We start from the raw sequence: 288358 nt of genomic DNA, 5'->3' as shown, positions 1-288358 counted from the left end.
AAGGAAATTAATGGTAATGTCTTTACTGTACGTAATTAATTTAAAAGAATCATGGTATATTGTGATTTCTCCTTGTAACAACTAAAGGGAGGAAGTTGGAGCACTCAGTTGAGGAGAAATGCAAATACAAAATTTCAGGCAGCAGAGTGCACACAGGTAACAAATGGACAGCGGTGAACAGAAATACAATGCCTTCCTGCTGGACACGGTATCTATGAGAGGTCACAGGAAAAGTACCTATAATTCAGTAGTACATTCAGAGGCTCAAAATGTAAATGAAGACAACTCTTTTGTACAAAGATTCTTTCCAAAATATTTGGCTTTTGCCTGTTAGTTTTTGACTCGGAATGAAAGACTAAAGAAAACTGGATACCATATTGATGAAAATCATGAGAAAAAAATTGCAAAGATGCAATCATATTTCATAGTATTTTAAAGTTTGAGTGGAATAAATTGTGTCAACAAAGAACAGTATATTTGTTAGTACAAGATGACTCTGGCACTTTTTTGTTTTTGCTGATTTGTGAATACAAAAGTGCTTTAGTGTTATTTTGTAAAGTAATTTAAATTTTTAAATCTCTCTTTTTATGCATACTCTCTTTTAGTAGGACATACTTCAATATATAGAGAAGCATACTCTAAACAATTAAAAGGTTGAAGTTAATTTTCATAATAACATAAATTTCTAGAATAAAAAACTTCAATATGAATTATGAAAATTTCTATGTCTTTATTGTTTAATTGATTTTTTACCATTAATATATCTTGCCTTACATCTTAAGGATTTACTTTTAATTTCTCCTTTTCAAATCCATTGATTATTATTATTTCATGTTCTAACACTTATACATATGGCCTAAGATGTTAGTTTAGAGATTATTCTTCCTCCAAACAGAAATGTTTGTGTGAATTGTCTTCCAATTACTGTTCAGACATTTTTCATAATTGACTCACTATTTCTGAAGCTAGCATTTATTTAAGTGCTGTAAGCCAAAGGAATTTATTTGGCAAAGTCTTTCATAACCTAAGATAGTTTCAGCAACAAGAACAATTACAAGAGTCCCAAGGCTCAAAGACATAATCAGCTAAGTCTGTTGATGTCATTGCTTGGCCTCCCAAGTAACAGTGTACCTCACACACGGGATAATGAGTGACCCCTGCTCACTATTTCCAAATTCCCTGCTACATGACAAGATTTGCTTCTTTGGCAAAAGAAGTTATGTGATAAAATATTAGAGTTATATAAATGCATTTATTATTTCAAGATTACTGACTAGAACACACACATACATGTGGCTAACTCAGTGAGTTCCCTTACTCTACCATGAAATGGGAAAAATACGTTAAAGTGATACCCACCAGATTTCATTCTAATGTTTCCCCAAGGATCTGAAACTCTTTAGAGATGTTCAGTTTGGAGGGTGACCACTGGGAGTTCTGCACCTCACCGAGAACATCTGCCTCAGGGACAGGGACTCACCTCTTCTGCTGGCTCTCTAACCTGATAGGAGCTAAGCTTGAAGAAACTGAGCAGGATATTTACTTATTATTCTTAAATTTTCTGATGCTTGTTTATCTTTGCATGATTTCTCCTGTTCTTAATAACTATTCAGCCAAATCATGAGGACTGTAATTATTCTTATTTATTTTTAGTTAGAGAAAAAAAAAGCAAAACAGAAAAAAGGATAGACATAATAAAGAATTTAAAAACAGTAAGAAATCACTAGCTGAGCAATTATATATTGTTATCTTAGAAGTAGTTGCTCAAGTCACAAAATCAAAGCATAAAACGTGGATAATCAAACAATGACAGTACAGACCATTCTGTTTGGTGAACTAACAAAAACTTAGTAATATAGTTATCTATCTTGTATACTTAAATATACATACAGTTATATCCTTTAGAGCACTTTCTTTCTCTTTATTACAATATCTATTACATATTTTGGATTTATTTGTTTATTTCAAAACAAGTTCTCTGTATGGAACTCAGGCTGGTCTCAAATTCATAGTGATCCTCCTGCTTCAGCCTCCATGGTGCTGGGATTATAGGCCTGCATCACTATTCCCAGCTGGACTGTAATAGTCTACTACCTGGCTTTTAACAGGATACATAGCAGTGTACCAGGGATAATAAGAGACATATAATAAACATAACATTATTTTGGAATTTTAGCTTTTTAAACTCAGATATATAAGGGTAAATATTTAGGTAATGTAATTGGGTAAGAAATTAAGTCATCTTTGCAGTAATAGAAATAAAGACATTGTGAAGGGCAGTTACTATATGCATACTCAGCCTTCAGATTAATTTTATAGCTTTATCCAACCATTATCGGGCTATTATGTAAGACACATCTTATGGTTCTCAGTATATCCTTGTCTTGATGAAAACGTTTGAGGCACATTGTCCTTAACTCTAGGATTAAAAACAACAAGCTCTTTCTCAAGCACAACTGCGTTTATATGAAAAGGAGAACCAGCAACAATAGCTGCCTACTTGTTCAAAGTAGTGAAGGCAAACGGAGTCTTTATGAGAAAAGCTGAAGTAAAGCAACTGTTTCTATTTCTTCATTTATGAGTAGAGAAATACCCTATCTGGGAGCCGTGGGGACTTAAGGAACCCATTCTAGTCATGTCAGGCAGTATCTCCCACAAAACAAATACTCCATCAATGACAATAACTATTACCACCTTGGCTGTGGCATAAAACTTATGAAGCTTATGACAAAATAACCCATGCATTTTTCAGGCCTATGCAGAAAGCCTAGAGATGGTCATCATTCTGTAAAATACCCGCTATGAGCCACTAGGAGAGCTTTATAAACTCTACTGCAATAGGCACCAATTTACTGTTTTGCATGACCCAGTCTGCAGTCACAAATAAACCATCAGATGCTTTCTTCTTCTCTCTTCATTCCTCAAGTGGCTTCTAGTAATAACTGCCACTGAGTACCAGTGACTCAGGACATCTTTCTTACAATTTCCAGATATCTAAAAATCATTTTGCCTGCAAAAAAGGTATCTTTTTACTAAAGATTACTACCCATCAACTACAAGCAGCCTGTAAATTCCTTGCTGAGGAGAACAACTACTAAATTTGTTAAACCTAGTTTTTATATCGTTCTATTTTCAATGTTTAAATATTTTTTAAGTATTTCCTCCCAGTCTTAGAAATGACTTCCAGAGCCTTGATTCATGGACAGATTAGAGTCCTCCTCTGACGTTATACATTAACACGTATAACAATTACATGGAGAAGCCACAAGTCTAGGGTAGGGCCTGGGATTCTGCAGTCTTGGTAAGTTTAGACCACAAGCAGGCATGTCTGAGGCTCATTCACAGCTAATTTAACTCTTGAATTTTATGTACAGCTCCAGCTCACCTTATCCTAAAGTTCAATGAATATTTAAAGACCTTAAAGGCACAGCTGGCTCATACTGCAGGGATTTTGAATGCATACAATGGGTTAAGTAAACCAGTGAAGACAAGGACTTTCTGTAGTAATGGCTGAGGGCTACTGTCATATTTGCTTACTAGGAAACTGGCATGTGATAGCAATAATTAATTAGGGCAATAAAGGGAGGATATAAAGTAAAAAATGGCCTTTTTCTAAGAACCTGGAGAGAACCCCATTACCACTAGGGCCTGGATTTCTCTGCTGGAAACGTGGGGTGGGGGCATACATATAGTTTCCGACTGGGGTGATGCTTAGGGTGGCATTGCTGATGTGTGAGCAGCTGAATGGGACTTTTTTCACATCACAGGTAAGTTGTCACAGGAGACCAGGAAAGTGACCTCAATGTCCCTTGGTCCTGCCTCCTGCCATAATATCTTATCTAGGGCAAAATCCCTTCAGCATGTGTATATTATGAAAGTACACTGAATTATGCATCTATGATTACAAAAGATTAAGGAGAAAGTCAGCTCCCAAAATAGCTGTTATTTGTTAGCTACTAAGAATTTTGCTGACTCATTTCATCTTTTGTCTTTCCAAAAAACTGCCCCCGCTAACCACTAACCGCAAAATGGCTTTAGGCTTCTTAGCTCTCAGCAGGGCAGGAGACAAGTACACACTCATTGTACTCCACACAAAAAGTCTTTTCTCTCAAAGGTATTTGAAATCTCTGTGCTGTTTTCATACCAACCCTGAAGTTATCTTCCAGCAGAGTGTATATACATTTTAATCAGCATTATCTCTAGAGGAAACACTGCACTCTAATTAATGGCTCAAGCATTGTGCTAAGTGTAACAACCGCTTAACTGTTACAGCTTTGTGTTAACTGTATGATTGCTGTTTGCACTTTGTTTATTCATAGTCAGGTTATTATTCTCATCTCTAGATAATCAGCATTTACTTTCAAAGCATAAACAATATTCAGAGTGTGAGAGGTGGTGCCATTCAGGCTGGCAATTTTGTTGGATGTATGATACTGTAGCATTCCACAGGCACCAGTGCAGGGAGGTCTTGGTCATGCATGCTTGGTGGAGCTTGGTGAGGTGACAGACTACATTTTGTGAGGTTTTAGGGAATTGCACCAGATAAAACATATATCCTACAAGACACAAGTTTTCCTACTGTCTCTGTTCTTATTCTCTTTATATTTCATCCTCACATGATAGAAACTAACCACCTCTACCTTGTGCTAAATACCACATGCAGAAAGACTACTAAAGCATAAAACATCAGAAGGCATTTACTAGTGCTGTGTTAAGCCACATTAGAGCCCAAGGCATCAGAATACACCAGTAATACTGATGCTATCTTTATTTAAAGTTGTGATAGTATGTGTGTTATGGGTTTTCTTGGCACTCAATTTTATTTTTAATAATTGTGTTAAAGGCTATTTACCTTGGTCACTGAATTGTTCTTTAATGACTCTTTAAATTTCACTCAAGTTTCGGGCCTCATTGTATTCTTGGCCTTCTCATTTCAGAGAAGAAGTCAATTTAGAAAAGAAGAAAACTTACAAAGAAAAGACTGAGTTAATGTCACCATATACTGAGAAAAAAGAGAAAAGATGACAGGTTTAGTTTTCATGAATTGGAAATCAAAACTAATAGGATGTGGATGTTTTTGCACATTTTATATTGAACAATTTTTCAAAGGGTTTTCAGGATGTTAGCCTGAAATCGTCTTCGAACAGTCTTTGTTGTAGTTTATTTGGGTCTGCTTCCTTTTAATAGGTCTTCTCTATAATAACTTGAAACTTTCAAAGTTCAAATTTTAATGCATATGTTATAAATGTTGAGAGCTCAGGTAGTTAAAAAGGTGTCATCCTCCCAAATACCAGGCAGTGGAATGACTTTATGATTTTATGCAAAACAAGGTCTTTATGTTGAAAGTTGTAATTTAAAAAAAATTCATCCTTGAAATATTCCTTGGCACGTGCTTAGTTGGAAAGATGTGTTCAGTGGAGTAAGTAGAGGCTTCTAACTCAGGGTTCACATGACACAGGACAGATTACACTCCATGCTTCCTGAATCTCAGTTTCACATTGAAGGAAAGAACAACTCCTGGAATAGATATTACCCTGGTTATTTTTCTCATTGCTGCAACAAAACACCCAACACTTCCAAAACAGAGGAAGAGATTATTTCATCTCATTGTTTGTAGAGGTTTTAGTCCGTAGTTGGCTGGCCCCAAGGCAGGACAGCATTGCAGAAGCATAGGACAGAGGAAAAACAGTCCATGGTAAGGCAGGCAGGAAGCAGCAACAGTAACAGCAAGCAGCAGGCAGCAGACAGCAGAAGTAGCACAAGCCTGTCTTTCCCCTTTCCCTTTATATTGCATCGAGTATATAAGCCTATTGAGCAGTCTCACCTGTACCCAGTGTACAGCTGCCATTTTCCATACAGAGGACTATGCCAAACCTATTTAATTCTCACATACCCTTACTTCCAATATCACAAAACCTACATTCATCCATCTCCAAAAAGCCACACTTATGAGTGCATGAAGCTTTGTGGGGACATCTAGATACAAGCCACAACAGATGCATTATCAGGGTATTTTCAAGGCAATGCATAGAAAGCTGCTTGTAAAATATGTGCCACCATATTCATTACAAGGAATTATCATCAGTTTGCTAACGTTCACATATGTAGAACACCCTAATCCAGATTTATCCATTTGTAGTAAATTATATTTAAAGAATATATATCACTGCAGTAAATGTATAGGATTTTACGTATCATCTCTATTTAGTAAAGGTATAAATAGGTCTAATCAATACAGTTTGTCTAAAGTTGGCATCAGTTTATTGATCAATCCCCCAATCTAGATTATTACATTATCCTCATCCCTGTTCTTCCCAGCTCCCTTGATTTAAATGCTTCTAAATTTCATCCCTTTTTAGCTTTTGTTTTCCTCAACTTATAAGTCAAAACAGTTGTATTAAAATATCAATCAAATCACATAATTCCCCTGTTCAGAGCCTCCCAATGGTGTACTGTCTCACTCAGCATAAAAAACAAGTCTCTTAACAATGGGTCTGACAACATCCAGGACCTCATTGCTTTTGACCTCACCCCATTCATGACCATCATTTTCCCCTTGCTTCTTACGTCTCTATCGCACTGGCTCCTTCCCCTAACCCTAGCTCTCATTCTGTTCTGGGAGAAATTATTTACATTTTCTGTGTAAGTAATTTCTCAGTTTTTGTACATAAGATAGGTAAGATATGACATGCAGAGATTTTTTCCAGGATGCAAATTAAAATACTGTAAGTATACATAATGTAAAATGTCAATGTATTTTTATTACTTCAATCTGATTTTCTTCAAAGTCTCTGAGTTAACTTCTAGGTTGACAATTATCTAGGAGTGTGTGCCATTTCTTTATTGCTATTGATATAAAGTATCTTTAAGACTTTTATTGCAGAGAAAGAAAATTTATAGATTTCAAGTTTCTCTAACCCTTGCAGCTATTTTTCACATGCTCCCAGATTCCCCTGAATTCTTTCTTTACTCTTTGGAAAAAGTTGTTTTGGCCGCCCCCTCACTGTACTCTTCATTTCAATCTAATGTGAGTTTTCCATTTTAACTTCCTACTCCTAATTTAATCCTAGCCTCCATTTGACACCCACTTTCCAATATTTTTGATTATTTCCATAATTTCCACTATTGACTCTTTGTTCATGCTCTCATATAAGAGCAAGGGAACACTTGTTTAACCTCTCTGGAAATTCTGTGCTTTGATGGGAAAAGACTAGCTTTCTAGCAATGATAAAAATTGAGTAATTTCTTGAAGGAATGTGTGATAGGTCAACTGTAAGCCAGTAAACAGAGTTTGGATATGAAGTAGAGATGTGGTCTCCAAGAAAAGAGTGTCAGTCGCCTGATCTAAGGAACAGGTATAAATGGATTGAACAGCAAGCATGTCTTTGATTAAGCTTCAAACTAAGAAGTTCACATTTTCTCAGCTTTGTGAGGCAAAAGCTAAGCTTAAAGTGGCAACAAAACATACTCTAGAGAGACATGGCGGGACAGGGAGGGCTATGTGTGCAGTCAGGACAAGGTGGGAGCAGAGTCCATTCTTTACTCACTGCACTGCAGGCTTTCGAACATGAAAGAGAGAGTTGTCTTAAAGAATTTGTACTTTGTAAAAGAGTCTGTGCTTGATAATTTTAATACTCAAATCTGTATCTGATATTTCAAAAGTACAGTTAAATAGGATATAGTTCCCTTACTATCTCATATGTAGGAGAACTCAGAAGATCAAAATACTACTTCTGATTTACCAGCATCAGCCTGTGCTGATAAAATTACATGAGCAAGGAAAGAACATCACCTGCAGGTCTTACAAACTCAAGTAAAACGAGAGTGAAATTCACACTATTTAAGGAATTGGTCTTTGCTGCTCTGTTCACTGCATCCAGTTTGAAGGTTTTTGTTGTTGCTCTGACAATGGTGGATGGCTTGGTGTAGGAATTAGATGAGAAAATACAAGGAAAAGAGTACAACAACAGATGTTTCTTATCTCACAGTTCTGTCAAAGTATAGCAGATTAGGGTCTCACAAAGCAAAGTGTAGCTATTTATACTCTCCTCTAGAATGGTGACAAGGGAACTTTCAAGCCCATTCACATCGTTGGCAAATCCCATTCCTTGCTAGCTTCAGCTGGACATTGCTTTCAGATCCTAGAGGTCAGTCCCAAGTCTGTATGTGGTGACTTTTATACTCAAACCCAGGATGCAAGAATCCTCTCACCTCTAATCTTTCTCATCTTTTTAATTTCTCAAGACATCAGAAAGGCACATTTGATTATGTCAGGCTTACCAGAACTGTTTACATTTTGCCTGGTTCAACATTAGCTGACTTGTAACCTATCACTGGCTTGGTATCCAATCATATGTACAGGTTTGCCTATACTAAAAAGGGGGAGATGTTACACAAAGTATTAATATTGTGGTGCCAGTAATTTTGTCAGCCAATCTAGAAGCCTGTCCACCACAATTTCTAAGAAATGTTTGTTACTGTGGACAGTAAGGCAAAAAGTAGGTCCTATAAGGGACGAAAACTCCAGATAATGTGAATCTAGAATAGTACAGCAGTGTATTCCATCGGAGCAAAATAAGTCTAAAACAGAGTCATAGATCAGGCCATCTGGGGATATGAAGGAACTTAGGACTCTTCAACTTAGGAAGAGATCAAGAGAGGACGTAATGACTTGGCCACTATACATGAAATAGCGCCTTGACTCCAAATGCACTGTAGGCGGAAAAGGAGAAAATGTTTAAACAAGAGCAGACAATGACAGAATTATCTACAGTGAAGAATAAAGCTTGGTACAAAGATTGTTAAAACTAAAATTAGTTGCCAAGGGGGCTGCCCGCTCAGTGTCTGGAAATTTTCTAAACTAGGGTAAACTATCTGGCTCTTGAGGTAGTTTGGTTATATCCCTGCCTGAAGCCAAGAGGGAGAGAGAGGGTTACACTCACTCCCTTCTGCCCTGTGGTTCTGAGCCTCAGGAGGCAACCTACCTTTTAGAATTAAAGCTCACCCCAGGATCCATCACATTGAACTGTGTCTATGGTAAAGAATAAGGTTAACTCAGGATTCCTTGATTAGGTCCAGTTAATACAAACACTGAAAAGCCTGTGTGCTGGCAGCAAGGCTTTTGGCAGCAACACAGAAAGAAGAAAGAACTGTAATACAATAACAACAAATGACTTTTGGCCCCCGCCTTTCCCTCCACCCACCACATCCCCTTTGGTACTGAGGGGATCTGAATTGCTCAGCACTTGGAACCTGCGCTCTCACATGTCACTATTGTGCTGAACCTTCCCAGGCATGTCCAAAGCTCACTGCTCAGGAGATTAACTCTCCAAAGCCAAAACGCTTGGCCAATTTGAAATCTATTTGTGGAATTTGTTATTTTGATCACTGAACCGTGAAAAATAATTTCAACAAAGAATGGTAATTCCTTTGCCCATCCTAAAATGCCTCTAATGTCTTATTATCTTATGTTATTTACATATATTCTTTTCTTTTTTCTCTTTTATATATCTGGAGGTTTTGATGTGAGAAAAGACTTATTCTGATTACTGTTGGTGTCTCTGCTTGATACAGTTTTCTCATCAGTCGACATCAGCATTTGTCTCCTAACTTGATAAGAGAAATTATAGATTCCTTTAGCATTACTTTAGACAAAACCACACCAAACAAAAATTCCATACAGGTGACACATAAGAACCAAAACAGTTATGTTCTTGATTTTAATGAGGTACATGATTTTCTTTTGCCACTGAAAATTCAAATATGTTTAACCTGCTGATCTGCTTCATGACTTAAAAGATTATTTTAACACTTATTGTCTTTGCCTGTGAGTAGCTTACTAAAAATTTAAAAAATGAAACATTAAATATGATAGTAAAAATTAGTGAACATTGGAACAAAGGTTCTGAAAAAAACAACAGAATGTTTATGAATAGATTTCAGGCTCATGATTAGATATTCTAGGAATACAATTTTTGATCAATAGGTACAAGAGGAAAATAAGAAAAGTTAGCTACATTCTTTCAGTCTATAAAGTCTTTTTTTATTTGCAGTGTAAAATAGTTACTTGAAATGAAAAATAGTTGGTAACAGGCACACCTGAAGCATTTTTTAAAGTACTTTTTCATTAATTTCTTACATCGATTTTGCAGGAAGAGATGTTTACTCAGCTTTATCAATAATCTTTGTGATTCTCAAAGTCTTTAAGGGTTTCCATTAAGAATTGGCCCCCTCCTCCAGTCAAGAATTTCAAGCAACTTTTTTTTCAGGTATTTTGGTCAAAAATTTGGAGAGGATAGCAGGGCACTTCTTTTTTTGAGTCTCTTTGGATGAAAACAGTCAGATTTCTGTGGGTTTCATCCCTTCAAGGTAGGTTCGGGCCAGATTTCCAATATGACTCACTCTCATGATTAGCAGATGCTATTGGCTATCAGCTAGAAGCTCTCAGCTGTGCCCCAAACATCTACCTCTAGCCTCTCTAGCATTGTAGTCTCAGGACAGCTGGGATTCTGAAATGATGGTCAGCTTCCCCCAGAGCAGGTATTGTACAGGACCAGGTAGACATTGCATGATCCTCTTGAGTACCCTTGAAAAATCACATAGTTTCACTTCTACCGTAATCTACTGTTTGAAATGATTAAGACCTAGGGAGGGGACATAAATCCTAAATTTTGGTGAGATGAATTTCCGAACATTTGGGAACCATATTTTCAATTACCATACTTGCTAAAAATACAGCAGCAAGTAAAAGTACTCTAAAATTCATCAGAAAATCTTCAATAACAACTAAGAAAGAGTGTGTCATGAAACTTTTTTTTTTCTTGCAAATGAAGAAAAGAACATATTTACTACTAAAAGAGCTGATAGGCTTGTGAATTAAATTATAGAAAAAGTAAGATGAATCTGAATTAATAGTGTGACCAGGTTGATACTCCTAGTTTTAGCCATGCTAGCTAGAAGGCAGTCCTGCTCCTTCATTCCAGTTTGACATATTGCAAGGGATGATTCTTATATCCAGCACTCATCACATATGCACATCTGTTCATTCCTTATGGTGGATCCTACTTGAATCATGTGGCTAGAGCAATCATTCCTAGAAGACTGAGGTGCAGAAAGAAAGAGGAAAAGTCATAAAATACAGTCAGTGTATAAGAATGAAGGTAATTTATAGTAAGTAAAGAAGGTTTTTTTTTTTTTTCCCCTGAGAACTGCTTTGGGGAATTTCTGTAAGCCTTGCATAGTGAAGAATCCATCTTTAATTTCTCAGTAAACCATTTTTTTAGCCAAAGAATCCACAGAAAAATTTATGCATGGCTGTTTGATGTAGGTCAGTAATGAACCAGATATCAGAGTTCATGCAATCATGACCTTTATCTGTGTCTCTTATCAAGTATTTCCATGTGATTATTTCACTTATCTTTTACTGCTACAAAATTCCCTAAGGCATGTTTTAATCTTTATTTTGCAGATAAAAATTTTGAGACCCACAAAGTCAAAGTGAGTCAATCCCAGTCATATAGGAAATACACGGCAGGGTGAGAACTTAAACTCAGATACCTCCTGCCAGGCCAGAATACTTCCCACTAAGCCAAGGTTTTCCTAATGCAAAACTTCAGTCAACTCAACAGCACGGTAGTAGATTGGGAAAGTTTCTTTTACTTCAAGGTCAACATTTTGGTTTTTATACACTAAATTAAACTTTCCATTTCGTGGATGAAATTTATACAAAAATAAAACTCATAAGAAGAATATGTATGTCTCTTGCCAAGATTACCATTCTTGAGCATGGAATCCCATACTGCTGATGCTGCTACTGGACTCCCACCACACACAAGTCCAGTCTCCTTGGTGGTTTCCCAAACTGTTTTTTTGTTTTATGGCAACCAGTTGGTAAGTTTGATTTCTTGTCCTTACATTATCCTCTCTGAAAAGCCAGCCACCTGGTCTGACTTCTCAGAAATCTCAACGATTTCCATAATATCCTTCCCATCTTATCAGCTCTCCTGACTATCAAAATGCATCTCTTCAGCAGTCTAGGATGGAAGGTGATTCCAGGTAAAACTCTGGACATGATATTTGGGAGAGATCTTCTAAAAAGAGGAGCAAGAGATTTATTACTGCAACTAGCAACAATGTTTTATTGACTCTCTTTGGATTGTCTTACCTTTTCAACTTTTTATTCATATTTGTTTGAAATAATAAAATATGTATACAGTACTTTTTGCCTAGAATAGATCATCTGGAAGCTGATTAGAACCAGAACAGAATCTAGGGGGAAAAGCATGTGAACTATATTTTAGGTCAGCTTTCCATAGGTCTCACAGAAGGAGGATGGCCTGATTGTTTCTCTTCTTTCACTTTCTTTTTTCATTGAAAGTGTGGTGAATTAGAGGACTGAGATTAGGGATAAGCCTAAAGTAAAGAGCCCTTGTTAAAATCATACAGCCATAGGCCTTGCTAAATGGGCAGGAGGAGTCCTGGGACCCTTTATGAATAAAAGAACTCACCAGATTTAGGAAGCAGTACAGAGATAGAAAAAAAAAAAACCATCTTATGAATCTCTAATTTGAATATATGTCTCCAGATAACTAGAAGCAGATGGATTTAGAAAGAAGGAAGTCAAGAAAGGTGTTCAGTGTACCATGTTTGTTTTGTGAAACATTTATGGTTTAAGACACCTAATACTTCAGTTGGAAAGCCCAAAATATAGTATAAAACTCACTGAAGTTTTCTTTACACATGTGGCTCAGAATCGACAGGCACAACATGTTTAAAGTGTGTTAGCTTTATATCCTCTTTGGCTCACAAAAATACCAGATTTTGTCACTTAGGTTGTACAACAAGGTGGGTCACTGACCTTGGACTTCACAGATTAGCACCAATTTTCTAAATTCAGTATGATTGGCTCAAACCTATTTAGAAGGGTCTCTAGTGCTTGGTTAAAAGTGAGACCAAAAGTCCTTCTCAGATAGTTAGTAAAAATTGGGAACCAAGAGGTCCCAGAACTTTCTAAATTCAAACTGGAAAGCAAGATTAAAATACTGTTTGCTTATAAAAACCAATATAACAAAACAGTCATTTTTGTTTCCCTGGTGCTATGATAACAATATAGCTTCTTACAGTGCTTTGTTTCTGAAATAATTCTTTAAAACTCAGGCACTCAAAAACAACTGATGTTAATAAAATTTAGGCATAAAAATGATCATTGATCAAACAATGAAGACACAAACTATTATTTTTAATGAATTTACAGAAATTAATAGAATGGTTATCTTGTATAAGATAGCAAATATACAATATATTAACTAATGTTGATTTCCTATTTTTTGAAATTATGTATCATTTCTAGCTTTTGTTTTGTTTTTAAAATAAAAAATACAAAATAAAAAAGATTAATGATAATATTTATGCAAATATAACTACCACTAAGGATTTCTTTTAATGTAAATAAGTTTTTGTTGTTGTGTGGTTTTGTTTTTTTTGTTTTGTTTTGTTTTTGTTGCTCTGTTTTTTGCTTAAGCATTGGAAGCTTGTAAGAGCTTTGTTTGGTTAACATTTAACCAGGTTGCCAAAGTAGTAAGTTTGGTGTTTTAAAATTTAAGTCTCCCTTTGTGTCTATTTTCCTTCATCTGTTACTAAAAGTTCATTCCTTCCCTGGAAAGAAAGTACTCCCATAAAAATCATGGGCAGAAATGGTCATGGTGATGGTGATGATGTACATACTGTGTATCACTGCTGGCTATTTACATGCTATTCATTCAGTGTTTTGTATGGTGCCACGTGAGACTTTACATATATTCAATTTACTCTGTATGATTAACACTGATATTTCCCCATCTTACAAATGAGAAAACTGACATATTCTGTTGAAAATCATTTTAAAAATTCTAACAAATGGTGAACAGTAGATTTGAAATTCAGCCTCCAATTTATTGGACACCTAAGTGTGCTTTCTTTTTGCCTCCAATAAACATAATAATGGACTGATAAATTAATATATTACTTGTCCCTACAATACTACTTCCACTTTAAAAGAAGACTACCCCTAGAAAGCAATGCCAGATAGAAAGTCAAGAATTAGAACCGGAGTGGATCTCAGCATGAGTGCAGAGAATAATTTTAAATTGCTGAGAAAGGACTTCCTAGAATCACTTAAGTCACAGATTATACTAACTAGAGGCATTTTGTATGTTTTCTGTGACTGATATGAGATTTAAGAGGCCCAAGTAACAGCTCCAGCTCCACCTATGCTATCACATAATTCTCTAGGCTTTGTGCTTCTCATTTGTAAAGAGAAGGGGGACAATATAATTCATAGGGACTATGCCAGTAATCATACCACTCCACTTTTGAAGGACTGATTACTAATTCAGTTTCCAACATACTTTCCTAGGACCTAGTGCTACATTGTTGGCTGTTTCCAGCCCTTTTTTGATCTTCAAAGCTTTTACTAACACATCTAATTAATCCTTGAAGTGGCACCGAGGTAGGCAGGAACAATGCAAGCTCTATCAGTCTTGTAGTCCCTTCTCCTTTCCTGTCAGTCATATTCTTAGAACGATGGCATCAAAGGAGACCTAGAAGTTTGTTTAGTTGAAAGTCCTATCTGGTGCTTGGTTCTCACAAACATTTTTGCCAAATGTTCATTAAGTGTCTGGGATAATACTAAGGTGTCTTTCCAATCCAACGGCCTAAGCACTGTTTTTTTTCTGACAGATTTTGTACTACCGATGCAGAACCCAGAGCAACTTGGAGAATCCACCATGAATCTCTACCCAGATGCTATTCATTGAACAATTTAGCAAGATGGACAAAAGCAGGTTCAATAGGGACTGTTTTCTGAAATGTAAGAGATAATCTGGCAACTGGTGGCGCATGTTTTTTGTACAAGTCAATTGGCAAAAATATAAATGTGAAGTACGGGGTAACAAGGAACAGAGATATGGTGTGGAGCAAGGAATACTTGCTGAATTTCTAGTCACTTGCCCCTTGCTTATTCTAATCCCTGGACAAATCTCTGGGTTTTGATTTTAATTCTCACTAATATTTATACCTTATTTTTGAACAAATCTAGTAATCAGCAACTAATGATTTCTTTTTCTTTTCCCCCACCAAGTCTTGTAATCTCTTATTATTTCTTTTACTTCTGAGATTCTTTGGGTACAAACCAAGACTTATGATTCAGAATATTTTTCTTCTTCTAACTGAAATTGGTGGAAGAAGAGATAAGGAGAAACGGGTTATTTTTCTTCCATTTTTGCTGGTTTCTTTTGAATTCATTTCTTACTAATAACATGCTAGTTTTGCCTTCTTATTGGGATGGATGTTACAGAATTATGCCAATTCCCTTAAGAACTGTAACAAAAAAGGTAAAGTTCACAAACCCACAGCCTAATAGATTTGTATGTGTTCATACAAGTAGAAGGGATGAAAATTTCTAGACTAACAGTAAATGCTAATATTTTTTTCATGTTTCCAAATTTATGTTTTGACCTTTCTACTTAATTACATCAATTCTTTAGGTTTTTAGATTGTGTTGAACCTTGCCTTAAAATCATGGCGTGTCAGCTTAAATTAGAAGAAAGCCATTACGTAACGTGCACACTACTGTAAATAACACTTCCCTGAGCACCCTGTCTGATGCAATTTGGAAATAGCTGTCAACAAGGTCTGAAAATGAGTTTTTGATTGGTAGCAAAGACATCTTAATAAAGTCTGGAAAGTTAGTGCTTAGCTCATGATTAGGTTTTGAAATTTTGAAATGTCCTTTTGCCTGACTGTAGGTGAATTGTCTCCTCCATACCTGTTCTGGTTCCTCAACTTCACCCCTTCTGTGTCACCTATGACACCGTTCCATGTCGCTTTACTGTCGAAGAGACTAAGGGGCGTATGGTAAGGGATGTTTTGAAAAGTAGGAAGCAAATAGAGGGAAACCAAACAGTAGTGGCTAATGCTATCTGGTTTTGTCTCAGCCATAGCTGTGTTTTGCCCTAGAGCACGGAGCATCATAGAACCTTCCCTAAGATCCCAAATCTCCTGAAAATGTTTCATCTGTACTAGCCTATTAAAAGTGAATAATGAAGTGCACCTTGAGAAGAAAAAAGAAGAGGTAATACATCCCCAGATGGCTGAATACTGGTGCCCTTTGCATGACTCTACCACAGAGAAAGAATCCAGGGTTACAAAGGAAAACTCATTTCAAAGAGAGTGATCCAGGGAGAATTCTGGAAATCAGCAATACACTGATTCACAAATGCTTCTGTTTGTGAACAATTCAGTTCATGTACAGAAGCTTCAGCAAAGTTTTGGTCCTGATTGTGAAATCTGCTTCATGATGAACATGACTGTGTCTATGTTCCCTGCACAAACATGGTAATCTTACCCAGAGTCATGGAGTATTTGACTCCATGAACAGAGGCACTGCTGTAATTCACACTGCAGGCCTAGAACTCCTATTGTGATTTATCCATGGAAAGACAAAAGTGCCAAGGACAAAGACTGATGCCCGAATTCTCAATCAACCAAAACAGCCTTCAACCTAGTTTCTTTCTTTTCATTCCTCCTTCTTTCTAAGTTGCAGGAACAGAAAGAATATGAAAACTATAATCAGGGCCACGGATATAGGTCAATGGGACAGTGCCTGCCTGGCAAATACAAGATCCCGAGTTGATTCCCAGTACCCCATGTACCCCAAAATACTATAATCATGTAAACCAAAATGATTCTCAATAAGTATTTTATTGCAGCATAGCTTCAAGTTGTCCACTTTTCCTTTTACCCAGGTAAGCTCTTCAGAAGGCACTGAGAACAGTGAATCTACTGGTTTGTTCTGAAACCAACTCAAACCCAGGCCAGCACCTATTAGGATGATCTGACCACTAGTTATGGGAGTACTGATTACTGTGATGCTGATCCAAACTCTGACTTCTAATACTAATGATGTTGAGGGTTCATAGCTGCACCCCACACTGAATATTACCAGAAGAACTCAGATCATCTTTGCTTGAGGTTACACTCCCAACTAGGAGGCAACTCATAGCCAGAAATATGCTGAAGTAGGGGGAAAAAGGCCCAGTCCCCTGGTACTCGGTCAGAACATTTCAGCTTCCAAAGAATTTAAAGCATCAGCTACAGCCTCGGTTGTAAATCAGCTTTTCCTTATACCCAGTCCTGCCTTCCTCACTTCCTCAAGGTTATATTTCCTGAGACTATCAGCTACTTCTAATGTTCAACTATTCATCTAGGAATCTGTTGCCAGAGAATCCAATATATTGGAAATAGTTCTACAAAACAGCCTTCATGTGAACTTTTGGAGGCAGATTTCTGAGTATTGGCAGCGAGGACTCCGCTGAGATAGAGAATAAGTATTCTCTGGTATGCAGTAGCAGATCACCTATCATTGGTGAACTGGGATAAGAATTACATGAAGCAAGGTGTACTGGCTGAGGAACGGTGTTTATGGTGCTAAAGACACAAGGAAATAATAGCTATAAGAACTACTGAGTTGGATATTTGATGTTAAAAACTAATAATTAATTGAACAGATATAATAATAGGCCAAAGGTGATAAATCACCAATTTCAAGCAATGAAAAGTCAGAGCACTCCTTTGGAGTGTTTAAGTCACGTCCTGTGACTGGAGGACCTCATTAAACATCAGGGTTTAGTTGATCTGAGTAGTGAAATTTAAAAGTTGAATTTCTTTACCACAGTGATAAAATTAGGAGTCTCATAGGGACAGAGTGGGGTGCTAAGACTTTGATAGGGCTACCTGAGAACACTGAATTCTACATTCCCCTGAGAACCCTGGCCGCGCCGAAGTGATTCAATAATGTGTGTTAGAAAAAAGTGGCCTCCTCTGTCATTAAGAATAATCCACAAGTTTCAGATGAGGCATCTGCCTTACAAGAAAATATTCATTATACTTTACCAGAAACTAGGCCAACAACAACAACAAAAAAAGGTCAAATTCCAGCATAGCCCAGATAAGAAGGACAGTTGCTAAGAAAATACAAGAACTGTAGATTGAAAGAGTTATGGTGTTTAGCTAATATGCTCTGACAGGAACTGAAAAAATCTAGGCAGCTAGATTTAGTTAAATGAAGTTTAAAGGAAGGCTTATTGATATAGGTAAATTTCCCCATAATTTATAACACTGTAGGAAGGCCGGTAGGAGCTGGTGCTAACATCTTGCTAGAATGGCTCTTAAAAGGTGGCAGCACACACTCGCTAGAATTTTCAGAAGTGATGTGGCTGTATAACTACAGAATAAACGAGCAAATGGCCAAGAAGAGAACATGGTAAGTGAACTCACTATGCAAACCTGGAAAACTGGCCAGATAAATTATTCAAGGAGGCCAAGAGGATATGTAATTTACTTAAGCAATTTACTTATGCAATTTATTAAGTTGGGATATTGACAGACCATTTTCTAATAGAATGGTGTGAGACCCAGGGTGAGAAGTGCCTGTGCAAAGGGCCATAGTAAGGTGGTCACTGGGCAGGGGCAGGGGATGTGGACATTCAAGGAATATTCACATATGATAAGTAGCTATAGTGAAGCATCATTGGGTTATTTCTATATTCATGTTGGAGGTTAATTGATAGAAATAGGACAAGTAAAATATAGCAGCAACCTAGAATCAAGAGGAGAACTCCTTTGTCTGAAAATATCCCTTCAGAACACTGTACTAATAAAGCTTACTATCACATTAACTATGAAGAGGAATGTTTAAAGTGCCCAGCTTTATTATCACAGAGCACATGATGCATAACATGTTTGGAGATGAGAAGCAGTAAATCATTAATAGCACAGTCCATCCTTTTGACTCCTCAGTTCTGATATATACACTTTCACATACATTTGAACATTCATAAAATTAAACAACTCAGTATTTCCACCCTAGTAAAATACAGGTATTCTTCTGTTCTAGTCCCTTTCTCATCCCTGAGACATAATATCCAACATTTGATAGGAGGAGAGGTTTATTTTTGCTCACATTTTGTAGAGGTTTCAGTCCATACCCCATTACCTCCAAGGCAAGACATTATGGCAGAGGGACATGGTAGAGCAGAGCTGCTCATGGTATAGCTGACCAGAAGCAGAGAGAATGAGGGGAGGAACTCGAGAGAGTGATACACCCTTTCAAGTCAGGCCCCAGAACTCGCCTCTTCTAACCAGGTCCCTTCCTAAGAGCAGGGCATCTGTAAGCCCTCATACTTCAGTCACCTCCCACAAGCCCCTCCTGTAAGTGAATGAAGTTTTGAGGGGGCATCTTGATATAAACTATAGCACCTCTTATAAGTGAAGGATTCTTACTGTTTCCCAAATATAAGATGTGCAATCCAGTAGTCATGCTATGCAACACTGGTTATACTGTATTAATGATTCCTAAATTCTATTACCATTTCATTGAGAAGACTAAATTTTAAAGTTAACCCACGATAAGCTAACCCAGTTTTGCAGGGAAGACTTAAAACTAAGTATTGAAAAATTGTAGCCTACAAATAAATATTTGTATTAAGCAAAGTTAAAAATGTAAAAAATCACAATTTTTATTCTTGTAACTATGTGAAGGCCTCTGTTTGATAGTAATTATTCTTTCTTTCACTACCAATTCTGTATTTCCAAATTCACAGCCAGAATCTCAGCTAGTTGGGGTTCTTTCCTTGGTGGAATGGCTCAACCACTTGTTCCCCAAAAATCTAAGTTATCAATTAACTTGTTTTGTTGATGTAGATTTCATTAACTTTTTTATTGGATATAGAAAAAAGGCACTTCAAAGAGTTTTCTATGTTCCAAGCAAAATCCTCCTTAACCTCACAGTGTGGCAGTAACTCAATTTCCTCTGAATATCCCAAAGTAGTAACTCTAACAAGTAGAGTAGATCTTTTTTTTTTTTTTTTGGCCTGCATCTTTCAAGTGGTACAAAGAGACCAAAAAACAGCCAAGCAGAAGTCTCATCTTCCAGTTCAGTGACCTTGTGAGCAAAAGTGTTCCTTTTCTCAGGTACTAAGACATCCAGACTCACAGAGAAGCAAACCTGAGTTGGTTATTAAGTATGACAATGACAGTCATCACCCTTCCACTTGTTTATGGAACCATGTCTGGTGTCTATGCAGGACTAGCATATACTGTATGCAATTTATAAATGAAATACTATCAGTTTAGAGTGTTTTTTCAATTTGTACAGAGCTGTCCACAAGCAACTCTACCCTTCAGTGAGCCCATCTGCTTCCAGGTGATGGGATGTGCAGATGACGTAGGCACAAGCCCATTGCTGTGCTTACTTCACTGTGAAATGAGTTCTTTTATCAGTTTCAGTGCTGCGTAGAATTTCATGATTGTTGGGTAAAACATTCTCTGAATCTATGGGTTGTGATGCTGACAGAAAGTTAAAGTAAGAGAAAACAAGTTAATAGTATCAGCTTATTACGTAAGTTTATTTCGTAAGTTTATTGTTTAGCCTCTGCATGATATGAGATAGAATTTAATCTATCTGCTACCAGAGAGTTTTCTGGGCACCCTGGGAAATGGTGCCATGTTGGAAGCTCAATTTTAGTTTTTGCTGTTGGCAGTGACATTAGCCAGGACAGTCTTAGTAAGGGCAAATCCATTATCAGGCTCCTCCATTCTTGCCACCATCTTGTATCTTTCAAATCCCTAACCATCCAGCCCAATTTACCGACTTCTCAGATGTTAGTATATGAGTAATTCTACTCATTTCTCACTTCAGACATAGTGAGTTATCAAATGTACTATTCGAAGTTCTTCCCACTAGGTGAATTTGGCTTCAGTACTGTCATTCAGGGTCACACTTAAGTGTGGCTACAGTCTTTTTGTTGGTGTCACCTTACACTCAGGTGCCCAAGGCCCAGTCAATGAGATATAAGAAACACATTCAGGGCCACAGGCAACTGAATTGACTGAAGAAGAAAGGCAGTGTACTAAGTTCTGGAGTTGAAGGAGTCTGAGCAAATGTGTTACTCCTACCTTTAGGACCTGCATGAGTCAGTCTTTTATATGCCACTTTATTGTGGTTGTGGTAATCCTCCATTAAACAATAGGCAATCCTCAGTTCATCAGCATAATTTCAGATCCAATAGCCACTTGATATTCCATGTTCAGACACTAAGTTTCTACCAATACTTTGTAAAATAGTGAAGTGGGGGAAGCTCATGATGGGCGAAAAGTGTAAGGTCTCAGCATTTCACTGAGAACCGTGAAATCAAAACATGCTCAGAGTTCTCTGTGCTGTAGTTAACAGGGAAGAACACTCAGTCCAGACACCTGCTGGATTGGCCTTGCTAATCCCAACAGTTTGTTTACGCTGCTTATTTCTGGAGCTCTGTGTTTTCAGGTCTGGCCTTGCTTTAGCCCTAAGGAGTTTGTTGACTTCCAGCCCCCTCCCCCACTCTTTGCCCTTGAAGGTAAAAAGCTAAGTTTAGTTAATCTCATGTTCTTTAAAAATTGGTGTGGAGAAAACAGCATTGTCTAGATCAATAACTCCACACCATGTTTCGGAGTTTATGTTGGTTTTGTTTTGTTTTGTTTTGTTTTTTGTTTTCTAATAAAGATAATTCAATTAGAATAGTAGCAGGAGCCAGCATCTGACTAAGTTTACAACAGTCTATGGTTATTGTTCATGATCTGTTTGGTTTCATAGGTGTGACTGGTGAATTCAGTAGAAATGTGATATGTATCAAAATCACAGCTATTTTTCAAACCTTTGATGGTAGCATTAAGTTCTACAAATTTCTAGAGAAGAGATACTGTTTCCTGTTTATGATCTTGATGGTAAAAGGCTATTTCAGGGTCTTTCACTTAGCCATTCCTGCTGTAGTGATTATGATCAGAGTGTTGCGCCCTCTCTGAGTCATATTTGAAACCTACATGTGAGGCTCCATCTATGATTTGATTACTGCATATCCTACTTTGACTATCAGGCTGAAGTAGCATTTTGGGACTCCAGTATAGTATTTGGGACTCATCAGAATTATTATTCAAGTTGTGATTTCAATCCAAAATGTCCCTCTAAATTTTCATGCATTTCGAAGATGACTGGTCATGGGGCACTATGCTCATTAGTATACTGGTATGCTGGTGAGTTCACGGATGATTTTCTGTTGGGAAGCGGGACATGATTAGAGGTAGATCACTGGCTAGGGGAGTATATTTCCTTCCCCGTCTCCTCCCTCTGCCCTATTTCCTGGCCATCATGGGTTGAGCACCCTTTTCTCTATTGTGTCCTTTTGCCATCCTGTTTCTCCCTTGGAGCCAACTGACCATGGGCTGAAGCTATGAGCAAAATAAATCAAAATAACCTCCCAACTTTAAGTTATGGGTGTTGGATATCGTACCAGTGATGGGAAAGTGACTAAGATATTTACTAACTCCCTATAGGTCTGGAAAGTTACTGCTTCCCAGTTCATTTTGATTCTAGAAAATTGTCAAAGGATTGTGTTTATTGTAAGTATCTGAAACAAATTTGATTCTCAAGGTGATTTGGCCCCTCCTTCCATTAAAATCCCAGGTCTCTGAATGGACTAAACTCTGAACAGTGACAGATGATTGAAACAGTGAGCAGTGTTGCTCACTGTGAGCGGTGGGATTTGTTTTTTTTTCTCCTCAACATCTAGAATTCATTATATTCAACATAAAACACTCTGGTATGCTACCAATCTATTTAATTCCTTGTTGTACCATAATCAATGAACTCACTGATAAATATCCTTGGAGGAATCAAAGAGTTTTGATTTACTGGTACATCTTTGCTGCTTTGGGTGATAAACATTTGCACTTTGATTCCTTCCTTTTTCATCTAAGTGTTGCAACTTGGTCTAATACTCTTAGAATTCCCATCTGTATGTATTTTATGAATTTCTGCACATGTGCAATTCTTTAAGTATATAAGCTATTTTGTCTTAGGTTAAATAGTAGGCCTTTGGCCCTCATGATTTGACATTATGGGAGTAGTGGCAACAAGGTATGGTTGTGGTGTGTCTTGAGGAGAATGAGTATCCATTTCCAAGGTTTTTATTCCAGGTAAGATTACAGTGGAATTTTCAAGGAAGGTATCTTATCAGACATCAGAGAGGAATCTAATTCTTTTGACAGGGAAGATGCAAGATGACATGGGAATTACAGATTGTCAGCTTCATCTATGTTAACATTCTAAATTTCATGATTTTATTTTTTCCTAATCAATAGCCTACATTTCCTAAGAGAAATTTACTGAGACTGTGAATTTAATTGCTGTAACATAGCAACCTATACAGTTAAATGACTATTTTTTTATTTTCAACAAGAAGATTTTTGAAGACTGTTGTAGAAACTCCCTTGCTTTCAGACAATGATTTAAGGCAAAAGTTAAAGGAAAGGATTTTCTCTCTGTAGTATTCAAGTGTATTACACACGTGCACACACAAAAATCAATCCCAAATCATAGTGCTTGTGGACATTATTTCTGTTTTAAATGTCAAGTGTATTAACCACTTGGAATTCTGAGGTGCTTCACTACAATGAATTACAGCTTATAATTGGATTAATTATAATGCCATCATATATCATAGATTACTAGTATCCTACTGTCCACAATCGAGAAGCTCAGCATTCTATTTCAACTTAAGAGCATGATCAAATTGACTCCCCCAATTTTTCTTTGTGGAACTATTCCCAATGAGCCATCTTTATCAGCTGGTTTCCAGGTGGGAAACAGAAATAACTAAGGAAAGTTTAGTGTAAAGTGTTATTTGCTCCAAAAGTGGAATAACTATGAGAATTCATAAGTATGCAAAAAGAATGCTAAAGAACTCCCCAGGGTTGAGGAAGAATGCCTGAAGAAGGATCAAATTTGGGAGGGAGGCAATCTCCCTTAACTTGGATGTAGGCATGCTTTGAGGTTACTCATGGTGGAAGTTTTCACAGCTATGCAGTATCCAACCAGCCGTAGGCAACTTCTGCCGTGTGATTGGTTGAGGCAAAAGGGTACATAACTTGAAACCTGAGTCACATGCTGTTTACATTCAGAGGGCCATGGCAAGGTGACCACCTGGCTAGGATTAGAGGTGTTCTGCAAACTGACCAAGCAACTAAACACTTCAGTAAAGTAGCTGGAGAATAAGTTGCTGAAGTTGTCCCTTCACATACATCACTGGGAGTTACATGGTAAGAGCAAGGAAGACACCAAACAGTACTTCAGGACCAGAAAAAGAAGCTCTTCCTTTGCAGTAGCTCCCTGTCCCAGACACCCTTCACTGGCAATGTTTAATTTGTGTTCTTTGCAAAAAATAGACACTTACGAAAGGAATCTAGTTTTCATTATCACAGAAGCAGCTAATGGTGGATGTGAAACTCCGAGTCAATAAATCAATTACTGATATAGAACCGTGTCTGGATCTCCTTTCTGCTTTGAACTTCCATACCTCCAATCTTCCTCTTCCAGTATCTCCTTGGTCCAGCCACAGACTACTATAATTTTCTTAGTTTGATGATCCAAACATATGAACAGGGAGGTTCTCAAGGAAGTAGATAGAAGGAGGTGCAGCACAATGGCTTTCAATTTCATTAACTGATAATGAGACTAAATCTGGTGGTAACAATTTGGTTATAATCTTAATAGTCTCTTTTTCTTACTTCTGTACTGTAGCATAGGTAATTTTAAAAAATTGAAGATGTCTTTCTTCTGATTTCTTCTGATTTGCAGCAGTAATGATTGCAATTTAACTCAGAAATATTGTTACAATTACCTGGCTCCCTGGTGATCTGTAGAAGTATTGTCAGTATGAAGAGGAGGATTCTGCTAATACTGGCTGCCTGTGTATGTAGGTCCCAGGGGACCAATGGGAGCACTTGCTCATGCAAACCTTATACTGGCGCTTCCTCTAACTCAATTCGCTAATTAAACTTGAAAGGAATTGTTTTGTGGGAGATCATCACTGAGGCTGGAAAGCCTTTTATGTTAATTTTTTTCTAATTTCAATTGCAAATAAACATTTTCTAATTTCTGAGTAAGTAGAATAGTTAGTAAGTAGAATAGTTTTCTAGCAATGGAAATCATGCTCTTAGACTTCAAAGCTGAACTGACATTTCCACATGAGTAAATTGTATGGCTATTTCAGCGCTGTGCTTATTCAGTAGACCATGTTTGGTAGAGCTACAGTAGCAGGAAAAACAAGTAATAATCTTGGTCTCCGGTTTCTATGTTGTGAATTTTCACACAACACATGGCCACTTTTACTGCTTACTTAAAAGACTCACATGATTTATATCAGTCGTTGTTCTTCGTTGCAATCTGTAGGTCTCTAAGTCCAAAAGAGACTGTATTGGAAGGTAACTAGGACTTACAGAACCTAGAAACTGAAAACCTAGAGTGCTAACGTACGCAGATACCAAATATGCTCTGAAAGTTGGCAACAGACAATGTAGCAAAAATATGGAAAAGACACAATGTGATTTGCTGCTGCTGTGAAGCACTCACCCAGCTGTGACTCTAACTCATTCAGTTACAGAAAAGCAGGTCTGATTGGGCTAAACTGAAGAGTATTCCCTTTGGCAAGTAAGTTATTTACTTCAAGACCGGACTTACTGTGGAATTACTAAGAATATAAGGAGCTAATAGGAATGGAGGAAGAGATGCCATACTAAACTATCAAAAGATGACAGACCTGCCCTCACATAGTTACTGTTCATTAACTCTTTTTTGGGTAACTGGAAAATAAAAGTTCCATGAATCACTCATCTAAGATCAGGTACAAGGTATGTGCAAAAGTTCATTTGAGGTAAAACAACTTCTGATTCTTTAGTCAATCATCTACTCATGAAACATGCATCCCATGTATAAAGTGCAGATTCTGTTCCAGACTAACTGAATCAGAAAGCCATTCATTCATACCCATGCCTTCCCTTCCTCTCGGAGCATATAGAAAATCATGCAATAAAACAAGTCAATCTCAGTGTCTGTCTGTCTGTCTCTTCTGTTCTCTCCTTCTCCCCTCTCATCTCCTCCTCTGCACTTCCCTCCACACTCCCTTTCAAGTTAAACCCAAGGCCTTGCATATGCCTGACAATCACTGTACCACCGAACACATCCCAGCTCTAAACTTTCAGTATTAAGGTCTTATAGGTGACATTAAGCCTCTTGTCTTCCTCAGCATCCACCCCTCCATCATCTCTCCTGTTTCCTGCCTTGGTCGCTCAAGAGCTGATTCAAACTCTGTGCCAGGAAGAACAGAGAAGTGAAACGAAGTCCCTGCAGACACATCACAATGACTGCTAAATGGCTTTGGCAGGAGATTTTAACATAAGACATTGCATAAAATATGTTTCAGGGTTTATTTTTGGATTTCAGTGACCTATGGTTTCCCTAGGCCCAATTGCCAGAGCTAACTGAAAACTGGAAGGCAGACACAGTATAACTAACAGAACAATATTTTCATTTGACTTTTGACTATGCTTGTAATATGAACCATTTTATTGCCTTTTGAAACATGAAACATCTAATATGAACCTATAAACATTTGTGAGCACATGGACCTGTGTGTAGGTACAAAAGCAATAGTGATAGCAGTTAAACTTGTGTCCTCTGGATTCAGAGGGAGCTAGTATTAAAATCTGGCCCCAAAACTTAACTAGCTGTATGACTTTTGAGAAAATTACTTAGCTTATTTAAACTTTAATTTCTGCAGATGTAGGGTAAGAATAGCTCTTGTGCTCCTTTCATGTGCTTATTGCAAGAATTATGATATGCATGCAAAATTCTTGATGGTTGGCCCAGAACAAGCACCTGAGAATAAGCAGCGGTTATACACATACCCCTACATATACCTACATATTTGGCTTTGTGACCTTGAACATTCCCCTTCTCTGAACTGCTTTTGCAATTTGACATTAGTAACCACCTCCCAGGTTTGTTGTCAGCACTGAAGAAAAAAGAATAACTAACATTTATTCAGCCTTTATTCTTGCATGTGAAGAGACTTCATACAATACAAAGTACTATCCAATATAAGATATTATTGTGCACAGCAGCTGGTTAGAGCATTTTCAAAGAAATGGTATTCACATTCACTTCACAATCACCTCTGATTAAAATGCTACTTGGTAAGTACAGACCTTTCATTCTGAAATGACCCACATTCCAAATAAAAGGTTAAATAGCAAGTCACCACTCCGAGTTCACAATCAAAGGTAAGCCCAGCCTGTGAGCCTATATTTATGAAGAACAGTGGGAATAATGACAGTACTCTGAAGTTCACCTTATTCAAGAGGCAATTTTATATTGAACACTGAAAACCAATACTCTGAAGCGTCTGGCATAACAGAACTCTCCTTCCAGTTGAGAGAACCCAGACTCAAATCAGAGATTATAGGTATATATGGTAAAGAGAGGGGCTCTTAAGTTTGTGGAGGCTAACAAGTCAGGCAAGACAGCAAGCTGGAAACTCAGGCAGGCTTTCTATATTGCATCCTTGAGGCAGGATTTCTTCTTCAAGAAAAACCTCAGTCATTGCTCCTAATGCCTTCATCTTACTAAATGGGGCCCACTCACTCTGTACCCACTATGTAGGGTAATCTACTTGACTCAGAGTCCACTGACTACAGCTGCGAGTCACACCCACAAATACTTTCAGCTAGAAAAGCAGCAGCTAGATGCCAGCAACACCTGCCACTAAAGCCTTTGTCAAACTGGCAAAATTAACCGTCATAGTGGTGGAGAATAGTGCCTAATTTTGCTCGAGGTATTTAAGAAAACTCATTGTGATATATGGGTTTTAGGCTTTAAGTAGTAGTAGGAATTATAAGTTTATTTTCTAAGAAAATGAAGGAAGGTAAGAAAACTATCCTATTAGAAGAAACCACACAACCAGAGATTCATGTGTACCACAGAGGCCATTTCTTACTACCAATCAGCAGTGTGGCCACAGGCCAGGGGCAAGCCTGGAAAGTCTATTTGATGCACCTGTCTGTGAGAGAAGGTTGCTTTTACCAGTTAGAATTTAGAGACAGCTGAAAACCATTTAGAGTCTTTCAGCATGAGAATGACGTGGTAAAAAAAAAAAAATCAAAGTTCTTATGTAGTGGTTCTCGTACTTGAATGCACACCAGGATCACTTACTAAGTGGTAAAAACAGCAACCTTCAGGATGTGCATTTTTCGGCTGCATAGGCTCTATTTGAGATCCAACATTAAGTAGGTGCTTATCAAGCATCTGATGATTCTTATGGAGATGTTTTGGAGGCCATACTTTGTAAAGTAGTTCTATAAAGATAACTCTAGCAGCAAAGTGTAAATGTACCAAAGAGTCGGGCAGCAGGCAGTGAGCTTTGCCAATGGGCAGGGCTTGGTTCAGATGTGTGAGTCCTCCTGATGCCAAGGAGTGGCAGTGCCCGCTAGAGACAGAAGCATCACAGGCTTGCATATCAATAATCTTTTTCACAGCCTGGATATTATTTTATGAGAATAACACAGAGCAATGTTTCGTTCGTTTCAATATTTTGTGGTAAATCCTTGCTTTGATTTTTTTTTAACTTAGAAACTGTCCCCTCACCCGTGACTCCTTAGACTCACAAAGTGGGTGCAAATCCGAGTGACAGAAGCCAAGCTGAAATCTGAATTTTTAACATTTTCACCACCCAATTCCAAGCCTTTGCGAATGGATATAACTGAATGCCTCAGTTGTCTTCTTTATAGAATGAATATGCTCTTCCATTCCTTGGCTATTGATATAAATAAATTCATGATGCTCTTTTCTGAACTGCAATAGAGAACATGGTGGGTGGTTTGATGAAAACCATCAGGCCACAAAAAAGCCAAGATTCTACACAGTGTGTGATGGATGGATTTGTCCTCCTGTCCTCCACTATGAGTTCTCCAGACCCAACTTGACCTAAGTACAAATATGAAGCCTTGGACCTTTAACCAATTTGGTCTTGCTGCCATTGTCTCTACGTCATGGACAGCTTCACTGACCAAGTCTTGAAGTTCTGCTCATCTCCATCATAGTTGTCGCATTGTTGCATAGGTTTTGGTTTGCTGGTATCCTTTCTTGCTTTTTCCTTGGGCTCCCCCGAATCACTTGGGTTAAGCTGGTTGTCCCGGGTTCTTTCTCTCACAGGCTGTTTTCTTCAGATTCTCCAGGCTAACACATTCTGTGCTGTGTGCTTGGTGCTTGCTTGGAATTGTACCAGATTAGAACTCTGAAATGGTGACTTTAGCCTAGGTTAAACCACTTAATTTGTTCCTTAGGGTATTATAATTTGCCTTTCTAATTTCCTCTCCACAGTCAGCCATCCCTGGTCTAAATGCTGCCTTTTCCTAGCTCCATTTCTTGCAAGGTCATGGAGAAGGAGCTAGTGGATTTTACTTCTCAGTTCAAAGAAGATATAGCATTATGTTAATATTCAAAATGCTGTAGCAGTTCAAAAATATTAAAGTCTAAAATTATATTTAAAGTAAACTCACTATGGCAATTCAAATCAATGCCTTAAAGAAAATTGAAACTTGTAATTTTTCTGGAAGACCCAGTGAGAGCTATGTCCAATTCCTATAGCTCCCTTCTGGACCTGCAAAGCATGTGAATAGAATCTGCAATGCAAATCCATTTTAATTCAAGGAACAGGTAGCTCCAGGCTTCCTGGTTTTGATCATATGCTCTGGCACTGATTTTGTTTATAAAATGGTATTTTGCTTTCCATCTGGTGATTGTCTCTTGTATGTCTGGTTCTTTGGGGTAGAATTTCAGGGAGGATTTGGGTGCTAGGAGTTCCCCTTTGAGTCCTACGATTATGTATGTGAATGGAATTTATGAACTACAGATCACTCTTCAGACTGGGGTTTGCCAATCATTATAAATCAAATCAAGAATAAACAATAAATAAATAAATCAAGAATAAACAATCTGTGCTTGAAACTATTACTAGCCTCATAGGTTAATGTATTCAAGCTCATATGCTTGCCACTGACTAACACTAACGAGGTCATATATTTTGGTAAAAAGAAAGAAGTATTCAAAGCTAGCTATAAGGAAATGCAGGGAACCGTTTGTCTCAAGTTACCATCTCATCTTGTACAGGTGGTTAACAGTCCTTTAGGGTAAATAACAGAGGGAAGAGGAGCACAGAGAGATAATGTGCGTCTGTATACTTGTTTTATCATTTGCAGCCATCTTCAGTTCAGGGGGAGGAGGTGCTCAGAGAGATAATGATGATCTCTGCACCTGCTGTATCACTTCCAGCAGTCTTTTGGTGACAGTATCTCCCCTTGTTGTGAAAAGGAACCTGAACTTGGGCCCCCTGGGTCCTGTATCTATGTATTTTGTCATTTCTTTTGGGCTAAGGAGAGGAAGTGGTATTAGTGGTGTGCTCAGGGGAAAGTTTGGAGAAATTATCTCTAAAAGAAAAAAAAAATCTAACTTTTAAAGTTCCATTTTTGCCATGTTGTTTACAAAAATACAGCCTACTCATTGTCACTCTGTAAGGCTTTGATGTGCCCCTCAGCTCAGTCCTGGAAGGGAGAAGATTGTTACTGTTTCTTTGTTTTAGAGTCTTTATAGTTAAGGTATAAAGCAAAGGCACAGAGCAAAGGAACACTGCTGGAAATGCTATGAACTCTTTGGCAGGAAGCTGCCGTACGAACACCAAGTTTTATTATTGCTTTACAGTGCACACAAACGATCACATTTGCACTGTCACCTTTGGGGCAGGGAAATAGAGCCCATTCTGTCTGCCACCTGTGACACTCTGCTACAGACTCTTTCTCTATGAAAGCTGTTGCCTTTTGATAGACCATCAATCTCCACTCTTGGGCAATTGGCTTCTACTATACTAATATGGAAAATCAATCTTGATTCCTGGAAGACAGAGCAACTGTTACCAAAGGTCATGCACAACAACTGCAATGGCCTTTTTTCTGGGAATGCAAAATGATTTCTTTCAGCCTTGTATCAATTTCTCTGCTCTGACTTCAGTTCTTCTCATCACTTTTGGCAAAAGGAATAATGGAATCCTAATCACTTTTAATGGTAGGAAGCAAAGGGGTTACTATTTAAAAAAATATATAATAGAGGTTAAATACGGATCTGCCATGGATTCAGCCTAATGGCAAATTCAACACATTTCAATCCTCTTGCACACTCTGATTTCTGAAATATACCATAGCATCCCTGCACAGCCTTGTAATCAGCTATACTTCATCTTTGTCTTCCCTTGTGTGAGCCAATCGCCTGCCAATTGCTGTCACTTTTCCTTTCAGAACATCTCTCCCACCTATCTCTATCTTTCTCCCTAATGAAACAGTAATATAAAATTGCACAGAGATTATTGAAGAAACTTGTGAAAAAATTCATAATTCAAGACTCTGCTCTTCCAGTCAGCTTCTGATTGCTCAACCTACCCTTGCTGGCCTTTGTACAGGGCGCCTTTTCCCAGACCCCAGTGGATTCACACTGCATGCTGTTTAACTGAGAAACACTCAGAGTTACACACACTTGTCAGAACATAATTTGAACCGTAGTCTGTACGTGCCAAGTTTCACTGATTTCTATTCCACCATAGCCATGTCCTTGGAACTGACTTTCTAAGTGATCTTTTCCAACAAAGCACTCATTATTTCACACCTCTAAAAATCTCCCATGGCTCACGTATTGTTAAATTCCTGTTAATCATCATTAACCTGGTGACAAAACCTGTCTTGTAGTTTGAATGGCTCACTATAGCAAAATATCACAGATTAGGTAGTTTAAGTGGTAGGAATTTATTTTTGAACAATAATGAAGGCCAAGAAAGCCAAAATCAAGAAGGTATTAGGGTTCGTGTTGGGCAGAGCCCTAATGATTCAGACTGTTATTTTTGTCATGTTCTCACAGGGTTTTTCTTAATGGTAGGATGGGGTAGTGGGTACTGTGGTTGTCTCTTTTCACAAGATTACTGTTACTACTGCATCAAGCACCCATCCTTCTAACATCATTTAACTTTAATTACTTCTTTAGAATCCCCTTCTCCAAATACAGTCACATGGGGCTTTAGAGCTTCAATCTATAAACTCTGGGGAAAGAAAGTATCCAACCCACATTACAAAATAACCCAGTTACTTGAATAGCTCTCCTTCTAAGATGATTTCTAACTGAAAATAGGATTTACAGATTTTCCAGACAGCTACATAGTTCATGGATTTTGCCATTTCTGAACCCCTGAGCATAGAATTCCTCATATAATTTGGAAATGTTTTCCTAATCCCTGTTATTCAAACCATACTCATTCTTGAAGCCAAGCTTAGTTCCATGTCTTTCTAGAAGGTGTTTATGATTTTCCTGACCCCTAATGACTTTTCTTAACTCTGACTTCTGGAAGCCTTTCTATCTGTACTAATGGCTACATACAGATTATACAGACTTAGGCTCACTGTAGATTCCTTCTGTGATGCACTTTGCCAACAAATCCTCCATACCTATAGATCATCTATCTGGATAGCTGCATGATTCTTAAGACAATGTAGACTAGTGATGATCTAAACCCTCCTTTCTGTATTTCTCGGGCTTGCTCCTTACCTTATGACATATATTTCACTGATTTTCATGAGGTGAAATTCCATCAAGTCTCTTGTTACTCTTTTCCTTGTTTCCCATGTCTGATTCATCTTTAAACTATGACTTTTTCTCCTTATGTCATGGTCTACTTGGCCTTTCTCTCCTTTCCTTTTCCATAATTGTCCTCTTAATTTATTGTCCTTTTTACTTTACCTAGATAAAGCAGCCAGTGTTCAATCTCTATTTTAACTTATTCCCCATATACCACCCAGATAAGTTTCTCTCTGTGATGTCTCATTTTTCTATAGCCCTTAATGCATGGTTTCACTATTTAAGATCATCGGTTCACACACTGGGGTGCATGTGGAAGCCTCATTTACTGCCACTGCACTATAAATTCAATATGATCTTTTGTACTTTTGGTACCGGGGATTGAACTGATGACCTTGTGCTTGCAAGCGCTTATGCCGCTAAGCTAAATCCCCGGCCAATCTTCTGTATTTTTGTTATCACATGATTTGTGCTTCACGGAAACTTGATGCTTGGTTGAACATCATTTTCATAATTTCACCCCTCATCTTACATGCAATCTTAAAGTCCTACAAAATACACGTTGCCCATTTTAGTTCACATTTCTACTTGCTCACATTTATTGCTAAAATCTGAAGTCAATTCTGTTTTTATGTTTCAGCTGTGCTTTGCCAAATTCTTTTAACCTCACTTTCTATCAAACCCTCAATACTCCAAATAAGTGGATCTGTTTTCCTTTATTACTCTTACTTATCACCCTATTTCTTACTATTGTCTTCTAACTTTTATGTTTAAATCTGGTGTTTCAAGCAGAATGGTTAATAGAAATTTTATGCTTGTATATAACACAAAGACAAAAATGTTTGCAAATTATAGTAAAAGACAACAATGCAATATGAGCATTTAGAGGCAAAAAATGACAAGATTTATTTTATGTCTATTTCTTGATAATTGAATTAAGAATAATCTGAACTGAAATTTGGCAGGTAAATCCAGTCCTCAAACCAGGCATTGCAGAGTTGCATTTACATAGAAGCTCAGCTGTGAAGGCAGCGTGTAAGATGGAAACTATGCAGAACATTCCATGGAAAATGCTAGACACCTCAGCACGTTTCTCCTTGTTTGTTTTGTATAACTGAAAACCAGATGAAATAGTTCGCTTTCATAAGATACGTGTGAAAGAAAGAGGAAGAAAAAGAAATAAAAACCTTTAATAGCATCATTCAGCTCAGAAAAATGCTCATTTTTGAAAGTCACATGAGAAATGAAATGAACCTTTAGGACAACAAATTTCCATTCATTTTAAAGCATAAATTTATTATCAGAAATGAGAGGCTTGTTCCTCTTTGCTCAGTGCAGTGACATGGTTTTTGCCTTTTCCAATGCACTGTATAGATCATGCCACAGAATTCAATAAACACTCATGATTAAATTTACTAGTATTATACTTGCAGCTGGGAAGTCAAGCCCTTCTGTAGTCTGTCTTTTCCCCATTCCCCCAGCTTTGCACCATTAGGTGCCTCACTGCAGCTGAGACTCCTTGAGGCCACTGTTTTTTACAGTATGGCAGAGTTCCTGGGCCAAGCAAGGCAGTTGTATTTCCTGTGTAGTCTAAGGTGAAGGAAATATTTGCACCATGTTCTTCCTCAAAACCAAGAACAAGAACTAAAGGCTTACTCCATCAGACTTTGTAGGAAAGTGCTTGCTAAAGAAAGTATAGTTCATGGAAATGCTACCTATGATAAAGTTCTTTAATAAAGCCTTAGTAAAGAATATTAACTTCAAGCGAGTGAGAAATGCCCATGGATCCTTTAAACTTCCTAATTCTGAGAAGTCTTCATGTAAGGATCCTTCTCTTCCATTCTCACTAAGGTGGAAAGGAATGCATACTTTTGTCATATGCATAGACACAATTTCAAATTTATGAGTGGAAAGTCACAAAAATTGACTTATAAGCCACTACTTAGGAATTTGTAAAGTACGAATTCAATAAACTACCTCAACAATCAGCAAGTGGACTAGAAAAGCAGCTGGGGATGATCTGGTAGCAAATAAAGTCTCACTTGCATATAACCGGTGCTTAAAATTGCACAACTGGAAGGAATCTCCTGTTGTTTTTCTCACATCACGGCATTTTTTTGTTGTTGTTGCTGTTTTTCTTCTCTTGGAAAAATGAAGGCTTTGAATTCTTCCCTTCCCTTACCCACTTTTTAAGGAATCACATTTTTAATGTAAAATAGTATTCAGAGATAAAACCCAACTTGCAGGTGGTTATAATTTAGTTGGGACATAATAATATTTTAATACATGGTAGCTAATATTATTACAATGCTGTGTCACCTACTAAATTCTATAAGAAATTGAAGACCTAGGCAGTTTTTACAGCAGGCAGCTTCACTATTACAGTATTTGAATTTAATGCATTAGGTACTAAATGAAAGTACAAGCAGTTCTGGCAAGCAAAGAACAAAATCACTTGTAATGCAAAGTCATCTCTGCTGAAATTGTGTTTTGAGAGTTGTCAGCTAAATTGAAGTTCCAGGATCAGAGCAGCCCGGAAACCTTTTCTACTGGGACATAAAGGGAAACTGAATATTGGTGTTTACATTGTGTCCTTCACTGGACACTTCTTTCACATGGATTCTTGCTTAATTGTCTTCCTGCAAGCAGGCATTACTCACTTGGGAAATTTGTTTGTCATGACAGATGTCTTTCTGGTTTTTGTCTCACCCATGTCAGTTTGCATCTGCACCAGTGCTAGGAGCCCAACTTCAAGTTCTCCTTGGCATCCTGGGAAAAATGTGGCCCATGGAAGCCCCTGCTTCTTCAGAGTAAAGTACAAATCCATTAAACTATCCCAGAAGGAAACTAGCTTAATATTCAACTCACAGAGTCTTGAGTCAGGAAAGCAGTCCTTCATTCTAGAGCATGTGAACAGGAAGCATGAACCAGGTGTGTGGCAGGCAGCACAAGGGAATATATGTGGCTCACTGTTCCATTGCAAGCACCTGAATGGTTCATTAGGAGAAGCAGCTGGAAAACTGGGAACCCAGTCTGCTGGGGAGAAGCTACGCCTCTAAATTCCTAACTCTGGCTGTCATTTCGAGCCATCTGAATGTGATATAGAAATGGCAACTGTAAAGAGAGACTGAGAACTCTGCTGTAAAGAGAGACTGAGCTCTTCTTGTGGGATGAAGTTAAATAAAGAGGATGCTGAGGCAATGTAGAATTTTAAACATCTTCTACATGTGGGTAACGATGTGTCCTGGAGGGGGAATAGGCCCACTAGGGCTTGAGCTGGTCCTATTCCTTCATTCTCTTGAAGCAGATTCTCACTAATTTCACTTGTGGGATGAAGGTATGCAACACATAATTTGTCTCATTCATCTTTAATGTTATCTCACCTCACATAAGGACCTGTTGGTGATGCTGCGCAGGCCTGCCTACCTTCTACACGTTAAATCTAGTCTCACACACGTTTCACCTTACCTTCTTCATATGACAGGCTTGCCAAAGCTCTCCTATAAACACAATTATTTTTGATGCCCTATGCCAGGGAGTCTGTAAAGCTATAGTTATTTCTTTTCTTGTGTCAGCTGCTCAAGGTTTTTTTTTTTTTTTTTTTTTTTTTTTTTTTTTAATGAAGTAAGGATCTTTACCTATCTGGCCATTTATACTGGCATCAGATGTGCAGAACAGTAAGAGCCTTTGGAATTGATTAAGCAGTGTCACTTACATAAATGCTGGTAAGCCCCTTTCTGAGCTTTTACTCCTGCAACATTACATGCAGCATTAATGATAGAGCTGACAGCGCTAAATCATGAGGTGGTGCATTAATGTAGACAGCTTACTACCTAGTGGGGAAAGGCTATTGTGTTTCTAATTAAAATGGAACTACGGTTCTGTCATTACTTAGAGTGAAATTTTGAGCAAGTACCTAACCTCATTTTATTTCAATATCATTGAAATGAAAATTACAATACCTGCTCCAACGATCTCTGCATTGTCTTCTGAATCTAAGTAGATAGTAGATAAGAATAGATTCTGAAAACAGAACAAGTATTAGGAATTATAGAACTGAACGTTACTAGCACTAAAGAAAATTCCATAACCCCTTAACTTGCTCTGAAGACAAATGCCATGCTGACCTCCCTTGTATGTCAGCTACTTCCCCAAAGGACACACTGACCTTTTTGATAGTTTTCTATTTCTTGGTCTGTTGCATTCCCTATTTACTGACCTGTGTCCTGCCTTGTAACCTGTCATCAACTTTCAGTCTTGCTTGTAAACTCCAAATTATATGTTTTAACTCCATTTTGCTATCAAATTAGTACATGTTCATCATGCACTTACAATATGTAGTGGACCTTTTATTAGTTCTTGAAATGAAAAATGACTAAGATACAATCTCTAAGGTTAAGAATTTTACAATTGATCTCACGTTTTCAAGACAAAAGAAGAAAGAATAAACAGTTCACAAGAATATTCTCAAGGGCTATCTCTGGAAATAGCTTTCATAGCTTCTGTTTACACTCTATTGACTAGAAGAAAACATATAACCCCAGTATAGCAATAAATTAGGGTGATAGCAATAAGTTAAGCAATAAACCTTAATTTATTGCTATACTGGGTCCAGAGAAAGAAAATTGTCCAGAAAAAGAAAAATGAAATAGAATGTACTGGCCACTTTGCATTGTCTCTGCCATACAATGTTCCAATAAAACATGATATAGACTATGGTATGTACATGGTACTAAGGGATAAAACAGAACACAGTAACTTAACTCCACTGGGGGAAATAACACTAACATGGCCACAAAGGTGGGTAGACCAGATGGACCACAGTGTAGGAAGGTCACTTTGCATAGCAGAATGATGTGGGGCAATTACTGGAGCACAGAAATACATGTGCCTTTTGGGAGAAAGTGGCACATTTATTAAATTGAACTCCACAGTTTTATGAAGTAGGGCAACATCTAAAACTGGAGAGATGGATTAAAGGTAGATTTCTAAGGCCTTTGAATGCCGTGTTAGAATTTAAAATCATTTTACCATGCCATGGGAAGCTATTAAAAGTTTTCAATGAAAACTTTGACGTGATTTGAAGAGAAAACTCCTCTGATGGCAGAGTACAGAGGAAATTGCTAAGTGGGTGACTAATTAATAAATAAGTTGCACCAGTGTGTTCAAACATACCTACAAGCTAGAATTTCCCAAGAGCTTCAATTACATAGGTGAAAGTCTTTGTTTAGACCACTTCAGTCAGAATTCCGGGAGCACATGTTGTATTTCCCAAAACTGACTAGATGATCCTCATGTAGTGCAAGTGCTGAGAGTCACTACCTATGCTAAGATAATTATAAATACACACTTCAGGAATAGTTTCATGTATTAGACTTGTTTGAATTCTAAAGAGAAGACTTGCTTGACTAATGCCGATCTCGGGGCATGAGTAGAGCTTTTCTACTGCAGCTTGGTGTGTAATCTTGGTTTGAGCTTGGGATAGCAATTTATGTAGGATGAAGAAGCAAGTATTTTTCCCAGGTGTTGTTCTGCCATTTTCACGTACTGTGGACATCATTCTCAAGTGCTCTTTGTGTATATTGTTAGATATTAGTGGCAAGGAATTCATTGGCGATATTCAAATACCTTCTAAAGTTGCATTAGGGCTGAAATAGCTACTTCAATAATAAAAAAGAACTCATCAGTCTCCCTTCAAATCATTCTGACACATCAACAACACATCTTTTTCCCCAGAAATTGCAGGGGAAGTTATAGTTCACCTTCTTTAACACTCCTCCAAGTCCTCGAATCCCCTTGCCTCTTCGTCATCATCTTCCTTTTCCTAGGGCACACTGGCTGTCTTTCCCCTAGGTCACCGGAAGTGAATCTTGTGTGTGCTGAGTGAGCACACAGAGTCCTCTCTGGCAACACGAGTCACTCCGGCAGCTGGTCACTAGGTAATAGTTGTCTTTTTTTAAACAAAAACATCAGTGTTCAAGTTTAATTGCAGTTTATTTTTTTCCCCACAGCCTCTCCAGCATTTGTTGTGGTTAGTTTTCTTGATCCTGGCCATTCTTTGTGGAGTGAGATTGAATCTCAGTGTTGTTTTAATTTGCATTTCTCTAATGACTAATGATGATGAACATTGTTTCATGTATTTATTTGCCATTTGTATTTCTTCATCTTAGAACTGTGTATTCATCTCAGATGCCCATTTTTGGATTGGGTCGTTGAATTTCGGGGATCTGATTTTTTTAAATTCTTTATATGTTTTAGACAGAAGACCTTTGTCTGAGGGACAGTTCACTAAGATTTTTTTTCCCAGTTTGTGGGTTTTCTTTTCAGTATTTTGGAGATTTCTTTTGACATGCAGAAATGTTTTAATATGACGTGACCCCAGTTATTGATTCTGGGCAGTAGTTACCGTCTCCTGCACTGTTGGGAGTGTAGACTGTTGGGAGTGACCACTGTGGAGGTCAGTCTGGAGATTCCTCAGAAAGCTGGGATTGGAGGTCCCATTCAACCCAGCTATGCCACTTCTAGGTAGATTCCCAGAAGAACTGAAAACATCATATCATAGTGTTATATGTGCACCCATGTTTATAGCAGCACAATTTGTAATAGCTAGATCTTGGAAACAACCTAAGTGTCCATCAGCTGAGGAATGGATAAAAAAGTTGTAGTATTTTTATACAGTGGAGTACTACTCAGCTATAAAGAATAATCACATTGAGATATTTACTAATAAATGGGTGCAACTTGAGACCATACTCATAAGCGAAATAAATCAAACTCACATGTATAAATACCGTATAGTCTCCCTAGTGTAAGAAATAGTAAGAGTAAGTAAGAGTTTATGGTAATCATGATTCCCCATTACATTGTTTTGAAACCTTACAATGATCACATTGGTTAGTTGTAATGGGTTTGTCCTTGATTGTTTGATTTTATTAACTGTGATGGTATGAACAGCTAATTTGAGGGAAACAAGTCATTATAATAGCCCGTACTGGTATAATATCATCTTACTCTGCAGTCCTACTGTGCTTTAGCTCTTCTGTTTACATTGGCTCTATCATGTTGTACCTTATTGGATTGCATTATGTGTGAAAATATAAACAAATTTTCTATGGAAAATGAGATAATATAGTAGCCACTGTTTGTTTTCTGTTATTTGGTTCTGAATGCCCTATAATACTCTCATTCTCTTGAATATTTTTGTACTATTTTGTTATGTTTGGTACTATTGTATACGAAGTTATACTCAACTATTTCAAAGAAAGAGACATTGTGGTAGTTACTGTTAATTATGGGTTGTCTAGTGAAATTCTGTGTTGATTACATTGTTCTGTTCTGATCTGCTTTATTGTGTCTTGTTTTGTCTTAATCTCTTTAAAATTAAAAAAAAGAAAACCATGATAATGATAAACAATTTTCTAATTTGAAACATAAATTTAGTAGAATATTACCTGACTATTTTACAAAGTGCTGCCCTAGCAGGAACTCCGTAAAATAGACTCTTAGGGAATTTGATTAGTATGAAGTTGTCACTTGCCTAAATATCAAATTTCTATCTGTTGCACAAAATACATATAATATTTTTAATAATAAAAAAATAATTACAGTTTAGCATCTTGTGACAAATAAGTGGGTTTCTGGTTATGGTTCGGGACTTGGTGTCTAAAGGTTCCCCACAACTGCTCTAAGGTGTTCACAGCTGGGAAGAACTGACATGCATTTCCTCCTGACAACAAGGCCTTCTGTAGACATTCCTTGAGTTACTGGAGTCCAGATATCCTCAAAGTGTACCTTTTTTTCTTTCTGTATATTCCCCAGTGTCTTGAACTTGTCCGTCTGTAAGGCTTTTGATATCTTGTTCTACTGGCTGTATTGTATTACAGCTCCTGAGCTCACTATAGTTCCAAATAATTCCCAGGTGTATTTGTCATCTGGTTCTAGAAGTCTTTTCTCAGGTCTAGACCTCTTTGGAGTTAGACTGCAATCTTACTCTCTCAAGGGCAATTTCTCTATGCAGCTTTCAAGGACACTGCCATGCTACACAGTTCTAAAAAGACAAATTCTCCTCAGCCTTTATAATTTCATTAGGAAATCTGGACCGCAGCTTCTCCCATGACCTCATGCTGCAGTGCCCCTCAGTGCCAGGTTGCTGCACTCTGCCGCAGTAGAGACAGTTCCTTACTTCCTCGGTGCCTGCAGTCAAACACTCAAGAACAACATTGCTTTTCATCCATTTCTTGTTGATTGCAAGAAACACATGTGTAAGGCAACTCAAATTTCCCCACAGGCAATTCAAAAAAATTGACAATGCCCTGGTAACAACTGAACATCATTACTAACACACTAAGCTCTCGCAAGACAGCTGTATAATTCTGGTTTTGAGCCATATTTACAAAGTATAACAGTTTTAGTGGAACATACATTAAATAAAACATAGTCATGAAATTTCTCAATTAAAAAAATTTTTTTAGTGATGCCCAGAGAACTTCGTTCACTTTATAAAAAACAATGTTCTCTGTATGAAGGATGATACCAGATGCTGCTTAGTCTGCAGAATTTGCAGCTGGGTATTAGTGTTCAATAGCTTGTGACTGGTTTGTCACTTCTCTATGGCCCTTTCCCCCTCCTGGGAACATGAGATACAGGCGAGAACTGCAGCTGTTACATCTCCAGAGGTAACTCAGTGGCTGCTACTGTATTCAGAGTTGCATATCAGCTGCAGTGCTGAGCAGCTGGAAATGTAGCTGCTGAGATTTTGACTGTGGTGATTCAGCATATTATGGATCTTCAAGTCCTTAGTCTTTTGAGAAAACATGAATAGAGTACAAATAGTTGGCATCACACTAAGATCTCATGCAATATTTCAACATTGCTTTAAAAGAAAAAAAAAAAAACCTAGTCCCCAGGAAACATGAAGTGTGAAGTCTAGTGTTCTCATTTGCATTAAATCCTACAATGCTTTTCCAGTCGCAGCTCTTTTGAGCTTGTCATTTTAAGTAGGATGAAGAAAAGGCTGAGGTATCTGTGGGCTTTTCTAGTTTTGTAAACTGTAACTTTTCTAGTTGTGTAACTGTACCTACAAAATGCAAACAAGAGAAGTAAGAAATGTTCACTTTGCCCTGAGTGTAGTGTGACTTCAAGTGAAAAACTAAGAGTTTGGAACAAGTAAAACAGGCAATATGTTCACTTACCCTTCAAAATGATCACATATTGGAGTTTAGTTGCTTTCACTCTGTTTTTGTGTCTCATTTTAGAAACATGTATGATAGATTTAGAGATCTTAGTAAGGGAAAAACCTTCACAGATCTAGTCTAGGGTGTCCGTAGGAACAGATCACCTTCTCCTGTGCTATCACTAAGCTAGTTATTGATGCCAACTTTACTCTGCATAATGTGTCCTTGTTGACATTTTCCAGTGACAGCTGGGTTAGGTTACAGTCATCTGGGAACACTCCTCACTGGTGTTCTGTTATTGCCACCTGACCCATAAACGTACAGCTTTGAAGGTATTACATGCCTACATTTTTAAGGAAAGTACGAACTACACCTTTTTTATTTTGATCATTTTAAAGAGAAAAATATGAAACCAGATTGGATAAGGATTGTCCAGTTTTGTGGAAAGCTGGAAGCAGGCAAGACATAAACCCAGTTCGCTGGCTAAGTATTCACCCTGTAGTCCACATACAGTAAACACAAGCAGTTATCACATTTCAGTTACTTCCCAGGCCCGAGAATATTAGTGACTAAGAAAAGGAAAGGACAAAGAGTGCTGCCTTCAGAGTTTGTACTACAGCCGCCAATAGGACAATAGTTACACGTAGATCCAACCAGTGAGGAAGCGTGTTGTAATAGTCATCACAGTTGAAATAAATTAGATTTTTTTGACCTCTAATTTTCAAGTAGGAAAGGGAATACCCTTCTGCATTTACTCTTCTACGGATACCTAGAGAAAACATTGAGCTAATAATATACAATCCTAGTGGTTGCAATGCAAGGTATGACAATGGTTTATATAGTTTAATTAACACTGTTGACTTTTTTTTCTGCTACCGGGGATCAAACTCATGACCTACTGCTTGCCAGGTAGGCGCTTGTGCCATTGAGCTAAATACCTGGCCTTAATTAATACTGTTGAGTAGGACACCTTTTATTTTTCACATACAGTGTTAGATATTAGGAACCAAAAGATAAGAAAGATAGGTTCCCCACCATGGAGGGGATATAGCATAGAGAGCCATGTAAATCATGGATGCTTAGGATGAAATGCTGTGAATGTCATAGGATGTAAAGGTTTGTAAGACAGCTGTCAAATGAAAAATTGATCCAGCAGGTAGTGGTAATGGTGACAAAGGAGACTTTATAATGTAGTTGCATTCATCTGGATTTTAAAGATGTGAAGTAAGACAGTGCAGGAACTGGAGTTCAAACCAGAAATGCAGCTGGAGAGAAATTTGGACTGGTGTTTTCATGATCCTCATTTTGGTCTGAATCCTGTTTTACTATTATCCAACCATACAAATTTCCCAAGTAAGGAGTTCAGACCAGAAGATGGCCTCTTCTCAAAAGCTTATGTGATAGTGGCAAGACACATGCCATTAAAGTGAACTTGAATTTAAGATCTATGGTTGAATCTTTTCAGCTTTGTAGTCTAAACTGTTCTGTCTTTTAGTTTTTGTATTAGTTTTTTTCCAGGACAATGCCTACTGCCCACAATTTAAATAATGAGAGGTTCAGTTTGGATCACAGTTTCAGTTTGTAATTGGCAGTCTCGAGAGCAGCAACACCACTGGGGAAGGGCATGGCAGGACAAAGCTGCTTAGTTCAAAGGTGTCAGGGCTCAATAGAGCCTTGGGGAAGAATAGGGAGGAAGAGATGAGGGCCCAGATATGATCTGCACAGAAACATCTCCAGAGGTGCTCAGAACTGTGTTACACCAAGCCCTGGGTGAACCCCAAACCCAATCAAGTTGACACTGCATTTTAACCATTGCATCTCACCTCTTGTCAATTTCACATACAAACACATGTGTTTAAGATGTACTTATACCAAAAAAAAGATAATAGCAAGTTCATAATTCAACATAACATAGTATAACTATCCTGCATACAACCAGAAGCACAATAATCCTTTCCTCAAAGCTTCGACAATTTCAGCATTTTTCAGGAGTCAAAGTCATAGTCTTTTCTTAGCCTTGAATCTCTGGGGAAAAACAAAACAAGTTGCATAATCCCAAAGTACAATGACTCAGGCCAAACAGCCCCATTCCACAAGTGGCTAATAGAGGAAGAGAAAAGAATTGGATCAAAACAGGAGTGAGATGTAGCCAGACAAACATCAAGTCATGTAATTGCATATATGGCATCCAGAGTACATGGCAATAGGATGTGAATTCCAAAGGGCTTGGGTGGCTCCACCCCAAGACCTTTCCTGTTGCATACAAGCTCTGTGTTTTGCTGGTTCTGTTTATGGCTTGCAGCATTTCTCAGTCATGTTGCACATTCCAGTATCTCTGAATTCCTGAGATCTCCTTTTCACCTTTGGTTTCATTCCCAGCTCCATGCACTGCTCTCTCATGAGCTCCTTACCTTGATCCCCTCCAAACCCTGCAACACTTGAACTTTATATGCCAGAAAAACTAGCATCATTTGGACGATGCCACAGTCAGCTGTCAGTACTGATGGAAGCCAGGTCCCTGGAACCATGGTTGCAGCAGCCTCTCAGTTCCTGGGTGATTGAACATAATGAAATGAATTCCAGGGAATAAGTTATCTAGGAGACCTTTGTCAAGGATGGGTCTCAGGGACATTTTCCTCAAATGAAAGCTTGATAGTTTTGCACACTTGAACATGTGATGGGTAGGATCATGCTGATTTCTGAGAAGCCTGAAAGTCATTTTTTTTCTTGTCTTTGTACACAGATAGGACTTGATTGCTTCAGAACGGTGCTAATCTCTTCAGCAGCCTTACCACCTTTGGTTCTGAATTTATACAGTTTCTTATGGGTCAAATTTTAAGACCTTCAAATTTTTTTGCTCTGAATTTTGCCTCCAATTCTTGCAATAAATCTGACTAAAAGTAATCAGCTTTATTCATACCATAGCCCGAATACTGGGCGGTGTCCAAAATTGATGGTCTTTCAGATCAATTGGTCCATTGCTCTTAATCTCAGGATCCTGCAGTCTTAGGCATGGGGAAAATGTAGACAAACTTTCAAGCTCTGAGTGCATTATACAGCACTTTTAGTCTAACACGCCAGTGGAGTCTTCGTTCTCAGTTAAAGCTCCTGAGTCTGGCTTACATGCTTATATTCATATTGGCATTCTGATTTCTGAGATCTGGCCACAATCATGAGTTATGATCTGCTTGTAAGGCTTCTTTAGCCTGAATCTCCAAAACTTTCCAAACTCCTCCAACCAACCAATTCCGAAGGTTTCAAAACTACATAGTCAGGTATAGTCACAGCAATGACCCTACTTTTCTGGCAAAGAAAATCTATTTTTTGCACTAATCAATTTTTCTGTTTCTGGGCATAATATCTGATATCCACAATTTAAAGAAAAGAGGTTTAATTTGGCTTATGATACCAGGAGACTGAATTTGTAAATAGCTGCTCTCAGGACAGAAACATCATGGCAGAAATACAAGGTAGACCAAAGCTGCTTAGTTCATGGTGAACAAGAAAGTAGAGGAGGGGAATAGAGACCCAAACCCACACCTCTGAGACCCACCTAGACACACCCAGAAGTGTATTCAACCAACCTCCCAGCAGGATCCCAAGGCCAATCAAATTGACACTCTTCCCAACCTGCAACAGTTTTGTCATCTTTAAAATGCCCTAGTAAAAGATTAAGACCTTTCAAGAGTTAAATGAATGATATAAAACACATATATCATACATACACAATATATGTTAGCTATTATTACTTGAACCATGGTAAGAGTCACTAATATTGATAAAAGGTATTCTAGGCTGTTCTTCTGGGAGCCCTAGAAGAAGAATCTCCACTGTGGAGAACATGTGTCAATCAACCTACTCTGAAGAGGAAATGGGAGAAATGTTTGTAGTTGTTTGAGATCTGTTTACTTATGTGGAGTGGAGCGGCTCTGAACAGGAATGTCACTTTCTCCTTCTCCATTTCTTCTTCAACTCACTGTTTTCAGTGGCAGCTATTAAAATGTGCAAATTACATGACTAATATTTGTGGCATACCCTAGAGTTTCTTCTCTTTCTTCTCAGCTCCTCAGAAGCAAGTGTTGTTCAGTGTGTTTTGGATTTATCTGTGGTATTATTATTAAGCATCATTGGTCCAAAAAGAGTAAAATGGTTCCTGTCAGTTTGTTAGAGAGACCTGGACTCCTACTTGGACTCATATCAGAACTCTTCTTGGAGTTGCTGCCATGAACCTGACTTGTGGCCTGTCTCAGCTCCAGCTCAATGATAGAATGCCTTTGACAAGGTGTCTTAAACTACTCATGCTTCTGGAGATGAGAAGTCTAAGTCAAGGTGCTATTCGATCTGGCTGGAATCTAGCAAGGGTGTTTTACTCATTTGTAGAGATACATCTTGTTGCTGTATCCTCACTTGGCAGAAATCGAGAACATCTTTCTTCTCTTCTTATAAGGTGTTATGGGCTGTGCATTTGTGAATCCATAATTCACAGGTTGAAGGCACATTTCTAGTGAGCTGGCATTTGAAAATGGCAGCTCTTGGAAGTAGAGCCTCTGTGAATAGGATTAGCATCACAAGAAGAGACAAAAAGATTTGAAGTATTTCTCTGCCTTCTGAAAACACAGAAAAAAGATCATCTGTGAATCAGGAAGGTGGGCCTCCAGCAGGGTCTTAATAGGCACTTTGATATTGGATCTCTCAGACTCTGGAATTGTAAAAAATAAATTTATGTTGTCACCCAATCCATGGTACTATTATAGCAACTCAAACCAACTAAGATGTAAGGGCACTAATCCCATTGATAAGGGCTTCATCCTCATAATTGATTCCAAAAAGCCTCACCTTCAAACACGTATCACATTGGAGACTAGGGATTCTTCATGAAAATTCAAACACTCAGTCCATAGCAGGCAGCGTTTTTGAGTTGGATATTTCTACACAGGAACAAAGCTTTTCACTCAATTCCCCCACTTCTTGCCTCTTCTTCAGGATACCTTCTGTCCTCTACCGTACCCTTCTTAATGTTACTATCCAGTGTACTGGATCAAATTTTCGCCTGATCAAAAGCAAGTATTCTGTAAAATTGTAGTGACAGAGTCTATTTTACATCTTACAATGTACACTAAGTGGAACTACTTTTTCTTTAATTAATTTTTAAGTTTTTTAAATTATTTTTTTCTCAAACATTAAAATTTAACACCTGATATTCCATGTCTTCTTAATGGGTTTATAATTTTTTTTTTGGTACTGGAAATCAAACTGACAACCTCATTCTTGCCAGGCAGGCCCTTATGCCGTTGAACTAAATCCTCGGTTCCTAGTTTATCATTTTCTTACACCCTCAGATCTTAATCATTAGATTTCCTCAGGTAAACTTGTGCAGCCATTAATTTCACTAAAACTTAAGTGTTAAATTTTGGCTAATTTGGAGAAGAGTTTCAGTGGATTTATTATTTGGGGAAGATTGAATATTTATCTTTTCATGAGGAGGATAAGCTCTTGATGGACGATTGGTTGACTAAGAAAATGCTGACAATTTCACTCAGCTGCATTTCACTGGCAATACAGAGACACAGTGTTCCTGAGTGTGCTGCATCTGAAAGATAAAAGTCCTTCGAGCTTCACTGAAAGGTGGCTAGTTTATTTTCCATAAAATGGTGACAGCTATCTCAGACAGAAGCTGTATAAGCTGAATTTTGAAGAAAGAGCAGTGATGAATAACATAATTTAAGAAAAATGATTAAAAGACTCCAAAATATTTTTAAAATTCCTTAAGCCTAGTAATTCTCAAGAGAGTTTTTGAAAATTCATTTTGTGGAACAAATAAACAACTTCAACATGCAGTGTCATTCTATTTTTTGAAAGTGATTTTTGAACATTTATCTGTATAACTTTTGCAAGTACATGGCAAAAGTTACTCTACTTCTGGGAAGTCAAGTCTCTCAGTATGTCTTTTTTTGTCTCTGTCTCTGTCTCTGCATGTCTGTTTTTCTGTCATTCTCTGTATCTCTGTCTTCATCTCTTTCTCACACACAAGCACACACTCACGCATGCATGTAGGAATATGAGCACCTTTAAAAGAAAACTAGACAAAGTCCAGCATATAAGCTACTGGATTTCCTGAGATCTTTTACTTTTCATTTTGTGTATCAAGAGTCCTGTTTCCTGACATTCAAATCCATCACTTCATGAGGTCCGTGATATAGAATTGTCCACAAATTTTCTGGGTTTTGTGTCTCCCAGTGCTGCCATAAAGTTATGGTCAAGGCCCATGTTCAGGTATTGAATTCACTGTACATGTTTTCAGGTAAGGCTGGAGACTAAGGATGTGTGAAGGCCACGTGATGAGAGCAGGTGCTGAGGAAGTGAGCTATGCACTGGACAGGAATTCAGGTTCCCTGTGCCTTTGGTCCCACTCTAGCATTTATTTCTTGTCTAACTTTGTACTTGTCAATTAATCCCTCTGTTAAATGTGATTTTAGCTCAGCGAAAAAGAGAAAGAATTCAATGTTCCTAACTGCAAGAGCAGTTTTATTCCAGGATGGCTGTTAAGACATGGATTTCTTTCAGTTGTTAAATACTATAATGAGGTTTCATTTCTTGGGGTATGATGTATGCTATATACTCATTAGGGTAAGGAAGATTTTTGCTTATTTTATATAAAAGTGATTATTTAAAATCTAGATTTTATTTGCTTCAGCTAAAAATATGAACAGAATGCATTTTGCAATATGAAAAGGAAATGGCAAGGAATTATATTAAAGAATTTATAGATTTGGCAAATTGATCTCTGAATGCAACGTATCTATTTTAATTTTGATAGCATAGTATTAAGAATTTTTAAAGTTTAAGGTTATAAGCTGGGTTTATGCATACTTCTTTAATTTTTATTACTTCTGTGGCATTATTAAATTACTGAATTTTCAGTTAGTCAGGGAATATAGTGTTACAGTTCATTGACTTTTCCACTTAATTTCAGGTTATCTAGAAAATGGTTTGTGCTTTAAACCTTACTGAAATTACTATCAAAACTTGCTTTTATGATATAATATATTCAAACAGATAGATTGAGACCTTGCCTTCTTGTGAGCCATGCATAGTACTGGACATGTGAGACACAGTCCCAGGCCATCTGTCCCCCCAGAAGTCAAATAGGGAGATTGACTTTGTGATGTAGCGGACTGTAGGGTCCTATATGTAACCCACAGTTTATGTGAGGGGATATAAGAGGAGGTATTTCTGCTCAGCCTAGGGACTTAGGCGGGTTAGACTCTTAGAAAAGAGGGACCATCTTAAGACAAGAAGATGCCATATTTGAGGTAAATTTGTATTCAGGGAATAATTCACCGTGAATGATTCAGTGTACCTGGAGTCCATTGCATTAATACCACTTATGAACTTGTTAGAAAAACAACTAATCTGGTGATATCCAGATCTCCTGAGTCAGAACACTGGGATAGAGACCAGCAATTTAGATTAGAAAGCTTTCCAGGTGACTTCTGTGCCTCTTAAATATTAAGAACTATGGCAATGTGTTGGCTTGCAGAATTTACTAATTGACTCAATGTGAGGGGAAGAAGGGCATAGGATACCTCACACATATGTTGAATGTTTAGTTAAATAGCAAACTGAACCTCTGATGACTCAGTGCCTCATAATAATTGCAGTAAGTCTTACTTAGGACGCTTATAGGGACTAGAATAATTTGAAGTTATATAATTCCTTGTATTCCTCCACAAATATGCTAATTGCCTTTGTTTTCAACATTATAATGGTGAAATCCAAATGCTGAATCCAGTGGTATTTCTAAATGACAACATGAGCTTTTGTAAAATGCTTATTCACTTATTTCCAGGACTCCTATATCAGCAACACAGATGGTTCACTCTAAGACATTCAAGGAGGGCTGCTTTATTGAGAGACTAATCACCAAAGTAGAGTGTGGTACAGAGGAGGGATAGATAATAGAGCAGAACTTTCAGCCGTCAGGAACAAACTATCAGCACCTATGAAAATATGAAGGCAGGAAGAAGTTATTGAAATTTCAGAGGAAATGGAGGCACACAGTGCAAGCCAACTTTGGATGAGTGGTGCCTTTTTGTTAGGGGCATATCCAGGCTGCAGCAATCCCACATGGAGGAAATCATACCAAACCTTCTGGTTTTCAGTTTGTTCTTTCCAGTCCAGCAACATCAGTATCATCTCAGACCTCACTGCAGAAGGAAACCTTCAGGTCTTACTCAAGAACTGAATAGAAGTCAGACACCCTGGGGCTGGGACTACTACTCTGTTCAATAACACCTGCAGGTGAGTGTGGAGCTTTCTAAGTTTGCATGGATCTGGGTTCATGACCTTTTCCTCCTATCCTGTTGGGCCCTTCTCCCATTAGGCAAACCATCAGAAACTGGAGGGAACAGAAGATAGTTTCATTACACTCAGCTACTTGGGGCAGATGTTGAAGAAAGCCAGCATCTGGTGACACAGGTGAAAATGTGCAGCATGACCCTCCCCTAGTCAGCTTTCTAAAGCCTCACTGTTCCCCTGCTGGTTTCTTGGTGTCCCCTGAACTCCTCATGATGGATGCTACCACCACAATCTTATATGTGTCAGTGTTGCAATAATGACGTTGTCATTTGCTTTCTAACCTCTGCCTCTACCTCCTTCTGTCCATTCTCAACATAGCCACCATTATTTGCATGGTGTAAGTCAAATCATGTCATTCTTCATTTCAAAATCTTGTAAGACATTTTGTAATAGCTAAACTAGATTATTCTTCAGTATCAGAAAAGAATACATCACTTAAAACTTCAGATTTTATTTCTTTTTCAAGTCCTATGTCTTGTGTGGGTCGTATGGACTCTGCTCCATACAGTCACTCAGGAGCCAAGGTGGTAGCGACTCTGCCTTACTGTAGTCTGGGGCTAGAGAAATGCATAGTGACTTTAAAAGATTCCTTTCCCAAAAGGGACTGGCATTTTACTTCCATTCCTGTTTTCTTGGCTAACCTTAGCTGCCTTGCTATGCAGCACAATCGCTATAGAATTTCAGTGGCATGCAAAAAGAAGACTTTACTTGCTGTGAGGACCAGCCACAGTGGACATGCATACTTCAAATCCTTAGTTGTATCAGATCTATTTATATCATGTTGGTCAAAACGAGTCACGTGGCTAACACAACAGCTAAGCCATAGATAATTATCTTTCTGTGTGGCTGAAATGACAGCCAAGCAGGGAGGCCAAGGCAAGGGTGTGGATGCGAAGAAAGGAAGAGGAATTGGAAAAAATAATACAATCCATGATGCATGATCACAGGTAACTTTAAGTGGGATGTGGGGTGAAATACAATCTTTCTATGTGCCCAGAAGAATAACAAAAACATTTGTTGATTGTTAGCAGTCAAAATCAAAGTTCTTATACTGGCCTAAAAGGTTACACAAAAATTATTTCTTACTTTCTAATTTCATCTCCTTTCACTCAAATTGGCTTATACCATTCCATTATCACACAAGCGATGTTCTAACTCAGGATACTTGCACTTGTGTTCCTTTCTTGCAATAGTCTTTTATTAGGCATTTGAATGACTTTCTCTCCTATGTACTTTAGGCTTTTACTTTAGATAACCATTTTATATAAAATTGACTTTCCTTCTAGTACTAATCCCTGTTTTTATTCATTGATAGTCAAATATATTTTATTCTTACACACTTTATAAATTTTACTTGTTAGTGTGTCTCTCTTTACTATGCAGCAAAGGGATGATAATTTGATCTTTTTTTCCCTGTTATTCTCATCATGTTCCTGGTACATAAAGAGGTGGGCATTTAATAAATTTTGTGGAGTAAATTAATGTCTTGGATGTTGCTTCTTCTGCCATCAGAAACAAACAAAGTGAGCTTCATTTCAAGGATGCAAGAATGCTTCCATAAATATAACACATCACAATAGTGTCAAAGATGAGGATCATGTGATTATTTAAATTGGTACAGAAAAATCCTTTGACAAGATTCAATATCCATTCAAGTAAAAGCCTTGATGAAATGAGATAATGAGGGATAATTTCTCACTGCAGTAACGACTGTATGTGATAAACCCACAGCCCATAGCATCTGAATGGAGAAAACTTAAAGCATTTTCCCTATACGCAAGAATGAGGTAAGAATGTCTATTCTGACCAATCTTTTTCCGTATAGTTCTTGAAGGTTTAGCCAGAGAAATTTAGACAAGAGAAAGCAATAAAAAAGATAGGAACAGGAAAAGAAGTCAAAATATCCTTGTTTGTAAATAACATAATCCTATATGTGGAAGACCCTAAAGATTCCATCAAAAGAGTTTTAGAATTGATAAAGCCAGCAATGTAGCAGAACACAAAATTAGTGTTAAAAATTTGATAAACATCCTGTATATCAATGGTAGGTAGACTGAGAAAGAAATCAGGAAAACAATTGTATTAAAATATTTTTTAAAATACCTATACCTAGAAATCATACCTAGAAATTATACCTACAAGGTAAAAGACTTTTATATAAAGAAAATTTCAAAACACCAAAAAAAAAAAAAAAGAAATTAAAGAACGCATTAACTAATGGAAAGACCTCCCATGTTCATGGATTGGCAGATAGTATTGTTATAATGGCCAAACTACCAAAAACTACATAAAAATTCAGTGCAATCTCCATCAAAATACCAACGACATCTTTCGCATAAATAGAAAAATCAATCTTAAAAAATTCATATAGAAGCACAAAGGACCCAGAACAGCAAAAGCAATAATAAACTTCAAGCACAAGGCTGGAGGCATCATAATATCCAATTTCAAATTAAACATCAAAGCAGTGAAAATAAAAGCAGCATGGTGCAGGCTCAACAACAACAAAAACCAACATGTTTGACAATGAAACAGAGTAGAGGACACAGAAAGAAATCCACATGAGTACAAGCAACTAAGGACAAAGGACCCAAAAATATATGTTGGAGAAAGGAGAATCTTTTAAACAAATACTCCTGTGAAAACTAGATATATACTTGTAGAATACTGAAACTAGATCACTACCACTAATCCTGTCTCAATATCAGTTCAAGTCGATCCGAGTTCAAATGAATTAAAGACCTGAAACATTAAAATTATTAAAAGAAAACAAAAGGGAAACACCAGATGCTACAGGCACAGGAAAGGCTTGAATAGGATTCCAACAGCACAAGAAATAATACCAAGAATCAACAAATGAGACCACATCAAATTAAAATGTTTCTGCACAACAAGGAAAACAATCAAGAGTGAAGAGACTACAGTGTGAGAAAACATGTCTGTCAGCTACTCTTCTGAGAGTAGATTAATAATTGGAATTCACAAAGCTTAACACCAAAAAATCAAATAGCCCAATAAGTAAATGTGCAAAATAGTTAAATGTATGGATCTCAAAAGCAGTACACATGGCCAATAAATATATGAAAAAAAGTCCGATATCTTAACTATTAGTCAAAAGCATACAAAAATTACACTGAGATGCCATCTTATCTCAGCCATAAGATCTATCACCAAGAATACAAACAACAAAAAATGTTGGTAAGCATTTAAGGAGAAAGGAAGCCTCCTACACTACTAGAAAGAGTGGAAATCGGTTCAGCTACTACAGGATCAATATGGAGGTTACTCAGAAACTGAAATAGGACTACCATTGGATTCTAATATGTTATTCCATGGTAGGTATTCGAAGAAATCAAAATTAGTATAGCAATGAGATGCCAATGCACTTGTGGCACAATATACAGTGGGCAAGATGTGAAATCAGCCTATGTGACCATCAAAAGATGAGTGGATAAAGAAAATGTGGTTATCTATACATAGTGCAGTATTATTCAGTCATAAAAAGAACAAAATCTTATCTTCAGAAAAGCTGACATGTTTTAACACTCCTATTATGAAAGTTGACTGAGGGATTCTGGTATTTTTAATCCTAATGCAGACTCTTCTGACTGGGTATCCACTCCACATCAACTTCAAACCATCTCCAAGTAACAAGTAACCTCCAAAGGAACCTTTAGAGAACAAATGGATAAACCTAAGAGAAAGACAGAATTTCACAGTAAATAGCATCCACTAAAGTCACGCAAAGATGAGTTTCCTCTTTAGGGCATTTGGCAGTGAGGAAAGAACACTACTGGCACATAGGAAGTAGAGACCAATGATGCTATGAAACATTCTGCAATTTGTAGGGCATCGACCTACAACAAAAAATTATCCAACCCCAAATGTCAATAGCTCTGACCTTGAGAAACCATGCTCTAAGGGGATGTGGAGGCCATGCTCTCAGTGGTCCCCAAAACAGTTTCAGATAATCTGTTTTAATACCTATGAGTGTTTCAAGTACTGTAAAGTACCCCAGTGCAAAATCTAACAATATTATTATCACTGCTACATTCTAAGTACTTTGTACAATGTATAAAAAATAGTAGGTTCTCAAAAATACTTGTCGAATGCATTAATAAAGAAAGATGTTATATTAAACCACTAAATATATTTCTAAACACAATAGTATGCTGATGATGGTTTTGTCTCATTTCCTTTAAGTTCAGGTTTAGACCTATAGTATTCATCATTCTGTAGCTTTGAGTCTGTTCTCAATTTTATGAGAATAAAGAAAGTCCTATTAGTCCCTGTCTTGTGCAAGGGCTCATACAGCTCATTAAAAAGTCTGCTGGAGAGATGTTTGCTCTTGTGGATAAAACAGGAAATGACTTTAGTTCCTGTAGAACCAAATGTGGTGAGCCAGAAGTACTGAAATTGAGTGAATTATTTTTAGTTTGTTTTTAAGTTTATTTTTGGGTAAATAGTTGACCAAAATATTTCCTCCCCACCCCTGATCTCTACGCTTGCTGACTTGGTCTGGGCTTTTCTCCACTGCAGGCTTTGAGTGAGTGCGAGATGTATTTCTCAACAGAGATAATTTGTTACTATTTTTGTCACAGTTTTATACTACACTCGAGTGAATTCATTTAGCCTATTTGTGCATGAGGAGAAGTGAATCATCACATAAACCTTCCGCTTTTATTTATGTGATAGCCAAGATTGTATTTAGTGTTCAAAATAGGTTTAACTGGTGAGGAAAAAACAGTTTATTTTTATTTCATTTTTTATTTTGCAAAATTAGGTTTTCAGTGCATAACCAAAGTAAGCATTCCTATACATTAAGAACAAACTTCATAGGCAACCCAGAAATATATTTTTAAAGCATTTATAAGAATTTTTAATTCCTGAGATTTAGTAAGAGCTGATGAAAGTCTAAGGAAAACCTTGGATCCTCATCTTTCCAAGCCTGCTATGGTCACAGTGTTCACAGTGAGGCGAAGACTCTCTCATTTGCCAAGAGTCCAGGCCTGGATCCTTGGAGATATCCTTGACCATCTCAACTCTGATGGTACATTTAAATATTTGCCTCTCAAAAATATCCTGAAACTGTCAGAAAATATCCTGTAACTTCCTCCAGTGAGAGCTCCCTAGATGAAGCCTCCTCTCCCTCTGAGCCTGTAAACATCTCTCTGCTTCTGCTCTTGCTTGTCAATAGTCAGTTCTGTACACACAGAGAGACCTCATGACCACTTGTCCCATTACTTCAGTCCTCTGCCCAGAAATCCCTCAGGACTTCCCCAAATATTCAGAACCTAAACTCCTCATGACTTACATGACACTGTAGGAATTGCCTTGCCTACCTTTTTAAAAAAAATACCTTTTTAAACCATCACCTCTCTTGCTCCTCTGCGCTGTTCCTTTGGATGTCCCTCATACCTTGTTTTTGGTTCAGGGCCTCTCTGCTTGATTTTCTTTTGCCTAGAGTGGTCTTAACCAAGATATTTCCACCAATTATTTTCTGACATCCTTCAGATATCAACAAAAATGCTTTTTCAGAGAGGCCTTCCTTTCACTTTCTAACTTATCAGACCTCATCATTGTGTCAAATTCTATGTGTTCATCTTCTGTTTCTGTCTTGATGCAAAATTATTTTGTTCATGGAACCCAAAAGCTAGATTCATTCGTACCACATACCATATGCTCAGTTACTTTTGTCGAACGAAACTCGACCAGAATCTTCAATGTTGACCTCAAGATTCATGCTTAGGGTTGTCTGGTGTGTGAGAAGACTTTTTGAAGACATTAGTTTTGTATTCTTCATGATGATTTATACTGATGAATGTGATTAAGCATGTGAGTTAGAGAGGCATTATCTGGGATTACTACTTGCTGACTTTTGGCAAGCACTTGAACACTATGAGCTTCACTAACACTATATAATTGCTTTATAATAAAAGCTTTATGCATACTAATTTAATTTTCAGAAAATATCACTTAGTATTCAATTATTATCAAAGTTAAATACATACAAACTTCAGAAAAAATTCTTGGCATCTCAAAAGCACTCAATGAAGAGCACAGTTCTTGCAGTCAATATTCTTATACATAGATGTTGTGTTTGAAAATTTGTCTGCTCAAAACCAATCAACATGCTGGCTTTTTGCAATCATTTACAAACATGTTCAGACCACTGAGAAAGTTTGAAATACAAATGTTCACTGCCTAAATCAAACATTCTCATACCACTCCCTGACTGTAAATAAGAGTACTTTTTATGATCTACAGAGTGCTATGATATTCACCTTGATACTTTTACTTTTGTTGATGATTTTGCTACTTATATTGATCTCAGGCAAGCACCAAACCCACATTAAAGTGCTACCCAGTGTTCCAAACTGCAAGAAGATTGTGCTGGGGCCTACAGTGAAAATACATGTGCCAGATGCGTTTATTCATATATAAACTGTAGTGAGTTATTGGTTGTGAGTTCAAGGAAAATGAATCAACTGTATCTGTCTCTTGCCACTGTTCACTAAACAACTTCTGCAAAAAGCAGTTTTCATTCCATTTCCATCATACTAAATAACATCACAATTATTTCCTCTGCAAGTCTCAGTGTTGGATTCGCACCTCTACCATAAAATATTCTCAAATAACTAAACAGAGGGATTTGGCGAGACATTAGCATCAATGGCAAGGGAATCCTTCAAGATTTGTAATTATTTTCTGAGTACTTGGGTCATTTTCTTCCTCTTTCTTTGCACTTTGATTTTTCTCTGTAGTTGTTGGTCTACATGGCAAGAGGCATGACTGCCAATAGACACTAGTTTTCAATTCTATCATCCTACACCAAAGAGACATTCTCAAGTTTTCTTAGGTCCATAGATCTCAAGCAAGTTTGGGTCAGGTGCTCCTTCCCCAGAAATTAGCTGAAGTTATTGTGTGTGTGGTACTGAGACAGTTACTCCAGCTCTAACTCATAGAGTTACACTGACATAGAGTTACACTGGCTGACAGCAGCATTAGTCATGTGTCACAATTTATGTCTAGTTACAAACTTCAACTGAATAAAATTTACATTCTTTCCCCAAATCTTTCTGTAGTTTGCCCTTTTCCAAAATGCAGAATCAGAGAATTGTTCTACTCAAAGACTGATAGAACAACTTACATATCATGTATGGTAAAGAGGAAACATGGGTTCAGAAATTGGGATACTTGTCACTGTGCTCAAGGCCTTCTCACTTTCTGTCTAGCCTTTGATAACACTGCGAGCCCCTATGGTTTTCTCTCCTAAATGAGAAAGGCAAAACTCCTTTGTTAGCCATCTAGGTAAGGCAATGAAAGGTGTTTACCAAATCTAAGTTACTACCAATTGTTTGCTACAGATTCCTTTTTCCTTTCTGTGATTTTACTCTGTAGTTGTGAAGTGAACTGAAATTATTTGAATTTATTCTCTCTATTCTTTTTATTCACCTTAGCAATTTTGTTGGGATATCTTTACTTTTCTTGTTTACCTACCTGGACTATCTTTTTTTTTTTTTTTTTTTTTGGTACCATGGATCGAACTCATGACCTTGCACTTACCTGGCAAGCACTTGAGCCACTGAGCTAAATCCCCAGCCCACTTTCTCTGGTTTTATTTTATTTTCAGATCTGACTTGTGTTTTGAGTCCCAAAGCATGTCAAACACATAGTGAAGTTTAATGCATTTGTTGGTAAATAAATAACACTATTTTAGTCAATTTCCTCCGTATTGACTATGGCTAAATTTCCTTTGATAGACATTGGTAAGCAGCCACCATCATCTTCTGAAATTTGCACCAAAATGGACAGTATCTGAATTATTTATATGAACTATTCCATTGCCCAGAAGCAGTGATTTCTTAAAACAGATGGTCACTTCACCCAGCTTGTTGCTCTCCTGGGAACTGTCCATTTGATTTCCTCAAATGAATCCTACTTCCTGTTCCTTCCCATGTAGGGATCAATGCTGGTTTCTCTAAGCTGAAGACAGGTAGATAGAAGCTGGTGATAAAGGAAGGAAATATGAGAGCCACAGGGGAAAAGGAAAACCTAGAAACTCGAGGGGTAGAAAATGGAACATTTGTAATATGACTGCATCTATAGAGACAAATTAGGAAACAATCCAGAGATTTTTGTTCTTAAAGAAGGCTTTGTATTGCAGGTATTACTTAAAATGCAAATTAAGTCCAAGAATGATTTCAACATTCGATTTCTGGACACAAAATCTGGCAAACAGTAGCCAGCATTTGAAAACAATTAGAGAGTCAAATGATTTTGTAAGAAAAGGAAGATTTCTTGGACATAATTTGCTGTGTTGAGTATAGTGACCTTCATGATAGACTTAGTAGAACATACTGTGATCTGTGATCTACAGTTTGTAGACATTACCACAGAAGTGAAATTAAAAAATTATAAAGTAATTTTCAGAATTTGAAACTATAACTTTAACAGCAAGAAAAACATCACATTAAGCAGTTACTTGCTTATCTATTGATGTGTGACTATTTTATTTAAGCTGTCCCAGAACGTTGAGGTAAGTTGGGAGGCCTATGCAGCCTTTACCTGGATCTTTATAAGCCCCCTTTTTTTTTGTGGTGCTGGGGATTGAATTTGTGACGTTGTATTTGCCAAGCAGGCACTTACGCTGCTGAGCTAAACCACCGATTTTTGAAAACAACAGAATTTGAGTAAATGTCAATAAGATCATTGAATTATAAATATTCTGTCTTTTAGCATATTTGATCTGGGTTGTCATTAAACCAAAGTGTATTTATTAGAATTAGAAGCATGAATACTAATCTATGGATTTTAATTTAATGTTTTATCAGACCCCTAGGAGAATATGAAACCATTTGGACATCTGCTGCATTACTTTTAGAGTAAAACTGGACTCATTCAAATTTCAGGAAATGAAATAAAATTCTTAGTATATGTACATTAAAAAGCTGTTTACCTATAACTATGATTTTTCACATAAAATCCAAACTGAATTAATTCTTATCACAGAACTGTTTGACCACTTCCCACTCATCCTTCACACTGATCTCCAGATGAACTAGTACTTTGATGCTTGAATCAGTTCTTACCAGAGAATACATATATTAATATTCAGATTCTCCAAACAACTGAAAGCCACTAAAGTTGCAGTTTACCTCAACAATCTGCAGCAGTTATTCTGTCTCTCACAGGATGCTAATAAAGACTAAAACAAAGGCAAAATTCTTGTAACTAACTTGTAAGCTATCTTTAAACTTTGGCAGATGCTGTGGAAGGAGAGCAGCTAACTTGCATTCCTTACCCACCAGCTGAGGTGCAGCCCTGGAAGGCACAATGGAGAGGGGGAGGAAGGGAAAATGTGTTTACAACGCTGAAGATTTCAGGGCCCCCAGAAAGAGAGAGGATAGGGACTTTCTCAAGTAGGCAGAGTCAGAGAAGTAGTTTGTTAGAATGCCCACGGGGAAAGAGACAACTGGAGGGGTCAACAACAGCAGCAGCAAGACAATTCCAAGTTTCATCTTACCCCAAGGCTTCAAGATGGGGACTCCACAGCAGCTTGTCATCCAGGAGCAGATGTTCACTCTTTCAGCCAGTACAAAATGGAACCCTCAGAAATCACCCAATGTTGTCTCTCCAAACAGTTACATGCATGTGTGAAAGTGTTTGTAACACCACATATCTTTTAAAACTGCAAGTTGCTGTTTAGCTGCCGCGCCTGGCCATAGGTCTGCAGAGGAGGAGCTGGGCAGATCTGGGGTGCCCTCACTGGCCTCTCTGCGTGTCTGGAGGACTCTGGATATCTGCACCCAGACTGCTGGAGTTCCCTCAGGCTTCCAGGTGCAGTGAAGGAGAGAGGTGGGTTTGAGGCTTCCACATCAACCTCCCCATTCCCGGCTTCATTTGGAGACCTGCTGAGCTCCCCATAGGTGGGCTGGCCCACACTACCAGCCTAGCCCAGCCTGTTTAGCTGCCACGCCTGGCCATTGGTCTGCAGAGGAGGAGCTGGGCAGATTTGGGGTGCCTGCATCGGCCTCTCCATGTGTCTGGAGGACTGTGGATATCTCTGCAACCAGGGAGGGTCCACAGGTTCCTGAAGCACTGCGGCGTGTGGTGAGTACCCTAACCCGGCTGCGATTGAAGAACTGTGGAGCTTCCAAGGGGCAGGTGGGCGCACAGTGTTCCTGAGGCCCAGCTTGTCTGGAACTGCGGAGTTCTGAGCAGGCAGAGGAGGGCCACTGGTTCTGTAGGCCTAATGGCTTGGAGTAGCGCGGCGCCAGAGTCTCAGTAGCTCCAAACATAGAAGGGGATTTTCAACAGATCCTGAGGAAGCTTTCAAATAACACTTGAAACACAGAAATATAGGAAAATGACAAAACGAAAGACCAAATTACAACCTCAAACCTCCAGCCCATCTCAAGAAACCCTAGGAGCGATGTATATAGAAGAAAATATATCCCATCCACCTCATATATCGGACACAATAGCCACTGAAATTGACAAGAAACTCCAGGAAGCTTTAAAGAAATTCAAACTCGAAATAATCTCCCAGATAAAGGAAGAAATGATAAAAGAAATGAAAGAGATTCTAAATATATCTAAAGAAAACACAGATAAAAAATTGGAGGAACTAAACAAAAAGATAGAATCCCTAGACGAGCAATATAAGAAACAAACAGAATACATAATGCAGATGCACAGAGATATACAGGAAATAAAAAACTCCACTGAAAGTTGTAAAAACCGCCTTAATGAAAGTGAAGATAGAATTTCAGACCTTGAAGACAGGATTGCAGCTAGTGAACAGGAAAGGAAAGATCTTTTGAAAATAACAAGGAACCAGGAAACAACAATTCAACAACTGCAAGACGATGCAAAGAAGAATAACATAAGAATGATAGGGATTAATGAAAGAGAGGGAGACAACATGAAGGATGTCAGGAGGATATTTAGAGAAGTAATAGCTGAAAATTTCCCAAGCATGAGATCAGAAACTGACATCAGGATCAGTGAAGCATATAGAACTCCAAACAGTCATAACCAAAATAAAACTACACCCAGACATATAATAATCACCATCCCAGAAATCCAACACAAGAATAGATTATTAAAAGCTGTCAGAGAGAAAAGACAAATCACTTATAAAGGAAAACCTATCAGAATCACAGCAGACTTCTCAGCACAAACGATAAAGTCAAGAAGAGCATGGAGTGAAGTATTCCAGATCCTAAAGCAAAATGATTTCCAACCAAGACTGATATATCCTGCAAAACTATCATTCAAAATAGATGGTGCAATACGATACTTCCATGACAAAGAACAGCTGAAGAACTTCATGAACACCAAACCAACCCTGCAAAAAATATTGAAAGACAGTTTAGATACACAAAGGAAAAAACCACTAAGCAAAGCAAATAATTAAACAGAACAGAAAGGTAAAGATGCAACAGCAGAGAGATAACATTCCTACAATTAACCAGCATTTAACAGTAATAACCATTAATGTAAATGGTCTCAATGCACCAATCAAAAGAAACAGACTAGCAGAATGGATCAAGAAACAAAATCCAACCATATGCTGTTTACAGGAAACCCATCTAACCCAGAAGGATACTCACAGACTGAAAGTCAAAGGATGGAAAACAATTCTTCATGCAGCAGGAATCCAAAAAAAGGCAGGAATAGCCATTCTGTTTGCAGACAACATGAACTTTAAACCAACAATGACCATAAAGGACAAAGAAGGTCACTACATACTCGTAAGGGGAAAACTCCAAGAGGAAGAGATAACTATCTTAAATATATATGCACCAAACTCCAGAGCACCCAGTTATATAAAACAATTATTAACAGAAATGAAAACTCAAATTATCAGTAACACAATTGTAACAGGAGACCTTAATACACCACTGACACCAAGGGACAGATCAACCAGACAGAAAATGAGCAAAGAAATAACAGAACTGAATCACACCTGTGAACAAATGGATTTGATAGACATATACAGAATGTTCCACCCAACAACATCAGAATACACATTCTTCTCAGCAGTACATGGATCATTTTCTAAAATAGACCATATATTAGCTCACAGAACATATTTAAGCAAATGCAAAAGAGTTGAAATCATCCCTTGCATATTATCGGATCATAGCGCTCTGAAATTAGAAATTAATGACAAAGGATACTGCAAAAATTCCGCAAACACATGGAAACTAAATAACACACTCTTGAGTAATCAGTGGGTCACAGAAGAAATTAAAGAAGAAATTAAACAATACCTAAAAGAAAATGAAAATGCAGATACAACTTACCGGAATCTGTGGGATGCAATGAAAGCCGTCCTGAGAGGAAAATTTATTGCACTGAGTTCCCACATCAGGAAAACAGAACGAATACAAATAAATAACTTGATGCTACACCTCAAACAGCTAGAAAAAGAAGAGCAAGTCAAGCCCAAAGCCAAAAGAAGAGAGGAAATTATAAAAATCAGAGCAGAAATCAATGCAATAGAGACTAAGAAAACAATCCAAAGAATCAACGAATCAAAGAGTTGGTTCTTTGAAAGAATAAATAAAATTGATAAGCCTCTAGCCAACCTTATTAAAAAAAGGAAAGAAAAAGCTCAAATTCATGCAATAAGAAATGAAAAAGGAGAAATCACTACAGACCCAATAGAAATACAGAGGATCATCAACACCTATTTCGAAAACCTCTACTCTCAAAAGTTTGATAACACAGAAGAAATAGACAGATTCTTAGAAGCATATGAAGTACCAAAGCTAGATCAAGAGGATATAAAACTGTTGAATAACCCAATCTCTGCTAATGAAATTGAGAATGTAATTGGGTCCTTGCCCACCAAGAAGAGCCCAGGCCCAGATGGATTCACTGCAGAATTCTACAAGAAATATAAAGAAGACCTAATGCTGACACTCCTCAAACTATTCAATGAAATTGAAAGGGAAGCAATCCTTCCTAAGTCATTCCTGGAAGCAAATATTACTCTAGTACCAAAACCTGAGAAAGACCCAACTATAAAAGAGAACTATAGACCGATCTCCCTAATGAACACAGATGCAAAAATCCTCAATAAAATATTGGCAAATAGGATCCAGCAAATCATCAAGAAGATTATACACCATGACCAAGTGGGATTCATCCCAGGAATGCAAGGATGGTTCAACATACGCAAATCAATAAATGTAATCCACCATATCAATAAAGCCAAAAATAAGAATCACATGATCATCTCTATAGATGCAGAAAAAGCCTTCGATAAGGTCCAACACTTATTCATGATAAGAACTTTACAGAAAATTGGAATAAATGGTCTTTACCTCAATATAATAAAGGCCATTTATGACAAACCAACAGCCAGCATCATACTAAATGGCCAAAAATTGAAAGCCTTTACTTTAAAATCGGGTACAAGACAAGGATGTCCTTTATCACCACTCCTATTTAATATAGTACTGGAAGTACTAGCCAGAGCAATTAGGCAAGAAAGAGAAATAAAAGGGGTAAAGATAGGAAAAGAAGAAGTTAAATTATCATTGTTTGCAGATGACATGATACTCTACATAGAAGACCCCCTAAACTCCATTGAAATACTCTTAGATACAATAAATAAATTCAGTAATGTGGCTGGATACAAAATCAATACTCAGAAATCAATAGCATTCCTATACACGAACAACAAAATTACAGAGAGGGAAATAAGAGAAACTGGACTATTCACATTAGCAAGCAAAAAAATGAAATATTTAGGAATTACTCTTACGAAAGAAGTGAAAGACTTATACAGTGAAAATTATAATACACTGAAAAAGGAAATTGAAGATGATCTCAGAAAATGGAAAGACATCCCTTGCTCATGGATAGGAAGAACAAACATTGTGAAAATGGCCATTCTCCCAAAACTGTTACACAGATTCAATGCAATCCCAATAGAAATACCATCAACATACCTTATAGATCTAGAGAAATCACTCCTAAATTTCATCTGGAACCAGAAGAGACCTAGAATCGCAAAGGCAATTCTAAGCAGCAAAGACAAAGCAGGAGGCATCACAATCCCTGACTTGAAGTTATACTACAAAGCAACAGTAGTAAAATCAACATGGTATTGGAATCAAAACAGAGCTGAAGATCAGTGGAATAGATTAGAAGATACAACCACAACTACGAACACACTCAACCACCTTATTTTTGATAAAGGAGCCAAGCAGGTTCACTGGAAGAACGACAGTCTCTTTAATAAATGGTGCTGGAAAAACTGGCTCTCCATTTGCCGAAAACTAAAGCTAGACCCATGTCTATCACCATGTACTAAATTAAAATCTAAATGGGTCAAAGATCTGAATATTAAAACAGAAACACTAAATCTATTGGAAAACAAAATAGGTAGAAACCTTGGAGACATAGGAGTAGGTAAAGAATTCATGAACAGGACTCAAACCGCACGGGAAATACTTCCCAGAATCAATAACTGGGACCACTTCTTATTAAAAAGTTTCTGCATGTCAAGGGAAATCTCCAGCATAGTGAAAAGAAAACCCACAAACTGGGAAAAGATTTTAGTGAACTCTCTCTCAGACAAGGGCCTCTTGTCTAAAACATATAAAGAATTAAAGAAACTCAGACCTCCGAAATTCAAAGATCCAATCCAAAAATGGGCATCTGAGATGAATATGCAATTCTCAGATGAAGACATGCAAATGGCAAATAAATACATGAAAAAATGCTCATCATCATTGGTCATTAGAGAAATGCAAATTAAAACCACACTGAGATACCATCTCACTCCTGAAAGAATGGCCAGGATCAAGAAAACCAACAACGACAAATGCTGGAGAGGCTGTGGGGAAAGAGGAACTCTCCTGCACTGCTGGTGGGAGTGTAGACTGGTACAGCCTTTGTGGAGATCTGTCTGGAGATTTCTCAAAAAGTTGGGACTGGAAATCCCATTTATTCCAGCTATTCCACTTCTAGGCATATTCCCAGAAGAACTGAAAGCATCATACCACAGTGATATATGTGCATCTATGTTTATAGCAGCACAATTTGTAATCGCCAGATCTTGGAAACAACCCAAGTGCCCATCAACTGAGGAATGGATAAAAAAGTTGTGGTATTTCTATACAATGGAGTATTATTCAGCTATAAAGAAGGATCACATTGAGATATTTATCAATAAATGGGCGCAGCTTGAGACCATACTCATTAGTGAAATAAATCAATCTCGCATGTGTGAATACCGAATAGTTTCCCTAATGTAAATAATGATTCAAATATATAAAAATATGTGGTAATCATGATTCCCCATTAGGTGGCCTTGAAGCCTTATAAAGTTTTCACTCATTAATTAGAAAGGCTTTATTCTGGGCTTCTTGATATGAAAATATTTGAAGCTAGAGTATATGAAGTTTTACCCAAATATTTCAAGGAAAAAGACACTATGGTAACTACTATTAAGTCAGGTTATAAGGTGGTGAAGTACTAGGTTGTTGAAACAGTCATGCTGTGACCTCTATTGTTATATTGTTATGTCCTGTTTTATCTCAATCTCCCCCTTATTGTTTCAAAAAAAATTATTTAGTCATTTCTTATGTTTGTCTTAATTAAAGAAAAAATTCAAAAAAATTAGGATATATAAATAGTAACTCTTTTCGATTTCCTATTAACTTGTTTTGAAGTCCTGTAGTACTCCCACGATCTTGTTTTGACTGATTAGACTCTGTTCCATTCTATATGATAGTATCAAGTTTGAAGACATAGGCAACTACTTTGAAGACAATAAGATTCACTAAGATACCCATTCTGGTTTGACTATTGTCTTCTTTGGAAGTCCTGTAATGTTTACAATGCCTAAGTTTTATTGGTCTTGTTCTCTACTGTTTTGTCCAACTTTATAATATCTAATAAGATAGACAATTCTTTTTAAGGAAACAAGGGACAACGTTGATAACCATTGTTGATAAACTTGTACTCTGTTCTACACCATGTGCTATGTCTATCCTTGGTATTGACTGACAGCTTTGTTTTGCCATATTTGACTGTATTCTTCCCCCCCCCCCCCAAGAAAGTAATAAGCACTAAGGAGTAATAAAATCCAAGATGTGTAAATTTTGTTGTAAAAAAGAGAGGGAAAAAAAAAAAAGAAAAAGAGCTCTAACGGATATAACAGCAAGTGTGTTTGGGGGTGTTAAATAGCTGACTTTATCAATGTTTTTGGAACATTGAACACAGCTGTTTGCAGTCTCCCTGTTTGAATGTCCACCTTGTGTTCTTTGATACTGTGATTTGAGGAACTATTTTCAAGAAAATAGTGTGTAATCTACTAGCAGGTAATTTCTTACTGTTATGTTGTTTTGTTTTGTTTTGTTTTGTAGTTCTGTATTGCGTGTACCCTTACGCCGCTTTGGTTTGTTTTGTGTTTTTCACTTTTTCCTCTTAAATTAAAAAAAAAAAACTGCAAGTTAATACTAAATAATGGAGTAACTTTGTTCAAAACTATTATTTATTTTCCATGAAGATAAGAGGCATTAATACATTTGCTATAGGAAATTCTATAAGAAAGAGCTACATGTTACCAATATGACAAAAACACATAAAAACTCTACTTACGAAAGTGTCAGCCCTATAAAAACATGTTAAATGAAAGGCATTATTCCATGTGAGTGAACTATACAGAAATGTGGATTTATTCAGACTTGTTTTGAAATGTAATTTGTACAGTGAGCTTTTTATTCCTTTGATGGCAATGAAACTGATTTATTGGTTTGTGTTGGAAGTATGATAGATAACAGATACCAAGAGAGAAGTTTTAATAAAACATTCAAGGAAGAAAACAAAAAGTGGGTATGTCTTTTTACATTTCAGCTAATAAATACAAAGTGTAACTAGGGTTTTAAATGAAAACCATCCTGGTTATTGGAGCTTAGAAGAGCTATTGAAAATTGGGTAGAACACTCTAATTTTTCATACTTACAGCAAAGATAAGAAGTTCAAAAGCTAGAGTGAGTGGTACAATACAGTTTGGTTTGAGTACAGGAAGCCAATGTTTTCTCAAGAAACCTGCAAGTAGTCATGAAGGAGAAAAGTGGTTCCTGATTACTAGAGTCTGCCTGAGCTCTTTATGATTGTGCTCTTGGATCTGGGGGAACTGAGTAACAGAATATTTAATTTTATACCGAGTCACTGAGTGAAAACACTGGATACTTCTAGGGAAGTTTTAGAAGATATATTACCAGTATGCATACTTCATCTAGCTCAAAGTGCTGAGAAGAAATAAGCCACGTAAGGGTAGTCGAGACCATCATGCTCACAAAGCCTGGTGTGTGTAAGCCACTCATCTTCATGAGCCCTGTCACATACCCTTCAGACAGACTGCTTGGAAGAAATCAGTTCTTCTTTACTTTCAACACTGGAAGGAAAATGTAGCTCCTTATGAGCACCCGTGAGCTGTGTTGATTTCGGTGTTCCCTCTTAGTGTCTAGCTTCAGAGCATGATGAATCACTTCCCATTCCTGGAGTCAGGCTCTTTAAGATAGACACGAAGGAGCCAGGGAGGAAAATTTACTTTACATACCAGTAGCCAAAGCAAAACAGTTTTCTAGTGGGATAGCAGCCCAAATTTGGCTGGCTCCTTAGAATATACTTCACACATATTCACAGCTGGCTCCTTAGAATATACTTCACATATTTGGAAAAAAATAAGAGACCCAGATTCCACTTGGCTCAAAAACAGGAATTATGAATTATGAGAAAGAATATGACTAAGGATTTACATCAACCAGAGTTGGTGGTTTTGTTAATATCAAAAGCTTTTTGGCTACAATCTATGGTGGCCTGACAAATTTAAAATGCCACTGTAAGTTGATACACATATATATCTCAATATATGTATCTCGATGTATAGATGGATACATGCATGACAGCACAAAGGGAAAATACATGAAACTATTGATACAGTTTGTAGAGCTCAAATCTGTTACTAAATATGGATTCTATCAAGTAGTTCATCCAATTTCCAGTTACATCCACATGTCAGTTCTTCCTTTTTGACTTTCGACTTCCCAAATCTTTCAAAGAACACCATTTTAAGAGGGTCCCCACAATTCCCATGCTATTCCTGAAATCATTTGCTTTTCTGGAGGAGTTTTCAGAAACAAAAAATACCCCAAGTAATTCTACCACAACTTTTCTTGAAGGACTATTAAAATCCCTCTAAGAAATTTTTGAGATAGTATTAAATGAAGTAGAATGTGACAGCAAAAAGCATCAAAAGACAACCTACATAATTTCTAAAGCTCTTATATTATTTTGGCTTGGTTTGGACACAAGTAATTATGGAACACATTGGTGTGTAGTGCATCTCATGGGAAAAATGGCTAGGTATTCATCTTTTTTCAGAAACAATATTTTTCTATGTTACAATTAAGGCATATACATAAGAAAAGCACATCTTCTGGCTTTTCATGTACAAAATGGTTTAAGACAGTAAGACTCAAAAGGGCTTGTGATTCAAAATTTAAAAATAAATTCCTCTCGATTTTCCCAAAGATATGTTTCATACATTTGATACATTTCTTACTTTGGCAAAATATTAAGGGTCTAAATAATTCAACCATGTGTAAGCACTGGCATATCTGGTTACATACTGAATAAATCCTTTAATCTATTTACACATAGACATAGATATAGATGTACCTGTGTGTATACACATGTATCCTCATATACTGTCATTAAATGCGATCCTACATTCTTGGATATAGAAGTTGATGATGCACCTTTCTATGTGCCATGGCACTAGCAAAGCTAGGCTGGACCTGCTTGCATTCATTGCATTGCACGTTAGTACAGTGGTAAGTTCAGTGTCCAGAGAGAAAGAGTCCCTTACTACACCCTCCTTAAACTGAAGCTTCTTTCATGCTTGATACAAGATGTGTGTACTCTTTTATCGAGGTGGTCTTGAACCACAGATACAATCACAACGTTCATGGTGATCCAGCTGGATGTCAACAAGGGCCATATTCTTAGCTTTGCCCCTCTTTTTGAAACGGCCAGGCTCAAACTTTAATACCTAAAACAAGAAGCATATTTCTGGTTAGTACACTTTTAGATCTTAACTTATTTACATGTCACTTATCCCCTTTGTGAAAACTCATTCTTCATCATTTGAGAGCCCAACAGAAGCTGTGGGCTTGCTATTAGGATGATGTGCATGCAAAAAAAAAAGTATTGTTCTTATAATCATAAACTCCCCAAGGGGCAGAATTTCACTCGGCCCAGAGTGGTGTGGCTATAACACCTACCTGTCATACTACAGTGACCTCAGGTATCCTAGCAGATATTTAGTTTTCTAAGGGCCTGATTTGTGGAAAATGGCATTCCAAATATATCATTGTTCTTCTGACCAAAGCATGTGCTACAGATGAACATAATATTGAGTGTATTATCACCACAGACAGGACAGTGAACAAGGTATGAACATAATATGCTAGTATGAGTAAATGCAAATTTTCCATGAGACCATAGGTGGCCATAAATCAGTGATAATATGTTCATGACCTCACATATTTGTGAAGATGGAATACCTTTTACAATTTAAAATAGGTCAGGCTACCTTAAACTCTTTGTGCATTAATACCTTCTCATCGATGCAGCATGACTCTTTTAATGCAGGATGATTTTAATTAATAAGCATATCCTGAATTTTTTTAAATTAATAAATTTAAACATAATTTCTCAAATTAATAGTTTAAATATAAATTAACCCTTCTTTGCTATGGCCTTAAATGAGTAAAAACATTATCTCAAGGTTAAACACTTGATAAAACTATATACTTGTTTTGATATACAGTTGTTTATATCTTGTATATCTTTAGGTTCTTGTTGACCTTTTTTTAATTTTGTTCTATTTTGCTCTGAGACTTTTCATCATGGCATCTCCAAAATGTTACGTAACAATTTACGTTTCCATACATTTTGCACAGATACTATAATTTTGCTTTCAGCTAACTTTGGTCTGTCACATAACGGAAAAACTATCATTATATCCATCTTACAGATTGGACATCTGAGGTTGTAGAGGAGAAGTTGTTTTTCTAGAGCCTTCCAGTGGATTAGACCTGGGGCCAGGACTATGGTTACTGGGCTCTGCACCTACAACTTCCTCTTGTTTCTTATGGGTGTGTGTGACGGTGGGATGTGTATGGAAACCTGTTATGCTTTCTGTGGTACAATTTAGTACTAGATGATGTTCAGGAACAATGATACCTTATTGTGGTATTTGCATAGTTATTAATGACATGCCTGTAATTCCTTAGTATAGTTTGTAATCTCAGCCAGTTTTTCACTTTTTCAATGAATAAAGACTTAAGCAAAACAAAACTACTAGAATAAATGTGCCCAAGGTCCTTTGCCCTCATGTGTCCTAAGGTGCACATTTTTTAACTTTTAGCCATGCTTCTCCCTGGGAGTTCCAGTCAGGTGAATAAGTTACTGCATTTGTGACTCAAGGGATATGAAGTTTGAGTGAAAAAAAATGTGAATACAAAATTGGGAGAAAGACATGGAATATCTAAGAGAGTTCATGCAGGAGGCACAAAAATTCCAAAGTATTTATTATTGGTAAAGTTAGTCCGAATGCTAGTTTTAATAGCTAATTATATTTTTATCATTGATCTACAAATGCACAGCATCTTAAATATGTATCACATGTTTCCACATGGTTCATTATGTATTTTCCCTATTGATTGGGCTATAAGAGCTTGAAGGCAAGAACAGTAAAACCTGAGGGCCTACTAGATGACAGGCACAGCTGTGAGAGGAACAATAAACAGTTACTTGCACTTCACTGAGCTGTGGGAAAAAAAGCTTTGTAATTGAGTTCAAAGATTACAAGAGAGTGTAGGTTACTTTTATGAGATCCTGGAGTCAATATATGGTAGAACCAGAATTTGAGTTTGCATAGCTCAGGTCACGCCCTTCCTAATGTAATCTGGTTTGCATTTTTCAACAGTCCAGTGGGAAGACAGTAGGTGTTGAAGAACTGCATCTGAGTAAACAAGATGTGCAATGCTAGAAAGGAAAGGTTTCAGGTTCATTCTTTTTTGTTTCCTCCTTCAACAAACACAAGAGGTAAAACCAATAGAAAAGGAGATAAGGATGGGAAAAATAAAACATCCCATGTTTTATGTAAGCTTTAATCCTTTCACAAATTTGAAACAAAATTGAAAGTTCTGAGACCAGAGTTACAGAACTTTTCTGTTTCCCATATATCATCCTCTGGATACATACAAAAAAAAAAAAAAAGATGTTGATTCTCAATGAAAAAAATAAGTGACCAAAACTAATGGCTAAACAATGTATCATATTTGGGGCATGAAATAATCCTCTTTGTAATTAATATAAAAACCCTATGATTCCATATTTGTTAAAAGTGCTTTGGAATGAGATTGGTCCCCCATAGCTTTGCTAAGAATTTCTCCAATGCATTAGTCACTGTCACCCAAGACTGTCTTTACATGAGGTAGCTTTGGGAGCTGCAGAGTACAGGGAAGGGAAATGATTGCAGAGAAGCTGAGTGTGTGATAAATATTCTTTGTTTGAAGAAGCCATTATCAAGGCCTAATAATTTGTGATGATTGCTATCTGTAAAAGCAGGTTCTCTTGATTTGCTTTCTCATTTGATGGCAAACAAGAGCGAGTGTTTTATGATAAGAGCAAAACCCTGGGCAAGTTTTCTAACTGGTCTTCTGAGTGTTCAGGGATTTTCCCTGTTTTATATTAAGCAACACAAGCACAGTTTATATGTGTTTTGCTGATAAGAAGAGAAAAATGAATTGGCAGACACTTTTCCCAGACAAGACAGAAAGCACTGTTTGAACAAAGTAGAAATTGGACCAGCTGATCACAGTGCTGATGTTCAAAGCTTTTGGACCATGTAATAGTCTTAGGTTCAGGTACACAGCACTGAAAGCAGGAAGAAAGCAAAGCTGATGTAAAATAAAATGAAAAGCTTTTATCAGAGAAGGCAAACTGGCGGGTTATAGTTTATCTGGTCACCTTTAAAGGGAAGGAAGCATTGAATTAGTTACAGCAGCTGGAGGAAGTTTGCTAATAGGAACCATCACAAAATTCTTTCCTATGGCCTAAGCTCTGATTCACAGCTGCAAGCACACACATGGAAATACAAATTCACTGAGGGGTAGCCAGGCATTTCTTAGCACCTATGGGTGAAAATAGAAATCCTGTCTCTTCTCCCCACCCACTGGAAAGTCACGTGAAGCCAGAAAAAGTTGACATTCATTAAATGAGAGGGACTGAGCTGGTTAGTGGCTTTTATACCATTATGCAAAATCAGAGATGTTTAGTTTTATAAATTGCCACATCACGAAAGATTTAACTACAGTTACTTGCCTTGTTGCCAATAAAGCACTGAATGAATCATTGCCATAAAGCTATTATACTAATAAAACAATATGAGGCAGAAATGCTATCTGCTGAGTTGGGATCTTGTTTATTGGGAATATTAAAAAAAAGGTTGTTAAGGCTTTGTAACAATTGCTAAATTAATGGCTGACATAGGAACACAAGCATATTTCAGGACCACATGCATTGCATAAATCTGAATCATTGAGAGTCTATTTAAGATTCTACCCAACTTCTAAAGCAGCCAGTATTCAATGTACACACAATTCATTAGGAAAAACAAAAGCTTCCAATTTTTGCTTCTATTTTGACTTCTTTTTTGTGTTAAGACTGGGAAAACTTTACATAGAAGATTTTTAGAAGATAATAGTAAATTATGCTCAAACTTAAGTGACTACAAGAGAGACATTTGGGTGACATTTGCTACCTGCTAGCAATAGACACACTGGAGACTGAGCACTGTAATGGAAGGGCTGATGTCAGTTCCTGACATAGTTCCCTAAGGATGGACATACATGACAGACAGTTCAGCAATTATATGCTGAGAAGTTTGAAGGTAGTAAAAGGCTGGGTTTCAGTGAGGGTGTTTAAACTCTTGTGGACTCTGAAAATGCAATCTTGATATATGTAGGTTTTCTATGAGCACTTTGGGGTGATCATGGGGTATTTAGCTGCAATATGTATTTAGCTGTAGTCCTGCCTTCAGAGAATGAAGCAGTGGAATGATTTTGCCAGCATTTTAGAGGACTGGTGACTACACATTCAGCATACTGATTGCAGAAAACATAATGGAAGCCTGGCTGGGTACCAAATTCCAGAACATTAGCATCGGGGATCATTCATGGTACAAGTGGACCTTTGTTCGCCTGAAGAATATCTTGTTCCCTGGATAACTTTCTAAACTTTAGCAAGAAGGCCTGATGTGAAACTGTACTGAGCAGGAAAGGATATGCAGTATTCACATGGAAAGTCTTTTTACCTAACAAAGTGAGTCATCAGAGCCGAGAGGTCATCAGAGCTAAGGGACCCAAATCATGAGCTCAAATAATTCCACCAACACTTACCTGCCTGTCTTGGTCTTTACAGTGTCTATATGCTTTTCATTACCACTGTAGTGATGAGTGAATTAACTTTTAATAAGCAGTCTATAAACATTAACTGTGGCAGATCATATCTTTCTTCTGCATTTACCTTGCACTTTAATCACCAATTGGTTCATATTCCTGACACAATTTTCAGTAGGATAAACTTTGGAGTGGGGGATTGAGTGCAACAGTTAATGGGTATCTGTAATTTCAGATCTTCCTGGAAAGTCAAAATTGTAGTTTATTATGGGAAATAACTGAGGAATGCTGTGGGCATGGGCGATGTGGCAGACTTGAAACCAGAGTCGTTGATCCTGTGATTCGCCTGCTCTGTCACGTGGCTCTGAACAGAACAGAGCCAAGGCCAGACTGACTCATGGTTTTACTCAAAGCAAGAAGCAGGAAGGCTCTCTATAAGCTCTAGAAATATGGTTTCCAGAAAAACAGTAGAGAAATTTTCCTGACTTTTGTTATGGTTGGTTCTGATCTTGACCCCAGATCTCACTGTCTTTTGCTAGGGAATAGATATTCCCTGAATAAAATTTCTTTTCTCTCTTTGGTCTCACTTTGTAAGGTTAGGTAAATTTGTATTAACAACAGATGTTTCAGCAGTGTAAAAGCTCACAGATACTATTCTTTTACCTCAAGTCTGCAGCCCAGACATCCTAGCATAATGTTGCTGAGTAACTTGCCATTCATGTCTTCCTTATTGAAAACTGGTTCTTCTGACTTGATATCAGCCCTTCCACTAGTTATTACACACAACTATTTTATGCATCATATATAAATGCTAACTTACATCTCCTAGCTTTTAACTTAATAAAATACAAAGTTTTAATACAAGATTTATACTAAAGTAAAAAGGATCCTCTAAAATATTTTCCATTTTATTCAGAGACAAGAATAAAACTAGATGCAGCAGATGTATCAGACAGCAGGTCTCCAAGGCTTGCGCTGAGCAGTACAGTAGCCAGTGGGCCACATATGGCTATTTATATTTCAATTAGTTAAGAATAAATACAATTTAAAAATTCATTTTCTCACTGTCTTATGTCTGACAGGCACGTACCGCTAGTGCGGCTGAATGGGACGGTACAGACACGGGATTTCTCCAGTGTGGAAAATTCCTTTACACAGTGCAGATGGGTATGCCAGCATCAGGATAAAAATACCAGAGGAAGACGGAAATTTAACTTCTGTCTTCCTCTGCTGTTTCTTAATTTTTAAATTTTTGGCTGAATAGATGTAGCCTCAGGACTGAATGGTGAAAAACAGAAAGTATTAAATGGAAAAATTCAACATATTTCCTGGGAATATCTTTTTCCTGTTCATTATCTATTATTAAGGGGGGAAATGGACTGAAATAATAGCATTTTCTAATTGTGTATAAAGTACATTTTCTAGAACCCTCTATTAAAAAATCACTGCCAAAAGTATCTTTCAAAATAGCAGAAGCATCTTTAAAGGGTACTATCATCTTCCCTTCACTTTTCTCTACCAGGCTACAAAACTTTGGAAGGATTTTCTAACTTTTTCCTGAAGTAGGATAAGAGGCCCATATGCACCCTCCCTTAACCAAGAAGAGTAGAGTATTATTTTTGAAGATAAAGAACAACAGACAAGACCTTACTTATTATCATCAGGTCCTATGCTTTGCTCTACCTTAATTCTCCATGACTGCCCACAACAATGAAACCAAAAAGGCTTGAGGTAAACCACTGCATGGGTGAGGGAAGAGATGGGGGGGGGCTTTCACTTCCTTGTGAGGCATCCATAGATCTTAAAATATTCGTGTGTTTTTCTGTATTCATTTGTTTCTGTCTTACATTGGCCTCAGTCATGAGCCCACAATGAATATGAGGTAAGGTGTACCTATATATGCCAACAGGAAACAGGCTAACAGGCATAGAACAATTGTTAGGAATGAGGAACTATACCCGACAGGGAAGTTACAAACTTTTAAGTACAGGAACTAATACTGCCTTGCAGTGGAAATTCAAATTTCTATAGGAGATAGAGTGGGCACATCATTAGAAGCTTTCTAATTCTTTTCTGATTTTAATTCCTTAATGTTGAGAAATAAAAAATGTATAGTGGATCATGAATACTTGCTGTGTGACAAGTTCTCATTATTCCCTTGAGGGTGTCATCACTCATAGAAGCTCATTTCACATCTCATCAGTTGCAACCATGAGCTAGGGAAACTGCTTTTTCATTTCTCAGAGACCAGAATACAAAAAGAGAACTAATAGAACATAGGACTAGCATTTTCCCTAATGAGCCTAGGCTCAAGCAACCCACATTTCTGGAAATGGAATAAGCCTTTTGATATTTTGCACAGGGCTCTTGACAGTGATAATTGTGACACACTTCAAGGGTATTTTCGGAGCCCGAAGGAAATATGACAGCAGTGTGTGTTCCAGGTATGAAGTTACTGACTGGGTGATTGATGCTGTTTCTCCCTTTGTCCAGTGCTTGGCAGAATGATTTTGTATAGAGCTCTGCAGAGCCCCAGAAAAAAAAGTATTATTATGTGTTTTAATGGGGTGCCTGAGAGTACATTTTCAAAAGGGTGCAGCATTTTGGATCACTCTTGAATGAGTACGAGATCAAAGATAGTCCTCCCTAGTTTTAATTGTGAACAGAAACTTGCAGGTAATGCTTTTTGTATATACAGAGAAGAAAGGATCTAAGAACATGAAGAGGGTAATCAGGCACTTTACATTTCTTTGGAGGGGAAGCTTTGGCAAGAAAGAGCCTTTTGGGTGTGTAATCAACTCTGCTGTTTCCGACATACAGAATTTTAAAATTCAAGTTGAAACTTTTGTCTGAGGATAGGGTCAAGATAAAAATAAAGAACTCTACAAATACATCAAAGGCCTGAACTTGAAATGTTCTTCCTCTCAGTTATTATTAGTGAGAGATTATAAATTATTTTAACTCTAACTTGATTATTACATTCTGGATTCATCCTTGGAGTCTGATAAATATTACCAAATTCAGATTCTTAAACATAAAGGACAGCATCCAATCTAGAGTTCATCACTTCACACAAAAATAAAACACAATGCATACAGATGATAGCATTCTGTAGGTATGAGAAATTGGTTTTCTTTTGAAAACATTGGAGTGGAGTAAGTAATTCCTATGACTAAATAGTATATTTCATGTAGGTCTATAACAATTTGTCTCCCTTGACTTATGTAAGTGTGAATTTCTCAGATTGAAAATATCAGTTATGATGCACATATTTTTGATTAGCCCAGCAGTAATTTCATTTATTACTATTATACTGGCTTCACAACAAAGATGAACAAATTAAACATAACTAAAACAAAAAGCCCTCATTCCAGGCCAGTTTTATAGAGCTGGGCATTATATAGAGAGGAACACCTACATATTCCTTTGTCTTAGAGCAACTCTAAGAATCATTACTAACAATAATTTGCTTCACATTTTAACTTTTATTTATAAATGTATTCCTGTATAATGTTTCATACATTACCATCTGCATTTCATGGACCTTATTTTATTTTATCTGCAGACTCCTAGAAGGATTTATCCAGTATAATTTCTCAGGCCCACTTCACATATATGAAAACTAAGTTTCTAGACTTTAATGACTGTTAAACTTCCTCACAATCAGGAAGTAATTAGAGCTGTTGTCAATGTCTTTTAATTCTCCTGTTTCTTTTATCCTCAGAGATAGCCAGGATCACTAGGGACAAGAATACAGACTGGCAGCAGTTGAGGAGTTCTGATCCCAGCTTTGTGATTTTCTGACTATGTTTTATCGGTCAACCTTCTGGTCCTGGTAGGCCTTGTTTATTCACCTAGTAAAAGAATACCCATGCCCTCGGCTTTACTGTACTACTGTTAAACTGCTGCTGTAGAAGCATCCAGTCATACTCATTTGGGTTTGCTATTATTAAATATTACTGTTCTTAACGTTTTTTTAGTAACTTTTATGTTTGCCTTAGCTTTTGGTGTGACAGTATTTCCCCCAGCACTATTTAGGAAAAACAAGCATGTTAGAAAAATAAATATTTTTATATTTAGAGAATTAAAAGGTCTCTGACAATTTATATTTTCTGTGTTTACATGTTTAATTGCTTAATAATGTAACTGAATGCGTTTAGCACTTCGCACTTTAATTACAAAAACCTAGTCATCTCCTATCAATGGTTACTATCACCCTTCGACGTGGAGGCCAAGTATTCTCTGAAGTGATTGTAGTGTACATGTGATTATCTACTCTAAAAAGTTATTTTCAAACCAAATGATATATTTTGTGAAGTAGAAAAAGGAGTTCCTTTTTGCAGGATGGAATTAGTGCTTTCCAAGGCACCTGACTTGGCAAACTTAGCCTGGGAAAAATTTCAGCACCAATCAGCAACACATTCAGTGGCGCTGTCTTCTAGCTTCCTCTAGGTTATAGAAATGACTCAGTCAGGAAATCACTAAACGCAGCCACAGGAAAAGAAATTTGAGAGTGACGTACATACCTCATGGTACTTTTTCACAGTTTTCCCTGAGCTGCATGTGCAGGACTTCCCATTGGCAATTCCACAGCCACAGTTTCCCCCACAGCGCTGCACCAGGAGGCATCGGGGGAAGAAGACCACACTGGAGAGCTTTAGCTCCTCTCTTAGGTTGACTGAGTAATTCCGTGGGGTGCAGCTGTAACGTTTGGCATCCTCATTGAGCTTGTCCAGGTCAACTGTGGGCAAACATAAACACTGTGTAAGCAAACACGCAATGGAAAGTAAAAGCCTCAGCATGGGTTCTATTCAGGGGGTGAAGTGGGGAGATTCTGTAAGGACGATATCAACTCAGGAGTGAGTCTGTCTTTGGGTACTTATAGTGGAAGATCTAATTTCTCTGTGATCCTTTCTACTTTCCAAAACCAACAACAAAACAAGACAAAAGCTTGACTAAAATCTGTGTGTGACTCAAATTTCTTTTTTTTTTTTAACAGAACAGTTTCTTCTCAGATGAAAAAAATGAAAATTTGACAACTTAAAATAAATGCCTTTTTGTTTAAAACTACAAAATAAATTATTTCTTGTTTCTAAGTAAATCCTGACTCTAAGTCATTACTTAACTATACTGTGAGATATACTGAGGACACATTAGGAATGAGCTCTGTAATGTGTATACATGGCAATAGAATTATTAGAACTTAATGGGAGGAAGCAAAAGATTTTGGTTTTATTTTAAAGCCAAAGGTTGCCAAAATGTTGAAGGAAACGATATTCTTGTGAATACGTGCATATTTGTGCACTGGGTCCTAGATGGCAGTATAGCATAGTGGTTAAGTGCTTGGGCTCTGCAGTAAAACTACAGCTTTATCATCATATTGTGCCTTCTTTGAGTGGAAAGTTACTGAATGACCCTGAACCTCTGCTTTTTCATCTATAACATATACATATTTGAAAGGTTGAATAGAACATGCCAGGTAATTAGTGGTAGGTGTTATTATTTCTTGTTTCATTTGATTTCGTCATTTGTTTTCTTTTAAAGTCAATGGTTAAAATAAAAAGATAATTAGATCTTCCTTCCTATTTTGCTTTCAGTCATTTTTCTATATAAATGATTTTCCAGGGGTATGGTTTTGGGACTACTATGAATTGCCTTAATAATCTTTAAAATGTAAGTAATAAAATTTTGCTTGAATTAAACATGTAGTGTTGCAATATGTAATTGTATTTTAAATAGTGCTCTCCAAATCCACTCCATCATCCATCCATTTGAGATTCAGATCCTGACTGTTGTGCACATCACAAGTATCTTCTCACCAGAATGTCAGCGGAAGAAAGCTCTTTTGTCTGCAAATCTTGCTGCAGCTCTGTGTGTACCAGCTAAGCCACCACAAGAGAAACACCACAAATGCTGGCCAGATACCACATTCGTCCTGGGCTACAGCCCAGTAAGTTTAAACCAAAACTGCTTAAGAAGGAGTGGTCTTTGGGGGCAGAGATCAAAGGCCAAGGATGACATTAGTAAAATGCCTCAGAGGATAACTGAAGGATGGAAGGCACAGGTGTGACCTAAGTATCCATTAACCCCATAAAGTCAGAAAATTTCACTGAGAGTAAGAAAGAGACCAGCTGTGTGGCTAAATGACCCTTTGAATAGGAAATTAAATGGCAGCTGGGTTGATGTCCTATCCTGAGTGTATTTTCAGATGTATAAGTATGCTCTGATTTTCAAGGGCAGGGATTTATACCTAGCTGCTAAAAGCTAAACTCCGGACACTGTGGGGACTGAATAAATGCTAATCACTGTGAATAATTTATTGCTGTTTTTTCTTCCTTTGTAAAGACATGTCATAAGTTTAGCTACAATCAATCCAGATTTAAATTGAATGAACTCTGTCTTGGGAAAGGAACCATTTTATTGCTGCTAAAGCCCTGAAAATAACTGCAAGCAAAGCAGAAAGGATTACATAAATGGATTAAGAAGTGCAGCAATCATCCATTACAAGTGTCACCTTGAGATAAATACTGATGCTGTCCTGTGCATTACTGGGCTTGCAGGCCGGGCTGATGCAGAGAGCCAAATCTGCTGCCTATGATGGCTAGAATGTATTTGTCTAACATGCAGAATACAGAGGTGCAATTAGCAGGAAGGTATCATGACACATGTGAAGACAGAGGGGGCAGGAAGGAGGTGCCGGCCCCAAGTTTTTTCTTTAGTTCATCTTCCTGATAGGCATCACATATTTGTAATGCTTAGTTGCTCCACACCACACATTTGAAGTCGGCATTATTTAAACAAAGTGAATTATAAATGCTAAAAATAGAATTAAGGCTTTTCAAACCACTGGTTGAAAGAAAACTACCAGCATTGCTAGGGTGCTGTCAAGCTTTGCAAAGGATATGAAACTGAAGACGGGGCTATATCCCAATCTCCAAGAGAGATCTAAGCCGAACTGCAGCATGCTTTGCTATGTGAATTTAGGAAAATCTCACGGTATCCTCCAGAACAAGGATATGTGCCTTATTTCCCTTCAAACCACCCTCCTCACTTTGTACATCCATTTCACTGAGGAGCACCAGTGACTTCTTTCTCACCTGCCATGAAAAGATTTAAAATGCTGTCAGTTTTATGCATCAGTCCACTGATGTGACTAAGCCCGAGTGTGACTGCTGTAGAATCCCGCTGCCCTACTTATCAGGGGATTAAAACCACTGAAGCACTCAAGTTAGAACTAGAACTAAAAGGTTCTTCTGACTGGATGCAAATAACTACAAGGCATGACTGCAGACTTTCTCCAAGGATATTGAGCTTCCAGTCAAAGAAGACAGATGAGACAGTGCAGCGGAGCAGGGAGGCAGGCAGAGGCTGAGCAAGCTCCTGGCATGCTGGTTGGCAGGAGGCCCTTGGTATGAGCTTCTTGAAAGGATTGGCATACAAAGTGGTACGAATCATGGGAGAAAATCAGCCTTTTCTATTCTTGCATTACTTTCCATAGCTGAACATTACAGAGCACAAAGGATATTCCAATTTTAATTCAAAGGCTCATTAATTTCATCTAACTTCCCTTATTTCACCCCAGTGTACATAATGTTATAATACAGTAGCACTGAATCAAATTTCTGCATAAGGTCAACACTGAGCCTAATGATTGAATTTGATTCAATTCTCATCCAATTTGGTTTGCGACCAGAACTGTAGAAACAATTAACTTCATAAACCAAGGTATGGCTGGACTCATTTGGCTGTTCCTTTGAATTTGAGGCTTATGTTTTCATGAATTTGCAAGATCAGCTAAGATTTTCAGGTTTTGTGCTGACAGTTCTTTAGAAGAGGAGAGGCTTAATGTCCCCAAAGACTTTCTCTGGCCATGTTGGTCCAAAGCAGGAAGTGGCTCAGCACATGAGAAACTCTTCTGTGCCACCTGGCCTCAGACTGTAGCCTGGTCACAGTTTTTTTGGGCTGCAGTCATAATTCTGGGGTGGAATTAGTATAGAGAAGGGATTGGGTATGGAGGAAGGAGACTCAACCAGGTCTTGTGGATCTCAACCGTTACATTAAGTATGTAGGAACTATGAAGTTTTTCACATAGACAATTATAGGAAATCTTCACAAATGCTAAGAGTTACACAGCCCCATTACCCTCCTTTTACAGTTGAGGAAACTGAACCTTTGAAGATTTAAGTAAACCATCTGTCTACTGAATCTCTTATCCTCTTCTCCCATTTCTTTTCTCTTAATGGTAGGACAAGGAACAAATCACTTAAGCCTGCCTTTTTTAAAACCATTTGATTTTCCTAGGGACATGGCTTAGTAGCACAGTGCCTGCTTGGCAATCACAAGGTCCTGATACAAAAGAAAGAAAAAAAAGAGGAAAGAAAAAAATTGATTTCATCAATTAGAAGCAGACAACTGTGAAAAGAAACAGATATTACCTTGGTACAAGAGTTCTTTGCAAAGAATAGGTATTCAATAACTGCTCTCTGAAAGAATCAAACTACTGAATGCTTTCAATTTTTCTTATGAAAAAGGATTGTTATTTCAAGTTTTCTTTACAGGGAGTTCAGAGTACCATATTATATGCCGAATGGCTTTTATTTCTAATCTACCTTTGAGTATGTTGTAAGTGCAAATGTGTTAGGCTAGTGTGGGCATACTAGAGTTCTAGAGACAGCTGTACCATGGATGAACCATGCTGCCTGACAATAACTAACATTGAGAGCCAGGAAACCTAGAAGTAATGAAATTAGTGTGGAAAGTGGTTTTCAGAAGGCTGGCTCTCAGATACATACTTTAAGGTGATAAAGAACATGCCCTTGGCCCACGAGACTGGTACCACCATCTGTTATACAAAGTGCTAAGTACGTAGTTGCAACACTAGATTTATGGTGCTTGGGGTAGGAGTAGGAAGGGAAAAGAATATGTGAATAATTGTCCCTTGTTGTGTACCATGTGAACAGGGATTCTCAGCTTTTTATAAGCTTCACTAATGCTCCAGGAGGAGTTTGTTCATCTTTACAATCTCACTGTGATTTTAAGATTTCCGCTTCAGTAAATCAGGACATAATTGTGAAAACCATTTTCATAGTTCAACTTCAATTTTGGATGTGTAAGTAAATCTGGAAACAATGACATTTACAGCATTTATTATTTTAGTAATATTAATAATATTTAATAATACAGCATTTTACAGCATTTAGCGAGGGAATTTCAGCACATTTAAACCTAAAATCATGCAATATACTAAATTTCAGCACTGTATTTGTTGGTTTAATCCAAAGAATTGAAATATTTACCATTTGTACTTAGAAAATAACTCATGTCAAAAGGCTCCTGATGACATAATTGCTGATTTTCAAGTTTTAAAAAGTTGTAAAACAATGCGGGAATGGAAGTTTGCTGAGCACCTACTATGTGCCCAGAAAACGGTATAAGATGCTTTTAGAAGTTTAAGTCTCATTTGTTTTATTTTGTATTTATTTGTTAATCTTTTGTATTTACTTGTTATTTTGTATTTGTATGTTATTTGTTAATCTTTCATATTTGTTTTTTATTTTGTATTTATTTGTAATCATCTGTATTTATTTGTTAATCTTCATTTTGGACATTATATTTTTCCATGCTGAAGATCTGGACACTTAGACACAGAGGAGTCAAGCAACTTGTCTAAAATCCCTGGACGTGTACTAGGCATTTAACAGCTATCTGCTGGAAAATCAGTGGGTAACTGAAGTATCTGCAAGGCACTGAATTAGGCATTAAGGTAGGTAACACCAAAATAAGGCAAGTCTCTGAACCCTTGGAGGTCAGGACCTGGAGGAACATCTGTAGCACATCAATGAAGTGAAAAATAAGAAAGAAAAGAAATGATGAAGAATCAAGATTTATAAATATCTTTCTTTCTTGCCTTTAAGACTATGGGTGTCTAAATGCTACACATCATTGGATTGCCCACAGCATGGGCTGTACAACCACCAAAGCCAGGTTTGTATCACAGCACCCTACTTTCAAGTTGTCACAGAACCTTTCTGAATTTGTTTCTTTTATTGTGTAAGATGGAAATAATAGTAACCGCCTGCTGAGAAATGTATTCAGACTGAATGAGTTTAGAGTGTTTGAAGCACGGGTCCATCTTCTCTCTCAGTAGGTATGCCTATGCTGTTGTTGCAGTAGGTAAAGCAGATAAATGAGGTCAGGTCAGCTGCAACCAGAAGTAGCTGAGATCCAATCAGTGACCACTATGGAAAAGAAAGTCATAGCTACCTTGATGTAAAGACCGGAGAGCAAGAATCATGTGTGTTCAGGTTAATTTAAAGGGACTGAACCCTGTCTTTTGCAAGTAGACACAGGGCATGAGTCACATCTCTCAGCACCAGCAGTTCTGCAGAAGTGTGTGTTCTGGCATCAGGGCTGAGTCTCTCCACCTCCAGTTGGCACAAAACAAAAGGGTTTACCAAAGCCTTGCAGAGAAAACTTGGCAGAGAATATATAAGGCATGTGTGCTTACCTTGACAGAGTAACCACTGCTTAATTAGACACTGACAGCTTACCACCATCAGAAGGGTTTTCTTATTAATTTGTATTTGAATAATAAGCCTAGGTAAGAGAAATACCTCTGATGATGAGAATGGGATTAGGACAGCCACAAAGGTAGACAGTCTCTCATCTAGGAGAAAGAAGTTGGCCTTGACAGTAGGAAGGAAAACAACTGAACACTGTTCCCTTTGCTGAGATTTTCTTCAAGCATTTAAATGTGTGCCCTGATAGAAACCATGGACACCATACGGCAAAATAAACAGAAACATGGCTTTTGTTAATGTGTGCTGACAAACCGAGGAAGTGGGGATTTGGAACACTTACAAATCAGAGGGCTCGTAAATGGTGGCTAAAGTCTAAGGAAAAACAGTGGAAAGCTTAGCAGAGGAAACATACAGTAAGCAAAACAGTGCAGAAAAAGATTTGGGGTAAGTAGTATCCTATAAGAGTTTAGTACTTGATGATTTTTTAAAAAAACTTTCATGAGTGTACCAATATACAGATACTTAAATACGACACTATTGCAAGTGAGGCTGTCTGGAGTACTGATGATTATCTCAGAATCCTACAGGGAAGAGACTGGAGTTCAGAGGCATATCATGGTGCTCTTAGAACTCTCTAAGAAGTTCAAGTAGTAATAGTAGCTATAATTTTTTGAAGGTCTACTAGTTGTTAGGTAATCTAGCAATACGTAATATCAACATAAGTTTTCAAAGTGGTTAGAATTAAAGCCATCTTACAAAATGCAGAAAATAGAGCATCAGGAGTCTAAGATTTGAGTCAGAGTGTTTTTTCAAGTTCAGTTCACTCCAAAACCTGTGGTCTTTCTGAGGTAGGATAGAAGAAATAAAAACTACGTAGAAAAGAGACAAGGAAATTGAGATTTTAAAATTTTACTTTTAAGAAAAATTGCAACTTCAAGACACAAAAGTTACTCAAAACTTTTTTTCTCTTCTAAGAATCCCCAGAAAATCAGAAGGCTCTTAAAGGTACACTAAGCCGGAAAATCCAGGCTTCACACCTATTCTTTACACCTGTAGACTATGCTTCTTCCATCCTCAGGAAGCAGCAATATTGGTGAATGACAGATTTCAACCTCAAACATGTGGATACTGTAGGTTGTAACCTGGCAGAGAGTACACCTTCTAGATCACTCATCTTAAAAACACTCCTAAAATGTACTCAACTCCAGCTGACAGTAAGTCTCGTTTCTCTAAGCAAACACATTCCCCTCTTGAGTGCACCTGTATTTTTGTCTAACACACTTTTCTCTTGCCTCTTACTGACATGTACTTAAAATTTTTTCTCTGTGACATTATTATGGACAGTTAAGTTAGATAGAAATGTACTAGGCAGCCAGATAGGGCCATACCCTTGGGTAGTCAGTGCAGACCATGAGAACACATTACATCTGTTGTCAACGGTGCATTTTCTGGAGGTCAGGCCTCAAAATAAAGGCAAAATGACCAGGCTTACATGCTTCCCCAAGAAATAAGAAAATTGGTCTCTATTCTTTCCATATGCACTTATTACATAACCAGCTTCCCCATCAGATCCATATTGCCTAACTGGCTAGGCTTGTAGTCTTACTGACTGATCATAGTTTTGACATACAATGTACCCACCTCATGATTTTTCTCTATACAACTTCCTTTGAAAAGTGGGCTTGGTGGCAACCTACTTTTGGGTCCTCTCCCATCTCTCAGGAGCTCTCTCTTCTCAATAAAGTTTTTCTATTCTTAACATCTGTTGTTCCTTAAAATCCACTTTTTGATTTTGGGAACAACTTTAGGGTATCTGACATCTAGCAGGTTGGGGAATACATTTATTTCCCCTGTATCAATGGGAATCAGTGAACCTAGAAACTTACTCTAGAAGTGGGGATTAGGTCCTTACTTCAGCCTCGGGGAACCCCAGAGCCAGCCTAGTGACATTCCTACCACAGAATTTTTCCTTTTTCTCTACTTCTACTTAATTTACTGTAAAATTTGGTGCATAACACAGGGTTCAAGAAGTCTCATGAAGTTAACTACTCTCAGTGGTAGAAACTTAAAAAATAAAATCATTGCAAGTTCGTCTTCTCTTGTCCATGTTTATTTAACTTACAGGAAGGTAGCTACAGAGTATTGGTAGCTCAAATCTGACCTATTAATTCACCACTGATGCTAGTAAAGGTCTTCTTTAGAATTCTCAACAAGGTATCAAATAAGCAAAGAAAGAAAAGTCTGAGCACTGAGCATTCAGTTTCTAAAATACAGTGCATTTCTTAACATATTTTGAAATTATTTCCTATATTTTAAATACTTTTTTGAAAAAGCAAAACTTGTATCGTCCTGGTAGACATGCCATGGTGTGACAAAGAAACATCAATACATAATGAGTATTTCTTTAAAATAAAGATATTCTGACCCGTCAGAATTCAGACAAAAATTCAAATACCTTAATATTATGTCTGTTGTTATTTCTCCCCAAATTACTTAAATCAGTTATTTAGCTACAAATGGTTTGCAAATCAGAGTCAAGTGTTTTAGATCTCAGAGCAAAATGTTGTATAAAAAATAACAACTGGTATTAGATAATCTAAAATGGGCTAGTAACTGTTACAAAGTTTCAACATTTAATCATTTAGTATCTATAAAAATCACATATTTAAGCTCAATCTCCAGCACACAAAAAATCACATATTTAAATCTCATGGGTGCAGTTATTTATTATTAAGGTAGTTACTATCACCATTTCAATACTGATTTTTTAAAGATGAATGCATGTGAATTTGGGCCTGTGTACCTAAAAATGTAGTTTTATTAATAGTTCAAAGCTACTAACTTGGAGTTACATAGCTTAGTTTATACTTTAATCATAACAATAAAAACTAGCACCCTTCCTTTGTCATTACAACTTGGATTTTTCTATGGCAAGCACACTATCATGTGGAAAATCAAGTCCTCCTTGAAAAAGCAAAGGAATAAACCCCACTCAGAATGTTACTCACTGTAAATCACCTCTAGTGCAAAGTCCAGTCTCATAACGCCCCAGGCTTATTATGACTTAATTTGTAAATGTTGCATCGTATGCTATAAGCTTGAAGAAATACTCACTGACCCTATGTTCACAGGTGGAACTTTTAACTGAATCATAGCTTAGTTTCAGTTAAACTACGGAGGTCATGAAATAATTTAGGCAGTAATTATAAGGCTTCTAACAGGAACATTTACATAATTTTATCTCATTTTATACAAATTTGCTATACTCATTGGAATAGCCATTAGAAAAAATACGTGAAACTTGAACTTAGAAAGTATATAACATTTGGGTGTCTTTGATGTTGAAAGCATGAGGTTGAAATTATTGGCAAAAACTGGGTTTTAGAAAAACTGTAGTTATCTACAGATTTCAATTATACATACTCCCATTTCTCCATTACCCTCTAGGAAGTTGAAAATTGGACATATTAACGTGGTATATTATCTTCAGTCCAGAAGGTTTTTCAGACAAGTTTGAGCTTATCTATTACTTGTGAATTAAAAAAAGTAGAATTTAAGCATTGAATTCTGGCTTTAATCCTGCCATCTGTCTCGCTCCTCTCCTAAACTTCCCCGACTGCTTGTTTCTAATTTTCCAAAATCTTCTTGAAAAGAACTGAAAACCCACTAACACCTGCTCTGTCTTCCACCAAAGAAAAAGTAGAAGCAAAATACAAAATTTAATTAAAAAACTCATAACCACTTCTGGTTTATTAAATTCTCCCCCTCATGTGTTTGTATTTTATTTCAAAGTTTATGAAACCCTGTGTTTTGTATGTTCAGATTCAAGTGGCTTCTTGAAATCTCTCTTTTTTTGGCAGTCATGAAAAACATTATTTTTGGTCTGCATGTATAAATTAGAAAAAAGGATAGTCAATAGACTAATAAGTGACAAGTATGCTTCTATATAATATAATAAAGATAGTATTATATGGATATTAAGGAACATTTTGGAGAATCTGTGAAATTAACATTTTACTTGATACCTAGTAGGCTTCATTTGTCCTCACCTGCCTCTGTCTTCACTCTGTATTCATTGTGCCTTCCCTTAAGCATCAGAATATAAGCCTTAAGTGTGTGCTTTTAAATTCTAAAAGCAGAAAATGTCAGCTGAAATAGTAAGCCTGACTTCCCTTGCTTTTGTGGTACATCAGGTGGTTCAGCATCAGTGGAATGATAAACAGTTAAATCAGCACATTTACACAAGTCTGGGAACATTGGTGACTTGGCAGAGTTAAATAAAACGCTAGGAATCTGCCTCTGGGCTCTTTTAAACAAAACTTTAAGAAATGCAATCTAAGCCAGACGGGAGAGAGATGGTGTTTACTCTGTCACAAACATTAAGTAGAATGTCACTTTGAATATACTTGCAAGGTTAATTCAATAACCAAGACGTATTCTTAGGAAAGCTACACTCCTTAGTGTTTGGGATTCAGGTTTGGGTTGGGGATGTAGCTAATGGTAGAGAGCCCACCTCCTTTGAACAACACCCTGAGGCCAGTTTCCAGTACCACACTCACACACATATACACGAAGAATGAAATAAAATGTCTAAACTAATATACAAACTAGTGTTGGATTAATGTCTTCAATTCTTCAAAAAATTAACTGAATATTCTGAATTTGTAAGAAACTGTGCCAGGGCTGGGCATTTTGCTCAGTGGCATAAATGCCTCCCTAGTGCAAGGTCTTGAGTTCAATCCCCGGTATCCAAAAAATATAAAAGAAACTTGTGCTAAGTCCTGAAGATACAGAATGTACTTTGTCTAAACCCCAGAGGCCTCAAAGATCCACAAACAATATCAGTATCCCTGTCTCAACCCTCAGTGATTCTGAGTCACAGTGTCTTGGGTGGAACTAGGTATCTGTAAATTTTCCAATGTTCTTCACATGATTAAATATTCATCCAAATTTAAGACCTTTAGGAGGCCCTGGGGTCATATATTCCCTTAGAGAAACACAAAGGTAGAGTAACAGTGAAGTAATAGGTCATACAATGTAGTGGCATTGCAAGTATGCCCAGTTTTGCTGGGGGTGTGGTGTCACAGAGACAGACCAAAAACAAGGAAGGTTTCACCACAGCAGTGATAAAAACATAGCTGAGAATTCTAAAGTGGCACAGTTGCATGCAAATGCTCCAACATGTGTCCCAGAGCAGGGATTCTTGAGGAGCCTTGAACTGTCTCCAGATATAGGTGCTTTTAAACGTATCAGCAACAAGAAGACTAAGAAAGGTTCAGAGATGATAAAACAATCACAAAACTTCTAAGGTTCAGGGTCTGAATTTGGGCCTCTTCCCTCTAACGTAGCATAATTACCTGGGAAAAGTATAGATTTAAGTATAGATTTTTAAATTTTAATGTTTGATATTTACTTAATTTATTACTTAACAGTTTAATTTTAATATTTTCATCCAGAAGAGAGGTGGGAAGAAGCATTGCCTGTTGGATAGCTGAAGAGACTGAGATGTTTGAGATTTTATCACTTGTTTGTCCAGTTTTTAATAATGTGACCGTACTTTTTAAAACAGGTGAGTATTTTACTTTTTTTTCCCCAAATAGATGCTTTAGAAACTCCAGATATGGCAATGGCTGACAGAAAAGCAGTTTCTCCTTTGAACTGAATCTAGTCTGAGCCCTAAGAAGGTTCAGTTTGTGAGTCAGTGGTGGTCACGTGGCTTATCTCCAAAAATTAGGGTCCCTTCGGACTCTTAGCCTCCTGTAGCTGTGCATTTTAAGTATGTAGGATTTATGACCTAAGCCATAAGCAAAAAGCTCAGGCAGGAATGTCCTAATGAATCATTTTGACCCAAATGTTCTACTGGTTGTGCTAAAGCAGCCCAGGTTCAGTTCTTAAAAATACCCTTGATAATTACAAAGTGTGGGATCTACACTGTATCTTAGCTGGATACCTTCTCCTCTGTGCGCTGCAAGCCAGTCGTATGAGACCTAATAGAGAAAATTTTAATAACAAATCTTACCAAATAGAAATTATACTTTTACCCAATCACAGGTAATTATATGTTGCAAAGTTGCACATTTAAATAAACATTCTCATCCTAAGATCACATCACTCAGATGTGTGAATAGGATATATTTAGTTTTTAACTGTTTTCACTCACAGTGCTCTCTCTGCCTGAACATTGATCTCTCTTCTCCCCTGATTCCATTTCTTGTAACTTCCAATAGAACCCGTGCCCGCTCACATCTCTCCATTATTCCTTATGTTCTTTTTGCCTCCTTTGGCATATTTACCTCCCAAACATGTGCACTATCCAGGCACTGTAGTCCTTGCTAAACACTTTATAGAATGAATAACAAATGTGTAGAATGGAGACCTCCCAGCAGAATTTTGGCTGTTAACAGCTGTTTCCTGTCAGCACTGCTAACCCCAGCTGAAGTCAACCCTCTCACCAGTCAGAGAGGCACGGAAGACACACAGCACCCTGTTCCTGGAGGCCAGAAGCCATGCTGCTTTTGGCTAGCTGTCTACCTCCTCTGATTTGGTTGCCTCTGTTGTAAAACTAGGACTAATAAGGGCTAATCTATCCAGAAACAGGAAAGTAGTCCACATGTTTTTGTAAGATCTCCAAACTATGGAAGATGTTTGGAGGAAATCTTTCTTATTTTTATAGAAACTACACAACTAGAGCAAAAAATAGAATAACAGAATAGATAATGGATTGATCGTGATTATCTTATTTAAATAAATCAGTTATGTTGCATTACTAAATCTCTCTTTTGTAGTTATTAATGCTATTTACTTAGGAAGAACCTCCAAATTTTCATTTCTTACCTTTTGACTTCCGGTCATGGTATGACCTGCCTCGGTAATGAGCGGTGTCCAAATACAGATTCTCGAGATCTTCCTGCCACGATTCTGGATTGAAGTGCTTGAGCAGATCTTCCACAGTGTCAAATTCTGCAACTGTTTTGTCCAGCGCATCGGCAGCGAGAGCAGAATTCGTCACCGATGGAGAGCGAAAGGAGACGCCCTAAGAGGGACACACAGCTCAGTGTACTCAGAAAAAGTCATTGCTGTAAAACACAGTAGTCATATAGCTATATGGATGGAACGCAGGCCAGCTTCTGCTTTATGCAGCATATATTTAAACAGCATGGAAACACAAGCTGCCATTGACCTGTCATATTCATAGTAAGAATGATTAATTGGTAAGAGATAGTCATTCATGGTTTTGGAATCCAAAAAAAAGTAGATCATAAAACTCTCAGTTTATCTAAATTATAATAATTTACAAAGAGATAGGCTGGGTGGAAATATTAAAACCAACTCACTTGATTTCTTGCCTCAAGGTCCCAAATCATCCACATTTCAACTAATAAAAGTAATAATTAAAATTCTGAATCCTCCCAATAAAGTTTTAATAATTTATACCATCTTCCCACACCTACCCTCCAAACTCTCCCTAACAGGTCATCTAGTATTGCAGATATTGTATGAGCAGTGGTTGAACTCAACTCTGGAGACATTTTGATAAAATTTGACACTTTAACCAACCTATTTACTGTCATCAAGAGTAACTAGCCATGAAACAGGCTCTCTTGACTTCAGAGTACAAAATTCACATGGGAACCATGTTTAAAAAATGTCCCAATTGCCATTAAAATAAGTACTCTTTAAAGAAGGCACATGTCATCACCGGGAGACTGCAAAAGATTATGCATTTTGCCATAGAAATAAAACATCCCCACATAAGGTTTCCAAGCACTTACCTCACTAACCTTTGTACAATCTAGAGGTAAATGAGCCATGATTTAAACATCTCTGTAAAAATTCATGACCCATTAACAAGGAAATAGAGAGCACACAGCCTCCAATGATTTCTAAATGTCTTTAAAGAAACTGCCAAACAAATAAGATCCCCCAAAGGCGAATAACTCGTATCACTAAGGGAAAATGGAAATTAATGCAAACTTGATTTTCTAAAACTTAACTGCAGCATCCTATCAAGAAATAAAATGTAGTCTCAGACATAAAAAGTCAAAAATTATCACTTTCAGGCCGTGTTTTCTCTCTTTAACCAATCAAGGTTCAAAGTCAGTTCAGTAAGTGATTACATGGTCACTTGTTCTCAGAGGAATGCTCTCTCTTTAGGAAAATGAAGGCATGTGATGTATGATTTCAGTAACTCAAGAGCAATTTTCAAATACACAGGGAAAGGAAGTAAGGGAAAGACACAAGTTGGAGGGTAAGACTGGAGGCATGAGATAGACGAGGAATATTCTGAGCCAAAAAGTCTTTTTCATTTAGAGAAACTACACATTTAATGTTTAGTCAGCTCTGACAAAATAAGTAGACATCTTCATCCCGGACCAACCTTCATCTGCCATGTTACTTTCAGACCCTAAGTATGAGACTATTCTATGCCTGTACAGGTGGACCCAGGTAATCATTCACCTAGTTACATGATACTCATCCTACATTACTGAAGAGTATAGGGATTTGTTAATAGTTAAAGCCATAATAATGACACCCCCAACCATCATCTTGTTGATAGGACACGGTTGTCATCTGTATATATCAACACTTTCTTAATAGTGTGTGTATATTTGTGCGTGGGTGATATGAAATGAATCCTAAATGATGTACATCATCTCCTTCACATTTCTCTTGACATCAAATGCTAGATAATACTGATAACTCAGTACTGTAAATTCAAGTTCCTATTCAACTTGTATGTCTTACCTGGCTCATATTCAACAGACAATTTATAATTAACCTTGTATCACAATAATGCACATCTAAGATCTAAAATAATGAAATGAGCTTAAACAAATTTAGGAGTATGACAGCATGGTACAGCTTTGGAATAAAACTCTTCCCATTTTACTGAGATAAAAGCAGGAAGATTAATCAAGCCATTCTCACATGGGTGAAAGCTTCTTGCAATAGGTCTAGAGAAAGTGTTGCAAGGAATTTCCTGGGTGGCCCTAAACAGTGCCTGGAATGGAGAGTGTAGCCAAACATTTCTAAGTAAAAGCTCTGGAGGGGCACTCAGGCCCAGAGATGGAGGGAAAAGTCTATTATTTTCTGATATCAAGCTGAAGAAAAATCCAAACCATAGGTAAAATAAGCGATTGTCTTTATGTATGGGCTTTAATGCTTGCAAGTTTTGATTCTGAGTGTTTGATAGATATAATGATAATAGTGAAGAAAACTCTCTCTGAGTGATTAGGTATAATCATCCTAATAATCCCCTGAGAATACTCATTTCTGAAGTCAATTTTTTTAAATCTATTTTTGAGGGAAAGATGAGCTGCACTACAAATTTGATCTCGCTTATATTTTGCTATATATTTATAGAAATCAACTCTAATGTTAACTGAAGTACTTTGATAATAATTTATAATAGTTTATACTATAAACTGCATTCACCAAAAACAAAGTATGCTTGCAAAGAAGTAAATGGTATGTAAGATGATCCATGATCCTATTCCAGAAGGTTTGTAGAGAGTAGAATGTTGAGCAAAGCAACTGTCCTGTTCTTCAAAGAGGGCTAACCAATGCCTCTTCTCAGAATTCAAACCAGAAATCTTGTCTCTGGTGGGTATGGTCCTGAGGCTGAACTCCCTCAGCTACTCCAAACAGATATGAGAGGCTCTCTGTTTGAAAGGACCCGTGCAACTGTGTGGAACTTAAATGTCCCTTCAAGGCTCAAATGTAAAGACTTGGTCCCCAGGGTGGTGCATATTTGGTGGTGGGAGAGCCCTCAGAGGGTGGCGACTAACGGAAGGTCCTTGGATCATGGGGCCATGACACTGAAGGAGTTTCTAGGTACCTGGTCCCCTCTTCTACCTCCCTTTTGCTTTCTGATATTAGATGGGTAGTTTTCCTTTGCCACAGACTCCTTGCCATAAAGTACTGTTTGGCTCCAGGCCCAAAGCAGAGGAGTTAACTGATTAAGGTCTGAAACTTCCAAAATTTCTAGTCAAAAAAAAACCCATAGGTTTTTTCCATAGCAGACAAAATTCTGCTACATGGTGAAATTTTTGAAACTTCCCCAGAGACAAAAGACAGTATGACACTTTTGAAGAAAAAAGATCAAACTGAACTTTGCTGCATGGATCCAGTTTAAGATCATGGATGTGATTTCTTTTCTAGGCACACCTACATTTATTACCTCGTGTTTTATTGCTACATAAGTGCTACATGTAAGATTGGCAAAAACAGGACCTGCTATTTCTATCCAAAATGACAGAATATTTCTATCCAATGAGACAGAGTATTGAGAAATTGCTAAATTTGGAGAAAAAAGTGTAGACATGAACCATTTTCCAGCTTCAGGCTGAATTGTTTTATATCTAAGTCAAATAGAATACCGCCCATGACTGATTTGCATTTAAGTTACATTACTGTAAATACTGGGATTTTTCAATTTTGAAAATAACCTTGAACATAAAAAGGTTAACAATATCTCCCAGAATATTCAGAAAGCTATTTTGAAGCTGCCCACTTGAACTAAGGTCATTGACCAGTTTGATATGACCAAACAATCCTTTTGTTAGAATTCTCTTCTTTCAAACTGACAAAATTTAAAACATTGTCCATGCAAGTTCCTAAAAAATCATCTGTCAGCAAAACCTTTCCTAAAAACCTTTCTTAAAGAGAGGCCAAAAAGAGCGTCTGATACAGTCCACTGTAACCTGAAAGAAATAGAGGAACATATCCTGTTTGGGATTCGGCTTTAGGTTAAGTCACAGGTCTTTAATGTAGTTTAAATCCTTCCGGGGTTGACCTTAGCTATTCCATCCGTTTCTTTTGCTAGCAACAGAGTAATAAATTACTTACTGAGGTAGAGCTTGTGACTGATTCCCAATTGGTTTGAGAGGCTGCTGCAGGTTGGAAGTCTTCCTAGAAGGCAAAGAAAAATCCTGTGAGCCAGTGAATCCTGTGGTCAATTCATTATGTGCAATTTTAACACCTTAGCCTTTTGAATCTTCTTCTGCCTAAGTGATAACAGAAATAGGGCTACATACTTCTTGAACAGATCGTATCGGTCCTAAGTATCTTACCTCAAGAATTTCTCATTCATGAGATGAACAATTATTTTAAGATTTTCAGTAGAAAATGCATAGAAGTTCAAATTTTAACAAGGCCGTCTAGTGGAATGTGACCTCAGACACCTCATTAACCTCTCTAGTCCTTCTCTTCTTCATCTTTGATAGGCTAGTATGGAGTGCTTAAATTATAGGGCTGTCTTTGAGAAATGGATGTATTCATTATGTTATTTTAACTTACATTTATTAAGGTACCTTATTAAGGATAACAGTTATCATTATTGATGGTTATTTGCTTCAAACTAGCTTCTGTACCATGTCTACTGAGTTAGTATACAATATTGACAATCTTTTGATATATAAACTAACTTCCAATATTTGTTCTTGACTCTAACAGGGAACCTCAGGAAAAGTGTCAGGGGAAAGATAATTGTGAGAGTGACAAAGTAGCCAAACAATTAGCATCCTCTCTAATGACAGCCCCTGGCAGATAACATCACAGTAGCCCATGTTAGAGGGAGAGATCATGTGTTGAAATGGGAATCTAGAGAGGGGAGGACCCTCACTGACTTTGTGACTCCTACTTGGCACTCCTATAGGAGGTTCTCCCATCTCTTAAGAGTACTATACTAGTAGTGACCAAGCTCCCACTACTTGAGTCCTTGAGGGTCACACTCAAACACTATCCAAACCATAACACCAAATAAGATAGAGACTTGACCAATTCTTAGACCATACAGTCTTATTCACTTATACAATCTTATTCATGTATTCATTTTTCACTTATTCATTTACTCTTTGTTAATATTTTTCTATATGATAGTGTACTTTCTATACTGAGGATGACCTACAAGGAAATAAACTATCTGGATTCTCAGGTAGTTCAAAAGCAAAGACATAAATAAACAGGTTCAATAAACTCCAGCAGGTACTCTGATATCAGCCTAATTAGAATAACACGAAGGATTGTAGGAAATTGTATTGGGTGTATAAGTAGACTGGGAAAATGTTCTATAAGAAGATAACATTGAATAAAGTTTTCTTTTACTGTTTAGACCTAAAATATCTCCCCAAAGTCTCACATGTTCAGAGATGAGGCTTTTAACATGATTGGATTATGAGGGTACTATACTATCAGTGATTCCATTGATGAATTCATAACTGTATGTGTTGTTAGAAGATGGAGCTGGTTGCAGGAGGTTGGTCACTGGGAAATGATCTGGAAGAGTGTATTTGTTTTTATTTATTAGTATATGTTTGTGATGCATCATATTTATAAATAGCTGATCAATTTTATCCCTGCAATGCTCCCCCCCTCCAAAGTGTATACTGTGCATTTCTCTCTCTTGTTTTTGAATGCCATAGGGTAGAGCAGATTTCCCCTTCCATGTCCTCTTCTCATGCCATTTCTGCCTCAGAGCCAGCTAACCCTGGGCTGAACTCACCAAAACTATAAAATCCTCCTTTAAGTTTCAAGTGTTTGGTATTTTTCCCCAACAATATATACTACTGTATCTTTAAAGGTAAATATATGACTGCTTGCAAGAATAGTGGAGTAGAGTACTTAAAAGAAGGGAGCTGTTCAGACTATATCAGAAAAAATATACAGATAAGCAAATTTCTAGGTAAAGTTGATAAGTCATGTTGGATGTAGTATGTTTGTAGAGTTTCTACCACATACAGATATAGATGCGTAGGTTTCCTTTATCAGAATGGAAATCATGAGAGAGGAACTTGAGGTATAGATTATGAGAATTACCAACACAAAAATAACTGCGGGGATCATTTGATTGGAGGTCAACCACACAGTCAGGCCCGAGCAAGGTCAGTCCTGAGAAAACGGGGCACCAGAGGTGAGCCTAGTAAACAAGTTGTTGGGACTACAGCAAAGCCCATCCAGCAGGTGTCTGGCCTTGGTGCTCCTCCCTGTTAACTGCAGCACAGAGAGCTCTGAGCATGTTTTGATTTCAGTGTTCTCAGCAAAACACCAAGACCTTGCATTTTTTATTCCATTGTGTGTATCCTCCTTTTTTTACTGTGTATAAATACTCAGACCATGCTGGGTTGTCAGTGTGTCTCCTTGTCAAAGAGGTCAGGTCCCACCCATTCCCAGCTTTCCTTTTAGTAGTGTCTAGTTCTTTCCTAGCCTCCCATCCCTTTCTCAAATGACTCTGCTGGTTGCATGGGTTGCAGCAAGAACAAACAAAGCTGATAAGCATTATGTTGATGACATGGAAAAATATTAAAAAAAAGATATATTGAAAAGTATTGGAATTGCAAGTAGGAGTAGGATTAGGATTAGGATTATCTAGTGCAGTCTCCTCATTTTAACAATTAGAAAACCAGTTCACAGAAAGATAAATGGTATGCTCTGTGTCATATATCAATCTTTTGGGAATACTAGGACAACCAGGAGAAATTATGCGGTGAACTTTCACATGATTACAGCTGTTTCTGAGAATATTTGCTTGGGGAAGAAAAGATGAAACATTGACCAAAGGAGTTATCAGACAAGCAGCAAAAGGCACAAAGCAGAATGCTGGTGAAAGCTCTCTGAGGACGTCCTTCGAAGCTCATTCATAGTTATTTCGACTGGATATCAAGACTTGATTTGGTGACTCTAGTTTATTTTCTTACATAGACACATAGCAAAAAAGTATCATTAATCTCTTCTAAGAGTAAAGGCCCTTTTCTGTGCAGACAGCTAGACACAAAGAACTTTTAGCTTCTGTAATTTCTGGCTTGTAAGATTCCAGTCAGAAACTCTGATAGAAACAAATGATAAAGTATTTCACTAAATTCCTGATACAATATAACTTTATCCTCTTTGAGTAACATAATTGGAAGACATTTTAAAGACATCAAGTTTCTTCTCTGTTACCTCAAAAATTTGCTATCATTTATGAGTGACATTTAAAATGAGCGTATAAAAGGGAATAATATCCATTGTAAAAATAAAATATTGGACTGACAAGGGTTTAGCCTTAAAGAAATCTGAACACAGGGAGAAAAATAGTGATTTTGCCTTTTATTATATCTTCAGTGTGATCATTTTTCATTTCTCCCACTATAATCTCACAAGGACAAGACATCAGCAAGTCTCCTTGTTTCTTTCTCTCAAAGTTCACATTCCACAAAACCAGTAGAATTACCACCAACACCTGCCTTGCAAGTACAAGGTCCTGAGTTTGATTTTCAGTACAAAAAAAAAATCAAATCATTTCAACCTTCTTCTTAAAACCATCCAATAGCTTTCCAGTGTGTTTATTACTTGTCAAGTCTGACTGAGTGCTGTGACCCTATCTGGACTCTGTGATTCCATCTCCCAGTATTCCTCTCTGATTTGTTGCTCTACATTTCCCACTAACTTCATTTTGGCTACACTGGCCTTCTGAGAGTCCTTCAACAAACATCCCAAGCTTTTAGGTTCAGTCAGCTGCTGTTACTTCTGCCTGGATATGCCTTCTTCAAGTATTCCAAAGGCCGGCTCCTCATCATTTTGTTGTTTGCTCAAGTTTTCTCTTGAATCCTTGGAGAACACCACTGAGTATGCAAGTTACAATACCTTTGGTCACACAATTTAACCTGTTTATGAAATTATTAATGATCATGTGAAATTGTTTTATATTTCTTTATCTCTTTTTCCAATTTGAATGGCAGAGACCTCTTTTGCTCTCTATTCCATCTCAAGTTCATAGTTGAGTTTCTGTACAAAAATTTTCCAATTTATTTGGTTTCTGGTACAGTTTCATGTGTTATAATTTCAGCTGTTAAAAGCCAGAATCTGTTCTTATTGGTCGGAACCTGTATTTGTCATATTATTTGCTATATAATGTAAATATCTTGGCTAGACTGCTTGCTTTTTCAAGGTACAGGCTAATGGAAAACAATTTCCTTTTACATCACTTGAGGTAATGCTAAAATAGGACAAATAAATAGTGAGTTATTATTTCAAATGTGTTAAAACAGTCTGTCTTAGAAAGATTACATTTTTGTGTTTTGTTAAAGTGAGTTCACACAAATCTCTTAAAATCCATGTCCTATTCTACTGAGAAAAGATAGCTACTTGTTAGTTCTAAGAATTTAGCATACATTTAGCTGTTAACTTCTTTACCTCCTGCTCCTTCCTAGGATCTTCCCTAAACAAAAGGAGTGGATAGTTTGTGTATTTTGTCTCCTCCATCTATGTAGGAAGTCTTTGGTGATATGTACTTTATTGATTGATTTTATCTAGGGAATGCAATGATCTCCCTGGAAAAATGGAAACTTAGCCAAATATATCATTCAGTTCCCCAAACTAATTATTCATAAAGTCAGGACTAGAACTCAGTTAATGAATATGCATCTTGTAGTCACATGCTCTTTCCAATTCAGCAAATATTGTGATATATCATTCAATAATTATAAGCTTTTTCGGCATTGCCTTAGACTAACACAAATTAATATACATCATTAAACAAAATAATTTATTAAGCTATTTATTAAGCCATTTATCAACATGTTAAAATAGTTTATAAGTATAATTTGGCATGTTGAAATGAAACTCATTTTCTAATTCTCTGCATTCCTTATTTGGAATAGTTTTGAAAAGATATATAATTTTAGATTTTGATTTTCAAAATAGCTTAGTATGCATAGTTTGATTTTTATGAGAAAAGTGTTACAGAGCAGAAATCTGGGGAGGTATTTAAAATAAAAAGTTTTAAATATTATGTGAAAACACAAATACATAAGGACAGTGAAGAAGAGATTTTTAAAAATTAACACTTTAGACTGAAATTAGACTAGAAAGTTAAAGCTTAATCTACTTCATCCAGTTGGTAACAAAAACAGTTCCCCTGGGAGCTGAGAAGATGTCATTAACTTAGTGAGGAACATGAGAAGAATTTTGAAGAGTTAGAGAAGGATCAAGTTGTGTTTTCAGATAGACAGGGGAATAGCTAATCAAATACAAAAAAGGATGGGAAACCGCAACTGTTTGTACACCACAGTTAGAGAAAACATGAAGTTCCTGGAGAGGAGAGACACATGTGAAGAAGATTCACTAACACCTTCTCTTGTCACACCACGGAGTCTAAACAAGGGGCTGCCCTGAAAACTAAACTGCTAAAGCCCACTTCCATCAGATTTGCTACAGATCAAATAAGTAAACATTCTCAAAAGTCTGTCATATGTTGTTAAGAAACAAGGCTCAGATTTAAATTTTATAAGTAGTATTTAGCACAAAAAAACTGCTTGTTGTGTGGCAACTTACTGTTACTCATGGAGCATAGATTTTATGGTGAATACCAAAGGAACCTTTGTTGTACATTATCTCAGAATTTCACAGTGGCTTTCCAAGTCAAAGAAGCAGAGATATAGGATGCTTAAATAACCTGTCCTCACGGGAGTAGGCCTGGCTATTCTGAAGCTCTGCCGCTGTCTGAACCTGAGGCTGACTCTGTCCTTTCATCTTTGTTGAACTATTCCTCTTTCATTCATAAAGGATATTTTTATGAGACAAACAACATCCCCCTTGATTCGTACTAACTCTGGGTTTTCATAAACTCCTCATTGGATTTCAAAGAGAACTTTTGATTCAGTTCACCAGGAGCCTCAAAATTATTAACGATTTGATCTTTTGATATCGTGAGGTTGATTTTACAGACTATCCTACCAAACTAAAATGAATGACTCAGGAAACTACTCTACTACCTCAGGAAAATTAAAAGCTTAAAACAAAAAGAAGAAATATTGGTTTAAATTATTTAGATGTTCATTTCTTTGCATTTAGTATAATGCCTGGTATAAAGGGAACATTTTTTGTTTTGTTTTGTTTTTATAATTGTAGCTTGGAAAAGAAATCTTGTATCATTGTCAAATTTCATGACCCTGTATTGAAATTTATACCTCAAGAACGCTACTTTCTTTGTACTTGACTGGCACTACATAAATATATTTTCCTTGTCGTGGCCAAAGCTTGTTATATTATCAAACTAATATTAGAGAAAACACAAATTACAAACAGCATGATGTTTCCATGTCACTAAAGTCCTTTATCTAAAATTACCTCCATAAATTCAAATTATTCCACTGCTAATTAAAACTTGTACGATCTCACTTTAGAGAGAAAATATCATTTGAAGTCCAAATGATAGAATCAGAATAAACACAACTTTGACAAAGCTAGGAAGCAGATGACTCATTCAATGTTATTCAGCAAGTGATAGACTTAAAAAGTAAAGGCGAAAATCTTTTTAAAGGGATCATCCATAAATAATTCAGAAAATTATTCATTTATCTTAAAAATATTAGCATGGCCTGAAGAGGTGACTTCATGCTGTTGGTACGTTTTCCCTCTACATGCTCATGCTTATCTCGCACTGAATCTAAATGCATTCACCACTGCCGTGACCCACCATAACTGTAATTTGGTGCTGTGAGCTACGCTGAATGTAAAACATTGAATAGCCATGTTATTATTATAGAACTATTTAAATGAAGTAACAGTTAATGCAAAATAACTTTTTTGTCCTCATCCTTTGCTTACAGGATTTTCAGAAGCATTTATGTAGTAAACTGTACAAAAATGTAGTAATCCGACCCTTCCAAATCACTCTCCTGACAAAAGGTAAGACCAGGACAATCTTGACCTTGCAGCTCATCTTTTGGCTTCGCACTCAAGTAGGTACTAATCAAAGAATTCTGTGAGTTTCAGAGCTCAAAAGCAGGCTTGCTGTCAGGGAAAATCATTATTACAGTGCAGTGCTAAATACACAGGTCTCATCCCGATAAGAGCTAATAAAAGTGCATGGAAAAGATCTCAATACTGTCATAAAACTTTGGTTAATACCAGTATGACAGACCTTCAGGGAACAAATGTGTGGCTTGATCCATGTATCTTCATCAATCCTCCAGAGTAAACAAAGTCTTTTTATTCTGGTTGGAAGGATTCTTTCTGAATAGGACAGTTTTTAAATGATCTGAACCTACGGTTTGAATCCTATTAGTTTGTGTTCATGGGCTTTAAACATTCCTCCTCACTTTTAATTATCATCAGTTAACATTTTACTTTCACCTTTCATTACAGCACCAATATTCACTGGCAGTTTTATGAGCAAACCAATAGGCTCTGCACAGCAAAATTTTAATGCTAGATTGGCTTTGCTTGCTCCTTCTATAATTTTGTATTGTCACATGCTGTGATCTTGGAGAATTTAAATTCACTACATATTAATCTAAGCCAAATATAATTACAAAGGTCATTTTTGCTGGCAAAAATGTACAATAAATTCCAAAGCCAAAGAAGAAAGTACTTTCAGGTTGGATAAATTATTGCCTCTTTTCTATTGGATAAGGAAAATTCAGAACAATATTGTTGTCCTGATCCTTGAATTAGTTGGAATACAACTTAGACATGGTTTTTTTTGGCAGGGAGGGAAGGCCCAATGTTTCACACTGAAACCTTATGTCCAATTCTTTATGCTCAACAGCGAAGTCTAATATATGGAAAGAATCTTAGGGACTATAAGTTCAAATCTACTTTCTATTGGACTAAGATTTTTGAATGATCAGAGTGTATATGTTGATCAAACTGCTGGGTGATGCAGATATACAGAGGTCGTAGAATTGTCTTTAAGGGAATATATTATTTAGATTATTTCCAATTACTCTTATCATTCACTTTGATATCAGTAGCTTTATTTTCTTAATGATTTACCATTATCCTAAATCATCTTGCATCTTAGTCATTTTATCCTTTTGGAGCAAATTATTTTAGACTGCATGTCTGATAAAGATCAGAAGTTTATTTCTTATGGGTTTGGAGATGGGGAAGTTCAACTTCAGAATGCCTCCAAGTTGAGCTTGAGTAAAAATTTTCATCCTTTGTTGCAGGTGGACAACTGAATGTGTCTCGCATGGTGACGGGAGGGTTATCATTTCTCACCTGTCTTTTCCTGTAGGGTCACTAACACTGTCATGAATGCATCACCTTCATGTCTTAATCGCCTCTGAAAGGTCTTATCTGTAGACACGCTACATTCAGTCCATTGTATCCTGCTAATTAATTTCTGGACTTGTTTCCAAGATTTTTTAATCCAATAGAAAATAATTCCTTAAGAGTGAGATTTTTTTTTAATCTCCCAGATCCATCCACAGCAGGGCCTATTAACTAACATACATCCAATAGGTGCTGGTTATGTGAAAGAATAAACATTCATTTATTCTTACTTTAATTAGTCAATATCCTCACTGCTAAGGATTGAATAAGATGATTCAAATAGATTCCTTCCTAACTGCTAATACATATGCTAATATATATCTATGTGATGAACACTACAAGATCTATAGAAATAAGTGTTCTTTCTGTTAGGGTCACAGAAAGTCCTCAGCTCTACAATAGAAACAGTGATTAAGTCTGTTCAGTATGGTGGGAAGGTCTCACCACTGGCCTTGGAGCTGATAACCAAGGCTTTTGGTAGTCTAAGGAGCAGGAAGGCAGAGAGGAGAGGATGCACAAAGACAGAGAGGCATGATTGTGATTGGGTATGTCACATGGCAAAAGGACAGGAAAGAAAATGCAGGTGAAAGGAAAGAGTGAAATAACAACAGCCTTGAATACTAAGCTTAGATTTTTGAGGGGTGGAGGAGAAGGTATTTGATCATTCATTCAACTAGCATTTATGGAGTTTCACTATTACTGACTATATAGTTCAAGTTACTGGAGAAAAAGAAACAGAGTATCAAACTTGCTGTTCTCTTGGAGTTATTTTCCTATCCTCTTCCTGCAGGAAGCCAAGGCTTCAAAGATGTACGTGTCAGCATCACTGGCAGAAATGGAACCTGAGGCTTGGTCTTTCTGCAAAATGTATTGCATGGCGCTAAAATGGAGGGAGCTGTACAGGTGTATCCATGTCTCTATCCCACTCATGTTCTGTGCAGTGTGTATGCTGGGGGGGGGGGCGAGAGACAGAAGCAGAGACAGAGAGAGAGCAAAGAGAGAAAGAGAAAGACAGAGAGAAAGAGAAAGAGAGACTAAGGATTCTTTTTTTTTTTTTTTTTTTTGTCTTTTTCATTTTTATCGGTACCAGGGATCGAACTCACGACCGCCTGCTTGCAAGGCAGGTGTTTATACCGCTGAGCTAAATCCCCAGCCCCGAGACTAAGGATTCTTTATCATCTAAAATTCCGAATTTGAGTAACATAACAGATTTCCTAGAAAAACAGACCATAAACAACAGATAGCTATCCTAAGAAATAAAAGTGACAAAAAAATTGAAGACATGGAGTTAAGGCTGTTGATTTGGAAGTCATTTTTACAATATCTAAAATCCTCTCGGGCAATCTTAGAATTAAGAGTCATTCTTTATTTTAGTAATCAAAACCCTGAAATGATAATAGCATTCTTCACTCAAATATAATTTAGTTCTATCTCATCCCTCAGCAGGGTACAAAATTACCTTTCTCCTCCAAAGAAGAGTTAAAATGTTTGCCTGATCAGAAGATGCAATAGATGAGAATTCTTTAAGTACTGACCCCTGAGGGTGGTCAGCAGGAACTGATTTCTTAGGATTACTAAAACCTATCTCTCAACCCAGCAGGGATCATAAAGATGCCTGAATACAAATGGCCCTAGATAGATTTCATGAGAAGATCTGTAAGTACAAACAAAATAAAAGTAAACTCTGTGAAGAGCTCAAAGGTTGAGAGATTCTTTTGCTACTCTTCTCCCCGAATAAAGACTAGAGCATTTTGTTTGGTAGGATCTGACAGCGTGTTAAAGCATTTTTCTTTGAAATGACTTTGGAGTCAGAACATCCAGAATTGAATTCCATGTAGAAGACTGACTGTGTAATCTTAAGAAAGTGAGTTCTCTAGTCCTGAAACTTTTAATGTATAAAATAGAGGAAACACTGCCTCTCACACACAGTGTTATTCGGAGGATTAAATAGATAACACGGGTGAAACTAATCTAGGACATTCATACAGTTTTTTTTTTTTCCAAAATTGACAGTCTTTATAACGTATTAGCTCTTTGAAAGATGGCCATTTCAATACCTCCTCTAAAATGAGAGTCACATTTTACCAACTCCAGAGTCAGATTTTTTTTGATGTAAGTCCCAATTTTACCTCTTATCAGCTTGAGTGCTTGCACAATTATTTAATTTCTGTATGCCTCTACATTCTTATTTGGAAATGGAACTAATTATTTTCTCAAAGAATTATTTTCAGAATGAGAAAGATTTCTATATGTAAAACTATTAGGAAAGTTTCTTCCACACAGAAGTCTTTAGTTCTGATATATTTGTATATTTTTTTCTTGGATAAACAATTGCTGGTTGAGTTTTAATATCACTCACTTCATTTAATTCTCCCTACTCTCCTGTGAACTGGGAAGACACAGCTATATTAAATAAGATAACAGATCAGATCTACTCAAAGAGGACATTTTTCAGATTCACTCTCATTTTTACTACCATTAGATAATAGGATGCATAATCTCTTTTTGAGCTCTTTTCATGGGGAAAAAAGAATTAACAACAATAGTTTTACGTAATATCCTTCTTACCTAGTTTTTGGTAGGCACAGTTGAGATGCTCAGAATACTTGATAAGCAAACATACTGTGGTCAATTTTGTCATATGAGATTGGAACAGATAGTGTACATTTTATTACTGTACATTTCCATATATACATATATATTAGTAGTATGTATATAATCTTCAAAATAGCAAATAAATTTCCATATTTTGAACAAATAAGTCTCTAAAAATTGTTGATGTAATTTAAGGACCAAATCTACCTATATACCACTTACAATATTATCCGATACTGTAGCCTGATTTTGGACTTGGTCATATTTATTCAATCTCTTATTTCAGGGTAAAATATTTCTGTACCCAACTAATTATTCCTACTTATACTCAAGAATTAAATTTTGTAAATTGAAGCCAGAAGAGACCTCAGGGATCATTTGGCAGACCTTTCTATGTACAGATGCTGTGCTGCCTCTGTCTGTCAGAAATGGCCTTCTTTTTTCCCTGGGGGCCTCCCTGTGACGGGCTGTGCTCTCCTCTCCCTGATGGCAGGTTTGGCTTTGTGGCTTGCTTTGATCACTAGGATGTTACAAGTGGCTCTACCCTTGCTCTTTTCTTTGTGCTGCAATAAAAGCCTGTGACAGTTTAAATCAACAGGTGCCCCTGAAGTCTCATGTGTTCAAAGGTGGGGCTCTTAGAAAATGATTATAACAGAGGTGCACCATGCTCATCAGTGAATCAGCTGGCTGATAAGTTTATTAGATAAATGTTCTGTTAGGAGCTGGAGCCTGTTTGGAGGTGAGTTACTGGGGGTGTGACCTAGAAGGACTTGTTCTTGTTCCTGGATCCTCTCTCTCTGGTTCCTAGCTGCCATAGGGTGAGAAGTTTTCTTCTGCCCTGACCTTCTATTATGTCGTTGCTGCCTTTGAGCCATCTGAGCATGGACTAAACCTGCTGAAACTGTGAACTAAATAAAACTCTACTCCTTTCAGTTGTTCATGTCAGCATATTTTGTCCCAGTGATAAAATAGTAACTAATAAAAAGTTTGCTTAGTATGGGAGGTGGATACACCAGGCTTAATCCCAAAAAAGATGATAAGTGGGAACAGCTAGAGGTGACTGTTAGGTAATGCGTAACATGAATAAGAGATAAACTTTTAGTTTTGTAAGTCAGAGACTTCTCAATGTTGTTTGCTAAAGTATGAGGCAAACTTATATTTCAGCCAATAGTATCTCTGGTAATATTTATATCTTTAAAAGGTAGAAATAGTCCTTAGGGTGGTGGAGAGTAATTCCATAAAAGGTATATTTTAAAAATACAAGTTATTCTTCCAATATGATCTCAAATACGCACATATAGAAATAATGTGATTGAAAATGAAAACTTGTCTACAAGCCCAAGGAATCTTGTACCCATGAGGAGTGGCTGGAGAGCAGGGTTGGGTGGATTTATGGTCAGCTTATAAAAGTCAACCTGCTGAAAGGCTGGCCACTGTAATCTCAATCTTAATGTAAGATCCATTGCCTTTGAATAGTCTTTGGTGAATATCTGTTGCTCTGACAGGCAGACTAACAGGATGACTACGCAGTAAAGGAACACCTACATTGAAAAAAGTGAAAAAAACTGACACTTCAACAACCTCTTGAAATCCGGGTCAAGGGAACAAAAGCAAGCATAGGGAACAGTGTGGGTTTGCATGGCTGGTCTTGGGTTCCCTTTCCTAGAGCTGGATTTAGCATCAGTGGTACTTGGTGCTCTTTCCTTTAGTGCTTACCTACACTCAAGGAGAACCAGGAAAAGCTAGAAACTTCTTCAAACCTCATCACAATACAGGGAGAGAACTATGTAATAATGTTTATTATAGGAAAGCCCAAAACAACCATGTTTAGATCCGTTAAAACCATCCTATTAGAATTGTTTTTTCCTCATGTCTGTTTAGGAAGACTGAAGGATAGAACAGGATAGGAAGCAAGAAAAGCAGTTTAAAGCAAAACATATTTTATGTAGTCACAATGTCCTAATACTGGGTTAAGAAAGCTAGATATGAATACTTTATGCGGCTCCAATCACTTTTGTTCATTTTTCTTCAAATGGGTCTAGTCAACTATTTCTAATGTATCCAGCCATTGCATATGTTAGATTTTATCTGGGTAAATAAAAGAAAACACATCCCCAATAATTCTGTGTGGATAGTGGAAGATACTATCATTTTAAGACCAATGCAAGCAACAAAACACCATAAACTTTTATAGAAGATAAGACTATAAGTAACAAGAATCTCTCCTCTCTGGAGAACAGTATATTATCTCCTGCCAACTGCTTAAATTTACTGATAGAATCTGAAGCTGATGATTTATTGTAAATGGTAAAGAATATTGCTTTTGGGAATTTGTTTTTCCTGGACTCCATATTCTCTTTAAAAATAAACAGTAAACTTTAAATTGGATTTCTGACAGTGGTTGAGTGTTTTGAGTCTGAAATCTATTAAGGAGATTAATTTAAAAACAGGGCACTATAAGCACAGTCTTACTTCTGAGAGGCTATGGTTTTGCTTTGTGATGGCTTTTAGACCCTGGAATCATTGCAGACTTAACCCTGAAACCCTTGATGCCTTCCCTGCTGCAACGTGGGCTCCACCTTTTGTAAAAGGTAGGAGTTTACTCCAGGCTACTGACTGAGAGAGCCTTTCTGAACATTCTGCTAGCCTGGGGAAATACAAGTGTGAGGGTGCATATTTTCCAGCTCCATTCTTACAAACCTTTGAGGTTTATAAAAATAAATTAACATGTGCTTGAATCTAAAAATTGTGAAAAGAATGTCACTCAAAGGCAGTCAACATTATCCATTTCGTATATATCCTTTTAGAGGTATGATTAGCATGCAGAGGGAAACTCCCACATAGTCAATTTCTCTAAAGCCCAGGCCACTCTCTATTATTCCTTTGCCCTCTGTGTTGTTGCCTGTGCTGAAGTTCTAGTTCTGTCCCCATCTTCACCAGGGACCATAATATCCAAGTTCCCCTATTGGCGTCCAACTCTTGTTACTTTCTGTGGGGAACCACTCAGGCTTCTTCAAACTCAGGGGCATCTAAGGACAACTGAGCACATGACCCCATTTGTCTAGCACAGATGCACAGTGAGATACAGTTATGTAACCATGACTTAGGAGGTAAACACATGACACTGTGCAAGAATGTAAGTATTAGATAGGAACCAGTATAAGAATTATACCATAAATACATGGAAGCTCTGTTCTTGTGCTTTTGTGCTTTGCTCAATGCTTTCTGCTGTTGATGATGTCTTGTGCACAAGTGCTCTTTAACCTTGGGACTGACCCATAAAACACCTCCTTTAGACATTCCTTATGCAGAAATGTTGATGTTACCTTAGTATAGGCCTTCTAAATTTGAGAAAAAAAGAATTTAATCAAATAGCTTCTCTAGGTATCAATGATAGGCACCAAATGACTAATGCAATATATCAGATTGTAATAGAGGGAAACAAACAGGTTTTTATAAAAGTGGCCTTAACTTCTTTGATGTCATTGCATCTAGAAATGTAGCTGTTCTACCTGAAATTTCAAAAAAAAATGTTCTTTTTTGCAATATATGTGATAAAACGCTATAAGGAAACTGTTATCTCAAAGGCATCCTCCCTCCTCCAGGAAAAGCACAACAACCTGAATCTAGAACTCAATTTTTAATCTGTACCGTGCATTGATAAGATGGGAATCCAGTACCAAGTCATTTTGCAAGTACATTAATGTGAGTTGTTGACACATGAGAAAATTTAGGGAAGAGTTAATAGAACAACTGGCTGGGAAAGTGACTTATGAGATAAGGTTACAAAAAGCAAACACATTATTAACTGACTAAAATGTACTCGATGTACAATATATCTAACACTTTTCTGAGAGTGACTTGGGCTACATGATTCCAAGAATTCAAAATGCAGCACTGTAAGGGAAAAGATTGTTTACCATGTTCCCCGGGGGCATAACTAGAAGTCAGTGCATGAAATTGAAGAAGAGGAAATATAGGCTCCATATCTACAAAGTTTTCCCAATAGTTTAAACTGTGGAATGGCTTCACAATGGAAGTAGTGAAAGAGCCATCCGATAAGTCATTTCACACAAGAGTGGACAAAGTATTCAAAGATATACCTGTGGAAAGAAATCTCCCCTCCTGCTACTATGGAGAGTGTAATGGATGGCCCACTAGAGCATGCCAGTTCTGCCTGGGGGAGTCTTACATATTTTACCTGAGCATCTGTCTTCTGTAGTGAATATATTCATGTCATAGTCTTGATTTTATATTTATCATTTTTTTGCTTTTATTTTCTAAAAGTTCTTTAGTTCATAAATCTTTTAGTTTGCTTAGAATATACTCTATAAAAAATCACATTTGTACCTGAACTCTCTCCAGGTAACTGCTCTGAGCAAAAGGCAATAAAAGCAGGTAATATTTTAATCCATTTTATATTTTTGAAATGTATCCAATCCTAAACCAGTAGCTCTTGAAAGCCAATGAGAATACAGTAAGAAACTTTTTTATTACTATAAATGTACTTCATGAGATTTTCTTTTTCAAACTTGTAAATATGTAATTTCTCCATATTTTGTTTTAGACTGTTCTTTCATTTATAGGCATTTATTTATACTAATTTTCTTCTATAGAACAATTTATGAGAAAAGCATTAAAAGAAGAATTTACAAGAATAATATTTGAGACTATGCATTAAAAAGAGCTGCTAAATTATTTATGCTAGTCTTGTATTTACACACACATGCACGTGTAATACAATACTTTAGCTGGTTGTAAATTTCAAATAACTTCCAAAAAACAAGAAAATTGTTTCATGTAAGTATTAACATTCGATCTTGCATAAGATACATTTAAACTTAATAAAAAGCTTTTTCATTATGAAGATATTTTTTACTTCACAATTACTATATTAACAAAAAACACTTTACTTGTACCATGGACCATTCCCCTAGGTGCTTTGTTAATTGTATCCATTTTTTATTTCCCACTTTGGAAATAAAAAATAGAGCAATGATGGCAAACCTCTTAGCACTTTCAGTGCTACAAACAGGCAATTGCTGCATGTGTGCCATGCGTTCACTACCACAGGCAGAGAGCGTGCTTACAATGGATCCTACAGGAAGGTCATTGGCGTGGGAAAGTGGTTGGGGAGAACGTGCTGATTAGTTATCACTTCCCTCATTCTCCTACATTATACAACCCTGTACCTCCCCTCTTCTTTTAAATTCTGTCAAATAATTTTTTAACAATCTATTTTCCTTTAAACCTATGTCTCTAAAAACACAAAATTACTGCCTCCAGGAAATCACAAGTTAATGTGAGTAATAAAATATGTATAAACAGCTTAGAGCAAGATTTCTCAAACTTAGCACTATGTATTTAACTTTTGGTTGGACAAATCTTTGCTAAGGCAGAGGACAGGGAGTTGCTTAAAGGCTGTGGAATATTGCTTAGTATTAATGGTCCTCACACACTAGACGCCACTAGCACCCCTCTCTCCAAAAAACGTGTCCAGACATTACCATCTATCTTGGGGTGAAGAGTTAGAAGCATGGAGCAAAATGCCAGAGGGCAAGAAACCTCCACCTGTATCACTCTTCCTCTTTATTTCTCTAAGTTTCTGTGGAGAAGACAGTTTCAAGTTTGACCTGAGATTAGTTGATAAAAACCATATCAGTCAATTTCTTTGCCTATGACATTGTGGAATAAGACTGTGAAGCTCATTTTGTGAAAACTCAATCAGTGGTACATCTAGGCTCACCCACTGCCTGTCCAAGATTAGGGACCCTGTATCTGCTTCCTGAGATGCATCCGTGGTAGGTTCACATTTGACTGTTTCAGTGAATGAGGAGAAGGGTAGAGAGATGGTGTAAATGTAAATGATGCTGATAATGAGGAAAAAGAAATTTCCTACAAGTAACCATTTAGCAGCACAAGTGTGGGCATATCACTTTATGAACTACATTGTTCTCAACTGCAACATGGGGATTTCATGTGAATAATTTAAAAGATTCCTTGGTTTCTGTTTGCTTAGCCTCAGTGAACTGGCCTGTATCAAAACACACTTCTATGTAAGTCTGTTAATAATTTATTCATGAGAACAATATATATATACAGAGTGTCAGCTATGTACAAGAGCCTAATTGGGGCTAGACACACATAAATGAGCAGGACAAACTCTTATCCTCTGGAAATTTTAGAATGTGACTAAAATATTATAAATAAGTATCATAAATCATAGATGCATAGTTGAACAATGTAAGAGTAGATGCAGAAGAAGAGGTCATTGCAAATCAGGGGGATAGAAGAGGCCCCAGTGGAAGAGATAAAGCTTGGAAAAGAGATTTGAAAGACCAAATGTAGATGGGGGTGACACTGCTGTATGCTTCCCAGGATACATTGTCTGTGGTCTCAAGGACTCTGTAGCTTACTTTTCTTCTAGAAGTTAAACTACAGCAAAACTCAGGCTTAAATAGCTGCAGGGCCTTGCTGTTGGTTTGAGAATTGGCAAGCAGCAGAGCCTCGTCACAAATTCCAGAATCTTTGTGGAGTCTCCTCTGAGTACAGGAAGGAACCTTAATTTGCAGAGCCTGTGAACATGCCGCATCTGTTCTTGAAAATATATAAGTATTACACAAGGGTGGCTACAGCCTAGGTAAAGGTGGGGGAGGATCAGGCAAGGAGCAGGTAGGGATAAAGCACAAAATCCTCTGCCATCATGCAGATTTTATCATAGATAATAGGAAACCAAAAGTTTTTAAGGAGGAGTATGGTGATTGGTTGGACTGAGCCTTAGAATGGTCTCTTAAGCTGGTGTGGGAAGAGAGTTGAATGATCACCATGAAGGCAAAAATACAAGGCAGGAAAGACATTCTTGTTTATTACCAAGAGAAGAAAATGTGGTAGTTTTGTTCAGTCCAATAGACAGGGAGGAAAAGGGCTCTTTGAGGGACATATTAAGGAGGTACAGAGGTAAAAAGAGAGTTGCTCATCAATGAATAAATATCTCAGCACTTTAACAAATGGGAAAAGACAATCCTTGTACCCTTATTTGCAAATCTTCTTTTACTCCAGGAGTACGAGATCTGATGGAGACTCACAGTGGTTGAAGATCCAAGGGCTGTGAAGCAGCCCTTCCTTCTGTGATGCTCTGTCTCTTCCTCCAATGACTTAAATCCTCTAAGAGTGAATGTAAGCAATTCCCCACGCTTGTCATAGTCTGTGTCTCACCGGTCTTAGTCTCTTTCTTGTTGGGACACCATATCCAACAGCCATAATGTAAGGGAGGAGAGATTTTGGTTTGTGTTTCAGAAGCGTCAGTCTGGGTTCCACAGGTTTAAACACAATGGGCATGGAAGGAGGGCCTGTGTAGAGAAAAGCTGCTCACGTCACAGCGCCAGGGAAGCAGAGTGAGACAGGAGGACCCAAGCAGGGAAGTACACCCTTCCCAGTCACTCCTCCGTGACCCACTTCTTCCTGCCAGGTCTCCGCTTCCAACAGGCACACTCAGCTGCAGAGTAGGAGCGCTGATCCTACAGATGATTCCCGCGCCACCAAGATCTCACCAGCTTCCCCTTCGAGCCTGGGAGCACAGAAGGCTTCGAGGGACATTCTCCATCTAAACCTTACTAATGGTGCTTCAACTATGGTTCAAAATCTGGGCTAGATCTTGGAATCCCCCCATACTAAGCATACAGTTGGTTTTCTGTAATGATTTTCTAAGCATTCAAACTCCTTGATAGGTTTATCATGCACTACATGAATTTCTCCATTCTATTTGGTTAACATACACACTTATAAAGGGAAGGGGGAAACAGGGGACAACTTATGACATATGGTTTTCAGGGCAGTAGGATGTCTTGTGTATGAAAAGCTTTCTTTATCCGTAAAAGTATGTTTGCTAAGGCTGCCAATTTAAATAATGAGATGAAGCAGTTGGCATCAGACTGAAACATACCTAGGAACCATTTAAACAAAGGTTACATAATGATTAGAACCAGGGAAGAGAAGGTAGAACACTGAGCAAGAGCTTGAAAAGACAAGTCCTTATCACCTCGCTGCAGGGAGAGGCTGAGAGGTGGCGCTGCTGCTGCTGCTGCTGCTTCTCCATCAGGCTCCTCTCTGGAGTGTCATCCCCACTGTGCACACCTTCCTGAACAAACAGGCCCGCAGGTGGTGCGTTTTGTGGGGCAAATAAACCTTTTTATGAATAGCGAAAGAACAAAATTCCTCTTATAATTGAAGTGTCTTCAAAATGAAATCTAGATTACTCAGGGAAGAAATAGGTGATGTGTAATGGTGATGCTCTGAAGGGAATTCCTTGCTTTCATTTTCTTTACCATGAACATAGCAAAATGTGAATTTTCCTTGCAAAGTGGCCATCCTCGGTAGTCCTTCTCAGAATGCCCCTACACACACAATTGGCTATGGAGCATCTGAGTCACATACTGCTTGATTAGAAGTGATGTGGGATTAAGAGAACAAATTAATTGAAAAGCCTCTTTCATGGGACTTTACATATGCTTACATTGCTATAAAAGTGAACTCATAAGAACACTCTAGTCTCCTGAGCTTTTAAAGGGGATTAGGAAATACTCTGCAGTTTGTCATAATACCTCAGAATTGTGTGGGAAACTTATATTCTACAAAGTGCTTCCCCATACTTCACCATGTTGAATCCTGTTGTATTTTAAAAATACACAGTAAGGTTTTTTTTTTGTTGTTGTTTTTTTTTAGAAATAATGGTATATTTTTCCAAAAGCTTTCTAAATATAAATATGAATTCATCTATGTTTTGGTTATTTTTCTCTCATTCATGGGGAAAAAATCTGATTCTCAAAATTAAGGGGACAAAAAGGTGTATTTAGCTTTAAGTTTTTGGAGGTTTCAGTCCATACTCAGCTGGCTCCAATGCAGGGTGCGAGGCTAAGGGCAGTCTTTCATGGTGGCCGCAAGTGACAAGAGCAAAAAGGACAAAAGGGAAGAGCATACTTCCTTCCCTCCCTTACACTGTATGCTAGTTATCCACCCCTGGGCGGGTGCAGCCCAGACAGGCCAATCCCAGCACCAGGCAATGAACCAATCACAAATGCCAGATTCAGCTGCCTCTTTGACTACATGAGACTTGGCGGGAGATTTAAACATAAACCATAAAAATATAGAAATTTATATCTGTGCCCTTGTACTAAAGGTTATACTTGTCTTTGAAATGCTCCTAGTCTAGAGATAAAACATCAGCACTTAAGTGCTACAAAGCAGATCCAGTGAGCTCAGTGCTGTGGAGCTGCAAAATGAGTAGCAAACACAAGCATGAGGTGGTACAGTCAGAAAAGGAGTGGAATCCTGGGCTTTGCTTTCTGCATAAAGACTGCCTTAAGATAAGGAAACAATTCACATCAGCACCAGATGAAGAGCTTTTAAGGATCGCTTTGATGACTCTTTTCCCCAAGAGATTCTGAGTCTAGAAAGCTAAGCTCAGTTCTGAGCATCTGTTCTTAAAAAAAAAAAATGTTCTTAGATGATTTTAATATAAACACTTGGTTACAAATCATTTTTTTTTCTAGAATTGTCATAGTTCTGTTTGCCTCTTGCCAACATTCTTGTGTTAGCTTTAGGCCTTATTGCCTTTAAATGCAAACAATTTGGGTTGGATGAAGCTTTAAATTGTTATCAGTTTGTGACTCCTGTTGTTCCCTCTGCTGAGACTGAAAGATTCCCAGCATTTCCCTGGGCTAGATGCTGCTTTCCGTGCTTACCATTTCCTGATTACCTCTTCTTTCCCTGGGATATAATTACTTGCTCTTTTTACCCCCTTCTCACTAACCATTAGCTATAGTTTATCACACATCTACCTCACCTAAGTGTTTGACGGCCAGGTTTCACAACTGATCTGTATCCTCAGGACCTAGGATGGAATCTGGGGTTGACCCTGAGATCCACAAAAGTGTTTGTGGGATAAGTGCCTCAATTAGAGAATTCGTTTACAACCTACTCAGCAGATAGGGTCTGCTAGTCATTTTGATTTATGAGGAAAGATCTTTGGGGCATTTGATGAGGATATGCGGGATGCAGAGATGGCTGTGGGCAGGTGCCTCAGTAATTACCAGAGGAAAGTGAGCCACAAAAATAAGATTTCTGTGTCAGGTACCTTGCAACTGGCCTTAGAAATAGCTGTTTCATTTTCATACTGATATGTAGCACATATTTTTCATTTTTGTGTTACTAGAGACTCTTACCAAAACTTCAGACCAAAATAGACTCATTACAGTTTTGCATTGTAATAGTAAATCAAAAAAAGATCTGACCTGAAATTTTTAAATCAGACCTCTGCTGTTATAATTCTGATGGTCTCTCAGAAATTATTTTTTGGTTAGGACTTTGTAATTATATTTTAATTTTTTTAACAATTAAAAATTACCATCTTGTCTGGGTTATATCTCATGGCTACATGAAATAATTTTATATTGAGCATTCATATTTCTTTTTCAATCTATTACAGAGACATATTGTATAAATTAAAATACAAGGAGGTTTTAGTGTCTTTGTTTTGTGAAAATATCTAGTTTTAGCACATTGCAGAAAAAAGAAAATGCCAGAACTGTTTCACCCTCTTATGTCACACAAGAAGTTGGCAATGTGTAATCCAGAAGAGGGCTCCTGTTAGAACCATGCTGGCACCTGGATCTCAGATTTTTAGCCATTTATTCTATAGTCCTTTGCTATACCAGACTGAACTCAGTAACATAGATAATTTGATTTTAATTTTCCAAAGACATTTAATGATAGAAGTAATTGTAGCTCCATTTTTTTTTATGTACAGACTATGTTTCAAGTCCATGTAGATCCTTCTCAATTTACGAATGAAGAGACACAGGTTGGAATGTTTACATATGTCTAAGGCTTCAGAGATGATGTATAGATTTTAATTTGAGTATTTCCAACTTACATATAAAATCTAAAAAACATGAAGCATTGATATTCCTTAAAATCCTGGAAAGCTGAGGCCTCAGAAAAGATTCTCTAGAATGGCCTCCTGGGACCCTAGGGACCTGTAACAATTATTCTGAAGCCTTCAGTCTCTAGTGTGGCATTGCTGTTCAAGCAGCAGGTTAGTTCAACAGTTACAAAGCAAAGGACGATAGTTACACAGTCTGATGAAAGGCTGTTGATAATACTGCCTGCCTTTGTGAGATTAAAACGTTATGGATATCAGATTTTAAAGTCAGAATGGTTGGCTATGTACTTAGTATCTATTCTACAATTCCTCTGATATTTGACTCCTATTATGTACCCTCATCCTTGCCCCTAAACCAACTCTCACACCTCCCCCCCCCCCGCCAATGCTCAGTTAGCCCTGGGAAATGCAGCTAAGAGCTGCTGTATGGTATGTCTGCATTATCAGAGTCAGCAGAAGCAGGATTTCAGAATCCTATAAATACAGTCAATGGTCTACTAGTATATGGTCCCTCTGACCATCATTGGGGATTGCTTTTTTATGTGTTGGGGATACTCAATGAATACTTGTTGGCTCAGCTCATTTAAATATTAGTGAAACCTACTTAAAGCAATGCCCTGTGACTGACCCTTTAGGAGTAGGTCACTCTGCACCCTCAAGGAGCTTTCAGCAGGGGAAAGACAGTGACATATGTTCATCAGTTTTGATGGGTTAGAAAGACTGGAAAGAAATGTTTCTAAATATTCACAATGGCTATATTTCAGTGATGGGAATTGTTAGTGTCTTTTTGAAGTATGTCAGATATGCGTACATTTCTTTTTCTTTGAAAAACCATAGAGCTGATAAAGAATAGCAAAGTGGATATTTAATAAAGAAGTGTATGTGATTAAGATATTAAGAAGTAAGAGTGTTTCTGACATGAACGTGACTTTGGCAGGCAGAAGAGGGCTTAGATTCTTGAGGGAATACATGTAGGGAAATCTAACTACCAGAGACTAGAGATGGCAGCTCATAAGGAGGCGGATCCACCAAAGAATAAGGTCTGAAGAATAATTTTATGGTTTAGATCAAGAATATCCCCCAAAGCCATATGCAATCCTAGGCCTTTTGGAAGGTGATTGCATCTTGAATTGTGTGCATTTGGGATGTAGCCGACATGCTGTGAGGGTGTGGGCTCTGCTCAGAAGCAGTGGGCTTGTGGCCAGGACCAGGAAGAGAAAATTTTCTCCCCCGGCTCCTCAGTTTTCTCAGTTCTACCCAAAAACCATGATGTGAGCTTTCTCCTCCATTCAGGCCATTTTCCTACATCTTTTATGTGTATAAGCTTGCTGAACATGGGTGGAAACTCCTGAAATTGTGAGTTAAAATAAACCCCTTCTTTAAGTTGCAAATGTCAAATATTTTGTTCCAATAACTTGAAAAGTGTTGTGACAAAAAGTGTAAAAAATGTATATCTATATGTAATATATGTGTACATATACATATTATAATATATGTACAATACTATGTATATGTGTGTATATATATATATATATATATAGAGAGAGAGAGAGAGAGAGAGAGAGAGAAAGAGAGAGAGAGAGTGACAGACAGACAGACAGACAGACAGACAGTCAGACACAGAGAGTAACAGTTGGAATGTTAGGTTGAGCTCAGAACATATAAGGCTTTGAATATCAAAGTGAAGTATCTTTAGTTTGCCATAAGAAACTGGAAGTCAGTTTTTCAGCTGGAAAATGATGTAATCACTGACTACTTGAGCTGGCATCTGCAGGACAGACTGCTGGTAGGGGAGACAAGAGGAAGGGTGATTAGACAGGAAGGGATGAGCTGGGCCAGTCAAAAAAGCAATGATTACCTAATTATTTATTCATGTAGCCTTTTTCAAAGGTAGCTCCAGGACTTTCTAATCCCCTGCCCTGTCTATCATCTGTCTGTCTGTCTCTCTGTCTCTTTGTTTTTCTCCAATTTTCAATTGCAAAACAAGGATAAAGTGACTTTGATTATTTACCCCCTTTTTTCACAGATGAAAGCAACAATTTTGGATGGAGGGCAACCTTAGACTGTCATTGATAAATGTTTCTAAATATTCACAATGGTTGTGTTTCAGTGATGGGCACTGATAAAGAGAATGTTAAGGACAGTCATCTTCAAGGATGGAGGAGTCTTCTCTATATGACTGATTTCCAATTCCTTTACACACCTGTTAGAGGAGACTAAATGCTCTCCGGTGTTTATGAGATCTTTAACTTCCATGCATAATGGGTGATCTCTGGAGAATGGAGCAGGTCAGCTAGGTCTTCTGAGACTTGTGTGGGTAGAATTAAATTCTTAAGAAAATGACAGCTTGAAAAACTAAAGCACCACCCAGCCTTGGTTTGCCCTTCCACAAGTGGATAATCTCCAATATTACTGCCTCAACCCACAAATATAAAGACATCGACAAACATTTTTTATTTCATTCTTTAAACACTTCTTTTCTTTACATTTCTAACAGTGTTTCTGCATTCCTGACCTGCACTCCTCCTCACTTCTCTTGAACGGTTGCTACTGGCACTGACCATCAGGAGGGGTCTCAGTTCTCTTCCCCCTCCTTAGTCCACCTGCTCAGCACAGCTGTGCTCAGCAATTGCCCTCCTGGCCAGATCTCTTGCCCAGATAGGACTATTCATGACCATTGTGACCAAAGCTGTGATCTTCCACGAAGCAAGAGGAGGAACTGCATCCACGTGTTTTATTGACCTCCGAGCTTTTATTAGAATCATTTTGTTTGAATTTTCATTTTTCATCTCCACTTTGGCCTTCCTTCCCAGCTGATCTGTATTCTAGTTTTACTAAAAAGTCCTGAACTTTGGTATTTTTTGGACCCTCATTTATAAAACTGCTATTTTGATGTTCTTTTGGTTTCTTACATATTTTTTCTATCAGCTAGAATGGTGTTAAGTGGTTGGTACCCTTAACTTACAAAAGCCAATTAAGTCATCATGATATTCTGAACCACCCTGCTTTTTCTTGCCTTTTTGGCCTACATTTAGGCGGTAACCTCCTCCTGATATGCTCTTTCTTTCCTGAGTCAACCAATAATTCCTGTCTTAATGAAGTTCAGTGCTGTCTTCCAAAGCATGGTGGAAATGCAATTCACACAGTTTTATAACTGTGCTCATATCCACCCCTCCAGGACTTTTATTTGCTTCATATTATACACAGTATACTTCAGATACACTTGTTAAATTTATAGGAGAACACTACTTGAAAATATTTTTATTTAATTTCATCTCAGTTAAAGAATTGTTTTGAGAGAAAAAAAATTCTGCTCTCACATAGGCCTATTTCAAATACGTAAGTCATTTTCTAATTGAATATTTTCTGTCTCCTTCATGTTCTGCTTCTTCATCTACCAAAATATCAATGCACCAAAAAGTGGAGCTAACAGAAAAGGTTGCATGTGTTTAAGAGGGAGATAGTCATTTAAAAAGTCACTACAGCTTTCTGTTTTTCAGGAGTCCAAGTTTACTTGTAGCATGTCTATGTAATAAAATATTACATAAACAGGATGCTGGACTTTCCAAGTGCTGTTAAACAGGATCCCTCTCGAAGCTGGAAATGTGTTTATTCAGGACATAGGGGACCATTTGCTCATGTGACTAGCATGTGGGGTTCCGAGAAGAATTAATTACAGTAGTAACATATTATTTCAAACACTGCTTGTGTCAGAAAGGACTGCTCAACCTGAAAGACACTGTTCCCATAGTTAGATGACCCTGAAACGCAGGTAGGTGGAGTTCTGAACTGCACATAAGGAGCTATAAGACACCATGGATGAGATTCAAGGTGCTTCTTGAAATTTTGTGTACAGTTTTGGATATGTTAATGTTTATTTGAAGTGGGTCCCAAGCTTTATATCACAGTGATAACATATGTATGAGCTGGATGACCACAGCCAAACTTCAGTTTTCTATGTAGTCACTGTCTCATTTGTATAGCTGTAAAACTTAATTTAGATTCATTGCTACACTTGTGCAGTAAAAGGGCTGGAGTAAGCATTAGCTCTCTAAGATTTTACATCTCTAAATTCTATATTTTTTTTCTTAATCAGTCTTCATAGGAATGCCTAACAAGGTTTAATGGCAGTAGATTATTTATGAGACTTAGGCATTGCATTGAACACTTCACATGCAATCCTCATATATTGAATCCTCACTATAATTCAAAATGCTAGATACTATTATAATTAGTAGCAGTAGTAATAGTAATAAGATTCTACTATTAAGGTCTAAGTTCTAAAAAGGCAAGACCTTTATTTTGTTTGCCATAGTAGACCCACTATTTATCTTAGTGCATAGCACATAATAGGTTTTAATAAAGTGCCGAAACACATGCACAGCTAGGTCAGGCCACTCCACCTGAATCTATTATTTACTATTCTCTTAATACTTTGCCACTTGCCTCCTCCCCTTCTGCTACCCACCTGCATCAGAAGAGCCCAACTTTCTCTTTTTTTCTCCTTGTCCATGACCATTTTCTTATAGATCTAGCTATGTTCTTTGTCAAGTTATCCTTTGCTCTAGGAATTTTAAAATTTTAAAATAAAAAAGAATAAAGTGATGATACAGAACTTCAAAAAATAACAGGAGATTAACAATGGTTAATAGATTGCATATTGTTATCTTTAAAGTAGTTGTTCAGGTTACAAGATACAGGCATGAAAAAACAATCAAGCAATGAAAGCACCAACAGTTCTTTTTGATGAACTAACAGAGATTAGTAATGTATGTGTATATCTCTCTCTCTCTCTCTGTCTCTCTCTCTCTCTGTCTCTCTCTCTCTGTCTCTCTCTCTCTCTCTCTCTCTCTCTCTCTCTCTCTCTCTATATATATATATATATATATATATATATATATATCCTTTACCTTCTTTCTCTTCTCCTTTCCCCATCTCAATTGTTTTTTCCTTTTGAGCAGCAGATTATGTCCAAGTTGGCTCTGCTCTCTCCCATGAACTAACTGTATTACAGTTCTGAATACGTATTTATATTTTAAGAGAACAAGCAGATTAAAATAACTCATCTGATTCATTCAACCGTGGCAAAGAGAATACTAATTCATCAAACAGTCTCTAATGGGTGAAATTTTAGAATATTTGTGAACTATTAAATGAGAATGCTTAGCTGAGCATGGTAGTGCATGCGTCTAATCCAGCACACTGGGAGGCCAAGGCAGGATGATCCCAAGGTTAAGCCCAGCATAGGAAACTCAGCAACTTGGTAAGACACTGCCTAAAAGTAAAATAAAAAAGGGCTGTGGATATGTAAAGGCCCTGAATCCACTCTATTTTGTAAAAACAAAATAAGACACAACACAGAAACCCGTGTCTCCATCCTCACTTATAAAATGCTGCATCAATGAGAATCTGTTCATGAGAAAGCGACTAATATTCCTCACGGCACCCAGACTGGCCAGCCTAGCCCGACAACACTGACTCCAGCATTATGGAGCATATGTTTTCCCTCTATCTATGCTATCCTGCCACCTGATTCTTATCTATGCCCCTGATTTTCTGTCCACACATTGTTTAGTGTCTTATTGATACTTTTTAGTATCTTGCCTTAGCTGACTTTCTGGCTTCACCTCATCCCAATGATACTGAAAACTTATGAGATGTTAAAATTGGATGGACCAAGACAAGGAAATATCTTTCCTCACTCGTAACTTTAGAGGGGAGTTAGCTAAGGCTTGTGCTTCCCTCATCATTTTGTGTTCTACCCACAGTCCAGTTGCCAAGGAACCAAGGGCATCATTACTAACAGAAGAAAGATGGCGTTTTTATTGTTGTGCAGCCTTTTCTATTTCTTAGCATGTGCTCTTTCCTGTGTTTAATGAACACGTCTCTCATAGCTTTTCATGCCTCTGTCTTTCTAATATTTCTGATCACCATTGCATTTTCACATGGGCAGGTCATCCTTGACCCCTTGGCTGGAGTGGGCCGTTAGTCACTCTTCATCACAGTGCTCTTTTATGTACCTTTCCTGAACTTGAGTAATCTATGTTTGTACAAATGCACCTGCTTCCCTGCTTATGTGTTTGATGCCCATTTTCTCCTTGTATCATGCGAATTTCTGAGGGTAGAGACTGCCTGTCTTCTTCCAGTGCATTGGACATGTCTTGTCTTGCTCACATTAGGCATTTATGAAACAATATCATAGCTCCCAAATGTCCAGTAGGATACATTTGAGGAGACCAAATTGAGATAAACAGATTCTGCACACACACTTTAAAATATTTCTCTCTCTCTCTCTCTTTTTCTCTCTCTGTGTCTCTGTCTCTGTCTCTGTCTCTCTCTCTCTCTCTCTCTCTCTCTCTCTCTCTCTCTCTCTCTCTCTCACTCTCGATAGTCCAGCCTAAAGTGGCCAGAGCAAGAGTGGGTTTTCAGAATGTTCAACTATCTGGCTCTGCAAATCATGCAGGATTTTGTATGGATTTTACGGAAAAAGGGAAGGAGTCCTTTTACTCTTTAGCTTTAAGAATTGTTTAGAAGAATTGCCCCCCTTTATTTTGCTGTTGAGAACTTTTTGTTCCACTAATTAGTAAAGTTTAGATACACAAAATCATAATCTGCAAAAGATACTGTAACTGAGTCGGCTCCCAGGCTCTCTTCTTCCTCTTCTTCCACCTCTTCTGCCGTGTCATTTTTTTCCATTTTTCTCCTTTCTATTTAAAATAGTTTTATGCAACAAGATGCTTCATTTGAATTTTTAATTTCAATGGAAATCTTAACTGTATCATTTGAAGTCAATTCACTGCAGGGATGCTTAAGCAACTGGCCTGATGCACTTGCTTTTTTTTTTTTTTTTTTCTTATCTTAGAAAGCATTAATAATGGGTATTAAGAAATTTCAATGTATGAAACAAACTATAATTTATAGTGAAACATACTTGGCATACTTTTTTTTTTTTGTCTTTTTCGTTTTTATTGGTACCAGGGATCGAACTCACGACTGCCTGCTTGCAAGTGGCATACTTTTAATATGAATTTATTTTTCAGTTTTATAAAAGTACTTTAATATAGCACTGGGGATTTAGCTCAGCAGCATAAGTGCCTGCTTGGCAAACTTGAGGTCGTGAGTTCAATCCCTGGTACCAAAAAAAAAAAAAAAAAAGAGTACTTTAATATTAAGCATGTGCACATATGCACATACATACACCTCATGTTTATTAAAACAAGCTTTCATTTGGACAAACTAAGTGAATCACTGTCAGTGTGCAAGGATGTACACACATACACACATTGATAGCTGGGCTGTCAATATGGGAGTAGCAAGCTTACCTATCACTTGATGTATTAATAGTAATATCACCAACAGTGAGAACAATAAGAGCAGATATTTGAGTATTTAGTGAGTTTTCGGGAGCATGGTATACAAAAACTATCCAATTTAATTCTTGCAACTACCTAATATAGGGACATCTTTGTCCTATTTAGAAATGAGGGAATAGCAAACAGCAGAGCTGAAATTCACATCTGTCGACTGTCTGCACACTCTCAACTGGGTACACTGTCACTGGACAGCTTTCCAAAAATATGCTCAGTGGTTTTCACAAAGAATTTCTAACCAAACAGCCATTCTTTCTTTCCACAGCAAACTGAATTTGTGGTGGAATGTCTTAATTTATTTAGGTAATCTATCTAGCAACTATTTGATAACATTATCTCTTCTGCTTACTATCTAGTCTGAAGCTATCTACTATCCTCAATGTAATGAAATTACAAAAGAAGGCTGAACAAGAGAGCAAGAAAATAAAATTAGGTAGTTCTTATAAATCAGATTTTCTGAGGAAAGAGTCTATTCAACAAAGACACTGTAGTATGAATAGGCACAGGAACAGATACTTAGCTTAGCTCCCAGAAGTTTATTATTTTCTGGAAGACAAACACACACACACACACACACACACACACACACACACACACACACACTATATATATATATATATATATATATATATATAGTAAGTTCTGAACTAAGTTTTTATATTTAATTTAATTTTATTTACTTCTTGCTTCCATTCCAGTTTTAAAGATGCAAAAAAAGGGTAAGAAACTTATTCAGTGTCACATCACTAGAATTTAGTGGCAGCTGCCTTCAATCCAGAGCATGCTTTACAGTTCAGCCTTTGCCTCATGAGCCTATGCTCCGGGGAACAATGATGGGTGCTGTTAAAAAAACAACAGAAGATTGAAATTCCAAGCACATCAAAGTTGGAAGGTAAGAAGCATTTCCTGTTTGCTGTCTTACTATTACTCATAGGTGTCCCATGGGTGGCAGAAGTGAAATATGGACTAAGAACACACTTGGGTTTTCTAAAAGTGCCTGCTCATGGATCATGTAGATGTGATTCTGCTGCAATGGGCTCTGATGATCCTGGCACCTCTCACATGGTATGAGGGAAATCTCCATGTACCTGGACAGCTACAGAAGTAGAGAGAGCAGAGATGTTCCACAAGAATCACAAAAGTACAAAGGAGAGAGGAGGAAAGAGGTGGTCTTGATTTCTCCTACCTGCCTCTTGTCATTTTCCAAGGATATTTTTTGACTCCTAAAAAACTATAATTAAAACTCAAATTTCTCTAGTAATTACCATTCCTTAATGTAAGAGTTGTATGACAACTGTGTCCAACTCTTACAGTAGTGGTGGCAAACCTTTTAGAGACTGAGTACCTAAACTGCAATCCCAAACCCACTTATATATCACAAAGAGCCAACACTGCAATTCAACCTCAATACTGAAGTTTAAGTTTAGAAAAAGTAAGTCACACTTTGACATCTTTTATCTTAAAAGAAAAACACAATAGCAGAGCTTTCAATGACTCAAGCAGCTTTTTACTGAAAGGTAAAAGTTTGTAGTTAGCATACTTTTGCACAATTAATGTGAACCTTGCTGTCATAAATTTGTCAACCTTGGCTAGGGTGACTTGGCTGACACACAGAGCCTTTGTGCTCTCTGTCATGCATACTACAGCTTCACCATCATGCTCTAGAGAGTTTTTTTTTTCTAAAAATCACAAAATACACTTGATGAGGGCTTGTCATTTTTTGTTTTTTTTCTTTCTTTTTTATTCAAAGAAAAAAAAAAGAAAAACAAAACAAAACAGAAAGAGGGTAGAAATAACACATAATTAAAAAAAAACAGTAAGAAATCACTAGTTGATAATTACATATTTTCCTCTTAGAAACAGTGTTTCAAGTTACAAAAGTGAAGCATACCAAGTGGACATTCAAACAGCAAGACTAAACAGTTCTGTTAAACTACCCAACAAAAACTTAGTAATATGTTTATCAGTCCTTACTTACATGCAGTTATATCCTTTATGACATTTTCTTTTCTTTTTTTTGTCTTTTTCGTTTCTATCAGTACCAGGGATCGAACTCACGACTGCTTGCTTGCAAGGCAGGCGCTTATGCCACTGAGCTAAATCCCCAGCCCCTACAACACTTTCTTTCCCTCTCTTTTTTACAATAGCAATTACACATTTTGGGTCGTATTACTCCTACATTTCTTATGATTTTCTATACTAGAGACACAATGTAATATTTCTAAATATGATTCTTGTTTATTTCACTAATGAGGATAGTCTCAAGTTGTCTCCATTTGCCTATGAAGACCTCAAGATCATCTTGATCTAGATCATTTGATCTAGATCTTGATCAAGATCATCAAGATCTAGCTGAGTAATATTCAACTGTATAAAAATACCATATCTTTTTCATCCACGCTGCGGTAGATAGGCATCTTGGTTGATTCCAAGATTTAGCTGTTACAAATTGTGCTGCTATGAACATGGGTGTACATATCTATCTGTTTCAGGTTTTCTGAGCAAATACCCAGGACGGAAGTATCTGGGTTGAATGGAACTTCCAATCCTAGTCTTCTGAGAATTCTCCATACTGATTTTCACATGTCTGTACTCCTACCAACAGTGGAGGAGTGTCCCTTTTTCCCACAGCCTCGACAACATTTGTTATCAACACTCCTTCTAGAGTGAGATGAAATCTCAGTGCTGTTTTAATTTGCATTTCTCAAATGACCATTGGTGATGGTGAACATTTCTTTATGTATTTATTTGACATTTGTATATTTTCATCTGAGGACTGTGTGTTCAACTCCAATGCCTGTTTTTGGAGGCAGTCTTTGAATTTGGAGAGCTTGATGTTTTTCAATTGTTTATATGTTCTGGATATAAGTCCTTTGTCTGAGGTTTTTCTGGCTATAATTCTTTCCCATTCTGTGGGCTCTCTTTTCACTTTGTTGGTGATTTCTTTTGAAGTGCAGAAACTTTTCAATCATATGAGATCCTACTTGTTGATTCTTTGAAGTGTTTCCTGTGCAGTTTGTGTTTTGTTCATCAATTTTCTGTCTATCCTTGTCTCCAAGATTTCTACCTATCTTGTTTTCCAGCAGATTTAGTGTTTCTGTTTTAATATTTAGGTCTTTGATCCATTTAGACTTCAGCTGGTGCATCGTAATAGGTATGGATCTAGTTTCAGTCTTCGGCATGTGGAGAGCCAATTTTTCCAACACCATTTATTAAAGATGCTATCCTTCTTCCAGTGAACATGTTTAGCCCCTTTATCAAATATCAAGTGGCTGAGTGTCTTTGTAGTCGTGCTTGCATCTTATAATCTGTTCCATTGATCCTCAGGTCTATTTCTTTGCCTGTACCATGCTGATTTTATCACTGTGGCTTTGTAGTATAGTTTCAAGTCAGGAATTGAGATGCATCCTGTCTTGCCTTTGTTGCCCAAATTGCCTTTGGTATTCTAGGTTTCTTCTGTTTCCAAATGAACTTTAGGAGTGTTTTCTCTAGATCTGTGAAATATGATAATGGTATTTTGATTGGGATTACATTAAATCTGTATAATAGTTTTGCGAGTTTAGCCGTTTTCACAATGTTGGTTCTTCCTAGCCAAGAGCAAGTAATATCCTTCCATTTTCTAATAACCTCTTCAGTCTCCTCTATTAATGTACAATAATTTTCAGCATATAGGTCTTTTACATTCATACTTAGGTTGATTCCTAAGTATTTCATTTTTTAAGGTGCTATTGTGAAGGGTGATATTTCCATAATTTCTTTCTCAGTGAGTTCTTTGTGCACAGGAATGCTATTAATTTTTGAGCATTGACTTTGTATCCAGCTACACTGCTGAAATTGTTTATTACTTCTAGTAATCTTTTAATGGTGTTTTTTGGGTTTTCTATATAAAGTATCATGTCATCTGCAAATAGTGATATTTTAACTTTTTCCTTTCCTATCTTTATTCCTTTCATTTCTCTATCTTGTCTGATTGCTCTGGCTAATGTTTCCAGAACTACATTGAATAAGAGTGGTGATAGTGGACATCTTTGTCTCCTTCCTGATTTTAAAGTGAAAGCTTTCAGTTTTTGTCCATTTAGTATAATGTTGGCTATTGGTTTGTTATAGACGGCCTTTATAAGATTGAGGTAGACACCATGTATTCTGAGTTTCTGAAGGATTTTTTATCATGAACATGTACTGGACTTTATCAAAAGCTTTTTCTGCATCTATTGGGAAGACCATGTGGCTTTTGTTTTTGGCTCTGTTGATGTTGTGTATTACATTTATTGATTTACATAGGTTAAACCATTCCTGCATTCCTGGGATGAATCCCACTTCATCGTGATGTATAATTTTCTTGATGATTTGCTGCATTCTATTTGCCAGTAATTTATTGGGAATCTTTGCATCAGTGTTCATTAGTGAGACTGGCTTATAGTTTCCTTGTTGGTTGGGTCTTTGTCTGTCTGTGGTATCACAGTGATACTTGCCTCCAGGAATGATTTAGGGAGGACTGCTTCCTTTTCAATTTCTTTGAAGATTTGAAGGAGTACTGACATCAAATCTCTAAATTTCTTGTAGAATTCAGCTATGAATACATCAGGACCTGGGCTTTTTTTTTTTGTTGTTGGTCAGTTTTTAATTAGGTTTTCAATTTCAATAGCTGATATTGGGTTTTTCAAAATTGCTATAGCTTCTTGGTTGAGCTTTGGTTGTTTATATGTTTCTAGAAATCTGTCCATTTCCTCTGTGTTTTCCACTCTATGTGAGCAGAGATTTTCAAAGTAGGTGTTTATGATCTTTTGAATTTCCATGGGATCTGTAGTAATTTCCCCTTTTTCAGTCCTTATTGCATGCATTTTTCTTTTTTCTTTCTAAGGTTAGCTAAAGGTTTGTCATTTTTGTTTATTCTCTCAAAAAATCAGCTTTTTGATTCATAATTTTTGTTATTGTGTTTTAGTTTCAATTGCATTGATTTCTGCTCTAATCTTTACAATTTCTTCTCTTCTATGATCTTTGGGTTTAACTTGCTCTTTTTTTTTCTAGAATCTTGAGATGAAGCATTAGGTTATTTATTTGTGCTCATTCTGTTTTCTTGATATGACAACTTGTTGCTATATATTTCCCTTTTAAGACCACTTTCATTGCATCCCACAGATTGCAGTATGTTGTTTCCACATTTTCATTGAATTGTAGGTATTGCTTGATTTCTTTTTTAATTTTATCTGTAGCCCACTGGTTGTTCAAAAGGTTGCTATTCAATTTCCATGTATTTATTCAGGTTTTGCAATTTCTTTTGCCATTCATTTCCAATTTCAGTGCAGTATGTTCAAATAGTATGCATGGGATAAATTCAATACCTTTGCATTTACTTAAGAATGTTTTATGTGATAATATATGGTCTGTTTTGGAGAATGTCCTGTGTGTAGCTGAGAAGAATGTGTATTGTGATGTGATTGGGTGAAACACTGTCAACATCTACCAAGTCCAATTGCTCACAGTTATGATTCACAGTTCTATTATTTCTTTGCTGATTTTTTGTCTAGTTGATATAAATTTTTGTTACAATGGGGTGTTAATGTCTCCTATTACAATTGTGTTCTTGTGTACTTGGTTTTTCATGTCCATTTGGATTTATTTTTATAGGTGGGTGCTCCTGCATTTGGTGCATATATATTTATATTGTTAGTTCTTCCTCTTGAATTTTTTCACTAATGAGTATGTAGTGATCTTCTTTATCTCTTTTAATCATGTTAGATTTGAAGTTCACGTTCTGTGTAGGTAGAACAGTTACCCCTGCTTTTTCCATGCAACAGGAGTTGCATGGAATACTATTTTCCATCCTTTGACTTTTAATCTATGAGTTTCCTTTGGGTTAGATGTGTTTCTTGTATACAGCATATTATGGGATCTTGTATCTTGATCCACTCTGTCAACCTATTTCTTTTGATAGGTGAATTGAGGCCATTTACATTCATGGATATAACTGATATGTACAGGCACATCTTTGTCATGCTATGTTCCAGTTGTTTGTTTTCTGCTTTTCCCCATTGTTTAATTATTTGTTCTACTTGGTAGTTTCATTCTGTTGTTGTTCTGGAGAGTGTTTTTTTTTTTTTTATCTCTATCTAGTATGTCTTTCAATACTCTTCCTAGGGTTGGTTTTTGGATGTGAATTTCTTCAGTTGTTCTTTGTCATGGAAGTCTCTTGTTTCTCCATTAAATTTGAATGAAAGTTTTCTGGGTACATCAGTATGGGTTGAAAGTTCTTTTCTTTTAGGACTTGAAATACCTCACCCCAAGCTCATCTTGACTTTAAAGTTTGTGGTGAAAAGTCTGCTATGATTCTAATGGGTTTTCCTTGATAGTTGAGTTGTTGTTTTTTCTCTAACAGCTTTTAGTATTCTGTTTTTATGCTGTATGTCTGAGATCTTAGTTATTATATGTGTGGGTGTAGATTAATGTTGGTTGTGATTGTTTGGCATTCTATATGCCTCAATTATCTGAATATCAGACTTTTCCTCCATGTTTGGGAAATCTTCTGCTATTACTTCTATGAATATTTTAGGTATGTTATTTGCAGTGATTCTTACATCCTCACTGATGCCTATTAATTTTATATTGTTGCTCTTGGCATCATCTTAAAGCTGCTGGATTGTCATTTCATGCTACTTTATTAATTTTAAAAGTTCTATCCTTTCATGATCCTTCCATAATTGTGATCCTGTCTTCCTGGTCTGAAATCCTATCCTCAGCTTCATTTAAATAGTTTTGCCAGCTCTGAATAGAATTTTTTGTTTCTTGGATGTTTCTCTGAATTTGTTCTATGAATTCTGCATGTTTTCTATATTGTTCATTCAAGGTTTCCATCAGTTTCCCATGCTCCTGTACTTTTTTCTCTATTTCTTCAACTGTGCTCAGCAACTCCTTTACTAAGGTTGTTATTTCTATCTTTACAAGGGAGAGTGCTTCTAATTTGATTTCCTCTATAGCCTCATGGAGTTGTTTTTTTATTTCATTCACTATCTTCTCAGAGATTTCTGGTTTGTTACTTTTGAAGTCCTCTATTGCAATGTTTCCTGTACTTGTCCTGGTGGACTAGATGTTTGAGATTGCATTTTACTTTTTTGTTTTGCCATTTTCCCCTTTTGAGTTAATATTTGGTCCTTCAGTCCTAGTGTCAACTATTGGTAGTGTATATCTTGGGGTCCTAGTGTAAGGTTGATATTTGTTCAATTGCTGGGCCCTTCAGTGAAGAGGTGGGTCAGTCACCTGACTTCCCACAGCAGGTTGTTTTGGGTGAGTCCTATATTCTTCTTGGGCTGTCAAGCCTAGTGGTATTGATGTAGATCAACTTTTAGTTCCTGTTATTACTTTAACTTCAGGTCATTCCAGGTCACCAAAATTCAGCCTCCCTGACTATAGTGTTTGTGTTGGCTGAGGCCCTACTGAGTCCCTATTGTGTGCCTGTGTGCCTCATAAGCCCTTTTGATTTTCTCCAAGCTGGGGGAGTCCTTATTGGCACACTCCTCACCCTGCCTGATGTTTTCTGTGTGCAGGAAGGGGTCACCCACACTCTTGCCAGACTCACTAAGGTCTTACTGTTAGTTGGAGGGAGCTTTACTACTGCCCCTGTTTACCCATTGTACACCTCCATTTTAGGAGCATTCTCACCACACTGACTGGAGCCTGCTGAGACCTTCTGCTTGGGTGAGGCAGTCACTGAATCTCCCTTCAAGCTAGCACAGTTAATCCGCTGTATTCCAAGGTTTTGGGAGAAAGGGTGGGAGCTGAAGATCAATAGCAGTATTAGGTCCAGGAGGTAAAGAGTCCCCGAGGGGTCAGCAGATATCCTGGGTCTGGGCATCCGCTGGGAGCAGGTCAAGGTCCCAGGGAAGTGTGGTATTCCTCCGTGCTGACTGGAGTCATGCAGGAAGTGAGTGGCTGTGCGGGCCAACGTCCCAGGGCAGCCTGTGTTCACCAGGGCCTGAGGGGGTTGGGCAGGAAGCTCATGGTGGCCAGGGCCAAGGTCCCAGAGCGACATGGCATTCCTCATTGAAGGCTGGAGTCGTGCCTATTTTCGGGTTTTGAGCGATGTTTTAAAACTTCCTTGGTGCACTGGGAATCACCTGGCCCACTGTTGGGTTCCAGGACAGACTGCAGACAACTGCCTGCCACTTGGATCTCACTGGGTGTGGGCCAGTAAGACCTGCAAGAACTCATGTATCCTCTGGTGATTTCAGATGAAGGATGTGGTCTTACCACCTGGGAGCAAAGTTCCAAGTTTTCCCCATGAGCTAAAATTCAACCTGCATGTGGTCAGGGCCCGGGACTGGATTCCTGCCCCTGCTTGCTGCTTGGGCTTGTCATTTTTAATTCCATGGTTTCCCTATTAATTTATATCTAGCTCACTTTTAGTTCTGAACCTGGATTACTGAGTTTATAAACACTGCTTTAAATCCTCTCCAGGTAAAATAGATTTATAAGGGCAATGCATTTCCCGACAGAGTGATCAAGACACATGTGATGATTACCCCGTCAGCAACAATCAAGCAACAGAGTTTTGTCAAAGAGCCACATGAACGGTCTCTACATTTATGAAGCTGAAGCTTATTTTACCTCTTGAAATTCAGCCATGAAACCACTTTGGCTCTAATTGACCTTACATAGTGCCAGAAGACTACTAGGTGGGAAAAGATGCATATACCTCAGGGAATATGCATGGAAATATGCATAGGAAATATGCCTGGAAACAGGATTAAGGGGCCAATAGAAAACACACAAACAAGTTACAACTACCACCATTTCTTTAAAGCTTAATTGTACATACTGGCGGGGGTAAATGAGTGAAGGGAGTGATGCTATTTTATATCCAGACTACAGAGGCTGTCCAGAAGATGAGTCATGAGTCTACACCATGACCCCAAACAGCTCAAATGAGAGCATTCCTTTTTCCCAAGCCCATATGTGTATCACCTTCCATAAAAGTTGTGTTGTCTTTAAGAAGTTGTTAGAGTCAGGGTGTTTCTAATTAATTTACGAACCACTCAACTTATAACCAAAACATCACAGATCACATACACATTAGTACTAATGCAGCTTAATATTTTAAGGTAAAAAGAACTTTCACTGACCATATCTACCACCATTCTAAAATTCCAAGTCTGCTCTGTCTATGACCAACTGAAAACAGATGCATCATTAAACAACATTAAAAGAGAAAGCAATGTAGAAATCACATGCTCATACTGTTATTTTAATGCTGAATACCATTGCATAAATGCATAATAATGTAAATCATACTTGATGGATTATCTTCAAATTGTATCTGAAACCAGTGTCACTACATGCTATTTTTTCCATTTACAATGTTACAATATAGAATTCACTTAGTACTTAATGGTTCATCATAATGAATAAACCCCGTTAGATTAAAAATGAAGCAAAGATATTTTTTCTGTTTCTAAATGTAATTCTTAAAGCCCAAATTAATTGTTGCCACTGTGTTCAACTCTGACATCCATACTTAAAGCTAAATGAATGAATGAGTGAAAAAGATACCTAATTGTGTATGACCCAACAACTCAAATTAACTGCATTGTAGATGTTGGTTCACAATGAGTTTGAACATTTTATAACAGAACTATTTAAAGCTGGAAATGATTACTGAGCTGTTTAAGTATAAGTGAAACTACAAATAAGCATGGGTGACACAAACAGGATTCATACTCTTGGGTTCTGAGTGAATCTAATGATCTGAATGGTGCCTGCCAACTTCTAGGCTCTGTGATAATAACAGACTCTGCCCAAATCTGGGTAATTGTTTAAATTGAAATCATCAAGATGTTTGACTCTGTAATGAGATTCATGGGCAATTTTTCAAACAAAAAAATAACATTTCTTAAAATCTTTTCAACATTCACATACCTTCTGTTTTGCTACATATTTGCCTTGTTTTGATTGAATCCAAAGTTATCTCTTATCTGCTTCACTATAAATTTTTTCTTTTGTTCAATTTACTATAATCTCTTTCAAAATGCATGTCCCAAATGTTGACTTAATAGATCCAAGTGGCATTCCTTACGATTGAAGGCTTTAGCATTTTGGCCATAATATTGCAACGATATGAATGATTAATAAACTACATTCATCCCCACTCTACTATATTTAATTTTTTAAAAAATCTCTTTGATTCATGAAACTAGTGTCTGTTTTTAAACACAGAGTAGTTTATTGACTTACCAGCAAAGAATAGTATATCTTGAAACCAGGTTTAGCCACAAAGTAGTCATCAGACTTGAAGGTTATTTTAATTTTGTTGGTTCTTGACATTATCCTGGGAGGAACTTCTTTGTGTCCACACCATCGTCCTCTAATAATGGTGCTTGTTTCAGATATATCTTCAACTTCCACAAAATCATACCTGGAATCAATTTGACATAATTATTTTAATGAAAATATATTGTAAAATTTGTAATTTTACTAAAACTTTAAAACTAACATGATTTTTAAAAGCTTACTAATGGGAATGAAAGCTAATTTGAGTATTAGGCTTTCCCTCAAATTATGATAATCTATTCCAAGGCAAAAATATATATCTAATTATGACTTTTCCTCGATCAATCATTAGTAATCAAAATGGGCTACTTCCTGAGAAACCAAATTAGAAAACCTTGAAAAAACTAACCAGGCATAGTGGTGCATAACTGTAAACCCAACATTTGGAAGGCTACAGTTGGAGCATCACCACAAGTTTGAGACCAGCATGAGCTACATAGTGAGTTCAAGGATAGCCTGGCCTGCATGTTGAGACTCTGTCTCCAAAACAAAATGGAGACAAACAACCTGCTCCCAAATAAAAACAAGTAACTAGTGCAAAGTCTTGGAATACATTAGATATAGCTAAGTTATATGCTCAAATATTTACAAAGTTTTAAAAAACAAACGTTCATTTAATTTTTCACATTTGCACTTTCTTGATGGCAGGATGGATATCTACATAGCCTATAAACTCAGAATTCTCAGTACATGAAGTACGTGGAATGTACATGACTGTTTTACTATTTGTGGAAACATTTTTTGGAGGCTCTCATAGTAATAGATAACATTTGCTGTAAGAGAATACATATAATCTTGGGGAGCGATTGTGTTAATACTGGAAAAATCTCAGCTAGTTAAAGTAGAGTATGCCAGACCACAAGATACTCCACACCACAGACTCACCTGGAGTACTGGTCAGAAAAATAAAATCCCAGGATTGAGGAAAACACAAAGGGCTGGTTAGTTATTCTTCGGGAACCTTTGATCATCAGGTTTCTCCACACTGTCCTATCATCCCACCACATAGCAGGACATCACCAATGCCATAGTTCACATCTTCTAGTGATCATTTATTCTACGTTTAGAACCCTATAACCTTAGAACAGCTTACTTAATTGAACTATCTTTCAGCTCTGGTTATCAGAGTTATACTCCTTATGTCTGCCTTTTCCCAAATGACTTTAGATATTTAAGTCATCAGCAAAGAATGGTCATTCAGGGTGGGCGGTGGCAGAAGTCTCAGGTTCATCTTACTTTTTTTTTTTTCTGTTACAAGTACCAGAAAAAACAGCCTAAGAAACACGAAGGCTGAATATAAAGAAAAAATATGATTTTACTAGTTTTTTCAAGTACCTCAGAGTTCTTATTAGTTTGGAAAAGGTAATCTAAGGAGTGGGTGAAAAATAATGATATTGTGACTAAATTTCTTTGACCATGATTTATGAACTTTTCTAACTTGTGCCTCAGTTTCCTTATGAGGAAAACAAGAAGGCTTATAGAATTTTACCACCTGAATATCTCTTGGGTGCTGTGTAAATCAATTACTTAACATTCATATGGTCCTTGGAAAGTAAAAAATATTAACAAATAATCATTATTCAAGTAGTAAAATATTACAGTGTAAACATCAAGGAACAGATGGTAGGAAAACAATTGAAGTTCATTTTATGCAAAATATGTGTAAATCATATTTACTGCACAAAGCATCACATAATTTAAATTTTGAACACAACTAAAATTTTGTCAGTAACACAATAGGTCAGTTTTCTTTTGAAAAACATGTATCAGTTCAATTATAACTCTGAGTCAGAAGTCAAGGATTCCATTTATTTATTATTTATTGGGGAGGATCTGAAGCAAGCCCCTGATTCTTTCCTTTCTTCCTTTTAGTCCCCTCTTCCACCTCATTTCATACATTTTGAGGAACAACTAGATTTAATGAAAGATCTAGAAAACACACCGTCCTAACAGTTTCCCATTTCCAAGGCCAAGATGTTGAAAGGGCTCACTGTTGGGATTAAAACCTTAGCTGATTAATGGCTTCTCTTTTATGATTGTGATATAGTAACATATATTATATATGTTATATACTATAAATATATTCTTTATACCTAAATATCTGCTTTAAGACTCTTGAAACTCTGGAGTCATTCAAGGTAAAGAGCAGATATTTATTTTCATAATAAACCACTTTCAATCAAACCTGAGTTATTGTAAAGATGCAGAATCTTGGTGGGATCCTAGGTAGCTTCAGAGTGAGGCAGCCACCAGGAAAGATAAGGCAGAATTAGATGTTTGGAATTTTTAGCTACAGCCTTAGACCTTTGCAGAGAAGACAGAGTGTAATTATTGTGCCCAATCACCCGTGGTCAACGATTTAATCATACATGCCTTCCTAATGACCTCCACAAATATTCTACATGTGGGATTCAGATTACTTCTGTGCTGGTGAAATCTCTTAGAGGATGATTGTTGTGGTTGGTACATTGTGTCGACATGAGAAGTTTAGAAGTTTAACTAAGCAACTCAGCAGGAAGACTGGCTCCTTACTTTGTAAACATCCTCATCCTGTGCAAAAGGAGGACAGAGAGATGATGTGAGTGCCACACTTGTGCTTGGTGTTGTAGCCTGCTTACAATATAACAGAGGAAAGAAGCTTGTTCATCCTTTTGCTTTTGCTGGTTTTCCTGCCTTCTGCCACTTTGAAATGTTTCCTCTCTGCCTTCCCCACTGCTTTGGAGCCAGCTGATTATGGGCTGAAACCGTGACAAACTGTGAGTTGAATAAACCTTTCTTTCTTAATTTTGGGTGTTGGGCATTTTGTTGTAGCAACAAGAGAAAAGTAAGCAAGACAGAATGAGAAATGGGGTCATTGCTGTGACTGTATCTGACCATATGATTCAAGAGCATTTGAGAAAGTCTTGTGGGTTGGAAGAGTTTGGAAACTCAGAGTTGTGACCTGAAAGAGAAGCACTGGGCCACCAGTGCTTCTGTATGAGACATTTTGCTCAGAAGATCAAAAGGCTGATAGAAATCCTGCCAGTAAATACCAGGTTCTGGAGGATTCTATTGGGAAGGACTGCTTTGGGGGCTGAACTCCAGATGATGTATGTTATAGCTTGGCAAAAAGTTTATCTATATTTTGTTCATATCCAGAGACTTTGTGTGACACTAAGATTAAGAGTGGTGGACTAATTAATATGGAAGAAGAAATATTAATCTGAATGTTGAAACTGTGACATGGCTATTGTTGAGTGCTTTTAGTCAGATTTATATTGCAAATCAAGAGCAAAGAACCCAGTAGGATGATTTAAAATGCTGTGAGTTTGGCTCCAGCAGAACTGTGGACTATAAAGACAGAGCTGAGATCTCCATTGCTGAGAAAGAATAGGAGAACATAAAACATGGCCTTAGGGCCTCACAAGAAACAGCAAGTCAATGCCCTTTCCAGGCTCAAAACTGCAAAAGTGAAAGACTTTGCTTTGAGGAAAAAGCATCATGTTCCAGAATGGCAACAACATAGAAAATGTGTTCCTCAGAATTGCATTCAGAGTGTTCAGTGATACAGACCCTTTCCATTATAGCCAAGAGAGAGAAAAGTCTGTCGACTGCACCTGCTGGCAGTAGATGTTGGCATCATCCATATGGTGCTGGTTTTAGGCACATGCAGAATGCAAGAGTTATGGTGTTTAAAAGGTTTTTACCTCATTTTCAAAAGACTTGGGAGGTCAGGCAGTGTGCCCCTGCAAGGGAGTGTGTAAAGCTGTGATTGTGAAGCCAAAGGTGTAGTGGAGACCCCAGAAATTTGCAAAAGTCAGGAATGTGGATCATCTGAGGAAAGCTGCAAGGAGATAGAGCAAAGTGGGTCTAAGAAGCTGTGGGAGCCATTATGACAAAAAGTGCAATTGGGGTGGAGTCACTTAAGCCCTTGGAATCATGATTTGCCACAGATTGCCTCAGATGCTGTATGTTGAACTACAAGGCTTAATGTTTGCCCTTTTGTATTTGGACCTGCTTGGTCCCATTCCTTTGTATTCCCATTTGTAACTTTTGGGATAAGAATGTTTATCTGGTGCCACTGCATGCTGTATGTGTTTAACTTTGTTTTAATTTATAGAGGGGCTCACAGGTAGCACTTTGCCATAAATAGAGGAGTCCTGGGACTTGAACTTTTCAGCAATGCAGAAACTGTTAGGACTTTGGCAACTCTTGCAGATATACCAAGTGTCTTTTGCACAGATGGATGTGCATGAGTCTTTGGGGGCCAAGGACAAAATGTCATGGCTCTATTGTAGTATAATGTTGATAGACTTAAAAATGGTTCTTGAAAATTTGTAAACCTGTGTTATGATAGTCAAGTTGTGAAATGATAAGAATGTCTTTATATTTGGAAACTTGTTTAAAAATGTGTATTTGCCAAGTTTACAAGTGGTGGATTGTTATGGTTGATAATTTGTGTCAATGTGAGAGGTTTAGAAGTTTAACTAAGCACCTCAGTAGGGAGCCAGTGTCCTTACTTTCTAAACATGCTCATCCTGTGCGCCAGGAGGGCAGAGAGATGGTGGGAGTGCTATTCCCATGTGGGAGCGCAGATTACGATATAAGGGAGGAAATGAGACTTCTTTCTCTTCTGCTCTTGCTGTTTTTGCTGCCTTCTGCTGCACTGAAGTGCTGTCTCTGTGGCATGCCTCCTTGTTTAGAGCCAGTTGATTATGGACTGCAGCCTCTATAGACTGTGAGCTACATAAACCTTTCCTTCTTTAATTTTCTGTGTCAACTATTTTGTCCCAGCAATGAGAGAAAAGTAACTAAGGCAATGAAACACATAAAGTGTGCTTCTCATATGTTTTGTGTTCCGGCTTGTGTCTAGATGTCCCCCCAAAGCCTCATGTAGTCATAGATGGCACTTTTTCAGAGTTGGTTGAATCAGTCTATCAATTGATTTGACACTGCCCTAACCCTGGTAGCCTGAATACAATAAAGGGACAAAAAGAGGTTTGTCTTTTACCTTATTTGCTTAGTTTTGCTGTCGTCTGCTTGCCATGAACTGTTTCTCCTCTGTAATGCCCCTCTGCCATGCCTCCCTGGCTTGGAGCCAGTCCATTATGGACTGAAACATTTACAAACTATAAGCTAAATAAACTTCCTCTTTAATTTTCAGTATCAGGTATTGTGTCTCAGCAACAAGGAAAAGTAACTAAGATACCTTACTTTATTTACCTCTCTCACTTGACTATTCCTGAGTTATATCTTCTATAATAAACTGGTAAGAATCAGCAAAACACTTCCTTGAGCTTTGTTAAGCCAAGGAGGGCATGTGGACCCCCCTTATTTAAAATGAGTGGGTCAGAAATATGGTGGGCTTGTGACTATGTACTTATATTAAAGATAGACATATTGTGGTATTGAACTTATATCCTGTGGGATCACATACTTACCTGAAGTAGTTCGTAATGTTAGAAATGAACTGACTTATAGGACACTGGTAATAGTGACTTATATGATGTAAGAGAAAGAAAAGGCCCACATATTAGATGCTAAAAGTGTTCTGTGGGTAAATACAGATAATGGCACCTTTCATGTCATCATCTTTAATGATATTTTAATAATTTTTTAATGATTTATTTTTATTTTTTGCCAGCACAGCAAGTTAGTTATTCCTTGCAAGGTTGAAAAGACACAAGATCAGCTTTAGTTTATTCTCTTTACAAATATTAACTGGCTCTCCATGCATGTATTTGTCTCTGCTTTCTGGCATACATTACCCTCTGTAGTCTTAGAAAGTAATAGACACTGTTCTTATTCTTAGAAAAAATAGCAACATAATAAAAGCTGTCAGTATAATAACCATGCAACAAAGGACAAAGGAATTTGAGGCACCTCTTTTTATTATGCAAAGGGAAATAAACCTGCAGAAAGGATTTAGCAGTTCAGTAGTTCATTGGCAATGCAGAACAAGTACATGCAATAAAGTATATAAAGGGAAAAAAAAAATCCTCCCAGGTCTTACACATGATAATTAAGCAAGTAAAATGCTGTGAGGAGACAATTCACCGAACAACTGCCTGGACTTTCTCTGATAAATATGCTAAGAAGAGAGATTATCAAGCACAGCTTTCATCTTCTACTCCTGGTGCAGAGACATTGGAAGCAGACAACTGAGAAGCATACAGATCAGGGGCTTGCCTCTCTTTCTTCCCATGCATATCTGCGCCCTCACAACTATAAATTTAGAGTAAAAGTCTGAAGAGGTCCTCAGCCACCATCTCTGAATGCCAGAAATGTCCTGGTGGCTGCAGCCTGGGTGCGATGCCAGAGCTCAACAGGGTTGTGTGCCTTCTATGCTCATGGCAGGCTTGGACTAGGACCACAAACTGCAGCTCTAAGTGACCTGGATGTTGGATGTGTCTGCCCAGACACAAGGGCTGTTCGAAAAGCCCTTGCCTGTGCCTTGAAAAGTCAGGGCACCCAGATTCCACCCTCTTTGGAGACGTGCAGTCTTGACTGTTGCTGAAATTTGTTTCTGTGATCCATGCTACATTATCGGGCCTTCTGCAGAAGCAGGCCGTGTTATTTTGTCTGCTAGGACTGACACAGGGTTTTTGAAAATGAAAGGACACTTGTGTAGGTCTAGTGGGCTCAAAAGGACTGATTAATGTGAAGTTGCTAAGGCATCTTTTTTTTTTTCTTTCCCTTTTCCCTACTTTAGAACATTAACCTCCAAGGGATTATTTTTCCATGCTTACCTACAGATATCATTCTCTGCTTCTTCTAATCCAAACTGATGGTCAAACAATAGCTGTATCCTTGTTTTTTCCTGGGAATGGAGCCGCCACGTCAGGAGCAGGTTCCTGGGGTAGTTGTTCGGAAATCGAGGACTCTGCAGGTGGCCATTTCCTGTCACCTGGATGGTTTCATCTCTCCGGTATAAGTCTGTGAGGTGATTGCTCTCTGTTAGTAGTCACAACTTGTAGAAATTAGTATGTTGTTCCAATTATAGGACAGCAAAAATAGAACAATTTATAATATATCACATTTTAAAGCAGTTCTTAATTTGATTTACAAACATAAGACCAAACAGTAACCTTCCATTTAAACAAACAATCTATATTATTCTTTGGAGTATCTATATCACAACTGCATCCATGCGAGTAAAGCATAGCTTCAAAATGGGAGCTAATTGTAGCACAAAGACTTAACATGTAGTTAAAATGTTTCTACTTTGGGAATTCAGCCTGACCTGCCAGACTTCAAGAAAGCAAGCAGGAGTAGATGTTCCAATGTTACTGTTGATTATATAATTTATCATGTCTGAAATGAATGAAACTCAAATTTAAAAAAAAAAATGCAAAACAAAACAAAATAAAAAACATCTCTGGACATCCAGGCCTGAACAAGGTTTGAGTTTGTGATATCTTCAGCACTGACACTCCCTGAGGGTGATGTGTCCTGAGGGCATAGATTCTGAGGACATAGACACATGGAACCTTCTTGGATCTCATCCTGTGTATTTCTTTATTTCACTGGTCCTTGTGTGTTTTTGGTAGAACTTTAATGAAAATAAAAATGCTTTCCTTATGCCTGTGAGTTGTTCTAGCAAATTATCAACCCTAAAGGGCTGTTGGGAACCTTAATTTTATACTATTGTTCAGGACTCTAGCTAGCTAGCTGGGGTCCGCTAAAATTGCAGCTGGTGTCTGAAGCATGCACAGCCTTGTGGGACCTGTGCTCTTAACCCATGAACAGTGATCAAACTCTGAAAGTTGGAATTAGAATTGTATTTCACAGTGGATCCCAAAATACAATTCTTTGCATTTTGGATTTCGGCTTTTTAGGGCCCAGAACAAACAGACTGTGAGCTGAAGTCTGTTTGTGTTCTCCTGCAGAGAGTTTACTTTGAGGCCTGTAATTCAGTCAACCTGGTCAGGGAGCCTAAACTGGTTGGTGGAATGCCCTGTAAGTTATCCATTTTGATACTGACTTTTGAAGCTTCTAAAACAAGACATGGATGGTGGAAATTAACTGGCAAGTGAAACACAAAAGCCTCTCTCTTTTAATTTTGTTTTGCTGTTGGACATTTAAGCTTTCTAAAATGTCAATGGTAACTAGATATCATTTGATATGAATAAAATGATTCATAAATATAAATATATAGCCATTAAATTTTAATATATCCATTTCAGCTGTTTAGTTCTCATTGTAGAATAAAGGGATTAGGGGCACATTTTTTCTTTAGTCTCTGTCAGTGACAATATTGTGTGCGTGTGTGTGTGTGTTTCCTATTTCAGATGCAATACTACATGCTTATATAATTTAAGAATATTTAAAGAATTGTTCCAATTTTTTTCACCTGGAAAACAAAGCTGATGCCTACTGCAGAAGTATAAGCCTCACACAGAGAAGGGGAGGAGAAGAGAGCGTGAGATAAGGTGGTGAGATAAGGTGTGTTCATCGGATCCTGGGCAGAGGCTTGTGCAAAGCAGAGCCCATCTGGCCCCAAGGGAGACAGTGGGCATTACAGGGTTTAAAGGCAAACTATGGAAATGGTAGGCAGTCAGGCAGATGTGTCTGCACTTGGCATAAGGGGAACAGGCAAGTTCTGGATTGGACAAGCACCCTGTTGAAAGGGAGATTAACCTGTAGGTGCTGCTCAAGATGAACTACAGGGAGAAGGCTGTCAGAGGGTTCAGTGCTTCCTATCTCCATAGAGGTAGTTGCTAGGGTAATAAGGTTGTGACCAAGCAGGACAATTGGCAGTGAAGTGGCAAGGAATGTAAAGGAACAGGTCAGAGAGAGGAGAATATTAAGCTCAGAGATTGCACCTGTGTGGTATTTCTGATACCCAAGGGTACTTCAAGGGGGAGTTTTGATGTGGTATGGAAGAGTTCAAGGGAAAATGCTAAAAGACTTTGGGAATCTGAGGGAACATATATGAGGCCTGGGGCTTAGAGAGGGGAAAGGAAGCTTAGGAAACAACTGAGTCCTCAGAGCATCGTGAAAAGACAGGGGTAGGTGTGGAGGTGGTGGGTGGCCAGGAAGCACAGTAGACGACAAAAGGAGAGACAGGAGAAATCAGGAACACTGCTAAAGGCTGGGAAAGAAGTCAGATCTAAGATTGCCCAGAAAAAGGACTATTTAAAGAATATTGAGAGAAAGGTCAATCATGTCAAACTCAGAAGCAAGACTAGAGGGACAACAGATGGGGAAAAGACTGAGGAACTTGGCAATAGTAAAATCACATTCTTTCAGATCACATCTTGATAAACTTTGTGGTGGGAAGCTCCTTGTTTTAGCATATCATTAAAGGTTAGGTTATCTGGTTACACTGGAAATGCCAGTTAAATTTTTAAGAAGACTGGAAAGAATGGAGAGAGGCATTTGCCTTCTTATAAAGTTTAAGACAATAATGCTTGTTTCCAGTTATGTAAATTTATTACAGACCTATGCTGTCCAATATTGAATTAGAGCAAGTGGAAATAACAATTTTTCAGGCTAGTTTTCCTTAAAAACAAACTTCTGACAAAATATACCTATCTCCAAAGTAAATACCAAAAGCAGCAAACTATAGAGGTGTTTATTTTTGTGCCAGGCCCGTGTCCTAAATACTTCGTTTGTTTAATCATTCTGTGCTTGTGTGTATGCATGTGCATAGTCATGTATTTGTCTGAAATGAGTGTTATTATTATTGTCACCGTTAGCAATATGAAGATTCTGGGGAACAGAGATCGTGCACCTTGATGAAGGTCACAGAGCTATATAAGGGCACAGTTGGAATAGGCAGCCTATTCCCATAGCTGATGCTCTTCACCACTGTGCCACGGAGGTATTCCTGCTCAGTCTGCACTTGCCACAGGCCATTGGGAGGCCTGCCTATCTACAATGCACTTTAACTTCTAAAGCGCAGTTGTTTACATATAATTTATAACTTCATGCTAACTCAGAGCTATTCTTAGCCAAAGAGTTATAATGAATTATAGATACAGAGGACAACCTATCAGGTTAACCTGAGATAACTACCTAAGTATTATATACAAAGTCACATTCCTGAACAAAGGCATTTACTTTGATGCGCTAATAATGGCTAACAATTATGGTGCAATTATTATGTACCAAGCATTTCAACCAGAGGTTTAAACTCCCTACTTTATTTAATCTCCAAAACAAACCTACAGAATTATAAAAGTCTCACTTTACAAAAGGAGTCATGAGACTAAGAAATTCACAGCCTGAAGGTGAAAGCCAGTGGTGAAATCAGATCTGAATTGAAGCAGTCAACTTTCAGAGCACACATGCTTAACCAGAGCACTATACTAACTGGGCAGCTGCAAAGCAAGAAATAAATCACCTTTCCATCATTGCAGAGTAACTTCTGTGCATATTTATAGGGAGAGAATATAGTCTTATCTTGCTTTTAATATAAAGATTTATATTTTAATAGGCTGTAAACTAGTGTTTGACTTCTTTAAAAGTCAGTTAAAAAGAAAAAAGTCAAAATGTTGTATTTGTCTTCTCTGTCCCCAATCTTTAAAAAACTCAGTATGCCCAAGTGCATATTCCAGAATTTAATAAAATATCACTGCAGGCACTAGTGACTGTCTCTGGAATTCACTGTTTCTCAAAGTCCTGGTCCATAGATGAGCATCATCGGCATCATCCAGGAGCTTGTGACAAACACAGATTCTCAGATACTAATCTAGACCTACTGAACTAGAAGCTCCAGGGGCGGGGTCTGGCATTACACATATTAGTAAACTCCACAGGCAACTGTGATGCACCATACTGAACGTTTGAGCATACTGAACCTTCACCCTGTCTGCTCTCCTGCGCTTCACATCCGGTTTTCCATCTTGGCTCCTTGACCAGTGAGTGACCTGCCTGAGACTCACCTGGACTGTGTTTGACCTTGGTTCTTCCTCTACAGTTTCTGGTACACAATGGCCTACAATAATGACTACCTATCTTTGTCCTTGACACTAAGTGCTGGGGCTCACTGTGTCTCTTAGTTTTTCTCATTCATGGGAAGGTCATATGTCTATGATTTATTTAGTCATCTGTCATCACATGGAATAATGCTTAAGGAGAAATAAAACTATGAATAAAGTTAACACTATATTTTGTTTCTTCTGCTAGAAGGTAGTATTATCTACAACAAAAAACGTAAGGGAAATACTGAGGTTTTTAAATAAGAATTAAAATATTTGCCCAATGATTCCATGGGAACAATGATACAGTTTGCAGTTCCCACAAATTCAGTGCCTCCAAACATACACATTTACCTCATTGTCCCTGTAAGACATCCAGGAGCGAGTAATGCAAAGTTGCAAATCTTACATTCTTCAGTTAGAAGCCAAAACTCAAGAAAAGTCATGGAATCAGGAAATTCCCAGCGTATAAAGGAATTATTACCAAACTTCATTTGTAAAATGACTGCTTCATGATTGCATTGGTGAGGGTGGAGTGTCAACTTGATTGATTTTGGAATTCATTGGAAGGGTTTGTGGAGCACACAGCCAGCTATGTCTGGATAGGTCATAAAGGTGTGTGCTTTGCCATGTGTAGCTGGTCTTTCGCTCTTTCCTCTTGGGCGCTCTCCGCTTGCTCTGCTTTCCAGATGCCATAAACTAAGCAGCTTTGCCTCCCCACACCCTTTGTCTATGATGTTTTTGCCTTGGAGCCTGCTAACCACAGACCAAATCCTCTCAAAATGTGAGCCTAATTAAACCTCTTCCAACAACAGGAAAGCTGACCCCCAGGATGATTCAAGAATATGTCACACCACCATGCTCAGAAAGTAGCTGAAAGACATATAAACCACACAGTCCCACTTTTGCTGCTAAACAACTGTTTTGTGTAGGGCAAACTATAGTTTATACACATCTATTTGTAAATGTATCATAAAAATATTTTGACAAAGTGGCAAGTGTATGCCATTTTTTCATTCCATTTTTAAAAGTAATTTTTTTGTTCCTTTAAAGGGTAACAAAACCCAAAAAAGTTAAAATGATTTGTTGCAAGTCAAAAGAATGGAAGGCTAGTATATACATGCAAGAGCTGACCCTTGAATTCTGTTCTACTGTGTTCTAGTCCTGATAACTTTTCTTGGCTGCAAATAGCAGCATTAGACACATTGCATCATCTTTATGGGTTCTTTATTTCTTAGTCTAACACTTCAGAGGGCCAGGTAATATAGCATTAAGATTTTGAGGTCCAAAATGGTGCAAACTTAAGCAGTCTTCTTCCAAGGGTACAGAATTTCCAGTGGTTTGACTACGGCTAACAGGCAAGATGCAGAGCGTGGAACCTGAACCTCAAAACTTCAGTTAGACAGATAGATACTTTTTAGACCTAAAAATGATTCTCTAGTGTCTTATTATCTATAGTAACAGTATAAATGGATAATTTTAACAAGTTGGCCAAATGTGTTTTATAGGAAAATTTCTAACTAGTCATGAGAGTGTCCCTGGGACAGAGTTATCAATTAGCACATTAATTTATATGGAACATGCTATGGAAGAACCATGTCTTTAATTTAAAAATGATACACTGTGTCATTTGCTAATTTCAAAATTAGGATTTCTCTCCTAATTTTGGCAAAATACATGAGATAAACACTGAAATATTAAAAGGTGTTTTGTAATTTCTTTTAGGTTTAATACAAAAGTTAAAAAAAATTACGGGGGAATATCAAGCTCCTGGGGCAAGAGACTGTGCCTCACGCATCGGTGTAACTCCGGTGCCATGCCAGCCTGGACATAGGGAAACACTGAAAATAAATCTGCTAAATGCTACATGGAGTGATAGTTACTATAAGTAACACATAACTGAGTTTTTAAAACTGGAAGATACATAGCAGGAAATAAAATAACAGAATAATTTAATAAAAAGTAAAGTTTTTACATGCCTCAAATATTTGATTTCTAAGAAACTCAATTGCCGTGTTGCCAGCGGGCCTGTCATTCATGGGAACACATTTAGTATAAACATTAAAGGATTGTTTTTGAGAGCTTTTCTTTGAAATGGTCCAGTTTATTGTCTGGTTTGATTCTTATTTGTGAAATGACTATCACCGTATTCTGGGTTATTTCCTTCAAGAAATTTTGCAGCTGTTTAACAGCCAAACTCTATTATAATCTAAAAAGTTGTGGTTCAGAAAGTAAGCACAATCAACACTCTAGTAAAAGAAGGAGAATTTGCTCTTATATTTCATGTCTTTCTTCAGATCTATTATACTAAGCAATATATAAATTTATTGACCAGTTCCCACATATTTACAAGATGGCAAGTTAAGTAAAGGGAGCCAAATATTAATTCTGTTCTTTACAAGTATATTATTTTATTATTATTATCACCTCTCAACTTCAAATGATTTCTGCAATCTCCTTTAAACATATAACAATGGTCTATGGCAAAGTGTCCTAGGATGAAAACCAGAACCTCTGCTGATGAGACACGGTACAGCATATCGTTGAAGAGACACAAGGGGGGCACAAAAGAGAGTGGCAGAAGGGGAGGTCTCCAACTCAACAGCGATTGGTCCACTTACAGAGCAGACCCTAAAATACACAAGTGAGATAAAATTGAGTTTAACTACACAATTTTCCATGAACCATCTCCTAATTTAAAAAGTACAGGGATGGAGCCTCATCATGTGAACTGACGGAGGTGAACATTAAAATTTAGCAATGTTTGTTTGAAATTCAGCAAGTTTTTCTTCAGTGTTCACTAAGGTGCTGAAGTTTGCAGTCAGTGAACTAAACTCCTCCTCAGACTAAGAATGATTTGATCTTCATTAAGAAATTTTTAGTTAATTCCTGTGCATCTTCCGAGTGAGAACCAGTTTTCTGATAGCCCTTGTCAGCTTCCTAAAAACAATTTAATCGGTGGCTTACTTTCAAACAACTCAGGTGCAAAGTTGATTAAATACGACTCATCTATTTAGAATTCTCCATCAGAGATTTTTCTAATAATTCACAGTAACAATAAAATATCTTTTGTATATTTGGTGATTTTAGGATGGAAAAAGTTGATTGTGTCAGTTGATATATATATATATATATATATATATATATATATGCATATGTATATGTATTTTTCTATCTCAGTTATATGTATATGTGTATATATATTATTTATATATATATTTTGCATTAGTTATGTACATATGTTACATATATCATATATATAAAACATGCACACATACACATATATTTACACACACACACACAGTTTTTTAATTATGTTTCTTTTGGCACAGACCACCGTATTAGTGTTTCATAAACAATTCTGTAACAATTGGATACCATTTTGGAGAGTACTTTTTTATTTCATGTGATCATAATTCTTGAAGCATCTGAGTCCAAGAAAAAAGAAAACAGAAAATTATCATGAAATCCTTCTGAACATTCACCATAGAAAGTTGCTCAGAGTGTATTATGGTACCTGAAGTTCTATGCTATCATTATCATCCTTGATGGTGCTGTCTTTTAACATAAAATGCTTCTTTTTGTTATTGCCCATCAGTGAACCACGATAGTCTTTCTCTCAAAATTGCTTGAATTTTTTAAATGTATTACAGAAGAGAGTGTTTCATTATATTAAAATGAAATTAATTTATCTTCCTAAAAAGATTTTAGTTTATAAGTTTGAAAATTAAAATACAGGCAAAAATTGGCCTAAAATATACATGCTATATTTTACTACATTATGGCAATCCACAGTTAATTTTTTGATGTTTTTTTCCTAGTGTACTCTTTTTATGTTGAGATGTTATTTACATGCAACAGTTGTAAAACAAAATGCAGTGATGTTCAGAACTGTGGCAGATAAGAAAGAACACTGTTAAATGACATGACAGCACACATTAGAGAATCAAAGGCTTCTGAATGGAGACATCTTTTTAATTATAGAAATCTACCCAGAAAGTAAGGCATCTACTGCCAACATAGCTCAGCGATCCAGGAAGATAACAGCCAAAAGAGAGAGAAAAGTCACATCAGTCATACTGAATACTCAGGAGTAACTCACTTGAGGTTTGACACTTTTTTCTCGAGATATTTACGATAGGAATCTTATCTTACAATGTTTTCTGTTGCCATTATGGAATATGTGAGACTACATGAGTTGTGAAAAACCAAACGCTGAAGGCTGGGCAGTCGAAAAGTATGATCCTGGTATCTGGTTGGCTTCTGCTGACGCCTTGTGCTGCTTCAGCTCATGGTGCAAGTGGAAGGGGGACGAGGACCATTTCAAAGAGGAAACACGATGGGGAGCTCAGCTCTGGGCTCCCCAGTGTGGTCACTGAAGGCCAGAAAAGACTTAGCACAGCACTGAGGCTCGATTTGGTTTGGACTTGTGCTGAGATAATGAAATAAAATAAATTACATTTTTCTGGACAAATGAATACAATTATCACTTTATTAAAAACAGTTTTATGTTTTTAATGGAGATCTTTTTGCTCAGACTAAGCTATTACTCAGCAAATGCTAGATTATAGGCTCAATGGTGCTTTAAAATGAAACAAGGTTTTAATTCCTTGGTCAAGTGTCATGCTGATGTATGGAACTAGAGAGCCTTCTCCAGGAACTCTTCTCCTTACTAACTCATGGAATGATAGTCAGGAAAGGGTAGATTGTCCTGGCCTAGATCTCAGTGGTTTTCACCAAAAAAGTTTTGTTGTGTTTTGTTTTTCCTTGCTACATGTCAATTTTGGATTGGTAGAATTGTACTTTATATCTTCTCACTTAGAATGTGCACTAAGGAGATTTTATTACCATAGTATTAAGAAGCACATTGGGGGAAACCAGGAGATAAATATTTGCCCATTAGTTGGTCACATTGTTTTGTGTTTGGGAATTTTTTTTTTTTTTTTTCAGTTCTAGAGATCAAACCTCCACACTGGGATTTCCATTCTAGGAAAGTGCTTTTTCTCTGAGCTACAGCTCTGGGGAGCTATCTTATGATTACTGTTCATTAATTTTCAAATGGTTCTGGTATCATTTCATTGGTCGAAGAAAACTACACTTTCAGACACAACTTCCCACAGAGAGAATGCCTGGGAATAAGAACTGGAAATCGATAAGTAGATAATAGTGATTGCTGTAATACTTTACTTGCTTTCCTCTCATCGAAGTGCAAGGCTTGGCTTGACTTCTTATTTTTCAGTTGAAATTGAAATGATCTGCCCCTTCACTTACTAGCACTTCATTGTTACTCTTTTCTCTCATTGAAACAAAATGCTTCACAGTCAGAATGAAGCAAGGAAGGGTTTATTTAGCTTATGGTTTTTAGAAGTTTTAGTCCATACTCAGGTGATGTGGTTAAGGGGCAACTGTTCATGGTGGCCACAAGTGACTAAAGTGAAAAGGGCACAAGGGAAAAGCCCGCCTCCTTCCCTCCCTTACATTGTGTGCTGGCTCCTTGCACCTGGGTGGGTACAGCCCTCACCCTATCAATCCCAGCACTAGACAAAGAACCAATCACAAATGCTAGACACAGCCGCCTCCATGACTGCATGAGGCTTTGTGCTGGGACCCAGACACAAACCATAACAGATGGTTAGGAAAGAAGTGTAAACAAAGACTTAATGACCACAAGGGAAGTCAACAGTTTCTAAGGTGGTAAAAGAATTCATCTCAGTGCTTTTACAGATTCAGGTGTGGGTAATGCTGGCAATGGCACAAAGGCAAGATTATCTATGCTTTTAGTGCCATACATGGCCCCTACTATAGCAGAAGTTAATTTAAATGTTTGTTGCACAAACATGTAAGAAAATGAGGAAATTATATGAATTCATGATGCTTTGTTTTTGACCTAAAGTAACAATATCTTGCCAAAACTCTGTAACTTTAACTTTTGAGCAAATATGTGAAAGGAGGTAATGTTTTTGACAGGAAAAGCTAGGTTGCACACCTTAGACATGGTCATATAGTGTTTGAAATGTAAATACATGATACAGTCAGAGTCATATAAGGAAACTATAAATATTCCAAAACATAGTGTCCTTTAGAGATTATTCAAAATGCTTGCTTGTCATAAACTCTTGAGCTAGGAAGTGTACATTTCAGTAGGCCAGTAGTGATGATCCTGTAGCAAATGAGCCACAGCAGCTATTGTGTCATTGAGAGCTCTAAAAGCTTTGCTATTACTAGTTTTAAAGCAAACTTACCTTCTTGTATGTACCATGTCCATGGTAATGAAGAAAAAATTTTAGAGAGTTAGAATAATATATTTAATCTTCAATTAAGGACAGTATATTCTAGCACTTAAAGGCTATTGAGAAAGGTGAGGTTATGTGTTCATATGTTGTTAACAGGAACCTATTTATAACTAAACCAGCCTTCGTAGAGGCCTACTATGGTGTGTACTAGAAACCTGGTGTGCTTTATGAAAAACCTGACTAATGATGCACCAGTATATGCCTGGCTCCTTTAGAAACTGATATGCTAATAATAGGGTAATCTCTTACACAATCAACAGGAAAAAAATTGAAGTTATTTTTTGAGACAAAATCCATAGTAGTTCCTATCTCTCTTAGGATTTTCTGAATTCTTAGAACAGCCTGGATAAGAAATTGAAGCTGCATTTAAAGGTATAAAAAATTTAATGCTATTATCTTTTGTCTAATGCAATTAGGCAGAATGGACAAATTCTTCTTTCTTTTTCCTTACTATTTTTTTTTAAATAAAAAGAAAAAATAATACTTTTTATTCCCATTATTTGAAGTCCTTGAAGACACTACCATTCTATCACTGCTCCATACTCAACTAATATGCTATTTTAATTTAATTCATAAACCATGAATCCTTTTTTTAATCCTCATTTTTATTCTAAAGCACGCTAGATAACATTCTAAATTATGTTACTGATCTTCTATGAGGTTATAACAGGTACCATTCTATGAGAAACCAGAGACTGAAATAAGATACTCATTTTTCTCTTAGACTGACAAGTTACCACTTGAAAGAGAAATGCAGATTTTATTCATTCTTGAGAGGTCTCAGGTGTGAACAAAGTTACATTTTATGGTAATCTGAGAAAAAACCTGATTTCAGAATCAGTTTCAGAAGAACTAGGGGTCATTTCTTTCAGCACTTCACATACACAAAGAAAAGACAGCATTGCCTTCCTATTCAGAATTCAAAAAAAGCATTTTAATGCATATGTATACATAAAAATTGCTTAATGTTTTCCTTAAATAAAATAGTATATTCAAAACACTATTTTCTATTAGTATATGTCTCTACATAGACTGACAAACTACGTACTGAATAAAATGGGATTTTGATAAATGTAAAATTGGGATAAATTTAAAAATAGCAGAAAATTAATATACATTAAACTTTCCAGAACATCATTTTCACTACTGTATGATGTGAGTTTTTCATGTTGTTGAATTTAGCTATTCATGCATTTTATATTTTTATTTTCACTTCTGGCTAAAAGCATAGACGCTTTCATGCGTAGAAAGAACTCACATGAAAACACTGTGCTGAATACCAGCTGGTTTTTACTACCAATTTCATGTTTGTGCAACAGAGTCTAAAACCTCAATAAAAACACTTTCTTTCTTGATTTATCAATTTTCAGAGAGTAGTGAGCATCCAAGCACCACTTATTGCATGAATCCCACTGGAATTCTGCATGTAGAGAGAGTCATTTTACTTTATCTGCACAACATTGCACATTTAATTAATCCACTGATTCTATAAACTAATTCTAGCTGCTAATAATATGAGCAAACTGAAATTCTTAAACAGTAAGGAAAACACAGCATCTGAAATAGAAAATCGGAAGGTAAACACTTCCAGGCTTGGTCAGTGTCAGATTTGCAATGCGACTGTGAGCCTTCCCACCTTTGAGTTCTGCCCTCCGGGATAGACTGCTGTCTCAGAACCTGACAACAGCTCTAGAAATCTCTTCTTCAGAGGGACAGACTCAGTGACCAAAGAAATAGTTTTATCCATGTTTCTCTTTTTAAGAAACCAGAACATTTCTGGGACCTCCACTCCAAATTCCAAGTAAACTGTCCCTCTGCTTCACTGTTCAGAATCTGGGCACATCTCTAGGCCTCTGCCAGTCCTGCAAAGGGGATGCAGTCACCAAGATTGACTCACACAGTGAATGGCTCAGGCTGCAGTGGCTGCCCCGTTAGCAAAATTCATGCACACCAATAAGGGTTCTGGGAATAAGAAAAAAACAAGAGAACTGCTGATTGTATGACCAGGAGAGTTATTTAACAACTACTAGATACATTTCTGTTTTTTTTTTTTTTTTTTTTTTGGTCAGGGTTAAAAGGCCACTCAAAATATATATTCAACATATTTCTTGAGTGCATGTTACTTCAGCATGGATGGGGCTCTATAAACACTGCAGAAATGAGAAAAAGTAATATCGTACAGTTTTGCTCTGCAAAAATTGTTTATGATGTGTTTGGTTTAAAGGTGATTTGAAAACATTCTCTTTTCCGAGTTTGACAAGTAGTGCTACTCACTAAAGAAACATTAGTTCCATTCAAGCAAGATCTGTGAGGAAATCTTTCCTGACTTTTTCAACCTGCAGAAATCTCTTTATTGTAATTGAACTTTGTATTCTTACAAATTTATATGTTCAAATCACAGACTCTAAGGTGCTCTTATTAGAAAGTAGAGCCTTTTGGGAGGTCCTCAGATAATAAGGACAGAGTATGAATGGTTTTGAACTGTCTGTGAAAGAAACTCCAGATACGACTCGTTCCTCTTACCAACTGAGGATACAGTCAGAGGTACCCTCTGTGGAGAGGAAATGTGCCTTCACCTGACTCTGAATCTGCTGGTGAATTAATCTTGAATGTCCCAGCTTCTAGAACCATGAGAAATAAAATTTTATTGTTTGTAGGCTATTTGATCTGTTGTATTTTGTTGTAGCAGCATAAGTAGACTAAGACATAGTCTCTAGTTAGACCTACTACCAGTCTTTGTGTGTTTTTACTATTTTACTACTTAGTATATACAAATAAATATCGGGATAGCAGGTATGAACATTATCTATTATAAGCTAAGCTTCAGCCCACCTGAGTCAAACTTTAGTGTTCATCATTTTTGCAGCTCTGACTTCCAATACTTCAGTCAATGTATTCCTCTGCCCATATCCATTAAGTCTTTTCCCTTAGGAATCCTCGTAAACCGCAAGGCTTAAAAATAAAAATATTCAATAAACAGTAACCGAATCATGGAAGTCTTTTCATCTCTCTGTGAGATTCTTTGTAGGTAGGTGCCAGACATGTCTTCTATAAATTTATTCTGGGGACACTGCCTGTGGCTTTATCTTATTATCTATAACAAAATGCCAAATTTTGTGAGTGAGATCTGACACTTTGCATATGGACATCCATTAGAAATTTACAAAAAGTCAATGCACAACTTTGTGATGTTATAAATAAGATCCTTGCATCTGCTAAAAATGCTGTTTGGTAAAGGTGCATCATTGCCATTTATCTCTCTAAATATATGAAGGTTTAAATAGTGACTTCTCATTCATAAGTAATTATGATAGTGTGACCTTTAGATCTAAAAAAGTTAAGAGAAGGGAAGGATAAAACATTTCTTAGGGGCTGAGGATGTAGCTCAGTGGTAGAATGCTTGCATAGCATCACAAGACCTTGAGTTCAATTTCAGTATCACAAAACAAATAAACAAACAACAACAAAACATTATTTAGGTCTTGTAACAGAAGACATATTTCATGTTATTTTATCAACCCTGTCTGAAGCACTTACTCTTTGCCTGCCTTTGTTCTGATTTCTCAGAAAGCTTCTAAACAATAAAGACTTTTCTCATTCATGGCTATATAGCCCTAATGGGAGATAGGAGGAAGTTTCAATAATAATCTGCTAAACAAATTAATGAAAATCAGCATATTCTCAAGGTAAGACCTCTCTGTGTATGGGAGGAAACAGTACTGGGTAAGATAAGTAATCACTATATTTGTTAATGGAATAGGTTTTTGCAGTTTTGAAACCAGGATTCACAAACCCTGCAATCAAACTCATGACATGTGATTGTGCTGGAATGCTTTTGTAAACTAGGTTATCTTCTGAGAGGTTTCCTTAACTCAAGTAATTCTTCCTTCTCTGTGAATAGCAATTTGTGGAGTACCTGGTGACCCCCATTCCCCAGGGACATCCAGCCAGCAAAGTGTGCACCTGTCACTGTTCTTCTGGTTGCTTCCCAGTGTCTGTCCACCTCCCTTTCCTGCGCTCAGTGTGGCCTGCTTAATAAGATTTCATTTTTTAAGCGAACAATGCCTCTACTTCTCAGATTGGTTTGATATTTTTCTAATGTAATAGTAGGTAGTGTTACTCTTTTTCTGATTAATCTCTCTTTTCCTTACTTTGATAAAAAGGGCATTGACTTGAACTCTTGCTCCCTCTCCTCCAGCCACGATGCCTCCCCGTCCTCCACTGTTTTAAGGTTTTTCTCAAATTGGGACCTCCTCTTTTGTCTCTATAAAGAGTGCACACCAATAATTCCTCTTCCTCTTCTGCATGCATTTTTCTGTTTCATTATAACTTTCTCTTTTCCTTAAGCACAGTCTAATTTGCATTATACATTGGATTTCATTGTTTCATACCTGATTCTTCCAGGAACCCATAAGCTCTGCAGTGTGAAGGGTTATGTTTATTCTTTTAATATTGTAAATTCAAAACTGGCACAGAGTAAATGTTTGGTAAGTGTTCACTGAATCAATTCATCCTTGAGTGCCAAGTGCATAACACAGTGCCTAGCACAGATGAGGCTGCTAACATCTGCAAGATGAATTATTCAAGAGAGATTACAGAAACAAACTTTTTTTTATAGAGAACAAAATCCTACTATATTGTGCTTTCGTCCAATTAACCATAAATTATTAACATTAATTTAGCATTTATGATTTTGTGAAAAATCTTGATGGTAGATGTAATGAGAGCTAGGAAAGCTGCAAATCCTAACAAAATACAGAGTAGTAGCAGTAGTACATATGGTTAAATAGAAATACTAGAAAATCGAGCATATTTGTTCCTGAATACCAATAACAACAAAATATGAGATTTTTCTTAAAGTAGTACATTGAAAGAGTATCAGGTATACTTATTAATATCTGTCCTGAATGTGGAAGAGAGATGAATGGCTGAATAATACCTTATATTTGCCATCTGTACTGTAGAACTAACATATATGAGCTTTTCTCTTTTTCTTTAATGTATATTTAAATGTAGAGAGTCCTTTAGGATTCTTTTTTATGTCTTTTAAAAATCACCTAATCTAGGTGTTAGTTTCTTTAATTTGCAAAATAGTGATAAAATTATCTCCTATGAGGGTACTATCGATTTCCCAAAAGTGTGAAAGTGTTTTATCAAATGTAAAGCAGTCTAGAAATGTCACTAAGCTAAATAGATATCTAGAAAATAACACAAGGGAATAAATAAATACCAATGAATTTCTAGGCAGTTAACATTTGCAGAAAGGAGAAGCCATTTCTTAGGGCAATTTATTGCTCCAAAGAGCAGAAATAACGCATGTAATAAAATGTAGAAAGAGAAACATATGCTTAATATTTTAAGTTTGTCATTCCTTGATATTATTTCCAGAATTTCAGGCCCTGGAGCCATTTCGTTTACCTTTTTTCCTAATAAGCTCAGATAACCATGACTACACAACACAAAGAAAATATGAACTTCATAAAGTCTGATGTGATTTTATCCATTTCACCTCTCCCAAAGTTATTACAAATGATTTATTGATAGCCTCTAAGTGAAAATAAAGTTTGAAGGATCTAATATAATTTAGAGATAATAGTTATGACAAAATATGTATTAATAGTAAGTAATATTCTTTATTATATCACAGCTGTTTTTAAAATAGGTATCTCATACATATCAGGAGACACAATAAGTGTTTTTAGACTATTGAAAAAAGGCAATGGACATTCTCTATTGAACTTTAGAACAACATCTATTTTAGGAATACTGGGCTGAGGAAATCGTCATATTTTGTATTATATTTTTCTTTAAATATTTATCTAACTGCCAAACTTTGTAGCTGTCCTAAAATTATGCTCCATGCATGAACCTATCCTAGAAAAGGAGTAACATCAAAGAGAAGAGGAATATTAATATAAAGGTATTGAATTTACTATGCTTTCACTTCAATTTGGGGAACTTACATCATCTATCATCAGTAAAAGAAAAAATTAAAATTCCGAGCTAAAAGCTGTATTTTTCTATAAAAGGTGTAGGGCCAGTCAAAGTGCCTGCTATTCAATATGAAGATTTTAAACCATATGGAAGTTAAGATGAACTGCCTTTTTTTTTTTTTTTTTTTTTTTTTTTTTGTACCTGGGACTGAACTCACAACTTTGCACTTCCCAGGCAAGTGCTTACACTGCTGATGTAAATCCCAGGCTCTAGATGAACTGCTTTTTAATGAACAACTTCTTGCTACAGAACATGTAATCAAATAAGCAAATATTTAAGGTTATCTTTTGTAGACTGAAATCAAAGGGTTCATATGATGGCAATCAGTCCATGAATCACATTTAAGCTGCCCTGGTTTCAGGAAAACTAGAAAACACTGAGTCTCTTTTAGTATAACCTACTGAATTAACAGTCTGATTAGCTGGTGGATTATTCTTACTGTCTTATACGGCATTGTTCTGAGACATAAAGGGGCTTTGGGGCCAGTTCTTAAGACTATACTATAACAGACTGCGATGTTGTAATAATTCTTCACCCTACCATAGTTTCCATATTCTTTGCCATATGATTTTGTAGTACTCCCTCTAGAGTTAACCACTTTATTTTCTTGCCTCAAAGATACTGGTGTTGGAAATGTTACCTGATTAACAAAACAAAGAAGAAGTAAATTCTGAATCTAACCTAGGAGTCATTCAGTATTTCTGTTTAGTCTTATGTACCATGAGGATCACATATATTGGGGCACATTAGGTCAAGGATAAGAGATCAATAACGCAGATTTAGATCCATCCTGAATTTAGGAACCAGCACTATCCAAGCCTAGTCTAGGTCTGTCAAACCTCACTTGACTTCATATGCAAGGAAAAGAATAAATTATTTTTATATTGTTATTGCTTTTTTGAGATGGTTATTACACAGCTTATTATGCCAACAGCGAACTAAGGTATGTAGAAACAATATCTTCTAAGTTCAAGACGGCCAGGGCTGCTGAAATGAATGATGTTGAGAGGGAACATGCACAAACTGTCTTTAGGAACAGTATAGGAAATACTGAGGACCTACATTCAAGAAAGTGTTAAGAACTCCTCATTCACAAGTGCCACGATTCCTCTCAGGCCTCCAACATAAGAAACAACCATCTTAGTTTTCTACTCCAGTTGATGTAGCAAACACAAAAATGGAATATAAGTACAAAGATAAGTGTTTTATTAAAGAGAGAAGAATCCCTCAAACTGGGATGTAACAGAAGACGTCAGCTACTGAGAGCAGGCATTTTCAGCTAATAGGATATTCAAGACTAAAATACACTCTGCGTTGCTTCCTTAAAATAACTATGGTAAAGTTAAAATGGAGTTTATTCTACAGTTTGGACTCAGCTTATCTCCTACTATTGTTGTGCTTTCTTTTCAAATTCTAAAATAGTGGAACCCATCAGGATATTGTTTAAGAATATTAATTGGACTCAATAACCTGAAAACGCTAACTGCATTAATTTATGTAGCCTCTGTGAGTAGGCTGGAAAAGAGAATTGCCTCTAATATAATTGCTTAGAGGTAGGATTATTACAATAACATATTTTTTGCAGCACTACTAAGAAACAGATTTTACATTTCTAATTTCTTAAGGTTGTTTTGCCAAAATACTTGGTTCTGACCACAGTATGAAAAGGAATAATCCTTGGCCTTAATATCTACAAAAATAAGGCAGTATTTAGTGCATATGTCTAACATTAACAAATATTTAAGTTTAGGTAAGTATATAAACATATATGAAATTTATAGCCCATTTCCATTCTTGTTTGTTGGATACTATGTGGGTAACAACTATAAAAGATGTAAAAACAGTGAATTATTTTTCTTAAAAGTTTATTGACTTGTACTCTCAAAGAGCCAAAAATGAAAACTATGAAACAGCTATGGCCCAAAGGAGCAGAACTTATACACAAACCTTTGATTTAGCAACCATAGCCAGGCTCTGCGGTAGCTCACTTAATAAAATGGTTACAGTCGTTTTGGGGGCACTCCCCAGAGTGAAATGCTCCACTTTTGATAGCTTTTTATATAATTAAGAAATCTGCTGCATTTATGACCTTGAGTACTTTCTGGTAAAAGGTACGATTAAATAACCAGCATCTCTGGTAAATAACAGCTGCAAGAAAAGCAACAAAAATGCTTTCTGAGTAGTGTTTTATTTACATCTCTCTGAGCTACAAACTCCTTTGCTCAAAAGCATTCCAAAAGGACTGACAGTTTTCCTGTATTTTCAGGGAATGCTTGATCTCAAAAGCTTCAGTGGTCTTTTTTGGCAATTAAAGTCAAATTTCTTCCCATCTCACTCAGCTTACTGAAGACAGACTTATCTAATCATCCTGAAAATACTTCTTACTGGGCAACATTTAAGAAGTGTTGATTTTGTGTACCAGGCAGAAAAAGAGATTACATTGATCATTCTTATATCAATAGTTCTGCCTTTAATATATAAAAGCACACTATTGATCCATTCTTAGTAAATTGTACAATTTCTCCTTATTGCCTTGTCTTAATACATGTTAAGAAAATCCATTGTTAAAAATGTCTTATCTTTGTCACAAAACACATTATGTAGCCATCAAGCTTAAGTAAACATTATGTGGAGATCTGTGGAGACACAGACACACAGTAGTTTTCTTCTGATAATGACCTGATCTTATAGCTACCAAACCTCAAATGGAATTTTATAGGCTGGCAAAAAGCTTATAGCATTCTATACATACTGTTGAACCTCTTTTAGAAATAATTTTACTGTTCTGTTTAAGAATCAAATTCATAATGATCACAACCTGTAACTATCACCAACCATATTTTTACACAGTAAAACCTTATAATCTAAAAAGACATGTGTACACTTGGGACACAAGGATCTGTGTTGATCCAAAATATTTCTTCAACATCTATTCTCTGACAATGTCTTATAACATTAAACATTTGTATCCTACATTTAACATGAATTAATGCTCTGGAAAAGAACATCTTTGATTTGAGAGATGCTTCCTATTACCTGTGCAAATAAAAAGGCCTCATAAAATTCACCATTTGGCATTTAGTGTCAGAAATTTTAATAGTAGGCTATAGATTACAATGATCAAATAGATAAATTGAAAGAATATTTCTAAGTATATGCTTCAAGAATACTGTTGAATGTGATATGATACAAAGAAAACTGAAACTTTTTTATCAATCATACTTCCACTCACATTGTACATTTATAACAAATATGAACCAAAACAAATTTTCTTCAAAGAATCGCAGTAAACTGACTGCATTGCAAATCAGTGATAACTGTTAAGTGTCTCTGAAACATTTTCTAATATTGCTAAAACAGTGAGATATTTAGGCTTCTGTCAAAAATGTGCATACAAATGATCTATTTGCACATATAAGTGTCAAATCTGTATAATCTCTAATGAAGAACTGATCTAAAGAAGTTGTAGACAGAATATGGAACATGCCCTTAACAAGTTACATTGTTCAATTTTGGACGATAAGTGATGGATGTTTCAAGATAAACTCCCAAAGCCATGCCAAATGAATTCTCCAGCATTAGCAAGATATCAACGCTGAACTTTTTTATTAAAATACAAAGAAATTTAGAAACAGAACTAAAAGTTTCAAGCCCGGGAATTGGACTTAGGTATGTCCAAAGTCTATACCTTCAAGATTTATGATAAACTGTCTGATTGTTACTTTTTGATAATTTATTATAATTACCAAATAAACATGTTGAACTCAGAGGTCCATTGATACTTTTTAATTGGATCCACCGTTTAGAAGAACAGTCGATGACACTGTTATGAATTACACTGAATAAAAGTTGCTTGCTCTCACAGAACACTGACACCAAGATTTTGGCCAGATGGTATTAGATGTAAATACACTGTTGTTTATCGTTCTGTAAATTCTACATAAATTACTGTAGAGTATGTAAAAAATGATTTGAGAAAAATACAACACAGTGGAGAAATGTAACTCCCCCCAAACTGCCAAATTTAGCAATGGCTTGTTTCTCCTGAGCAGCTGAACGGAGACTGGTCTGTGGATGTAGGTAGTCTCTCTTTGCAGGGGTCATCCCAGGAAATACAAACAGGAAGTGGATAGACTAATAAAATGAAGACTTAGAAGTTGTCCTTGCAGGCACAAAAATTCCAGTACTTTCCAGAGTGAGATCTGCATGAGCTCTCCAGAAACTAAAACACAGAGGGCTTGGAAACGGGAAGAGCTGAGCATACAGGGACATAAATGTGTCCTCAGGAAAAGTGGTCCGCTTCAAAGATACAGCATCACAATGCCACAGCATGTTTCACATACTAGCACTGTAGAACAGATCAACTTCCAGCTATTGAGAAGCACGCATAAAGTCTTTCAAAATGTGCTTTCCTCATTTTCTACTTTTTCTTGGACCAACTGACATTGCCAGCACCAGACTCTTTTCAGAGGCTCTCAGAAGCTCTGTGTATTTTTGCTCCAAGTCCCAGGACAGTAGCTATGGAGACTTCACAGGCAAAGTTCCTGCACCTCTTGTTATTAATGATTTTGCTCCCAACTCTCTTGTTGGCTGCCATACTATCTCCTCGTGACAGTCACTTCCTGTATATGCTATTTGAAAAGTCAGGTCTCAATGCATGGATGGGCCATTATATGTGTGGTTCTCTGTAATATCTCTCAAAACTCAGCTCTTTGTGGTCTCCTAGTTGATCTTGGCTCACCCATCATGAAATTAAGTCCTTTGCTATAACTTCAAAGACTCAGAGACTTGTTTTCCTCTAATTGTTTTCTTTAAATGTATTCTTAAAGTCTCAAATGTGAAGTTCTTGCAGATTATGACTAATTGGTGAGGGGAAGAAGAAATGTTAGGACTTCTACTTGTATTTATTTTGATTGACTCATTTATAATTTCTATCATTTTCTCATCGTCTGTTCTATATAATATCACATATTTATACAATAACTATAAATATACACGTATTGAGTAAAATACAATTTTTACACTAATGAGGTATATCATTAAGGAAGATGAAGGCTCTTGTTCTCAGCTGTGTGCAGGAGTAACACAGACTTGCAAATCTCATGACATCAGGGTTATATTATCAAGTGTTAAAGACTTTTAGATGTCTACTATCATAATTGGATCTGTTTGACTCTGTAATGCTCTGAAGATTTTTAAAAATCTTTTTGGAAAAGTAAACTATGAAAAACAGCTCTTTCTTTATTCCAGCAAATAATCATCAACAACAGGGATTTCAAATCATAACTTATGAAAACTACCATCTTATATTCCTGACATCTATATCAACCATTTTGTTGCACACAATATAGACAATCACAAGTCAATATTATATGCAATACTATTTTATTCTTGGTTGTGTTAAACGCATTGTCTTCTCTCTGCTCACTATAATTCTGATGATCAGGGATCTATTGTATACTTTTTTCCTACATGGCAAGAAAATTTTGCAGATGGATAGAGTTAAAGATGTATTTTGATAACATTTTGAAATAACATACTAATTCAAATTTTTGAAAATATTTCCCAATTTGAAACTGATTTGTTGACCAAAACTTGTTACTGTCCATAGCCTCCAAGATATCACAATTAAAAGCACAACAGCACCCAGTCCAATCAATATGGAGTTACATATTCATCTATGCATTCCCTTTAAGGTCTGCAAATCCATCTTATCTTTTTACTTCTCTGGATTATTAAATATTATTTATTTTTGCTTTTTGAGACAGGCTTTCACAGTGTAGTTCAGGCTGGTCTTGAGCCCACTTTGTAGCCCAGGCTGGTCTTGAACTTGCAACAATCCTCTTGCCTCAGTCTCCTAAGTGCTGGGATAACAGACACGGGCTATCACATCTGGCTTATTAATATTATTCTTATTGACAGGAGGGAACAATAACTTAATTTGGTAGAATGCTTTTCTGTTTGTAAGATAACTTCAAATTAGTCACAGAGTCAATATCCAAGTCCTATGTGCAAGATATTATTGTCATCACCGTTGTGTATAAGGGGATAATGAGGCTCAGAGAAGCTAATATTGTGTCAAAGGACACTCGTGTAATTACTGACAAATTAAAGGAACTTAAATGCTGACTTCTGATGTCAAACTCACAGAACGCTCTTGTATATTTAATCTGTATCTTATTAAATTCTGGTATGAGAACTGGTTTTCTAGCATTGTAGATACAGAATAATGTCATTTTATGAAAGGACATACGGAGTTGATTGTATGTTCTTCTTAATGAGAAGTAATTAGTTTAGAGCCCATTGATAGTATTCCATGAGATATTCCCCCCCCCCCCAGTTGAGATACCTTCTCTTTATATGGTGGCCCTAGTTATTTTAGGTAAAATTTTCAATTTTATAAAGCAATGATCTTAAGACTATGACAGGAAGGTACAGACCTAAGTCTAACTGCTATATATCCCTGCCTACAAATACAAATTAACCTCCACCTTGAATTTTTTATCATCTGTTTGTTTAAAGGTTGGCTTGAGATAGATTTGATGATATTTGATTGTTTTAAACTTTTATAAAGAAATATGAGCCCAATCTTTAATATCACACATCTCAACACTAGAAGGGATTAACTTTTTGATGTTAATCTAATGCCAGTATATTTCATGCAGTGTAAGTAGTAATTTATGATTGTCCTTAGAACCCTGGTTTTAGTGTCTCTGAGCCATAGGCATGAAAGGCTCTGCAATCTAGACAGAAAGCACTTTAGTAAGAATATGAAACAGTGCTCACTTCGGCAGCAGATATACTAAAATTGCAATGATACAGAGAAGATTAGTATGGCCCCTGCACAAGGATAACATGCAAATTCATGAAGCATTCCATATTTTTAAAATGATTTCCAACCTAGACTGATGTACTCTGTAAAACTGTCCATCAAAATCAATGGAGAAATAAGATACTTCCATGACAAAGAACAGCTGAAGAACTTCATGATCACCAAGCCAACCCTGCAAAGAATACTGAAAGACAGTTTAGATACATTTAGGAAGAAAACCACTAAGCAAAGCAGACAAAGATAATGGAAAGATAAAGATGCAACAGCAGAAAGATAACATGTCCACATAAACCAATATATAATAGTTATAACCATTAATGTAAATGGTCTCAATGCACCAATTAAAAGAAACAGACTAGCAGAATGGATCAAGAAACAACATCCAACCATATACTGTCTACAAGAAACCCATCTAACCCAAAAGGATACTCACAGACTGAAAGTCAAAGGATGGAAAACAATACTTCATGAGACAGAAACAAAAAAAAAAAAAAAAAGGAGGGGTAGCTATTCTGTTTGCAGACAATATAATCGTCAAAGCAAGAATGATCAGAAGAGATAAAGAAAGTCACTACATACTGGTTAGGGAAAAACTTCAAGAAGAAGAGATAACTATCTTAAATATATATGCACCAAATTCCAGAGCACCCAGTTATAAAAAGAAAGTATTAATAGAAATGAAAAATGAAATTAGCAATAACACAATTATAATAGGAGACCGTAACACACCATTGACAACCAAGGGACAGTTCAACCAGACAGAAAATCAGGAAAGAAATAACAGAACTGAATGACACCTGTGATCAAATGGACTTGATAGATATATACGAAGTATTCCATCCAACAAGATCAAAATGCACATTCTTTTCAGCAGTACATGGGACATTCTCTAAAACAGACCATATACTAGCCCAGAGAACATTTTTAAATAAATGCAAAAGATTTGAAATTATCCTATGCATGTTATTGGATCATAGCACCATGATACTAGAAATTAATTATAAAAGAAATTGTAAAAATCCCACACACACATGGAAATTGAATGACACTCTTGAGCAATCAGTATGTCACAGGGGAAACTAAAGAAGAAATTAAACAATACCTACAAGAAAACAAAAATACAAATACAATTTACCAGAATCTGTGGGATGCGATGAAAGTGGTCCTCAGAGGAAAATTTATTGCTCTGAGTTCCCACATCAGGAAAACAGAATGACTACAAATAAATAACCTAATGCTACACTTCAAACATCTAGAAAAAGAAGAGCAAGTCAAGCCCAAAGCCAAAAGAAGGGAGGAAATTATAAAAATCAGAGCAGAAATTAATGCAATAGAGACTAAGAAAACAATCCAAAGTATCAATGAATCAAAGAGTTGGCTCTTTGAAAGAATAAAATTGATAAGCTCCAAGACAACTTTATTTAAAAAGGGAACAAAAAGCTCAAATTCATGCAATAAGGAGTGAAAAGGTGAAATCACTACAGACTCTAGAAATACAGAAGATCATCAATACCTATTTCGAAAACCTCTACTCTTACAGGTTCAATAACACAGAAGAAATGGACAGGTTCCTAGAAACATATGAAGTACCAAAGCTAGGTCAAGAAGATGTAAAACTGCTGAGTAACCCAATTTTTATTAATGAAATTGAAAATGTAATGAATCCCTTACCTACAGAGAAGAGCCCAGGCCCAGACGGATTCACTGTTGAATTCTACAAGAAATACAACAAAGATTAAATGCCAACACTTCTCAGATTCTTCAGTGAAATCGAAAGGGAAGCAATCCTTCTTAAGTCATTCCTGGAAGCAAATATTACTCTAATACCAAAACCTGAGAAAGACCCAACTAAAAAAGAAAACTACAGGTTAGTCTCCCTAATGAACACAGATGCAAAATCCTCAATAAAATATTGGCAAATAGGATGCAGCAAATTAAGATTATACACCATGACCAAGTAGGATTCATCCCAGGCATGCAGGGATGGTTCAATAAATCAATAAATGTAATCCACCGTATCAATAAAAGCAAAAGTAAGAATCACATGATCATTTACATAGATGCAGAAAAAGCTTTTGATAAGGTCCAACATTCATTCATCATAAGAAGCTTACAGAAAATTGGAATAGATGGTCTTTACTCAATATGATAGAGGCTATCTATGACAAACCAACAGCCAGTATCATACTAATGGCCCAAAACTGAAGGCCTTTACCTTAAAATCAGGCACAAGACAAGGATGTCCCTTATCACTGCTCCTATTCAATATAGTACTGGAAATACTATCCAGAGCAATTAGACAAGAGAGAGAAATAAAAGGGGTAAATATAGGAAAAGAGGAAGTTAAATTATTATTTGCAGATGACATGATACTCTACATAGAAGACCCCCAAAACTCCACTGAAAGTCTCCTAGATATAATAAATAAATTCAGCAATGTATTTGGGTACAAAATCAATATTCAAAAATCAATAGCATTCCTATACATTAACAACAAAATCACTGACAGAGAAATAAGAGAAGCCACACCTTCACAATAGCATCCAAAAGAATGAAATACTTAAGAATTAATTTCACAAAAGAAGTGAAAGACCTATACAGGGAAAATTATAACACACTGAAAAAAGAAATTGAAGATGATCTCAGAAAATGGAAAGACATCCCTTGCTCATGGATAGGAAGAATAAATATTGTGAAAATGGCCATTCTCACAAAACTGTTATAAAGATTCAGTGCAATCCCAATGAAAATACCATCAACATACCTCATAGATCTAGATTCATCTGGAACCAGAAAAGACCTAGAATCGCAAAGACAATTCTAAGCAGCAAAGGCAAGGCAGGAGGCATCACAATCCCTGACTTGACGTTACACTACAAAGCAACTGTAGTAAAATCAACATGGTACTGGAAGGAAAACAGAGCCAAAGATCAATGGAATAGATTAGAAGATATAACCACAACTGCAAACACACTCAGTCACCTTATCTTTGATACAGGGGCCAAACATGTTCACGGGAAGAATGACAGTCTCTTTAATAAGTAGTGCTGAAAAAATGGGGCTCTCCATATGCCGAAAACTAAAACTGGACCCAAGCCTATCACCATGTACTAAATTAAAATCTAAATGGATTAAAGATCTGAATATTGAAACAGAAACACTAAATTTATTGGAGGACAAATTGGGTAAAAACCTTGAAGACGTAGGTTGGTAGAAAATTCATGAGCTGGAATCAAACCACATGGGAAATACTTCCCAGAATCAATAACTGGGATCACCTTTTATTAAAAAGTTTCTGCACATCAAAAGAAACCTCCAGCATAGTGAAAAGAAAACCCACAAACCGGGAAAAAAATCTTAGCGAACTGTACCTCAGATAAAGGACTTCTGTCTAAAACATATAAACAATAAAAAAAAAAATCAGACCCCCAAAATTCAAAAATCCAATCCAAAAATGGGCATCTGAGATGAATACACACTTCTCAAATGAAGAAATACAAATGGCAAATAAATACATGAAAAATGTTCATCATCATTAGTCATTAGAGAAATGCAAATTAAAACCACACTGAGATTGCGTCTCACTCCTGAAAGAATGGCCAGGATCAAGAAAACAACCACCAACAAATGCTGGAAAGGCTGTGGGGAAAAAGGAACTCTCCTGCACTGTTGGTTGGAGTGTAGACTGGTGCAGCCATTGTGAAGGTCAGTCTGGAGATTTCTCAGAAACCTGGGATTGGAAGTCCCATTTGTTCCAGCTATTCCACTTGTAGGCATATTCCCAGAAGAACTGAAAACATCATACCACAGTGATGTATGTGCACCCATGTTTACAGCTGCACAATTTGTAATAACCAGATCTTGGAAACAACCTCAGTGTCCATCAACTGAGGAATGGATAAATAAATTGTTGTATTTTTATACAATGAAGTACTACTCAGCAATAAAGAATGATCACATTGAGATATTTATAAATAAATGGATGCAGCTTAAGATCATACTTATAAGCAAAATAAATCCAACTCACATGTATAAATACCATACAGTCTCCCTAGTGTAAGAAATGGTAAGAATACATAAAAATATGTGGTAATCATGATTCCCCATTATATTGCTTTGAAGACTTATAATTTTTTCATTCATTAGTTGGAATGGTTTTATTCTGGGTTGTTTGATTTTATTGTCAGTGATAGTATGTACAGCTATTTTCAAGAAAACAAAACGTTATAATAGCTACTGATGATTTCATACCATCTTGTTTTGAAGTCCTACCAAGCTTGTATTCTTCTGTCTCCATCAGTTTTATTATGTTGTATCTTTTTGGATTTTATTATATGTGATAAAATAAATAAAATTTTTTATGTACAAGGAGATAATATCGTAACCATTGTTCATTTTCTGTTAGTTGGTTTTGAATACCCTTTCATTCTCTTGAATGGTTTTATACTATGTTGTTATATTTGATAGTATAGTGTATGAAGGTATACTCAAATATTTCAAGAAAAGAGACAGTATGGTAGCTACTGTTATGTCAGGTTGTCTTATGGTGAAACACTGTGTTGCTTACATTATTCTGTTCTGATCTGTTTTGCTTTGTCCTCTTATCTTAACATCTTTAAAATAAAAAAGAATATGAAGTAAAAGCAAGCCTTTGTTAAAAGTTAATAGCGTTGTACGTTCTTCTGAAGTTTAAAAAAGAGGAAATGAAAAAAAAATTAAAAGCTCAAAAACAATTTTGTTACCTGGGACATTTTGTTCTATTTCACTTATACTTTGCAAAGAAAAATAAATCAATGATGCTATCTTCTTTCACCTCAATATTATAAACTGGGTCCCTGGTTTTGAAAACTAGGATACATGGTTACTCTGATTATTTCTTATACTTAGGAGATCTCCAAAAGATACTTCTGTGAATAAGCAGCACAGAAATATTTTACCAAAACAAAGTAAACAAGAGCAGCACAGTGGTTAAGTACATTTCATGAGCTCAGTGAAACAGAATAGTTGTAAGTGGAATGCAAATGATAAATGGAACAGAAGATGGATGAGGCAGCTCTGCACCTCTCAGTATAGAGACCACCACAGAGGAGTTAAAGTTCCCATTCTAATCAAAAAAAGAAAATGCCTGTTGTTATTTAGGTACTATAGGAATGCTAAATTTAATTTTTACGAGAAAAAAGAAAATGAGTTGATTTATCTTTTATTTGTTATCTTAACAAATGAATCATTTATCAGGCTTTGTTTCTCATTTTCATGGTTGGAATGCAGTTAAATTCTATAGACAGATGGGCTTTAGCCATGCTAATTACCACAACAATCAATTAACTCAGATGCTGTTTAGAAAAGAGAAAGCTGTATAAACAACAATCTGGAAATTTTGTTTTTATGAGACAGTTGTAGAAACATCACCTATCATGCATTTAATTCCTAAAACATCCAAATGACCATGTTGTTATGCTTTCCTTTTAAAAGCTTTTATTTGGGATCTTTCAATATACTTCAGTCCTGCAAAAAATCTAATACATAGATATTCAACTAAAGCAGACTAATTGTGTCACCATAAATGAAGTGATTTGACATATCACTGCTCTTTTTAACTAATGCTTAGGGGTGTCATACTTCGGAGTTGAAGTTGTGTGGAGAACAAGAAAAAAGGTGACCTTGAGATAGTTTTGTATTATATTATCAATAAGTGTGTAGCACTATTATGTAATACCATCTTTAAAATTAAGGTATGATATCCAGTAACTACACTTTCACATTAAACACTCACAAGAATTTTTAGAAATCCCCAATGAAGCCACCACCAATTTTCCAATAAAACTCTCTACAGATAGCCCAAAGCCTTGAAGGAATTGCAACTAACCGTAAAGCAGATGGAGGTCGACTGAGAAAAAGGCATATTAAAGTTTCATTCTGGGTGCTAAATTTTTGTCATGAAATGAAGACTCTTCTAACCACCAGAAAGAAACAGAGATACTCAACCTGTTTGTGTCTGTGGGTGAATTTCAGAGGGGAAGAACTACTGTTTCTTGAGAATGCTAAATTATTAATCCTCCTGTACACAAATACTACTATTTCTTTGGACCCATAAGGTTATAGGATTTTCTGGGAAAATATGTACACAGAAAATATGTACATACACATGATAAGAAAAAAAAATTAAATATATGAAATGTTACATTAAGGAAAATATTCTTCCTTGGAGCCTAATTAGATAAAATTTAACTATGTCCATAGCCAAATCATTCTTATGAGCTGACTTCAATGATCTTTTCTCTGATGAGGATTCTGGGTATGTTCCACGTACTCCTTGTACATCGCCCCATGCAATAACTTGTTTCCTCTAAGTAACCACATTTTATCTGTGATCTAATATAGCTCCTCAACTTATATTATATAAAATATTTCCAAGTGCATGTATTTTATTTTCCTTGATAAATAACTTGTCCTTTGAAGGAAGAAACTGACTCATTTTTCTGTCCTGAAATCCTCTAACTCCCTTCTTGCTCAGAAGTTGTCGCTAAGTGTTTCATATGAGAATATTTTTGAGATCATCTTCAAACAGTGTAAAACATTACTGATTTAATAAATATTAAACACATGAATAGTTCCTCAGTACATATACTTCTGAGCACTAAACGGGATCAAGCCAAGATGCCTTCCAATACTAATGTCCTCCACTTATTTCAGACTAGAAATTTATCTCTGGGAAAATAAAGAACACGGTTGTAGAAATTATAAAAATCAAAACTAAACAGAAAACAAATATAATTAGCTTCAAACCTTAGCAGCCTCTTCTGGTAGCAGCAGAAAAGGATTCATATAAGTGGACAGAGGGTTAGAGTGTCACTGTTTTAGGCAAACTCTTATCTAGTGCACAGGTCTGTGGTTATTTTGCCCTTCATTCAAACGTCTCTGGCATATATCACTACCAAGATTTATATCAGGAACTTTGGAAGTTTCAAGGTAGAATGAGACAAGATATAGGACATCAAAACAAATAAACTAATGACTCATCATGGGACGTAAACACAGGCGCACATAGGGGGGTCGAACATGCCCGGTTCTGTGGGTCTTTCTAAAGGAAAACCCCACAAATATTCTTAAAAAGAAAATACATATGTACTGAGAAACAAGGTTTGCATCTCTTATTCAGTAGGAACCCATAATCTTTAAGAAGGACATGGCCTCAAGACAAACATAGAGCCATCAGTAATGCAGGTTAGGCTCAGTGGTCACAGATTAAACTTGAGAGCAAAGTGTAATAACATTCAGCAAAATAAAACAACAAAAACAATACCTCGGAATCAGCAGTCATCCAAGGCTGAAGCACCCGCCAGTCTATCCCAGAGAAATGTTAGCACATCACTCAGGTCCCCAGACAACATATGACACCCTCACTCTACCTCAATGTATGTTCCAGTGAAGTCCCCACAGGCATAGCAGGGGCCACACAGCCACTGTGGCTACTGCTAAGATCCTACCATGCACTGCTGCCAATCCCTGTGGGAACTGCAAGATTGCTCTCTAAGCTTCTGGCTCCCTTATACTCTTTGTACAAAGGAGAGAGGAAAAACCAGACAAGATGTCACCCACGATGTGATGATTATAATGATTCCCCTACAAAGGAATGCTTTTTTGCAATATGAATCCAATCCACAGCACTGTGGGTGGACTTCAAAAGTGTCATGTTAGAAGAAAAATATACTTAAGTAACAACTGAAGCATACAGTATTTTTTGACACACAGGGTAATTTGATCTTTTTTTTTTTTTTTTTTTTTTTGATACTAGGAATTGAACTCAGGATCTTGCCCTTGCCAGGCAAGCACTGTGGCACTTGTGCTCACCCACAGTGAGCAGCTTGGATTGGGTAGTTTTGTTTTTGTTTTGCAGTTATCTGGATTAAATAGGTGGCCATTAGTCTGAGCTACATCTCAGCCTTTTTGTTGACACAGGGTCTTGCTAAGTTTCCTAGCATGACCTCTAACTTGTGACCTTTCTTAGTCCTCAGCTTCACTTCCAAATGATACTGAGAAATCTGAGCTAAGGATACTAGAAGGTCTCAGAACTGGGCGGGAAACATTCTGCAAAAGTTCTTTCTGGGGCTAAAGTCTAGACCCAGGAAAGAAAATACTGAAGCCTTCTCCTAAGCATTCCACTGTTCGCACTGTAGGAAGGTAAGTTCAGCACACCAGAACAGGCTGTCATGTGCAGCTCTATTCCATGTGGCTTCAATATACAATTATTTACAAGCTATTGTCTGCTCTGAGATAAACAGACTTTGTTTTAGGCCACTGTGTGCTCCAAGCCTACTGAGTTACCCTAAACAAAATTACTATTCTCCTGAAATTCCCTATTTCCTCCCTCTGCTGTAGAAAAAAGTTGGGCTAGTGGGTAATATCATTCTTGTGATTTTCCTTTTATGAAAGTTAATATCTTTATATGCCTTTCTCCTAAAGAAAAAAAGTGGATGGGGGAAATATTTAAAATGAATAGTTTTAATGAAATGAAGATAAAATTTCTAAACTAAGTGTGTTATAAATATTTAATGAAGGAACTTATTTGCAAACTCTATTGGCATTTTTCTCTTTTTGATGAATTAGGCTTTTTTTCTTTTGGTACCAGGAACTGAACTCAGAACCTTGGTTTGCCAGGCAGGCACTTGTGCCACTGTACACCAGCCCCTGATGATTTAGCCTTATACACACTAGAACCTGCTGAGGTTAATGTTCATAAACATTGTTCTGTCTATTAACTGTCTTAGCAGAGACAGGTACCTGGAAGGTACTCAAAAGGTAACAGCTTATTGATCGGTAATTAATAACAGAGAAGAAGGAAATAGTTACATAATAATCTAAATGCAATGATAAATTCATATAGATACTAGCATTAATATGATAAATAAAAATTATGATGAAATTGTTATAGTACATCTGAACATATAAATAATCCACAACGGCATTTCCAAACTACACTGAGAGTGCTACTTAAATGAAAGACATACATATTTTTAGCACTTTTTCTTATTGTGAATATTATATAATGACAATTATTCAACTACTCTACTTTTTCTACAAAAGAGTTAACAGAGGAGTAAATAAAATGTGGTTCAATGATTTTTCTCAATCATAGTTCATGAAAATGATAACTGCTCTATTATCAGTATATACTTTTTCATATTACAGAATTATTTTCCCACATAGTAGGAATAGAGAGATGTAAACATTTCTTTTTTAAAATATGATGAAAGTCAACTAATAAGTAGATGCCAATCTACTTAGTCATAAATATTTTTATCCTGTGTTTAGTTTGTTGCACTAAATTTATTAAATGTATAAATGTTAACCTTGAAAATTATACATAATCTTCAATAATCCAAAAATTAAGGTATGGTCCTCAAAGATCAGAGTGTGTTTTGAACTGTGATTAAGTCATTACAAGGGACCCAATGGCTCAAAATCATAGCAGCAAATTTTCTAAACACACACACTCACAACTTGGAAAGTATGCATTTTAAAAATTGGAAGATTATATTAATATATAATCTCAACATGCTATATCTAACAAAATGTATTTCTTTCATGATATAGTGCTAACAATAGGAATTTATGAAGTGTAGCAATAAATAAAGTAGAATATTTGTGCAGGCAAATGATGTAATTCGTTAGTAACAATATAAGCAAAAATATGTAATCCGCCCATATGTCCATCTTTGTGTCTTTGCCTCTCTCTCTTTTTCTGTGTATGACTTCTATTCCAATTTTGTCTCCACAAAAGAAACATCAGCAGTGAATTCCCAGAAGACTGATAGAAACTAAATTATCAGAGCTCAAGAGTTTCAATTACTTATCTGCTTATATATTTATTTTCTGGTTTTATTATTGTATTTCAGCTTCAAAAAGAGGTAATAGAACACCTTTTCATTTTAGTGTATCTACTAAATAATTAACTATCTGATAAAATACATGTTTTTCATTCAATAGTTCTGGCACAATTTACCGTTTTATTGTAAAGCAAATGAAAGGACATTGGAAAAATTAGTTTTTTTTTTTTTTTAACAAAATGGTACTGCTTTGAAAATTCTACAACCTTCTAAGCTGCAATGGAAATCTCAAATGATGATTTAACTTTTTAAATAAGTATATAAAAGTTCTACCAGGCACATTTTAAAAGAGGGAATCCTAACAGAAAGCAAATATATACTTTTTTAGCACTGCTTTTTTTCTTAATGTACACATTACATAATGACTATCACTCAAGTACTCTAGTTTTTTTTCTACAAAAAACCCTACACATATTTTGCTTGACAAAATAACAGAAAGTACTTTAAACATCAACTGATTTAATTAAGTGGGACCATCAATTACTGAGCTTTTTTGCTGTAAGGTTAGACTTTATAAAAGGTGTTATCATGGATTTCTTCCAAATATAACTTCGGGGTTACTTACTGAGCTAGTATGAAATCAGTACCATCTCTTCTATTTTCTGGGTATTTAAGGTATACAATGAGAATTGATTTTCTGAGTGATAGCCCTGAAACCTAGCAGTAGTCTCAACTTATCAAAGAAAGATTCAATTATGTTCTTCTATTGCACTTTCCAAGGAAGAAAGTTAGAGAATATACTTAAAAACTCCCCTCAAAAAACTTGCAATAACCTTCAGACTAACACACCTAGAAAATTCAGATCATCCTTTCTCTAGCAGTCTCCACAAAAGGAATTTATGGTACAGCAATATTTCAAAACCTCAGCAGGTTTACGAATATTGATAGATATATTCCTATTGATCTCTACATTTATTACAATAGTCAGATGAAGTTCTTATTAAAATTGTGTGGAGATTATACATGTGGTGTTTCACTCACCAAAACTGCTGAGTAAAATGAAAGAACATGTATAAAACAGAAGCAGTCTACTTTCCCAGGAGACTGTGCTTATCTTTTCAGGTTCCAGCTGTTTTGGAACGGAGGCTGAACACTAGATGGGTGGCTGGACCAGAGAACTCAGACGATTCCTGTCAATCCTGACCTCCGGTGATCTGTGGAATGATGAGAATTAACTGGCCAGACCTCAAGACTTTTTCCTCCCCACTATGTGTTCTCCATAAAAGGCGACATAGTAAAAAGCATGTAAATACAAAGTGCCTCCAAAAAGGAAATAATTACAACAACAAAACATATCACTTAAAATTTAATTATGTTCAGTTTCCAGGCAAGAGAAATAGGAAAAAGGAGACGTCTTTCTTAAAGTGAACTGTCAATTTTGCTTTATCAAACAAGAGCTTGCAAAAGTAATTTCATCTGCTATTTAAGAAAAGCCTTAGTATGGTATTATCTCCCTAATCCATTAATGATTAACCTTTTAGACCTGTTAGAGTGCCCAAACTGCATCTCAAAACCCATTTATTTACCACAATGTACCAACAGTGTACCTGAATACCGAGGTTTTAGTTTAGAAAAATAGCTCAAGTATTAACGTCTTTTGACTGAAAAGCAAAATAAGTAATATGCATGTCATAGGTTTGTTGCCACTTCCCTAACCTAAAACAGGTTTAAGAACAAACTGTCAAAGTCCACATGGTGGATTAAAAAGAGGAACACTGAACACAAGTCTTACTGTCTTCTCGTTCTACTGGTCAGCAGAGTAGGATGCAAGTGATGTCTGATGTCATGGGAATCATTATTGACTTTGAGTAAATTTATCAAGATGCTAAGAACTACATAAAAAACCGAATAATTAATATTGTTAGGCCAAAGATCTATTAATTTCTATTGTGCAAAATAGGTATAAACAATAAATTATCTTCCATAGTAAGATTACTATGCTAGCCTTTGGTTCCTAAAATCCTCCATATTACACAGTGCTACCTATTCAGTTAAAATCTGCATGTCAGGCCGTGGTCCTCCTGGGCTCCATGCTCAGAGCTCTGTCATCCTGCTGAGCTCTCTCAGGAAGTCTTCCTAGTCCAACACTCTCACTATCCTTTTCATTTGTTCTCCAGACACTGACTTTTTTCTCCTCTGTGATATTTTGGTATCTTCCCCAATTTGTGAGTGTGCACATGTTCTCTTTTAGACTGTGAACCCCTTTACAAATACAGCTTGCATTTAATATTACTCTTGCCTAAATCTCTACAACCTCACACATGCTTCACATCTACTGGACATTCAGTCAGTATTTCTAAAATGAGTGAATTTGTGTATGACATTACAATCATTAAAGCAGTAAGTGAGATATAATCTTTCATCTGAGAAAAACACATGAGAAATAATACCCCCAAATGTTCTTTATGCTTATGCATTTCTCATGCTCCATACAATGGTGCAGATTTCTGAAAAAAAAAAAACTTGAAATAAGCTCTAGGCAGAGACAGTGGACTAGGTTTTGTTTAACATGTAGGCACACCTAGAAAAATTCAGGGACATGTGGCATGAGCTCTTTATAATGAAAAGCACTTTGTGACATCTAAAGAAAAATAAGTAGTACTCAAGGATTTCTACTAATAGCCATCATTTTCCCTGAAAAAATTTTTTTCCCTTACTCTAGAATTCTCCACTCTGATGTATGTGTAACCCTGGATGTTTGTATGGGTGACGGTGGTGAGAACTGCACCCTAGGGTCAAGAGAGAAACCACAGAATTAATGTCAAATTAATTATGTTGAAGGTTCATCTCCCTCACCCCTTCAAAGCAGTGGCCTCTTTTGATCCAGGCTCCCATCTTAGACAGATCCATCATCCACCTGCCCTGCTTCTCTCACACACCCACCTTCAGGGGTGAAAACCATCTGGTCCTTTTCACTCAAGAAACATCCCTCTTCCTCAGGTCTTCAGATCAATCACCAGCTAGCTCCCTTTTGGGACAACTGAAATAGCCTCCACATTCACTGTCACCCACCACACGCCCTCCCTATGTGGAAAGAAATCTCCTTCCTAAGTCAGTTAAATGAAAAGAAAATCACAAATGTCTCCCTCATACCTTTCCAGGTTTTTTTTCTCTTTTATTTCCTTCCTTCTTTTGTCATAGCTGCTCTTCCTTTTATTTCTACTTCTGAAGTAATTCTTGCTAAATCAAAGAATTTTAAACTTCTCAGACTCACGTGTTTTTTTAATAAATTGGTTCCAATAATTTTTTCAGTTTCACATGCTACTACTAAAATTTATGTACACAATTCTTATTGGAAGGAATGTCTCACCTTTGCTTTTGTAGGAAGGATTCTTTTGTCTACAGTGGCTTTCACTACTTTTCAGTCAGAATATATTTATCCTTCCACGCCCAGCTTGTCTCCTCCTTAAAGAGACATCTTCTGTTCTGTTGGTGTACTAAATGTAATATTCCAAACAAGACTTTGTATCCACCATTAGTATTGTGCTTTCTATACTTTCCAGAATGGGAGATCTTCCAAGTCACACACCAAATCTGATTTATCTGTCATACTAAGCACATAGCATGATACATTCCATGGAGGAAATAAGCTGTCAGTTTGGGAATAAGTAAAAGTACACAGAATACAATGTAAAAAAAATTTAATATGTTATTAAGAAGCCTTAAAATAAACTTTTTCATGTCCTATGTTAAATAGATTTGGAAGGCTTGGCCTTGGAGTCTAACTGCTTTGAGTAACTGTTTCTATGGGAATAGGGATTCTAAGTTCCAAACAGCACACATAAAAATGAACTTGCTGCCTTAATGCTCTATGGGGCTCGGTGGCTGGTGCTGAGGCTGGGAGGCAGCCCCAAGACATAGGAGCAGCTGAACCTTTCTGAATGGTGAATGAGCCTGAGAAACTCACTGCAGAGGAGCCCGGCTACTAACACAAAACAGCTCAACCAGCCAGCCAACCACCCAATGCTAATACTCTCTGCCCATCTGGCCCTCCCAAACCCCTGCCATGCTGATCACTGTGTACTGTGTACGGAGGGACCTCTCTGAGGAAACTTTCTCCCTTCAAGTCAGCCCTGACTTTGAGCTCTGCAATTTCAAGGTCCTCTGTGAACTGGAGTCCAGAGTTCCTGCTGAAGAGATCCAGATTGTCTACATGGAGCGATTCCTCACAGACAATCACTGTTCCTTGGGATCCTACGGCCTCAAAGATGGTGATGTTGTTGTTTTACTTCAGAGGGATAACGTGGGATCTCGGCCTCCAGGACAAACCCCAAACCAGTCTCGAGTTGATTTCAGTACAGTTCCTCAGCCTGGAACATCAAGCTCTCGACAGCAGCACCAGCACCAACACCAGCACCAGCAGCAGAATCACCAGCAGCAGAAGCACAAACATGCTTCCTCAGCCCAGCGGTCCCATGGCTTGGCTTCTGGAGAGAAGAGGGCCTCTGCCGCGGGTATGGACAGTCCTGCTGCGATTCGCAGTATGTTGCTTTCCAGTCCCCATGATCTGTCTTTGCTGAAGGAACGCAACCCTGTTTTAGCTGAAGCTCTCCTCAGTGGAAACCTTGAGACATTTTCTCGGGTTCTGATGGAACAGCAAAGAGAAATAGCCTTGAGGGAAGAAGAGAGGCTACGCCTCTTTTCTGCTGATCCATTTGATCAAGAAGCTCAGGCTAAAATAGAAGAAGAAATTCGGCAGCAGAACATTGAAGAAAACATGAACATAGCTATGGAGGAGGCTCCTGAGAGTTTTGGACAGGTGACGATGCTCTATATAAACTGCAAAGTGAATGGGTATCCTCTGAAGGCTTTTGTTGACTCAGGTGCCCAGATGACCATTATGAGCCAAGCTTGTGCTGAGAGGTGTAACATAATAAGGCTGGTGGACCGACGGTGGGCTGGAGTTGCTAAAGGAGTGGGCACACAGAGGATTATTGGTCGTGTTCATCTAGCTCAGATTCAAATTGAAGGTGATTTCTTACAATGCTCCTTCTCTGTGCTTGAGGAGCAACCCATGGATATCCTCCTAGGACTAGATATGCTTAGGAGACATCAATGTTCCATTGATTTGAAGAAAAATGTGCTGGTTATTGGCACCACTGGCACACAGACTTACTTTCTCCCAGAGGGTGAGTTACCCTTATGTGCTAAACTAGTAAGTGGTATTGGGCAGGAAGATCCTTCCAACAAAGAAGAGCATGTAAAACGTTCATTCAAGGATTCAGGGCGTAAAAAGCATTGAATCAGGTTGCAATGTGTCACCACCTTGAGGGAGCCTCAAGTTCTGGAAAATTATAAAACAAGAGCTCACTGGCAAAGTAATCATTAAAAACATCAGTAACAACTAAATGTGTCCTTGGGATTCAGTTTTTAGGTGGGCAACTATGTAAGAGGTGATTGCTTCACCTTGGCCCCTGCTTTCACTTTCCTTCCTCAAAGATCACTGACCCTCATTCTCTTAAGGCTCTGGAGGTTCTAGCTGGTTTTCAGATAATCTATGTAAAAGAAAACCAGCCTCTTTCTCCCGATTTTAGTGTACTCTGTGTGAAATAATTGCTATGTTTCAGAATCCTGTGGAAATAAGCCATTGCAACATATGTTATAGCATCTACAAATTTATTTCACATTAGCAAAAACAATTTTTCATACAGAGAAATATCTTTATTTTCACAGATTGTATTTTCTTTAAGAAATATATGAAAAATAGTAGGTCAATTATATTCTTGCATTAATTAGTACTCACAAAGGTTTGTTTTAGCAGTGTAGGAGCCAATTTCTTCATATTTATATATTCCCTTCCCTTGGCTTCTCCTGGAATCAAGGCCACTGCATCTCACCCTTTAATTCTTCACATAGTTTAGAGCAGAAGTTTCTCTTTCCATGTTCTAGAATAAATTTTGTTTTCCTGAACTCAAAATGTAGTGGTACAACAAACAAATAAATTATGTTTTTTAAGGTTATGATATGTATGGGTAGTTTAGGTTTTCAGTGGTGGGAGTAGGAGTGGGGGCAGGCAGGCAGTGGTCCAGGACCCTAATATATGTTTCAAAATTTAGTTAAATCCTCAGCTTAAAAATTCTGCTTCAGCCAAAGGACTTCACTGTTAAAATAATATTTGAAAAATTCTAAATAGAGAGATCTTTAAGGCTTCACTTAGCTCCATAATATACTCTGAGAAACTGACGCTCCATCTCAACTGATACTGTGCAGTGGAGGATCCTGGGCATAATTGCAGCCCTGCTCTAAAATACTTCAGAGTAAACGTTCGGTTGTCTGAGGCTGTTGGATGCAGGGAAGATATTTCAGGACAATAATTCATCAAGACTGGTATTAGAACAGTTGATTGATTCAAAGCAAAGAACACATATTCTGATTCTAGCACTGGATTATGTAGACAAATCACCCACACCTCATCTATAAATTGTTTCAGAGGAAAGAGCCACTTTTCAAGTGTTACAACTACATTATGATCTAGAATATTGTTTACGTTACTCTGTTTTTCCAACTAACAGCGTAGACCCTAGAAATATTGATAAAAGTGACAGAGAAAAAAAGATCCTCTTTCTAAAGAGCCATCACCTTTCTTCCAGCTGCCACCTTCTCACCACCCACCATTCTTGCAGGTTTCCCATGCTCACATTCTTCAGTTTTGTCTGCATTTGCACACAAGTACACCTAGCAAAACTGGAGCAAATGACTCAGTGGACAAAATTCTTTATTTTTGCTTTTTTTAAAATTTTTTTTTGTCTGTTTCTTTTTTATCGGTACCGGGAATCGAACTCACGACTGCCTGCTTGCAAGGCAGGCGCTTATGCCGCTGAGCTAAACCTCCAGCCCCTATTTTTGATTTTTAATTAAACATACAAGATAGAATTAACAAAGAGAAGGAACATATTCAGAGGAAAGTCAGGGATCAGCAAAGTGCCTACGACTATAGAATGTGAAAATCAGATCTGAAAAATTGATGGATTCTTTCAGATAAAAAGATGTAAAATGTTTAGCATCTACTGCTTCATTCAATTTTAAAGCCCACTTGTGCAGAACACACCCGATTTGAATGCATCACATGGTATTCCTTAAAATCAAATAAAAGTTTAGTATGTTGCTTGTTGGGATGTTTGACCCATATAGCCAGCTTAGACATCCCAGGATCTTTGAGGTAAGAGACAGTTTGCAAGACATCATACCTGACCACAGCCACCCTTCTCTCAAAGGAACATTTTCTGGAGGTCACTTTAATATTTTGGTATCAGTTTCAAGTACAATGTTTTTTTCTTATTTTGAGCTAAATTTAACATTCTATAGCTTTCAAAAAATTAATCTTCCCCTGCCAAAACATTAATCTTTTCTGACATGAGGTAATCTTTTTTGATACGTGAAATCAGTGTAATCCTAAATATTACTGTTGCAGGCTTTATCTAGATTCTTCAATTGCTCTTTATAGGATAAACTTGGACTCTATAAAAAAATTTGTCATGCTCCTTTGGACATATTCCAATTTTTAAAGTATTATTTGAGTGAATAGATGTTATATTTAAAACACTACTATTGAATTGAAAAGTAATACGCTCAAAGAAAAATCATTGAACAGTGAATTAAGTGATGCTTTCACTGATTAATTTTAAAAAATCATTGTCTTACAAATCAGAATATTTTAAAATTTAATTTCATAGATTTAAAGCATTGATGAAATTCTGTGTACACTTGAAAGTGTCCTAATCAGTTAAAATTTAAATGTATTAGTTTTGGTAAAAGGCTACATTTTTGCTTGTTTTATGTTTAAAAGCAGGCATGATATAAGGTACTGAATTTAGTATATTACTGTCATTAAGCCTCAGAATAAACCTTTTAAATATTTATGATTGACCCCATTTTGTGAATGGGAAACTTAAAGGTCAGAATTATTCAAAATTTTCAAATATCTGAACATCAGGATTTAAAAACTGAAACAAAAAATTTTAGAAATTATATTCAATATTTTATTTGTTCCTACTCCGTTTCATTTGTTTTTTATTTTCAGAAAGTGTCTCACTACATACTCAAGGTGGCCTCAAATTCATGGTTGATTCTCTCATGTCCTGGGATTATAGACAGACATGTGCTATCATGCCTGATTTCCTAATCAATTTCTCTCAGAAATGACATTTTATTATGCTTGAAACATCTCAGACACATATCACCAGTCTATTCTGCTGCATAGTTTACAAAATGCAACTGATTCAATGACCTCACCCAATTAAAACCTTTCTGATTTCAATGGCAAATTCTTTTCCTTATGTAACCTTTGTGTCTGGTATATTTTAATCCTTAAATAGAAAAAGTGTAAATTTTTATGAAATTTTACTTTATGTAAACCACCAAAATGTTACAAATAGGAATAACAATGCGGTAACAGTAATTAGCATACACTTAGCAACTACTTAATGAAAGCTCATGAAATAAGCATTAAGCCAAGATTTTATAATTATGAAAATGACTAAGCAATAGGTCCTGACCACAAAATGGTTAGGACCTGATAAAAATAGGAAACAGATTTATAAACAACTACTAACATAGACCCAAAATTATTAGTATATTGATACAAAAGAAAGAATTCAAATTTTAGGGAGTATCTTTAAAATAAGAAGTTAGCAAGCCAGTAAATCCACTTTTAATATGTCTAAAATGTCCATCACTCATGCTAAAACGATTATGCTTCTCTTAAAATTCAGGTTCTTAATATACAACTTGCAAATATCTACCTTTGGGAATCTACTTCATTATTTTTCTTCCTATTAGAAGTCAAGATAAAAGTAAGACACAATGAAAAAATACTCATTCAAAATAATAAGGTATTTTTAAAACCTCCATTGAATTATTATTTTCATCTACTGGCCACTTCAATAACTATCTTTCATAAAATGAAATAACTACTGTGATAAGCATTTCAAGGTAAGAGCAACGCAATCTGCTGCAGATAATTTAGGAGACTGAGGTAGTTCAAGTTAAATATAACATGATCTGAACCTCCCTTCTTAAAAAATCAGATCATAAAATTTCTTTTGTTTGTATGGAGAATTCTACTTCCCAAAGAGAACAGATAATTAGATGCTTGCATGTATGAATTCATCTTCACCACAGGTACTAAATGCTAGCTTAGTTTTAGTGCTGTTTTTGGAATGTCACATAAAAGAAGGTCATTAGTTGACATCAACAATTCTGTACAGATACCCCTGAAAAAATCCTAAGAATGATTTGGGATTCATAACAGGAAACTGCTTGTGAAACTACTAATTAATGGTAATATTCCTAGTTATTCCTTACGGTTAACAAGGGCCTGAATAACAAAGGAATAACGACAAAGCTAAACATGTACAATGTAAGATGAAGAAGAGGAAGAGGAAGAGAAAGAAGAGGAAGAAGAAGAAAAATAAGAGGTAAAAGAAAAAAGAGGAAGAAGAAAAGTAAGAGGAAGAAGTAAAAACAAATATAGATTGATTTTAACAGATTATTGGTTTAAATAGTGTTATTCAATACGGTGATGAAAATAGGGTAGAAATTATGGTGTAGTTACCATGGATTAGCTATCATTGTGCAATACTGTACTTTATTCTATGTTGGCAAGCTATCTAAAACTGAAAACATTTTCATTGATTTCAGGTTAGAGCTTGGTTAAAACTTGCTTGCAAATCCCAGTGTATTTCTACACATGAGTTGGTCTGATAGCATCTTTTGAGTTTCTAAAGGTCTGTGAGAAGAAAACATTGATGCTTACCCTCTTGCTCTGGGTTCTGTGCCCTCCTGCCAGGTTGCACAGAATGGACTGCCAAATGGGTGCATGCCAATGACCCTGTCCGTGGACTGAAGTAAATGCATTTTACTTCATTTGACTGGTTCCTTTTTACTTATTTATTTATTTTTTTGCTTCCTTTTCTTGTTTTTTTTGGGGAAGCACATTTATGAATTCCACTTTTCTACATTTCTAATCAGTAAGGCTTACGCATGTCATTATCCATAATCACCAGTTAAATTGCCTTCTATGTTCAGTCCATGGAGGCAGAGTGGCTATGTTTCAGGTGATATATTTTTCTATTACTAGTTGAGGTATGGATGCTATGTCCTAATAAATAAGAGAATGGTTCCTAACAGAAGCATATTTCAGGTAAATAATCATTTAAATTCAACAAATTCCTACTCTAAAATATCAATCATTATTCTGGAATCTTCACTGTAGAGTTTTACTACAAGGATTCCAGACCAAAAAAAAAAAAGGAAAATTAGTTTTACATTATAGTAACTCACAGATTTTCCTTTTCAAACTCATGTCAGACCTAGGAATTCAGTTTGTCAGTCAGAAAGTTATTAGTTTTGCATATTTCATGTCACTAAACATACAATTTTAAGACTTTTGTCATTTTCTTATGTCATACAAAGAGACAAAAATACATAATTAAACTCTTAGTGCATAAAAAATTTAAAAGCACAGGCAAAGGATAGATAAAAAAGCAAAATAAATACTTGAAAATAATTTATACCTAAAGATGAATCATGAAGTGTAGAGCATGCATTTGAGGGAAACAGTCCAACTCCTCATATGATCCACTAACCACAACATGGCAGGTTGTTTTGTTCCATTAAATCTTACAAACCTGTAAACAGGAACCGCTTTAGGTGCTGAATTTCCACAATACAACAGCTGATTTTTGGTACTTTGAAGCTGTGAACAATAACTAGGCATGACAGAGAATCTGTCTCCTCCTTAGACCTTTAGTATTATAGAAATATAATACTAAATCACACATAGGTAGAATTTCCTTTATAACATAAGAACAAATATATTATGGATTAACAACCTATGATATTTACATGTATAGATTTAAATGTAACAGGTGCACAAAACAAAATCCTTACTTATGGAAAAGTTGGCAAACATTCTCTCTGAGAACAATATAACTTGTGTTTGCTGTTGTCAATTTATTCCAGTTTTCCTGGGACTTCCCTGGTGTTAAAACTGATAAGACAGAACAATTGATCACCCTACAAAAGTACTGAAAGCAGACTTTAAACTTTTTGCTCATGGACCTACTCTGCCCTTCTAAAACAGGATGCAAATTTAATAGGTTTGAATGATTGATGATCTACTATGATGTTATATAATATTCACACTGTTGGTATATATCCAATTATTGAAGATAGTTATGTCCTAAGTTATTTGTTCAGCAAAAATAATCTTATTTGAATTCATTCATCAAGTATTTATAGATTGGAAAGAAATTTTAAAATTACTAGGAAGCAACATTTTGAAAGAAGTACTAAAAGATATAATATATTATGATGTAATTAAAATTTTAAAAAATTATAATTAGAATACCCTATAAGAAAAATTCATGATAACTGAAACTTTTAATATTCAAATCTCTTTTGAAAGTATGTATATTTATGCAATTAAAAATGTATAATTAGGCATCAGAAAATGTGGACATAATATTCAGATATACTGTTTAAATATTCTATGAAGTTGGATTATCCTAGAAAAGTAATAATATAACAACATTATACTATTTTTTAACTCCAGTGAATAGTGAAAGAGTGAAATGGTCTCAAAATAAATCCTAAGACTTGGTTTTTTTCAAGGTATATTTGAACTAAAGAAACAGAATTAGAAGCAATACAAGTAAATAGTGATGTTGCTTTCACATTTACATCAAGTTATCATGGAGCTACAGAAAGTCAAGGTGCAATTAACAGAATGCAAGATAGGATTGCACAAAGGAGAACAGTAAAAAGACAAACAAGATTTTGATAAAAAGATGTCTTTACAGACAGCCAATGATGTCTAGGGAAGGAGATTTGCTGAGTGTTTTGTAAGGTGAGATATAGGACTCTGTGAGAAGTCCAGGACTTGGAAGTTAAAGAAGTCATGTTCAGACTGTAATACTGTCGTAGAAGCAGAGTCAAAGAAGATGACAAGGAAAAACAGGTCAGCCACTAACATCCAGGTGTGCCAAGTATGAAGAAATCAAAATGGCAAAGTGAGATTTTTTTACCTTGCCACTAGGAAGACTAGAAAACCTGTGGCACGGGTAGCTCTCACAGAACTGAGGCAGGTGATGGAGAGAAGTAGGTGACATTACAACAACTTCAGAAATACACAGTCTTCTTACCAGTTCAGCCTGCTCTGCAATTAAATGTTTAACAGCTTCATTTCTAGTATGCCTTATGAAGAGTTTAGAATTAAATAATTTTAAGAATCATCTTATGTAAATATGTTGGAGCCAGCACTATATGCTTTAGTTTATTGGGAAACACATAAATTTAAAGCAACAGATGGGTAGTTAGAATAAAACAGGAACAAAGATATTCTCCTTTCAAACACTGTCAACTGCTATCACTTGGATTCCAAAACAATAACTGACAGGCAACAATCTCATTGATATTCCATAGCTATAGGAGTTTGAGTCATCATTTGGCATGGCCAGAACAGACAGCCATACTGTGCGATCATTCCAAAGTGTCTGGCCTGAAAACGCCTTCATTAGTAAAAGAAACCAAGGAATATTTGCTTTTTTTCCCCTAAGTACTCAATAACAAAGAAAGCTGCTTAACTTCTATGAAGAAATACAAAGATCTTCCCAAACCATCTATTTTAGTGATTTATGTTATTTTCTAAAAAACAAAACTTCCAAAGTAAAAACAGCATATACTTCAAATTTTCTCCTTTTGATATACATCTTAACATTTCAGATAATGATGAAGGGCTATGAGAGCACACGTGGGAGTTTCAAATTTCCAGCCGTTATAGCTTTCAATAGTACCTTGATGGTCAACAGAACGGATGTGTTGAATTACTAAGGCAAGTTCTGAGAATAGGTTAGTGATATGTTGTGATGGTGTGGAGAATGGATGAAGGTGACTGATCAACATCATGCACATTCATAGTTGACCAACTGATTATAATATACAGCTAAGACAAATCCACAAGATTGATAATAATTAAGAAGTCACAGATTTACTTCAACTTACCAAAATACAAATAATCTATGACATGTTTTTGAGAGGAACACAAAGATTTCTGGACTTCATGTGTAACACTGTATCTTTGGTAAAAATATACAAAGTGCTTTAAAATATTTATTGTATCTGGCAATCTTTTGGTAAGTTGACATTCAACAAACACAGGCATTCAAAATCTCCATTCTTATAAGTTGTATCTTTGGCTTGAGGATAACTTACTGCTGCAGACTAACTAACCAGCTAGGTAGAAATAAAAATTCAACTCCAAATATATTATGAACATTTAAATTACTACAGAAACAAACAGATAAATATTAGAATCACAATTCTTATTCTGGCAGTCACTCATATTTTTGCTATCTTCTATGAACAACAAAGTCAGCTCTCTGAATTATTTCCCAATCTGTCTCCTAGTATACTGAAAACATTCTGTTCTCTCCATAGTGTTTGTAAAGTGGAAAGGTCATAACACAAACAAACCAAGTGGTAGGTCACCCATATCTTACTGATAGCCAGAACAGGTTTTGATGTTTAATTTCACACATTTTCCAAGGCAGTATTTTTCCCTGACAAAACTTTTCCATTCCCAAAGATCCCTTGTTTTCAGGTCACAAATGCAATTTGAGAGTATGCTGAGATGTAAGACCATATAATGGCAAGCCAGTCTCTTCCTCACTTTACAACTAGATATTAAGAGTTACACGCCACACAAGGTACTGATTTAGCAATTACAAAAATAATGGTACAGGAGGATGACACAGTAGTCAGCCTTTTTATTTCCTGGTGAAAGCTTCAAATAATAAAAATGATAAGAGCTACTGCTTATATTGCAGTTATCAGGTGAATAATTTATTCTAAACATATTGAACATTTTAGTTTTTTGCAATTTAGGGGGGCAAGATCTTAACTATGTACTTCAGCCTGGTCTCAAACTCACTATGCAGTCCAGGCTGATCTCAGGCTCATGATGATTTTCCTGCCTCAGTGACCAGGCCTAGCCAAACAAGTTACACATTTTAACTCATAACCATCTAAGTATATAAAAAAAAAATCCTCATTTTAAAGATCAGGGCACCAAGGAACAGAAAGATTAAGTGATTTGTTTAAAGTTACTTAAGTGATTGCATTCAGGAATTTGGCATTGATCGCATATGTTTATAACTTTATTAAATTACATATCAACAACAGTATATAACTAAGTATATACTGTACTTAATTTGTAAATTTGCATCTTATGGGTAAGAGTAAACACAGAACAGAGAGAAATGGATGAAGGGAAATAGTACTTCACATAAAGGAGTCATGGAAGAACTCTGAGAGGAGAGAGCTGAGGAGAGAAATGGATAATAAACAAAAACAAGTCTTTGCGAACATCTAGACCAAGAGGATTTCAGGGAGAAAGAACAAGGAACAAATAAGGGTATCAAAGAAGAACAAGAAGTAGTCAGAGTAAAGTGAAAGAAAAGTTAGAAGGGGTAAGATTACATAAGGGCTGGTACTGTGGTTCCAAATAAAAGAGTTGGATTTTATTCTGAGTGTCTAGATGGATCATAAAGGCATGACTGTAACCTAACCCTATCCTAACCCTAACCGTAAGAGCTATCTGGTTCCTGAGCACTGATGCTGTTCCCCTACTGTGCTTCCCAACCATGAATTAATAAGCATTGCTCTGCCACACCCTTTTGCCATGATTTTCTTGCCTTTGGAAACAATGGTGCAAACTCAACATGGACTGAACCTACTGAAGCTATAAACCAAATAAATAAACTTATTTTCTGCAGGTTGTGAGTTTCCTGCCAATGGGAAAGACTATGTGTTGCAGATGAGGAGGAACTACAGAATAACCTAACAATAATTAAAAGAATAGGAAGGAATAAAAAATAGCATGTCTGAGAAGCTAAACAAGAAAATATTTGAGGAAGACCAATGTGGCTACTAATGCAGTTGAGAGGCTTGGATGGGACTGAGCATGGATGGGGACTGGGATTGTTGGTAACTTCACCAGAGGGACTGTGGGGTCTTAAGGAAGTTGAGGAACCAGCTGGACTGTAGGAAGTAGAAGAACATGTACTATGAATTGTCTGAGGGAAGAGTTCTTTGTTGAAGGCAGAAAAGCACCACAGAAGATGAGGGCGCCAAGAGAGTATGTATCTAACTATGAAGTTTAGTTTGGTTTATTTCCATGGTAATGGAAAGAGTCCAGTAATCGTTGTAAAGACTCTAAAGCAGCAACAGAGAGCAAGGAAAATCTAAGTAGCATAGTCTTGAGTTGTAGGAAGGAGAGATTGGGTTTCCAGTAGGGCAGATGGTTTATTTCTTTCTTAGAGACAGAAAGGAAGAGCATATGGGTATAAATTCAAGTAGATTAGCAGGTGTTTTAGTGGTATGAAAATGTAATTTTCTCTTCTATCTTCTATTCTTAGTGAAAGAAGTGGTACACAGTGGGGGTTAGGGGGTGCATCGAAAGATTGAGGAGAAAGAAGATATGAAATAGTCCACGTGGAACACTAAACTAAGAAAATGTAAATGAATCTCAGATTAATTTTAAGAGCTCATCTGAGATTGTAGTTTTTAAAAAAATTAAGTTAAGCTACACAGGTAGAAAAAACACAGACAATTCTCTCACTGATTTACCCACTTACTGGACACGTTCCTTACCCAAGGCACCAAACCCTCTGGACTTTACTTTGCTCATCAGTCAACGTGAGAAGGCTGCAGACCTGTCCCACGCTGATGAACAGAAAGATGTGTGTGAAGCTCCGGGTTGTCCTGATTCCTAGTGGCATTTAGTACTCCAGACCCTGGGTTACTCTATTTCCTTTAGAATTTAGAAGAGTCATGTTGACAAGTAACAGTCCTCCCCATTCTCCAGACGTGCCCACTTCAGTGAGAAAGACCGAGGATATCATGGATCTCCTAACTCCAAAACTGCTTGTAATCTTACATGCATATGTCAGGGAGACCAGCTCACACAGATGGATAAAACACACATCCATTTATTTCAGCACTATCAATCCTCACTCTTTCTTGTCTTTGGACTGAAAATTGGTTGCCAGACAGGCAAAAATGAACAGATGTTTAGTTTTTCCTTTTTATTTCTTTCAGCCTTACAGGTACTAATGAATAGTGAAATAGCCCACGGACTATAGCCAAGAAAAAGATGAGCCGGCACACAGTCATCCAGAGGTGAAAAATTATCCCTCTGATATTATGGGAAACACTGTAATTACCTACCATGATAATTCAACATAAGTGATGCCGGCAATAACACCTAATACCAGCAAAGAAAGTTTAGGTCTCAGGTGTTACCAGTATGGTATTAAATAACATGTCACTACCATAAAATGAAGAAAATTAATTTTAATTGTATTGACCATAATCAGGCCTCCAACATGAACTGAGAATTAGTTGACAAGGGCAATTACTAAAGGAAATATATCAGATTCTACTCAAATGATCAGTGGGGTGCAGCAGGCATTTGCTGTTAGTGACCATTCTAGTTGACACCTCCATTAATGATGTGTAAGAGGAAGACAAGCATGTGAATAGATTTTCAAAAATGATTCAGCTCTTGGAGTTGTTCCAGGTGCAGCTTCTAAGATCACAATAATAACAAGTAGAAATGAATACAGAGTTTGCTGGGAAAATTCTAGACAGGCAACTGTATAGTGAGATAACTCAGGCAGACAAAATTCTTCATAAAAATTTTCAGTAGTGAGATATTGACTCCTAAAAAATAATTATATAGTTCTTAAATAGTTTTATCATGGATAACAATATTATATTACTATACACTACTGTTTTAGTTATAGGATGTAAGCAAATATAGCATTAAAATATATGAGCAGGAAAGTTCTTTTTCAAAAATCCTTTTAAAATATTTTTTTAATCTTTTTTTTTTTTTTTTTTTTTTGTACTGGGGATTGAACTCACGACCTTATGCTTGCCAGGCAGCTAATTAATCATTTAAAAGTGAACAATTCAATAGCAGTTAGTACATTCACAATGCTTTGTGATCACCATCTCTATCTAGTTTCAAAACATTTTCATTACTCCAAAAGCAAAACTCTTGTCTGAGGAAGCTGCTCCACATTTTCCTCTCCTCCTCTTCACCATCTGTTTTTGTTCTTCAGACATAGGTATTCTGGATGTTTCCTTTAATTATGCAATCTGTGACATTTTGTGTTTGGTGTCTTTCACTATACAATGATTTTATCCATGTTGTAGCATGCATATGTTCCCCCTTTTCATGTCTAAAGTCACTGTGCTTTGGAATTACAGTATTACTTTCAAAGTGTGACGTGAACTGATATTCCAGTTCTGAGCACCAATACTAAGGAAAGCCCATAGAAATCCAGCAAAGTCTAGCCTTTTCTTCAAGTTATCAGTCATTAGATGAGGGTGTTTCCTGACCCACCTATAAGAGGGCTTGTGGCACTGGTTGCTTTTGTCTGAAATGTCCCGAGTAGGCTGTAGAAAAAGCCAGAAAAGATTTTCCTTTTCAAATTTGTATTTCTAACATATATTCCTTCTGTTCCCTGATGGTTCATCATTATCAGAAAAACCCTGAGGGCTCTTTAGTCTACCAGTGAATAGTACTGAGTTCCTGTATTTTTATTCACTGCCAGAGACACAGTGAAGTCATTTATGAGGCAGAACATTGAACATAACTGTGATTTTTATCATATAATTTTTACTCATATTATCCTTATTATTTCATTTATATGATTACAATGTCACTGAAGAAACACTTTTTAAAAAATCTTATAATGATGAACTCTTCTAGCAAACTATAGTATATTGATCTGAAGTGAGGAAACAATCCAACTTGATTCTTTACTGAAAGTTTTGAAGAAAAAAAACAGGAATTGCTATTCTAAGGAATTAGATTGCTAAGAATGTATACTGAGAAAGTTGGAATCCATTTACAATACATAAAATTTCCTCCAAGGAGACATTATTTTATTCTTTTTTTGTATTTCAATAGTGGTGCAAATGTGTTACACAAAATACATGACATTTAACTTTGGTGTATCTTTCTTTCACACATACAATATTGTTTAAAAACTGGTCAAATTGTTCACTTAATTCTAATCAAAAAGGCAAAATTAATTCCTGTAGAAACAAATTATTTTCCAAAGAGTTTCTAGAATACTATATAATGTTTCATATTAATGTATCACTATGGTTTAGGTACGGTTTGAGTGTACCCCCCAAGTCTTTATATACTGAAATTTAATCCTACTGTGAGATATCTAGAGTAGAATCTTAATCTGATGATGGGGGGGCTTTAGAAAGTGATTAGGATTAGATAAAGTCATGCAGTTGGAGCCTCCAGAGGTGAACCCTGATGACTTTCTAAGACATATGACAGAGAGAAGAAGAGACCCAAGTACATATGCACTCTATCATATGTACATATGTTTCTGTGTATGTGATGCCCTGGATCAACTTGGGACATTACCCAAGGCTATCACCACATGTAGCTCCTCAGTTTACACTTCTAGAACTATAAGCAAAAATAATTGGATTTTCTTTATGGCTTCTCTACTCTGTGGTATTATCTTACTAGCAACAGAAAATGAGCCAATACATATACGTACAAGTACCAGAAAACAGACCACCATATGCATGTTTCTATGAAGATGTTTAAACATATGTAATAGATATAAATTGAATATGAATTATATCCTTTGGCATAATTTCCGTTATCTGTAAAATCCAATTGCATTCACATAAAAGTGAATTTTGGAGGCCAACGCGACTATTTGGAATGTAGTTCATTATATTCATTACAGAAGATACAGAACAAGAAACACATATAGTCAACAGGGCAAGGTTTTATAAACACTTGCGTAATCCTCAGAAATCAAGCCAAATATAATGCCTAGTCACAAAATAACACATGCTACCTGTAAAATTTGATGAAAAAGTCTATAAAATTGGCTGGAACAATGCCCCAAACTCCCGAGGCTTCTAAAATTCAGAACAGTCTTGGCTATGATGCCACTTGGTCACATAGCAGGTATAAAAGAGATTTATAGTCTTGCAAGAGGCAGAACAGAGGCATTTATGAAGGAAGAAGATTCATGAATTACAGAAAAAGCAAAAGAGGCTAGCAAAAGAAAAAAACGTTTTCCACAAGATAAACTTGCTGGAAGTCCACATCATCTACGATTCCAACACAACACACACCGGTCAATCCCCAGAGAACTCTGCATCACGCACTGCAACACGAAGAAATACTGGAAGGACCACATTGCGTGTTTACTTCATAACTGGATTCTGAATACTGGGAAATGATGTCTGCCAAAGAAGAAATCTTGTTGCTGGGAAATAAAGCTCAGGAAAAATTATAGCTTCATATTTACACAATACCCTTCAGTGTTTGGTTAACTAATGCTGTCAACTGCGTATACTCTGTTGTCCTGTATCAGTGATCATGTATTAATTTCCTAACGTTGGTCAAAGGGTGATGAAATAATCTATTTTCCCTATTAAACACATTGTCACTTAAAAGAAAAACAACCACCACAAATAAGTAGGCAAACTACTTGAACAAGCAACACAAATACACAGATGAGAAATGGGTAAAGAGCACAAAATAATGTTCAATAGTGTTAGAAATAAAATCACATGGGCAATAAGGTATTTCTATAAGACTGCCAAAGATTTTGAAAAATATAATTAGAATAAAAGAGGTGAAAACAGGATGAAGATGGTGAGGAATAAGGAAAGGACAAATTGATAACAAGCATAGCAAATGATAGCAAAAGAAACTGATTTGAAAGCAAATTGCTTTTAACATTTCTTAATTCAGAAAAAAAAAAAAAGAAATAGAGCATTAGCTGGAGGGAACTAGGACAGTAAAGGGGAAATGTTCATTTGTTTTCAGATAGGAGATACGTTTGCAATTTGAATGCCAAGAAGCAGCATTGAGGTAAAGGACAACAGTCTGCAGACAGCGATGAGAGTGGCGCCAGTGTAAAACCTTGGGAAGAGAGATGGAAAACCAAGCACAGCTGGAGGAAGGGGCCTTAGGCCGGAGCAGATGGAGCAAGGATCAGGGTTGCCAAACACCTGGGCGGGTATCTAATATTTCTCCACTTTGTTTTTTGCCTTTAAATTAAGAGCAATACTTGTCACAAAAATATTATATAAATAGCATATGACATATAAAAGTTAATTTTAACTTTAGTCTTAATACAAAGTTCTTGAAGTGTCTTTTATATAAGTTTTCACGCATATTCAAAAGTAAATTCCTAGGCCTGGGGGTGTAGCTCAGTAGTACAGCAATTGCCTAGCATGTGTGGTGCTCTGGATTCTATCCCCAGCCCCTCAAAAACAAAACCAAAACATCAAAAGCAAACTCCAGGGCAGAAAATAGTATATACTTCTGCACTGGACCACAGAAACCTTGTTCATTTTAAGTAACTCGTTTATAAGGAATTATCAAGCTGGAAAATAGAGTCAGATCCAGCAGCAGGTATTTGTGGGAAGCAATGCCAGCTATTTTTTATTTTGTTAGTGCATGTTTGCAATATATGAAGTTTCCATTCACCTTAGGGAGTGGGGTGCATGTGTGTAACACAGCTTGATTTGTGAACAATGAGTTTAGAGTCACAAAGATACATTTGAACTCTGACCATGTGTGTTTCCAGCTCAGATTCAGTCATTATTGTATTTTTGATAGAATAATGCCTGGTCTACTAAATGTTTTTCTGAATGAATAAATGAGTAAAATTTTCTTAACTTTTGAGCTTTGTCTCTCTGATGGGACTAATGAAGATACAAGTTCAGCTGTGTTACAAGTAACAGAAATGCTTTCCACTTAGTGGATCTATGCCAGATATATTGTTTTTTGTTGGTAATGGAACAAAGATTGAAGAATAAAGAGAAATGTTAAAGATATTATAAATCGAATATCCTTACAATTGTTAGGTGATCAGTTTAAAATTTTCTTTTAACTTGGAAAAAACCTTCTAGAATTTATGCTAAAATTCATAATAGACGATTGTTATTTCCTAGTTTGAGTCTTTTGAAGGCACCAACTCCAATGATCCAATATGCTATAGAAATTAAAACTGAAGCATGAGCATAATTGAATTGTTACCACAGAAATGGTATTTGCCACACTCGATGATATTTGGTTGCACTTCATTCATATATGGATGACAATTACATACACACAAACACTGAGAACTATTTTTCATTTAAATAATTCTTTTTGTCATGGACCAACAGATGGGTTGTGGGAGGTGAAGAAAAATGAATTAAAATGTGTTATATACATGTACCGATTTCCCCCAAAATGCAAAAATTATTTACTATACATATATACTAATAAACTAAAGCACTATAAAGTAGAAAAAATAAGATGCTTAAAATAAATAAGCAGAATATTTGTACCAAATGCAAAATTTAAATATTAATCTATAATGACATATAATTACCAAAAATTCTTACTCCAAGATACATAGATGTTTTTACTTATCTAAAAAATAAAATTAAAGATTTTGAAAGTATAGAAATAGGAAAACAGGGACAGAATAATTCACATGATGTATGACTATATCACATGGCCAAGTTATGGCTTTACTTTACTTGAACAATAATAATATTTAATAAAGAATGATATTTCTATTTTTAATCTTTATATGAACTTTTCTGGTTGGTTGAATAGGGTTTCCCAAAATGACAAATCCCTGGTTCTTGTGAACGTGACTTTATTTGGAAACACAGTCTTCATGGATATAATTAAGGTAAAGATATTGGGAGGAGATAATTCTGGGTTTAGGTTCAACACAAAATTCATGATTTATGTTCTTATAAGAGAAAGAAGACAGTGATTTGGGACACGTATACACTGAAGACAACATCCTGTGGAGAGAAGTCAGAGAGATAATGTAGCTATTCAGAAGGCCAGTATTGCTGGGAGACACCAGAAGCTCAGAGGGGAAAAAACATATTCTTTCTTAGAGCCTCCAATGTTATCAATTCCTTGATTTCAAACTTCTGACTCTAGAACTACATAAGAATATATTTCTGTTGTTTTAAGTGACCTAAGATGGCATGTAAGCTCATGAAAGGATACTCAACATCACTAGTCACTAGTGAGATGCAAATTAAATCCACAAAGTTTTATCAAAACACATCTACGAAAATTAAACAAAAGCAACAACATCAATGATTGACATACCAAGTGCTGGCAGAGATCTGGTCTACCTGGAACTCTCAGACATTAGCGGAAATGCACAAAGGAGCAGTCACTTTGGCAAAGTGTTTGGAAATTTTATACAAAGTCAACATATACTTCCCATATTTGGGAAGTATATACAACAAAAAATGACCACCTGCACACAAATGTTTGTAGTTTTCACTAGCTTCATCAAAAATGGCCAAATGATAGAAAACCTCAAATGTTGGTGGTCGCTGAATAAACAACATTATACCATTTCCATACAATGTGAAAACATTCATCAATACAAAGGAAATGGACTATAGATACGTGGCCAGTACGGGTATGAATCTGCAAAGCATTATGGTAAGTGAACAAAGCCAGACACACAAAGCTGAAAAATGCAGCATTCCACTTATATAATACTTATGAAGCAAAAAAAAAAAAAAAAAAAAAAAAAAAAAAAAAAAAGAAAAAAGAATAGACACCAGGTCAGTGATTGTGAGAGTACGGGAATGAGGCAAAGTGTCCACTCTAGAAGAGTACAAGGGTTTAGGTGACAAAAACGTACAGTATTCTACAACTTCACTATGGTGACAGCTGCACAACTGTTTTGTCAAAACTCGAACTGTGTGCTCAGAAATAGAATGTTACTATGAGTAAATTATATTTCCCTGTGTCTGTATAAAAATCAGTATCTTACATAGTATTTATTACTAGATGATTTTAAAGTAATTATAAAATATTATTTGCCTACCCAAGTTTTTCTGTTGTTTTTGTTTGTCTTTCTGGTGCTGAGGATTGAATGTAGCGCTACAACATATGCCATCTTTGTAAATTTCATTAACACAGGTATAGTCTTCAAAAAGTCTGCTAACCCTGGGCTAAATAAATATAAATCTTAAACATTCCCAAAGAACAACAATCTATATCTGTATCTTTCACTGGAAAATAAATGTATTTATCATATCAGCACTATCATTAGTAGAGAAATTTTAAACATTCATATACTATCTTAGTCCACTGTTTTGATAAAATGGCAAAATATTTCTTTGCAAGTGATCCTTCCCCAAATTGAAATATTTCCCTTAAATATGTTATCTCTGCTATTTTAAGATCAGTTACAAATCTTTAATTTATTAACCTTTATAAATTATATACAACTGTTTTATTCCATTTCTGTTATTGCCATGCCTCTCCTCTCCTCTCCTCTCCTCTCCTCTCCTCTCCTCTCCTCTCTCTCTCTCTCTCTCTCTCTCTCTCTTCTGTGTTTGAAGCCATGTCTGCCTAAGGGTCTTGAAGAGATTTTAACTCTTGACAGCTCAGGCAGTCTTCTGTCTTGAATTTTCTGCTGCTGTAAGGCATTAATTCACCAGTTTCTCTCTTGTACTCCAGGATATTTAATCTGTTTCTAGTATGCTACTCCTCTGACATTTGTCTCTTCTACTAAAAATGAGAACAGAGACTCTAGCATATATATCTTTATTTTCCAAACTTTTAGCAAAACATCTTACATAGGGAAGTTTGTGCATACCTGTGCTTTGAAAATAAATCATTTTGAATATCAGCTGTCATTTCATTCTATGGGAGGCTGAGGGTGACAGATCAAGGAGAGACTTCAGAATGAAATGACAGTTGAAGGAAAACACGCTAAATCTTAATTTTATTTTGCTTGCTTACCATTCATCACTTCTTCCTGGCTTCTTTATATTATCTTTCCCCCAGAAACAACAGATGGAAGTTTGCCTCAGAAGAGTGTAGTATTATAGCTACCCAGGACTTTACATTACAGGTCCACAATTTTATGAATTAGACACTGACTGTATCTAGAATCTTCTGCATTTGGGGTCTCCTCAGAGCAGTAACTCAGAGAGAAGCTCCAACTGTCCAGGTACACTTGGGTGTATCTACTTTTCATATCTGACACATATAGTTTGACTGTATTCTGACCCATTCACATGTCAGGATTCATCACCCTTAGACCAGAGCAGCATGGTTCTCTAGACCAGGCTTCTGATCCAGAGTCTTGGAGAAGTGGTCCACACGGAGGCTGGGTATCCATCTGGAGGGACTGAGCATGCAGAAGGCATCCATGTTCTCTATGCTGGTGAAGACACAGGTCTAACACTGTCTCTGAGTTGCTAATTCAGATGTAGTTACACTCCCATAGTTACTATATAGTCGGAGTTTATAAGGGAATAGATTTAATATAAGTCACGTAGTTTATAGGATTATTTTATAATATTCACCCAAAGAATCCAATGCAGAAGAGTGCAGGAGGTCACATGCTAGAGACCCAAAGAATCTAGCTGAAGGTCTGGATCCCATGGCAATGTTCCGAATGAGTCCAACTGGAGATCTAGAGCCCATGACAATGTCTCATGCAAAGCTGTATCAACGACCTGCACTGGGAAGGCCCAAAGGCCAGTGGTGGAAATTAGAAAGTCTGCATCAGTGGAATGAAGGCTCTTTGCCATCAGGCTGAGAGATCTGCACTGGAGCCAGGAGACAATGGTCAAGGTAAGGGCTGAGCTTCCTGGAACAGAATTGCAGCCACCCTCAGCTTCATGGAGGACCAAGTTCCTTTGAGAAAAACAGCTGACTTCCTATTAGGAAAACCAACATGGCAAATTTCCCCAGGAGAATCAACAGCACAATATCTTCTCCTCCAGTTCTCCTTTCTATGCTGCTAGGAAACATCTTCAGCTAGGCCTTCTATGGCAGGATCTGTGCTGATTCGGTTCAGCTGAGTGTTACAAGCTGACCATTAGTTAATCCACACAGTTGCCTTCCACTGAGTTGTGAGCATGGGGAATGCTGAATAACTCATTAGTGGAGATTTCTATAGCTACTTCTGCATGCCCAGCTTGTTAGCACAGCAATAAATGAGCAAACCTACTATGTGCAAGCCTGTTTGAGAAACTACACTTTTTTATATATTTGTGTGTTCAATTTTGAAAAGAAATAGTCTTATTGAGATGTTCACGCACCCCATAATTTACTGATTTAAATGTACAATGCAGTGGTCTTTCATATATCAGTGATATTTTAAATTTGTGATAAATATGTATATAACATAAAATTTATACTTTTAACCATTTTGGGTGCACAATTTAGCAGTATTAAATACACTGAAAGTGTTGTATAATCGGGAGCATGAGGTGTGCCCAAAATTTTGTATTATTTCAGTCAGAAAGCATATAATGATTAAGCGATAACCTCCTGCCGGGGCTATAGCTTAGCGGCATAGGTTCCTTTGAACCTTTGGCTACTATATATACCTATGAATTTGAGTATTTTAACCACTGCATATAAATCAAAGTATACATAATATCATGCTGTATCTGGCTTATCAAACTTATCATACAATTTTAAAGGTTCATCCATGTTGTAGGATGAATCAGAATTCCATACCTTTTTATTCTTGATTAGTGGGTCAAAACATAAAGTCAAACTGGCAAGCTTATTGAAAATAAGAGAGTATTGTTTTTTGACATTAGGATAGGCAAAGACATACAACACTACTCAAAGATAAAATAGTGCAAAAGTCATAGAGTAAAAAGATTTTCAATATATACAATCATAAATGTGACAATATTCTGACAAATTTGTTTTTAAGACCCATACAAGTCACAGGGGAAAAAAGCATAGACACCCTAATTCTAAAAATCGTCAAAACACCTAATATTCATCAACAAATGAGTGATTAAACAAAATACAGTATATACATATAATGAAATGTAGTGTGTGTATTTTTGAGACATTTTAAAATAAGTTTTTTTTTTTTGGTGTTTTAGATATTTCAAATAGTGACAATATAAAAACTACCACATCAGAGATCCATTAGATATTACAACATAATTCAGGCCTATCTTGGTTTCTCCTCTCTGTTCTCATTCTTAGCCACGTGTCATGGATGTTTTATAATTCAGCACCAACCCCTCTAACAAGTTAAGTTCATTTAAGGTAGTGGAGGTGGCCAGGAGGTTTGTCCATGACATGTTCTTTGAACTGGGAGATGAATGATGATCATTAATTTCATTTCCAACAGCGAATTTTTATTAGTTCCCAAACAGCACTTAGAACTTTTCTGTCACATGAAAACGAATCCCTTCAGCCAACATTTCAGTTACAACCTTACAACAATGTTTCCTGGCATATTTTTCATCCCTTGTTCTTCTTAGCCAAAGAGAAAGCATACTCCTCCAACTGTTCTTTCCCAGTTTGCCATGTGATCTGTATCTTTCCTCCCAAAAGAGTTATTTAAATGCAAAAAAAGTATGTAAAACTATGTTACCAATGTTACTAATCTAATAGGAAATGCCCTATTTAAATTTGGGACTAAGTTTTTGTAGACTGCAAAAGTATCCAGGTGGCAATACTCCAGAATATTTAAAAAATAATACTTTAAATTAATTAAATATGTTTAACCTCCCACTCACATCCTCAATTTTTTGCAATACTAACCAATTGAGAATTGACACAGGAACAAAACAGATTATTATATTGATGCAAGTGTCCTCTAAATTTTACCACAGGGTGACAAGAGGGCATATTTGAGGACAAAATGTCTTTGCTAATAACCTTTATCACAATAGGTATGAGGATGTACAGTGTTATTTAGAAATACATGTATAGAGTACGTCAGTGCTCATATATATTCTTGGGAAACCTTTTGAAACTATCTTTCCTGAACAACAACAATAACAAAATCTATTTTTGAATCTTCATGTTATGAGATTGTATTGTGAATCATTCCCTTTTCAGTTCAGCAAACTAGAGCTCTTGTTCCAAAGACTAACAGCCTTCATCTAGGCTGCTAAATATTACATATGAGGATGGATTTGGGTATAAGGAAGATAGTATTCTCCTAAAGTGAAAGATTTTGAGGACTTTCTACACATATACATACTCAGGCAACACTTAGCATCACTGTCAACATGAAAGTGAAACTGGAAAATCTCTAAGTCCTTTGATAATTCATCTTCCCTTCCATGCTGCTGTGAGAGTGTGTGTGTGTGTGTGTGTGTGTGTGTGTGTGTGTGTGTCTAAGACAGAATGAATTAATGAACAAAGGAATGTGTGCATATGAGAGCAAATAAGTGAAGGAATGAATGGGTGAGATTACTTTGATAAACAAGCACAGAAGGAAGCATAATGAATCTACAATCTGTCGCACAGGTGATACGGGACATGATACTGGACATAAATCACAGACTCTTCATCATTATGATTAGAGTGAATATTTTTAAAGTCATTAAATCAAGCCATATAATGCCCCAAAGGAAAACAGGAAAAAGGAGGAGGACTAATGGAAGAAAGAGAAAAACAAAAAGATACAAGTGAAATCAAAAATTATGAATAATTGATTCCATTCCATGGTAAGCTGAGTACAGATTTAGGAGCTCGGCACACTGAGCTTCAAGGCCTTCCCTCTGAACCCACACCTGCAGACCTTGAAATAAGTGATGTAAGTACAAATATACACATAGCGTCCAGATATCCCCTTTATGATCAATTTCATGTGCTTATTAGGTGGAATACAGAACAGAGTTTCCTTTACACCGGGCCCAAGTGCTTCACAGACTCAACCAAAAACTGTCTATGTTACTTTGTTGGTACATTCACTAACCTGCCACATCAAGGGCTTACAAGGCAATCCATTGAAAGCTCTGCTAACCACCCTGGGTAAATTATACAGATAACAAACGCACCCCAGCACAGGGAAGCAGCCACATCATTATCCCTCCTCCAAGGGAAGTGGACGCATTGTTAACACCCTGCAGGCAGGAGAGGTGTTCAGCAGGGCCACCCAGTACACAGATAAGGCAGTCGTATCTCATTTCATCAGCAGGATTTCATTTCCAAGGAGGCTTTCTGAATCGTGATGAATTTTGCATTGCATAAATGAAGTAAGAGTCCAAAATGCAGGTGACAGAAGTGAAGCAGGGAAACAATAAGAAAGAGGAAACATTACTCTCCAGGGAGACACCCAGTGACCGTGTCCTGCCACACTGTTTTCACTTAGTTCTGTAACGAGGGCTCTTCCAACAGCATGTTCTGATTTCAGCTTCAAACTGAGGAACTATACAACCATGTGAGAAATTAACAGGGCCTAAAGTTAATATGAAGCACAATTTCTGGGCCCTATTTCCATCCTAAATCACAAATATTTATTTCTTTAATCTGACTTTAACATATGATTTTTCTTACTAAAGATTTTGAAACTTTCTGGAAACTTTTCTGCATTAAATATAATTCTTACTACAGAGCATGATATTTTAACTTTTCATGATGAGCTGGCAGTAAGTTCTACTGGAAAAGAAAGAATAAATATAACAGTAGCATATATAACTTTGGAAAATAGAATTAGTTTTTATCGGTTTATCATGTTGTATTTTACTGGATTTTATTATATGTGGTAGTATAAACAAAATTTTTATAGACAAGGAGATAATATAGAAACCATTGTTCCTTTTTCTGTTAGTTGGTTCTAAATACCCTGTAATACTTTCATTATCTTGAATGGTTTTACACTGTCATGTTGTGTTTGATGCTATAATATACGAAAGTTATACTCAAATATTTCAAGGAAAGAGACACTCTGGTAGCTACTGTTATGTAGAGTTATCTTGTGGTGAAACGCTACGTTGTTTAAATTTTTCAGTTCTGACCTGTGTTATTATGTTGTTATATCCTTTTTAATCTTAATCTCCTTTTAAAAAAATTTAATCAAAAAAGAAAATTTGTCTAAACATTAACTGTCAAAATCCCCATTGCCATTCACTACTTAAGTTCAACATGGTAGTAAATATTCAATTGTAATCTTTGAAAAATTCATTGTTAGCAGTTTCATAATTCTTTGTTTCATTCTCTTCATCAAGGTGTTGTGGGAGGTTACCCTCAACAGGGTAAACATAAAACATCATATCTCGAAAACATAAAGCCTTGCATTTTGTTGGGCATGGTGATATACACTTAAAACTCCAGGACTCTCGGAGGCTGAGGCAGGAGGATTGCATGTGAGAGGCCAGCCAATTTAGTGAGAGGCAATTTAGTGAGATCCTATGTCAGAATAAAAAATTTAAAAAGGATTGGGGCTATTGTCCCACAAGGGTAAAATTTTATTGAAGGGCTAGGTACATTTTATTCTGCACATCTTTGGAATATATCCATAAATTTTCATAGTTGTTGAGGATCCAGTATGTGCTGGACGTTGTACTAGCTGCTGATAGGCAACTGAATACGGTGCCTGGAGACATGTGGTACACAGAGTGGCAGGTAAGGATCCTGTCATTCATCTAGTTTTCTCCCTAGATTATAGGCTATAGTGTATTGTAGGCTGTAACACACTATAATAAATCTGTTTGTGCATATGATTTCTCATGATTATTCACAAACTTTCAACATTTTCCACAAAGATAAATTTCTGAAACTAGAGGAGATTTTTAGGCATATGTTCTAGTGAGTGTGACAGATTTTTTGAGACAGAATCAAATAAGGTTTGTGGTGTTCCTCCTATTTTAAAATTCATTTCTTTTCAAATAGTGGATATTTGCTAATTCTTTATTAATGGATTGAATTATTTTTTTCTATCAATATTGAAATAGTCACTTGAAAAGTACACTGAGCATTTTCTTGCTTTGTACACATCAAGAAAGAAGCAAAGTTGATATTTTCTATTGGAATTCAATCAAATTAAACATACACACATATTTAAATTCTATTCAAAGTGTTAAAAAATGTGCCATAAGAAATCTCTGAATCTCCCATTAATTTGATTAAAGACTCAAAGAAAACAAAGAGGTCAGCCACGTATATATTGTGCTTTAGCAAGAAGGGCTTATTCTGACAGGTATGATGGCACATGCCTGTAATCTCAACACTCAGGAGACTGAAGCACGAGGATCACTGTGATTTCAAAACCAGCTACAGCCTGGGCTACAAAGTGAGCTTAAGACCAGCTTAAGTAGAAAATTTTAAAAAGTAAGGTATTTTGAAGGATAAATGGCCTCTGCTTATGTTTGTGGTCTAACCAGAAGTATAAATGAATTTTGAGCCTTGAATTTCCTGCAGACACCTTTGATCAACTAGAAGATTTTGTATTCATGGATAGGTATGCTCCTCTGGCATCTGCAGCAGTGGCAGATAAGGAAGACGTACGAAGCATGAGTTAATTAAAATGCTTCTGTCTTATTTCTTTGGTTGTTTCATGGAAATAAATGCTAATAAGATTGCAGGGAAGAGAGAGTTCTATGTGTGAAACTGCCACAAAAAATTCAGTTAAGTGAAAGAGAATAAGGTTATTAGATACTTAAACATGAAAACATTAAAGACTAAGTTTTTCCCAAGTAATTGTTTTCAACATATGAGATCAGAAAGCATCTGATTTGATGCTATCACTTGTCTATTTAAAAAGCTGAAGCATTAACAACAGAAGTAAACTTGCCTATTATCTATATTTAACCAATAACAAATGCTGCTGGGTGGGGGGTGGGTTGGGGAGCAATGTTTCTCCACTGTTGGTGGAAGAGTACACTGGTGCAACCAGTGTAGAAATTTGTGTGTAGAGTCCTCAAATCTAGGTCTATGGGTCCCATTTGACGTAGCTATTTCTTTTCTTGGTATTTTCCCAAAATAATTAAAAGTATCATACCACAGAGACATGTGTACAGTCATGCTTTTAGGAGCACAATTTGTAAGAGTGAAATCCTTGAGACAGCCCACATGCACATCAACCGATGAATGAATGAAGGAGTTGTGGGGCTTTTATACAATGGAGCACTACCTGGACATAAATAAGGATAATTGAGACATTTCTAGGGAAATGAATCGCCTTAAGAACATATGCTTAAAAAAAAGAACATATGCTTCAGTGAAATAAATTTGACACACATGTGTAATTACCAAGTTGTTTCTCTGGTGTGTGAAATTGAAAGTGTAAATTAGGGATAAAATATGCAATAGATATTGTGAGATAGGAAATACATGTTAAAATGGGAATAGGAGCTGGAGAAGGGAGAAGAGAAAAGGAAGGAAGGGGAAAGAAAAAATAAGATGCGAAATAAAACATTGATACTAAGCTTTTGTAAATAGGGAGAGTAGTTGAATGGTGGATGGGACTGGTAAAAAAGAAGAATCAGGTTATATTATGTTCAGGTACAAATTCCCTATGATGAATGTGATCATTATGTGTACCCAGAATGTACAAATAAACTTAATTAATTTTTAAAAATCTACTGATATTTCTTGCCTGAATTATTATTATTATGGCTAAGAAATAGTAGTTCTCTAATTGCATCATTTCTTCCTCATCTATCACATGACTTTCCATTGGAACCATAACTTATCCAGTGCAAGTTCTAAGTTTAATAGCTATGATCCTCTGCTTTCAGAATTTTGATGCTCATATTATCCAAGACTTAACTAGTGAAAGCTGTCTTCATGCTGTCTCTAAACTGATCCATAATTCTTTGAACGCTGTCTTAATTTTTAACACACAGGATAATTTTGGACTTTCCCTGCCCAGCCCTGGAATCACTTTCCAAGAAGCTGTGGTTCGTGTATTTCAACTCTTTACTTCAAATTGATAGACCAAACATACTTCCAACACTACAGAATTAATTTTACCCGTCTCCACAATAAGTACCCAACTTGTGAATGAGTTTAGTTCCAGGGAAACTTTCATAAGTTGAATTCACATGTAAGCCCAATAAAGTGAATCTTCTTCAGGTTTTCCACAAAAACACAATGTAAAGCACAAAAACGTCACATGTTCCATGATACTGTCCTTGTTTTTAAGAAATGTGCCAGTGGTTGAATAATTCATGTTATAACAATGAGCAACGCTCTCCCAAAACTATTACACAAATTTAATGCAATTACAATCAAAGTATCATTAGAATGCCTCACAGATCTACACAAAATATTTCTAAAATTCATTTAGGATCACAAGAGACTTTCAATATTAAAGGCAATCCTGGGTAACGAAGGCAAGATAGGAGACATCACAATCACTGACTTGAAATTATGTTACAAAGTTACTGTGATAAAATCAGCATGGTGCAGAGAGAAAAAAAAAAAAAAAAAACAAACCTGAGGCCTCAATCTAATCAACGGATTAGAAGATGCAGGCACGACTACAAGCACACTTAGCCAGCTTATCTTTGACAAAGGGGCCAAACATGTTCACTAGATGGAGGATAGCCTCTTTAATACACGGTGCTGGAAAAACTGGCTTTCCACATGTTGAGGATTAAAAATAGACCCATGTTTATCAACATGCACTAAACTAAAGTCAAAATGTCAGAGATTTAAATATTAAAAGAGAAACACTAAATCTACTACTGGAAGAGACAATAGGTAGAAATCTTGACGACATAAGGGTAGGCAGAGGGTTAATGAATGAAACCCAAACACCATAGGATGTATTTCAACGAACCAACAAATGTGATGTCACCTTATTAAAAAGCTTTTGTACATCAAGGGAAATCACCAACACAGTGAAAAGAAAACCCACAGATTGGGAAAAAATTTAGCCAATTGTTCCTCAGACAAAAGACTTCTATCTAAGACTTATAAAGACATATAAAGAAAAAGATCAGACCACCCAAATTCAAAGACTCAATTCAAAAATGTGCATCTGAGATGAATATTCGATTTTTAGATGGAACACAAATGGCAAATCAATATATGAAAAAATGTTCTACATCATTGGTCATTTGAGAGATACAAATTAAAACAACACTGAGACTCCATCTCCCTCTAGAAAGAATGGGTATAATCAGAAAATCAACCAATAACAAATGCTGATAAGTATCTGGGGATAAAAGAATCCTCTCTCCACTGTTGGTGGGACGGTAAACTGGTACCATTACTATGGAAATCAGGGCAGGGATTCCTCAAAAGCTAGAGTCATGGATCCCATTTGACTCAAGTGTACCCCTTCTGGGTATTTTCCCTGAAGAATTAAAGACATCATACCATAGAGATCTATGCACATATATATTTATAGTAGCACAATTTTTAATAGCTAAATCTTGGAAACAATTCAAATGCCCATCAACTGAGGAATGGATTCAATGAATTTCTACCCATCTATAAAGAAGAATAACCTCAAAGCTTTTATAAGTAATTGAATGCAATTGAGACCTTACTCATAAGTAAAATAAATCAGACTCACATGTATAAATATCTTATTGTTTTCCTAATATAAGAAACTGAAAGAGTAATTAAGATCCAAATTCTATAATAGATATTGTAAAAGGGAATAGATATTGTAAAAAAAAAAAAAGCTCCTCAAAGGAACAGCTGGGATAAGGGAAGGAGGAAGAAGAAAAGGAAAACAAAACCTGTATATACAAGATAGCTAAGATAGTATACTACTAGTTTCTTTTAGTTCCTTGCCAGATCCCTTTGGGACCAGGGATTGAACTCACAGCCTAGAGTTTGCCAGACAGGTGCTTATTCTTTTAGTTCTTTGATGAGAACCGTTTGTGCTTATACTGCTTGATCAATTTTGCATGCATATATCTTGTAAACTGAGCAAGTGCTTGGAAGATAGCAATATGTAATATATTAACCATTGCTAATTTCTTATTTTATTATTACAGAATTCAGTATCATTGTTTGTATTTTTTCTCTATACATTAAAAAAAGAGTGATGCCTATAATCTTTTTGCCTCACTCTAATTTATCAATTCTTTTCATTTTCATTCCTAGGACTATTGCTTTGCACTTCCTAGCAGTCCTGCCACATAGTTACTGCTTTTCCTCTTGCTTCTGGACATCCTGGGCTCTGATCCAATTCTGTACTATTGTACATTATTGCATCATACTGTAGGCACACAGAAGCACAAGTATGAGAAAGTCTGCTAGACACATGAGCTACTATACCAGCCACACTGAAGGTAATTTTCTGGAGATATCAAGATAATTACAATTTAAAAACAACCAATAGTTTTAATACTTACAACTTAAAACACTGCATAAATGAACAGAATTTCAGTTAGCTCAGGTTTTGTACAGATGATCAAACCAGAGAATATAAGTGAAAAATCATTATCATATTATTTCCTATTTAATGGTCAAAAATTCTTTTCCAATAAATACATTTAGAGTTTTCTAGATATAAATAATAATTTATAGACTAATGTTTTATTTCTGTTCTAAAAAGAAATGAAACACATATTGTAATTTTATAAATAAAAGCAATTTTTAATTTAATTTTTGTCTTTTTGAGACAGGATTTTGTCATGTGGTTCAGATTGGCCTTGAACTCACTTTGTAGCCCATACTGACCTCAAACTTGCAGTGATTCTCCTGCCTCAGCCTCCCAAGTGCTGGGATTACAGGCTTGTGCCACCATGTCCAATTTAGAAAGCCAATTTTAGTAAGCAAAATTTATACTCATAGTTTCCTGAGGTACCTATCACTCATTATTGATTCTACTGATGGTTTTTGTACCACTTCACCTGGAATTTAAAAATATACTTCCCAAATAGGTATTGCTTTAGCACTCTATGAATTATGAAAGTTCATCCATAAATATTCATATACTTTTGGCTGAAGTCATACAGATCATTATGTACTATTACATGTAATTAAAAATCAAAATGCCATTGTCATTAGGTACTTGCAGTTACATTTTTTAGGAGCTGCCTATTTTTCTGTGCATACTCATCTTTGGAATCTGAATCAACTTTCTAAAACTCTTAAGTTATTTATTATTGACTTATCCACAGGACAAATGAAAACTAATAGTTTTTTTAAAATGTGGCTCAAATTTCTCCCATTAATGGCTGCAACTTTCTATACCTCCTCTGTAATCACCATTTCTGTTATTATATTCTACTAATGACTCTTACTGTGGTCAATTGGATTATAACAAACTTGACATAGGAGAGACTTAAAGAAGTGTTTTCACTTGTCAGTTTTCCTTTTGGACCCCTGCTACCATCATGAGACCAAACCTGGACTGGTCTACATACAGGGGAGCTGAGGAGTCTCAGATGAATGCACCCTAGGTCATACAGTGCCAGGTAATGTATCAGCTGGACACAGACACTTGCCTGAGCCAGCTGAGAACAGTCACCAGTGCTCAAATGGATAAAGTACCCAGCTCACCCAGGAGCTTGTAAGAACAATGCGTGACTGTTATTTCAATCTTTATATTTTGAAGGAGTTTGCTTTGTAGTATTACTGTAGCATTGGACAAGTGATAAAATGTACCCATGATTTCCTTTAAGTAAGGACATCTTATATATTTCTTAGTGCCAAGATCTCTAAAACACTACAATATTTCTACAGAGTTTTAAAAATAGAAATTGATGGTGTGATTATAAAATTTAAATGTATGAATAGGAGCAGAAGTCAAACTTCTGCTAAGGGGAAATGATGTCATGATTGATTATGAATCAGTAGAATCAGTCAGTTTTATACAACCTATCATGGTAGAGCGAAAAATAGACTTCAGTATATTTCCAGTGACCCATAAGAATGAACTTTAGCAACAGCCAACAATACGAATGAGTCTTAGGAAGATAGCACTGAGTGACAAAATTAAGTCAAGAAAGATGATACACAAAGATGGTACTTATTCAATAATTACAATTGGCAACAAAATTTTTTAGAAAGCAAGATAATTATGAACAGAATGCAAGAGGCTGCTTACCCTGGGGTAAAGCAAACAAGAGAAATTTGTACAGAGAAACATAGTAAAATGCAGGCAAAAAAGCATTTGTCCTGTCTGTGGGATGTCCTTTTACTCTATTGATAATTTCTTTTGCTTACTAAGAAAAGGCTTTTTAATAGGATGGGATCCCAGTTGTTGAATCTTTGAAATATTTGCCACGCAATCTGGATTTTGTTCACAGAATCTTTGTATATACCCACGTCTTCAAGAATTCTACCCATTCTCACTTCTAGAAGATTTAGTGTTTCTGTTTCAGTATTTGATATTTGATCTATTTTGATTTTAGTTCAGTGCATGATGATAGACACTAGTTTTTGAGCCCTCTGTTTCCCTTCTGAGTAGATATATTCATATACATGTTTCCATCAGCACAGTTTGTGATAGCTAATTCTTGGCCACAACCAAAATGCTCATCAATCACGGAATGAATAAAGAAGATGTCAGGTTTTTTTTAATATAATGGAGTACGACTCCGCCATGAAGATAAATCAGGCTTTCCTAGGTAAATGAATGTACTCTGAGAACTTATTTTTAAGTAAAATAAATTGGACATACATGTATAAATAGGCCATTGTTTCTCTGGTGTGAGATACTGAATGTGTAAATAAGGAGCAAAGGGCATAAAAGGTATTGTGAAATGAGAAGAAATTGTTCAAAAAAAAGGGGAGCTACGTAGTTGGAAGGGAGGGAAGGAATGGGGATGAAAGAAGAGTCCATACTCAATAAATCAGACACACGTTTAAATATCACATTGTTTCTCCAGTGGGAGAAACGGAAATGTAAATAGGGACCAAAATATATCACTGATACTAGGAAATAGTAAGAAAATATTCTAATGGAAATAGGAAGAAGGAATGGGGGAGGAGAAAATAAAGGAAGGGACAAGAAAAAAAATTAATAGAAGCAAGAAAATGGAAACAAAGCGTTTGTAAATAAGGAGGAGAAGATGGGTTGAAGGGAGGAGAGGAGTTTGCGGTAAAAACCAAATATAATGCACAAGAACAAATTTCCTCTAACGTGATCATTGTGTATATCTATACTGTATCTAGAACATTAATAAAATAGCTTTTGTTTTGTTGTGCACTTACAAATTCTTGCCACATTATATACAGTTCTGCTACTATGGAATGTGGACCTTGCCTTTGTCTTTTATGTATTTCAAATCTGAGTTTCATCCTCTTCTGACCATAGGTCTGCATTACTTACAGGCTATAAAGTCCTCCTTTGAAGGCTGGCAGGTAGACTTGGGTTTGCAGTAGAGAATTTTTCCATCAAGTGTTCACCACACATGATCATATCAACAGCAGCATCACTGAGGCTGCTTTAGTAGACATCTCCTTCTCCTTGGGCTTCCCTGTTGCTTTGAGACATCCTAGACAAAATCTCCCTAGAAGGCTTACACATCCACCAACTCCATATCATAGAAAGTCAGCCTGCCTACCCGGTGCGCAGACCCCTTTTCCTGTAAGACAGGCTGTTTCTGCGTTTCCCCTGCCTATTCCTCCTGACTCCCTTCCTTTATTACTTTCTCTTCTCTTCTTGATTCAGACTTTCTTTTACTCCCTTACATCTTGTTTTCATCCCAAGGTAGTAGTTCCTTTTTGTTTAACCTGGGCCAGAGAATTTAGGACTCAAAGGATTGAGGAGTTCAGGACTCAGAATTCAAGAACTTTCTACTTAGTTCCATTGCTTCAAGCAGAGTCTGGCAGACTACTAATTTACGATTTGACTGGCAATATGGCTCAGAGGTCCTCTCATGACTCATGCAGAGGGGGATGCTTCTGAGGCATTTTTATCCCAGCCGCAGCCACTGCCTTCTCCTTTACACATAGAGTAAAGATGGCTCAGTGCTTTCATGGCCCTAGGTTTCTAGTAAGCATCTGGTCTCTTCCAGTAGTAGTAATCTCCATGGTGAAAAGTATCTATTGCTTCCTTGTTGTCTTTGTTTATGTTTTGTTTTGCTTTGTTTTTGGTGATAGTGACTGACCCCAGGCTGCAGGTACATGTACTACCACTGAGCTACACTCCCCCTACCAATGTACCCATTTTTTCTTTTCTTTTTTCCTGGATAATGTGTTATATAATCCATGTGGTTTAGCTCCTCACCTGAGAATACAATAAAATCTTACACAACATAGTAATCAGTGCCACCTCTGGAAGTGATTCACCAACATATTATTTCATTTAATCAGTCAACTAAATTTTTGCCAAAAATACTCTTTAAGGTAATTATTCCCTTAGTATAACTCAATATGCAGGGATTAGCTATTTACCAAGGAGTAAAGAAATACTGCATTATATTATTTACACATTTTATATACTCTATGTGTTTTCTAAATGTCAATATAAAACATTGTGTAGGCTTACTCATACTTAAATCTTTCATTTGGCAATTGGCATGTTAAGGAATGTATTTTTCCCTGTGATGCTCCTTAAAATTATCTTTAAATACTACTTTAGTTATCAATTAAATTGTGATTTTTACTCTAGCAGGTAACATAATTTAAATTTTTCCACTTTCAAAGATATCAAGAAGACATGGAAAAAACTAAAGAAATCTAATCTAATGAATTCAGATCACTGTAGATTTATTAGTTTAGGAATTCAGGCTCCTGTCCCCAGGCAAGTGAAAAAGAGTTTGCCATAACAGGTCATAACAGGTTAAGCACCTCAGCACAATGCATAGCTGACAATATATGCTCAAGAAAGACACTCTTTTCCACACCATTCTTCTAAAATTATCTAAAGAATTATAAAATTATTAGTACCATCAGTTTTTAGAACAGCTATGCTATTTCTAGTGTAAGTTCTGCTTTTGTTCATTATTTGTATTGCTGTTTTGAGATGCTCTGTCTTATCAACACATTTATAGCAACAATGTTCATATTATCTGAAGAATTAATCTTTGCATAAATTCCTATATATCACAAGATTCATAAATTATTAATGGAAAAGATATAAAGAAGGCAGCTAAAATGTGACTGGTGGCAGTTACACATGCTATAAATTCCAGTTTTGAGCAAACTAAAGAACTTCTATAAATCTATATGTGCTTTGTATGTGCTCAGAATTATATGTCATACTCTTTGAATTAAAAAGATAATGGTGCTGTCAGTACTACTGCTCTGCATATAACTGCACTGGGAAGCCTGATGAGTTCTTTAGTCTAATGTATCAATTCTAGACTAAGAGGAGCTAAAGACATTGTAAAAGTGTGCCCTCTTTAGAGAAATAGAGGGAGTCTTTTATATCTAAATCATTAAAATACATTGTTAGCGCTCTGTGATCTCAAGGCAGGCTTGTCAAAGATTACAATTCATTACCTCTTCAGTTTTATAACACTATGCTCTTTCAATGATACTGATAGGGAATAAGTGATATGTGTATCAGCAATAAATAAATGAGGCTAGATAAAAAAAAAAACCTCAAACAACATCAACCATCATTTTTAATTAGAGGCTAAAATTTCAAATATTTTAAAACCATACATTTCATTCAGCTATTTGGGATGATCTATTTCATTCATTGAGTGAGCATCTATTTTAAAACATGTATTCCACTCAGCTACTGCTTCAGATATTAGGAATTTAACATTGATTTACACACAATGCTTATACTAAAGAGGTTTAAAAACTAGTAGGCTTTCAAAAACCAAAGCAAGTTCTATGTCACAGATGGTCAACTATGATACTAAAGTGTATACAAGTAAGAGAAAGAAAAGGAGGAAGGGAGGAGGGAGAGTAAGGAGAGAAGGAAGCTTGAATAAAACCACTTAAATGAATAAAAAGAAGTCTGTAGCAATAGAAGTAAACTTGTTTTGAGTAGTTCACAATATGTGTGATCAAATTAACCAACAAAGACGTTTTATACTTGGTGCTGCAGTAAATCCAAAGAATAACCTTGTATTATAACATTTTATTATTTAATTATGCAAGGCACACTTCTATGCAGCTACTCAGTGGGTGGTACAAGCAGTAAAACACTACAGAAAATAAGCACAAGAGAGCTATCACTGGCATTCTTTTTTCATAATAACTACAGCAGGATCACTGATATTTCAGTCAATAAAAGAAATAATGCCAAGGATTATATGAGAATAAAGAACCAAAGTAGCAAATCTTTAATGTATTAAAACCAATTACAGACTAAACTAAGATCAATGGATAACAAATTACAAAGTTGAACTTTTTATTTTGTGCTTTCTCATCCCTGAAAAGGCATACAGAAAGGCACAAACATGAAATGCTTGCTTTTCATATCATAATAGCTTACCATAATAAGCAAAGAACTATGTAAGTTGTTTACTGATTACAAATTTATTCCACCACATGAACTCAACAAATCAATACTGAGTCTCTAATATGTGATTATCACCTTACAAGATGGAAGTCATAATTGATGCAAAAGAAGCAGAATGTGATGTGCATATTTCAGAACAGCCTACTCTCATTAAAATATCACCAGCCTCCCCGTCTCTTCACAAGTCCATTCATCCCCAGCTATCACCAACCATTTGGGACACAGCAATCAGCAAGACAAGGTTATGGAGATCGTAAGAAAAGGGTCAGTGGAAGATAAACCATTGACTCTTGGTTTTGAAACCGAGAAATAAGTAAATTGGAGTAATTTTAGGTGAATGAAAGAAGATGAAGTTAGACACTAAAGGAAAAAATGACTTATAGAGAATATACTCAAGACTTAAGTACTAACAAATAGTAGTATAACTTTGGATCTAATTGAGAACTTAATGTTGACTGAAATAAGACATAAACATAGGCTTAGATGTACCATGCTTCCTCTTATATGAAAAACACAAATTATAAATAAAAAAAAATAAGAGATAATGGAATAGAGGGTAATCTCTTAAATAGAAAGAGATCATGAAGTAGGGGAAGGGGTTAGAAGAGGAGGGAAAGAGGATGGCAGATAGGAATTATTGTGCATTATAATGTCCCAGTTTCACATAGGAAGCGTAAACACTATGTACTGCAAGCACGATAAAAAAGAGTGAATTAGGTGGACAAATTTTTTAGAGGAATAAATTTTCTAAAGAAGTTGACTCTTAAATTTCCTTGCTAAATATGTAGAATTTCCTTTATAATTGTCTGGGCAGCCTATCTCAAATACATTTTCTTTTTAAAGTTTCCTAGAAATTTCATGAACACTTTAAATTTAAATTTTTATCAATGATGTCTTTAAATGATAGTTTAAAATCTCTTCTCGGAAACAAACACATTGTTACACACAAGACATCCCTGTGCTAGTTTAAAATGCTAACAAAATGCATCAAATTGAAGAGATCTGATATTGATATTCACTGAATATCTGTTTCAGCACCTACAAAATACCTTGGTTCCGTGTTGGCATGACAATATTTCACAACTATACTCTGACGTGCATTGGAGAAGCTAGCTTCTAACTTGGCCCTCCTTTATGATTCTTGCTTAGTGTTCTTTGCATAGTTCTTTGCACCTCACACAATGGTGACCTGTATGACCATTAGATACTGAAGAAGTCATTGTGTGTGATTTCAGAAGATGTGCCATAGAAGACAGCACAGCTTCTGAGTTGCTCTCTTGGGTGATTCTTTCAGGTTGGAAACCAACTGCTGTATATGAGGATATGCAAATACCTTTGTGGAGAACTCAACATGGGAAAAGTGGAGGCTTCCTGTATATAACCAGCATCAACCTGCTGGTTACATGAGTGAACCAACATGCAATAGATCTTGTAGCCTCCATTAACATGTAGACAGCTGTTGTCCTCTCTAACATCTTACCTAGAATTTCTGAAAAGAGCTAGAGTCAGAACCAGTCAAATAAGTTTTCTGACCTACAAAACTAGACCACAAATGTTTTTCTCTTCTTTTTAAATCTGTTTTAAAGACTATTTTCTAGAGCCGTGCTAGCTTCACAGCAAAATTGAGCAAAGGTAACAGAATTTTCTTATCGAATTTTGCTCTCACAAATAGTCTTTCCCATTAATAAATCCTCCCCATTAGTGGTACATTGGTTAAAAATGATGAACCTCCATTGACACATCATGGTTACCCAAAAGGCATAGTTTATATTACCATTTTTTACATTTGGACAAATGTCAAAGAATATGTACCCTACAGAGTATATTCAGTACTCTATAAATATTCTGTGATATCTCTATTCATTCATCTTTTCTACAACTAATGATATTCCTATTGTGTTCATGATTTTGTCTTTTCCAGAATGTCAGGTAGTTAGAATTATACAGTACAAAATTTTTTCATTGGCTCCTGTCACTTAGTAATATACATTCTAGCATGTCTTTCATAGCTTGAAAGGTCATTTCTTTTTATGCTGATTACCACTAATCTGGCATTGTCTGGATGGATCACAATTTATTATTCACCTACTGAGGCCATTTTGGTTGCTTTCAAGTTTCGACAATAAGGACTAGAGAAAGCTGCTAAACACCCATATCCAGGATTTTGTATAGACATAAATTTCCAACTCCTTTTGTTAAATACCAAGGGGTTTTTAGTTTTAAAGACACTAACTCTTAGGATAATTTCTATGCACATTAGATAAATAATATACAAGTGGACAGAGATGGAGATTGTTTCTCACTTTTCCATGAACTATGCCAAGGCAGTATCTGAGAAAGCACTATGTATAATACTAAGATGCTGATAAAGGTATATTTTCAGGTTAATATTGATACAGAGCTCATTGTTAATCCTTGTGAGAGGTGAAGTTGGTTGTTTTATGAGACAGAAAAATTCTCTGAACCTCTTTCCCACTTGTTTTTAATGTCTTAGAAATACATCATCAAAAGTTATTTTTTCAAGAAACCTATAATTTCTATCAACTCCAAGTAAACTCATAACCACAAAGAATACATAGTCCCTGTGGTCAACTCCCCACAATCAACTATAGCATTTCTTTTTTTTTTTTTTTTTTTTTTTTTTTTAGTAATGGTGATACAAACAGTAAAAAAAAAACAGTTCGGTTTTGCAACTGTGGTCTGGGATAAGAATATTTAACTATAAAAGAGCTAAGAATAGAATAAATTTATAAGAACAATGAAATTGTTCAGGTATATAGGTCTTTATTTTGTTATATTTTTCTTTTCAGAAAAAAATGCAAATCTAAGTTTTAACATTATAACTGCATCTCATACCCTGACATGTTTATTCATATGTTTTTAAAATAAATTTTGCAATTCATTAAAATGAGAGATAATTCATTTAAAATGAGAGATATTTGAAGCATTCTATATAATAACATTTTATATTGTTAATCATCCCATTGAAAACAGCGAGCCAGAATTAAATTCTTGCAGGCAGTTAAGTTTTTAAAAATGTAACAGAAAATTTGATGCTATCTATTGAGCTTTCAAAGTGTTGTTTTTAAAATCTGTCAGTGCCAATATTTGTTCCAGTTGTTTATTAATCATAAAATATGAAGTTTAATATAGTCTTGCTCACCATTTCATACAAATATAGAACAAGATGTATTATGGTGTTAACTTGGACATACCTAAATCATATGATTATATGGATAAGAAGTCAAATTCTCAACTAGCGTTTTGGTATACGTACATTCTCTGGTGATATTAAAAAGGTATGTTGACCTTTTTGAGTGATTCTCTCTTTTTGACCCAGAAGAATTTTAATTTTATCCAGGAGTTTCATCAAATTTTTTCCCATTATCCCAACTTCACTTGAAAGAGCAGTCTGAAATTGATCTTAAAGAAAATTCCAGGAATGTATCATCAACTGAGTTTCATTGTATTTTTTCACCTAATAGTATAGACTTTTCACCTATAGAATAGACTTTTTTTGGTTATGAAGAATACCAAAGGCTTTCTATCAAAGTTTGTATTCTTTGATTTTTGGCTTATCTATCTTAAAAATCAGTCCAAAACGCAAACATTTAGTTTTTTTTATATAAATATATTCATTAAAACACATGAATAAGTTTTAAGAACAAGCTACCATTATCTCTTACTGTCTAGTTTCTATATGTTAGCCTTGGCCAAGGTAATGTTATTATCTTCTTCAATGTCAAGTTGATTATCAAAAGTCTTTTAAGTTTTTTTTGTCAGTCATACCAGAATACATTTTAGATAGTCATAAATTACTTATATAATATTGGTTTCACCATATATTGATTTCATATAATTATGAACAGACAAAATTTTAATTTATAGAACATTTATTATTTAGATGAAGAATGTTCTAAAAATTTGAAAATATCTCAGAATGTTGGTCACTTTTAGTTAACTGCAGGTAAAAAAACATAGGACAAACAATAAATACAGCTAACAAAACATCTGTGCTAGCTAAAGGTAAGAAAAAGTTTAAATGGAGATATAGAAGGAAAAATATTGAGATAAAAATTTTAAGAAAACATTAAAGTACTTTATAAGAGACAAAAATAGTCTTCAAAAATATTTTGTGGATGCTCAAAGGATACCCTAAGAAATATCACATTTTACAATGGATAGAAATACCATTATTTTTTATTGTTTTCCTGATCCCTGTTAATTTTCATTTTTTAGCTAGTGTTAATACAGTGGACTTTGTGGCAATACAAAAGTATCAAAATTTCCAAATATTAATTGTATACAAAATGTCTACTTTTCAGTGTTAAACCAGTGAAAAGACCAGACAAAATATATTCTTACCAAATAGCAAAACCAGATTTGTTGGTTTCATTAGAATATGCATAAGACTGTGTTAGTCACTTTTTGTTATTATAACAAAATACTTGAGATGATGTCTTAGTCAATCTATCCTTATACCCATTGTTTTGGGGCCTACAGTAAGACAGCAAATCCTGGCAGAGAGAACATAGTGAAACAAGCTACTCACCTCATAACAGCTTTATGGAGCAAAGAAAGAGAAAATCTCTTTCAAATGCTCCTACTAAGTCCCAAATCTTTAAGGTTCTGCCACTTCCCAGTAGTGTCAAGTCAATGATCAAGCCTGTACCATGTAATCCGAGGGTCATTTCAGCTCTAAACTACTATTACAAAATCAAGATTGGAAAACTTTAAATATTCTCTCAAACTTCTAATAAAACAGTGAAATTAAAAAGAGATGCATCATAGTTTTCTGAATTTTATGAATCTGGTACACAGCCAGTCAGGTCTTAAGGAGACCATCCATTTGGAGAAAATTATTGTAGAAAATTAGTGTAACTTAATTAAACATCCTCTGAGGAGTGTTGCCTGATAAAAACAAAATGTTGGCTGGTGTTAAGTGTCAGGGTGAAAGCGAAACAGTGTAGAACACAGATAATAACCAAGAAGCTGTATCATAATGCATAGGTAGGGAACCATGATCCCAGGAATCTTGTTCATGCTGAGATTGAATGATGGAGTGGAATCATAACTTAAAGAATTCTTGGGTCATGATTTCCCAGAAGAGAAATGTTTCCTACTTGTATTAATCTCTTTCCCATCACTCAGATACAGACCCCGGCAGTTGCAATTTATAAGAGGAGGGGTTTAACCTGGCTCATGGTTTCAGGGCATTCAGTCCATGGTTGGCTGGATCCAGTACATACATATCATGGTGGAAGGCCATGGCAGAACAAAGATGTTTAATTCATGGCAGCCAGGAAGCAAAGGAAAAGAAGAGTACCAGATGGGAAAAGGAACTCAGATAAATACTTCAAGGGTATGGTTCTATGACTCACAGGTCCACCTAGAAGCTTGTTTTACTAATCTCTAATAATTATAGTATTTTTTCAAAAGTACGAGTCAAAATCTCTTCTGAGAACTTGTTTGAAGGTTCTAGCAGGGGAGCGCAGCTACTTGTATACCCTTGATCGAGGAACGGTCCTCCTCTATTGGGGGTGCTCCTCCTTTCTACCCAGAGCTTGCAGCTTCGGGAGGGACGCATATGGATCATTGCGGGAGGAGAGGGGACACCCGCCTAGCCAGCCAGATCAGCAGAATCAACCCTGGCGATCAATGGGGTGACAGATGTCGCAGCCAGATCGCCCTGACATCTGAGGGGCTGGGGATTTAGCTCAGCGGCATAAGCGCCTGTCTTGCAAGCAGGCAGTCGTGAGTTCGATCCCTGGTACCAATAAAAAAGAAAAAGACAAAAAAAAAAAAATCTCTTCTGAGACACAAGGCAGACTTATCTGTGAAGCTCTGCAAAAATAAAAGATAGTCCATAGTCCCAATGTACAAGAGCAGAAGTCAAACATTAAATCTTGTGGCTCCATGTCTGGCATCCAGAGCACACAGGTAAGTGAATTTCAAGGGCTCACACACCCACTTCTATGTCTGCCTGTTGCAGGCCACACGCTTTCCCTCTTAGGCTGGTTATGCTCATTGCTTACAGCTTTCATCAGCACAGGCTCCATTTCTCCAGCAACTCTTACTTCTTGGGATCTCCACTACAGCTTGGTCTTTATTCACTCAGCCTCATACACTGTCCTCTCTGGGCCTCCTTGTTGAGCCTTTAATGTATTTATTTGAAATTTGAATGGAAGCCTTCCTGTTCCCACAACTCTTACATCAGTCTTCAAGTGTCTGAGTGGCCAAGCAAACTGAAATGAGTCTTGGGAACCAATTTTTCTTTCTTTCTTTCTTTCTTTCTTTCTTTCTTTCTTTCTTTCTTTCTTTCTTTCTGTCGTGCTGGGAATTGAACCCCTGAATTTGTGCTTCCCAGGCAAGTGCTTACATCACTGAGCTAAATCCCTAGCCCTGAGGACCAATTCCTTAAGCATCCTTTCTCAAGCACAGCACCCAATGGGTCTCCTTTCAAATGACAGGTTTATACATTTTCATGTTGATCTATAAATGGGAAGAAATCTCATGATTTTGGAGAAGCTCACAAGGCATCTTCATTCTTCTACAAAGCAACTGGTTTCTTAGTAATTGTGCTAATCTTTTTGGCAACTACACCTACTTCCTTTGACCCCAACTTTGCAACAATTTTTTGGGGGGGTTTTCAAACTGGTTTTTTTTTTCAAACCGTTCTGCTCTACTTTTTCTCCCAATTATAATTATAACTCTGTCTATATCAGCCAACAGTCATCATGCCACAACCTGAGTATTGGGCTGCCTTAAAATTTCCTCTGTAAAATCAATTAGTCCACTGCCCTTAATTTCAGTATTCTGAAGTCTTACAACATGAGAACATGTAGAACTCTTTTTTGCCTAATAGACAACCTCTAGTCCAAATGTCAATGGAGTCCTTGTTCCAAATAGAAACCTAAGCTTGGCTTTTACTGTCCATATTCCTATAAGAATTTTGATCTTCTTTGCTATGATCAGAATGACCCATAAAGCTCTGCTTAAAACTTTCTAGACTTTCTCCATGCCAACACTTCAGATTTTTCCAAACCCTTTCTCAAAATCAATTCCAAAGTCTTCTAAGTCCCATGGTTAGGTATAGTCACAGCAGCAATCTCTTTTCTCTAGTGTCAAATTTCTGTATTAGTCAGCTTTCCTAATCTTGATACATAATATCAAATAGCATAATACAAAGGATGAGAAGTTTAATTAAGCTCACCATTTCAGAGGTCCATGCTTGGCTGGCTCAAAGCAGAAATATCATGGTAGAATGGCACGGCAGAGCAAACATAATTACATGAGAGAATTTTATCATGCATATATGCATGTTATAAATTTATATTACATATATTATATACACATACACACATAACAAAAGAAAGAAATTAAATGAGAGTATACTTTTCCCTATTATAATACCTTACAAAACTACAGTGCATTTCAAAACAAAGTAACTCATAGTGCTGATTCTGGTAAACTACTATCAAATAACATATAGAATTTAATCAAATTTTATCAGTTTGTACGTTTTTGGTATGTATACAGTACTTATTAAACTGTTATGTCATATATATATATGTATGTATATTTCTCTAACCACATTTTTACTCTTCTATCTCCATGGAGAAACTCTCTGTGTTACTTTTTAATAACACTTATTCTCTGAAAACCATTGACATGCATTTTTTATAATTTTCTCACTTTAAGAATGTTAGGTAAATGAAACTTTTTCAATCCATATAATTTCCTCAAGAACTGCTAAAGTTGCTACATGTAGCAATAATTTTTCCTTTTAATTGCTGAGTAGTAGCCCAAGTTGGAATTCACCATTGGTTTATTTATGTGTTACCCCATTAGAGGCTAATTGTGTTATTTACACTGCTAAAAATTGTTTAATTTTAAATTTTCTTACATGTGTTATAGATATCATTAATTTATCATGCTAAAATTCACACAGAAAAAGCTAAAATATTCATTTAAAATATCAATAATAGGCCAATTACAGGTTAATAAAGATAAAGAAAAATAGCAACAGTTTTCAACTTAAATCAGTGGGGAAAAACATTATTTTATATGTTTACAAATGTATGTAATGCCTAACTAAAGGGATTATCAGATGTGACTCTGTACTCTATAGATTATACTAGTATGTTTGGGCAGTGCCTCCAAATACTCTTGGGAGGATGAGGGAGAAAAATCAATTCAAGTCTCCATGTTATGATAAAAAGGGTTTGCTTCATGTATCTGATGTAAAGTTCTCAAAGACATCTAGGAATTCCTGAGAAACTAAGAACCATTCATTTAGGCTCTTAGATAATAAAGAGATTGGACGGTAAGGGGAAGGAAGTCCATTGTAGACTCTTAATCTGGAAGTGATGTTTGATTCATACCTTCTGAAAGGTCACTCCTCTGGGTGCTATGTGCATAAAGAATGGCAAGAGTGGCTATGATAGAAAAAGATAGAGCCAAGGTGCCTAAGATAGTAGAGAGATTAACCAGGAGGCCACTGAAGCTCTGCTGGCAATGGTAGTTTGGACTAGAGGTGTGAGAACAAATGTAGCACTGATATTTGTAAATAGAATCTATACTTCTTATGGGTTGTGGGAGATGAGGGACAGAGAAGGAACAAGAATAACTCATATATTTTGTACTTGGGCTGTGATGTATAAAGAAAAACTGGATAAGCATCAAGTCTTCAGATGAAATTGACAAAAAGAAAATGCGTGCATTAATTGGTCATACATTTGAAATCATTTTTTTCATGCTGCTTCTCAAACTGAGATAAACTGATGGTTTACATTATAATCACTGACATCTTACAATTAAGAAACTACATTTCTTCTCTAACCCAGTATAGTTTAGAAACAGATAAGCTGTAAGTATAGATTTTAAATGCAGCTTTATAACTAAAAATGCACAAATGTTTAATGATTCCATTTTTCTCCTCCATGTAGTTGGTGTATTAATTCAAATTAAATATAGTCTCAATATCACAGAATTCAGACTGAAGCATATTAATGTTAGGTAGACATACCACGGAAACTCTGTAATAATGCTCACATTTTTCTCAGATACTCATCTTGCTCAATTCTCCCAAAGCATATTATATAAACAAAATTATTTTATTAAAGTGAAAATTAAGGCATATGTTTAGACTCAGATCTAAACAGATCCCTCAGGAGTAACAACACATAATTCCCTGTGCTCCAAGTAATGTTAATACAACAGATTTTAAGCCACTAGGAGGTAGTATCTAAATCCTTCAAGAATAAATTATAATAAACATAACCAGGCATGGTGACACAAGCCTAAAATACCTGCTACTTGAGAGGCTGGGGCAAGTTCAAAATCCAACTCGAGCAGTTTAGCAAGACTGTCTCAAAATTAAAAGTGGAAAGAGTTAGGTAGTAGAGGGCTTGGCTGGTATACCTGAGAGCTGGGTAAAATCCTCAATATTGCAAAAAATAAATACACATTATAAACATTGAGGTAGAAAAATGGTCTTTAGTTCATAGTAAAATACCTTTCACTTAATTATGAGAAATAGCAGTTCTCTCATAATTAGTCTGACATGAAATTGTAAAACACAAAATTTTACTCGTAAATTATTATAATCACTCAGAATCCAAAGACAAGTCATTTTTTCACAATTTTCCATTTTACCTATTCCTCGTCTTCTAAAAAAAATTCCTATTCACTAAGATATTAGATTTAGAATTCCCAGGGACAACTTCTGAAATATTTTACTTCTAACTGAAAAAACTCTGAAATATAAAAACAGATGTGAATAGGTGATGGATATTGGGATTCTTTTAGGAGTCACAAAACTAATCATGCTGGATGCAGAACCAGGAGAATGAGGAAAAAGAAGAGTCTAAAATGTGCACAGAGCTTAAGGTTGTAAGAGGCAGGAACTGTTAAAAGCAGAATGCCAAGCAATACTTAACCACAACATTCTTGGTTTGCAAGATAGAATTATCCTTTTTTATCTGAGTTTGATATTGGAAAGTCCAAGTTTATACAAAGTTGTATTTCTGTTGTAGGAATAAATAACATAAATAACTTTGATTATAGATAAGAATTTAGATTTCACCAAGAGCTAATGCAAGAATTATATCCACTGATCTCTGGACATCATAGAAATTATCACTTCTATCCTATAAAAGGAAAAATGAATCACGTCCAGGTCAAAACCTTGTTTCTGGCCAGCTAGCCAATGCGAGTAGCAAGCCTTGAACATAATTTTGAACATAAAACAGATGTAGCCTGCTTAATGTTATGGAAGTATTTACCAAATGCTCATTGTAAATAAAATACTTCTAGAAGCATATGAAGTAGAAATAATTTTTCAGAACAAATTTAACACTATTTATCAATAACAACCTATCATTATATACAAAGGAAACAAAATTGTACAGATTTGACTAAAATTGATTACTGCTTCCTAGACAGTTCACCTGTCTCAGATCTAGACAGTATAATGAACAGTTCCCTCTGTCAGTTAATGAAGATTAACTATAAAAAGCTATCAATGTTCCTATCAATCAAGTACATAAATTTTATAAGACTAATATATAATGTAGTGTCATCTCTTTGAAAGGCAGAAATGGAAGGTAAAAAGACAGATTCTTAATTATTTTTCCTCAAAGAACTTATTTGACCATGCTAATATAGCAATAATAAAAACTTATGAGTTTTCTGGAAATTTTTAACATGTGAAGTTATAACTTCCAAGATTGAACAAAATTTCCCAATAAATCTCACTGTTTATGGGATTATTTTTAGTGTTTAGAAAATGTTTAGCAACAAGGTAGAATAAGACAAAGCTCTAGGGGAGGATGATATTAATTAAAAAGATAAAACACTTTTTTTTTTAGTGGAGAAAGAGCAAAAATGGGATACATGACTTTTTCTCCTTTGTCCCACATCCCAGGCAGGGCAGCTACGAAATGACTTCTCTAATTCTGCCGGGAATGTGCGATATTACTGATCTCCTGGGTCCCTCCCAGAAGCACTCTGTGCAGTTGCTGCCATAGTCACTATGTGCTTGATGCAGTTAATATTGTGCCTCTGAAATTGATGTAGTCATTTGGCCAGCAACTAGTCTGTATAAAGCCCCCCAGGCAAACTACTGGGTCTAGCAATGAAATCTTATAGTGTTCCCCCAAGGCCTATAAGCCAGTGAAAGCAGTGTAATTTACCCAGCTATAGAGCTGATGCCGTAGGTGTGAAAAGCAAGTAGTATTTCAGATTAAAATAGACTCTCTGACAGTCTATGTCAAAAATTATGTTTGCTTCAATGCGTGAGCACAGTGGAAATAATTTTATATTTTTTTTGGTAAAATGTACTTAAGAATTAAAATCATCTTCATGATATATTTTTCTTTTTTAAAAAATGAAATGCTTAATACTGTAAACTCGACTATGAAATGCTATCTTTTATGGGCCAGGTTCCACAGTTCCCTGACTTGCATTTCAGGAAGAGATACAACCTTTACTCAATATATTTCACTCCTTTAGTCCTTTTCTACCTTTTCATATCCCAGATAGAACCACTATCACAAGAAAAATGCTATTCAATGTGATAGAGTGAACAGCCTCTCTGGTTCGAAAACTGAATTACATTTAATTCACTGAAGCAACTTCACTCCAAAATATGTAGTATGTTCTTCAAAGAAGATGTTGACAAATTGTCTTTATGAATCAGTTTCCACAGCTTGAGGAAGAAGCTCCCTGACGCTGCTCTTCAGAAGAGTAAGCTAATGCTTGCTCTTTAGGAGCTAGGTTTTATGTACTTGGAACACAGCTTACACCGTTTACATAATAATGGTCATTTTGTGACTAATGGTTTCATAACCTCAATTTTGACCTGTTCCAAAATCTACACCTCACTGAGAAAGTGATCTAATATTCAGCAACTGGAAGGTGCAACAGACCATGGGGGATTGAGTAAGCTGTCAAAACTAACTGCAGTCATGTCTATCAGGCTAGAAACAAATCTGGCTGTGAATAAAGGTTACACTGAGTACATAGTGTCCCTAGAAAACATCAGTAAACTTTATATATAATATATATAATACCTTATATAATACCTTTCAAAGCCTTTCTGAAGACAATGCAACATAATTATAACATCAGCTCTATGAAGTAAAGATAACTACTTCCAGTCTAAACATTGAAGAAACAAAGATTTAGAGAAAAATGTAGTCTCTAAACTCATCATATTAAATAAACCAAGGCTCAGACAGCAATGTAAGGTTCCTAAAATCACACAGCTGTTATGTACCAGTGTCACAGGCTTCAGTCTTGAAATAGCAGGTGTGTGCCTTCCATACCTGCCTACTTTTATGATTTTAAAATTAACTTGAATGATATGGTAACCAACAATAGCTTTTGTCATAGGTTAGAAAATATCTCAGCCAAAGGACAAGTTTCTATAAGTAGAACATGTCTCCAGAAAAAAATGTTCTAATTCTGGTCTTCTTAGTCCAGAATTATAAGCAGTTAGATCACAGGCATATGACTAAATAATTATCATAACTTTGAGGAACATAATCCTCCCACTTAAAACATAGTACTTCCATTGTGTTGGCTTTTCTGAGTCACTATGATGAATTACATAGAAAAGCAGAAAAAAAAAGTGAAAAACAATAAAAGTCACCTTGGCTTTGTAAAATTTTGTCCTGAATTTTCATTCTCTGGTATATTTTATGACTGACCCTAACAGAGAATGAGCCTATAGGTGGGCTGAGAACATGCTGGATCCCTACAATATTAAACGATAGCTTTTATATATGGCAAATTAAATCTATAAAAATTTTTAAGGCAGATGGGGTTTGCTGTGATTCTAATCTTACATGTTTTTGAGTGAGTATAATTTTTATTCTGTGCCTCCCTAGTCCTAAGAATGGACACTCATGTTGCTTTCAGTTAGCTGAAACCTAAATGGCTCTAAATTATACAAGATAGTAACACTTTTAAGATAATTTGACTTTTCACTGGGAATTTGGATGACTTTGAGATAATTTTACTGATACAATTTTAAGGAAAATTTATGGAGGGAGTTATGGGAGACATGAATCATCCTACAGAAGTCAGGCCCAGCAGTGGTGGGCATGAGCACACACTCAGACAGAAACAGTGCCACTGAGTGCTCGACTCTGCTTAGAAGACAGACTCAGCTTCCCCAGGGAGGTATTTTCAAACTGAATTATTTTGTGTTCATTGGGTTCTTCTGGGCTACCCCAGTAGCAAGCAGAAAACTGAATTTGCAAACTCTCATCTTCCTCTCTGGTTTTTATCCTCTCGCTTCTCTTCTTTGACCTGTTTTATCCATGATGGTTCTGTGGAACAGTTAACAACAGGTGCATTACCACAGTACCCTCCTAGTAACTCTGATGTTTCTCCCTCAAACATCCCAAACCCTCTAATTCTCTCATTTCCTCACTTTTATCCACTTCACTAAATAATATAGAACCCAGGAGGCTTCTCCTCCCTCATGTTACATCATCAAATTATAAAATGTCATGGGTTTCCACCCATCTCAGTTTTTCCCTTTACAAAGGTCAATGCCAACTCTTGCTCTGAATTCTATTCTTTATAACTTGCTTTTTAAATGTTTTTGCTCTTTAGTTTACATTCTCTCTATGTGGTTAAGTATCTCCTAGCTTTATAAAATCATATTTCTATTAATCATATAATCTCCTCTAGTGTTTGCCCAATATTTCAAATCCTTTCCAAAGAAAAAAAGAATTAAGGAGTTTCTTGCATATGCCTTTTATCTTCTGTCATTCCACATTTATTCTTCATCTCACTTAAACTCCAGCATTCAGTCAGCTTCCATCTTAAACACACTGTTAAATGTAGTAAGATGTTGTCTTTCCTCAGTTACCAGCATTCACAAAGGCATTTGGCCCATTACTCACCCCTCTATCCTAATATCATCTCTTTCTTGGTTACCATGTCAGCAAGACTTCTTCATTTTTCTTCAGGCTCTTTAAGCTTCTCCTGCTCCATTTCCTCATCATCTCTTGACTTTTCCTCCCCCAAGCCTACTTGAAGCATGGAAATTCCTTGGGACCATTCTGGGTCCCTCTTCTTTTCTCTCTGCATACATTATAATACAATTTAATGTAGCTTTTATACCAAAAATGTATACCAAGCACCAAAATTATATATATCCAGCTATCTACTCTAATGGGTGCATGTATCTCAAACTTAGTTTTTCCAAAATTAAACTCTTTACCTTCCCCCTCAACTTCTTATTCAGCAAATTACATTGTCACCTGCCGCCTTGCTCAACACAAAAATCTTCGATCTTGTGATGTCCCCCTCTCGCATCTACCTCATCTATTCATTCTACAGCCCTATTTTTCCAAGTCCTATTTATTCTATTAGCTGTAATTATATCCGTTTTGCTTTCAACTTTTTCTCCCAAGTGTAGCAATGACATCATCCTTTACATGGAACCAATGTAGTAATATTCTAGCTGGTTTTTCACCAACTCGTACTGTTCAGTAATAATATTAAAACATTTTTCAGTTCTTGCCATTCTTTTTAAAGCCCTTAGGTATCTTTCTGCTGAATTGAAAAGAAAATTGAAATTAAATATGCTCCCAAAATTTTGTATGACCAGACAACTACAACAACAACTTCTGTCCTCCTGTAGGCTCTCTACCTGGAAAATCTTTTCCCTCAAATCTTACACCCATTTACTTCTACTTATTTTTGAGATCTCAGCTTAAAATTTACATCTTTGAATTCCTTTTCTAATCACCTACATAACTTCATTTAAAATAACTCACTATACCAATATTTCTGTACATTTATTTGTTTGTTTATTCTACCTTAACTCAACTAAATTATAATTTTATGGTGGCAAAAATTAGATCTTTATTTCTTCTATGTTTTAGATATGGCATTTAGCACAGTTCATAGAACATACTCCAAAAGTATGTGTAAAGTAATGAACAAAATAAGCAAAAACTTTTACTTTGTAAACCACTGTTGCCATGGAAGTAGTCAGCCCTCTCTACACTCATCTGAGCGCTATAAGAAGAGATAGGGAGGAGATGTGCATGCTTCTGCTTCCAGTCACATAAAATGCTGCCATTCACTCCCCAAATTCTGATTATAACATCTGTTTCCTACTGCACACTTGCTGTTTCCTATCACACAGATTGCCTTGAAGATGAGAAGAGAGAGAGAAAGAGAGAGAGAGAGAGACAGACAGACAGAGACAGAGAGACAGAGAAGAGAATGGGAGGAGAGGGAAGAAAAGATTTAATTTTGTCAGTTGAAGCACATTTTCTTTGCAAGGAATCACCTCACAATTTCCCATTAAGATTTGGTCTATAAACACTCCACAGGAAAGTCCATCATTTCTCTAATGAATACTTGTATATGTAATCTTCATTACTGTTAGTGTTTGGAAAGGCCAAATATATAGCTCCAATATTTAGAAGAAAGCATCCTACAGACTCTAATATCATGTTTATCTCTTCATATTTCACACTAGAAATGAAATCTGCGCTTCTGATATATGAGGAGATAAAAATGTGAGTTAGCTCTATTAGTTCTGGAGCAGATTACTTCACAGCCTTTGCTTTGAAACCGTAACTCATTCAGTCCTCCCCCAGTGGCCTGAAAGACTTAATATGATCTGCAGATGTGCCTAAATATTCCCAAGGGAATTACTTAGGTCCTTGAAGAATCTAGCATGAATTTCTAAATCGCTTTTTATATAGTGATGTGTACTACACTGTTTTCTTTGAAAAACAACAATTTAGTCTGAAAATATCAACCAAAGTTTATAAAAGCTACAATTCAACTTTTCTCAAGGCAGTTATTTAAAAATCTAATGACTAACCAACTTTATTTTTCCTGCCATAAAAAAGATTTATAGTTGTAAAAAAGAAGAAAAAAAAAAAGGTTTCCTTATCTACAGCTTTATATATCTATACCTATGTCACAATATATGTATTTGCCAAGATATCAGGAATGCTGAATAAACAACCAATGGACTTATTTTGTACCCCAAAATCAAATGTTAATGTAAAACCTCTATGTGTGTAGTATTTACTCAATTATTGATTGCATCCTAAAATGAGAGAAATTTCATGAACAAAGTACAATTAGAAATGGTCCCTAAATTGCAGTTTTTCATTCAGCAAATATGTTTAGACTCTAATAAATGCAGGGCGCTAACTTTAAGGGAGGAGTGTCCCTTTATTCTATGTGTATCATGCGTGCAGTCATTCAGAAAGAGTCTCTACTACAAATGCGTGTTTGTAGGGATCCTGAGGTCACTGCTTATGTTGCCTTATTTATAAGTGGACAACATTTAATAATCTAAACAATAACTAAAGCTACCACTTATAAGAAGCACATATTTGTATATTGGACTGGTACAGTGTAAATATGGGAAACATATTATTGCTTTAATTTTATACAATGATTTAAAACTCTTTCTCCAAGAGTTATTAAGTCTCAGATGGGCTAAAGGGTTGTGGTCAGATTTGTTAAAAGGAGATTAATTGTATGGGTAGGGGTTAAGTCATCACAAACTGACTTAAGTGAGGTCACTATTTTCTCTTGTCTCAACACAGCTTTTCATATTAAGAGTTGTGTTCTTTGAAAAGTTAGGCCTTACAGTACTTCTGGAAATCATCATTTTACTCTTGAAAGATGGTAAATGAGGTCAAGAGGTTTGTCCCAGATTTTAGCAAGAGCAGCTCACTCAACCAAGCTATTGATCCTTTGTGCAGTTCTGAGATAAGAAGCTCATATGGTTTCAAGATAATTGTCAGTATACCACACTACACATCTCACTCAAAAATTCTACTGTTGGGGGAGGGACAGTGACTAGAGTATTAACATACCAATAGCCTTTATACCACTGCAGTTGCAAAGAAAATTATATAGTATTAGTTCAAGTAACATCCCTCTAACACATATGTGAACCTAAAAGTTCTTCAAATGCAGTTTTCAGAAATGAGAATTTTCATATTAACCAGAAATGAATACTTTGCATTCCTCAGTTCTTTGAGTTTACTCTGTCAAGGGCATAGTAACTCTTACCAATTAGGCTCACTGAGAGAACAGGAACATTTCAGACAATGTGTGGGGCCCAGGAAACGGTTAGTATTCAGATACAAAATACTCCACAATGTTAATATTACTTGGGGACTACAGCAACACGGCATTAACAACAACAATAATGACAATTTGTATTTGTTCAGTAGTAACTATGTTCTTCAATTGTGCTAAATGCTTCACTAAGATTTTTTTCCTAACCACCTTTATACCAAATCTATGGAGGAAGTTGTCTTCATTCTGCAATTGAAAAATGTGTGACTAATTGACACAAGTTGACCTTTCTTAATCTAAAAACCTGCAATCAGAAGAGCACCAAAACACTGACATAATGCCTCAAGTGGAAAATTCCATACCTGACCTGTAACAGGTCAACCTACACCAGCTTCACCTGCAATTACTATTATTAATTTATATATAATTGCACAGCTTCTGAAAACAAACAGTTCTTGAATGGGACCCATTGCAAGTACAGAGCAAATTTCAGACATAATGGTGAGCCTACTAACTCAGAAGGAAAATTCCAGCCTTGAATACCTTTTCATGCATAAAAATGACTTTCATTCATTAGAAAATATGATTTCCTCCTTAACATCAATTCAAATAACACTCTTCATGAAAGCATTTCTATCACTGTTGAGATGAACCCTTGTATCTGAAAACAAGCTACTTCAATCACAGAATTGATTTAAATTTGCAGCAACGTAAAAGTTTCTGCCTGGTACTTATACACATCCAGCTCTGCACTTTTTTGGTGAGGGAAAAGCAAAGACTAGAGGATTTGACTGGCCACTTGCAACCAATTTTTCTACCTCTGCTGTCTGAGATGCAGAAGCACCGGGGTCCTCCAGAAGGCAGATGGGGAGAGAGAAGTGCATTCTCTGAGGGTGTGGTAGTTCTCTTTAATATACCCATTTAGCTGTTCTAGTAAGAAATATTTGCTTGTTCAAGTTGATCAAAAGGGCTACAAATCATGCAAATGGAGGGGAAAGACATTTCTTCCGCTTCTCTTAAATTTATTTACTAAACATAAAAATGAAGGAAACTGGAGGATGTTATACCAAAATGGTCCAACCACAAAATAGAATTTCTTGGGGAAAATATATGGGAAGCTCATTATACGAATAAGTAATTGACTAATTTTTTTTTAAAAAAAATGTTCTTAATTAAAGAGCAGGCAGATCCTGACAAGTGAAAGAGCATTACCTAAGGTTCTGAGTGTTTTCTCAGGTCCAGTTCTCACAATGATACTTGGAGATGGCTGTCTCAGTACACTGATTTTAGGGAAAGAATTGAGATGCAAAGAGCTCAACTAATTTCAGCAATAATAGCCAGCTAATCAGCAGCAGAGACAGAGTTGGACCCAGGCAGTGTTGAAAATAGGCAGCACCTGTGCTCTTATGGGAATTCCTGGATCTAGATGATAAATTTACACAATCTTAAAAAATTGATAAACAAAATTATAATTTTAAGTACAATTTGGGATAGAGAAGGTAAAATCTGCATTTTACAGCATCTCTGATTTTCCCTTAGGATGCGTTTTCCTTTCTGTGGCATACAGTAAAGAAAAATATGACAAAAAAATTAAAATGTTAGCAAATAATGTGATTGCTGTAGTTCAAATTCTCAAATATTTAGATGTTTGAAATATACTCAGTCTGGGTCTCAGGAAAAGTACAAATGTAAGTTGTTTATGTACTTTAGAGTTCTAACTTGATCAATGTAATATGTTTCATATTGCCACTATGAAAATAAACAGATTCAATATTTTGAAATTTTTATTTAATTGTAATAATAAAATAAAACTATTTGTAATTTCAGCATTAATATTCATCTAGTCCCCAACATGTCATCCTTCTTGAATGTTATATCTAAGCATGTATATGTACTATAATTTTAGAATAGCATGTTTTGCCATTTGCAAAACATTTGGAAAAGATGTTAATTAACATCTTTTGAATTATATAACAGTTTATTATACTTCACAAACCACAAAAGGAACATACAAAGAAACACGAAAATGGATGCTCACAAATAACAGAAAAAAATTCGGTACAAAAGTCCACTGCATACATTATGCTGGTTAAGAAGACTTGGGAGGTTTAATTAATCTTTTTCCTCGCAACTTGAACCAACAGAAATCATGTCCCCTTGCCAATGGCAGGAACATGCCTCTGGACACTCAGGTGGAGATGCTCTGCTGAGGATTCAGGACAACATTTGCCTTGAAGTAGAAGAATCTCCTGAAGCTTAAGCCAGTTACAAGTAGGACTGCACCCGCAAGGAGCAAAGGCTTCCACAAGGTGCTCATGTGCTATTTAGCACATTTCTTGATTTAGGGGGCTCACTGAAACACAGACACTTGGGGAGGGGTCTCTCTTGCTTGACTAAAAAGGGAGTTGTACGGACAAACAAATGGTCTTTTTATTCCTGGAAACCAATTATTGGCTAAAAGAAAAGGCTCTGTACAACAAAGCTACAGATCCCTGTTTCCCCTGTGTAATAGTCCAAGGGCTATAAACAAGTCATTTATCTCTTAAGTGTGTTATTTCCATCATTTCTGTGAGCAGTAACAATGGCAGTGCTTACCTCATAGAATTGTTTTGTAAGAACTTAGTGCATTAATACATGTTAAGTGTTTGGATCACTACTACAAGGGCTACTTGGCCATCTAAATGCTACATTTTTATTTCTACAAATATAATGAGAATCCATTTTGATTTTTTTTCTCAGTAGGTCTGTTAAGATTCTGTTTGTGTCTTTTATAGTGCATTATTTTACCTTTCACAGTGGGTAAAATACCCAAATAACAACAGAAAATTATATATATATATAAATATTTACATATCTGTATATGCATATGTGTATAAACATATCAATATACATAAATGAAAGAAAACCATATTTAAAAAAATTTATTAACAATTTCATATATATATTTTTTCTCCAGAAATAAAACATTATGCTATGTATCACCAGAAGCAGGTGGTAGTATTCAAAAGTGCCTTGTAGAAGAACTCTGTGTTATTTCAAACACTGATATTATAAGCTAATTTATGTGTATTTATGGGAACCCTACACAGGAAAATGCTAGTTTTTCATTATTAAGGGTTTTCCTCTTCCTTAAAACATATAGTACACAATAAAATGGTAAACTGGAATGATGATTACAAATAACATTTATTCATTTTGGTTTTTTTGCCTTTTTTTTTTTTTTGTATGGGGAATGGAACTCAGGACCTTGTACTTGCCAAGCAGGTGCCATGCTGCTGAGCTATATCCCTGGCCCTGTTTTTTACTTTTTGAATTTTTATGTTATTAGTTTATGCTTACAGTACAGGAAGTTTCCATTCATTTTGAGGAATAGGTACATATACATAACACAGTTTGTTTCTTTTTTAATCCCTTCAGGAAAACTAGTTCACCAATTACTGAGTTAAGTACTTTACAAACGTGATTTCTATAAGCTACATAGCAAGCCTATGAAGGGGGCTTGGTGATTATCATTTTCTAGGTTGGGATTATCATTTTCTAGATTAAGATCATCTAGATGGTAATTTGTTTGGGATCACAAAGTTTTCAGCCGTGCTAGTATTTAAACTCATCTCTGATTCAAAGCCTATGTTCTATCACAGACAGCTCTTGGAAGAAGCATGAAGAGCTAAAATTATACTTATAAATTTTAATCCTCGTTACAATCCACTGTCCCTAATACCATGTTTTGTTAGCAACTTACTTTATCAAATTATACAAGCTAACTAACAAATCACAGGTTCTTATTAAATGTCTTCCAGATGAAGTCGCCTCAATTAAATTAAGGGATAATAGCTGGAAAATGGAAAGAAGAAAAATAAACCATATTTACAATGGTAAAGTGTTTGGTCAGTTCTCTACCTAGCTCATAGAAGATTATTTCTTTAAAAGAAAAAGGAATATATTTCCAGTCATTCAAACTGTCTGGTTGCAAATGTTTTCATATTTTCCAAATGATTATTCAGCTTTACACATCATTTTTCTCCATGTGAAGTCAGTGATCCTCTGCAGAGAAGTGATGGTTCATATAATTCTGCTTCTCAACCCCATAATTTCCAAAATTATGGTGGAAAAATATCAGCCCAGAAGATACAAGAATGGACAGTAAATGCAGACAAAAACTAGCATTTGAAGGAATTCCTAGAAATTCTTGAGTTTTACTGGAGAAGGCATCATATTTCTACAAAGAAAAATAAGCTTCCAAAATTGTTTTATAGTAGCAGATGGTAGTTATTATTAATTAGGGGGAAAAAGAACTTGATATTGTAATAAAGAACTTGAGAAGGGTATGTGGAGTTGCTAGAAATTCCTGATAAACTGATTGCTTTTGAAAAAAGTGAAAAAAGTTTACTATTTATAAAAGAGCTACTTCAGAAGTACTGTTAAATTTTCACAAAAAAAAATTTAAACAAACATCACAGGGACTCTAGCGCATATATACTCAAGAAACACATTTGTACACAGGAACAGAAAAAAGAACATTGGTACGACTGATAAGATCACCGACAATGTGGTTTAGTAAACTACATAATCTCAAACTTCCATGAAAGCCAGTTATAAACAAGATGAAGCCATTCCAAGTTTCTTGGACTTTGGCACTATTTGCAAAGTTCCTCGTGAGCCCACTAATTGATAGCATGTGCTTACATTTTTTAGCTCTGAAGGATGTAAGTGATCACCAAGCAGCAGCCAAACTTATAACAAATGGTTGTTATTGTTTTTCTCCCCAGGGGTAAAATCACTACCTCTGCACCAGTGTAACTTCCAATATTGATAGCTGAGACATCTGTTGCTAAAAATAGACATAGCTGATATTAATACAGAGCATATGCCAGTGAAATGCTGGGTGAGACACTGAAATTGATACACAAAAGACAAAAAGTTCATACGCATTCAACAAACATAAATTGCCTATTTTGTGTAAGACATTTTCCTATATGCTGTGGATAAAATGAAGATGGTTTATCAGTTGTACACTGGAGAAATAGAAGTACAGATGAAGCAAGCTCTCCTCATCAGTTGTGGTAGCCAGAGGTCTAAGGTGAACCTCAATGAATCATAACATGTATAATCCCTTCCCTACTGGACCTGTGAAGATGAGATGAGCTCACTCCCAAGATTATGTTGAAAAAATATGTCAAAGGTTTAAAAAATAGTCCAGATGGATTCAAGGTCCCAAATCAGCTGATTTTGAGTTCGTCAAAAGGGAGACTATCACCCTTAATAGACCAAATCAAGTGAACCTTTTAAAATAGTCTTGCTATTTAGCAAGAGATAGGAAAGAGCGGGCACACTCTTTGTTGGTCTTGAAGGGGAAATAATCATGTTAAGAAGAGGGTTATTTGACAGAGAATGGTGTGTGATCTCTGGGAACAGAGGACATCCATTCTCCACAGAGTTGAATTTGCCAAAAAAAAAAAAAAAAAATCAAGTTCAGACGAGATAGCAGGCTCTGCTGATATCTTGCTGTACATCTGCAGAGAACTCTGATTAACCACGGCTGAACTTCTGAGTCACCAAATCTTTGAGATTACAAATGAGTGCTATTTTAAACAGTTAAATATATAATATTAGTTATACCAAAATAGGAAATCTCTACATAAGTCATTGTAAAATAAAATTCCATAGATGAGATAAAATCCTGTTAAATTTTAAAGAGAAGAGCATCTGTATTACCTTTGTCAAAAAATTTACTGTATGACTAAGAATACTGGAACCAGACTCACTAACTGTGCCAATTTTGCCAAGTAGATATGCCAGTAGGTTACCACTTTGTGCCTCACTTATAAAATAATATTAGTTGTCTGTAAAGGAGCATATTTCTGATGTTAAATCCAACATCTTTCACATAGTAAGCTCCAAAAAACCATGCTATTGCATTATATGTTAATTCAACTCATGTTATTATTATTCAGTGTTAATTTAATTAAGGAAAATGTCTGTATTGTCCACTATATAATATACCTAGGCCAAAAATGAATGAATACAACAGAAGTCTGGAATGGCTTTGAAGATATTGCTGATGACTATGATTTTTCAGTCAAAAATGCTTTGGAACAATTTTGTTCATTAAATTTAACAATGAATCCTTTCATCAATAATAATAATGGTAGATACGTCTAACCGAAAGGTGTTGGCTCTTGAGATGCAACTTACATATACGTAGATATTATGCTAAGACAGGAAATCCATTAAGTGCTCAAAAAGATTTAGATACTATACTGCAATTTGGTTGCAGTTTTTGTAGGCATAGGAAACTGTAAACTGGGTGCCCCGTGCTTGGTTTTTCACCTAAGCCCCTTACCTACCAGTCTCTAAAACTCACTGTAGTGATATTCCAGAGTTCTGATCATGGCAGCATCTATGATGTTAACTATTTGCATTTTTGTGTCCTTTCTCAGTGATTAGGAGATCAGGAGACGTTTAGCAAAGAGTCTGGGGATAACTAAAATCTAAGGCTAAAACAGTTTGAAAACAACTTGGATAGAAGTTATAAAACTTAAAAAAAAAAAAAAAACTTCAGCCATTACATATGTTGTAAAAAATCCTTGTTTACCCTAGAGCAAAGAGTTTTATCTCAAGAAATATATATTTTGCACTGATGCTGAGTGAAATTCTGCAGAAGGAAAGTGTTTCCACAGTTTCAAAGTAAAAGAATTTTAATGTTTATTAATATAACAAAACCACTGACTATTACTATACAAATAGCTTAAATTTTATTCAAAGTTTATTTACTACCTTTCTCCAATTCTTAAAATTTCCAATCTGAAGAAGCTAAAAGAGTAAAAAATCCACCTCAGTAACAAATTTTTCTTATATGATCTATGTTTTGATTATTTTTCTGGATAATTAAGGCCTATTAGATAGTCTAAACAAATTATGTAGTAACCATTAAGAGAAACTCAAACTTGGAAAATGAATATATATTGAACATGAAAACACAAACTAACATTAGTGACATTAAACCAATGATATGATTTTAGAAGTTAAACATAGTACCTATACAGGAAGAGAGGACTAATTCTCCAACTTTTGGATAAGTTCCCCTCTAGGAAAACATTTCAAGTCAGGCTTGTTCCTAAGGGTAATAAAGTGAGTTTTATACACCTTTGACAGAAATACATAATGTGATGCATTAGAAACAAACACACACTTACAAATACTATAAGTTAACTATTTTTACTTTTACAACTACCTTAAAATGATGGTACATATTTAGGGTTAGGATGAGCTACTGCCACAATTTGTTCACATTTATAATGTTAGTAAAGCAAGGTTCACTGGTATTTGTAAAGGTTCATAACTCAAATGTTTGTAAATTGGGAACTGGTTATATTTGGTCAGAATATTGGCTGGCATTTACATCATTTTTTAGGATGTGCAATTCAACTAATTAACTTCATAGGGGAGCTTGTCAATATAAAAATTTAATAACTTCTCCCAAATCAAGAAGATAGTCTTAATTCATTTTTCGAATGTTCAGAAAACCCACTAATGAGCACTTCTAGTTTGCAGGATGCTCTAATAGTAGGTACTTGAAATGAGCAATGCCCAAATCAAAGCTTGTCCTACTGTCCTGAGGGAACAGACACGAAATATGCAGCCCAAAAACAAAATACAAAAAGACGTATCAAATATAGAAAAATAACATAAGGCAAGAGGTTAGAGAGTGAAATGTGGTTGTTGTAGGAAGTATTAAATCCATCAGTAGCTAGGTTACATATAATCCTGCAGATAACTCAGCCGATCTATAGGAATCTGCAAAAATCTTTCGTCAAATTAGTGAACAAAAGGCTTACAACACTGTAACTACTAATGTTAATTAGCAGACATCAACAACACTAAAATGAGTTGTAAAAGACAAGGTAATAAAACCAACTTTATAGTAATTTAGGAATAAAGTACAAATAGAATTCAATTATCTAAATTTCATTAGAAGAGATAATATTGATAGTTTGGCTCATTACTATTTTTTTAACCTTAAAAACAGTTCCCGCAAAGAGTAGGCCTTCAGTAACTACTGGTACCTGTTGAATCAATGATCAGTGAAACAATACAATAAACAATCACTGAGTATCTCCTATTTATACAAAGCCCTAAACATAGGGCAAGAGTTTAAGACACCACTCCTTCCAGCAAATAACTTACAAACCGGTCAATAAGGGCATAACTTATAAAACAAGGCAAAATATGAAAAAGAACAATTTCAAACATAGTAAAAGAAGAAAGGGAGGAAGGAAGAGAAATTTATTGACTGATTCTAATGAGGAAATTTGAGAAGGCATTCCAGAAGACAGAAGCATTTAAATAAGCAGGTCAGTGGGCCAGGGATTTAGCTAAGTAGTATGAGCCCCTGCCTGGCAAGCGCCTGAGTTTGATACCCAGTACCAAAAATAAGTAAGTAAGTAAGTAAGTAAAGGGTTAAGAAAAGGAGTGTGAAGAAGGCAGAGGGTATTAGACACAAAATATTTAAAAGCTCACATAATAAGCAAAGTTTATAGCAGAAGAGTTAAATGGGTCTTGGTCGCTTCATTTTTTCTGCTTTCATCTTACTGCAACATATGTTTTCCATTTCAGGTAACACTATTTTCTATTTCTCCTTCACACTTGAAAAAGTTGTGATTAAATCCAATTAAATGCAAGTTTGTAGGAATGTACAAAATGACCTAACTTAAATAAAGCCATGGCTAAAGTACAAATAAATGAAAAAGAAAACATCAAAAAAACCCAACACAAATAAATAAACAAGAAATCACAAAGGAACATATCTATCACAGCAAAGCCAGCAGAGCTGTTTAATAAAGTTTCTTCATCCAGAATCAGGTATAAAAAGGCTTCACCCTAGTATATTGCTAGGTGGGGCTTTCGAGGTTGAGGAGAAAAGCTATGGGAATAAATGTTTTGACCGCAGGATATGACTTATGCTTTTTAATTATTTCCATATTTAGAATTTCAGAATCATGAGTTGCAAAAATTTAAAACCAAAAGAATTACAGAATCCTGCCAGTGACTGAAATCATGTCCTATCAGTGTTTTTTACTGAGAAACCCAGGAAACTTCAAGGCCTCTCCCTCGCATAAACTCCTCTTAAGATCCCAGTAAAGGCCTAGCAATGAGTTAATTGTATCATGTGCTTTTTAAAAAATTGCAAAAGTAGTAGTTTAGTTTGAATCCAATCAAGTCTGCTGACTCCTTCCATTCTTATGTGCTACCATGCTTCCCAATATGTTAGATGGTCATGGTGTATATGTAGGCATTGCAAGATCCTGCTAACAGAACTCTGAGTTGGAAATACTAGTTTAATTTTGTTTTGTTTGGATTGGTTTTGTTTGGTTTGGTTTGGCTTGGCTCAGTTTGGTTTGGTCTAGTCTAGTCTGGTCTGGTTTGGTTTTAGGTTTGGGTTTAAGTTTGGGTTTGGGTTTGGGTTTGGGGTTGGGTTTGAGTTTTTGAGGTTTTGAGACAGGGTCTTGGTAGTAGTTCCGGCTGGTTTTAAACTGACTATGTACCCAGACTGACCTCCAATTCATTGTGATTCTTTTGTCTCAGCCTCTTAAGCTCTGGGATTGCAGGGATGTGCCACCATGTCTGGGAAGATACATTTAGTTTGAGTTAAGTGGACTATATTTATAAGCATCATAATCACTTCTTTGATTAGTTAAGTTTTTCATAACTGTCCTGGTTTAAGAGTATCTTCCAGAAATGTTTCTACAGCTCATTGTACAGTACTACACTCCTGCTATCAGGACACAAAACTAAAAGCCAGAGATTCTATAAATAGTTTGTAAGATCTTCTTTCTCTTCTTGTTCCTATTACTAGAAAACAAGAGGTAGTGGAAAATTAGGGTTTGCAATGTGTGTAGCTAGAAACTGGACGTGGAACACCCTTTCAACCCTCTTTGCTCATATATAAAAGGATTTAATGGAAGTTTGCAACAATCATAAAACATGACATGGCTGTCATGCTGTGAGATGCTTTTTCATCAGCAAATTAAAGGGAAAAAAATCAAACTTTGACATAGCTATAGGAAAGAACACATGCTGGTTATATTTTCTGTATAGAATATGAAATAAAACAATCAATCATATGAAGAAATGATCCAAGGGTATGTGATCAAAATATAAAGCAGCATTACAAAGGCATGCCAGTTGACTGATTTATAATTGTACTATTTTCTAGATTTTCCTATACTAATGGTACTTCAGCATTTTAAAATTATAATTTGATGTTCAGGATTTGCTCATCCTAAAGTATATCACTTTTATAACTAAATTTCTATTCTTTCTTTAGATTAGAAACCAAATCATGCAAGCTTCAAACTAGAAAAAATCTGGAAAATTTCTTGCTCTCCTTATAGTCTATATATCTCTTTGGAGATTTCATACCAAAAACCCTGATGAGTTTTTTAATAGCTGTTTTTTTAAAGGTAGTTTTAGTTTCATAGGATAACTGAACAGTAGGCACAGATTATTTCCAGTACACTTTGTATCGCTATATATGCACACTCTCCTCTGTTATTAACATGCCTCCACGCAGCACTACAATTGTCAACAATTGGTGAACCTACATTGACATATCATTATCCACCAAGTCCAAGATTTGCATTAGAAGTCACTCTTGGTGTTGTATCTTCATTTGGATCAATCTGTGGGCTCTGTTTTGTATTCCATTGACTTATTCATCTCCATACCATAACATGTTGGTTGTAGGTCTATGTTATGGTTTGTGCCTGGATGTCTCCCTAAAGCCTCATATAATCAGGTGGGGCAGGCTTTTCTAAGATCCTGAATGTAGAGTTTCTGATTGGTTCATTGTCCAGTGCTGGGATTAGTGCTGTGAGTTCTGTTTTATGCTAGTAGCCTGCATAAAATGTAAGAGATGGGAAGAGGCTTGCTCCCTGCTTTCCCTCCTTTTGCTCCTGATGTTTTACTATCTTCTGCAGCCATAAACTATTGCCTCTGTGCCATGCCACGCTGCGTTGGAGCCAACTAATTATGGACTGAAGCCTCCACAAACTGTGAGCTAAATAAACCTTTGCTCCCTTAATATTGGTCATTAAGTATTTTGTCCCGGCAACCAGAGCAAAATAACTAAGAGAATCTATGTCTTCAACTGGGTAGTGTCTGTTCTCTTTTCGATATTGAATTGGCTATTATTGGTCTTTTGTTTTTCCAAATAAACTTTAGAACACAGTTTTTGATATTTACAAAATAACTTGCTGAGATTTAACTGAATCTATAGAGCAGGTCTTCTTAACAATATTGAATCTTCCTAGTCACAAACATGGCGTATCTATTATCTTATTTCTTCTATTATTTCATTAAAGGTTCATAGTTTTCCTCATATGAATTTGTACATATGTGTTAGACTTAGAAGCATTTCATTTTGAAGAGTTGCTAATATTAATGAAAATGTTTTTTAACTTTAAATTTTACTTATTTATTGCTCATAAAAATTTGTTTGAATTTTGCCTATTCATCTTGTATTCCACAACATTTTTATAACTGCCTATTAGTTCCAAGAGTCTTTATGTCAGTTCTTTCAGAGTTTCTCAATAGAAGACAATGTCATCTATGAAAACAGTAGTTTTCTCCCTTGCTGCCATGGACTGAATGTTTTTGTTCTACCCCTACCTCAACCAATACACAGGAGTATTCCAATACTAATGTGGTGGATCTTTAAGAATTATTTAGATTATAAAGTTGGAGGTCCCATGGGAAAGATTGATGAACTTATTATAAAAAGACAAAAGAAAATCAGTCTTCTTTGTGTATACTCTAGGTCATGTGAGGACTCCATGAGAAAATGGCTGTCTTTGAATTGGAAAAAGGAGGCTCACCACCAGACACCAAATCCTCTAGTACCTCTATCTGGAACATCCAAGACTGCAGCTGTGAGAAATAAATTTCTCTTATGCAAATCACTCAGTATAGAATATCTTGTTACAACACCCTGAGGTAAGACTCTTTTCAATCTATATCTATTTTATTTCTTTTTCACACTTTATTGCATTAGCTAGGATGCCCAGTACAGTGTGGAAAAAGAATAGTGAGAAATGAAACCCTTTCCTTGTTTCTGATCTTAGTGGGAGAGATTGTGGTTTCTGCCCATTAAGCATTATGCTAACTTTTGGTCTTTTACTGATAATCATTATGAAACTAAGGGAATTCCCTGTTTATTGCAGTTCAGTGACAAATCTTTTCTTTTTTTGTCTTTTCAACAATAGGTGCTAGATTTTGTGAAATGATTTTTCTGCACCTATTGATATCAACATGTGATTTTTATTCTTAAATATACTGAAATGTTGAAATGAAGATAAATCTTGGATTATGTGAGGGAAATCCTAGTTGATCATTGTTTACAATGCTTTGCATATATTATTGAATTCAATTTATTAATTTTGTTGAGGACTTTCCAATGTTGTTTGCTTTTATTGAAATGTCTTTGTTTTGGCATTAGTGTAATTCTGGCCTAATAATTAGCAAGTATTTCCTCTGATTGTATTTAAAGAGATTGGAGGGAATTAGTATAATTTCTTCATTAGCATCTGGTAAAATTCACCTTTGAAACTATCTTGAATTTGTGCTGTTTGAAAAGTTTTTTAAAAAAACAGAATAAAAAGGATGATGCAGAATTTCAAAACAAAATAATAGGAGATTAATACTAGTTAATGTATTGTGTATTGTTATCTTCAAAGTAGATCAGATTATAACATATAGAAATGAAAAAAGACCAAACAATCGAACAATGAAAGCACAAACTGTTTTTCTGATTAATTTAACAGATATTAGCAGAAGTTATCTATCTTGTATATATAAATATATAAATACACACATATATTATCTTTTCACTTTTTTCTTTTCTCCTTTCCCTAACTCAGTTGTTCTTTTCCCTTTTGAGTAGTTTCATTCCCTTTCACTTTTTAAATTATGGATTTAAATTTTTAACAAAGGAATTGGTCTATTTCATTGGACAATTTGGGGGCTCAAGATTATCCATAGTATTAATATCCAGAGGGTGAGTAGCAGTGCCCTCTCTTGGTACATAAATTGTTGTGTTACCATCTAATTCTCAATCATCCTGATGATCTAATTTACTTTTATTATTTCTCTAAGTTAAACAACTCCAAGCACACCTGTTATATTTCATTCTTAGTTCTTTAGTGGATACTTATTACTAATAGGACAGAATTAAATTCAAATATTTATTTATTTATTTACCTACTTAGTTATTTGTTGCATGCTAGGATAGTTTAAACTTTGGACCTTGTACCTAACCATTAACATTTTACTAGGCTTGAAATACAGGTTAAGTATCCCTTGTTTGAAACATTTGAGAACCAAAATGTTTCAAATTGAGGCCTATAATTTCTGCATATACATAATAAAATATTTTGGAAATGAAAATGAACCTTAAATCAAAAATCCATTCATGATTTATATAAATACTACATACATCTAACCTATAGGTACATAATTGTATACAATATTTTTAGTGTGCCCATGTTTTGACTGTGGCCCATTCCACAAGGTTCAAGTGTGGAAATTCCCACTTATAGTATCGCACTGACACTCAAAATACTTTTCAATTATCAAAACAGGAATGTTCAGCCTGTGTTGTTTCTAATATTTTCACCAAATCTTGGAAGCCATGAAACTACGTAATTTTATTTATATTCAATGTCAAGAGATTGTCATATTGTTCTCTCCATATGGCACACTTTCTCCTAATTTTCTTTCTTTATCAATTCTTCCTCTCATTAAAGAGTCATTCCTGTGAGAGGGGCTTTCTCTCTTGAAAGAGCACTTATTACTTTTGGACTCTTGGTTTTCCTCCCGTCCTTTCTATGTGACTGTCTTTCCATGGGTACATGCTGCATTTCAAAATGACCAGAAGCTCTTTGAAAGGAGGAACTAATCCTTGGTCTTCACTCTCCCTCACTCAAATGTAGACTGGTGCTTTGTACACAGTAAGCCAACCATAAGTTAATAATAAGCTAACCTTGAGCAACTTGACAACGTATCCCAGGACATTTAAATGATGGATTAAAATGTTAGGTAATGGTGTTTTTGAAAAATAAATGATTTCCATTTTAGTGTAGCAAGTGACAGCACAGTTCACCATCATTCTGATATCCACTGCTCTTCATTAACAACAGATCTTTGAATTCAAATAGGTTAGCATTTAAGAATAAATTGAAAGTTGACTGGCAAAAAGTCAAAGTTTTACATCCTTTTTAATCCAGGCGAGAAATATAAATGAATATTAAGGAACATATATATGGAACTTTAATTTAATAAAGCAAATTTTATTTAGAAACATCTATATATTTTGTGAGTATATTTTACAAGCATTGAAATAAAAAAGCTTATATGTTTATCCTGAATTAAAGAATTTTAAAGCTAGACCAGATTTTCTTACGGGTCATATGGCCCAGCGATACTAAGCCACTTATGTGAACGAACAGGTTTTACTTTTTTTCTTTGCAGTCTGCTACAAATAATTAATTTTTAAAAACATAGAAAAATTAATTACTATATAATGAAAAAATTAAGAATGTTAAACTTTAGGAATACAGATCTACTTTTTATTATTAGATATAAAAATACTCCAAAAAACCAGGTAAAACTTTTGCATCCATCCTCTTTGTTTCTAAACTTATCTCATCCTGAATGTTAGTTCATGATCCATTTCTAGTTCTCAAACCGTGCTGGATCAGCACTGACACGGTGTCCTTAGTTTAGAGACAAGCAAAGTGAGGCACACAGTGATTTCTAACTTGAGATTTGATTATGTATCAAACACTAACCCCTCCTACATATTATTTATTTTAGTCTCCAATGAATTATTTTAGGTAAACACTATCATCATTTATAGTTAAAGACACTTTTTGCTCATAAAGTATGATATGCCTGATAACACAGCAGTGAACCTGGAGAGAAGCAAAACTCTTTATTCTGATTCTATGTAATACTTACATTCGAACTTCATCTAATCAAACTTGCCGTTAATTTCAGTTTTTAAACACCCAATGTTACAATATGTACAGCTCGCCTTGACCCTGATAATTTTAGGTGTATGAGAGGAATGTGCAGAAAAATGGGTGGGGGGAAGCTAAGACAGGAAGGAACAATCATTACCTGGAAATGTGACGCAAGCATCACTGACTGGGAACTCTGGGTCCCCTGCTCATGACATCTAGCTAGGCTTATGCTTCATTTTCCCTACTAATGCTAAGCCCATTTAAATCAGTAGGGAATGTGGGTGGTCCTGTTATTTCTCTTTTCCGAAATAATATTGTCTTAGAACTCCCACAATAATGAATATTTATTAAATATAGTACCTTATTTGGCAAATACTTGCTTTTCTTTCAAAAAAATATGTAAAAGACCAGTGGCATAGCATTCTGTTGGGAAGTGTCTATCGAACAATGTTGTCTTTGTTTTTTTTTTTCCTGTAATATAGCCTTTTTGAAAGACAAAATTTTGCTTTCTTTTCTGTCTACATTTGAAAAGCAAACAGGGTGCCAGGGCAGTTGTCTAGACAATTCATGTAAAGTGTTCTTTAAATGTATAAATTGTCTGAAATCACTGCTTTAAAAGTCTAAGGAGACGAAAACTATGTCTTCCCAGTGATTGGTAAAGAAGAACACAAGCATCTATTATTAATACACATTCTATTAATTTTTAAGTATAGCAAACTGTGAATCATTATTATCCTGAAGCCATGCATTCAACTAATTAAATATATTTAAGTGGCATTCTTAGGTCTTTATTCTGATCATGAGTTCAAAGGAAAAATATGTAACATGTTAGTAAAGCTTACATTTTAATGTAATCTTGGGAAGATTTTCACATGCCTTTTGTTTTGTACATAGCACCTGTATTCCTTTGTACTAAATTCCTCAAAGACTAAATTCCTTAAATACAAAGATTTGTGTATCTATAACAGGACTTTCGCCTTCTCCCTCTTTTAATACCACTACAGTCTCTGGATACTGACCCCCAATAATTGAGCGGCATTTTCTAAAAATCTGCTTCCAAAAGGCAAAGGCCCGACTACCACAATCCTTTTATATATAGTCACTGAGGTAAAAGCCCAAAAGGAAAAGTGTATTTGGTAGGCAAAAAAAATTGATTTTCATCATGTTTAATTTATTTTTAAAAATTGGGAAGTTTATACAATAATGGTGACCGATGGCAGTAGAGCTGCCCAGCAAGCAGTCAGGGACAAAAGTCTGGCTGAGAAGGCGCACTTGGGAATCAGTGAACTACAGATGATAACTGCAGGAAATAAGGAACAAGAAAATCCATAAGAAAATGTGCTGAATGGAAAGAGAGTCTAAACTGAATCCTGGAGAACAATGACCTTAAATTTATCAAGCCTTTTTAAACAATCTTATTTAATAATGGCTCCAAGTGGACTGTGCCAGGCCCCACATGCTGTGGTTTTCAGGCATTTTATTTGCAGACTAAGCCAACCAAGGTCTTCACCTTCCTCCTCCTTTCTTCCCATCTCAAAGCAACAGAGAACCTCTGTGCCAGTCTTCTCCAACACAAATACAGCAACGATAAAGAGCAAAAAAACTATAATAAACGACGTGCATTTAAAGAGTTTTCAGACTGGAGGGAGGAAAGGTTCATCTTGCCTATGCAACTGCTGAAACAAGAGTCAGAGCAGGAGAGGTAGATTCCTCACTAAGGCATGAAAGAACTTACCACTGAGGCACCAGTGTGAATGGTGTACATTGTAGGTGGTGAGTTCTGTGCTTTATAGTACAGTGACCACAGAAGAGATTCCTATGTGTAGGAACTCTCGTCTTCACTAGATGAAAATATGGTATTTACATTAATCAGCTGTGTTTGTGCTTCTCACTTATTTAGAATACAGAAAATTTGTTTTATCAAAATATCTAGAAAAAGTGCAGACATTTGTTATTAGTTTTGCAATGAAGCTAAAATTAAGATAGGCAATTCAATTGTTTTTAACACTTTAATGAACTTTTTCAGTATTGGCTCTGTACAAACCATACCGTACCCTAAAGGCTCTCCAAAACCAAGTTTCCCCCTCTAGAGAAGCTGCACTCCACAGGTTGACTGTCGTATTCATATCAGCTATTAAAGCATTTGTTATAAAGCATCTTAGAGTCCAGACAAGTCAGTAAAGAAACTTTGTACTTCAAAGACAAAATAGTAAAACTGGTAATTTAGCTAGCATTTCTTTTAAATGAGTCATTTTTTTAGACTTACCTTCTAACACTGTTAAAATTACTACAAAAAAAAAAAAAGTACTCTGCTAATGCTGGTCTTTACAACTAAGTTTATTGTATTAACTAAAGAATTCCAGTTTTACCCTTTGGCTGACTTGCTACATTTCAGGAATACCAAGACCTCGTTGGTTTCTTTCATTACCTAGCAGTGGGAGAGACAAGAATAAGAATGGTAGGTTGGTTAGAGGCCTCACTGATGAGTGGGACAGGCGTCTGCTTTACAGTAGACCTGAGAGGTTCACAAGCTTGTGTGCTAGAGGCTGCATTTTCTGCTTATCAGCCATTTGACCTTGAACAACTTATTGAACGTCTCTACATTTAAGTATTTTTATCTGATACTTCCTAGATTGCTGGAGCAAAAGAAATGTAAGTATCAGGGCTTTGCATAACAAGAAAATACTCACTTCACTGTTTCTTTATATCATTACAAGCACTATACTGAGAGATTTTCTACCTTAAATAAAATGCTCCTGAGAGATCCTAGTTTCAAACTTAACTTGTTTCTATGAAAATGAACAGGAACATGTTTATTTTACAGCAGTAATTATAGATTGTCTGTAGTTAGACCTAGGTTCCAATAAAACCACATCATGTTACCAGACTCTCTGGAACATCCCACTGTTAGGAACATTTTAGAAATCAAATTACATGTTATTACTTTACTATGTATTTACCAATGTTTCTTTATGGGAGCACAAAACATTCTCATGATTTTATCTGCAATTATATCAAACTTCCTATAATATTAGCAAATTCATGGCAGGAATAGTTTTGATATGATTACACAAGGTGCTCATTTCAGGACCTTAGAATAGAGAGGGCAACATTACAAAAAGTATAACCTAATGCTACATGTCACAGAATGTGGTCACAATAGTGGTGAGAAGCAGTGGAAGAATCCTCTCTTAGCTGCTCCCCATGCTTCCTTCCATGTAGAGAGAGCTCCTTAGCCTATTTTTAGTATCTCAATGTTTCCTTAATACATTCTCAGAAAAAACTAATGTGGTCTATCCTTAGTATGCTTGGAGTGAAAGACTGAGCTACAACATCTTCACTGCTTGTCCTCTTGGGAGCAAACAACCTATAGGCTGGAATCAGGAAGTCGGCTGGATCCTCCCTGCTCTTTCCAGAGTTTACTGGAGCAGGACACTGCAAAGGGACTCACAGCTCAATGGAACCAGGACCTGAGACCAGGGTTCCATAAGCAGAAGAAACCTCACCCCTGAAAGACATCTTTAGTACCATTTTCACTAGTATCTGCCTTGTCCTTTCACTTGTTAATCCATTTTCAAAATTCAGGGCATGGGTGTTAAGGATTATTCATTGGTTTTTTTTTAAACTCAAATGTTATAAATGCAGAGGATACTTCAGTTGTTATTAAATTGACTTGTGTTAAGAAAACCACTGTTGAACACTTATGTGCCAGAGATTATATGAGATACTAAAAAATATAGACAACTGTAATACAATTCTGATCTTAAGGCTAGACTGGTAGGGAGAGGGGCACCTTGAGATTCTAGAAACAGATTCTACCTCATGGGTTTCCCTTTTCCCCTTCCTTCTTGTGTATTATTCATTTGCTAATTGTTCACTGTCAAGTTATTCTCACTTGTTACAGAAATATGTGCATGGTAAGAGAGAGTAGAGATCGGAAAAATAGAGAAGAAGAGGATAAGCTGATGACATGCCTGTGATCTTTTGACTCAACACTACTGATGAAATGACTTCTTGGCTTTTCTCCTCCATCCTGTCCTTTCCTTGTCTTCCAGAGTTATTGTATTGCCAAACAACAGTCTTAGACCTCGAGGTCTAGCAAGAGATGGACACACATGTAGAATATATTATGATAAAGTAACAGGTCTACAGAGCTGGCATGTTCATGCTAATCATTTGTACATTTTTTTCTGCTAACAGAGGCTGAGTGACATGTTTATATACAGGTATCAGATAATATCTTATCTTTGTCTTCTATGTAGCAAGACATACTATACAGCACAAGGCAAAGGAATTATCACAGGAATAACTGTGAAAAACACTCTAGAAAACAAAAAAGGATTTGCAAACTAGTACCCTTAGAATTACAAATTATGCAAGCACAAAAAGCAATGTAGGAAACCTTGGTGCAACAGTAGTGGTGTTTAAACCTTACCATATGGAACTTTTGGGGAGGAGATGGCATGTACAGAATTCAGAAACTAAAGAGCTTCTATAGCATAAACCACACACTTAGCCCTAAAGCTCTGCTTTTTCATTCTGCAATGAAATGTTTCAAAAGATAAAAGCAGAAAGATAGACCCAATTATACAGGAATTACAAGTGTGGGATAGGAAATGGAAACATCTGAGCCTGCAGCAGAGGTGGCAGACCAGTTTACTCTGCCCCTGCTGGCATTCAGGTTAGTGGGTCTGATGTTTTGCTCCACACTGAATTTGCCAGTGTCTTCAGAAATACTGAAGCCCTGGTCCCACCTTCAGACCTTCTAACTTAATTATAGTGCCATGTGACTTTGACTTAGATATGAAGTTTCTAAATGATTTTTTTTTGAGATGCAGTCCTTCTATGCAGTTCAGACCAGCCTTGAACTCACCTGGTAGTCTAGTTTGGCCTTGAACTCACCATGATCTTCCTGCCTCAGACTCATGAGTCCTGAGATTATAGCAGGAACCACTCTTGGCTCTAGATGATTCTAAAGTAAGGATGATTCTAAAGAAAGTCAGAGAGCTGCTAGACAAATACGAGCAAAGTAGCAAAATTGGATTTACTTTTCCAAGAGTTCAAAGTTGTATTATATTGAAGTCTGAGTTTTAATCTGATTCTAACATATTTAAGAGCACACATTAAATTCTAACTTCTCTGTGCATAGATAACTACACAGAATAGCTTTTAATATTACTTTCCAGTCTTGATATATTTATATATCTGCCAAGGTTTTGACTGCTGTCTTTGCAAGCACTGAAACTAATTACTTCTCAGTTTTTAAAATATGGGAGCTGGGATAATGACACAGCTCAAAATGTAAAAGAATATGAACAATTAACGCATAAGACAGGACCCAGGAAAGTCCTAAAAATTTCAGCATAGAAATCAATGGACTGTCTTGTAATCACCAGCACTAAAACTTACTCATTAAAAATTTTTTATTAGTTTTAGAATTTGCACTCCATGCACTGCACCTTTCTGAGACCAGCAGGACAGGGACAAGGGGCATTTAGGGCATAATCCTGAGTGAACCACAATAGCCAACCTCCGGGGAAACTGAAACCTTGATCACAACACACAAGGACTTAATGAATTTGCCCCTTGATGTTAGAGACCCAGTGACAGCTGCAACTGCCTCCTTCTGCTTTCGTGTGATACCAAAATGGCCTGCCAGTTCCAAATGGCAATTGCCAATAGCAAACTGCCCTATTTTGGGCATCCACTAACACTGTCCACTAAAGACCAGTGTACAAACTTCTACACTTAGGCACCTCTGCAGCATCCCCTATGGAGCCCCTCCAGGCCAGTATCTTCTTTGTTCTGTTTTATAACCTATACCCAGTGTACTCCCTGTGCTGCACCCATAGGGCAAACAGTTAACTCACATTCTCCATTGCCTTCAGGACAAGCGCCCAGAACGAAGAGAAAATTGGTAACATCTTTGCAGGGCTTACCCAGATTCCTTATTCTACACAGAGTAAGTGTGGTGGAATGACTGAACCTCACATCTTTCATTCTTTTTTGCATTTCAAAAGACCATGGGCCCCGTTGGCCAGTAAAACAACTAGCATTACTACCACACTTAAGTGTAAGAAACAGGCTCCTCAGTAACTTCTTGAAAACCCCTCATTAACCCTTCTGGGATAGTGAGAATGTTTACCAGACAAGGAGTTGGATTAACTTCCTGAGGCTTACCTTTGCAAGTGAGGAACTGGTAGAAGCCAATGTGAAAACTACAAGGCTCTGACTGAGGCTACAGAATGGTGAGTACTCAAAGTTTCTCCAGTGGAAGCCAGGATATAACAGCCGAATTGGGTACTGTAAGTCCTCACTCACTAATGAGTGCCATTCAGGGAAGATATTTTTAAGTCAGATTCATTGCTAAGTCTGACAAAGTGAGCCTTACACAGATTTGACACGAATACATATACAATATAACACCTAAAAAAATGCAAAAATACTGTTAGTAAACTATTTTTACTTTTACCTTAAAATGATAAGGTAAACACAGAAGTTACTTCCACAATTTGCTCATATATATGAATTTTTAAAAAGTGCAGTCTGTTCATATCTTTGGAAGTTCACAATTTGGATGTTCATAGGTCAGGAACTTACTATATCCAACAGAGAAACCTCCACTTGCCTATCATGCCTACCCTGCACTCCTCTTTGAGCCAAGCAAGAGTCAAGTCCCTTTTCTTGGTGACTTGAGATCCCTCCACTGGAGTGCTTTCATAAGCAACTGATAAGAGATGACCTGTAGGTATGAACTTCTCTTTCCACACCTGTGGCTGACCACTTCCTGCAAAGACCTGTCCTGAAAGACTTGTTGGGAGAGCTGCAAATCAAAATCCTAGGCTGTCTCAGGGGCTCTCCTGGTCCCTACTGCTCTTGAGTATTGTTTATTTGTTTGGTTCTTCATTGTCAAGCAATTCTCACCTTTTCCAGAAATCTGCACAGCTTTGGGGAAATCATACTGTAATACTACCCTTACCATTCTCACCCTGGTAAAATAACTATCAAGGAGAGTTTAAAGGATGCATTCATGGCAATAGAGAGTGGGAAAAATAAAGATGGAGGACAGCATGACCGGATGACAGGGCTATGACCTTCAGACATGTTTAACACCATGATGAAATGGCTTCTTGGCTTTCCTCCTCCATCCTATCTCTTCCTTGTCTTCTGGAGCTATTGTACAGCCAGACAACATTCACACTGTTCTTTAAACTACTTTATGGTCACATAACAAAGTTTTCAAAGATTTACAGACAGTTCCCTCTAAGCATACTTAGGATGTTTTATACCTAAGATAATATTTGTTCCTTTTGGACTCTGGGTACATCATATACATCTGTCTCTTTGTATGGCTGGATTTTACAGTCTTTGAAAGGTTAAAAACAACTGATGATTGATTGTGTAGTCCAGGTAAGAAGAACTGTTCAGCATTGTGTCCCCCATTTTCCATCCTTACTGACCAGTCACTTATCAAGATAATTCCCCCAAACGCTTCTTTCCAGTTCTATTTCCAGATCCCCACCTCCAGGGGAGGACATGGGTCTGCACTAGTGGAAGAGTCTATGCATGGTTATGATGTCCTCATTTCTTTTTCAGACCTGCAATGAACAGTAAATAAGAGATACTGACCATGAAAAATATTGCTTGAGAAGAGGCCATATAGAATTTGTGTTGGAATGAGAAAACTAGACTGGCACCTCTGCTTCTCATGTGGGAAACTTGTTTTAATTCTCTAGATGCCAGGTTATCAAACTCTAAAATAAGGGTAAAAACACTCTGAACAAATGAGGTGCTGTACACAGACAGTGGACATAAAGGTTCTTGGTATCATACACATAAAATGTTCAATTAATAGCAGTGATTACTATTTTTTCCTTTGCTTCTAGTATTGCTGCTCATAATTCTTAATTATATTACATTCAGAAATTCAATTATCCTAATGGTGACTCAGAAATGTCACTTCCATATAAACATTGCCAATGTTCTGTAAATATTTCTTGAAATTTTTGAAATAAACTAGAAAACTGCATAGGTTTAAAGAATGAATGAAAACTTCAGTAAATCCAGGAGAACACAGAGAGTGCTACTTCTGTTTCAAGTTTGAAATTTTCCTAACAAGTAAACTCTTACTCTGTTACTGTCATTTTCCCATTTTGTGCTATTTTTGTTTTTTTTTCCTTTCTCCATGCTGGATCTTCAAATCTGTTTCTTACATAGCAATGTGTGCCAGCTATTTAGACCCTGGGGAAAATGTTTTTATGATGAGAAGTATCTGACACATCATGCAATATAAAGATTTTGCACACATCTTGTCAAATTTTCCCTTAACCCACACGGTTTCTTCATGTAATCACCAACTTGTATTGTGGGCAGACACATGTAAATAAATGCATAACTCCTCAGTTATGTCTTTTGCAACATGTACTTTTATTATCCACTTATAATACAGAGGATAAATGGAAAATAGAATGTAATTTTGCCATGAGGGCTGAAGGAAATGTTGTGTACCTACAAACACTGTATAACTTCATCAGATATTTCCATGAAGCAGCACGGTACAAAAACCATCACTTTAAAAGACAGTACAGATATGATACCTCGTGAAATGTTATTCAGCCATAAAAGTGAATTAAATCCTTTCATTTATAACAAAATGGATGAAACTGGAAGATACCACATTAAGTGAAATAAGTGAGTCAAAGAAGGAAAATACCAAACATTCTCTAATATGGAAACTAAAAGAGTTTATATGAATATGGATTAGTGGCTTCTGCTGACTGGGAAGGGTGAAATAGGCATGAGAGAATTTGGATAAGATTTACCAAAATAGTTATGTAGAAGGGGTAAATTCTAGCACTCCACAACACAGGGGAATAAACATAATTCATAGTAAACTATTGTATATTTCATGAATAACTTAAAGAAAGGCACTGGAGGTCTCCAAACATAAAATAATGGTAATGATATGGAAATGCTAATTATCCTAATTGATCAGCACACTGTATATACGTATCTAATTATCATCCTATATCTAGTAAATAGGTAAAATTAAAATTGTAATTTAAACGTATTGGCACCAAAATTTCCTGGTTTGAGTTATGATTTTTCAATTTTATAATTCTCTGAAAGCAATAAGCCTTTGATATTCAAATTGTGAGATTTGATGCTTTCTCAGTTAGGATATTCTCTAATGATACTGGACAATAGTGACAGAAACAAGCCACTGCTTCCAGTCAGTCACACACTCAGGATCACAAAGGTAAAAACTGCTGCTGCATTTTTCAGTATGCTGTGTTCAGGGAATGTCAGGAGACAGTCAACCCTCTATGATAAAAATAGGCTTTATTTTGATGATCTTGTCCAAATGTTAGCTAATTTAAGTGTTCAAGTATGTTCAAATACTAAGCTATAATGATGTCCAGGAAGCTAGGTAAGTGCTTTAAATGCATTTTGATATGACATTTTCAGCTTCTGGTGGATTTACTAGAGCATAATTCTATCCTAAAATAAGAAGCATTTACATATTGACCAGTTAGTTTCTTGGAGTTAAAAAGTGAGACATGAAGGCAATGGCTGAAAAGAGATAATAAAAGGTGTAAATAATAAAACCAACCATTTATCCAAGACAGTTCTGGAGGCAAACCTTTTAGAGCTTTCAATGATAGCAAACAGCATGCCGCACCATATGTGCCACAGGCTCGCCATCACTCTTCTGGGAGATTAGAGGGAACTCCAGTTGGGAGCAAAGGCATAGAGAATGGGAGAGGAAAGAGAGTGGGGATGTGCTGTGCAACACGAATTGAGGTGGACAGAGGCACAGAAGTGGGACAATAGGGCAGAATGACTTCCTTACATTCTAAATGCGTTTTTAGTCCTTTTTTTTGGATCAAAACCTTAAGCAAAGTTGAAGTTTCCATCTTTTTGTCTCACACATCATGTGAGACTGGGGTATAAAAGAAGCAATACCTCCCAAAGAAACCATGAAACAGTATAAAGAGAGGGAAAGATGTTTGGCTTTCTAGAAGTGACCTGTCAAAAAGTAAATGGGTAGCAGCAATGTTAGGAGTCACAAAGAGAAGCAGTGGAACTGACTTGGTCATGACATGAGCACCCTCTCCTTCAGATGGGCTGAGAGACTATCTTGGCTAAGAGAAGAGCAATATCAGAGTTACCTCAACGTCTCTGCTGTTGAAGCATACACATAACAAGTAACCTTACACCGAACTTTGGTATACTCAATGTGTCCAGTCTTTTTGGCTACTGGAATATTCCATGAATATGCATCCACAAACCTTTTCCCTTTGCTGTTCCTCTTCTTCTTCAGTACACTTCTTAGCGCATAGCTCATTTTGGTTATTCCAGCTTTGGCTCAAGTGTCCCTGGGCAGGTCTAGTTAGATCAGCCTTCTAAGGTACCTTCCCTTCCTCAGCTTCCGCCAGTTTTTATCACTTTATGTCTCATTCTTTTCCTAGACCCTCAAACCACCTAATTTTTGGGTTTATGAAATATATATGTCACTGAATTCAAAGGGCTATAGCCTTTTACATGGTACACAACAAGATGTACTCTCATTTTATGTAATCCTAAGAAAGTTACATGCTGTTAAACTATCACATACTTTTCTTCCCATTTTGAATTTTGATGTATGTATATGTAATTAGAAGAGTTTCTATAAACTTATGTAGATGATGATTTTTATCTTATGTCACTCATATTTATATATAATAAAAAGATATTTTGCTTATTGTTTGCAGTAAAATATGAAATTGTCATCATTTTATTCCAAAGGTGAATATTAGCTTCTTTAATGTCAAACAGGCATTTGCAGAACAGTAATTTTTGTTTGATTGGTAAATAATAACACCGTTTTCTCAAAGACATTTTAAATGACAGCTAAACAAAACCTTTGTAATGTTAATAATGCAAATAACTGAAATGTTACTGATAGGCCCCTCTTTGAACAAGGTGGATCATAGGCCAGCTATGGCTCTATTGATGCCTGTCTAGTGATGAGGGAAACAATTCAATTATGAGCAGAATCTGATCTCAAAATTGCAAAGATGGGACCAAAAAATGTTCTTAAAATCAGTGCAATAAGCTCATTTTTAAAATCACCTTCCCAACTGTTTCTCCATCATTAAAATATAAGATCTATGAAAGCAAGGCCCTTCTGCATGTATCTCTAGAACCTAGAACAACTAGGTACTCAAAAATATGTACCCGAAGAATAAGATATGTTCTGTCTTAAAGTTGATGCTTTACCACTCAGAGTAAGGTAAGATAGTTCAGTGGCTATAAATGTAGTTTATTTCTCAACTTACAATAAGTGATATTCTGGCTTAGTAATTGTGCTTTGAAAGTTTGCTGCCACCAATAAAAAAAAAATGTTATCTAATCTCCTTAGACAGAGACATTTTCCCTTAAACAGCCTAAATGGTGGTGAACTATAAAAAAATGGGATGCTTAGTGATCTGTCTCTGATATGATAACCTCTAGGATTGAATTCTCATTTGCAGAAGTCTGGTGAAGTGAAGATAAAACTGACTGGTGGCACCACGATCAATCTTTGTGCACGTACCAGAGAGGATGCAGTGAAAAACGTACTGTCCCTTCAGGCTCAAGAAGTTTAGACACATAAATACTTCCTGGCATGACGCACACGGTAAAGGATAAGAAGGAATCAAAAATCCAGGTAGTATTAAATAAAATTCTCACCTTCTTATCCAATTGCATGAAATTAATATCATTTATTCTTAAGTAAACTACTCATTGTTTTCTCTGATCTAATTCTCTCTCCTCTTACTGTGCATATGTGTGTCTGTGTGTGTGAGCATGTGCGCATGCATATTTTCCTTTTAGAGCTAAGTAAAATTGCACACAATAAACTAGAGTTCCAATAAAATTAAATTAAAACTATGCATCTTTTAAAACAAATTCTATAAAAGTAGCATTATCTTGACACACTCATATCTAAATAAATTTCAGGTATTACTATTATAATTTTTTTTTGTTTTCTTTCTTGGTACATGCATTCAAAAGTTCAATTTTATCTCTGTTTTACCAGAATGCTGCAAATAAGAATTTCAGCCTAGAAGTTACCTCATCAGAAAGCAGATCATCAAGCATCTCATTTTCTTTACAGCTTACTTCCATCTAGCATATTTAAAGGAAAACATTGAGACAATGTCTCTAAGGAAATTAGATAGTATTTTTTCTAAAACCTTCAAGACATAATTACTAGACCAGAAGTGCCACTTCTTGTAAGTAGACAAAGAAATCTCATTCACAGTGTTGTCCTGTTTTACATCACTGTGGGTAGCAAAGCATCAGCTTTATGAGAGAGCATGTTCCATTATTCAAATAAATATTTTTGAGTACCTATTATATTTTAGGTCCAAGAGGTACATAGGTCCTGTAGAGAGACACAACAATATATAAGGCTTCTCTACTTTCTTATAACCTCAAAGCCCTCAGTTTGGATTCTCTATACTTTTTTCCAATCATGGTACCTAAGGGCTCCTTTTTGTGGTGATTTTTTCCTGATGTCTATTATTTATCTTTTCAATACTCCTGTGCTCTTTATACTTTCCTGCATGAGAAAGGCAGACTAACCAAACCATCCTATAAGGAAAGTAGAACAATATGATAATTACTGCCAGTGATACACATCCTCACAGCACCATTTGGAGTTTCTTCTTTGCTACTGGGAATTGAATCATGAGAACACTAAGAAACATCCCCAGCTTGTTTTATTTTATGGGCTTTTTTCTACAAATTTTAAGTCAACATTATGCTAGGGTGTGCAGGCTGACATTGGAATTGTAATCCTTCTGCCTCAGCCTCCTTAATAGCTGGGCGTAGAAACTGTGTATCACCATACCTAGCTGGCAACTTTTTTAGGCTGAATATTGATGTGTTTTGAGATCATTATTCTCCCCTCAACTAACCAATGATTAGCCTTACATGGAAATTACAAGAGTATACTTTGCTGGTGTGTCAAAATGAAATGTAAGTCTCTCATACTGAACCTTTCTATGATATTCCAAAAAATAACAATGCGATTGTGTAACACTTCATGCACTGCCTGCATTAAGATGGGATAGACTGCTATAGTAACAAAATAGCCTTGATAACTCAGTAGCTTAATTCCAAACATTTACTGCTCATATAAAGTTTCAAGTTGTCTCGGCGACCCTAGTACCAGCTCCACCATTTGGAACCCCGAGATTGCTGCATTTGGGAGCAGAGCAGCGCAAGAAGCACACAGATTCCTTGTTGCCTCACCCGAGAGCTTCCACTATTGTCCACTGCTATAGTGAAATATCATTTTTACTATATTAATACAATAGCTAAGTATCACCATTCATTATCAAAATTACCTTTTATTTAAATAACATTTAACTTTTATGAATTGATTTTGAATTTTGCTCATTTTATAAACCTGTTTTCCTAAATAACAAAAATTGAGTGATGTGGATAAAATTTTTCCATATTCAATTTAAATACTAAACAAAACTTGTTTGCTTTCCAATTTTAGCCTTTGTTAGTGAACTGCAACTAGCAGAGAACACGTCATGTACATTATTATAAATATTAGCTAAATTTTTAATCAGTCACTTTCATCACAATACTAATTTTACTAATAGTGTGAGGGAATTTTATTCTCTTCTTAGAAGACTCAGATAGTTGGGGCCATGAATGGCTTTGGAGTTCCAAGGAGTCAGGCTACAATTTTTAGGAGAGATGAACATAGGTATATGCTGTAGGATTCTTAATACATTTCCTCAGAATCCACCAATAGACTTTCTAGTCTCTTTCCAATTATGGCGAGCTGAAGTATTGGAAATTAGAAAAATACTTTGAAAACAATCCATTTTATAGATAATTTGTTTACAAAAGAAGGCATTATTAAAGTTTTTCAGGCTGTTTCTTGTCCACAGGAAGAATACAAGTGGATATTTTATCACCAATTTAGTACGTTTATTTATAATCAGCGAAAGATCCCTCTATTCTCAGATACCACATCCAGTTTATTAGCAACTTATGTTGGCTTCACCTCAAGAATATAATCTTGATTCAGTTACTGTTCTCTATATATTCCATCATAGGTCAAGTCAACATTATTACGTGCTGTGATGGCTTCAACTTGCCCATAACTGGTTTGTCTACTCTTCACTCATTTATGATATATCTTCTCCCATCATAATCTATTACCTTTTTGAAAGCCAGAGGTAATTCACTTAAAATTCTCCAAAGGAATACCTTTCCACTGCATTAAGAACAGAATATAGTTCTGCCTATAAGACCTCTAAAAGATCTGCTTCTCTATCATCTCTTAGGTCATCATTCATTATGCATATTAGTTTTCTAAGCCTAACACAACACGGTATTACCTCAAATGTAGGGGGCTTAGAACAACACAAATTTATTCTCCCACAATTTTGGAGACCAGAAGCCAGAAATCAGAATTTAGCAGGGCTACTTTGCCTCTCATGGGTCTAGGGGAAGGTATATTCCTTGCCTCTTCTAGTGTCTGGTGGTTGCCAGCATTTCTCTGCTAGGTTCACATCAACTGCTCCTATCTGCTCCCATCTTCACATTATGTCCACCTCTAGGGTACTTTTCTTTTCTATCTGTCTAATCTCTCCTGCGTCTTTCTTATAAGAAGATTTTTCATGACACTTAAGGCATGTCTGGACAATTCAAAATAATCTTTTTGCATCAAAATCCTAAAACTAATAATATCTGGAAGAAATTTACCACGTAAAATAACACAGGTTCCAAACTTGATTCAGTTACTACACCATGCTTTGGCACGCTGGCTTCTTCCTGCTCACCTTTATGTGTTTGCCCAAGTTCCCATTGCCAGGAGATGTGCCTGTTTCTAATATCCAGCAAATCTACTTATTATGATAGAGATATACAACTTGAGCCCATCTGCCTTTCTTTCTTTGTGATCTGAATGTCACTTCAAAATAAAATGATAATTATATTAAACAAACTACAGTTATATAGTGCTTACACTTTTTTAGTGAACTTTAATATGCATTTGGTTCTTACGTTATCTGTTCTAACAGTACTACTGAATAATAAGCTTTTCAATTTGCAGATGAACTAAAAGTATATAAACGGTAAGGTTACTGGTAATGATGCATAGATCCCCTAATTTCTTCTGCAGGAATCACGGCCCCACCTGAACTCTCAGAGCATCCTATAAGGGTATGGGGGTAGATAGGAATGCAACTTCTACTAGATAAGGCTGAAAAGAAAAAAAAAAAAAGACAATAAATGGGAAAAGGTGAGCCCAGGTGCCCCAGGACATATTTTTATCTGACTACTTGAGAAAGAACAAGTTTATTTGAATCTGTACTGAATAAGGCATAAGCTCCTGCGACAACAATCCAGTGACAAACAGTGAAGACTAATACAGAAGTTAGGGTTACCTAGTATTTTTTTTACCTGAAACAAATACATTACATACAATGACATGATTGGAACCAACTGCATATTTTCTTGGTTAATAAAACTCTTTTCCCCAAAGACTACTGAGTGATAGAGCTTTGAGCTTTTGCTATGTCTTAACAAATAATTTTCTGTGAACCAAAAAAGCCACAGGAAATATTAGGATGACAACTACTCAGGCTAGTGTGCAAATTAAAGTCTAATTAAACCATTTGAATATCAGAATAAATATAGCACAAATTGCAATGCCAATTAGCATTTTGTTTATCAGTCATTACCATAAAACAAAAGCAAATATAACCATGCTATTCTAATAAGGTCATCATTAGAGAAAAATACTTTAGCACAAAATGCAAGAATTATAGTGAGATTCACACATCAGTATTTGGACAGAGACAACTTATAGATACTGAGTTTAAACAAAATGATTTAGTGCATGAAAAACCCTGTAAATACAACAAATCTCTATGCCAACCAATAATCCTATGTCAAAGAGTACTCCAATGTGCATTCTGGAAATTTAGGACTGTTAATTCTCTTTTTCATTCAACTAGCATCTGAAAAAAACACTCCTTGGACTAACTTTGAAAAATTCTCTTGTTTGTCTTCTGCTGCCTCATTTACCCTGCAATGCAAATAACTCTACTATCAAGCTCTCTCTAGAGAGCTATTCCGTATTTCCAACCACATCCCCTTCTGGATATCATACTGGCAAATGGAACAACACATGAAACCCAACAAATCATTTCTATCTTCTAATGTCCTTAGTGCTTTGAATATCCTAATCCCTTTCTAGATATCTAGATATTTGGAATTCTCTTCAGGGGAATGAAACACCAATCAATTCTAAAGTATGTTTATTGGTTTTACTGCTGCATTCTTTCTTCCCATTCTCATGGTTAATAGCTTTGTGGAGTCTTTTGTGGTATCATCTGGGAGATGTCAGCACATTTATATCTGATTCTCTCTCTGTGGCTCTCCATTTTACCATGGCTTCCAGAGAGGGAGGGTAGAACCTTCACACCCTGGCCTCACTTTGCCATTGTTAGCTTCTCTCTCTCCTCTCTTGCAAACACAGTTTCTGCTATTCACTGACACCACTTCTCCTGGCTATCACACATGCCTTCTCTTCTCTGCCACCACCTCTCTGCTGAGCCTGGTTTCTTAGCCCATAGTGTAATCCTCATATTTAGCTTTTTATTATGTTTTCCTCTGTAGTGTGTTAAATGATGACTCCCCACCTCATATACACACACACATGCATGTGACTTGAGTCAGGATCCTGAAAGCAATTTATTGAAAATTTTCTAGGTGAGTCGTATACACAGTTTTGAGTATCCTAATAAAATGGAGGTCAAGGGTATGGGTCACACAGAAGAGGAAAAGGGCAATTGACCACAAAGACAGAGGTCAGAGGTACTGCGGCCAACAGTCAACTAATAAAAGTGTCCCTGGAGACTCCGTGATGTATACAAGCCTGCCAAAGTTTCAGTTTTGGAGTTCTGGTCTCCAGTATTATAAGAGAATAAATTCTGAGGTTTTTTAAGCCACAAACATAACAATTTGACACAACCCTCTAGGAAATTTATACAAATACCCTATTTCTAATCTTAACTTGAACTCCACTTTTGATTCCATAAAAGGACTTCTGTCTCTAGAGTTGGTAGCCTTCTCTATTTAGAACTGTTCCAGCATTATGTTTTAACATTCATCATATTAATTAACAGTACACTATTAGTGATCTCATATATATATATATGTATACATGTATATGTATGGATTTCTTTATATTATATGTGATAAATCTGATCACATGAATGTGTGTGCATATATATGCTACCAAATATTATCACTCAATCAGACCTATATGGGTTTGTAAATACACATGTGCACACATACATACACACATATATACCTATACTTGTTAAAATCACCATCTTATCTGACATTATACTTTACTAACAACGGGTGGGTGGTTAATATTTGTAAGATCGATATATGGACTATCTTGTCTTGTGAGTTGTTTTATCATGAAGTTTCTAAGTTTTTTATTTGGGTAAATGAGAGTTTGAGATGTAATTGATCATGCTTTAGAAAAAGGTAAATGCATAAGCAACTCTCTGTGAATAGCATGATAGTGTACATCCAGTTGTGCCTTTCAAACCCTCTATAAAGGAGGCAGACTGTTCGTAACTCATGCCCAGGCAGCCATGGCTTTCTGTGGGTTACAACATCATGAAACAACAAAAGACAATAACTTTTCCATGGCACTGCATCTGTACCACTGTTTTAAAAGTCACCTGTACTCAGAGTGACCTAATTTAGGCAGAAGATCCTTCTCCTGGCTACAGGGAATATGCTAGGGAAGGGGGCTATCATGGAAAGCAGCGTGCCCCTGAGGTATTCTTCACACTGCTACTCACATAGTTCACTCAGAGATGATTTCCTGCTTATGTTTAGGGAGCTGAAAAGATTTTTTTCTGACATCTTGCATCATTAGGTTATATAATAAACAGTATAATATCATTAATATTTTGTAAGAAAACTTGATTTTCCCCTCTACTAAACATACAATTTGAAAGCTCTAGTTGGCCATGTATTCCAGTACCATGGGAGGCTGAGGCAGGAAGATTGAAAGTTCAAGCCCAGACCATGCAACTTAGCAGTTTAGTGAAACCATGTCTGAAAAAAAAAAAAGTTGGTATATAACTCAGTGAAAAGGCAGTAGGTTCATTAACTAGTACTCTTTTATTCCCCTAAAAGAAAAAAAGACCTAATGTATTTTTATATTTTTGAGAGGCTGTTTGTTTTAATTTTGATAGAAACCTATAATTTCCTGTTTGTTATGGGGAACACCTTCATATCAAGAACTGTATGCCAGGCCTGCGTTAGAAAATCAATTAGGGTTTATGACAAAGCAATGCACAATACCTATGTATGTGTAGCTTGTGTACTGTTGAACATGCTAGCGAGTAGCAAATTTGTATTCCCAAGGGGTCTAGAGCCCAAGCTTGTAGATTAAAGAAGAAACCTGCACTTATTGGAATTCTTATGTGACTCTGTCCTCCACGGCAATATGAATTCTACCAGGGTTTGGCCTACTTATAGCAACCTTTGGAGGCAGTACGTACATTAGAGTAACACAATCTCTTTGGAGAAGGCTTAATATTTCCCTGGTTTTGGCAAAGAGGTTCTTCCTCATTGTTGCTTCAACCCCATTTTTCTTACACCACTCAGCTATAGTGCATTTAATCTACCAGCCCTGGGAATCTCCAGACCAAATAGATTACATTAAGGTGGCCAATCACGTCTCTTGTACTATCTAGCAAACCAAGTGCATAGCAGACAGTGACTATTCAGTAAATGACTATGAATCAAACACAAATCACTTTCAAAGCCCTGCTTAAAATCCAGGAAAGGATTTACATATTTTCCTCTTGATTCCATTGTAAAATTGAGTCCTCAATCAAATCCAGTTAAAATTATTTAAAGTAGGTTCAGCTTTTGTCCTGTTCCTTAAGATTAGTTTGCACTGTTTTCAGACATTAGCAGAAGTTTTGATTGACACATGAGGAATGAATTTCATCCTGTTTCCTGAGTGTATTTAGATTCATGTTTTTACATACAGAAAATAGACTGCTGACAAGTCAATATCCTATAAACAGCCTGCCCACTTTCTTGGCCAAAAGTGTACTTGAACATATATACCCCAGGAAGTGGCACACTGCAGGCTGAGATTATACATAACAATGACAACAAAAGTGACAACCATAAATTCTCTTTTCTTACTACTACTTTTTATTAAAGGTTAAAAGTTACAGCCATTATATTTATCATATAAATGTCCAACTTAAAACAACTCTGAGGTTCAACCAATAAGGTGAGACTTAACCAATAAGGTACTACTAAAACCAATGTAACACTTCTCAGCCTTACTACTGAGATTTGCAATTGCCACACCTACCAACAGACAGGTGACATCTGCAAGACTGTGGAAGAGCAAAGATGAAAAACGAGAAAGGATTTATTTAAATCCTGTCTGTGCTCCAGATCACAATTTATTGACCATAAGTAAAAAGATGAATGTGCCTGCTTCTAAGGTGGTTTCTAGAGGTAAAATTTAGGAGTCTAAGAAATCATAACATAAATGCATAGTATTCATAGCAGTTAGCACCACTCATAACAAGATATATTTTCCATCATTTAAAATATACTCAAAAGGAAAGAATGAAGGGAAAAGGAAAAAGATAATAGATTTGTGTATGTATTTACATATACATATATACATACACACACAAAAGAATAGTCAGTACTCATGATTAGATCAATTTTGTTTATTTCTAATAATCTAAACGTTTTTGAAGATAACAATAGGCAATATAACAACTATTGTTAAATTCTTATCATCTTGTTTTGAAAGTCTATATTGTTATTGTTTTGGATTTGTTGTTGCTGGTTGGTTGTCTCTTTTACTTTTTGTTTTTCTGTTTTAAATAAAAAAGATACACTCAAAAACGTGGAAACATAAGATACTGCACATAACATACAACTTAATATAGCTATCTAAGTTCACTATCATTTATTAAATCCTGTTTCCTTGATATTGTGCTACATGTTTCATATACAGTAACAATTTAATCTTCATGTTCCCTTCCTAAAATACAACATTTTTTTTTTTTTTTTTTTTTTTTTTTTACTGATGTCATTTATTCTGAGTCTAAGAGCAGTTGAATGCTTTCTCAAGAATACACTGCTAGCCAGTGGTAAGGGCAGGACATCTACTGAATGTTATCCTTAATCATTACTCCATACAGTCTTTCATCAGGCTAGATTTTCTTTACAAGTTAAAGAATTACATTATATACATTAGATGCTAAATGAAACCATGCAGGTATCTCTTTAAGACATTGTCTTTCAAACACACATTTAACATAGCTGAAATACTACTGGATCAATTAAAATGCTAGTTAAAATGGGAGCTTTGTATTCTATTGCAGAGTAAGATACAAATGTACATTCCTGTGACTGAGTTCTAATGAGGCATACAGGCTTTTCTCTGAGTGCCTCAGGCTAATAAAATTTTTTTCTAATCATGCTTTCAAAGCTACAGTCATAATTTATCTATAATTTATCTCTTGAAGGTAGAAAAAATATAAAGCTATCTGTGTAGCAATGTATATATAAAGCCTCATTAGGCTTTTTACATTTTACTTCGTATTTTCACTCTTTTGCAGAACAGTTCAAGTGTCTTACTCATACTGATTACTGTGGGCAGAGTTAGGATCTCCACAACTCATACACTGAATTCCTAATCCCTGCCCCCACTGTGACAATAACAGTAGACATGACCTTTGGAGAGCTAATTGGTGTTAAATGATCTCATTAAAGTAGGACTGTAAAGAAGAGAAACAGTCATCCCTTCTCTACATGCAAAAGGGAAAGACCACACAAGGTTACAGAAGGAAGGCAACCAGTTTTATCAGGAATAGTGGCCTCATTAGAAAATGAACTGAATGGCAACTTGACCTTGACCTTTCCAACCTGTAGAACTATGAGAAATAAATGTCTTTTGTTTAACCACCACATCTGTGACATTTTTATAGCAACTCAAGCAGACTAATACACTAATTTAATAATCTTTTTAATTAATTCACCACTGAAATTTAAAAAACATTCAATTAAATATTGATAGAGACAATATTCTGTCTTTTACTTTCACACTTTGCAGTATAATACAACATTTAATTAAATTATGAAATTGTACAATTGGAAGACATATGTTTGGGAAAGAATGCAACAGAAGTTTGGGATACATATGTCTCAGTGGTGAGCAGAAATATGTACCAGGAAAGTATCACAGGAGTATTGCAATTACTTTGGAGCTGAGACACAGAATATTTTATGTTGGACTGGACCATGTGGTTAATTCATCTTTTGAAGTAACAGAGTTCCTGCCACATTGATTTGTACATTCATAGAGTATATTTTCCATATTTTTCCAGAGAAAACTTCAGATGAAAAGATGGGCACCTTACAATTGAGAATATAGACTTTGTGACATTAGACACTTATACCATGTGGGAAGCCTTCTTTAAGGAAAGGGATACAAAATATAAAATTAGGTACTGAAGCTTTGTATAGGGTTACCCAAGGGAGAGGACCTGAGGCTGAAGCTTCACCAGCTGCTGAATTTGAACTACCCTTATACTGTATTGATTTCATTCATTCATTTGGCAAATATTTACTGAGTACTTCCTTGACATGAAGACACAAAGTCTACATTCTTAAAGAGCTTATGTTCTTGGGATAAGATAGAACATAAACATAAAAATAAATGACATAAATTCAGAAATAAATAATAATGGTACCTACCAGCCACTAAGGTACACTAAAAATGTGACTGCTTTTTAAAACATTTCTTTGCTAAACAATAAAATATTCCTTTGGAATAAAATGTTTTCAGCAACACAAGAGTCATGCAGTATCCTGGCACACATGGAACTGTTAGAACAAGACTTTCTGATCCTATGTAGTTGTTTTGAAAACTAGGTACATTATGTTGTGGTCTTTCATGTGACGAGACATCAGAAGATACCACTGAAATTAAGTTCTCTACAAATAGAAGTAAATTTTACATGACTGAAAGTTTTATAGGTCATCATTATTATAATGAACCCTGCACGGAAAGACAATTCAATGAGATGTTCCTAAAATCAGTTAATGAAAAATAAGACACACTGTTACAAGCAATTTTCCTTAATAGAATAGTTTTGCTTGCCCAAATAATAAGTAAGTTAAAGGCAGATCAACAAAGAGCCAATGTATAGCTTGGTAGAGATATGATGTTTTACAAAAATAAGAATGGTTTATATTTTGACAATAATCTTTAATTTTAAATTCTAGATCACATAATAGACCAAAAATTTTTAATGCATACTAGCTTTCAAAACACTTAATTTTCCTAAAAATGACATGATCCAAATGCATAGAAAGTAATCTAAAGAGATACGGATTACTATATATCAAATATACACACAAATGAAGGATTCTGTTTTTCTCAAATGTTTTACTGACTACCTAGGCTAGTTGTTTGTCAGTTTATTGGGTGACTGTACATTTTTCCACTTTTGAAGAAAATATACAAGTAACCATGATTATCAATTGCACTGATGTTAGCACAATAGTAAACTCAGTATAAGCCACATAAATCCTTTCATGTTGAATTGTTGATCTTCCTAAAGAGTGTTTTAGTTGACCTCAACACATTGAAACAAGAAAACAGACAAATGTATTTGTAAATTATAGTAGCTTGTTTTTAATATTGGAAATAAATCAATAACTCATGCTAGCTTAAATAAATGATCTTTTCACCCTACATCTGTGATGTCCAAATCAATAATGAGTGAGTATATGGCTGAGTAGTACTCAACTGTATAAAAACACTACATCATTTTTATTCATTCCTCAGTTGATGGACGTTTGAGTTTTTCCTAAGATTTAGCTGTTAAAATCTGTGCTGCTATAAACATGGGTACATATATTGCTGTGGTAAGATGCATTTAATTTTTCTTGGAAGATACCCAGCAGGGGAATAGCTGGGGTAAATGGGACTTCTAATTCTAGGTTTTTGAAGAATCTCCACACTGATTTCCATAGTGGTTGCACCAGTCTGCATTCCCACCAATAGTGGAGAGGGTTTTCTTTTCCCTCACATTCCCTCCAGCATTTGTTATTGGTTGATTTCTTGATGATAGCCACTCTTTCTGGGGTAAGATGGAATCTAAGTGTTATTTTAATTTACATCTCTCAAGTGACCAATGGTGTTGAGCCCTTTTTCATATATTTATTTGTTACTCATATTTCTTCATCTTAGAAGTATGTATTCATCACAGACGCCCATTTTGGATTGGGTCTTTGAATTTAGGGGGTCTAATTTTTTTATCTAGACGGAAATCCTTTGTCTGAGAGACAGTTGGCTAAAAACATTTCCCACTGTGTGAGTTGTTGTTCTGTTGGTGATTTCTTTTGCTGTACAAAAGCACTTAAATAAAATGAGATCCCATCTTGATTCTTTGAAGTATTTCATATGCAAGGAGAGTTTTGTTCATGACATTTCTACATACACCTATGTCTTCATTGTTTCTACCTACTTTATCTTCTGGTAGATTTAGTGTTTCTGTTTAATATTTATATCTTGACCCATTTCAGCTTTAGTTTAGTGAATGGTGATAAGAACAATGCCTATGTTTAAAACAATATGTTTTATCCACAAAATGTTGGAGGTGTAGGACTTGCTGAATTATAATATGATAGTTCTTTTAATTTTGAACTTTTTTATATTAATGGGATACTCATGCCCATTCCATTTTCATTATTCATAAAAGTTATAGGAAAATACTGAAACATAAAATAGGTTTAAGATCTTTTAAAATCTTGCTTCTCCAAAGAACCTGAAATGAATATTGTCATAGCTTTTGCTTTATTTCTTTTTTTTTTAATTTAAAAGGAAAAAGAGAAAAAAAGCAGAACAAAACAAAACAGTGTAAGGGTAAAAGTAATTCAGAACTACAGAAAAAAAAAAAACAGTAAGCTATCACCAGTTAATAGATTACACGCTATTATCTTAGAAAGGCTGTTTCAGGTCACAGGATCAAAGCATACAAAGTGAACATTCAAACAGTGAGACTGCAAATACCTGTGTTCAGTAATCCAATCAAAAATATTAATTTTGGTCTTCTATTTAACACACCTAAACACCCTTGCTGTTGTATCCATTAGGGCACTTTTTTTCCCTCTCTTTATTACAACAAAATTTACACATTTTGGGTTTTATTGCTCCCTTAGATATTATTACTTTTTTTGTAAAAGAATAAAATCAAGCATGATAAAACAAAGCTGTCAGTCAAAACCAAGGATGGACATAGCACATGTTGTAAAAACAGAGTACAAGGTTATCTACAATGGTTACCATAATGCCTCTTGCTTCCTTAAGAAGAATTGTCTATCTCATTAGGTATTATAAAGTTGAACAAAAGAGTAGAGAACAAGACCAATAAAACCTAAACATTGTAAGTCTTACCGAACCTCAAAAGAGGATAATAGTCAAACCAGAATGGGCCTCATAGTGAATCTTATTGCCTTCAAAGTAGTTTCCTATACTCTGATACTTGATACTTTCATACAGAGCAGAATAGTCTAATCAGTCAAAACAAGATAACGGGGGTATTACAGGACTTCAAGTTAATAGGAAATCAAAAAAGTTACTATAATATAACCTGCTAGTTTTTTGATTTTCCCCTTAGTTTAAAAAAGAAATTTAAAAAATTAAATAATTTTTTTTCATGAATAAGGGAGAGGTTGAGATAAAAGGGGGCATAACAACATAACAATACAGGTTAAATATTTGAATATAACTTCATATGCTATAGCATCAAACATATCAAGACAGTGTAACACCATTCAAGTGGAAGAAAGCATTCTAGAGTATTTAGAACCAGCTAACAGAAAAATGAACAATGGTTTCTATATTGTCTCTTTGCCTATAACAATTTTTGTTTATGCTACCACATATAATAAGATCCAGCAAGATACACATGATAAAATCAATGGAGACAGAAGAGCCATAGTTTGGTGTGGCTTTAAAACAAGATTGTATTAAATCAGCACTAGCTATTATGATGTCTTGTTTTCTTCAAAATAGCTGTTCATTGCATCACAGGCCATAATATCAAATAGCCCAAAATAAAGCCATTCCAATTAATGAGTGAAAACTTTATAAGGCTTCAAGGCCACATACTGGGGAATCATGGTTACCACATACTTTTATATATTTGAATCATTTCCTACACTAGGGAAACTATTCGGTGTTCACAGATGCAAGTTTGATTTATTTCACTTATGAGTATGTTTTCAAGCTGCGCCCATTTATTGATAAATATCTCAATGTGATCCTTCTTTATAGCTGAGCATTACTCCATTGTATAGAAATACCACAACTTTTTTATCCATTTCTCAGTTGATGGACACTTGGGTTGTTTCCAAGATCTGGCTATTACAAATTGTGCGGCTATAAACATAAATGTGTATATATCACTGTGGTATGATGCTTTCAGTTCTTCTGGGAATATGCCTAGAAGTGGAATAGCTGGAACAAATGGGACTTCCAATCCCAGCTTTTTGAGAAATCTCCAGACTGACCTCCACAAAGGTTGTACCAGTCTACACTCCCACCAACAGTGTAGGAGAGTTCCTTTTTCTTTCTTTCTTTCTTTCTTTCTTTCTTTCTTTCTTTCTTTCTTTTTTCTTTTTTTTTTTTTTTTTTTGTCTTTTTCGTTTTTATCAGTACCAGGAATCGAACTCTCGACTGCCTGCTTGCAAGGCAGGTCCTTATGCCGCTGAGCTAAATCCGCAGCCCCTGAGAGTTCCTTTTTCCCCACAGCCTCTCCAGCACTTGTTGTTGTTGGTTTTCTATATCCTAGCCATTCTTTCAGGAGTGAGATGGAATCTCAGTGTGGTTTTAATTTGCATTTCCCTAATGACCAATGACGACGAACATTTTTTCATGTATTTATTTGCCATTTGTATTTCTTCCTCGAAGAAGTGTGTATTCATCTCAGATGCCCATTTTTTAATTGGGTCTTTGAATTTTGGGGGTCTGAGTTTTTTTAATTCTTTATATGTTTTAGACAAAAGTCCCTTGTCTGAGGGGGAGTTCACTAAGATCTTTTCCGAGTTTGTGCATTTTCTTTTCACGATGCTGGAGATTTTTTTGACTTACAGAAACTTTTTAATAAGAGGTGGTCACAGTTATTGATTCTGGGAAGTATTTCCCATGCAGTTTGAGTCCTATTCATGAATTCTCTACCTACCCCTATGTCTTCAAGGTTTCTACCTAATTTGTCTTACAATAGATTTAATGTTTCTGTTTTAATATTCAGATCTTTGATCCATTTAGATTTTAATTTAGTACATGGTGATAGGCTTGGGTCGAGTTTTAGTTTTAAGCAAATGGAGAGCCAGTTTTTCCAACACCATTTGTTAAAAAGACTGTCATTTTTCCAGTGAACCTGCTTGGCTCCCTTATCAAAAATAAGGTGGTTGAGTGTGTTTGTAGTTGTGGTTGTATCTTCTAATCTATTCCATTGATCCTCTGCTCTGTTTTGATTCCAGTACCATGTTGATTTTACTACTGTTGCTTTGTAGTATAACTTCAAGTCAGGGATTGTTATGCCTCCTGTCTTGCCTTTGCTGCTTAGAATTGCCTTTGCTATTCTAGGTCTCTTCTGGTTCCAGATGAAATTTAGGAGTGATTTCTCTAGATCTATAAGGTATGTTGATGATATTTTTATTGGGATTGCATTGAATCTGTATAACAGTTTTGGGAGAATGGCCATTTTCACAATGTTTATTCTTCCTATCCGTGAACATGGGATGTCTTTCCATTTTCAGAGATCATCTTCAATTTCTTCTTTCAGTGTATTATAATTTTCCCTGTATAGGTCTTTTACTTCTTTCATAAGAGTAATTCCTAAATATTTCATTTTTTGGTTGCTAGTGTGAAGAGTGTGGCTTCTCTTATTTCTCTCTCTGTGATTTTGTTGTTAGTGTATAGGAATGCTATTTATTTCTGAGTATTGATTTTGTATCCAGCTACATTACTGAATTTATTTATTATATCTAAGAGTCTTTCAATGGAGTTTAGGGGGTCTTCTATATAGAGTATCATGTCATCTGCAAACAACGACAATTTAACTTCTTCTTTTCCTATCTTTACCCCTTTAATTTTTCTCTCTTGTCTAATTGCTCTGGCTAATACTTCTAGTACTATATTAAGTAGGAGAGGTGATAAAGGACATCCTTGTCTTGTGCCTGGTTTTAAAGTAAAGGCTTTTACTTTTTGGCCATTTAGTATGATACTGCCTGTTGGTTTGTCATAGACGGCCTTTATTATATTGAGGTAAAGACCATCTATTCCAATTTTCTGTAAAGTTTTAATCATGAATAAATGTTGGACCTCATTGAAGGCTTTTTCTGCATCTATAGAAATGATCATGTGATTCTTACTTTTGGCTTTATTGATATGGTGGATTACATTTATTGATTTACGTATGTTGAACCATCCCTGCATGCCTGGGATGAATCCCAGTTGGTCATGGTATATAATCTTCTTGATGATTTGCCACATCCTATTTGCCAATATTTTATTGAGGATTTTTGCATCTGTGTTCATTAGGGAAATTGGTCTGTAGTTCTCTTTTTTAGTTGGGTCTTTCTCAGGTTTTGGTGCTAGAGTAATATTTGCTTCCAGGAATGACTTGGGAAGGATTGCTTCCCTTTCAATTTCATTGAAGAGTTTGAAGAGTGTTGGTATTAGGTCTTGTTTGTATTTCTTGTAGAATTCTGCGGTGAATCTGTCTGGGCCTGGGCTCTTCTTTGTAGGTAAGGAATTAATTACATGTTCAATTTCATTGATAGAGATTGGTTATTCAGCAGTTTTACATCCTCTTGATCTAGCTTTGGTACTTTATATGTTTCTAAGAATCTGTCTATTTCTTCTGTGTTATCAAACCTTTGAGAGTAGAGGTTTTTGAAATAGGTGTTGATGATCATCTGTATTTCTATTGAGTCTGTAGTGACTTCACCTTTTTCATTTCTTATTGCATGAATTTGAGCTCTTTCTTCCCTTTTTAAAAATAAAGTTGGCTAGGGGCTTATTGATTTTATTTGTTCTTTCAAAGAACCAACTTTTTGATTCATTGATTCTTTGGATTGCTTTCTTAGTCTCTATTGCGTTGATTTCTGCTCCGATTTTTATAATTTCTTCTCTTCTTTTGGCTTTGGGCTTGACTTACTCTTCTTTTTCTAGCTGTTTGATATGTAGCATCATGTTATTTATTTGTATTCATTCTGTTTTCCTGATGTGGGAACTCAGTGCAATAAATTTTCCTCTGAGGACGGCTTTCATTGCATCCCATAGATTCTGGTAAGTTGTATCTGTATTTTCATTTGTTTGTAGGTATTGCTTAATTTCTTTTTTAATTTCCTCTGTGACCCACTAATTACTCAAGAGTGTGTTATTCAGTTTCCATGTGTTTGTGGGATTTTTGCAGTATCTTTTATCATTAATTACTAATTTCATAGCCCTATGGTCCGATAGCATGCAAGGGATAATTTCAACTCTTTTGCATTTATTTAAATATGTTCTGTGAATTAATATATGTTCTCTTTTAGAGAATGACCCATGTACTGCTGAGAAGAATGTGTATTCTGTTGTTGTTGGGTGGAATACTCTGTATATGTCTATTAAGTCCATTTGTTCACAGGTGCAATTCAGTTCTTTTATTTCTTTGTTGATTTTCTGTTTGGTTGATCTGTCCATTGGTGTCAATGGTGTGTTAAGATCTCCTGTCAGAATTGTGTTACTGCTGATTTGGTTTTTAATTTCTGTTAGTACTTGTTTTATATAACTGGGTCCTCTGGAGTTTGATGCATATATACTTGAGATAGTTATCTCTTCCTCTTGGAGTTTTCCCCTAACCAGTTTGTAGTCACCTTTATCCCTTCTGATCATTATTGGCTTGAAGTTGACTTTTTCGCCAAACAGAATAGCTACTCCTGCTTTTTTTTGGGCTCCTGTTGCATGAAGTATTGTTTTCCATTCTTTGACTTTCAGAGTGTGAGTATCCTTTTGGGTTAGGTGGGTTTCTTGTAGACAGCATATGGTTGGATTTTGTTTCTTGATCCATTCTGCCAGTCTGTTTCTTTTAATTGATGTATTGAGACCGTTTACATTAATAGTTAGAACTGTTATATATTGGTTTATTGTTGACATATTATCTTTCTGGTGTTGCATGTTTATCTTTCTGCTCTGTTTAATTGTCTGCATTGTTTAGTTTTTTTTTTCCTAAATGTATCTAAGCTGTCTTTCAGTATTCTTTGCAGGGTTGACTTGGTGATCATGAAGTTTTTCAGCTCATCTTTGTCATGGAAGTATCTTATTTCTCCATCGAATTTGAAGGACAGTTTTGCAGGGTACATCAGCCTAGGTTGGAAATCATTTGCCTTTAGGATCTGAAATACATCACCCCATGCTTTTCTTGACTTTATTGTTTGTGCTGAGAAGCCTGCTATAATTCTGATAGGTTTTCCTTTATAGATCATCTGTCTTTTCTCTCTGACAGCCTTTAATATTCTATTCTTTTGTTCAATTTCTGGGATGGTCATTATTTTATGTTTTGGTGTAGATTTATTTTTGTTGTGACTGTTTGGAGTTCTATATGCTTCATTGATCTTGACATCAGTTTCCAATCTTGTGTTTGGGAAATTTTCAGCTATTACTTCTCTAAATATCCTCTTGACATCCTTTATGTTGTCCCTTTCTTTTTCATTTATCCCTATCAACCTTTTGTTGTTTCTTTTTGCGTCATCTTGTGGTGTTGAATTATTTCCTGATTTCTTGTTATTTTTAAAAGATCTTTTCTTTCCTGTTCACTGACTGCAATCTTTTCTTCAAGATCTGAGATTCTATCTTCACATTCATTGAGGTGGTTTTTACAACTTTCAATGGAGTTTTTGATTTCCTGTATATCTCTTTCCATTTGTTTTATGTATCCTGTTTGTTTCTTATATTGTTCATCCACGGATTCTATCCTTTTGTTTAGTTCCTCCAATTTTTTAACTGCATCTTCTTTAGCTATGTTTAGCATCTGATTCATTTCTTTTATCACTTCTTCTTTTATCTGAGAGATTATTTCTAGTTTGAATTCCTTTAAGGCTTCCCATACTTGCTTCTTTATTTCAGTTACCATTATTTCAGGTATTTCAGTTATGTGGCATGTGTTTTCTTCTATGACATGGCTCTTGGGCTTTCTTGGGATGGGCTGGATGTTTGAGATTGCATTTTGGTCTTTTGTTTTGTCATTTTCCTGTATTTTGGAGCTTCAAGTGTTGTTCCAGGTGTGGGAGAGAGGTCCGCCAGCCTGGGATGGGGTTCCCTGCGATGGCCCCACTCACTGGACCTGGTAGGAAACCACGGCCTCGTCCTCAGGCCAGGAAGAGTGTTTCCTCAGGCTGGGCAGGTTTCCCAGCAGCCGCTGCTACAGTCACTGATCTGGCCTGGTCCCTGGTGGGGAACCGGCCTGGTCCCCAGGTCAGGGAGAAAGTTCCCGCAGGTTGGGAGGGACTCCCAGTCTCTGCTATTACACTCACCAGCCTGGCCTGGTCTCTGGTCATGTAGGGAACCTGCCTGGTCCCCAGGTCAGGGAAAAAGTTCCCACAGGTTGGGCGGAACTACAAGCCACTGCTGTTACACTCACCCCTGCTGTTGCACTCACCCGCTTTTGCTTTATTTCAATCACTATTTCAAATCTGTCATTTACCGATAGTTAAGACAAACATGGAGCAATATCTAGTTAAGGAAAGAGAATGTTCTAAGAAGAAACAGATGAACCACAGAAAGGACTTAGACATATCCTAGTAATTTCATACAAAATGGGTCAGTTGAAAATTGAAGATGATTTCAAATGGCAATGGGTACAAGAGATGAGAGGGGATATAGACACTGAGTTATAGTAAGACTGGGGATATTGATACAATGGTAAGTTGAAGAGAAACAGAAAAGCACCTTGTGTGTTTTATGAGACACAGCAAGGGATCTTGAACGTGATTGTTGGCTAATGGGATGGACCCAATAAGAAGGGAAATATTTAATTAAAAACAAGAGTGAATCTTACAGATTCAGGTCTTGAAGCTAATAAAATCATCAAAAGGTGAATCATACAATGGAGAGGGACTGAGAGAACAACACACTCAAACACCAATTTACTAGAAAGAAGCCAGAGATATACAGTACTGGTGTCTCACTATTGCTGACAAAGTGTTAGTGTATCAGATTTGCACTTTAGAGACTACATCACTCATTGTTTAGCTAGATTACTTAGGAGACAGATACATGCAAATATTGAGATACAACTACCAAAGTGTCTATCGTAACAAGTTCTTTGGTGCTCTAAATGTGCAGCTGCTCTTATTTTCTACCAAAGAAATAGACTTAGCATTTATCCCAGTTAAATGTCATGTTGATAGTTCAGCCCATATTTCAACTCAAGAACATGTGGATTCTTTGCAAACTTTCACCTGCGGGTTCACTGTGCTTTTAGTAAATAAAATTTTCCAAATTTTTAAAATGGTTTACAGCCTTTCCTATTCATATACCATTTCTATGGCTGTTTTTATGCCACAATGATGGAACTGAGAAGTTGCAACAGAAACCACATGGCCTGAAAAGTCTAAGATGTTTACTATGTTGTCTTCAAAACAAAATATGCCGATCCCTGTGTCTAATCCAACCTATCAACTTTATAACTAATATATGCAGGTACATATGTTTTCTACACCTTCATTCAGTTTATTAAGGAGTTTGAATCCAACAGCATCTAACACAAAGTGTCAATAAAACCCTTATTCACCTGTTTCTTGAATAATACAAATCTATTAGTTACCAGTAGAAGAATGATACTAACATCTTATTATCAAAGCTACAATCTTTTCTATGGAGTTTTTAAAATTGGCACTCTCACTTTTAGGTTGAACTCCATTTTATTCTTAAGTTAATAACACTTCTAGCTTATGAACTTCCTAGACCTATCAAATTCATAATATGAACTTTCCTATATGGCATAAGTACATTATTTTAAAAATCATTAACTTTACTGAGTTGTAATAACAATCTCCCAGAGAGATATGAAAATATGTTGGAATTTTTTTCTCCTTTTAAATAAGAAGCCTAAGCCTGTTCTTTTTTTCCTTAGATCTCATGAAAAATGTCCAAGACTGTGAAAATAAGAGAAGATAAGAAAATCATTAGCTGTCACTGTAAAATGTTAATAGTATGAATAATTCAAACCAATTGCCTCCTCCAATTTCATGTTCCGATTCAGTTGTGGATATGGAAACCATACAAACAAGAATGATGGTACTACACAGAGAGAAAAGACAAACAGCCTCTTAGTGTCTGCCACATGAACTTCATGAACTCATCTATACACACTGTGACACTGATTTCAGCTTTTGAGTGAATTTGGTGTCTATTTGTTGCTTCATTTGGTTTTGTTTTCCAAATCTAACATTTCTGAATAGCTAAATTCCATAAAAACAGGTTGTTGCGACGTTGTCCATTAGATGTTTTGATTAAACGCATAAACGGTCAACATCTTCTCACATGACTTGTTCAGCACCAACATAGTACTGAGCCCTGTTCACGGTACATACCGTACCATTCACGGTACAGCTCCTTCAGGCCACAGAAGGCATATGGATTTCAGATTTTAAAAATCAAAAATCTTACTGTGTACAACATAATTACAGTTAATAACTATAATATACCCTTGAAAATCACCTAAAGAGTACATTTGAAGTGTTCTCACCATGCATGCAAATTCATCAGTATGTGAGGTAATAGATATGATAATTACCTTGACTTAGCCATTCCACAATATGTACATATTTCAAACCACATATTTCACATGATAAACATATACAATTTTGAAAATCAAAAATAAACAATAAAATACATATTTTGAATGAATCTTTTCAAGTTAAAAGCAAAACATGAACTGAAAACTACTAATTTTCACAATCACACTCTACAAAACAGGGTTCAAGTAAATAAAAACATAAGATCTGAGAAAAGATTATTCCCCATGATGAAAGATAGTTCACATGCAGATCTCACCACGTCCTAAATATACAAAAATCACCCAGTTGCATACCTCGTAAATCACAAAAGGGCACATTAATATGCTATCCATTTTAAAACTAATATAATGAGGTCAGCACACCAAGGAGAAGATAGGAAAACATATATACTGTATCTGTCACCAGTGCCTGGGAAGAACAAAGCATTCAAATTCTTGTGCCAAAAAAAAAAAAAAAAAATCCTCAGAAGAAAATACTTTTTCTTGTATGTGAACATGTGCACTGTAGTTTCCTGTGAGTTCATTCCTTTATTTATGATCTGCATTTGGTTTGGAAATTCTGTATGGGAAGGTAGGATATTTTTGTCATAGCATTTGTCTTGGACCCTTTCCTTTTTGCTACAATATATTATCCCCCTGTCATTTTTAGGCCAAAATTGTCCTTCACAAAAAGTAATTTAACGTAATTTTATATAATTATTTTATTTTATATAATTTTAATAATAAAATGCTGCCTTTCAATTCCATTAATTCCAAAATGTAAATACTTTTAATAACTTAATGTACTGTCAAACACTACATAGTCTATCTTTACCATCTACATTTCTTATTGGGATCTCAAGTAGAATTAACAAAATAATATCTGCCATGCTGAGCTACAGACATTTAGGATGAAAGGATCCCAAGAATATCATGAGGCAGGGCACATAATATTTGGAGTATTTGGGCTAGGAAGTTTCGTCATATCCACTATCAACTGGCAAGGAAAGATCTCATTCTCCACATGAGCCACAGTGGTAGGCAGTAGTGACACTAGCCGGGCTCCTTCTCAGGAACATTAGCACTCGGCCTTCAAGCACAGATGGTACCATGCCTGTCTGCCAATCTGGTCTCAATGGCTTTCCATTGTTCTCAGTGTAATGACCAAACCCCTTCACTTTACTTTCCAGATGTGTCATTAATAGACACTTGCTTACATCAATTTGCACCTCCAAATCTTGCCAAGTGCTGTTCTGTCCACTGGGAAATCCCAGTCACACTTTTCCATTTCCCCCAACTTTGTAACTTCTATTCATCTTTCATTTCTTGGTTTAAATGCTATTTCTCCAGGAAACTTTTACAAATTCTTAATTCCCCATTAGATGTCCTTTGTGAATTCCTATAATTCAATGCCCAGGAAAGTGCTTATCACATTATAGAGGCTTATTTTTGTTACAAATGTGAATCACCTCTTTTTCAAATAAAAATCTGTAATGAATTTAAATATAGCACATGAAAGAAGAATGGACATAAACTTAGAGTTGTTGTATTAAAAAAGAGGATAAGAATGGGAAGCTAATGTATAGTCTCCTTATACCTTGACTTTTAAGACAATTCTATAGATTCTTGTCAATTTATAGCATGCCTCAGAAAGTTAAGTACAATCCTGGAAACTAAACAGAAGCTTCAGCCTGGCAGGAATCACGGATGTTTTGTTCATACTGTGCTGGACTACTGAGCATCTAACACAAAACATAGAAGATACTAGGAAAGCAAAAATAGTTCTCAAGTTAGTAATCAAGCAGAAATCAGTAGCAGATTTCAGGCTAAAGAGCTATTTGTGTTCTCTTTTATTTTTGATGAAAGTCTAATTCATGTAAGGAATTGCTTCAGAAGGAAACCTTTGAAAGAGATGAGGTAAATTAGACACTGATTTAACACTATCCTAGAACTATCTTTATGTTGTGAAATATTAAGATAATATCTAAATGACATAGCACATGTGAGTTAGAAGCATAACTAGTTCGCCTAAAAGCTTTTTTATTTTTAAAAAAGGATTGCATTAATGTAGCCAGAAACCAACTTTTTAAAAAACAATCAGATCATTTCAACAAAGAAAATTCAGGAGTAAGTTCCAGAAGCAAGGTCAGAAACATTATGACTCAGCTTGCAAGGACAAAGAAATATGCTGATCCTTAGGACGATGAGGTCCTGTGGCCACATATGTTGAGAGTATGGCATGACAGAACGATTAGGGTTTTTACTAGTTATAAGAGACTAGCTCTGTGTGCTGCACTCCACTGGCTAGGCCTTGCCTGTGCTGAAAAGGAACAATTTTATTTTATTCACTACAAAGGAAGACCCTGAAGACAAATCTACCTTCATTCAGTGACTTTACAATGGCCAGTATTGCATCTCACAACCTACTAGCATCTTCTGTACAAGAACCAGACACCTAGCTACATCCTCCTTTCTAAAAGCATTTCAGTTAAGTATCACCCATGGTGGCAAATTGAAGCTTTGGGGAATGGAAAAATGTATAATTGAAGCTCTCTATAAGATTACGAGTCTTAACACCCTTAAGTTGAACACAACTTATAAATACACAACAGGAGATTCTGATATTCATCTGATTCTAAGCTTTCAGAAATTTAAATATTTGTTTATATTGCCTTGTTTTGTTGCCTTCCCTTTAATCTCTGATTTTAGCAATAAAGTCAATGTGCTGTCATCCATTATAACAAAATGCCATATTATTTAAGAAATAAGCTTGACTGTTTAAAATCTAAGCCAACACAATTGCTAACACTACCGATCTATTGTAAGAAAGCGTAATGGACAACTGACTTAGCCCACTGAATTCACATTCAGAGCCTTTCAGAGCTTTCATGGATGCAAACAGCTCACTGTGACAAACATGTCATAGGTTCTCTACCATTGAGGGAGACCGTCTGATACACAGCCTAAAAGGCAGTTGCCTGGATAGAAACAAACAAGGCTATACACCAAATTAGGAGCTAATTCCAATCACACTTATGCATGTAAAAGAAACCGCAATAAAAATTAAAATAAAAATAGAGAAGTACTCTTCCTACTAAGAAGAAAGTTGTTAAGGAGAGTATGCTAAGTTAGTTATTCTCTAATATTTAGGCTGGAATAATTTAGAAATGCAGACTTCATGTTTTATAGCTTTTTCTTTTTCTTTCTTTCTTTCTTTCTTTCTTTCTTTTTTTTTTAATTTTACAGTGTCTTTTGCACTCTGCTTATCTATATAAGACCAAGACAAAGAAAACACATCAGCAATTTCACTTCTGGAGTTCCCTTCTGGTGGGTATCGACCAAGAGATATTTTCTTCTTATTTCCAATAAACATTTTCCTAACTTCCTTTTTTTGTTCATGATTTTATTCTTAGACATCATGAGACAAGAATTTCAGGTTTATAAAAAATTAACTGTTTTCCTTTCAGTAGAAAATGGTAATACCTGGTTCAAATAATTAACCAAAGGACTAAGTCCAAAATCATTTATCAGCAGCACCTGTATTTTCACAAAGCAACAAAAGGACAAGAATATAAAAAATACACTTGCATTTTTAAACCCTTAATCAGGAAGTTCTGTCTAGTTAGATCTTTAAATAAGTAAGTAACCATACCAGTTAATTGCTGTCTTTATATTTCTTGATCCACACTGTGAAGTAGTGCCACTTATTATCACAAAAGCACCATCTGAATAGGCACTAAAATAAGAATATATGGGCACTATTATTAAACCAAGATTTTTCTTTGCATTCAGGAATGAGTATCAAAAGTAAATCAATTTATTGTAAGAATAATATAATAAAAAAATCCCACAGTAACACCTCTGTTCATGAAGCTTCTGTTTGCAAACAATTTTGTTCTCAAACAAAAGTGTTCAACAGAATTTTGCTTCCATTCACAAACTTCACATTGGGTGACAAACACAATTGCCACAATCTTCCCCAAAATTATAAGACAAATTAAATTTGTGAACCGCGGCACCACTTTATAAATATTCAAAAATTAATATTTAGTCCTGGGGGGAGGGACTAAGTATAAGTGCCCTCCTGCATCTTCATTGGGCCACTAGTAGCCATTCTGAAGACAGAAGGGTCTGGAAATATCCCTATAGAACAAGAATAAATTGTGATGGAGAGTTCTGGAAGGCCAGAAGGTGACAGCAAACCAGACTCCTATACTGGTAGAAGGAAGTGACTGTCCCTAGCACTATATATCTGCCTATCATTTCTAAGCTACTCCATTTATCTGAGGCTGTTAGACATGAGTCAAAAACAAGATTTTATTTTTGTGTTTTCTGTTTTTACTCAGTTGAATGGACTTCAACATGTCACATGCCTTTTTCACAAGACAACTGCCTTTACTGTGCCTTTCTTGATCCTAATATTAGGCAGTGACCAATGATGTGAGCAGCAATAAATGTACCTCACCTAACAACAAAGATACTTCCATCATCAGATAATAGTCACTCGAGGCACAATTAATTCTTAATTGTGATTTTCCACTATATATAATTTGAGTCAGATCTCTAAAGGTCCAAAATTCATGTTTTGAAAATCTTTATTTTCTGTATTTCCAATGAGTACATTCCACACCCAAGTTCTCCTCAAGTTTACATCGTAGTTAGTTCTGCTTCAGATACAATACAATACCAAAATGCATCATTCTTCCTTTTATTATAGATGAATAGATAGACAGATGGACGCGTGCGTGCACACACACACACACACACACACACACACGCACACACACAAATACCAAGAGGATAACTCCTGACTTCTCCTCTTATGAAAAATCCCCAATCATTGCTAACTTTGAGTACAAAAGGTTAAAAGCCTGATCAAGTGGTGCTACAACCTGAAGTTTCCTTGATTCTAGGATGAAGACTACAATTTCAAATCTGATAGTCAAACTAGCAAGAATACTGTCTTATTCAATGAGCCTTCAGGGAAATTCGGAAAAAGAGAGCTCAAAATGTTTGAACCCAGAACAGTGGTTTATCTTAGTAAGGTATTACTTCCTGTCAGCTTAACTTTTGTCACTAGAATTTCCTGATGATATCTAGACCATTTCCAAGACCCAGTTTTCTTACTCTGACCAAAATTCTCTGGCATTCTTTCTCAACCTTTCATTATCAACAATATCCCCTAAGAACCTTTGTAGGCATTTTTTCTAATCATTCTCCCTATGAAACGTTAGCATCACAGATATACTATATATCTGTATTCTGGTTCTTTGGAGGAACACAAAATATTGTAATATCTAAGATTTAATTACTTCCTATGGCTCAATCTCACTCCCTGAGAGACAGTATAGACCCTCTCTGAGAACACGTGCAAATTTAAGAAATGTCTGCGTTTTGAACTAACAACCCATTAGAATTACTAATTATTTTTAGTTTGTATAAAATGATTTTTAAATGTCTACTTTTTTCTCAGTCTTACTTCTAAGAGGAGATGGATATTAAGGAAAGTATCAAACAATTTACTAATCAATGTGTGTGTGTACTTTTAGAGTAACTGAAAACCAGTGTTAGTTAAAATATGAAGAACCATTATAAACAGTACAATTTACAAACTTTAGGTGAAACAAAGCATTTCCTATATTTATTAGGCAGCTGTACAGAGTTTTAACAGTGAAAACTAAAGTGAGACTACTCCTTTCCAAAGGAAAAAGAAAAAATTTTCTGAGCTGCATGCCTTGGTTTTAGCCAGCATTTGGAGTTAATGGAAAATGGCTACATACTTTTCATGTTCTGTCCTTGACTTCTTGTAACTGATACATGTATTTTAGAGCTAAGGATTGCAAAATTATGAAGTCATACAGATCATAAATGGCATTTTGCTCTATGCAGCTAAAAGGGCATACAAAGTACAAACTTTAACAAGTCTAAAAAAAATCAACCACGAAAATATTTGTCTCTTAATGAAATATTAAGAGTAAAATAAACCATAAGAATTTGATTGTAAGCCTAAACTTATTTTTAAGTCTAGTTTGCAATTTTTGTGCTCCAAATAGTTATCAAAAATGCGCTATAGGAATATTTTACATAAAACACTCTCTGTATTCAAGGTAACTGTGGTTTTCCATGTCACCTCTTACTACTTCAGATTAGTTGAGCACACTGAAATCCAGTCTATTTGTCAGCAAAAATATAATAGTTTTGTTTTGTTTCACATTTTTTTGTTTGGTTTCTAATTTTAATTTTATTTATTTATTTGCTACAGGACCTCACTATGTAGTTCAGGCTGGCCTTGAACTCACTATGTATCCCAGGTTGGGAATGAACTGAGGAAAATCCTTCAACTGCAGCCTCCTGAGTGCTGGGATTACCATGTCTTGCCAAAATCTCTCTTTTCTTTTCAAAATCCAAAAGTTTTTCAATGAAGACTAAATTATAGATATATAAAAAAAAAACAAAACAAAAAACAAAAAACAACAACAACAAAAAAAAACAAAACTGATGAGAGAAGGAAGTGGCTCACATGAATCTACTCAGACAGCCAAATGCTGCCAGCTCAAACAACGGAAGCATTAAGATCAGCAGGCTGATCTCTTTGGGGATGAGACTGAACTTTAAGTCAGCAGGAGAAAATGGTATTGATATAGGAAAACCGAAAACGTGGGGGTCCCTTCAGGTACAATGCATAAACAGCTGCAAAGTGCTGCGACCATCAGCTGTAGCTAAACATAAAAAACTTAATCTTTAGCTATTGATGGAAGCCCCAGAAAGTAAACAAACTCATACTAAAGTCTCTGGAACCCCAAGACCCAGGTGTTCTCCAGAGCAAATAAAAACAATCACAAAGGCTCCAGACTTTCGGGATGATTGCTCCTTGCAAACAGCTGGAAAGCCTCCGTGAAAGGAAACTGCAGCAGAAACCAGGTCCCCCTGAGAAATGCTAAAAAAAACCCAGAAGTCCTTCTCCTAGAATGTTTCAGCCAAGCTGAACTCCAGTGTGAAAGTTACTTTAAGGGAAAGAAAGGACACCACCTTCTAAATAAATAACAGATGAATGCTTGTCACTCTGCTCAGTTTCAAGTACAATACTGACATATAATTCCTCCTCCTCTCTTTAAATAAATTAATGTCACCGAGAGGACCACTCTTGACTCCTACACCTACCACAAAAGCCTGATCTTTGTTATTTTCAAATCCAAGGTTAAGAATCTGAGAAGGGGGTGGCGAAGCCTCCAACTTTCTCCAACTCTAGGATGAGACTCCACATCCTGGGATAGAGTCCTGAGACATGGGTGATTTTTCTGGAGTCCTACAAGATGGGACACCTGACCCGTACTAGTCCCCCGCGCACGCTTATCACCACCTTCAGTCCCATTCTGGAAGGAGGGGTTCTTCTAGGACTGGGAATAGACAGAAATCACCTCCTGAAACAATGCATTTAGTCCGCGTTCACGAGAAAGATGCAGCGGCGCGGGGTGGGGAGGTACTGACTACAACAGAAGTGATTTTTTAATTTAAAAAAAAAAAAAATGAGCTCTTACCATCGCGCCTAAGATTGGCATTGCGCAAAGCTCTGATGGATGAGCCCTGCGGAGTAGCAGAAGTGTCCCCATAGCTGCAGAAATTTACGCAGATTAAAGTGTAGACGAAGATGAACCGGTGCATTTGGGATTAGAGACTTAGCGACTGTGTCGCTCCAAGAAAAAAATCCGATTTCCACTCCGGACCGGCTCCGCGTCGCCCTGCGCTCCCGCTGACTGCGCTGGCCCGGCGCTGGCCTGGCAACTGTGCTAATCGCTGAGCTCTCCCCAAACTTCCTGCATGCTGAACTTTACGAGCGCCTTGGGTGCCTCACTTCCTCGTGGCTGAGTTGATAAATGGTGACGGGACAAACAACAGGTTGGCGTTTGTTCGCCCCCTCCGGTGGCCAGCTCGCGGCAGCACAAGCTGCAGGGGGCGGGCGGCGCCGCGTCCGGCCCGCACCAGCCCCCAGCAGCGCGCACTCGGGCTCAAAGCGGCGGCGCGAACTGTGGCCCGGGCCAGAAGTGCTTCGCCACTGAGCATGCCCAGTTTGAGAGCCTGGTAGGACTCTCCGCAGCGTCCAGGGCCTTACTCTAGTAAGTGGACCAGGAAAGGAGCAGACAGCAAGGTGACCTGGAGTAAGTGGGAGAACCATACAAGCCCGGAAGTCGCCAGAGGTGATTTATGCGTCCTCCTGAAAGCCACAGCTCTGTCCTTGGTGATGATGGGATGGGAAGGACGAGTTAGGAGTGCTCATTTGCTGTATAACCAAAGTCAGATTCTACAGACTCCAGATTTCATTAGATGTACAATGGGAAATCCAATAGCAAAGGAGCTGATTTTGAACTTTTTATTTATGTTTTTTTACCCCCTCACCCTCACCAGTATGGCCTTAGTTGAGTCAATGATAATTTTTCAGAAGGAAAAAAGAGCCACCCTTCCTATTCTGCAAAGCTGTAGGTGAGATGGACCTGTGTGGTGCATACTGTACACGCGCAACAGCAGATCGTCAAAGGCAGTTCTCCTGCCGTACCCCCTCACCTACAGGATGGAAGGATGAGAGGCAGTGTGAGCATGACTCACCAGAACGTTAGGCTAGCTGTAGGAGAACTCTGGGTTCTATGCCTTCGCAATTCTTTTAAGAAGAGGCCTGAGCCATTCAGGCCTTTGGGTTGTTTCCTTCTTCCCTCAGTGCTGGCATTCTTAGCTTTACAGAGGAGCTGCCTCTGGGCTCTAGGAACTTCTGCACCATGCATCTGTCTCCTCAAGGAAGGTTAGGGAAAGAAAGACATAACAAGTTATAGTGCCACTGACTAGAGAGCATCTGCTCCACGGACATACCAAAAAATCAGCGTGGTTCA

At 36.3% G+C, this 288358-nt stretch overlaps 2 protein-coding genes and 1 non-coding gene across 4 annotated transcripts; 2 read left to right on the top strand and 1 right to left on the bottom strand.

Annotated features, from left to right (window-relative positions):
• Positions 1-66607: 66607 nt before the first annotated feature.
• Pdgfd (platelet derived growth factor D) lies at positions 66608-287459 on the bottom strand. 2 transcript variants are annotated; one of them, XM_003472837.5, is made up of 7 exons: positions 287018-287459; positions 141118-141322; positions 134294-134474; positions 94976-95038; positions 90962-91160; positions 78134-78348; positions 66608-69190 (listed from the first exon to the last, which is right to left on the bottom strand). In XM_003472837.5, the coding sequence occupies exons 1-7, from the start codon at positions 287139-287141 to the stop codon at positions 69065-69067; spliced, it is 1113 nt and encodes a 370-aa protein (XP_003472885.2). In that variant the 5' UTR covers positions 287142-287459; the 3' UTR covers positions 66608-69064. The 2 variants fall into 2 exon arrangements, with proteins under 2 accessions (XP_003472885.2, XP_003472886.2); XM_003472838.5 differs by having other exon boundaries at positions 141118-141304.
• On the top strand, positions 164359-164465 carry LOC111757688 (U6 spliceosomal RNA). Its single transcript, XR_002791975.1, has one exon. It is a non-coding gene; the product is annotated as a U6 spliceosomal RNA (small nuclear RNA).
• On the top strand, positions 178071-179631 carry Ddi1 (DNA damage inducible 1 homolog 1). The gene has a single exon (XM_003472841.2). The coding sequence runs from the start codon at positions 178306-178308 to the stop codon at positions 179539-179541; it is 1236 nt and encodes a 411-aa protein (XP_003472889.1). The 5' UTR covers positions 178071-178305; the 3' UTR covers positions 179542-179631.
• Positions 287460-288358: the final 899 nt, after the last annotated feature.

The sequence above is a fragment of the Cavia porcellus genome, unplaced genomic scaffold (genome assembly GCF_034190915.1).
Source record: "Cavia porcellus strain 051 isolate PalLab524CR breed Dunkin Hartley unplaced genomic scaffold, mCavPor4.1 scaffold_9, whole genome shotgun sequence".
NCBI classification, from domain to species: Eukaryota; Metazoa; Chordata; class Mammalia; order Rodentia; family Caviidae; genus Cavia; species Cavia porcellus.
Note: the sequence above shows the minus strand (reverse complement) of the source record. Positions and strands in the feature narration are given on the sequence as shown.

Excerpts from the sequence above, each read along its gene's own strand:
- Ddi1 (XM_003472841.2), top strand. The coding sequence starts at position 178,306 with ATGCTGATCACTGTGTACTGTGTACGGAGGGACCTCTCTGAGGAAACT.
- Pdgfd (XM_003472837.5), bottom strand. The coding sequence starts at position 287,141 with ATGCACCGGTTCATCTTCGTCTACACTTTAATCTGCGTAAATTTCTGC. Across the intron at positions 141,323-287,017 it reads TGCCAATCTTAGGCGCGATG|AGAGCAATCACCTCACAGAC; the intron begins GTAAGAGCTCAT and ends GACTACTAACAG. Across the intron at positions 95,039-134,293 it reads AGATATACTATTCTTTGCTG|GAAGACTTCCAACCTGCAGC; the intron begins GTAAGTCAATAA and ends TTTGCCTTCTAG.